This window comes from Daphnia pulicaria, chromosome 1 (genome assembly GCF_021234035.1).
Source record: "Daphnia pulicaria isolate SC F1-1A chromosome 1, SC_F0-13Bv2, whole genome shotgun sequence".
Classification (NCBI taxonomy): domain Eukaryota; kingdom Metazoa; phylum Arthropoda; class Branchiopoda; order Diplostraca; family Daphniidae; genus Daphnia; species Daphnia pulicaria.
Genome location: NC_060913.1, coordinates 3,260,333 through 3,540,606, shown reverse-complemented (window position 1 = coordinate 3,540,606; position 280,274 = coordinate 3,260,333). Strand labels below are relative to the sequence as shown.

At 38.1% G+C, this 280,274-nt stretch overlaps 24 protein-coding genes, 9 long non-coding RNA genes and 1 other non-coding gene across 52 annotated transcripts; 23 read left to right on the top strand and 11 right to left on the bottom strand.

Annotated features, from left to right (window-relative positions):
• Positions 1-9,407: 9,407 nt before the first annotated feature.
• On the bottom strand, positions 9,408-26,014 carry LOC124326216 (LIM/homeobox protein Lhx5-like). The gene is made up of 7 exons (XM_046784932.1): positions 25,537-26,014; positions 24,211-24,416; positions 15,673-15,966; positions 15,296-15,522; positions 14,498-14,909; positions 10,938-11,069; positions 9,408-10,801 (listed from the first exon to the last, which is right to left on the bottom strand). Exons 1-7 carry the CDS (start codon positions 25,707-25,709, stop codon positions 10,749-10,751), a joined length of 1,497 nt encoding a protein of 498 aa, XP_046640888.1. The 5' UTR covers positions 25,710-26,014; the 3' UTR covers positions 9,408-10,748.
• Positions 26,015-29,686: 3,672 nt separating this feature from the next.
• Positions 29,687-30,968, top strand: LOC124322748. The gene is made up of 4 exons (XM_046784299.1): positions 29,687-29,991; positions 30,049-30,184; positions 30,228-30,453; positions 30,532-30,968. The coding sequence occupies exons 1-4, from the start codon at positions 29,687-29,689 to the stop codon at positions 30,966-30,968; spliced, it is 1,104 nt and encodes a 367-aa protein (XP_046640255.1).
• Positions 30,969-31,041: 73 nt separating this feature from the next.
• LOC124322589 (wiskott-Aldrich syndrome protein homolog 1-like) lies at positions 31,042-37,622 on the top strand. Its single transcript, XM_046784289.1, has 3 exons — positions 31,042-31,197; positions 31,263-31,727; positions 37,437-37,622. Exons 1-3 carry the CDS (start codon positions 31,042-31,044, stop codon positions 37,620-37,622), a joined length of 807 nt encoding a protein of 268 aa, XP_046640245.1.
• Positions 37,623-39,879: 2,257 nt separating this feature from the next.
• LOC124328596 lies at positions 39,880-41,182 on the top strand. Its single transcript, XR_006916330.1, has 3 exons — positions 39,880-40,009; positions 40,673-40,970; positions 41,030-41,182. It is a non-coding gene; the product is annotated as an uncharacterized LOC124328596 (long non-coding RNA).
• Positions 41,183-53,863: 12,681 nt separating this feature from the next.
• On the top strand, positions 53,864-55,158 carry LOC124333003. Its single transcript, XM_046788972.1, has 5 exons — positions 53,864-54,116; positions 54,180-54,330; positions 54,456-54,584; positions 54,658-54,970; positions 55,032-55,158. Exons 1-4 carry the CDS (start codon positions 54,051-54,053, stop codon positions 54,936-54,938), a joined length of 627 nt encoding a protein of 208 aa, XP_046644928.1. The 5' UTR covers positions 53,864-54,050; the 3' UTR covers positions 54,939-54,970; positions 55,032-55,158.
• A 264-nt stretch (positions 55,159-55,422) lies between these two features.
• LOC124331439 lies at positions 55,423-57,362 on the bottom strand. Its single transcript, XM_046788844.1, has 7 exons — positions 57,164-57,362; positions 57,033-57,109; positions 56,812-56,973; positions 56,658-56,744; positions 56,419-56,584; positions 55,916-56,355; positions 55,423-55,836 (listed from the first exon to the last, which is right to left on the bottom strand). Exons 1-7 carry the CDS (start codon positions 57,246-57,248, stop codon positions 55,429-55,431), a joined length of 1,425 nt encoding a protein of 474 aa, XP_046644800.1. The 5' UTR covers positions 57,249-57,362; the 3' UTR covers positions 55,423-55,428.
• A 22,231-nt stretch (positions 57,363-79,593) lies between these two features.
• Positions 79,594-85,725, top strand: LOC124338559 (huntingtin-interacting protein 1-like). Of its 2 annotated transcripts, none has more exons than XM_046792663.1 (23): positions 79,594-79,745; positions 79,817-79,975; positions 80,047-80,078; positions 80,190-80,253; positions 80,331-80,479; positions 80,538-80,588; positions 80,673-80,830; positions 80,990-81,051; positions 81,125-81,265; positions 81,324-81,457; positions 81,546-81,712; positions 81,784-82,030; positions 82,100-82,414; positions 82,484-82,768; positions 82,879-83,163; positions 83,232-83,516; positions 83,594-83,765; positions 83,855-83,941; positions 84,032-84,342; positions 84,414-84,717; positions 84,784-84,883; positions 84,948-85,177; positions 85,250-85,725. In XM_046792663.1, exons 2-23 carry the CDS (start codon positions 79,930-79,932, stop codon positions 85,411-85,413), a joined length of 3,789 nt encoding a protein of 1,262 aa, XP_046648619.1. In that variant the 5' UTR covers positions 79,594-79,745; positions 79,817-79,929; the 3' UTR covers positions 85,414-85,725. The 2 variants fall into 2 exon arrangements, with proteins under 2 accessions (XP_046648619.1, XP_046648612.1); XM_046792656.1 differs by having other exon boundaries at positions 79,616-79,749.
• LOC124338600 (very-long-chain (3R)-3-hydroxyacyl-CoA dehydratase-like) lies at positions 85,706-88,363 on the bottom strand. Of its 3 annotated transcripts, XM_046792694.1 has the most exons (9): positions 88,211-88,363; positions 88,105-88,146; positions 87,458-87,583; positions 87,209-87,325; positions 87,027-87,137; positions 86,735-86,960; positions 86,237-86,477; positions 86,048-86,170; positions 85,706-85,988 (listed from the first exon to the last, which is right to left on the bottom strand). In XM_046792694.1, the coding sequence occupies exons 1-9, from the start codon at positions 88,259-88,261 to the stop codon at positions 85,772-85,774; spliced, it is 1,254 nt and encodes a 417-aa protein (XP_046648650.1). In that variant the 5' UTR covers positions 88,262-88,363; the 3' UTR covers positions 85,706-85,771. The 3 variants fall into 3 exon arrangements, with proteins under 3 accessions (XP_046648650.1, XP_046648647.1, XP_046648655.1); XM_046792691.1 differs by lacking the exon at positions 88,105-88,146 and having other exon boundaries at positions 88,211-88,276; XM_046792699.1 differs by lacking the exons at positions 88,105-88,146; positions 88,211-88,363 and adding an exon at positions 87,837-87,930.
• LOC124338574 (formin-binding protein 1-like) lies at positions 88,350-99,293 on the top strand. Of its 3 annotated transcripts, none has more exons than XM_046792675.1 (11): positions 88,350-88,514; positions 90,005-90,120; positions 90,197-90,247; positions 93,426-93,573; positions 94,382-94,654; positions 95,032-95,202; positions 95,297-95,554; positions 96,289-96,482; positions 97,079-97,378; positions 97,465-97,664; positions 97,967-99,293. In XM_046792675.1, exons 1-11 carry the CDS (start codon positions 88,491-88,493, stop codon positions 98,125-98,127), a joined length of 1,896 nt encoding a protein of 631 aa, XP_046648631.1. In that variant the 5' UTR covers positions 88,350-88,490; the 3' UTR covers positions 98,128-99,293. The 3 variants fall into 3 exon arrangements, with proteins under 3 accessions (XP_046648631.1, XP_046648626.1, XP_046648637.1); XM_046792670.1 differs by having other exon boundaries at positions 96,259-96,482; XM_046792681.1 differs by lacking the exon at positions 88,350-88,514 and adding an exon at positions 89,769-89,878 and having other exon boundaries at positions 96,259-96,482.
• Positions 99,009-101,071, bottom strand: LOC124338620 (protein obstructor-E-like). Its single transcript, XM_046792729.1, has 10 exons — positions 100,675-101,071; positions 100,561-100,600; positions 100,448-100,481; positions 100,345-100,372; positions 100,254-100,272; positions 100,111-100,196; positions 99,958-100,043; positions 99,775-99,889; positions 99,462-99,648; positions 99,009-99,302 (listed from the first exon to the last, which is right to left on the bottom strand). Exons 1-10 carry the CDS (start codon positions 100,751-100,753, stop codon positions 99,290-99,292), a joined length of 687 nt encoding a protein of 228 aa, XP_046648685.1. The 5' UTR covers positions 100,754-101,071; the 3' UTR covers positions 99,009-99,289.
• Positions 101,072-101,204: 133 nt separating this feature from the next.
• On the top strand, positions 101,205-103,366 carry LOC124338619. The gene is made up of 9 exons (XM_046792713.1): positions 101,205-101,331; positions 101,421-101,524; positions 101,607-101,706; positions 102,193-102,263; positions 102,363-102,486; positions 102,575-102,668; positions 102,736-102,780; positions 102,857-102,934; positions 103,012-103,366. The coding sequence occupies exons 1-9, from the start codon at positions 101,283-101,285 to the stop codon at positions 103,277-103,279; spliced, it is 933 nt and encodes a 310-aa protein (XP_046648669.1). The 5' UTR covers positions 101,205-101,282; the 3' UTR covers positions 103,280-103,366.
• A 966-nt stretch (positions 103,367-104,332) lies between these two features.
• LOC124338621 (protein obstructor-E-like) lies at positions 104,333-105,750 on the top strand. Its single transcript, XM_046792745.1, has 6 exons — positions 104,333-104,485; positions 104,596-104,787; positions 104,894-105,088; positions 105,169-105,239; positions 105,369-105,493; positions 105,567-105,750. Exons 1-6 carry the CDS (start codon positions 104,434-104,436, stop codon positions 105,607-105,609), a joined length of 678 nt encoding a protein of 225 aa, XP_046648701.1. The 5' UTR covers positions 104,333-104,433; the 3' UTR covers positions 105,610-105,750.
• Positions 105,751-109,406: 3,656 nt separating this feature from the next.
• Positions 109,407-111,466, top strand: LOC124320780. The gene is made up of 9 exons (XR_006914032.1): positions 109,407-109,527; positions 109,604-109,788; positions 109,860-110,019; positions 110,091-110,249; positions 110,376-110,463; positions 110,600-110,751; positions 110,810-110,975; positions 111,049-111,183; positions 111,266-111,466. It is a non-coding gene; the product is annotated as an uncharacterized LOC124320780 (long non-coding RNA).
• A 56-nt stretch (positions 111,467-111,522) lies between these two features.
• LOC124320781 lies at positions 111,523-112,462 on the bottom strand. Its single transcript, XR_006914033.1, has 4 exons — positions 112,385-112,462; positions 112,155-112,313; positions 111,807-112,028; positions 111,523-111,743 (listed from the first exon to the last, which is right to left on the bottom strand). It is a non-coding gene; the product is annotated as an uncharacterized LOC124320781 (long non-coding RNA).
• A 5,996-nt stretch (positions 112,463-118,458) lies between these two features.
• On the top strand, positions 118,459-121,693 carry LOC124328851. Of its 4 annotated transcripts, XR_006916523.1 has the most exons (6): positions 119,451-119,814; positions 119,955-120,408; positions 120,480-120,842; positions 120,910-121,035; positions 121,101-121,230; positions 121,303-121,693. It is a non-coding gene; the product is annotated as an uncharacterized LOC124328851 (long non-coding RNA). The 4 variants fall into 4 exon arrangements; XR_006916524.1 differs by lacking the exon at positions 119,451-119,814 and adding an exon at positions 118,459-118,876 and having other exon boundaries at positions 120,480-121,035; XR_006916517.1 differs by having other exon boundaries at positions 119,449-119,814; positions 120,480-121,035.
• Positions 121,694-125,811: 4,118 nt separating this feature from the next.
• On the top strand, positions 125,812-126,422 carry LOC124325767. The gene is made up of 2 exons (XR_006915434.1): positions 125,812-125,971; positions 126,054-126,422. It is a non-coding gene; the product is annotated as an uncharacterized LOC124325767 (long non-coding RNA).
• A 4,772-nt stretch (positions 126,423-131,194) lies between these two features.
• LOC124326197 lies at positions 131,195-131,827 on the top strand. Its single transcript, XR_006915518.1, has 2 exons — positions 131,195-131,378; positions 131,461-131,827. It is a non-coding gene; the product is annotated as an uncharacterized LOC124326197 (long non-coding RNA).
• Positions 131,828-132,680: 853 nt separating this feature from the next.
• LOC124324139 lies at positions 132,681-133,350 on the top strand. Its single transcript, XR_006915413.1, has 2 exons — positions 132,681-132,899; positions 132,982-133,350. It is a non-coding gene; the product is annotated as an uncharacterized LOC124324139 (long non-coding RNA).
• An 853-nt stretch (positions 133,351-134,203) lies between these two features.
• Positions 134,204-134,869, top strand: LOC124324097. Its single transcript, XR_006915412.1, has 2 exons — positions 134,204-134,422; positions 134,505-134,869. It is a non-coding gene; the product is annotated as an uncharacterized LOC124324097 (long non-coding RNA).
• Positions 134,870-137,785: 2,916 nt separating this feature from the next.
• LOC124322272 lies at positions 137,786-139,333 on the bottom strand. The gene is made up of 4 exons (XM_046784272.1): positions 138,726-139,333; positions 138,396-138,662; positions 138,164-138,311; positions 137,786-137,971 (listed from the first exon to the last, which is right to left on the bottom strand). The coding sequence occupies exons 1-4, from the start codon at positions 138,896-138,898 to the stop codon at positions 137,786-137,788; spliced, it is 774 nt and encodes a 257-aa protein (XP_046640228.1). The 5' UTR covers positions 138,899-139,333.
• A 3,508-nt stretch (positions 139,334-142,841) lies between these two features.
• LOC124327187 (calcium-dependent protein kinase 2-like) lies at positions 142,842-145,561 on the top strand. 3 transcript variants are annotated; one of them, XM_046786157.1, is made up of 6 exons: positions 142,860-142,933; positions 142,997-143,183; positions 143,260-143,539; positions 143,610-144,333; positions 144,401-144,974; positions 145,035-145,561. In XM_046786157.1, exons 3-6 carry the CDS (start codon positions 143,487-143,489, stop codon positions 145,247-145,249), a joined length of 1,566 nt encoding a protein of 521 aa, XP_046642113.1. In that variant the 5' UTR covers positions 142,860-142,933; positions 142,997-143,183; positions 143,260-143,486; the 3' UTR covers positions 145,250-145,561. The 3 variants fall into 3 exon arrangements, with proteins under 3 accessions (XP_046642105.1, XP_046642096.1, XP_046642113.1); XM_046786149.1 differs by having other exon boundaries at positions 142,842-143,159; XM_046786140.1 differs by having other exon boundaries at positions 142,842-143,183.
• Positions 145,562-146,273: 712 nt separating this feature from the next.
• LOC124322114 lies at positions 146,274-148,157 on the bottom strand. Its single transcript, XM_046784266.1, has 10 exons — positions 148,138-148,157; positions 147,728-147,869; positions 147,515-147,590; positions 147,338-147,412; positions 147,174-147,256; positions 146,968-147,085; positions 146,752-146,839; positions 146,569-146,587; positions 146,480-146,511; positions 146,274-146,403 (listed from the first exon to the last, which is right to left on the bottom strand). Exons 1-10 carry the CDS (start codon positions 148,155-148,157, stop codon positions 146,310-146,312), a joined length of 747 nt encoding a protein of 248 aa, XP_046640222.1. The 3' UTR covers positions 146,274-146,309.
• Positions 148,158-149,977: 1,820 nt separating this feature from the next.
• On the bottom strand, positions 149,978-150,710 carry LOC124327266. The gene is made up of 3 exons (XR_006915978.1): positions 150,473-150,710; positions 150,241-150,419; positions 149,978-150,159 (listed from the first exon to the last, which is right to left on the bottom strand). It is a non-coding gene; the product is annotated as an uncharacterized LOC124327266 (long non-coding RNA).
• A 1,256-nt stretch (positions 150,711-151,966) lies between these two features.
• Positions 151,967-167,030, top strand: LOC124327157 (discoidin domain-containing receptor 2-like). The gene is made up of 26 exons (XM_046786089.1): positions 151,967-152,110; positions 152,212-152,289; positions 154,901-155,083; positions 155,526-155,631; positions 156,019-156,139; positions 156,211-156,321; positions 156,447-156,554; positions 156,647-156,686; positions 156,937-157,038; positions 157,134-157,196; positions 157,403-157,542; positions 158,260-158,397; positions 158,532-158,604; positions 158,690-158,806; positions 159,041-159,210; positions 159,328-159,583; positions 159,752-159,949; positions 160,004-160,131; positions 160,520-160,599; positions 160,721-160,918; positions 161,000-161,092; positions 161,157-161,298; positions 161,391-161,438; positions 161,517-161,621; positions 166,086-166,215; positions 166,279-167,030. Exons 3-26 carry the CDS (start codon positions 155,014-155,016, stop codon positions 166,299-166,301), a joined length of 2,760 nt encoding a protein of 919 aa, XP_046642045.1. The 5' UTR covers positions 151,967-152,110; positions 152,212-152,289; positions 154,901-155,013; the 3' UTR covers positions 166,302-167,030.
• A 10,094-nt stretch (positions 167,031-177,124) lies between these two features.
• On the top strand, positions 177,125-180,765 carry LOC124327204 (vascular endothelial growth factor receptor 1-like). The gene is made up of 11 exons (XM_046786169.1): positions 177,125-178,060; positions 178,144-178,682; positions 178,763-178,930; positions 179,008-179,166; positions 179,226-179,332; positions 179,405-179,665; positions 179,736-179,874; positions 179,938-180,167; positions 180,227-180,374; positions 180,447-180,538; positions 180,610-180,765. The coding sequence occupies exons 2-8, from the start codon at positions 178,532-178,534 to the stop codon at positions 180,081-180,083; spliced, it is 1,131 nt and encodes a 376-aa protein (XP_046642125.1). The 5' UTR covers positions 177,125-178,060; positions 178,144-178,531; the 3' UTR covers positions 180,084-180,167; positions 180,227-180,374; positions 180,447-180,538; positions 180,610-180,765.
• A 7,500-nt stretch (positions 180,766-188,265) lies between these two features.
• LOC124321115 (vascular endothelial growth factor receptor 1-like) lies at positions 188,266-189,820 on the top strand. The gene is made up of 6 exons (XM_046784021.1): positions 188,266-188,439; positions 188,503-188,763; positions 188,841-189,270; positions 189,330-189,474; positions 189,533-189,612; positions 189,702-189,820. The coding sequence occupies exons 3-6, from the start codon at positions 189,240-189,242 to the stop codon at positions 189,818-189,820; spliced, it is 375 nt and encodes a 124-aa protein (XP_046639977.1). The 5' UTR covers positions 188,266-188,439; positions 188,503-188,763; positions 188,841-189,239.
• A 35,472-nt stretch (positions 189,821-225,292) lies between these two features.
• On the top strand, positions 225,293-228,792 carry LOC124321105. The gene is made up of 5 exons (XM_046784012.1): positions 225,293-226,654; positions 226,768-226,920; positions 226,991-227,922; positions 228,538-228,641; positions 228,701-228,792. The coding sequence occupies exons 1-5, from the start codon at positions 225,293-225,295 to the stop codon at positions 228,790-228,792; spliced, it is 2,643 nt and encodes an 880-aa protein (XP_046639968.1).
• Positions 228,793-239,130: 10,338 nt separating this feature from the next.
• LOC124327246 (trypsin alpha-3-like) lies at positions 239,131-241,034 on the bottom strand. The gene is made up of 8 exons (XM_046786224.1): positions 240,915-241,034; positions 240,637-240,709; positions 240,459-240,556; positions 240,315-240,400; positions 239,930-240,062; positions 239,715-239,862; positions 239,505-239,635; positions 239,131-239,430 (listed from the first exon to the last, which is right to left on the bottom strand). Exons 1-8 carry the CDS (start codon positions 240,933-240,935, stop codon positions 239,281-239,283), a joined length of 840 nt encoding a protein of 279 aa, XP_046642180.1. The 5' UTR covers positions 240,936-241,034; the 3' UTR covers positions 239,131-239,280.
• A 9,755-nt stretch (positions 241,035-250,789) lies between these two features.
• On the top strand, positions 250,790-260,445 carry LOC124327167 (discoidin domain-containing receptor tyrosine kinase B-like). 2 transcript variants are annotated; one of them, XM_046786099.1, is made up of 21 exons: positions 250,790-251,081; positions 251,153-251,300; positions 252,265-252,370; positions 254,318-254,549; positions 254,686-254,833; positions 255,770-255,958; positions 256,079-256,182; positions 256,244-256,276; positions 256,371-256,479; positions 256,569-256,667; positions 257,736-257,858; positions 258,001-258,176; positions 258,238-258,367; positions 258,473-258,678; positions 258,783-258,917; positions 259,007-259,257; positions 259,438-259,530; positions 259,651-259,792; positions 259,881-259,910; positions 259,982-260,101; positions 260,183-260,445. In XM_046786099.1, exons 2-21 carry the CDS (start codon positions 251,201-251,203, stop codon positions 260,318-260,320), a joined length of 2,664 nt encoding a protein of 887 aa, XP_046642055.1. In that variant the 5' UTR covers positions 250,790-251,081; positions 251,153-251,200; the 3' UTR covers positions 260,321-260,445. The 2 variants fall into 2 exon arrangements, with proteins under 2 accessions (XP_046642055.1, XP_046642063.1); XM_046786107.1 differs by having other exon boundaries at positions 250,791-251,300; positions 258,001-258,152.
• LOC124327214 (uridine-cytidine kinase 2-B-like) lies at positions 259,374-263,818 on the bottom strand. 7 transcript variants are annotated; one of them, XR_006915966.1, is made up of 11 exons: positions 263,575-263,818; positions 263,455-263,494; positions 263,272-263,391; positions 263,093-263,189; positions 262,881-263,026; positions 262,720-262,817; positions 262,564-262,612; positions 261,127-261,276; positions 259,975-260,293; positions 259,896-259,906; positions 259,374-259,764 (listed from the first exon to the last, which is right to left on the bottom strand). XR_006915966.1 is itself a non-coding variant. In XM_046786189.1 (9 exons), the coding sequence occupies exons 1-9, from the start codon at positions 263,788-263,790 to the stop codon at positions 260,286-260,288; spliced, it is 924 nt and encodes a 307-aa protein (XP_046642145.1). In that variant the 5' UTR covers positions 263,791-263,818; the 3' UTR covers positions 259,374-260,285. The 7 variants fall into 7 exon arrangements, 3 of the variants coding, with proteins under 3 accessions (XP_046642145.1, XP_046642137.1, XP_046642168.1); XR_006915965.1 differs by having other exon boundaries at positions 259,374-259,906; XR_006915968.1 differs by lacking the exon at positions 259,896-259,906.
• A 1,458-nt stretch (positions 263,819-265,276) lies between these two features.
• LOC124327180 (poly(A)-specific ribonuclease PARN-like) lies at positions 265,277-268,403 on the top strand. Of its 2 annotated transcripts, none has more exons than XM_046786119.1 (14): positions 265,277-265,400; positions 265,467-265,595; positions 265,709-265,942; positions 266,043-266,196; positions 266,302-266,421; positions 266,524-266,713; positions 266,804-266,855; positions 266,921-266,990; positions 267,077-267,195; positions 267,259-267,369; positions 267,435-267,504; positions 267,573-267,628; positions 267,698-267,784; positions 268,064-268,403. In XM_046786119.1, the coding sequence occupies exons 1-14, from the start codon at positions 265,355-265,357 to the stop codon at positions 268,396-268,398; spliced, it is 1,773 nt and encodes a 590-aa protein (XP_046642075.1). In that variant the 5' UTR covers positions 265,277-265,354; the 3' UTR covers positions 268,399-268,403. The 2 variants fall into 2 exon arrangements, with proteins under 2 accessions (XP_046642075.1, XP_046642081.1); XM_046786125.1 differs by having other exon boundaries at positions 265,281-265,400; positions 265,467-265,626.
• Positions 268,404-268,880: 477 nt separating this feature from the next.
• On the top strand, positions 268,881-270,115 carry LOC124327257 (mitochondrial import receptor subunit TOM20 homolog). Its single transcript, XM_046786247.1, has 4 exons — positions 268,881-269,190; positions 269,259-269,353; positions 269,416-269,589; positions 269,904-270,115. The coding sequence occupies exons 1-4, from the start codon at positions 269,058-269,060 to the stop codon at positions 269,961-269,963; spliced, it is 462 nt and encodes a 153-aa protein (XP_046642203.1). The 5' UTR covers positions 268,881-269,057; the 3' UTR covers positions 269,964-270,115.
• A 2,683-nt stretch (positions 270,116-272,798) lies between these two features.
• Positions 272,799-275,454, top strand: LOC124327252 (class A basic helix-loop-helix protein 15-like). The gene is made up of 5 exons (XM_046786238.1): positions 272,799-273,140; positions 274,442-274,579; positions 274,719-274,951; positions 275,011-275,147; positions 275,242-275,454. Exons 2-5 carry the CDS (start codon positions 274,450-274,452, stop codon positions 275,345-275,347), a joined length of 606 nt encoding a protein of 201 aa, XP_046642194.1. The 5' UTR covers positions 272,799-273,140; positions 274,442-274,449; the 3' UTR covers positions 275,348-275,454.
• A 478-nt stretch (positions 275,455-275,932) lies between these two features.
• Trnai-uau lies at positions 275,933-276,041 on the bottom strand. Its single transcript has 2 exons — positions 276,004-276,041; positions 275,933-275,968 (listed from the first exon to the last, which is right to left on the bottom strand). It is a non-coding gene; the product is annotated as a tRNA-Ile (tRNA).
• Positions 276,042-280,274: the final 4,233 nt, after the last annotated feature.

Sequence of the window (280,274 nt, the reverse complement as noted above, 5' to 3'; positions counted from 1 at the left end):
TGCAAGAGCGGAAGAGAGCGGATGAGAGAGGATTGCAGTCATAACATGGGAGGAGAGCAGAGAGAGAGAGATTGTGGGTGAGCTTATTACGAATCGCCGGGTTGGAAAATCGTTATCGGTCTCTACAAATCGCTCAGGGTGCCACCCTTCTTCCCGCTTTTGCTAGATATATACGTACAACAGCACACGTATCACGCAGCGCAGCGCACACACACACACACACACACACACACACAGACACACATCAACTTTTTCGACTTGACTGCTGTTTCACGAGACACTATCTACACGCCCGATCTCTCCCTTTGATTTACTAGATCTTCGCAGTATATATTCCAGGCAACTTTTTTCTTTATTTCAAACAAGCTCTCGTCCTTCACTTCTTATTGGCTCCGCGTACAAGGAAGAAGATGTTAACTTGGCTCTACGGTGATATACATTTCGGTAACCCTACAATAAATCGCAAAGACTTTTTGTGGCGTTTTACAACTTGGTCGGTTAAAATTGAGACTTTCTTGACTTTCATTGTATACGCGTTCGTACATTCTCACCGTGGCCGCTGATAAAGTGATAAGCTGTGCAATTATCGCTGGCGATAAAATATATAGCGACTCTGCGACTGCCAGTTATTACTGCGTTCTATTACTGCACAGCGCATATTACATAAGAATATATACTCATGGAAAAATCATGAATAAGGTCAAACTTAAATCCTCCCTCCCCCCTGCCTCCCCTGCTGCTGCTGCGAGCTGCTATGCTGCCTCTTTTCCCAATCGATATCAAACGGAAGAAAAACTTGCCCAAATCGTGTTTTGCGGTTGCCTTGCTCCGTAGATTGAGTTTTGGAACCCTATTACATACGTGATTTTTCCGCTTCCACATCCCATCTTACGGAGATGGCATCGGCAGCCCACAATCTATCAACAATTTCCAACTAGAATAATGCACTTTTATCAACTTTACTCAACGCATTCTGCCCATAAGAAATCATCGACATTTCCTATACCGATTCAGCATTTTTAAAAAATAATATTTAAGTCCGGAGTTAAATGTTTCTGTAAAACACGACCTTTTTAAATCACACTATAATGTTATTGTTTACTTAACATAGCGTGCAATCAATAAACGACAAGGTGCAGGCTAAAAATAAATACATTGCCAAAACATCCATTTTCGAGCCAAATTATTTAAAATATAATTATTTAAAGCTCCAAAAATTGCTGTCGTTTTCTAGTGGAGACGAAATAAAAAAGTTCCGTACAAAAAAAAGTAAATGTTTATACTGTTATAGTTATTGTGATATGCTGATGAGGGAAGCTGGTCCGTCTATAACAACGAGCTCATGGAACAAACACCAAATGCACATGTGGACCAGGAGTCCAGGACCGGCATTGAACAATCGCCTGGTGATTTCCCGATCTAAAATTCGTAACAGTTGGTGGCATTTGATACGAGAGCACTTGTTCACTGCACTCCGGGGACTATTCCTCTTGTTCATGTTGATTGATCTTTTTCATGTCTCCACATCTTCTGTATCACTGCGCCCTGCTGAATCGCTGCTATAGGGAGGCGGGATATGGGACGTGGGGGTTGGTGGTGGTTGAGGGGAGCGGTGGTAAGTATTTCTTGGTTTCCCCCCCGAAACACGACGATTTGTTTGTTACACCATGTATATATATGTATAAATATATATATGAGTGGGTTGGTAGTCGTAAAAAAGTAACAACGGATCAAGGGTTCCAAGGGAAATACACACAGGGCCAGAAAAAGGTCATCGCTTGGCTTTTCTTTCGAAAATTTGATCAAACTTTTTATTCTTGCCGAGATTTCCCCCTACCCTACCGCCTACCATCAAAACAGGGAGCAAGAGCAGCAGTTTTATTATTATAGTCTTCATATATTCAAATTTGAGGGCACAAGGAAATTAAATCCGTTTAACATTTCGTGGGATAGTTTTTTTTAGAATATATACTCTACTTTTAACTCGAGCCATATTCACGAGTGACGTGAAAAATATTGCGCATTAATTCAAACATTCTGAAAAATGTAATGGCATCACTAATAGAAGGCAGGTTCATTGAAAATCGTTAAATAATAAAAGTTACAATAAGGTGTTTTACGATCCCCAAAACAAGTACTACTTGATGTACTTGTCCTTCCCAGTCCCCACCTCAAATTGGTCAGCAACTCCTTAGTCCGTATCCGACTTGGTCGCAAGTGCAGTTAGATGAATAACAGACAAGTCAACTATTGCACACGTTATAACATATATAAATACTACGCTGAGGAACAGTTGTTTCAGCCATCAAACCATAATGTTATTGGTCGATTTATTGCCTTTAAGATGAGGTTTAGTTCATCAGCGCCACGTAAATGCCAATTTCCCTCAACAACAACCTGGCACTAGCGACTACAGAGCGAGGGGTAGCACCGACATACTCTAGATCGTTAATGGCTATTTCCTATTCGGCCTCCACAGCACATCAGTAATATAAAAAAAAGGGGAGGTAGAACATATAGAACGGTAACGTCGTTACGCCACCCCTCGCTTTGACGCAACGAGTTTCTTATAGACAATCTTATTTCGCCCTCTTCCGCAGTTCCGCGTGAACCACTCGTGAACTACCGACTTATGGCCACCTAAATAAGTTGTCGCACAATCCTCCCCCCTTAAAAAAAAACAAATCGGAAAACATCAGAGTCATCGGTAGACCATAATTCCGAGGTTAAAAAAAAGTACGACAAACGTGGCAATCTGAATCGTTATGTAAATTTGATCAATCAAGAAAGTTTAGACGGGTAGGTGGGAAATGGGACTTTTTTATTTTGGGGGAGATTTCAAAGTCTTGGTTAAAGACTAAAGAGAACAAAGTGATAATAAAAGAATGGCGTAAGATTATTGGCGAAGGCAGGTACCCAAAAAGAAATCAAGTTGAAAAAAAAATAAAAAATAGAAGAAGAATATAAGAGAAGGATAAAACAAAAAACGAAAAAAGAATAAGAAAAAAAGAAGGAAAGTGCTGAGGCTTTGGGATGTGATGGGGCTGAGGGTCTGAAACTCTGAGGAGGAGTAAATGAGTTGGTGCGAAGCGTCTCATTATGGGAGGCCATCACCGTCAGCTTTGGTCGGGACAATAAGGACACAATTTATGTTCTTTTTTACACCCTCCGACAAAAAAAAAAACCGGTTTCAGGGTTCTCTCCAAACTTTGCTGCTTCATAAAACATTTTTCATTCTTTTTTATTTTTAGAACGTAGAGCTAGAAGAGGAGAAGAAGAAGAAGGTATATAATACAGCCCAGACGGCAAAGTGTTCTTTTGCCCTTTTTTCTTATTCTTTTCTTTTTTCTTTTTCCTTCTTCTTCATTTTCATTTTGAACGCTGTAGGTTACAACTTACAACGCGTTCTGTCCAATTCGTTTAGTTTTCGGGCCGCTTATTTTTTGTTTTTCTTTTTTCTTTTTTCTTTCTTTTCTTTTCGACTCTCTTCTCGCCTTTTATTTTATTTTATTCGCCTTCCGAGCCCTTTTCTTTTAAGGTTTGTAATATTCTTGTTAAATACTCCTCCCTATAAGTTGATATCTCTCTAGTTGATTTAACAACGCGACTCAACTTTAGTTGCACCCCATTTTTTCGTATAAATCACGTGCCCAGTGCACCAGCGCCGGCCAACGTCCCTATACACTTCGCAATGACTGCACAGCCCCTCTCACCCTTTGCACTCATCAATTCCGCTTGGAAAATCCAATAGGGCCTTACCTTATACCATTGGCTATTCGTTAAACCCGGCATAAGCAAATGATGTGAAACGGAAGGCTGGCAGCCAACACTTTTGGACGAAGAAAATGGGAATAAAAAATAAAATAAAGGTTTTTCACAAGAATATAAACTCAATATCGCCGGCCAGCTATGCGCAGCTACGTGCTTTTTTTTGCCTCTTGAATTCTTGGTGGTTCGAAAATTAAGGCCCTATATAAAAGCTATATAGCAGTCAGGCGAATACTTAAGCCCATGTGTTGGATAATTTGGTTTGGTCATCGTCAGTTCAGTTCAACACTCTCTATCGTTGTATACTTAAAATGTTCCGAGACAAAAAAGATCCCATATCTCATTCCTCGTTTTATGTAATAGACGGAACACCCTGACAGATGAGTTATGTTACAACTTACCGTTCTACTTGACTGAATTCACGCACAAAGCTAATTCCGTTCAAAGAACAATAAGTACCAACGAAAATAACCTCTTCTACTTGTGCTATACCGTTTTGACAACACAGGCTAGATCTTTTTATAGTAGCGGTTCCTAAAGTATATTACACGATATTACATGTATTCGAATTAAATCTAATCGTACTCTGATACATTCTGAACTCGAATTGCGTTTTTTTCTTGCATTTCGGAATTCTTAACATTTCAGACAGAATGAATGTCGGGAAAAATATTTCTATAATTATAATTATTTGTTTATTTAACAAAATACTCGACAGACACGATACGACTGAATATTTTTTTTCTATTGCCAAATATTCAAAACACGGAGCGGACCTGCGGACGCAATTAAAAAACTAAATAACAAGATCGTGAAAGGTTATTTTCCGAGCGCCACAGCCAAACTTGGCAGTTACGCAAACTCGTCCAAATAGCTCCAACTGATGAAAGAAAAAAGAAAAAAGAAAAAAAGGCCCGATCTTTTTAATAGTTTTGGATAGTTTTTTGGAAGGTTGAAAACTGATGTTTATAGTTTTTGTCTGTCAAAATTGTCAGAACTGTAGAGCGGATCCACTCTATTTCCTGTTATCTTTGGGTAAATAAATGACTCTTAGAGTCTTAGAGTCTATGAGCAATATCCCATTGGACAGTATGGCAGTTCGGCTGCTGCTGCTGCAGATTGATAGAATGTGGTTGATGTGGTTTTCAACTATATAGTCGACCCTCAAGTCTCGACTGAAAGTTGATCGAAATGAATCACACACACAAAGAGATGTAGGCAAAGTTGACTGCCGGAGGAGAGCCAGTCTAGTGTGCGGGGGCCCAGGTTTTTGTATCCACGGTGATGTCGAGTATTAAGCGAAGAAAAGAAGCGAACGTACTTGCTTGGGTACGTTTGTTGGGTCTCTTCTATATACTCCCACCGGCCGACGATGGATCTTGTCGTAATACTTCGGAGGAGGGCTGGATGATGGAGTTTTGGTGGTGACAGATCATGTCACGTCAATGGCTAGTCCTCCTCCCCGGGGGTTACCTACCTCATTTCCCCAACTAAATCGAATCGGACGTGGCTAAGATTGCATGAGAGCAACGTATACATGTAGTGAGGATTTGTGTGTGTGTGTGTGTCTCTCTCCCTGCTGTACACCCCATCTCATCTTCTTCGCCCGCTCCTGAGAGAACGCCTCTCTCCCTCAGTCTCTTTCTCTCTCTCTTCTCTTCTCTCCACTCTATATCCAACAATTTGATTCCACTCAGATAAACAGTGTTTCTGCTGTATATATATATTTATATACGGTAGATATATATATATACATACAAGAAAGATATACAAGAAACAAGAGTGTAGATCTAGTGTAAATACATTTGAGACGGGAAGCCTGCTGGAGATCGATATTTATCCAGCGGTGCTATATAGATCGCCGTGTACGAGGTACGTAGTACATAGTATACTGCAGCTAGACTACATAAATGTACCGCATAAATACTGGATATTGTGCGCATCAAGTGCACGTAGAAAAGGTGGAATAAGAAACACCCCAAACCGCAAATTTCTGGCATTGAAACTAGACTATGTGGTATATGAGTGTTGGCAAAGTGTTGGGTTGCTGGCGTCACCCGATCAGCCAGTTTTTATTTTATTTAACTTTTTTGTGAACAACAACTCTTATATCTAATTCTGACATGTAGCCTATATACGACGTGGGCCACGTTTGAGACTAGCATTTGTTTTTATATAGGAATAACTTGGGCCAACATGTACACACAAAGTAGGAGTGTCGGTATATTCCCGTAAAGAGTAATGGTTCGTGAAGTCCAGAAGCAGCTCTAGTCCAGCAGCCGGCCCGCCTGTCTCTTCCATTTCTGGTTCGTGAGAGGTTTGGTGAACCGCAGATGCAGGGAGCGGATCCGTTTCGTGATTAATTTAATGCTCGTCGAGCGGGAGGGAGACCAATGAATATAGTATATATAGGCTACCTCGACGCAAAATTTGTTTTCAATGACACGTAGAGCTATATAAGCTCCCTTTTCCCTCTCATTACCTTTTCCATCAGCCATTTTCAAAAATAAGGGATTCTAGTCAAACTTAAAGTTTCTGTGCCTCGTCTCCGGCAAGTGCTGCGGGACACACAAGTGCAAATGGTGGATGATAGAGAGAGAGAGAGAGAGAGAAAGAAAGAATGGAAAGAAAGAAAAAACAATTTAATGGCAGCGTATTGAATCAGCGACGAATTAGAAAACCTTCTGTTGCGCAAACGGCAGCGACTGAAAGGAGCGATTGCAATTTCGGAGGGGACAAAAACTGACAATCGACAAATGCGTTTAGATAGAAGATCGACACACAAAAGGGTAGCACTTGTTGGACGATGATTTGAAATAGCGCCATGTTGGCCATCGTCAGTTCTTCAACACTCCAACAGCGGACCAGAGGGTCTGACTGAGAGCTGGACAAAAAAAAATATCTATAAAAAATTAAAAAAGAAAAAGGGGAAAAAGGCAAAGAGGTCGGCGCGCGAGCACAGCAAGTCTGTCCGAAAAGGGCACCCCCGTCGAGGCGGCAAAATGAGAACATTTGTCGCTTGCTTGCCTTCGACTGCTATGGGGCAATAAGCGCCCAGCCATTCGACCCATACACAGTTGGTGACAGCCCCCAAAGTATTGTTTGACTGATAGACAACAAGGACACATCGCCAGCATCCCCCCACGACTCCACTCGTCGGCCGAACCCCCCTCATCTTCTTCATCTCTCCAGCACTATCTCTCTACACTACAAGTTCGGCTTCAGCACCTCGGGCCCAATTGGGTTTGCTAACCAACTTGGAACCCTTTTCTTTCTTTTTTTTCCCGGACTGGAACTTTGTCAGTCTGTACATGGAAAAGTCTAACAGCGTTTTTCGGTGCCGTATGTCAACTGTATTTGCGCGTGAAAAAAGAACTCGACAAACGCCCCTCGTCTGAATATGGCCAACCCCTCACTAGCTCGCCCCTTTTTTTCGCTCTGGTCTTCCGCTGTTGCTGCTGATGGTGATGGTGAGCTGGTGTTGTGTGTACACCCCATATCTTCTTCCTCTTGGGTAATGCGTTTCTTTTTGGGAGGAAGAACGAGGAACCCTTTGTTCCACCGACAAGCCCGATATCTTCAAGTCCCATCTATCAACGTTTTGAGTCGTGCGCGCTTAAACCTCTCTCTCCCTTTTTCTCTTTATTTTTCTTCTTTTTTCCTTTGGCCTCTCGCTCTATCCCCAATGCATTTTCTAGCCAGATTGGAACTATGCCCCTCGTCTCTACCACCCTAAACCCCCGAGCTGCCCCCGCAGTGTATACAAAGAAAAAGAAAAAAAACTTTTTTTTTGTGTGGTGGAGGGTCTGCCGATCGTGAAATGATATGCAAATGAAAAAGGACAAAAAAAAAACAACATTCAGGATGCAGCGCGCGGGGAACACACGCAATATTTATGTATCGATCAGCAGACTGGCTCTGTATAGCACGAGAGCCAAGTTGGGCAACATGGTCGGCAGTAGGCGTCTCGCACGTCACCCAGTTCTATTTGAAAGCTGAGAAAACGCAAAAGACAAAATGAGAAACTATAACGGAAGGCAACACCGCCAACGGTTCACTTTTACACGCATATGAACGATGAGTACTTAGGTGATGGCTGATCTTTTTATTTTTATTTCATTTCGAAACAGTCTATGATTTAACAGTCGCTATAACTTATACGGTAAATACTGCGCCATATCAGACCAGAATAATAAAGAACAAACGAGGATCGCAATATTGACGACATTATATTGGTGAATGATTACTCATGTCGATCTTTGTTTGAAAGAGTTGCGCTTAACATTTTGGGAAGGCACTTCCCTGTTTATAGTGTCTACTAGTTAATTTCTAAAGTCTGTAAAATAAATGATGGGCCTAAGAAAAGCTATGGATCACTGATTCACTGACATTTATTTTCCAGAGACGAGCGGGGGTCAGTTGATTCTTTATGATGTCTAATTGGCCACAAAGTATATGGTGCGCTCGGTTGTCTGAACTCTGAAATGGGAGGGGTGCAACAGCAGCCAGCGAGTTTGCTGTTTGCTTGTTTCGATGGGAGAGCGACGTCCATTAATTAGGTTAGGTGGTCCCCATCAGGTCTTTCACACAAATCCTGTCCTGTCTTTCTTCATTCCTCTTTTCTAGCCTATAGACTTGACTTATCCTGCTATATACATAAATACACATAAATATACATTTACCTACGTACAAATAGACACTTCTAATACCGACAGGTACCGTTTTTTCTTTTTTTAACTCGGAGGGTCTGTGTGTGTGTGGTTGCATAGGCCGACAAGAGAAAAAAACAAATGGTGCCCTTTAATTCACCGTGGCTTTTTTTTATTTTATTTTTTGTTCTTCTCCCCCCTCGGTTGCGTTCGGTTCTACTCCACAAATCTTCGTGTAATATTCCGCCTTCTTCCTCCCGTCCATCCGACCATCTGTATTGCAGCTACAACTCGGTCGGAAAACGTCGGAAAATATATAAGGGATGGAATTTCGGTGTTTTCGAAACGCCCGAGAAAAACGAACGAATAGGAGAGAGAGAGAGAGAGAGAGGGGGCAAATCATATATGGGAGACGATGAGGAAAAAAAAGGAAAACAACAACAACAACAACATCAAGGTGGTTGGTTATATAGGAGAAGAATAGCCTAACACGACTCTTTTGGTGGCGGCGAAAATGAACCTTCATTATCGTTTACTAAGCCATCTTCTCTGATGGGATTACTTTGAGGTTTTCCACTGCTGCATGGGGCTGCATGGGGCTGCTGCTATGATAGTGGGGACGAGCACAGGGAGGAGGAAAGAGGCGGGCGTCGGAGCAGCACGCAGGTGTGAATACGTCGGTCTTGCACGCGAGCTCTTGGCGTGTCAACAAGGGCCAGGGGGGCCGTACTCAAAGAAAGGGGCGGAGTCACATACATCTCAGGCTCCTGAGTCGCTGACTACCAAAAACAACGTTGGATCTTGGATGGGGCCTCTCTTTTGCCACTCGGCGGCCACTTTCTTTTCACGGCATTTTTTTTTGTTTTTTCTTCTTCTTCCTAAAACACTACATGTTTTCACATTATTATATATTTCAAAGAAATACCAAATTATGTTTAAAAAATAATAATAAATAATCATGAAATGAAAGTCAAATAGTCAACAATCAAAGACGACTAAACGAACTATTTATTTCCTTTCTTGTGACAATTCTGTATAAACTTTTCTATATGTACAATAATATCGTCGGCCAGCCGGGTTCTTTTTTTTTCTTCATCTTCTGTTCTCTTTTGTTTTTCTCTTTTGGGGGAGAGCTCAACCGCACGACATTTGACATCAATAAAGAGAGAGAGAGAGAGAGAGAGAAACTCGTGTGGACAAGAACGTATGATGGGAAGAGGTAATGATTGTAAAAAAGGAGCTGTACAGAGAGATTGACGACTGGTAGAGTCAACCCATACAGCTCCAAATGTTATATCCTATCAGGTTGATCAGCAACGTGTCACTTTTACACTCTGAATTATTTGTGTTTGACGATGCCCTTTTGAAAACAAGAAATTACACACATCACATTGCGTTCATCAATAGATAGGGGGAGGGGGGGGGTGGGAGGAGTTACAGTTTTAGATCCACCGAGTTGGGTATTTTTTTGTTTTTACTGTATAAGTGTGTGGGTCTAGCACAAGAGACATTCTTGCACATAACAAACGCTCATCGATTCAATAAGAAAAAGAAGAAATTCAAATTGAAAGAAAATGATAATTAATAATCAATAATCAAAAAGGGGGAAAATAACAGAGAAAAATTAGATGACAGGGGAAAAAAAGAAACAACTGATATCAATCAACTAAACTTACAGAAACTTAACCACGACCTGTTTTGTTTTTTTTTCCTCTTCCTCTTCATAAGTTATTACGTGAAATGTTTCGGTTTTATCGCAGTCTCAAAGATGAGACGTGATCAACCGAATCCCAACGAAAAAAATGATGCAAACAGGCCAAAAACATCTACAATATCTAATTCGTTCAACGGTTTTCTTTCTTTCTTTCTTTTTTTGTCGTGCGGCTTTTGGTTGAAAACAAACAAAACCTCTCGAGATATTCCAATGACGGAGCGCTCACTTTTCTTATTTCTGAGAACTGGCTCGCTCAGCAGACTTGGCTTTTTTCTATACCCATGACAATACATCGTAAAGTTGAATCATCCAAATAAGGAAGAAGAGAGGGGGGGGATACACACTTTGACGCTAATGATTGCGCAATGTGCTGTAATCACACGCATCTATATAACACTGTATAGCATCACCTACGGAAAGAAAAAGAAAAAACACAACAACACAAAAGAATTTTTCCACTCTCTTTTGTTTTCATCTTTTTTTCTTCTTCTCTGCTGCTCTTTTTTTACCAGCGCCCAGCGTGTCGTCATGGCGACGACGATCCTCTGGAGCGTCTCTCTACTTGCTGATCCTAGACGAACGCCTTCACGCCCACAGAAGTGATGAACTGACTAAAGTCACCAGACGAGACCCTCGTTCATTTGCTGATGCTCCGCAAAGTTTCCCGAACCTAAACACCAGGACAAATGGAAGAAGAAACTATTGGTTAATACAAAATTAAGTGCTATCGTGTTTCGATAAAGATTTGATTTCTTTTTCTTTTTTTAAGAATTCGTCAAAGTCAAGAAATGTTGTGGGTTTTGTACCTCCAGGCATGAAGTCTGGACTTGAGCGCTGCGAGATCAGGTCGTTGGGTGTCAGATATTGAGTCGGGTCGCCCATTTGTCCAAATTCGCCACCTCCCATCCCCGACGAGGGATCCATGACGTTGCCCATTCCTATTTGAAAAAAATAGAAAAAATAGAAAAATGGAAGAAAAGATATTGGTTAGCTGTACTTTTCAATGTCAGAGGAAATCAAATATTGATATGACAGTCGGGGTTTTTTTCCGTTAGAAAAAAAAATGTTTCCGAGGTGCTTATATAACTGTGAACTATATTGACGGGTATTGTGCGGTTTGACCGGTATTGTCCGTCTTGTACAATAGCCAAGAGCCGGAAAACCGGCTTCATTGGCATGCGGCTGGGCTCGTTGGGGGATATGTGTGTAGTTTGACGTTGGTTGGAGTCATATGGTGCATGAATAACTCTCTTGTGGGAATAATAACAAGCAACACAAGCAACGAGTGACAAATGACATTATTGGTCAGACTCAGAAGCAGAAGCTTTGATAGGCGATTTGCTCGGATGTCGTTTGAAGTAATAAGGTCGCGCCCTTGTCTACTCCGGCTGTCTAGGCCTCTCTCTCTCTCTCTATGGTCTATGCACGATCGAGTGCTTACTGACACACTCGACGCAACGACATGGAGTGAGCTATATGTGCATACAGTTACACACCAACCGCACACGATGAATGGAAGACAACAATATTCCACTTCTAGGCCGCCGTGGCATGTCGCATGCCGCTCTCTTATATATATGGTTTGTGTCAACCGTATAGACGTACATAGTGGGCCAGGCAGGAGGGACGGCCTTTCCCCGCGCTCAGCCTGCGCTGCACCGCTGCATCTGTCACCCATTCAAAAGTGGCCCAAAACCGAAGCCGGTTAGAAAAGTCAACAGCTTGAACTGTGCAGTCAACTCAATACACCAACCCGAGGGAAAAACCTATTTGATATTTTTTTTCTCTTTTTTATTTTCCTTTTTGATTCACCACCCTTCTTTCCCTCTTTTCTCTGATGTTGAGCAACCAAAAAGCTTATATTTCCTCTCCCTCTTTCTGCCCTCCCCTCCTCCTAAAAGTCTAGATGATGTTGCTGCACGTATCGAAAAGAAAAGGAGGGAACTTAATCCCTCTTGTGCCAAACATATATATATATATACAGGAGGGAAAAGCTATGGGGAAGTATGAAAGCTATCGGTACCGTCCAACAGTCTCCTTTTGATCTCGCCCTGCTGTCTGTTATCTCTGACGGACAGACAGGCGGATGAGGGCCGTGTGCGCCGCGCAGCACAGCACAGCACAGCAACCGGCTTTACTCTCTCCTTCGCTATCATCCTCTCCGGTCTCTCAGCTATAGAGAGACGAGCAGAGAGAGAGAGGAAAGCATCCAGCTCGAGTCTAGGATATAAGCCGGCAACCAACTCGACCGGATATTCGGGAATGTTTTCAAATCTTTCGGAAATCCTATTATTTCTGGTAGACCAGAATCACACTCGTCTAGCTATAGATCTATGACGGGGGCCACTCAGATATTCGATTCTATACAATGTACACATTTTTTTTCCACCATCAAAAGCGACAAAAACGAAAAGACTTTCCTGTGTGACCTGGTATGATGATGAACATGTTCTGTATGTTGGTCTGTGTATGCGCTCAGTTGATATCAAGTGTGTCTACTGCATAGATACTTTATGTATATAGTTTTGGCCTACTGCGCTAACATTATAGTTCCGTTGTTTGCTTGAAAATAATCTTAAAGAAACCACGATAAATGACAATTTTTTTTTACTCGTAAAAAAAAGTTGCGCAAATGCTTATTTTATCCTCTTCTTTGTCATACAGCCTCAACCCAGAAAGACTATGTAACTCGGCGGCGAGCGTCTTCTTCTATCCCTTTTCTTTCATAACTTTATTCTATGATCCTATCAAAGACCGCTAAACTATAAAAGAAAAATGTTTTTGAGTTAAATTGGAGGGCTATCTCAAATTTATGTTCTTCTATGCTTTAGGTGAATATATTTCCATGTTTTAGGTCATTTTATTCCAAGTTAGAGGTTGATTTTGGCCATGAACGTCCAATATTTCTTACAATTTACAAGAAAGCTACCCGGAAAGACCTATGCACTAGGTTGCCGCAATGAGCAGGCCTGGTGCGGTCTGACTCTATGTATGTAACATCATCGGTGGGATTGACTCGTGTCCGCGTATAAACTGTTTGCGCTGCACATATACCGAGGGGGTGGGGGGTCACTGCTGCTTGGAAGAAGAAGACGAACTTATGTGCACTTTGTTTACTCAAGTCGCCTGCCCTGCAGCTTCCTCTGGATCCGCTTGACAACTGGGCGACGAGTGTCGTTCAACCGAGTATTTGCCAACAGAACCCGCGGTGGCCTGACAGATCGAATTACCGCATATACTACCAGTCCTAGTCCTCGTTCCACATCCAGACAAATGATGGGCTATAAACTGACGTCTACTGCCAAGGCAAAAGGGATTAGAAGCGATGGGTCACTATATACCGAGAAAAGTTTGAGTTTTCAACCAATACTCGAATTATTTTTGGTTCTAATTCTAATTATTTCTGCCTTTATTGTGAATAATACAAAAAAAAAAAAAAAAAACAGATCCCGGATGATGAATTTGGCTAAAAGAATTGTGAATCAGATATTCACATTGCTGTGCCGCTGTGCCACAAAATATTTGAATCTGCAGTGATATCCGTATTGAAAGTAAAAGGCGAATGCATAGGAAATCGGGCGGGGTGGATGATTCGTTGTTACAGACCACCAAACGCGATCAAGTGTCTGTGCTGTGCCTAGACTTTATGTGTAGACCTGACCTGTCGGATCGTATTTCACGCTCGCCCACGCATTATTCGATGCCCCAAGAAATTTCTATAGTTCATCTGCTTCGGAAATTTTGGTTAACTCGGCGCCCATCTTGGCCGGGATCTACTTATGCGTAAAATTCCGAGTCAAATTTCAGTTTTGATTTAAAAAAAAAAGAGATTCTTATAGCGCGACGGAGAATAAATAAATTCCAGTCGAAAAGAAGGCCAACTAGCGGATAGTTCCCAACTACTAACTAACGGATAGTTGCCTTTACAATCCAAGTAAAGACAAGAGAAATGACAAGTTCGTCGTTCCGACTCGTTTGCCATCGTGACGAAAACTCATTACATCATTAATACATTCCATCTTTTATTTATCATTTAGACTTGAGCATCTTTTACTATTACGGGTCATACGGCACCAAAAGTTCTCTAAAATCAACTATAGATATTGGAGGGCGAAAAAACCTTGAAGTCGATTCGATACGGGCATTTGAATGTTACACATTTTGTTTCCCTTTTTTTTCCCGTGTGACCGTGTCCACTCGGATTGTTTCTCGGTGTTTTATGTGAACGTTAGTCTAATAAGACAGAGGACTTGGGTTGGCTAGTCTACAGGAGGGAGGAGATGCTTGGCCATCACCAGCACAGCTCTTTTTGTTTTTTCATTTTTTCTTTCTTAGAGAAGGAACTTGAATGTTGAGTGTGACTTACCAGGTCCACCGCCAAAAGGTGCGTTTCCAGCTGTTCCTTGAGCTCCTGCACCGGGGGGTGCCCCAGGTCCTCCTTGTGAGGATGGCGGGGGTGGAGGCGGAGGCGGATGGGGTCCACCGAAGAAGTCACCAAACGGAGGGTTGGGGTGATGCTGCAGCGGGTGAGGCGGTCCGTGCGAATGCAGACCGAAATGGGGATGAGGACCTCCAGGTGCTCCGCCGTAAGCGAAATCGGCCGCGTATTTCGGATCGAAATAAGGGTTGAATCCGCCCACCACCCCGGAGCCGTCGTCCATTCCGGGGCTCACCGGGAAGCCTCGCAGTTTTCGCGAGGCTCCAAAGTACGGCCTGAGGCCCATTGAAGTCAGCTGTTTCAACCGGCGCTCCTTTGACCGTTTGTTCTGAAACCACACCTATTATACACAGAGCACAGCCCAACGGCGCAAACCAATGTTGACAGAGCGTTAATACAACCAGCAATCCCCATAAGTCCATACAGCTGAATCCCTTTTCCAAACATCATATCAACAATATTATTTGCATACATCACTCGTTTCGAATATCAAATGCCTATAAAAAAGATGTACCTATTTCATTCATAAATAGGTACACTCTTTGATTGGCCAATGATTTCGAATGGGATCATTGCTGACAGAGTCATTGACGTGATATATAGAGTTGATTGTTATATTAGAGTTGACAGAGACATCTACTGTACTGTAGATAGTTTCATTTTGATGGCAGTTATTGAGGGCTGGGCACGAGCGTTGCGTGCGGTCTAAATAGTCTGGATACTGACCTGGATGACACGCATAGGAAGGCCGGTCTCCTTGGCCAGCTGCTCTCGAATGTGCCTCGTTGGCTTAGGCGTCTGCGAGAACGCGTTCTTCAGGATCTCCAGCTGTTTGGCTTTGATGGTGGTGCGCGGGCCGCGCCGCTTCGACCCCGCTCCGCCCTCGTCCGGCGATTTCGATTCGGACGGGTTGTCACTTCGGCTCTCGCCTTCTCCGTCACCATCAACCGAGCCTATACAATAGAACCAAAATATTTATAAAAAATCAAATAATGAGACGATTCTCCTTGCGTCTTATTTCTCTCTCTGATTGATCGGATTGATCCACTCGCAACTCTTTTAGCTATAAATAATGAAACGATTGAGTGAAGGCGTTGGTGCACCTTCTGAGTCGTTGCCGTCCTTGTCGTCGATGGTGTTGGAGGGTGTCGAAGGCCGCTGGGTTTTGATGACGATGCCATCGGAGGAGGGTGGTGGCGCTATGATCAGGCCCTGCGTCATGGGAGTCAGCGGTCGATTGGGCGAGGGCATCGTTAAGCTGCTGGCGCCGCTGCTGCTCAGCACGCTCACAGGACAATGATGGTTGTGATTGTTGTTGTTGGCTTCTTTCTCGATGGAGAGCGAGATGGAGAGAGTTTCGTCGTCGTCGTCATCCGAGGCCGAATTCAGCAGCAGCTCTATATTCATGCAAATCCAAAAGCGAATTTATTTCTCAGTCATTTAGAATTTAGACTGCGTGATCTTCCATTCCACATCCACCCGTCCCCCCGTCCCCCATCCCCCCGTCCCCGTGCAGCAGTGCATGTCAATCAAGTTGCCAACAAAAGAAGCTGCAGACGCCGTATCGATTCAGTTGGAAATTTAGGACCGACGTCTCGGCTGGGCCTTAGATTATATATAGGTATCAACTCTATATTTAAGCTTTGATATCTAGACGCCTACGTCGCATTTATAGACGCCCATATACATCCAACACACGCACTCGCTTAACTGTTTTTTAGCTATTAGACGATAACGCTTTAAAGCCAGCCGTCAAAACTTGTTAATCCAAAAACTGATTTGACTCGATTCTTTAGTCAAGTCTCGACACCCAACAGTTATGCAAGCAATGACGTCTTAAATCCTATAGCGCGACCCGATTGATCCATTTTTAACTACAGTTATAGAATTTGATCTTGTGGACTGTCTGACCCATGCACCCAGCAGTCGGTCATCCGTCCAAACTAGCCAAGACTAACAAACATTTATTTTCCTATAGAGTTTTACCAGTCTATATAAACGTAGATACAAGTAGTATTCTGTATATAGATGATGAATCCACAAGCCAACAAAAGAAGAAGAAGAATAAAAAAAAAGCCATTGTCAGTGTGGTATAGAAGAAAGAAAACTCGAAGGGGGGGGGGGAGGGAGAGTCGGCAAAAAGGGAGGGCAGAAAAAGGGAGGAGAACAAGAGGAGAAAAGGAGAGAGGGAGGGGAAAGGGGGAGGGTCAAAGTTCACAATGATGGACGCATGTCAGCCCAGCAGGAGGTCACTGTTGAAGTCCTGTTGTCGGCGCACGGTCATCTTTTCGTTATTTTTTTTCTTCTTCTTCTGTCTCTCTCCCCCCCACCTTCTGTGCTGTCTCTCTCTCTCTCTCTCTCTCTCTCAAGATGAAATAAGGAAAGAAGAAGAAGAAACAAGACAAACGAAAAGGAAATCAAACTCTAAAATATATATTATAAGCGAGCGCGGCTCTGTTTCAAAAGCCGTTTCGAAAGCCCCCCGATTTTCGCTTGAACAATAACACGCCAACGTAGATATGGGACTCGTATGGTCCGCTGACTATTGCCTCTCATGATTTCGATGATTTCCACGTCAACAACATATCAAAGACAGCACGGAGTGGAGAGTATTATTATTATTATACGGGTCTTTAGACTTGTTTTTCTTTTTCTTACATAGGCCTATATTATACATATGTGACTAGACACGACTTGATCTTCCATACAGCAGAATGTTTGGTGTACGCCCAGACAAAGTCTTGGCCGTCTTGGCCGTCGCACGTTGAAAGAAATTCTTACAAACGTGTTTTCTTTTTTCTTTCAGGAGATGTAAGGGATGTAATGCAGTGTTACATGCTGTTGTCCCATCAGCAGGTAGTCATAACGACCTGCTCACCCATATGTATAGAGATAGACCCACAGATCTTTTGACAGAAACAACATCTACTCCTGCATGTATTACATCGTGTTCACGTCGAGAATGGTGGTCGCCTTTTTTTTCTTTTGCCCCGTCTTAGTCTGTGTGGAAGAAGCTCTTGATGGTGTTTCCCTTGTTCATTTGCATCGAGGAATTCATGCCGTCTCCCCCCCCCCCCCTTTTTAAACTTTCTTTTGTTGGACCAAAGTCAAAAGCAAACAAGATTCATAGCCATTATTCTCCTATAGTGTTTGAAAAAGAACAAAAGGCGATAATTTGGGAGTGCATTGAGCCACGCTATATTCACGGGTTAGAAGGAAATAGACGGACTTTTTGAGGCACAGAACCACGAGAACCAGTGTAAAAATGTAAAAATCTCAATTGGGGGATTTGGTGTGGTAAATAAGCGACGGCTTCCGCGCTGTCGGCCTATATCTCTACAATACACAACCCTTATGTACATTCTGTTTCGAATTTCCAACATTTTCTTCTGAAATTTTCTACAAAGGGAGTTTGTCAATAATTACACGTCTTACCTATTTGCATATATTATACACATCAACTATAGCGCTAGCTTGGGCCTTGTCTCGGATGGATGTATATAATTCCAATGGAGAAAATCAAAATGTCTATACGTGTGGTCATTGGAGCGCGTTCATTTCTTATTAACGCGTTGCGTTCGACTGTTATAGGCCGCTGTTTAAAGGGTGTCATGATTAAGTCAGAGAGATTCGTGTCTTTTCGGTCGAGCGAGCTGATGTCGTTCGGCCGTGGTGAGGTAGAATGCTGGTGTATAGTAGAAGACTAGAAGTAGACCTAATATGCGTTGCAGAGCAGTTTGTCAAGTCCTAATTTGCCCACCTCCCCGTAGCTCCAAAGTAGGCTTATGACTTTTTCATGAAGTGGGACCGCAAACCATTTATTTATCTAGATACAGCTCATTGTGCACACCGCCCGCCAGTTTTCATGCTACGCTCTGTCCCGTGTTGTGTACAGACTCAATCTTTTGTTGGCTGTCGCCGGCCCTACGTGGTTATTCGAGGGAGGAACCAGGGGGGTTGACGGTTGTCGGTCGGGTCGGGACTCGGGAAATGTTAGAATGGCATAAGGCGAGGGTGAGTGGCGTAACTGGCGTATATACACCGCTGCTGCGAAGGCTACGACACACACACAAAAAAAGAGGGTTGGTCGCCTATACAGTGAGGTCAAAGGTCGCAATGCTAAAATATTCAGCCACGTGCCAAAGGGCGTTGGAAGAGGGGCTGGTGGAGCGGGAGGGGGGTGCATTGAGAACAACTTGGTGTTGTGGAGCGGCCCTACTATATATTGCTCGTACATGTCCCTCCCTAAAGTCCCTATCGCATACTGACAGCTAGTGTATACTGCTGTTGAATGCGATTGTGTTCGAATTGTATAAGTATAAGAAACCGATTTGGGCGTAGCTTATATGCGGCTAACTCGCTCCCTCCCTATGTATATGCTATGGCTTCGTGCTTCGATAACATCGTCGATTACATCTACTATAAGGGACTCGATCGACCTATCTGTAGGGGCTACCGAAAACAAAACAAAACAAAACAAAGCCAAAGCCAAAAAATCCAAATCAAACCAAAACCAAAACAAAACCAAAAAAACTAGGGTTATTTATAAATCTGGCAACGAATATCCGTTTGTTGCCCACGCTATCCACGAATATAGAACCGATATAATTATTCAGGTTGGAAACTTGTGTGTGGAACTTTTAAGTTCGACTTTTCCCATGAGAGGATTTCTCGTGAACGACGGAATGATTTCTAGATATAACTAATATAACTGAATAGGATTAGGAGTCTATAGGACTGACTGCCATGTGGAAAATGGTCGAATGTTCCAAAGGTATTGTGGCAATTGTTTATTCAAATGGATGGCGGAGGCAGCAGCTGGAACGAAGCTGTGTTATGAACCCGAGAGATGATTATGCCCACGGTAGAGACACGGTTGGAAATGGCAGCACAATGGGAGACCAAAGGCAAAAAGGCATAAGAGAGCTAGCCCAGTGGTGGCTATAGAATGGGGAGACGGGAGAAAGACCAGCACAGCGAATAGGCAATAGCATATAACAATAGACAAAGAAAAGGACGACCATCAAAAAGAAAGAAAAAGAAGAAAGAAAAACCTGTGGTCCCTTCGTCCCTTCTCTCTGTTCTCTCCTCATGTTCAGTTTCTTTTTTCCCGAAGGAAGATGATCGCTGCATGTTGTCACGGCACGAAACACCGTTGACCTCCGACCTGCGGCCACTTGTCGCCCAGCATGGCACAGACAAGAGCAACCCGTCGGCTTGCTGCTGTTGGCTGCCCTCTTTGGCTCCTATATTTTCTATTCCATATTCTATATGTGCAGTATAGTCAATTTTGGAATAACAGATATCATAGGCGCCGCTCGATCTAGCTGCTCAATACGCCAACGCCTGGCGTTCTCACAAACTGGTTGCTGCTTTCATTTCATCCCAAGCAACATAAAAGTAGAATAAGAATAATAATACTGTGCATGCGTGAATATTTATTCATCATAATAGTTCTCTGGTGCAAAGACAAACAGGGAACGCCGATCGACTTGGGGCAATGAGAGCCAAGAATACGGGAGCAATGAACATTCATTCTTGTCCACTGGCAGCAGTATACACCTACTTAGCGTGACCAATCACCAAGGTTACATTCCTCACGGCAGTGTTCGAATTGACTACTTCAATGCGTCCTAGCTATATAGACACTGTCTACAGGCTACGCTATACAGTCAACGGTAATTGGAAACCGGCCAGTTCACTACAGAGCTGGGCGCATATACGTATGTCAAAGGCAAAAAAGCCGACCGCGCTGGACCGTCCTCCTACCAAACCATCCATCTTTTTCAGTATTTGGTTCGGTTTGACCCTTTTTTTGTCGTTTCCACTTGATTCTTATAGCTCGTTGGCCGACGTCTGCCGTGATGCATAGGGCGGAAACTGGTGCACACAACCTGCCGTCTGCCAGACGTTTTAGGCCGCGGATTATTCGTTTTTCACCGATTCGACGGCAACTTCACTTTGGCAAATAATGAGTTCAAATTATAAATGTAAAAATTGTCAACAGAACTGAAAACATTTGTTCTCTTCTTCTAAGAATATTTTTAGATATTATATACATGCGAGTCCCTTTCGCTTTCCTGAAATTCCCATTTTCCTTCTTCGTCTATGTATAGTCTTAAACGAATTCATTTTCTCATGAGTCTCCCAGCCCAAAGCCTTTATTCACATGGCTTTATTCCTCTCTTGTTTTCCCTTTTCTTTTACTTCTTTCTATTTTTTTTTTGTTTTTCTTTCCTGAAGAAATTAACCTGAGGACTGCTGGAGAGATGTAAAGAGGCTTGAAAGGGGGATTTTTCTTTTGTCTATCGACTGCTGTCGAGTTGAGATTCAGAGTAAACTGCAGCAGTTGCATGAGATGATGAGTTTGGGGCTCTTACTTATTCGCTTCTTAGTTCTTACCCTCAACTTCTCCCTATCTTCCTCACTTTTTGAGAACTCTGAAAAAAAAAAGAAAGGAAAAATCATCGCTTGCTGTAGATATATACTCCCGCTTCTTCTTCTTCTTCTTCTTCTTCTTCTTGCTGTTTCCAAGGTGGAGAGCAGCGGGGGGGTTTCGACTGGCCGTGGCCACTTTGCTAGTCGCGGTCGGGGGTCTTGTATCTACCCCGGTCCTATATACGGACCCGTCGGTATACACAACAGACTCTCGTCGGGCTCGGCTCTCTCCGGTCAATGTTTGACCCCTCTCCGTGGCCCCGTCAGCAGCAGCCAACCGCCGACCAAGCCAGACTCTCATGATGTACAGTGTTACCCGCCAAAGAATACCATCTCTTTGACCTCCCTTTTTTCTTCTTCTTCTTCTATTTCTTTTTTTTTTCTTTTTCTTTTTGGTTTCCTTTTTTTTTCTTCCCCCCTTTTTCTTGTTTTTCCCCTTGTTTCTTCACTCGGAAGAAAGTTATCATCAGCATAGTTTCTCCTGTGCCAGCCAAGAAAAGTTACCATCAAAACAAGCGAATCGTTTTGAATACTGTCTTCCATCATCGTCGATGATTCATACACTGGTGTACGAGGCTTAGCTTAGGAAAAAAATAAAAAAAAATAAAAAAACAAATTATACGAGTCTCCCTTCATAGGGGATCCAGAAGGGAATATAGTGAACGCGCTAGAAGAAACTCGACACCTTCAGATGCTGCGCATCTCGACCCCGGAATTGTCTTTCATTGACACGCTATCCATCTCTTTTGTTTCAAACGTTCTTTAGAATATGCTGCCGTTGGAGTTTCTCCCAATGTTTCTCCCTCAAAGCAGCAGGAGATTAAAACAAAACCACTCGAATTCAACTCCCATTCGTATCTCCAAGAAACCGAAGCAGTTCATAAATAACCTAAATCAGTTATTTTATCCGTTCTTTAGTTTAGTCGAACGTGGCGATGTTTCGTCTTTTATGATATGCTATATTGTACCACGATAGCACAACAGTAGCTAACATTATATGTTCTGACAGAGGTCTTTTCGCAACTCTACGCGACTAGGCTCATTTACCTCCGACTTCCGAGACATAAAAACAAAAGGAAAGTGAATTAAATCAAGTCTTTTGAACGTTATGTCAATTTTTTGAGGCAAGTTCTAGATAGCACGAAAGTCGATGCAGGTGAAACGAATAAAAGACGGCCAGCAACAGTTTAAAAAAGAAAATAAAAATCTAAAGAATGCTATGTACTTCAACGTATTTTTGTAACAAAAGCACACTCACTGTCGGCTTTCGGCACGTGAAGCCTTTAAAATAGTAACAAACAAGATCCACCCAACAACTGCTGCCCCACTGCAACGGCACCATTACATGGCATATTCGATTCACCATCCCACAGGGTTTTCGTTATTATTCACCGTCACAATACGCGCATTTTTTTCACCTTTTCTATTCACCTATGGCATCAATAAAACATGCATTTATGCACGTTAAATTGTGATTCTAGAACAACGCTGCTTTCGATTTTCGATCCTTTTGGATTTCTCTTATAGTCGCAACTACAAGCGGTTCAGATACAATGGGGGTGAGGTAAAATTAACGTTGCTTGAGAAGATACATGAACACCACCAAGTTTTACCAGACACATTTTATGACGGCAGCTAGTTATGGTTTTTTCTTAGCCCAATAAAATGTTCGACCGAGCTTTGCAATCTTGGAATAAAAAAAATTAACCTTTATTCTTTAAGGGGTTCAACTCTTTACACCTTGAAATAGCGACGGTGGCCATACGCTGCTAACGTTTATGTAATACATTCCATACTACGAAATTTGGCTTTCTACGCTTTTGTCTTGATACCCCGGCGCAAGTCATTTCTTGCTGGTGAATGCACAGCACACAACCCACCACACACACACACACACACACACACACACACACACACACACACACACACACACACAAAAAAACAACAAGACAAAACGGGCCAGACTTGATCGGAGAAAAAAAAAATATTAAGGGAGAATGAAAACAGGAGATAAAAGAAACAGAAGAACAGAAAAAAGAGGGGCAGAAGTATGTTGCAGCTTCAGCATTTGAGGGCTTCCCGAAAAGCGCAGCGGGTCGCCTTTGTAATGGGCAGACTTTTGCTATGTGATGGTGGATCAAATATCCTGTGCTTCGTTAAACCCACCTCGCCACGATGCTTAAGCATTTTTTTCACATCTCGAAAAATATTTTACACAATATACTATACAGCGCCAGGTATTTCTGTCGGTGAACAAAATACTAATGCATGGTGAGCGACAGAGTAATACGAAATCATCCAAAGAAAATTTTTTACACTTCGTCTCATAAATTTTTCGTTGGTTTTTGTTTAAAACTGTGCCCCGGATTTTCAATCGTTTCTCACTTGCTGATACAATTTTTATACTTTATTAACTAGAATTGCACTAAGTTTAATCGGTACTAACTCGTAAAGGGAGCTTTCTAAAGGTAAAGTAGATGGCGTCAAAACGGAAAAGTTAAAACTTGAAAACAAGAGAACTCAGATAGCAGCAGGTTAGACAAATAGTAAACTACTTGGTGCTGAACGCGGTTGAAGTTAAACCCATCTTCATCAGCCCTCCCACAAATAGGCGATGAGAGGGAGGTTATATTCGCTGGATGACGCTCAGCCGTGTGAATAATAACAGCTTGTCAACAACAGAAAAGAGTTTAGAGTGAGGGGGTTAAAAATCGATTTTGTCCTGCAGCACACATATATGTACTACAATTATAAGGTGAGACTAAGTACACTGTATGGTCTCGTCCATATTTTTATTTTATTTTTTTACCCTCCTGGCTTCTTTCACAATTTGACCTGTGTTTCGTTGTTATTCCATCATCTGGACACCCTCTTCCAACCCCCAACTTATACAGTAGATCAAGGGAAAGTGCACCTGCCAATCAGCATTTTCGCAGAGAAGGTACCGTGTCAATATTATTCGGAAGCGATACATAAAAAAAAAACGAGTGAAACAGTTGTGTCAATCGAAACACAAGCGAAATGAAAGTTCCAGGTACCAGCAGTTGGGACCATGTGTTGTGGAAATTTAGACACTTGCAACGCATAACTAAAAACCTTGTCCACGCTTGTCCACTTGAGTTTAAGTATGATTCGAATGTGCACTGTTATCCCAACGTACATGAGCCAATAGTTCGATGAAAAATAAATGAATGGTTGCTTACCAGGAGCAGCTTTTCCTCGGATAAAATCCTCCTTGCAGAGGAAACGGGCATCGTCAAGAAGGTAGAGTTCTTCTCCGGTAGATAACTGTCGCCGACACAGAGCGCAGGTGAAGCATCGTAGGTGGTAAACTTTATCTCGGGCCTTTCTCACCAAATCCGTCGGTGAGAGACCCTGGCCGCAACCACCACACTTTGTACCGTACCTCCTAATAATCAAATGCAGGTATGTTTTAACAAAACAATCAAACAGCAAAACGAAACATTAGCCAAAATAAATGCAGCGATTTTATTGTGACCCGCATGTGTTTAATATGAAAACCCTAACTCTTGAACCATAAATGGGTAAAATAGTAAATATAAAAATCGAAAAGTTGCTAGTGTTTTCATGGTCAGATTCTGTCATCGAAGATTTGCTATTAATGATTCTGTTTGCTATGCACGCAAAAATCAGCATAAATGCGAATCTAATAAACTATTGGAAGGTATACATTCTTTCCAGCAAAGAACTTTGCATCAAATCCCAAAATAAATTGCGATAGTGATATACAAGTATCCGTGTAACATAAGCCTCTTGACTCTTGTCAACTAATTTCTTTTTATTATTTTCAGGCCTAAAGAGGACGTCGTATGAATATTTATTTACGGTATACTCTATGAGATCTGGAAAACAATTAGGCTACTGACGGGTCTTAATACCCCAAATAGATAGAGTGTAGTATCATATTCAAATGCTAGATGAAGTTATTCTAATTCGGCGTTCCGTAATAAGCGAATGCTTTTTTTAGGCCGACAATTTTTCAGCATGGGGATTGAGAGACAAGACTTTCATCGTTTAAGGCTATGTTCAAAATTCATCCAATTTTATGCTTGTGTAGAAAGGAAATCTTTTATATCGTGTAAAAAAAGACATAAAACTAAAACATATTTGGAAAGAACGAAGGATTTTACATAATAGTGCAACGCTATATAGCGGACAAAACGGAAAAGGTGATTTAACATAGCGATTAATGAAACGTGACGTTCCAGAACCTTGTGTCGGATCTCATTACGCTAGGACTGCAATGGATTGGAGTCAAGTTGCACATCAACCGACAAGGGTTTCCCTCAGCCTTATTCTTGTTCGTACTATTAGATACAAAGTGACACTGCATGACTGCAGCGTTTTTATCTCAGTCGCAAATTTGATTTGTGCTTTCTCGATCAACTCATTAACGGAATGCAAAGAAAGTGATGATAATAATAATGCCTGAATTTAGCGCGTTTGGACTGGGATTCTCGTTTTGTGATTTAACAACCTATTTTTAAATATTTAGCTGTTTAGTTTACCTAAAAAAGTCGGTTCTGCAGTACAGTTTTCCATCTCTGGAGAAGCAGCGTTCCGCAAGAATATTGCGGCAATCGGCACATCGAACACACTCGGCGTGCCACGTACGATCCAAAACAGTTAGAAGAAACTTGTCCAAAATGGCTCGATCACAACCAGCGCACGTCATGATCATCTTGAATGTTTTTCGTTCTCTCCTTTGTGAGCCGGCAACAATGCCTATAATCACGCGATGCTTGCTGCACGTGTGAATAATGACGACTTCAAGATGGGCCAGTAACCATTCAATCCTCTCTCGAAAAGATGAAAATTCGACTGTGAGAGTTCTCTCTGAGAGAGTTCTTCCACACTGTAGCACTGTTCTTCAAATATCTCACGGCGTTTAAATTTTCAAATCAAAGCAAATCGCACCTATGAACGCAGCAATACTGACGAAACTGGGCGCAAGTATTGTCTAGCCACATGCACTGATCGAGACCGTTGTCGATTGACTACAGTCTACCAGCACACATACAGTGTTTGTTGTCCTTGGTGCTCTTCGACACAAGCTCCGCCCTTCTCCCATTCTCAGACACGCCTCATTCAACGATCGCACGAAGGGCTTCTGCAGTGATGGTAGAAGACCGGGCGGAGTTAAATTCCGTCTATTCCGAAAACAGCCATTCAGGCCAACGACGGCATGTGATTGGCTCAAACGTGGGAGGAGGCAACTGTAGGCGTAGGCGTCATACTTTTATTCCTAGTCTTCCTGTGTAACGGTGTCTCGGCCCCTCGGCCGCATCCCCTTGGCACTGATTTACAAGAAGAAAGAAATGTTTCTCACACCATCAGTTCTGACTTATTTTCTCTAGTCCACAAAGTGATAGCTGTAGGAAAGGAGATGAAACATCGCAATGCTTCGTAAGCGCGCATCAGAGGGAGCTCAACCATGTTTTTCTTTTGCGAAGAGCGTCGCTCCTTGCGTGTAGCACATTTGGTTAGAATTAATTTCAGTTCGCATACATTTTAGATTTTACTCAAATAAACAACTCACACGTACGTCCTATACGCAAACAGAACCTACTTGTTGTACCTTATGACTGCTACACACAAAAATGGAAGTTAAAGGGAACTGGGATGTCCAATAGTGTACTGATTGATTTTTCACCCAAGGTGGCGTTTGCTAATTACTCCCGTTTTCATCACTATGTAATAATATTGAATGAGGGTTATTTCTTAAGGTTAATATGAAGTATTATTTCATGGTTGATTGCTATAGCAACACTTCCAACGAGAATCTAAATTATACTATCTGTGCGTACTACCGCTACTACTGAATAAGGCCGATTAACAACCCAATCCATATATTCATTATTTAGCGGTACAGATCTAGATTTTAAAATGTTTTATCTTGTGTAAAACTACTTTTAGGAATACAAATGTAAGTCAATGAAAGAAAAATGTTTCTTTAAAATAAAAACAAGTCTTTTTATATGTAATAGTAATTCATTCTAATTATTAAGCAGTCATTTGAACAAACCTATTATACGGAGAGCATTTATAAGGAAATTCTAAGTGGCTGACCACATTTGTGGTTTGCAGGTTCTTATTTTTATATTGATTTTTTTTGTTTAGTATTCAATTGCAATATTTTATAATCATAATGTTGAACTTATCAATTCATACAAATTCCATCTAGATTACGCAGTAAGTTTAGCTGTGAACTAATACTTCTTTACTTTTGATGTTGGTATTTGGTAAACCACTATGTGATAAAACAGGATGGATTATCATTATAGTATATCCTCTATTAACCTAACGGATATGTTCCTTTGTAAAATCTAGCTATTTGTTAAGGAATTTCAAAATCATTTAGGAATAAAAGGCAAGTTTCAATTTAAATACTAAGAAGTTTAGCACGTTTTTAGTGCCATAAGTTATAAGTAGCACCTCAATCTCTACCTCAACCCTCTACCTTGCTATTTTCCAGCGCTATATTTTTTTTTAGCTATTTAAAACAAGCTGTGCTGGCATCTGGCGGAGGGAGATCTAAGCGACCACATCGAGTGAATAGAGCGGCGTTTCTCCCTCTCATGTCACGCTAGTGCCTGTTTAATTAAAATCGGGAATCACGATTAATCTCGCTAATGATCTGCTTTGTTGAATATTAATTTCACGTTCAGTTTTTCGCTTACGCCGGGAAAATTTTACTTTTTAACTATCGATCCAACATTCAAGTAGACCAAAATCCCAGCGAACCTTTCCAGATCTAAATCCGGGATCCGGAGAAGGCCTTAAAATTATCAAAAAATTATAACCTTGTCCCCACGGGGAGCTATAGGAAAAACTAATTTGATGAGAATGTTAAATGGTGTCTCGACTATCGAAATCCGAAAGGAATTTCCTTTCCGGACTTTATTGATCGAGATATGTCGAATTTTGTGGAAAGCTCATTATTAGTCTTTTTCCCTCCCAGCCTAGAAGCAATTTCGCTGTAGTCTCCTCCGCGTTCCTTGCGGAAACGAGCAGAAGCTCTTATCTCTTAGCCTTCATTTTGACTAGATTTGAGGGCCTATTTGATGTCTGTAGATCTAAAAGGCGCGCCGGGATTTCGGTTTACTTGAGTCGTGGATCGCATTTATTTTGATTACCCTATTCTTATATGGTTTTGATGGATCGTAATTTTAATTCTTGCCTAGCATTTTGTAAACCAAATAAGAATTAAATTGTGGCACGCTGTTAGTGCCATAAGTAGCACCTCAACCCAGCACCTTGCTATTTTTGCTATTTTCTAGCGGGATTTTCTAAAGCAATTTAAAGAAGCTATGCTTACATCCGCGAATTTCTAGCGGAGGAAGAACTGATCAACTCTATCGAGTACATAGAACGTCGTTTTTCCAAGAACTTAAAGTATCTGGGAATTTACTTGGTGTATCAAGTATCGAAGTATCAAGTAGTAGTCGCTGGTTCTAGCCACAGGAGGGCGACAGCAACAACGGCCAGTAAGTGGCGTACCTACACTTACCCAAGGCACATACGCGCAGTTTAAAGGATGGACGCACTGGGAAGGAGTGCAACCAACAAGTCAGATCAACACCGCTAAGCGCATCTGTTGGGACACCACCACGACCTCAATTTCGCACTACGGTTTCCGTGCCCTTCCTTGTTCACGCGCGGGTATGCTAGCTGTTACTAGTTCCCTTGGAAGGGGTCTTAGGATAAAATGCACTTGGTTGTTAGTCGCTTCTTCCTTTAGTTAAGACTCGCTCTGTAACATAATAGTAAAGAAGTAAAACACTGGCAAAAACCTTACAGTACCAATAAATATACGTCATATTTATTTGAATGTCAGAATTTCTCGTAGGTTATAAAAAAATTTCCTTCGAAATTTGTGGCATACTTTTTACCCCCCCCCTCCCTGCTAGCACATGATACCCATAAAATATCCAAGGTTAGTCCCTTCGTCCAAACGACGTATCGTCCCTTTTTTTGGGAACTAGGCTACTAGGGATATCCATTGGATTTCAATTTTTTGTTGTCAAATGGACGTCTAATTTTTACGTCCTTAGGACGGATCGCAGTATTATTATTATTTAGACGATTTTTTCGTGTGGGGAGAGACTCGAGCAGAACACGACCAGCGTTTGGCAGCAGTATTTGATCGCTGTGTAAAAGTGAACCTCAAGCTTAATGCTAGTAAGTGCAAGTTTCTCCTCCCTGAGACCCATGGATCGGTCATGTAATCTCTTTTCAAAAATTAAAGCCGGATCCCGCCAAAGTAAGTGCCATTAAGGCGTTCAAAGAACCGAGTTCCAAAGAAGAATTACAGCGGCTGTTAGGAATGGTGAACTATTTATCAAAGTTTTGTGAACACTTGTCACCTCTAACTAAACCGTTGCGTGATTTGTTAAAAAGTGACGTTGAGTGGGTGTGGAACAGCAGCAGCGCCCTCATTTTACAATCCGTCAAAGAACTTGTGAGTACAGCGCCCGTCTTGCGCTTATTTGATCCGAAGTTGCCGGTGACGGTCTCAGTCGACGCGTCCCCTTATATGGCCTTGGAGCTGTACTGCTGCAAGCCGGTCAACCCATTGAGTTCGCGTCCCGGTTATTGACGGACACACAACGTCGCTATGCCCAAATCGAAAAGGAGTTGTTAGCAGTGCAGTTCAGCATGACACACTTCCATCACTACGTCTACGGAAATCAGGTGGCAGTAGAAACTGATCACAAGCCCCTGGTTGGATTGGTGGATAAGCCAATTGGATTGTGTTCCCCCCGAATCCAGCGAATGCGACTACAGCTGCAGGTTTACAGTTATCAACTCGTCTACAAGCCAGGGAAGGAAATCGTTCTGGCAAATACGCTCAGCAGAGCGCCAGACACTCAGGAATATGCGACGGATCAGTCGCAAATAAACGAAGAATATGTTCACGCAATGCTCAGCTACGTCATCCCAGAAGAAACGGTTAAAGAAAAGTATGATAAGGCAATTAACTCAGAGTGATCCTACGTTGCAGCTCGTCGTTGGATTAGTGGAAAATGGGTGGCCCAATCACAAGCGAGATTGCCCGGTGCCGGCAAAGCCATTTTGGTCGGAAAGGGCCAGTTTATCGACAGCTGGAGGTCTGCTACTTCGTGGACATCAGATAGTTGTTCCCGTCTCTCTGCAGTCAGACATGTTAAAGCAGATTCACGATGGCCACTTTGGATAGTCCAAATGTCTCGAAAGAGCCAAGTCAGTTGCCTACTGGCCAGGATATGTCGAAGAAATACGCAACCTTGTAGCTGGATGTCGTATATGTCAATTTGAGCGGCGTCACCAAAATCCACATCAACAGCATTATCCGGTCGAAGTTCCAGAATACCCCTTTCAACGTGTGGCGACGGATTTCTTCCAGTTACGTTGTAAAGACTATTTATTAGCTGTTGACTACTTTAGTAAATGGCCCAATGTCATCGAAATGTCCTCTACTACAAGTGCGGCCACAATATAATAATTAGATAAAATATTCTCAGATTTTGAAGTGCCGGAAGTGCTGGTGCCGGATAATGGACCACACTTTGGCAGCGCTGACTTCCGTGCGTTTGCTCGTCATCTTGCCGTATTCCATGTCACGTCAAGTCCATTTGATCCAGAGTCAAATGGTCTGGCGGAGAGATCAGTACAAACAGTGAAAGCGGCGTTTATCAAGTCTATGGAGGATGGTCGCACGCTCCAGGAAACGCTCCGAGCAATCCGTTCAACTCCTGTTGGAGGTGGATTGCCGTCCCCATCGGTGTTGTTGCAATCACGGAATCTACGAGGAAGTTTGCCATTTTTGTCGGAGTTCCTACGGCATCAAAACGTCTCATCGGGAGCTGTAGCTGCAGAATTAAAGCGTCGTCAAGTGTCGGCGGCCTTTCATAAAAAAGCAGCTCGTCCGTCTCGATACTCCATTCTAACGATCGGTTAGCCAGTCAGAGTACGTTTAGGAAAAAACTGGGTACGCGGAAACGTCAAGATGGTATGCCAACCGCCAGACTATTATGTCGTCACAACTCTCGCTGGCCGAGATTTTAGAAGAAATCGATGAGCCATTAATTGCTATAAGGGAGATCCTGTCATTCATCCTGCAAAGGCCACAGCTCAAAAACAGTCAACAGTTCTCCCTAAATCATCAGCTGAGCAACAGTAGCCAAATCGTCTTAACACACCTTCTCCCAGACAGCAGTCGGTGTTTTCATTTCCGGCCCTGTCCTTGCCATAGCCTATTGTGTCATCGCAGTCACAGGCTGTAGTTCAGCCGCCAGCTCTGCCGCCGGTTTCACCAGCTCTGCCGCCGGTTTCACCAGCTCTGCCGCCGGTTCCACCAGCTCTGCCGCCGGTTCCACCAGCTCTGCCGCCGGTTCCACCAGCTCTGCCGCCGGTTCCACCAGCTCTGCCGCCGGTTCCACCTGTCAGGGTGCTGTCCCTCCCTGCACATTCTGTTCGTGCCCCTCGTCAAGTCGTTCGCAAGCCGTGGACGGCCAAAATCTGGACATCGAGTTCCAGGAGTAGTTCCAGGTTGGCAGAGCAACGTCAGGCCTTATTGTCAGAGCAGCGACGGTCCGTCTCATTAAGTCCAGCTCGCCCTCCTGATCCGGCCGGGCAGGTGGCAGATGAAAACTTGGGAGCAGAACCAGCGGCCGAATCGACTAGCCCAGCTCCAGCCGAACCGTCTGAAGTCACAAGAGTAGCAGCTCCAATAAAAAAAAATTGCCAGTTTCATGTTGTTTTGTTCTTTGTGACGGTCAGTTATTACTGCCTCTTTGTTGCATTTGTCCTTCGTTTTTCCGTATTGTCGTGTTTGTGAAAGGAAAAGATGTTGTATATCTACTAGCGCCACTAGTGGCATGCTGAGCTAATACAAAGTGGCCTAGCCTCAGTCACACTGGGACAGCCGAGGTTACTACAGAAGTGGGAAGTTTTTTTAACTTAAAAATGGTTCAGTGAAAATGTAACTGAAGTTCTGAAAGATAAACGAAAATATATAGGGGAGAGCAGGGTCATACAGGACAAAAACTTTGTTTTGTCTGTAACTCAGTATGTAACAATGTTATGCTAAAATAAATTATATTAGTGTAAAGAGCGTTGTTTATATAACATTAGGTAATTCTTTCACCGCCATACGTTTTATAGTTTACGAGTTAATAAATTTCAAAAAAGGGGTAAAATGGTTGTTGAGGAAAAATGTGGGGGTAAAACTGGACAAAGGGTGTCCCATTTAGCGCTCCCACCCGAATTGCCTTTGATTCGAATCGATTCAACTTGAATTGCGTTTTTTGAGATTTTTCGAATATTCAGTTCAACTCGAATTGGAAAATTCAAAATTCATATTCATTTGAATTGTAATATTTTTGGGTAAATATTCATGGAAATTTACCTGAATATTCATTTCCAGATTCATGAATATTCATTGTGAATATTCACGAATATTTGGGTGAATTCGTGTCAAATTTGACAAAATTTTTGCAAAGTTGGGATATTTTTAGTTTCAATTTCGACCGCTAGATGTGCCACCTCTTCGTTTCGATAAACGAAGGGGATGGGTACTGTTTCGGTTCTTAGAATTTTTAGAATTTTTCGTGATTTCATTCGAATCGATTCGAATTCCATTCGAATGGATTCAAATTGAGTTTCTGGCAATTTGAATCAATTCAAATTCAACTCGAATTGCGTTTTCAAAAAATCAATTCAGTTCGAATTGTGATTTTGGACGGGAATTGATTCGAGTGGGAGCGCTAGTCCCATTAGGTTGGATCGAATTTTTTTTTAAATTCAAAAAATCAGCCGAGCTATTTTATTTATCTATGTTTCAATATGTTATGTTCAAAATTTGGGGAAAACTGAACCATTAGTTGCCGCCGCTCGTCTATGTCTTGAAAAAATGTGGAAAAGTTGTTACGTGTCACAGGTTTTATTCAATAAAATCTGTACCTCACAAGCTATTTTTTTTAAATAAGAGGTCTTTTTTAGCAGATAATAAGCTTTAAGAAAATGTTCAGATTAAAAAAATGTTTATTAGTTTACTGAGAAAATTCAAGAAAACTGTAAAAATGTAGTGGTTTTTCTTTTCTTATGAGAAATTCCACTGTGGCGCTGCTAGTCTTATGCAAGAATTCAATTTTCTCAATGACTACAAAAGAATATGGAATCCAGCTATACATAAATTAAAAGCTAATATGATGAAATTCAAGCTGGTTACGGTCGAAATCGAAAGATTATTTGGATTACACACGAAATATCTCTTGAAAAAAGTAGTCGTTTTTGCCGCAAAATAGTGGCGCGAAATTTGAATTTTTTACCAACAAACAATAAAAAGTCTCTAAATAAAATAGTTCGGCTAATTTTTTGAATTTCACAAAATTTTTTAAAAATCCAACCTAGGGTCTCATACTGGACATGGTTAATTCCAATTAATGTTTCTAGTTATTTATGGTTGAAAAAATTTCTCTAAATACTTTATCAATAGAACATCTATTGTAGCGTAGCTTAAATTTCAAAAAATAACATGAAGAAAAATAAAAAATGAAGTTGAGGAGGAATTAACAATTTCTATATCAAATGGAGAAGTGGGAGGAGCATCTTAGATATCGCATGATCGATTCTTTATCGATTGTCAGAAAACAAATTTTATCAAAGCAGAAAACACTTTTGGACCTCATTCATATACTCAATTAACTTGAAATATGTTCTATAAATCCATTTCGAATATTCTGCGCCTGATGCGCAAAGTTTCTTAGCAAAAAACTATTCCTCCACACAACTTAGGCTCCGCCAATAAAAAATGGATTTCGTCCGTTTGAACCCCCCAACGAGAGTTTCTTTTTAATTCGTTCACACCTCTTAAACCATAATCCGTAAATTTTGTACACCGGAATGAATGAAGTAGCATCTTTATCTATTATGTAAATTTTTGACGAGTTACTGCTTGGATAATACCAAAAGATGAGCTGTAAATAAAATGAAAAGACAGCCCTCGTTTTTTTTCTCTAAAATTAGTGTATTTGTAAGAATTTCACTATGATTTTTTTTGGCGAGCTCCGGAAGCATTTCCCATTAGTTCTCTACCTTCAGGACCGCCCCTACCGCCAAGTAAGGCAAAGCTTCCGGAGCTCGCCGAAAGGAGCAGCGCAGTCGAATTCGTCGTCTGAGGAGGGGGAGGGGGAAAAATGTCGACTGCTGGACTTTACACAGAGTGGCGCATCTCCTTATCTCTGGTATTCCCACCCCCAGTTCCCCTACTACTTCAGGAATACATCATTTTCTAAAAATTTATTTTGTTCTAAAATTTTATGCCTATCAATCCGGCCCCAACTTTTCAGATACAAATTTTTCTATTTGTAGGGGCCGGGATTTTAACAAAAACTTTACTTAAATACGCCAAAAAATGTTGCAATTTGCACAGCACAAAAATAGGGTTTTATCTACGAGAATCAACTATGTAATACCTCTCATGAATTGTAGCAGTAGCAATCCAAAATTCAGGCTTCTAGGAATGGCGGGGAGAGCCCCTAGAATCATACCACCGTTCATAGATGCAGAGTCGGAGGTAGAGATATGACATAGGCCGAAAATTTGGATGTAGACAATACAGAACAAAACACACAAGGATAAAAAGAAGCAAAGAAGAGAGGGGGGCAGAATTGAGACTGTGAAGACGGAAACATGGAATGAGAAGATGGAGTGAAGAAGCGAGCTCCGCCATCCATCGCTCTCCGCATCTGGATGCAGCTCAGCCATAGATCGGCAGAAAGATTGCGAGAGCATACCACCGTTTAAAGATGCAGCTTCCAATCCAATTCTTATCCTCGCCCCCTGCCCGATAGAAAGATAGAAATAAAATCGATTGATAACAAATGACGAAGGGGTGATGAGGAATAAGAGTAGTTATGTTTTATGAGACTATTGATGGCTTGGCCAACCGGCGAGTCTTCTTGATGATACAGATCATGCTTGCCCAAAGAAGTTAGGATTGACTGATGGCGGACAGTAAAGGTGGCCAAACCGTCGGAGCTGGAGTGAAGTTCGTCCTTTGTGAGTTGAAGGTCGTACAGGAGAAAAGGAAATGTTGGACCGTTTCGATTGTAGCTCCACATAAGCAAGTTGGGTGCTGGATAAATCCCATACGATGTTGATGGCTGTTGAGGCGAGAGTGACCTGTCAGAATCTTGATCGTTAGATGACTATTATCCTTGTTGCGTATGGCGTTAGCAGAGAAGAAGTAGGGGGAAATAATCTGGTGATAGCTCCTGTTTGGGAGGTTTTTCATTCGGTGTTCGATTTTGGGATAGAATTAGAACGGAGCATTGCTCTTATCCTCTGCCTCAGCGTTTATTTCAGAGAAAATATCGTTCTGCGACTGAATGTTTAAGAGCATGAGGCTCGATGCAGCCGTTTTTTTTAGTCTACGTGATGATTGCGAGCGAATTGGCCTGGTGCCTTTCGATGCTGCGCGGTAGCGTGACATGGGTGATTGATTTGATCGAGGCGTGATCGGCAGTGACTACACCATATCCGCAGACTTTTCTGTTTTTACCTTACGAGACGATTGGGTAGATTAGGATGTACCCTACCCAGAAAGAGGTAAGAGGAATAGGATCTGAATTTCTTAAGCGATGGATTTTTAAGTTGTAAGACCAATGTGGAGTAGAGGCAAAGACAGGCGTGGAGGTTTGACTCTGTGCGGGTATTGATAGAATTTCTGGGAAGGGGATGGTTATGAAGGAGACCGAACATGAGGGGAAAGTTACGTTCTCTTGCTTTGCTAAGAAGCGGAAGGCGGCAAGTTCGGTAAGAATTAAATCTATCTAGGGGATTCTGAGAGGACGAGCAGAGTATCTTTGGGAGTGGATTTGAACGCTTTAGTTGGGAGCAGAGAGACTTGACGTTGAAACGATCATATTTTTTTCTCGCCGTTTTGGTTCGAAGGACCAATATCCATACGGCACAATTATACGATAGAATTGGCTCAATTGCGATTTTATAGAGAAAACGAAGACGCTTTTTATCAAAGCTCCATGAGAGACGAACACAGCAACTAATAAAGAAGAGGGGCTCGTTTGGCCAAGGAGCATTTGTAAATTAATAGGGAAGCCATATTTAGTTGGGGTCAATTAAGAGTCCGATAGAAAGTTAGTTTGTTGGAGGGGGGAAATTTCTCGAACTCCTGGTCGACAGAGACAAGTGGGAGACGGGATTACGTTTTTTGGAAAAAATGTTGAACAGGGAGCTTGACTTCTGCAAACTTGTCGCTCACTCTTTCGACTGCTAACTGAATTTGATTCGTGGCAATACCTGGGTCTTTGTGTTGAGTTGCGAGGTTTATGTTTTCCACATAAGCTGTGGACATGAAATGGGAAAGAGCTACGTATGATGTCGTAAGATTCCAAAGAAAAGGTAATAAGGCACCTCCTTGCGGACATCCGAGATTTACCGGTTCTTCTAGACTAGCGTCGTTAGCTGACAAAGTTGCCATACAGTTGGCAAGAAAACTGACAACGGCTGAGCAAAGGTAGTAAGGGCACTTGCGCTTTATTAGTGTCACAATGATGGTGGGTTCCTGTTGAAATTGAAAGCTCTCTTAATGTCTAAAAAAGCAGAGGCCGTGTGTAATTTACCCGGGAAGCTATTTTCAATTAACGAAACGAGCGAAAGCGTGCTGATTCGATGGATTTGCGCCCTGTCGAAAGCTATGTTGATTTTGTCTCAGCCAATTTAACGATGAGGCAAACCAGTTAAGGCGGTTCAGCAAAATGTTTTCAAGAAGTTTGATAAAGCTGGAGATGGGGCTAATGGGTCTTAGGCTCTGAAGGAGAGAGCAATCTTGTTTGTTTTGCTTGCAAAGGATGGAGGCATCCATGGAGTCGGGAAGTAGCATAGAGAGAGACAGGCGTTAAAAAAGAGACGGAGACTCGAACGAATCGTTGGCATGGAGAGAAGAAGTAAATCAGCTGATATTTTAACAGATTTAGCCGCAGCTTTGGGATTTAAGGACGAGACTGCCTTCTCGAATTTCCAGTCGAATGTGGGGGATTTTGATGTGGCCAGGTTTTGCTTAATGATTTTTTACTAAGAGTTCAGTGAGTTGGTGACAGGACGATTTTTGGAGTTTGGGAAGAAATGGTAAGCACAGTGCATTAGGATATCAGTTGGGATTGTGATTTTTTGGCCATTGATGGTGGAATAGCAGGGCTCCCTTCTGATTCATATTTACCGCTGGCAGATTTTATTGCTGCAAATAGCTCACTCGGAGACGAGTTTTTTTTATCTCTTTCTATGCTAGGGATTTAGCTCGTCGTTTCTCTGATAATTGCTGAGCAGCTCGGAATTTTCTGTTTGTCGTGGTCGTTCTGTGATTTGGACCATATTTTGTAAGCTTGGTGTGTCTTTGTGCGTAAAGCGCAAAGTTCGCGAGACCACTATGGCAACTGATCGACCGATCGGCCGTTGTTTTTACGACTGGCGTCGCCTCGGCTCTGGTGCATTTTACTATGGCCACGAAGATTGCCTCTATCTCAACAATAATGTTGAGGATGGACGGTTTGAGAATTTCAAAGAAGTTTTGGGACCTTCTCGCTGTTGCTGACTTTTTTTGTGACTTTTTTGTGTGACAGATGACAGGGTGATCTGAGAGAGAAGGGAGTTGTAGGAATCGCCAGTGAGTGCTTGATTCGCGGTCTCGATTCGCTTGATCGGACTTGATTCGATTTGATTCGCAATTTGGGTCGCCGTGAACAGTTGAATCGACAAAAGTTGTGCCGGCCAGATTAAAATCCAGGTCTGTTTCTTTATGTTTGCTATGTTGAGGATGCGGCAGTGGCGGCGAGTTCTAGCTCTTCACCCCTACTGTTTGTAGTCGGGCTAAACCAGAGAAGGTTATGGGCATTCGTGTCTATCGAGAACAGAGCGAGCGAAAGGACCTCCGACGCAAACAGTTGGTGTGTAACGTCGTCAAAATTTTGGAGGGACGGCCTGATATACACCAAGAAGTGCTTTATGGTACCTGGTTTTGTGCTAAGTTCTATGCCAGCTGTAAAATTTTTGAGATAGGGACCAGCGACGTGACTCTAGGAATGGAGGAGTCTCACGTGAGAATCACGGCTCCAAACGCGTGATCGTTTTTTGAGAGGGGGTGGTGGGAGGAGTAGCCTAGTGGAATATTTTCTATTTGTGGATGGTCGGCTGTTAATGAGTACGGCTCATGTATGAACGCTATGTCTATTTCGAGATCGAGAAGAACTTGTGAGAGAGAGAGGGATGCCATTTTTGATGTCTTTATTTGATCTGGAGACATCGAATGTACTCTTCGAAGTGAAGAGTTTGGGTGGAGCTACTATTTGCGGTTGAGAAATTTGCGGTAGCGAGCGACAGCTCTGACTTTCTCTGGGCTTCAATGGTTGCCGGCCTGGTGAGGATCACCACAGTTTGCACAAATTGGGTTGTTGTCTAGTGCTTGACACACAGATGTGCGGTGGTTTGCTGAACATTTGCCGTATTTTGGGTTTTGGGCCCTTCAGATCATTCGGGTGTTGACGTAGCCCTGGCACTTATAGCAACGACTGACTTCTCTGTTTAAATCGAAATCAACTATAGGCAGGGACTCATCGAAGAAAGCGGCTCTTTTTTGTCTAGTGCTGCCCAGCTGTCACATCGTTGGCTGGGTCGCGACCATAACGCTATTTGGCCAACATGTCGCTACCATCCTTTTCGCTGCTGAGTGGCATAACCTGGTCACTACGTTTTCACTGCCTCATTTTCCCAAGAAGGTACCAAAAAGATGTAAGGCAGTTGGCTGCTGATTTTACCTGGTCACTACCTTTTCACTACCTAAATTTCACAACAAGTTACCACAAATAGTCAATTGCTTTTTTGAAATGTTTTGAACTGTTTGAACTGAAAATTTTATTTCCACTCGAAATTCAAAATAAAATGGTCCATGAAAATTTGCGCCAGGCCTTGATTGAAATAGCGTTCTGGCGCACCAGCAGAGACCAGGCTGTTTTGGAAATACATCGCTAGAATGCTATCAATGGGTGTACAAGGCCGTGAATGATTCCTGGTGTCCCGTTGTAAAAAAAATATGTTCTTTAGTTATCCTCAACAATTCATATTAACAAAGCTCGGTTAGCTCAGTTGGTAGAGCGCGGGCCTGTAAATCTAAAGGACAAGAGTTAAAGTCCCAGAATTTAGTAAATAATTTCTATTGGTCGTGACCAGGCATGTGCAATGGCTTGTTAATGGGAGACGACCTGGTTCTTACTTCGGGTTGTTACCAAGCAAAAATAGGTCGTTTTATTGTCACTTCCCAGCAGTGACCTATGTTAGCTGGGTGTTTTTTGGCCCGTTGGATTTACAAGTATTTTGACGTGTCCCAGGCCTGTCCCTTGTTTTCGAAAGATAGTCTTAAGGTCGTGGATCTGCCCGCGAAAAGTTTTTTTGGGGGATGTAATTTCTGACGTATCCAGATCTAAGATCACTGCAAACAACATTACCAAGGGGTGCAATGATTCGATTTTTCTCACGCCTTTGAACATATCTTTACATTTTGGTTAAATAGATTGACTGCCCTGTCGGCGTTGGCTGCGCCATCAAACGGGATAAGCCAATGTTTTCTGAATTGAGAAGAGGTTCAAGAGCGGATACCGAGAGTGGTTCTGTTGGTTTCCTTCCGTCAGCGTATTCGGCGACCACAACTGAGACCGCGCCGTCACGAGCAACGTCTGCGTGGGTTTTGAGGCTTAGAGAAAAGCTTCGAGAGCTTTGTCACCCACTATGACTTTTAAGCTTATAATATCAGCCTGGAGCTTTCCTAGGTTGCTGTGTCACTCGGTTTTTGTCTGAGACAACTCTGTTGTTAACTGATCTTCAGAGAGGATCTCTAGATAAAAGTGTTTTTTAGATGAGGTTCAGATTGTTTAAGATCTACACAGTTTAAGTAAAGTTGCTAGAGTTGAGTCGGCACTGATTGCTACAGTAAGTGCGGTTTGAATTGGTGTACTCTTTGTTGCAGTTTTTGCATATTTTAACCAATGTAGATGCAATGAGCGACAGTACATTTTTCGACAATTGGAAACCAATTGTCGAAAACTGTGACATCTGAGATGCGCCAACGTCGTCAACCGTTTCCATGACTGGCCTGTGGACGGGGGCACAGAGAAAGTATCTTAACTAATAATCCAGGTGGGCGAGAGTGGAATGGGTTGAGGCGCAATTGACGATGATGTGATGATCTTGAGAAAATTTGGCGAGAATAGATACAAAACTATATGTGAAAAACGAACGACGGGCTCTTTTTTCCCTTTTCTCTCACTGCCTGGCAGCCATTTTTTTGTACTCTCCGTCGCGCCCCTTGCGGAAGCCAGCTTGGCTCCACTAAATATTAAGGCCGATATGACTTCTATGGGTCTAAAATTAAGGCCAACAGATAAAACCTTGTACTGGCTTTCGCAACGAGCGCGGCGGAGAGTACAAAAAAATCGCAACCCTTTGAGAGTTGCTTAACTGATCATTTACAAATATACCACACTTGAATGCAAAAAGGATAAACTAGGATAAAAGTTTTGACTGCCGTTTGTTGGGCAAATTTTCCCAACGTTGTTGTGTTATTAAAGACTAACAAGCCTTTTTGATTTTTAGGGTGGTTTTGGTGTCTTTACAGTAGAATTTGACGAGTTTTTCTTTGCTTGGTATTCATCATATTTCTCTTTGGAACGCTTTTTTGTTTCAAAAATATTGACTTGACACCAGGATATACTAAGCTGCTGTTTTCTTCAACTGCTGTTTATTTTCTCACAGCTTTGTTCTAATTTTTGGAAACAATCCAACATACACAATTTCATATGACAATTGATCATTATCCTCTAAGCATAGACTTGCCATAATCAAGACTGCTGGGATATAAAAGAACATTCAAGATTCGTTGACGTGGATGACGGTAAGCCAACAAATTATTATTGTACTTTTGCCTGCCTAACTGAAAAAGTTATCTTTTAGACCATAAAAGATTTTCGTGCCAATTATCCACACACTACAGAAGCAACATTCTAAACAAAATTTCTCGCGATATTTCTTTTTTCCTGACAATTTTAGCACAAAAGAAATTCCAAATTATTCTGACGTCGTTTTTTAATTAAATAAATATATATTTGATATAAACTAATTACTACATTTTCTTCTGAACATATGTTGTATTTTTTTGTTTTTGGAATTAAATACCGATAGCATCTGGAAAAATTTAATTTTTTTTTTAAAGTCGGTATTTAGTATTTTTCCGAACCAAGGGAAATTAAACTAATGCAACCAGGAGTTTGCAAACACACTTGATGATGATAACGAAAAACTTTATTCAAAAACCAAGAAGTAAAACAAATGAAGTGGTGCCACATCTTTTTTTACAATGCTTTTAGCGTAAAACTAGTTAAAATATCTTCGCAATTTTTTTTTCTAAATTGAATATTCAGTGTCTTTAGTAAATTTCAATTTCTCTTTCTTATTTCGAAATTACTTCTTGTGTGAAATAAGCCCACTTAATTCCCACGAATAAGTTTATCTTCCGAACCGTTAACCCACTAAATCGATTAATTATTCAGAAAAAATTAGTTTCACTTTTGGAATTCCCACTTCATTGTTAAAATTTTTTTTTTTCACTTTTCGAAGGTTAAAACCTGTAGTTTTTGTATGCACGTTTTTAGTAAGTTATAACCTGTTTTTTTGCGAGTTTTTATTTTAGTATGATATATGTGAAACCTACAGTTATAACAAGTTTCACTTAATGTTTTAGAACGTTTTAACTTGTTAAAAATGAACTTTTAATTGACAACAACGTTTCGTTATTTGGTTGTGCAACCCCAATATTTTTTGTCTGAAACTGTTACTGAACCGAATTTTAAAATATTTCTATAATTCTGAATTATATAATAAATCAAATTATATTTATCAATGCAAACTGTTTTTGTTTATTTTATATTTGAATGGAACAAGGCGGCAAAAACAGAACAGCATTTAAAAACTATTGACTAATTGTGTCAGTATCATACAACGAAAAATGCTTGAGGCACTAAATGATTTTAATTGTTTAGTGATCCTTTCAATAACTTCTCCTTCAATAAAGAAAAGGACAGGTTCGACCTCCCTACACCTTTGTAGATCAAAAACATAGTACACAGCCAACAAACTTATTAAGGTAGATTATTTTCGGTCCGGTTCGGTCCTAACTCTCTGGCAATAGCACTGTAATCAACCAACGCCAATGCTTCCTTTTTCTTCAGCTAATTATCAACAGGCTGCCTGAAAAAATGGGTAGAGTGTAGGTTGCTCGAACAAATTTCTTGTCTGGAATGGCACGTGAAAGTATAACGTTGCAATCCTTTCTGGTTGAATTCCCTGCGATAAAAGACAACACAATTTGAGAATGAATTAACAATACAATAAAAGAAGTGGTAAGATAACATTACTTTTTGATGATTGAACAGTAACACTATTGGCATTGTGTTCTGGGGACTCGTATCCAAAAACACTGTTATCAAACCCATTTTGTACCATTACCATATCACCCATAATGTTATGACCAAAACTTTCCCCAACAGGATTAACCAGATCTACTTAAAAATGCAATTATCTGTAAATAAATTTTGATTACAGCTCACACAACAGTATATACACAGATCATATCATAGAATCATTCATATCAATAGAACATTGATATGAATCACTTGGGCCAACACTTGTGGCCAATTCAACTGCAAAATAAAATTATACAAAAAATTTATAAGAGAATTTAACATTTTTGTTATTACCAGTTTGGTTTACAGTACGTTTATCAGTAGAAAACATGGAAAATAAATGTGTTGTCAAAATCAATTGGTCTCGTTACAAAGCACTTGAGAACGCTTCTGTCTTTATTGGAGAATCTTCTCCAACCACAACAAAGGTACCAGGGAAAAATCACTTTCAACATGAAAAACTAATTCTCGGCGTGACAACAAGTCGAAATTTTTCTTTTTTTTTCTTTCATCGCGTTTACGACCAGGAGTTTGTGCGTCTGAAGTTTAAAACTTAACTTGTAAGTTTCAACCGCAGTTTCAACTTCCTCTAATTCTACAAACATAACTTGATGTGTTTGGTCAGACATTTTTAAATCAAAAATTGTATTTGGCAAACGTGCTACTTTAGGTAGAAAGAATGAATGAAATCCAAGCCCTCTCCGTGACATTCGTGTGCTGCCAAATTGTCTAAATATACATAATCAAACGAAAAACTAACGAAAATGCAATTAGCCAGTGACTTTTGTAGAGAAAAAAGTGAATGTATCAATAATAGTATACCTTTTACGTTATTGATAATGGATTACCTGAGCATTTTAAAAATAAAATATAATCCTTTACTGATTGTTCACTGTACGGTAGAAGGATGCAACTTTTCTCCAGCCTCAACACAGCAATTATTAAGACATTTCCGTTCAAAACATGAAAAAAACACTAAAATTCAAAGTGCATGCCTTTATTCAAGAGATTGCCATCATACTGAAAAGTTTAAAACGTTTAGTGGCTTGATAAGTCATCTACAAAGGTGGCACAGAAACTTTTTTACAAAAGATCGCAACTGGGGTACTGATATTGAAATTTGAGAATGAAATACCTTCTTCACGTAGTGCCAGTAACTTTCATTTAGTCAACAACTGTGACATCAATTGTTTTAAAATAAATTCCACCACATATCGAATTAATGAGTCAGTTTGTCCCTCTCCCCATTCTTGTCCCATATTTAATTGTAAACAAAAAACACGTTTGCCCTTCTCATAAAGATCGTTCAGCATGAGAAAAAGATTGCATTTGTTTGCAAAGTATTAAAAACAAAACAATTTGTTGTACATTTACAAGCTTTCAAAGTATCTCATCATGATGCCCCATATTTTTACCTTACACCAACAAGGATTTACAAGATAAAAAAAACAACGAGTTATTTATAGTAAGCAATACATGTGTAACTGATTTGTATTAACTAAAAATGGTATATTTGTGTAAATACACTTTCAGTTAACTAGCATTGATTCCTTCATTAGTACCTACATCATTTTCAATTGTGTCCGTCATCACTACTATTATCTGATGTGACATCAGAAAACATGAGACCTCTTGCAACAGGAAAGGTTCTGGGAATGTTCTTCAATTGCATGGATGGAACAGTTTCAACGATGTAAAAATAGTCTTCTTCTTCTTCAAATGGAAGGAAACTTTGAGCAGCAATACATTGGTAAATCCACGATTGAAGAATGAGCTTCATTCTCTTGGAATATGAATTTTTGTGAGGAGGGTGACAATGTTACCTACAACAAAGTATGTATTTTTTCGAGTGAATAAAATAGATTGAAATATGTATTTAGTAAGTAAATTCATAACAAATGTATACACTTATCGATTATATTTACCTGGATTGAAAGTACCTCAGAGATAGTAGATAACCGCCATTACCACTAGACCGCAAGATAGTTATCAAATCAACAAAAAAACGATTAACAAAGCGGTTATAACACTTTCAGGAATAATTTTTTTTAAAAAATGAATATATGGCAATTAAGAAATAGGTAACATGGTCTAGTGATAACAGCGGTTTTCTACTGTCCCTGAAACCCCCAAGTTCGAATCTCGTCGTCCAAAAAAACGTGAACTTGTTTAATTCGATATTTATTATATTTATACATGACGAGTGTTTTCGCGCTTTTAACGCGGCGGCTTGTGGGCCAAAGTGTTCCCCTTTTTTGCGATAACTCTTGTTTGAGTTATGCAAAACCCCCCGCCCTAGAACGGATTGTCTCAACACGCCCACTTCCCTCTCAAAAATACGAAATCTTCTCCGACTCCAAATCCGCACTTGCTGCTTCTACTCCGTCCACGTCCACTAAATCCTCCCAACCATTCTCTTCTATAGTAAAAATCTTGGCTGCACTCTGCACAAATATAAAAATTTTTTGGATCCCAAGCCACTCTGGCCACCCTGGGAATGAAATGGCAGACTCAATTTCTAAAAGTGCCGCCCAAAGCTGGTCCTCTCATCACCCTTCCTTGCCGATGACAAAATCATATGCAAAATATGTGATTCTCAACTACATCAACACCATATAGGGAGATGAGTAGAAGTTCATGAAAGCAGGAAAGTCAGCGTGGGCCTTTTTTCCCACAGCAGCCAGTGCAATAATTCTCAACACCAATTCCCTTTCCTACCAGACTAATCAACTCCTTACTGGCCACTGTCGTTTAAAAGCCTATCAATACCGCTTCAAACATGTTTCTTCGCCGTTTTGTTCTTGTCTTTCCGAAGAGGAAAAGGTTGAACACTTTGTACTCAGATGCCCCAATAATTTTTCCATACATCGTGAGCCTCTTATCCGCAGAGTCCTCCAACTAAAGCTTAATTGGCCCCCTAAACTCTACGTCTTCACCCAATCAACTCTTCAAGCCCTAAACGTTTTCACGTTAAAAACTCAGCGTCTAAATTAACCTATGACGAATGTATAAACTGATACTCCGTTTCACTACTCTCACATGTATCCTAACTAATTTTGTTTTTCCTTTGTTTTACTCCAAATATGACCATCACTGTACCCTAGTCTACTCTCTATGCCAAAATATTCTTTTCTTTGTTTTTTTTTTTGTTGTTTCTTCCCAATAAAAAGGGAATTATCAATATTGATAACGCCTCTTGCACTAAAAAAGAAAAAAAAAATGATCAACTGTAGTTGATAACATCATCGCTCACACCATGGCTTTTTTTCCAATTCCGTTTATCAATCCCAAGGGTTCGAATTTAATGTCACTGTTTTCCATCGTTGTTTCAAGAAGAGTTCTCATATCTTTTGGTACGTCATTTAATGCAATATTTCGTTGGTAACAGAACGCGTGAAATTATTTTTCAATGAAATACGAGCAACATCTCTTCTTCAATCACTATTCATGTTCATGGCCTTATAGGACTTCTCTAAAAACCTTCTTCGTCGTCAATATATCGTTCAAATAAACAAGATTCATCTACTTTATCGAAATATTTACAAAATATTACTTTATGCTCGTACCATGTCGACATATATGTATAAATTTCGGCATAAATAAAATACGGCATACATAAGAAATTGTGTCCCATCTTTTTCTACTTTGAATTTCACCTGTGTTTTGAAATTTTCTCTGTTATCCTTTTCTTGGTCACTTGTTTTTGAAGATGTAAAATATTCTTAGAACTGAACATGATGTATTCTTTCAATTCTGATAAAATATATCTTCTATAACTTTGGTACGTTTAAAGTATTCATTAAGACCTCAAGGTAGTTCATCATATAAAAGAGAGTTATTCTAACGAACGTCTTGTATCAACACTATCATTGCTTTTATTGCTTCTGTGATTAATAAGATTTTCTTCTTCCATTTTACTGCATATCATTTCGTTGGTCACTAATCTTTGAAAAGTTTTCTTTAAAATATGCCGATTCATGTTAAAAATGACACTTCTTTGGTTGCTAGTTAATAAAGATTTTACGAATTATTTCAGAAAACAGCTCTTCTAAAAGAAATCGACAATGATCAAGACCCGAACTTTAAAGTCCAAGCCTGTTGGGTAAATGTTTTGGAAAGGGAAATCAAATAAAATTGAAAATAAGAAATACTATAATTGATAATCGCTTTCTGATATCAAACGTCATTACCAGAGGTATTGTATACCTCTGGGGTCCAGTAGTCAGTACTTACGTCAATTACGTGAGAGTTTTAGAATACTTGCAGTATGGTGATTCAACGCACCATCGCCTATCCGTACAACACAAAAGCAGCGTTTAAGGAGAGTCAAGTGAGGATCCCATCCAGGAGATATGTCCAAATTTGGAAAAAATCACAAATCTCAAATAATACCAACAACAAATCAAAGTCATTTGTTTGTTCTCATCTTTCATTCATTCCTGCTTCTGTTTTTGTTTTATTTGAACAATTTGGAGAAATAACTTTCAATTTGGAATTTTCGCCTACTCCACCCACTGAAGTTGTTTTGTTTTAATTTTTAAAATTGTTCATCCTGATTTTTTAGAAAAATGTGTTGACGTACAAATGTTCAGATACTTGTAAGCCGCAGCACATTTCAATTCAATTAATTAAGTCTCTGAGTCAGGTACTTAATAGAAATTATAATAATTGTAATCAAATTGCAATCTGTACTATCTGTATAGGCTATATTCTCCTTTACAGTCAATAGTCCTACTTCAGAGAGACACACTTGTAAGCCACAGCACATTTCAATTGAGTCTGTGAGTCAGGTACTTAATAAAAATTGATATGTTTCGCTGGATTGTAATTTTAATTCTCATTTCATGTTCTTTAGGCTTTCTTTTGCTACGTTCCCAACAATCACCTCTCACCTCATATCACCTCATCTCTTCACCACGTGCAATGGCCGAACACTCTCATGATGCTCCTGTATTGGATGTGACAGGAAAAGTAAGACAGGATCCATAATCCGATGCGAAAGAAGCTGAATGGGACTGTTTCAAGTAATTTTATTAATGTGCGAATTGTTATCAATGTCCCATGTTATAAATTTTTTAATTGTATATTTTTCTAGGTGTGGGGCGAAAAACAACCGCAACTTTAAATTTTGCCACAAATGTTTTAAATATGGTAAGTGAGGCTGAAAAATGGGGAGTGGAATTTGCGTGAAATACCTGCGCGCCTATCACAAAACACACCTAACCCAACTTAACCTAACCTTACCTAACGTAATTAGTTTAATTCTAATTATCTTTTTTTTTTTTTTTTTTTTTTTTAGAAACGGATGAAGACTCGTCAGAAAGTATATGTCCCTTTTCCTACTTTCAAAATGATGGAGGGGAAGAGGAAGAGGAGTTCGAAGAAAAATAAGTTGGCTCATATGATACAGAGAAAGAAGTTGAAGGAGAAGAAAATGAAAAAGAAGGAAAATTGGAAAACGAGGAAGCAGTCGCCGGTCCGAGTAAGCCGAAGAAAATTCTTAAAAAGGAGGCAAGGAGACGGACTTACGGACTTAGGAGGGGAAGAGAATGAGGCGTGAGGAGGAGAGAAAGGAGAGAAATAATGTAACTGACGACGATGTCAATTCTCTGGCTCGAACTTTCGATGAGCAATGTAGCTCTGGTAAGTTATTTAATAGTATTGTGATTTCAACTAAATTTTTTCTCATTCCATGTCTTTTTCTACAGATGACGAAGATTCATCAAAACATTCCAAGAAAAGTTTGAGATGAACTTAGAAAGAGAGAAGTTGTGATGTTTTGTTTGACGAAGATTCATCAAAACATTTCAAGACAAAGTTTGTGGTGAACTTAGAAAGAGAGAAGTAGAATGCGGCTTGAATCAATGTGTATTGGATACACCGGCGACCAGGACAGGATCCATCATCCGATGCGAAAGAAGCTGAATGGGACTGTTTCAAGTAATTTTATTAATGTGTCAATTGTTATCAATGTCCCATGTTATTATAAATTTTTCAATTGTATATTTTTCTAGGTGTGGGGCGAAAAACAACTGCAACTTTAAATTTTGCCACAAATGTTTTAAATGTGGTAAGTGAGGCTGAAAAATGGGGAGTCCCTAATTTGCGTGAAATACCTGCGCGCCTATCACAAAACACACCTAGCCTAACTTAACCTAACCTTACCTAACGTAATTAGTTTGATTCTAATTATCTTTTTTTTTTACGCTAACCCCCCCATGCACCAACTACATCATAGGCGAGTGTAGAAGGAGAGATGGAATCAATTTCGGATTCTTCCCTCTGTCCCATTTTTCTTTCTTCAATTTGTTTGTTCGTGGAGTCCCTCTCCCGATTCTGACTTGTAGAGTTTTATCGATCCAACATTAGGAGGTGTACACACTTGGTTACCAAAAAGTCTCCCTTTTCTCGTTGACGAGGATTCCTGGTAGGTACCCCTGTAAAACCCGGAGAACCGCAGGGCACATTTCTCAACTAGTAGGTGAAAAAGGGAGGGTTGAATATGAAGGGGGGGGGGAGTCTAGTAGGTAGACACCATCACGCACGCAAACATCCTACATTGTTTGTTTAATTTTCGAAAAGCCGATAAAAGTTCGACTCGTCGACTATGGAAACATCTTCAAATATCCCATATCACTTCTCCTTTTGATCTTTTCCCAATTATTTTTTACTTGAGCGACCGTGTGTGTGTGTGTGTGTGTGAGCGAGCAAGCGGGCGGGCGGAACAGTTTGGACTCATTGCATCCTCTTTGCTTTTCACAGCCACCCACCCACCCTCCACTACCTCCTTTCGCTTATTTTCGTGTAGTGTCATTCTTTTGTTTTTCCACCCTCATTAACTTCCGCCCTGATGCTGCGAGTGCGCTACACGCTGCAGTCAGATTCGTCGCTTGCGCTTGTAAGGTTGCTTGTAAGGTCGCTGCTCGTCTCTTTTCGTTTTTTGCATTCAACGCCAACAAGGATCTTCTTTCGTAAAGTAAGTGCTATGTCGATTAATCATCAGTTATTTTCGATTCTTGGGCAGTTATTTGTGATTCTTGCGCAGTTATTCTCGATTCCTGGGCAGATATTTTCGATTCTTGCAGTTCTACTTTTTCGACTAGTTCAGTTATCTTTTCTTCCAGCGTGGAAACCTTTGTTTCCAAATTAAGAATTTTGCATTCCAAATTTCCTTTAATTTCATCCTTTTGAAAAAATAAAAAAAATCAAGTGAGTAAATTCCCTGATAAACAAAAATTGTTAACGATTTCTCACATAATTTGTTTCAAGTAGTTGCACTTTTTCGTACAAAGAAAGACCAGCAGTTAACTTACGTGATGAGACGAAAACCAGCAGATAACATATGTTATAAAATAAATCCATCTTTTAAAATACTGTCCTGTATTTTTGACGAGTGCAATTTCACAAATAAATAGAGTAAACAACTATACTGTGCGTGCGCGTGTAACACAACGAACGAACCTTATGAAAGTGTTCCGAAGTTGCTACCGCTGGTTTGTCGTGTGTAGTATCCGTTCAAAATCCACCGCTATAATACTTATATTTAGCCTCACCACCTATCCAATCAGAAGTTTATTGCGTCAAATGTAACGGTACCCCCTTTTGTACCTAAGATTTCTTGTACAAAACGACATCGTCACAGTAGAAGGTGGTAGAAGTCACGGATGAGCTTTATAAGTTATAGCTAGCCTTGATGACATACCAAAACATGTGACATAGTATAGATTCTTCGTCTATGCGAGTTTTAAGGAATTTCCAACTTTCTATCAGTTGCCACTTGCCTATACTCGTAGTCAGGAAGTTTTGAACACGAGATTTGTGGTTGATCATTTTTCTTTTCTTCTCGTTACTAATCAATGTTATTTATTTTAGATGGCTAATGATGCGCCTGGATGCCTGGATGCCAATGATGATGCTCCTGAATTGGATGCGAAAAAAGAATGGGACTGCTTCAAGTAAGTTTATTAATCTTATTTATTTATTCTTTATTTTAATCTTAGTTTATTAATCATATTTTTCTAGATGTGGGGCCAAAAACGATGGAAATTTCAAATTTTGCCATAGGTGTTTAAGATGCGGTAAGTGCGCGCCTACCCTACCCTAACCTTTCCTAACCTAACCTTACCTAATTAGTTTAATTCTAATCATCTTTTTTTTTTTTTTTTTTTTTAGAAACCGATGTGGACTCTTCAGAAAGTATCTGCCCCGATTCTTTCTTCCAATTTGATTATTATGGAGGAGAAGATGAAGCGGAGATAGAAGTAGAAGAAGAAGAAGAGATCGAAGAAGAAGAAGAAGTTGTCCCGGTCGAGAACGAGGAAGCAGTCGCCGGTCCGAGTAAGCCGAAGGAAATTCTCAAAAAGGAGGCTAAACGCCGGACTTACAAGGAGAGGGAGAGAATGAGGCGTGAGGAGGAGAAAAAGAAAGTAACTGACGATGTCAATTCTCTGGCTAAAACTTTTGATGAGCAATGTAGCTCTGGTAAGCATAGTATGGTATGTGTGATTTAAACAAAATTTTTTATAATATCATGTCTTATGCTACAGATGAGGATGATTCGTCAGCAAATTTGAAGAAATAGTTCAAGCACAACTAGAATTCCCGTCCATTCTCTTTCTTGCTGGATGACGAGTCTGTCATACATGCCCACTGGAAAATAGCTAATGAGATTCTTATAGGCTAATTACTCGAAAAATTTGATTCAATGGATGTACTGTTCAACTTTGTAAACTTAGGGCTATTTTGTTTACAAGATCAATCTGATTAAGTAAATGTTTGATCGCTCAGCTTTCACGGCTTGATCGCGAAGGCTTTAAATACGGTCAAAGTGTCGGGACTTTCGAATGAGTAAACATTTAGGAAAGCAGCCTAATCATTCTGGCCAAAGAGGATAGACGAGGATGATCTACGAGGAGCAGACAGAGACTGATAGAGACTGACACAGAGAGTCAGAGACTCAGTGAGACAGAATTATAGGGAGGGGGTTCTCTCCTATATATGGAGCCGACGGGTGCTGTGTTGCCAGATGGCGTCATCACAAAGTTGACACACAACTAATGTTGACTTCCATTCTCTTTCTCGCTGGCTGATGAGTCGTCATACATGCCCACTGGATAATAGCGAATGAGAATTCCAGAAATGTGGTCCTTAAGTCCCATTTCCTTATTTTGTGGAACTCTATCTTTCCTAGAACGTTTCATATTTAAAGGCCGTCACTTTTTTTATCCTTCTCGAAATCTTCTAAAATTTTCGTGGACAATGTGGTCCTAAGGTGCCCTATCCCTTTTTTGTGGAATTCTATCTTTCCTAGCGTGTTTCATATTTAAAGGCCGTCACTTTTTTTTATCCTTCTCGAAATTTTATGAATTTTCGTGGATAAAATTTTCAAAAATAAATGTGCCCTTTAAGCTTCAACTATTTTGAAAGTTCAAATTACTCCACGTAATATTGTTAGAATCCTGAAACTAGGTTGAATATTTTTGAGTCTTAGTTTTCGTATTAATGATGTTTTCTAGTTTTAGGAAAGGGGAAGTTTAAGACGTATTTTTCCTTTTAGTACATAAAAAACTAAAATGTTTTGACATGGACTTCTAGTTGGACTTAACTTATTTTTACCAAAAGGATTATTTGCACATTGACCAAAGAAAATTACTAGATTTTCTGTTTTAACTTTAAATCACCTGTACTTTTTAGACGGGTTCTACACGTCACGCCGTGCATAGCCTAATCCACCGTGATAATGTAATCGTCTAGCCAACCGCAATATTCCAGAATTGATGTATATATTTAGAATGTGTTTTCAAATATTTGAAATGGTAAAGAAATTATTTTTAATGCTTATTTTCTGGCAGATATTGCGAAGGCTGCGTGTACCGATAACATCGCGAATGCTTACATACATTCTTTCTCGTCTGGTTGAAACCACTGCCGAAGAGGGTGAAGACATTCAATGTTATGTGAGTGAGCTGGTGTTAACACTCGAGGCATCCGTCGAGTCTTTAGAAACGGATTTCCGACCGATGGATGTTGGGCGTGACATTTTCATATCGACTCCTAATCTTAACAATAAAGAATGTGGTAGTCCATTCCTGGAAAGAGTGTCGGGCGCTAATCTGAAACGTCAACATGCTTTTTACGGAAGAACCCATCTCAGTGCTGGAAACACATATTACTAAACAAAACGTGTTATTAATTGCAGAGAGGATTTGTCAAACTCTCCAGGCCTCTCAACACCTTTTCCGAGCGATCAACCACGTAAATCTTTTCATGAAGGTGATTCTGATCCTGGCAATTCATCGCCGGCTTGTACATCCCGTCAACTTGTAACTTACCCTCCATCGTCATCAAGGACTAAGTTACCATCAAGATCTCCTTTGGCGTCTGTCGAAACTTCGTTAGGTAAAAACAAGAGGCTAAAGGCAACACCAATGAGTGTAAATAAGGTTGTGAAGAAAGTGAAATTTTCTGTTTTTGAAGATACTGCTACATCTGCGAGCCACCACGTTAAACCACGTTAACTGAACGTTATCCTTTTGGCTATACAAATTATACGTGAGCTAGACGTCCCATTCGAAGCATCTGAGCTCCCCAATGATCTTCATGAACTTTTGTTTAATCCGGCTGAAGAACTGTGGTTGTATTACGTATGAACAATGGTATGACTGCAATTTTCAAAATGAATTGTGTTTTATTCTGTTCCTCTTGGCAAAACCTAGGCGACGAATAAGGGAATCAAACATATTTTCATTACGCCTATCAGGAGGTCCGTCGTTGTTATCATCGGATAAATCCCCCATTTCGTTTTCATCCTGGTTACTGGTTACGATCAAGCGCAAACGAATGAAAGGCGAAAAATGAATCCGAAATGAATGGCGACAAATGAATGTGAGTATGGGAATGAAAGGGGAAAGACGACTGGCGGTAAAAAGGAGATGGGAATGATCGATGGCAAACAAGATAGTCAGTGCGGGCAGGAGGTGACAAACAAACAGCGAAGTTGAGGATTTTGCAGAACTTTAGGTATTTTGACCATCCCTAGAAGGTGGATTAAGTCGAACGACCTGCTAAGGTTCGGCATTCATAGTAAAGCACTGATATTGTTGGGATCGGGCTTCAGAGATCCCTGGCCAATGACATGACCCAGCCATGAGTGCGTCAAAATTCGGCTTAAGCTTTGCTTATCCGGCGTTGTCTGTTATAAGAAATTGTTCATTCATATGTTCCGCATAATTGACAATTTGTCACATACTGTGAGACGCCGTCCAAGTGTTATTTACCTTTTTTGTAGCTGTGAAAAATGGAAGAAATACGGATATTGACAGGGGTTTTTGCGCAGCCTGCATTCAGGAACATTTTTTAAACATCGATTATGACGAGGAAGAAAGTTTAGTGATTTTCAACAGATGTCTGAAATGTCTAAGTCCTCGAAGTCGATCGTCAGTATTGAGATGGTTGTTTGTGCAAATGAGAGAAAGAAGAAGGCATCGGAGGGAAGCATTATGTGAATTGCTGCCATGGTACTTAGGTATGCAGACGTTCAATTTGCAGAGGACTTTCGTATGAATCGACAGAGATTTCGGGTATAATTTTTCAATTAGTAATTTTAGACTGACAGTATTTCATTGCTATTTCTTGATATATAGGAACTGTATGACTTGATAGGGCAGCATCTTGAGGAGCAATTTTACTGTGGAAGAGAACCTATTTTGCATAAACTGCTGTTAGCGATTTGGTCTCTAAGCACTCCAGAAACATTCCGTGAGATTGCCCATCGTTTCGGATACCGTTGTAGAGGTATACAATCTTGTAACTTTCTTACATACATAAGTCATGAAAGTAAAATTTTCTTTTTATCACATGTAAACATATTTTTTACATGTAACCAATTTGTTATATTCTTTAAATTTTGTTATACACAGGAAGTGCCCATCATGTTTTGAGAAAAGTCTGTCGTGTAATTGTGGAACACAGTGAACTATTCGTCACATGGCCAGCCAGAAATGAATATGCAAATATTTCTGCGCAGTTTAGGTTCCCTTTTGCTCTTGGTAATTACCAACTTTGTGTATTTACAGTCTTAAATGAGCTTCAGTTAAGTTCCAAAATTGTAAAAAAATATAGGTGCAATAGACGCGACGTATATAAGATTAGCTAATAATCCCCAAGAAGAAGGTACTGTACAAGCTACATTAATAGAAAGGGATTCCCTGGAGTTTCCCTTCAAGTGGTATGTGACGCTAATCGACGGATACTGGATGCCAGCACTGGCTGGCCATCGTCAATGCAAGACTCTAGAATATTCAGGAAAAGTTTTATCGGGCGACATGTTGACATGCTGCTTGCCGACACAGACTACATTCTGTTGGCTGATGGAGGTTACACGTTGCTGCCGCGTGTTATGATTCCTTATCGACTAGACCATCCACTGGAACAGGTATATTAAAAAAGCAATCTGAATTTTTCTCAAAATAATTTTTTTGTTAATTTCGATCAAGTTTGAGGTGGTGTACAACTATATGCAGCGACGTAGCCGCCAAGTAGTTGAGCGATGCTTTGCTCTTCTCAAGTCGAAACTTAGGAGACTTAAAGTTATCGATGTGCACAATTTAGAGTACCTGTCGGATATAATAATTGCCTGCTGCTGTTTACACAACTTTGTACTTGATGAACCATTTTTCGAGCCAGTAAACATGACCGAATTTCTAAGGGACCACCCACTGGAGGATGAAGATATAGAAGATGATGATCATAGAGGTTTTGAATTGGAAAATGAAGCTGAAATTAGAAGAGATGAACTTGCAGGTTATTTCGTGCCTGTCTGAATAAATTAACAAAGAGTGTATTTGACTTCTTACGATATATCACAATGCCAAATGAAAGAAATGAAGTAAATTAATTGATGGTCTTATTGAAAAGGGTGACAGAAAAGGTTTGTACTGCAGGATTTCCTCTACTTTGATTTCTGATGGCAGCATGACATGGAATTAAATAAAAATTATTCATATTGAAAAATAAAGCAGGTTTCTGTTGAGTCAAGTGCTGAACAAGGGCAGCGGAAAGTAGGCGCAAGGCTTCGGTTGAGGACTTTTGAAGCTCAGTTCTCTTTGAACTTTGTTCAGCAATTGTCTTCATATGTTCGGCAACAGCATCATCCCTTATCTTTTGTTCTTCATACCTATTTCTTCTTTCTTCAGCTTCTTCCTTCTCCCTCTTAATAAGTTCTTTCAAAAAATCAGCATTTTTCTTTGGAACCTGCGTCTTCCGTCTCTTTGAGTTCGATAACCCGCACTCGTCTTCTTCCTGCATTAAATGAATGATTTGATTATAAATAATTAAGTAAAAGACGAAATATAAATGAAATTTGAAAGTGTAAGTTTACATCTAAATCAGAGGTTGGATAATCAGCCTCTTCTTTTCGTTTGGTCCCAGTTTCCCGGACGAAAGCACTGCTGTTTTCAGCTTTGTTTCCTTCAATCCGTTGCAAAGTAGCATGATGTACCCATGGGTCGAGGTTTTTCCCCTTGAAGTCCAAACGAGAGCGGTATTGCCCTTGAAGTTTACTGAATTTGTCCATACATTGAGCTGCAGAAAACGAAAAACCGTCGTCGGCCAATTGTTCCGCAATGTAAAATATTTCGAACATGTAAAAAAAAAGAAAAACAATAATTTTTGAGTTGTTTATACCGCAGTCCACAAGGCCATCCTTTTGTGAGGTTTCGACAGTTCCGGTTTTTTTTAAATCCTCGTAAACTTCCAACATTTTCTTCGTAGCTGGTTCTGTCCATCTGTTTCTTGTCTTCGTCTTGCCCTTCAGCGACTCTGAAAATAGAAACAATATTGAAAGCACTTCAGTTTCATTTTGAAACATTTCGTTGGTCTTACCGCTGCTGTTTGATGTAGAAGGACCACTTTCATTCACATGGGTTTTGTCAGTATCGCTATCTAAATAATTTACTATTCCTTCTGGGGCATCTATGTCGACGATTGGGCGATGATCGCCACGACTTTCCCCTCGGAAAAGAACAATTGGTCCAGCAGAGGCATATGACTACGCGAAAGAAATAAACACCTGAAGTTATAACATTTAAAATTTTTGATTTTTGACATATAATTTAGCCTACCTTATTTTGTTGTGGTTGCTTGAGCTGCACGTTGGGGTTTGTTACTCTAATTTGCGTTAGTCGAATGTTGGGCGTTTGTCCTAACCTCTGAAAAAATGTTCTATTCTTAGTACCGAAACACATAAATATGTTATATTAAGGAAATTGTCCATACCAATGTGTTCCCTGGTGTAACAACACGCACTAGCTTTACAGGTTTGTAATTATTTAGAAGAAGTGTTGAGTTAATGTTGGGGTTAGTAGTAGAGTTACGAATGGCTTGGTCATTCATCAACTGCCATGATGAGTTTCTTGGAATTGGACCCACTGGACGCACCTGTTGACATAATAAAGCAATGATTATGCAAAAAAACAGGGTATTACATTAATAGCCACCTGGTTTGTAATGGGAAATCGGAAACGAATCGATGATGCATTTGAAACGACGACTGTTCTTTCAAATCCTCTAGCAACTGCAAAGATATTCATTAGATTTGCACATTTTATCAATTACTTTAGACACCTACGGTTTCCAACATCCGTCGAGTTGCTGTCTACATTAATTTGATGCCCAGTTTCGTTACTTTTACTTGAACTGCAATTTTTAGACATTTTGGTCGACAATGGAGATCACATGTGAAATTTAACTGCTTGGGTTGTCTGCTATTGCAAATAACGCGGAACACAATCAAAATAGCAGAAGACACAATTTCGTAAAACAGGCAACGGCGCATAAGAAAAGCTTAAGCCGAAATTTGACGCTCTCCATGGTAGCTACTGTAGGAAAATTTGCACTTCTTGAGTTGAAGCTTGAGATTGTGGAGACAACAGCGCAAAAATACCAGGTGAAGATTGGCTTGAAGCTTTTCTGGTTTTTCGAAGGGAACCAGAAAGGCGTCATGATATAAATGAAGACACCAAGATCTCCAAATAATTCGGACATGGTTGAATGATAAATTTGCAGGCCGACTTAAACCGGAACGGCAAACAGAGATTCTGGTAGCGACCTCTCGGTGTTTCTATGGTGCACAGGTAGGACGCTGCATGGGATAACGGAATTTGATAAAAACCTGATGAAGCGTCAAGGCTACAGAAATATCTTACCGAGATTTCTAAATAATTGTGCTATATTGTTGGCATTTAGAAATGCTGACGTTGGACGGCCTTATTGAACTTGAAAGGGTCTCAGCAAACAACCATAATCCGACTGACCCACTCGTTCGGCTCCTTGACAGGAGTGATGTTTCCGTTCGCTACTATTTCGTCCAGTTTCTTGTACACCTTATCTTCCAATCGGAACGAATCGGCGATTGGCTGCACATACAACTTGTCATCATTATTAGCTGCAGATGCTAAACAGATGTCATGTTCAACCGGAAGTTTACCCAATCCCGTGAAGACATCCATGAACTCCATTACAATTGGCGGAAGTCAAGGGGCAATGTTCGACGGCACCAAATGTGCGACGCTAGGGTTTTTAGAGTTTAGTTTATGAATACAGATTTGCCACAAGAATTCTTGAGTTTGTTTTATTGTCGACAAGACAGAGAATATAACTTTCACTAAGGTGCCAGCAAGGCGAGATAAAATTCACGGTGTCGCGATAGACAAAAGGGAAACCAAGAAAAGTATAGGGGAATACGGGCCAGAGTTATTAGGTAAGTATTAGAAGGGCAAAATAAGGGCGGATGGTGGGGATCATTAAGACGAAGCCCCAGCTGACTCGGCGGTAAGAATGGGGCTTTCCGTCACATTGCCGGCCCTGTTTTCAGAGGTGAAAAAATCTTCTATTCGTTGGATTTGGTGAGATCACTGCTTACCGTGGTCAAAGGAGGGGCTTCAATAAAGCTTCAACCCCCTTCATAACGGTGAAGAACACCTCTGGAGTTATAACTCGCTCATTTTAAGCAATTCGTGTGGCGAGCTTGGCGGATTTGATCATCCGTTCCCATGATCCACTGAAATGAAGGAAAGCGGGAGGGCTGAAACGCCATAAAATATTTTGGTCAGCCATTCCTTTGGCTAACGCTTCCGGATTTCATTAAGCGATAAAATCGTGGATCTCCTGTTCTCCGGCAACCAGGTTAGTTCCGTTGTCGCTCTTGCAGACAAGGGGTACACTACGACGGTCCGTGAACCGAGAGAAAGCCATCATAAAGGACTCGAGGTCCATAAAATCCGAAATTTAAAGGTGGACGGGTCGACAATCCAAACACGTAAACATAGCTACGTATCGCTTCAGTGTCCATCGAAGCATAGAGACATGCAACGAGCCGAAGTAGTCGATTCCAACATGGGTTCCTGCCACTGGGGAGTTTTGATCCTGCTGGCCGGAAACGGACCCATGAGCGGACACACCGGTTGGCTTCAGGGGCGTCGCTTTAACTTGAAGCAGGGATGAATCACTTTCTTGATAGTGGCTCGCGGCTGCAGAAAATGACAAGTGGCCCGGAGATTATGCAACAAACGCTTTGTTTTTGCATGAGTAAGACTAGTGTGGAGGTCGAGGATATTGCAGCCAGCTGGCTGTCAGAAGACAAGACGGTGTGGTGTTTGGTTTCTTCCGGGAGAGAAGCATACTGAATCCGACCGCCAATCCAAATAATTCCGGATGCGTCTATAAAAGCGGCGAATGTGGGGGCTTATCAAGTGAGCTATCCGACGAATCAGGATTGCTCGGATTCAACCAGTCTTTCATTTAACGGTTTTCAAGCAGAATCCAAGTGCACTCGTTCAGCAGGGTGATGTGGGGACATCTCGTGGAAAAATTTGATATTGGAAAAGTGGACGTTTATGGTTTTTGATCGTAAACCATTCATCGGAAAATTAAAAGAAATAGAATTGTGTCTATGTTGTGAATCAGTGTTGAGCTGTTTGATTTCAAAATTAAACACTAACCCATGCCACCTGAAGACATGGTAGACGTGAGGTTCGTTTAACGAGTTAGAAGCGGGATCTACGTGGTCTCACTGTCTTCCCATTGCTATTTTAGAGTTACGTCCCCCGCTCTCTTTCTACTTCAATGAATAAATTAATACCTATTTCAAACATCGAAAGTATATAATTGTATCAGTAACAGTGTGACTTTTTCAAGGCTGTAGGACTGGTTGACAATTAAGATCAACTTCCAACCATGGTAATGAAATAGAATATAGAGGCAATGAAAATAGCTTACGATTTACGAAGGGCCAAAAGCGGCTCGGAACGTTTAATACTAACATAACAGGAAAATATATTTAAAATATTTTATTCCAATAATAATAGAGCAAAATAAATTACCAAACGAGACCGCCTTCCGAAAAGTTCCTGGGATATCAAGGAAAGTTAACGTGGTTATCCGTTCCGAAGATGGCCGTTTATGTGCCCATTAAAATTCTCATTTTGAAAATGGTCGTAAAACGACGTCGCATAAATAAATTTACCTTTCATTGGACAGCCCATAAGCCTGGTTTTCAACAACAAAACAAACAAAAAATGCAGCGGACATATCTCGGGATCCATCGTCGGCGGGATTAAGCTCGTCGGTAATGTGACGCCATTGAGTCGCTGTGCTTTTGTCCAAAATTTCCGTTGCCGAGAACCTCGCCTTGCAGTTCCAACCACGGAAACGAAAGTTGGCGAAGAGGAGCAACTCTTGACTTTTCGATAATCAGAGTGAGGCAAAAATGAGATTCACCGTATTAAGCGCGAATAAATACGCATGCGGCGAATCATAATTCCAAGGCGTCGGTGAAGACATGCAGCTGATAGTCCGATGACTGGGTCGATCGACGGAAGCATCGAGGAATCTGAGAATCAGAGTTGAGATCTGGGGATGGTCGGTGACCTACCACTTCAAAATATCGAGAAGTGTCGGTGGGAGCGGGTAGTCCCATTTGACTCCAGATCGCCAGATATCTTGCATTCAAATTTTGGCCACCACAACGATTGAAACGAGAAAACTCAACAGATCGACGCGATTTCTTACAGGACTTGTCTTTTTGTTTTGACATTGAGTCGGGTGGTTGAATTGAAAATGAACGAGTCGTACTGGCAATCCCAAAGAACGCCTAGACTGCGTTCGATGGGCAATGGGTCGGTGGTAATGTCCAGCGCTCTTGCCCGATTGGACTTCTAGACGGAAGCCAACACGGGTCAGGACGATGGCATCTATTGCACCATATTAAAGCCACCGTTTTTTAGAAGATCGTTCAATACCCGACGTTGGGTGATGTTTTCGTCTTCAGTTTCTGCTGAGTCAAGATTGTCCACGTACATGTTCTTCATTACTCTCTCCGCATCTCCTAGGTATTGGGGTCTGAAATCTTCTGCAGTCCATCGTAGAGCATAAATGCAGCTCGTCGTTTAGGAGACAACTCGGAAAACTTGGACTTCGCAAGCCGAAAGTAACGCATCGTGAATATTTGTGGCAAACCGCAACACTCACTATTACACGACGCTTTGCGCTTGACCCCAACTGAACGCGAATCAATCCTTAAGCAATCTTCTTTCCAAATCTTCCCTTGCTTCCTTTTCTGCATCCAGCCGTTGTCTTAACTCGTCGTTCCCCGTGTCGGACGACAAATCGAGTATTTCACTGACTGAAGCTGAGGCTTGGTCGTCGAAGGGATTTACATTTTCTTGCTGCTGAAAAGCTCTTGGATTGGTTTGGTCAAGCCAAGTCGGATGCTTTGCCTTCTTTGGACGGATGAATTTGTATTGCTGGGCACGGCCGATAATGGTCAATTTACCGTGTGGATGTTTTCGTCGATGCATCCACACCAAGTTGCGGCGACGTTTTCCAGCTGGATGATCCAGTCGTCAGATACGGCTTCTTACAGATCGCTTGACATGCGACACAAGTTGTGAGCTCTTGTGCATTCTTCTAACTGGTTGCCCAGCTCTTTCCTTAAGAATTTCAATTCAATTCTGCTTCCGCAGAATCGTCTTTGCAAGACAATGTGTCTTAAGCTATTGACGGACATATATTTGTCCAACGTGTACAAGAAAAAAGGTATGGGGTGCAATTTAAACATAATTTCTGTCCAGCAACTGCAAGACCATTGTTCGCAAACGGTGATGGATACCATTTTTTAGCCAGTATCAACACTGTGAAAATAATTCTGAAAAGAAGTGCATGCTCTGAAGCCTAGATTAACAGCAGTACTTCCAACTATGACAGCGGAACAGATTGATATAAACGAAAAAACCATCGTCGAAATAATCCAGCATCATCACAAGAAAAATTTTATGAGCGATTATTGTCTAATTTTTTTTTAATGGAAAATTTCGATGTAACTAAAATTGAAAAAAAAATACGACAATTTTGTTGGCTTCGCCACTGAAGCCCAGCAATCCCGCCACGATTAAAGTGATCGATACCCAAATACCTGGACCAGCCAATTGGTTTCCTACCTTGAAATAAAGTAGTCGAGTTTATATAAAGTAAAGATAGCAAAATTAAATCATGAACGTTTACATACAGATTTTTAAAAAAATATATAATTGCGAAGACTTTTTAGGAATTTTTTCTCGATAACCCTTCTGATAATGCAGAAACATGTATAGACATTTCTCGTTGTATTACGTGCTGACTTTTTTTTAATTTACTAGAAGAAAACACTGCAGACTTTGATCAACATCAATTGAACGAGACCAGTGAGGAATGGAAACAACCATATATCAAGGCTACTCAATAACAAAACTTCAAACGATCTTGTTACTTGTTAGTTTTTAAAATATATAGTATTTGACCAGAGAAGCTACACAACAACTGCTAGACATATTTTCTTTGGTATTGTCTGAAGACTGTACACTCCCGCGAACAATTCATCTTTTGAAGAAATACTTCGCTGTTGAAAAAGCTAGACCGCAATATTATTGCCCAAGTTGTGGATAAGATATGAAACAAATTGAAAACAAATTGCTTTAGTGTGTCTGCAATCAGGACAAGATAAAAAATAGCATACTTCAGAAGTAAGGATGCCTAATACCTTGACATTGAGCAACAGCTTGTGATGCTATTACAAACAATGATGTATTTATTTTACAATTTCATCCACCCACCAGTAAAGGAGGATATTTGCGATGCTATACTGCGAGTTTTAAAGCACAAAAGGTATTGGTAAATATGGTTTGACCTTGCAAGTATACACCAATGGAGTTCCACTGTACAAGTCTTCTACGACATCAATATATGGCTTGTATGCTACATAATCAACGAGCTTCCCAGAAATGTGCGTAAGAATTACCTAATTCTTGGTGGGCTTTGGTATTGGAAGAAGAAGCCAAAAAGGAATTCTTTCGTTAAAAGCATTATAAACTATATACAGAAGTTTTTGAGTGTTATCGACGCGGGAAAAAAATGTTTTCCAAGGTTTTTGTACTAAGGGCCTGTGCAGATGCAGTAGGACTAAAAATTGCATGATGCTAAACTTTATTAAATTTAATGGAGCTTTTGAATGTGCATGGTACCATACACATAGTGAACGATTGCCTTCTCAGTTATCGAGTGATTTTGCATTTTTGTTTGCTTGGTTTGAATGAACGTCCAAATCAGAAAAAAGATAGACAGAAAGCCCAATACTAAATTTAAAAAAAAAATAATTATGAAAACATCTGCTCGAACATTTCCCTTTAGATTATGCTGTCGTTAAGGATAAATCCAAAATCTTGTGTGCCAAACACTTTGATAGTTATCGAATGTTTCCTTTTCTAAAAATAAGGCAAAATTTTGCTTCCAAAAACTAAACTAATTTTTATATATCACGATTGTAAGTGTTAATAGTATGTGTTACAGTTATAGGGAAATGAATGAATAAAATAAATAAGTGAAATGTTTTAGCCCAACACAGCTTTCATTTGTTTACTCCTAACGGTTATACTGGTTTTTTATGGGTAGTTGAAAATTCCCTCTAGAAGCTTGATTGAAATGGTTTTAAAAAACATTTTCCAGTTAATTGTGGTGAATCAATCATCACCCCAACCTCGATAATGCCATCGCAAACATGTCTAGCAAAGTGATAAATATACCTGATGTACTCGAACTATTCCCTACGTTGCAATCCTGCGTTGACGACTGTGAATATCCAGGTGCAATGGAACTGTCAAATATCTGCCTAGTCAAAATAATTGGGTTTCAACGTTTAAAAGTAGAGTGTGTTTCTTGTTGCAGAACTGCAACTCAATAGCTTATATATGTAACTTCTTACAGAGAATTAGTAGACACAAAATAACTCAGTTGGACGGTTTGTAAGTAATAGTATAAGTAATGATTGTAGTAATAAGCAAGAAATAAATATCACAGGAATATTTCTTCTTAATGTAAAACATGTTTCGTCACTTGGTTTTTCAATTAAGTGTTTTTACACTTATTCGTTCCACACAGTGCCTAACACTGTTAAATAAGCAGTAGCTATAAGCATACAGACGCATGAAAATCGATACAAGGGCACACAAAAAAGTCCTGGCTTTTTTTTACAAAATAAGCCTTTTATAGAAGGTTAGGGCGTTGGATAAAAGTTAAGGATAAGTTCAGGATAAGTTCAGGCGTTGGATAAGGACATTTAAAAAACTAGATAGACGAGCACACTTTTTTCCTTATGTGTGACAATCTCAATTTTTTCTGATCTAAATTGATACTCAGTTCAAGTCCAAAAAAATTTACGTCAAATGATGTCTAAATAAATCAAATAAAATTTTGGTAAAATATCAAGTATGGTTGGTTGCCAAGTGGTAAGTGACGCAAATGCCACTATTTCGTCTTGTATGACTGAGTGACAGTGTCATCCTTTATTCAATCTATTCAGACTTACTTTGCAGTCTTGCGTATTCTGTCTATATTCAAATATATGAATTTTTTTTTGCTGTTACTCGAGTATTGCATAATAATCACATGTAAATTTCTTTTCCAGATTATTTAAAATTGTCGGTACTTATTACTTAGTCAGAACTTTTCTTGGACTGTTTAGTCACTTTTCCAGTCTAAAGTATACTTCCCTGCTTCCAAGTATTGACATTTTGTTAGCTATTACTCTAGTACTGATTCCATAATAATCATGTATTGTTTTTCAGATTATTTCAAATAGTCAGTACTCAACATTCAGAATACTCTTTGTCACATCGTAGTCTACGTATACTTCCATTTCCATGGCATTGAAACTTTGTTTCATATTACTCATGTATTGATGATGCGGGTGTTGTCACGAAATATCTTGCCAGTCGACCAGGGATCAGCATGAAAAGATGAACACAACAATTTATGTATTAAACTGATATTAAAACTAGTAAATCCAGATGAATTAGCCCATAAAAATTCTTGATAAGCTTAGAGTCTATTTAAATGAGCCAGGTGCGTCCATTGAGTGGGCTTTGAGCACAGATTCTGACATTATGTTGTTATGTTGGCGAAAGGAAATGGAATTAAATCTGATTTGCTTGCCAATTTCATGTTAATCAAATGTAATGCTCCACATTCTAAATCTTTTCAAACAATGATGAACAAATTAAAAGAAGAAAATATAAATTTTTTCTCACTGGATTCAAGGCCAAGAAACAAAAAATAATGAAAAAGAATAAAATTTTTTATGTATAATCGTATAATCATTTGTTAAGGATATCTTGCATCCTTTCTTATTTTATCTTTCGCCTTATTAGGACAAAAAAAATATCTATTTCTTATCCCTTTTTGAATAAACTATCCCACACAGAACACTTCATCAGCCGGATGTCTGATGAATGAGATCCCCAAACCCGATTGGCAGCCAGGTTCCGTACGGGTGGTATAAGGATGTCCGTTGGCTAAAATTTAATAAAAAAATCGGAAACTTTGATTCCGATCTAACTGCTTCCTGTTTCAATGAAAAATATGAGATTTTACAAAACGCATAAGAAACACACTGTAAAAATACAGAAATTTCTATTTTTCCGTCACAAAAAAATCAAGTTGGGATGGAATGACCCACTAGTAACTTATTACTTTTTATGGGGAAATCCATAAGTCTCAAATTTCCTTACTGCTTTTTATTGCTCATAATTGCATTGTCTAGTCACGTAGCTGTATACGTCAAATTTTGATTTTGTTGCAGGTATTGCTTTTTCATCCGATTAAGACTCAATGCAATCATTATTACTTATTTTTGATTTTGATTTTAAGAAGAAAGGTTTAGACTTTAAACAGTATCTTTTAGAACGTAGCAACTTGATAGTTGAGATTGATCCCCTAGATGCCCACTCATAATACAACAAAATCGTCATCGAAAGTATTTGCTTTTTTTATGGAAGAATGTGTTATAACATTCCTGTTTGCCGATCAGGCAACCGTTCCGCAGCTCGTTTTTTTTAACAAATTGCTTAAAGAGTTGCAACATTTACGTAAATTGGGGATTTGCTTAGTTAATATTTTACGAAATTGTAATACCCCTACTTACTTAAACATAGTAAATAGCTGTTACTCGATTAACGCTGAATGAATACTCAGGTCGTGTATTAGGTTTGGCAGTTAGGAAAAGATTGAGTCTTAGTTAGTTTTGCACAAGGCCATTTTAGAAAATTATATAATTTCTATCTATCACAATCCCATGTAGATTTGAACAAAACAGTTTCGCTCTCTGATCCTGCCAAGGCCGATCTGATTTGGTGGGTCTCATCTTAAAAAGTGTAATGGCGGGAAACCCTTTTCGGGCCTAATGACAACTCGGATTTTGTTATTGTTTCTAAATCTTCCCTTTACGGTTGGGATGCAGTTTGAGTCTGATGGCTTTCGTTCTCGGGAACCTTGGACGGCTGCTGAAACACACCGTCATCTTAACGAATTGGAGCATTTGGCCGCATATTTTTCGTTGCAAGCATTTTCAAACTCTTCTGATAGCAATTATATTAATCTTTTCATAGATAAGTCAACGGCAGTTGCCTATATTAATAAGTGTGGGGGTACTTACTCGCGAGCTCTTTCTAAAATTGTGGCTCAAATTATTCAATCGTGCGAAGCCTTCAATATTAATATTTTTGCCTTCTCATTTACCGGGAAATTGTAACATAACATTATTACAGACGAGGAATCTAGGACTGATCTGGACTCCAGTTATTGGATATCGTTATCGATAGAGATTAGTTACAGTTATCGACGGCGGTCAACGCTTTTGCGTTGAATTGGAGGGGCTTCTAAGCTACGCCTTTTCCCCGTTTGCACTCATTCCTCGTTGATTTGCCAAGATAAAGAGAGAGAGAGCAAATCTCGTTCTAGTGGGCCATCCCTGGCCCTCTCAACCTTGGTTTTTCCAGCTACTACAAATGTCGGACGGAATTCCTCGTGTTCTTGATCCGCATCATCTTTTTTATACTAGACAATTCTCAAGAACCACATTCTGTTATTCAGCCAAGGAAGTTCTTTCTAGTCGCGTGGCATTTATTAGGAAACTGAAATGTAAATTCTTTTCAAAAGAGACTATCGACCTTCTATTTGGAGGCATAAGAGAGTCCACAACATCTAGTTACTGGTCCGTCTGGAAGCATTGGGTTATTTAGAAACACGAACGGGGTTCGCATCCCATTTCCAATTTGCAATTTCTAACGGATAAGGCTAACTCTAATTCTTCATACAGTGCCGTCAATACAGCTCTTGCCATACTTTCGTCCACTTTAGACCCGATTGATGGACACAAAATCGGTGAAAACCCTACGGTCGTACAGCTTCTCATAGGCTGTTTCAATTTCAACCCTCCTAAATCTAGATATAATTCCCTCTCGGATCCTGATGTTGTTTTGAAATACTTAGACTCTCTGCCTGACAACGCCAATCTCAGTTTCTCCACTCTTTCTAAAAAAAATGACCACGTTTTTGGCTCTGGCTACTATCTCTCACGTATCAGAAATGGCTTCAATCTCCGTTCATTTTTTTAAGTAAGTTCAGTTTATTTCCCCATGGTTTGGCTGAAACAAGCATGGTAAAATATCTATCCAAGATTTTTTTACCTTTGGTGCAGCCACAACCCAAAAAGCATTGGCATGTTTTGGCTTTTTCCTTGCAAGCAAGGGGTACCAAGTGTACGAATAGAAAGACAAAAGGAGAGTGAAAAAAAAAGGGACCGACCCCTTTCTTCCCCACTCTATTCTTCCGTTCCTTGACTACACAATGAGAGAACCCCTTAATTTCCACTGCTTTGGGGTTGTGGTTGCACCAAAGGTGGGATACCCATCATCCATGATGGCAACCTCAAACCACTCTATATATTAAAAACGAGACAAAAAACACTAAACCAAAAGAAGTAATAATAAAACAAAATTTAATCTGTATTAGCAGATTATGATCTTCTCGGCAAAAAACTGCGGTATAAAGCTGTCAGAACAAAACTTAATAAGAAAAAGAGAATAAAAAAATTCTTGAACAACTCTTGTAATTTAACAATAACAATTTGAATGAAACTAAAAAACCATGTTAAATGTCAAGAAAAGTTATTTTTTTGTCATATTTTTTAACACTGTAAGGAGTTTGGTACGCCTTGAGATCTGCAACCACAAAGCGAGTCCCGTCAGGCGTTCTACCACCAACAAAATTGTACGAATCTATATCCGTCTGTACTGGGATGGGAAGATGAATCTCAATAACTGCTTGAGGAATAGCATCTACCGAATCACGGTTGTTTTCTAATTCATTTTTCAATGCAATTATTTTGGGGTGCAATGGGGAGACTTTTTCGTTTTTTATGCTAACTTTTTCAAACATAGAATCAGTGTCGAACATCACAGGGGGCCAATAATATTTTATAATGGCTGTTGAAGAACCAGGGCCGTCTCCAGCCAAAGAGAATTCTGACTCGCCTGAGCCTCCTGGTAGAGATATAACAATGAAGACCTTCTCTTGCAGTGTTTGAGGGTCCTTGTACACGGTGACAAGTGCAGGCTGATTGTGATGAACAATTTGCGAGTCTCGGCCATCTAAACCATTCTCTTGAGTGCCATTAGTTAGAGTTGACGATCTTGGTCGCTTTGACGATCCAGAGGGACCACTTGCACAAAGAGAATCATATTCTACTTGGGATTCTTTCCAATTGGGAACCTTTGTTTTGCATCGACGTTTTATTGTTTAAAAAAAATGCTCGCTATGTTAGTGTGTATCATTTCGTTTATTTCTCATCTTTTTGGAGGAACTTAACTTTTATCATATTTCGAGGTTTTACCGCAGCTCTCTGGTTGACTTACGGTAAGCTATGGTTATAAAAAAGTGCAAAAAATCACGAAAAAATCTGATTGTCATACGTCACCAATTGGAAAAAACAACTTCCATGCCTGTTCGGTTTATAGAGCGGGCGACACTACGTAGACCATCGTCTACCTCACCGACAGCAATTGTTGAGAGTGCCACCGAAATTGCGGTGGAATAGCAGAAGTTGGTTGCTTCATCCACATAGACTGGCATCAGAAAACTTTTTGTTTTAGGTTTACGATTACACAAATGCCATAACACAAAAACAATTCTAGCAATTCAACAATCTCTACCCTTGACCTAGTGGGAGGAAACAACGTTTGCAAGTCTAAGTTAAGCGAATGCAGTTTTCTCAAATTTCTCCATGGTCAAAAACCAATCCAGCCCGTTCTCCAAGCTCAGGCTGACGTCCCACACTTGTCAGCGTACAAATTTTTCCAAGAGTAAAGTTCCGGGCAAAGGCTCCGTCATCCACCAACCACGTTCTTCCGCTAACCGGCACAACACTAGGGGCGTACAGTCGCCTAATCCTCGAGGGAATCTGGCATAGATCCCGCCTTATTCTTCTGATGGACCACATGCATCGATGTACAGAAATCACTTTACCGAAATCCATTAACGTAACGGTAACTGACGATGGGTTCATGGCATTAATGATCGCCCTGCGCTAATAAAGTCCCCCGTTGTAGAGCGATTTTCCAAAGTTTGCGACGAAAACGAGACAAGGTTGACCCACTTTAGGATAAGAGAGAGAGGAGCTGAGGTGTGCGCCGCGAAATCGACGGCCGAAAACAACTCACAAATGTTTTTTTTCTGCATCTACTCGACAGAGAAACATTGACTTGCGTGACTTCATATACCAAACTCTAACAGGTGTATGATTTACCCATACCGATGGTTCTTCGTCGGTCGTGATGGTGTCGGCGTACACGTCGTCGTCCCAGTTAACATCTCGTGTCCGCATGTTTCAATCATATTCTCGAGGGAATTTGGATAAAGTTGTTACTCTTCCCTCCTGAGAAAGAGCTGACTTATTGAATGAGCTTATCATGTTAGAAATTCTAATGAGAAGGGTTTTGTTACCGTCTCAGCCAGATCTTATTATCCCCTGATGCTTCTTTGAGGAGATGGAGATGATGAGCGCGCCTTCTTTTAGTCATAGCCATGGAAAACTCGGAGATATATTATTGTTTAATATTAGTTTCAGTGAAACACCTGAAATTTTTTTCCGAAACCCTTCTGCTTCAGTTGTGCAATACAAACCTTTAAACATGTATTTTTATATGAAACCCAAAAACCTAGTGAAATTTATACAATGTATTTAGCTACCCTAATAGCATAGAGATGTTCCCGGGATATGATTGCAGTGTACTCCCAAGGATAAGGGGAAATACAAATAACATTTTTAAAATTTCACCTTTACCGCACGTAACATTTATACCTCCCTTGGATTTATCTGTTTGTATATACAGAGTCTCCATAAATTGCATACTCTGGATATGATTTCCGAAAGAAATAAATTATTAATATATCCTCCAAGGTTCAAACTACTGACTTTCAATTCTGTAGCTCGCAGCTTTTACCACTCAACCAACTAATCTTATCCCATACGTCTAAATTTTTTGTATTAACGAAAATCAACAGATTTTTTAGCAGCTATACATCCACTTTTTTCAAATATGATTATACTGTAATGCACATTTTATTTATGTACGAAATGGAATCACATCAGAAGCATATTACTGGGTAAAAACTTCGACGTACAGTACTTACCGAAACTCTTTGGAAGCCCGAGAAGACCTTATGCAAAAACGCTGTTTTTGCAGTCTTACGCTTTTCCGCCGATAGATGCAGCTACTCTTTATCTATTCTATTTTAACTCGTCACAAGAGCAATTGCGATTCTCCACAACCATGGTGCAATTGTTAAAGGTGTACTAAGTGACGGGGCACAACCAAACAAATCAGCATATGCCATGTTTGGAAGAGATGGACGAAGGAAGAGCGATCGTCAATGTCACAAATTCTGTATTAATCACTCACAGGATTAAAAAACAAAAAATATTTTGGGACGTACCACATCTGCTAAAATGTTTTCGGAATCATATACTGACACACAAATATGTGCAGGTACAATCATTTTTTCATCATAAAATGTTTAAAAAGTACTTGTTAAGAAAATAGTTAAAATGTAATAATTAATGTTTTTTTCCTTTTATAGTATATCTTGGCCAGTCCCATTAGACGCTTTCTCCCAATCAAAAACTCTTTGGTCTGCGTTTGTTAAATTCCTGTGTTCTATCAAAAGATTTTAACCACCACCACCTTTTCCCAGCTCTTTATATTTTATCTCTTCTCTTAGTTGCGATTTGGAGCTCCGTACATTTTCGCATGAGTCCCTCGTGCTCTAATTTCTGGTGTATTTGACCCTGCTGTCACCCTCTGGCTCTAGCGGGCGCCTTTACCGGACCGTGGTCGTAAGAGACGTCCGTTTGCTTCGCGGTGCTGGTGACAACCAAATCAGCATCTCGTCGCTCCGGACCATCTGAGGGGTCGACAGCAGCAGATTTTACTCAGTCTGACAGCCGGAATGCTCTCCTCTGCCAAAATATCTCGTGCCGTCCCACTCCTCTCTTTTTAGAACCCTAGTTCTCCTCCAGATCTTTCGCTCCTTCTTCTGCCTAATTTTATTCTTGGTTCCTTCTTCTGCCTACCCCCTTTTCTTGTCCTTATTTTATCTCTCCTTCATATTAGTTTGACTTTTGTATTTTACTGTGTTTTGACAATAAAGTGGTAACATTCGCCATCGGCGAATACACACCTTTAAAAAAAATAGTATGCCGGGATGATTTTTCGGTACGAATTTTTTAGCCATCTTTACGAACATGAAATCAAACAAGGCTGAGAAAGTGCCACAAGTTGACTTATTCTCACATTCATTCCACTAATTTTGAGTAAATGAATGTTAAAAAAGCCACGCTGTTGTTTTCAACATCTGTGGCTATGGTTTTAAACCACTACCGTAATTTGAAGGAAACAGCAGATAAATTTAAAGGTTGGTGATAAATCTGCATTTATTTAAACACAATTTACATTTTGTTTTATGTAATAGGATCAGAAGGAACTGAGAAATTGACAATGAATAAGACTGTCGATGTCCTAAATGGAAGATACTTTGCTGAAGGAATATCAAATAACATCATCCACAACGACAAAAACAACAGGGCGGTCGAAGAAATGAAGTGGGCAACGTTGAATGCTATTTTGACTGAGCTGGATATCACCGACAAGGAACGTGAATCCCGTGAGCAAAAATTCTAGCAGTCCAAGCGAGATGTTTTGTTCACTCACAACGTTCAAGGCATTCAGATTGACAATCAACTAAGCAATGGCACTTACTGAAGAATTACTTCAACGTGATTATCATACAGGGTTAACTGGTAAAACGAATCACGATCCTAATTAGGTACTGCTTAAAATCTATACTTATCCCTTATGAAATTTTCCAATTACATCATTTGTTATGTTTCAAATTTTTGAGTTTTTTGAATTGCCAGATCTATTGACAAAACGCCAACAGCACAGTCCTGGCTTCACAGCTTTGGAATCTCATCCCTGCACAACCTAGCAAAGACAGTCGTTAAAAACGGAAATGTGGATAAAGAGGACGAGTTAAAAGTCTTATTTGGTACAAGAAATCTTTTGTGGATAGTTTTAAGGAAATTGAAGAGGATGGAAAGCAAGAAAAGTTAACTGTAAAGGACAAATTGTTAACTTTGTTGTCTATTAGATATGGTGATCATATTGAGAATCAGGTTAGCAGCAGTGATGTTACGAATGACGAATTAATCTATGACATCTGTGGGTATTTGCCTCACAGCGGATCACAAGTTTTGGAATGCTGTAAGTGTAAATCTTTGCTCAAAACAGAAGAGTTACAATTGAAAGAAATCTTTGCGCCCAAAAACTATATTCTTACAAGAATTTGTGGATATCTGAAACTTGCAAGTACTCAAATATTTGAATGTTTTCAAAAGGTAGAACCGTTAGCAGATAAACGTTTTTCTAACAATGATCACATCTGTATCAGAGATGCTTTTTAACAAGTAATTGACCATATTGGTTCTCTGAATTTAATACCCCTTTCATGTGATGAACATCCTGAAGTTCTGCCATTCCCAATAATGGAATACGTCCAATTTTTTTTAATGTCGAATCAAAACGATTCAGAGATCTAAATTTAGCTAAAAGTGAAACCGCTGCACATACGGGTAATAAAATTGCAAAGACCGCGAAATGAAACAGATGAAACATTAATTGTTCCAATGGTTATTACTAGTATATTCATTATAACACATATTTAAATTCATAAATAAAGTAACTTTATTGCTGTAATTACTTCCATGCGTGAGCAGCAAACTTTGAAACATACCCGCAAAATATTAAGTGCAATCGGATTGTGTTGAAAATTTGTGTTTGTGAAATGCAGTGGATTGTGTTGAATGGGAAAAGGTTGTCGTGGAGTTACAGAACAGGTTTTCCGAATATGTCAGAGTAGTGTGGGAATACTGAATGCTGGTACAGTTGAACGACAATCTGAACTGCAGGCCTTAAATAAAGGAGATTTAACGCAATTAATAGGTAGAAATTTTTAAAGGGAAAGTCGCAAACCGGAAAGGTTTACATAGCCATGGCATTGAACAGTTGCAAAGTCTTCCCCTGCAGATCCAAGGCAAGTTAGACGTTTCAACAGCTGGCCTACGAAACTACGTGAAGCTTCAGAAAGACAAGGAGACGACAGAGTTGGTACATTACCTTGCCAACATTTTGGTTGTAATGTGCTTAAAAAAATTTCAAATGTGGCAGAGTTTTCGGTTTTGAAACTTTGCTGTCTGATGCGGATGAAAAATAACTCCCCGTCACCAAATTGCTGCTCACACTTCGAGATGCAGGAGAAAGTGCGGCAAAATGCACTACGGTGACCCAACAGCCTACGGAGTGGCAAAGTTCGTACCCGTAATCCACTCCAGGGAGAAGGTGAAATATCGTTTTACTCTTAGAGAGTTACAAGTTTGTTGAGAAACGTCAACTAATTCCTTGTAAGCTACGTGAATCCGAAGTTTGCTGTGGCACACGCTTGACGTGATTAGAACCTAACTAATGTACATCCTGAAACTTTGCTGTAAAATGTTCCATTTTTTTTAACTGTTCAGCAATGTTTCCAAATGTCGAAAACAAATTTGTCTTTTTGTTGAACCCATCTTCGGATGCGTAACTTTGTAATATTTTTTTAAATCGCTGAACCTAAGAATTGGAGTTAATCACATTCATTTTCTTTCCAGTAGGTCTGGTATTGCTGCGACCAGGCGTAGACGTTGCAAGAACTTTTGGAGAATTTTTTTTTCTTTACTGATGCCAGCATCTTGGATGTTACTCGGCGTGAGTTGGGACAACGGAGTATACCTGCACCACCAAGGAACAGGGTTAATTGTTCTGACGGAAGGTGGAAACAGCAGCAGCAGCAGCCAGTGACTCAACAGCCGCGCCAACCGCAGAAGGTCAGGGAAAGTGTTTGATCTGCTTCACCCTTTAAAACTCTGTCTAATGACGTTAAAATCGATCCAATACACAAGTGTCCACCCAACTCACCCGCCCCGGTCAAGTCTCAAGAGCCTACGTCAACGATGATAAATTACTTTGCTTTCACTGTGTAAGGAACTTCAATTTATTATGTTTCGAGTTCCATCAATTCACAGGTGTTTGGTACAATTTACCTGAGGTTGTTGTTATGAAATTCTTCTTGGAGATCCACACATCTGTGTGGAGTAATTGAGAATTCGTTGAATGAAACGAAACGCAAGGTCTATGTTTGTTTAAAAGAGAAGTAGTTGCGGCAAAAAGCTTTAGCCCAAGAGATGATTGGATGGGAAATTTAGCAGTCTATTAGCGGCTAAGTTACAAAAGAAAGGAAATCTATCACTGTAGCTTAAACGTTTGTTGAACGTGGTGCAACGGTTGGGAGGAACGAGGACAATAGGCCGTGCTATCCCGACTAGAAACGTACTTAAAGAATTACTTACTTCGCAACTGTGTTTCACTTGATAAACAATACATGAGTTATTGCATAGATCGTCTAATAAAAATAACAATTCTTGTGGTTTTGATTCTCCAGCTTAGTTGTTTTCCCTAAAGCCCTTCGTAACTCTCTTTGCACTACGCTTTTGTTTTTGCTGCTGGTTTAGACTGACAGTTGAAAGATAAATTTCCGAAATAAAAAGAGAACATTTACTTGCGGGGGGGGGGGGGGGGTGAATGGCAATAGCCGCAATCAAACACGCAAGAGCCGTCGTTGGGAAATGGTTACGACTTACAAGCTAATTTTTCTGTTTAAATGACAATGTGTGACCATTGAAAAAAACCATAATTGCGATTGGTTGAAACATTTGCAATAAAAATTCGTAAGTCAACCTTTTTAAAATGACAGGAGAAGGCAAATTTGCGTCATAAGCCGCAGTAACGGAAAAGAAATTGACTTGATCGATAGGGTAGTAGGTGAACGAGACTATAATCTGTGGCTTAAAACAAGTGGAGCCAGAGAAATTACATAACAAAACGAAAGTTTAAATAGATGGCTACACATACCGTACGTCACGCTTCTCTAAAAGAGCAGTAGGCCGAAATCGCTGTTCCGCTAGTAACATGTCGCATACCGCAAAGGACGTATAGCTGTGAACTGCGAATGTTACCCACTCCACGTTCAACGTTCGAGAACAATCGCAAAATCACTACCATTTCATTGCTTTGCCAGTACGTATTGCAGTCTATGAGTCAATTAGTCAATTACATTAGGGAAACTAGACGCTTACGTCTGCAGCCTATAGCAAATATGGGAGTCGTTTCCCTGTTTCCAAGTACAACGTGTGGGCGTCTGATTGCAAAGTTAAGAAGCTTATTCCATACAGTTCCCAGATGGAGCTAGCGCTGTCACCTATTTACATTTTCGTCAAATTTTCATTGACATTGCTTTAAAAACTATACGTTTTACGGATAGTGATATAGAATGAAACTGGAAAATCTATTTAAATGTATAATCTGTTTAGTCGGGTAAAGTTGCTTCCACGACCGAAGTAGGGAAGGCTGAAGATCCCGTCCCACAAAATGTAGGAGACCGTGGACAACAACGTCCAGATGAACGAGTGGAGTCTTAGTTTTCCATTTCCGTGGTTCGTGCACAACTCAAACAGCAGTGTGCTAACAAGTACGTTTTGAAACTTTCTTGTTTTGAAAACCCGTAAGTTAATTCCAAGGTGGTTTATTTCTTTGCAAAGCCTCTTTACTGTTGTGTGACTGTACTTTCCGCCTGGCAACATCGTCACCATCGTTGCTTTAGATAGGTGAACGAAGTTTAAATTAAATTTCCTATAGTGCCACCTAATACTCCCTTGCAATGGTGAGCACGCTATGTCTAACTGGCCTCCACGAGGACCTGACTCCGGTAAGTTTTCTTCTATGTTTCTCTCGTGGACTATCTCTTCTTTTTATTTGTTGTTTTCCAGTGTAATGATTTGTCGGTGGTGAGACGGTAACGGCCACCGGCTGTTAATGTCCGTAAAGCACAGTATGACACAGCAGTTCCATATGTGGATTGTTTTTACTACCATTCGAATTACATTACGTAGACCCATGTAAATTGCTACATTATCATAGTATAGCTATACAAAAAATATATTCCCAACACCCAAGTCAAAGTTTCTCTGTCGAGTAGATGCCGAAAAAGACATTTGTGAGTTGTTGTCGGCCGTCGATTGGGCGGCGCACACCTCAGCTCCTCTCTCGAATCCTTCAGTCGACTGGTCTTCATCTGCCCCGAATACTTTCTTATCCGTGTTTGAGTTGGTTTTACCCTCCGAGATTTGTGAAATTGTTGACAAATGTCCGGCCAAGTCTTCCTTTGCTGATCCCGTTCCCACCAATAATCTGAAGAAAATTATTCATGTTCTTGCTAAACCTTTTGCTAGCCTTATCAATCTCTCATCGTCTAGTGGTGTCTTCCCTGACTCTATGAAACTTCCTCGATTACTCCACTGCTGAAGAAAGCTTCTTTGAACTCGGAGGAGCTTTCTAATTTTCATCCTGTTTCTGGTTGATACCATTTTCCTGGTAAATGAGAAGGCAAAAATATTAATATTGAGGGCTTCGCACGATTGAATAATTTGAGCCGCAATGTTAGAAAGAGCTCGCGAGTGAGTACCCCTACACTTATTAATATAGCTATTAATTGAATAAAGCTACACTTATTAATTGCTATCAGAAGAGTTTGTAAATGCTTGCAACGAAAAATATGCGGCCAAAAGCTCCAATTCGTTAATATGACGGTGTGTGTCAGCAGCCTTCCAAGGTCCCCGAGAACGAAAGCCATCAGACTCAAACAACATCCCAACCGTAAAGGGGAGAGTTAGAAAAAATAACAAAATCTGAGTTGTCATTAGGCCCCATAAGGGTTTCCCGCCATTACACTTTTTAAGGTAAAAAACAAAGGTAAAAAACAAATCCAGGCTGTTCTCCAAGCTCAAGCTGGCGTCTCCCACACTTGTCAGCGTACAATTTTTTCCAAGAGTAAAGTTCCGGGCAAAGGCTTCGTCATCCACCGACCACATTCTTCCGCTAACCGGCACAACACTAGGGGCGTACAGTCGCCTAATCCTCGAGGGAATCTGGCATAGATCCCGCCTCATTCTTCTGATGAACCACATGCCTCGATGTACCGAAATTACTTTACCGAAATCCATTAACGTAACGGTAACTGACGATGGGTTCATGGCAGCAATGATCGCCCTGCGCCACCCATAAAGTCCCCCGTAGTAGGGTAAGTAAAGCGATTTTCCAAAGTTTATGACGAAAACGAGACAAGGTTGACCCACTTTAGGATTCGAGAGAGGAGCTGAGGTGTGCGCCGCCCAATCGATGGCCGACAACAACTCTCAAATGTCTTTTTCGGCATCTACTCGACAGAGAAACATTGACTTGGGTGACTTCATTTACAACAGGTGTATGATCTTCCCATACCGATGGTTCTTCGTCGGTCGTTATGGTGTCGGTGTACACGTCGTCGTCCCAGTTAACAAATGCGAGGTATGCAGCATCGTCTTTTTTTTTGGGGGGGGGGGGGTCGCGTGTCCGCTGCGGTAACGTGATCGTAACCTACTTCATCCAACCGTGTCGTTGGAGTTGGCCGGCAACATTGGGTCAAAACCGTTCCAGCAGCCGAGATGACAGGGCGTCGCGTGAGAGATACAATCGAAAACTTCCTCCCACCTGGGTTTGTCTGCCGCTTGTATTTCAGCTACTGGCGGATTTCCACCATTAACAACCACCACCCTTTCGGAGTCATCTTCCGACGCACTGTCGACCTCTTAAAACTGAATCATCGGCTACTCCAGTTCTGCGTCACCGAATCCGGGCACTGTGCTCCACTCCAAAACCAAGGGGTTGGCAACTAAAAATTCCCTACGTTTTACCCCAAAAAAGGCGCTCTTTTTCGCTCTTTTTACGCTATGAGTTCCGCGCTTTGTGAAAGAATTTTACTAGAAAGGGAGCGGATAGAAAAATATGTATTAATGAGAGAAAGAAATTCGAAACACAGGAAACACGGTAAAAGGCTGAGAAAAGATGATAAAATGGAGCGGATGGAAAGAAATGTGGAAAAATAGAAACAAAAGTATAAACTACAAAACTTCTTCGCTTTTTCACCATTCCAAAGCAAAATTCTACCACGCGGTAGCTAAAAAGAAGTAAAAGTACGTCACGTTAGTCTTGTGTGTTCTTATTGCGTACCATGTTACCATGGCAAACTAAAATCAAGGAACAGACCGTGAAAGTGACGTTTTTAACGCGTAAGACAGATAAGTATTCGTTGATCATGTAGAGTATTTATTGAGGAATCAGGGGTACAAGTGCTTAAGAAGTATAAGTTCGATTACTGATATCCCTGCCCTTTTCGTCTTTCCCCTTTCGGCCCTAAGGGCAAAAGAGGGGGTATAGGCAGCACGAAAAAGGGTGAAAAGGGGGGGGGGAAGAGCAAAATTCATCACGTTTGTTCAACAATTTGTACCACATTGTACAACTATACACACAAAAATTAAGAATAAAAGTATTTTTTAAACGTTTTTATATTTAAACCCTGGATTCAAACGATTTAATACAATAATAATTACAAACTAGCTATCAAAAAGGCACACTCAAACGGACTAGTCGACTCTCATAGACTAGTCGATAAGAATCGACTTTTCTCAGTAGAAAAAGTGACTGTGCGATTCGTCGCAATCTAGATTAAATCAGATCTAAATATATATTAACAAATGCTGTTAACGTTTTAATTAAATAAAGCTTCAGATATGTATATTCCTGTACTTCTTTTGTAATGTATCCTAAGCATCACTAGTCCAGCAACCAGCACCAAGTGAGAGTATCACCTTTTATTGAATTTACCTTTAAAATCAACCGTTCATAAAAAATACACACGAGAATTTAAAATAAATTTATTCTGCAAACGTTTTACATTCAAACCCTACATTCAAACGATTAAATACAATAATCATTACAAAAATACAAGCTAGCATTCAAAAAGGCACACTCTAATGGACAAGTCGACTCTTATAGACAGTCGATAAGAGTCGACTTTCCTCAGTAGAAAAAGCGACGGTGCGATTCGTCGCAAAGCATAGACGAGATAGTGCGCGACCATGTTGGTCCCAAAGTGATACCATCATAATTTGATCGTTTCAGTACAAAAAGTAAAAGAATCTGCCGGCAGATAGCAGCATCCGTTGCCGTCTGTTTTCAGTTTTGACACATTCCATCCACACAGCCGACACAGCAACATACTGATTGTGAAATAGGCAATACCCCAATAGGCCCCTACGCTGCTAAGTTTGTATACACAATTAATGCCGGAAAGTCTGTAAGCTAGCTGGTTGTATCTTTCATTTCCTTAATTTTAGGTGAACGTCATAGACGGAAACGCCATTGTCATACGTAGTTACTAGTGATTGTGGCTCGTGGGCAGGTCGCCGTGAGATTTGACAGTTTGGTAACAATAATAAATAAATAAAATATGGCTAGTCGTACGTTGCCTCCGAATCGTTCTCGAACTTCACTAGGTATACCAAATATTTATGTTTGCATGTATGTACATAGAATTCTAAGAAATTGTCTTCATGAAACATTACAGATCAGGAAAGAGAAAATTTTGAAAAAACACAGGTTTGTGGAAAGCTTGTAGCCTACAATTCAATAAAATTTAAACAAAAATATAGTAAAAAAACAGGTTGAAATAAACAGAATACAATTACATTTTATTTGTGTAATGTCTAGACCTTAGCTGTCAGTAAAGCTGTGAATGAATCTGAAGTACCTGTAAAATCCAAGCATGTTCGCAGTAAGTAAAGACTTAGAGTTAATAATAATTATTGTCATCACTATTGTACATATCTAAATTGACATTTTCCAAATAAGGTGCAATTATTGGCACATTTCAAGGGAAAGGGAGCCATACTTTTTGGTCCATTGTTCTGAGACTACCCATTCATTCAAATCCAATTGTTGCATGGAAATTCTGCCATACTTTACACAAAATTTTGCGTGAGGGACATCCAAATGTCCTGGTAAGTTGTATACATTATTTGGTGAACTAAAAGTTAGTATTAACATTGATTTTTACAGAAAGATTCACAGCAACACAGAGAATTTTTAGTGGACAAGGGAAAATTATGGGTCAGTTGTTTTCCAAATAAAAATGTGCTAATATGTGTTATTTCAGTTTTATTAATGCTGTTTTTCTTTCTCGTGGAATTTAAGGGACTTCTTAAAGATGGATATGGGAAGTTGATCAATTTGTACTGTCGACTTCTCGTGGTAAAGCTCGACTTTCATCGAAGGAATCCAAAATTCCCGGGGAATTTGATGATCAAAGATGAGGGAATTGATGTTGTTTGTGAACATGACATTAACTTATAGTAAGTTTGTGTAGTAATAAATATTTGTATTATCCTTCGTGTAGGGTAAAAGTACTAGTAGAGGGAAAATTTGAAAGAAGGCAATTTTGGCAATTCGTTAATATCCATATTTTCCCAAGGCTTATTGTTTTCGTAATTCAGTATATTTATGTTGCTTAGTTTTCAGTTATCAGTTGAGTTGCTGGACTATATGGATGAGATTCTTACCCTACAAGCAGCTGGTAATGACTATGTGCTTACTTTTGTTGATGTGTATAAGAACTTCCCCTTTTAAAGTATATTTTTTCCCTATAGTATTTGGTTCTTTGGATATGTCGCGATCCAATTCTATGACGAATGCGGGGCAATGTCGGCTGGCTCCTCTTATTCCATGCATACAAGATTCTTCCCAAGTTTATGATTTCATCGTGAAGCTTCTTTTTAAACTGCACAATTGTATGCGAACATTAATTGTTGCTTAAAAGTATAAGCTTTAATTAATTGTATTGTCTAGGTCTACCACCCGAAACATTGGAAGGCCACCGTATCAGATTTCTAAAGCAATTCAAGGCTTTGCGGCAGTTTTACTTACAATCCAGTACACTCCAATATTTCAAAACATTAATCCAAGTACCACACTTGGATGAGGTAAATTTGTCTTGAAACATTTACGTCTTATATCATTTTTAAAATATTAAGAAACAAAAAAAATACTTGTCATCTTTCGAATATATAGAGTCCGCCAAATTTTTTGATATCCAGCGAGTTAAGTCGTCACGTCACACCAGTTGTAATACTACCAAACGAAGCCCTTCCGCCGCCGCAGGTAGACGAAACACTAGTTCAGTTGGAATCGGAAATACCGGAAAGAAATGACTATTCTCCTGATTTATTGCTAGAAAGGTTTCAGATTTTTTATGGTTATAGAAAAATCAATTTAAAAATTGAGAATGTACTATATATATATTTCTTAGAGATCGCTATATAGAACATCTTCTACATCAACTGGAACAGTTATCAGCGGAGTTGAGGAAAGTTCGTGCCGAGTATAATCAAGAGAATGGAATTCTACGACAAGAAATACTTAATTTAGAATTGCGCATGTCCGAAAAAGAAAACGAAATAGAAGAAGCATTGAAGGACAAGGAAGATATCGAACGGAAACTAAGTGATGCAGCCCAATCGGCACAGATGGGATCAGTCGTCCAATTACAGTTAGATGTAATTTATAGAAATTTTCTTTGTTAAAGGAATATTATATACATATATTTTTACAACAAAATTATTTAGGAAATGGGAAAAAGAGCAAAAGGATGGGAAGACAAATTTGTGAAATTGAAAGATGTGTATCAAAAATTGCGCGATGAGCACATCAAATTGCTGCGTCAAAAAGCTGAAGTAGACAAGAAGCTTTCAGCTGCCAATACTTCCCTCGAACAAAGCAACAAAATTCAGTGTGAACTCCAAGATTCACTCGAGTTATCTAAGACTAGTCTGAAAGATGCAGAAAATGAGCTTAATATGCTTAAAACAGCCGAAGTTGCGAAGATCCAGTTACTTGGTGATGAAAAAATTGAGCTTCAAGAGGCTAACAACAAATTAAATGTAAAAATGCCTTTCTTGTTTATTGAATCGTAATCTAATGCCGTAGTGCGTTTTTTATTTTATCATTAGACATTGATATCAGCGACTGAACTTAAAATTACGGAAGTGGAAGATCAGCTTGTTCAAATTCAAGAGGAAAAAGCTAAACTGTTGCTAGAAGTAGATCAGCTGAGCGCTACTTTAGAACTGAAAACCAAAGAACAAGAGGAGATGCATGCAAATTTTGAGACGTTAAAGGCGAGCGCAACAAATGGTGAAGTAGAATTTGCTGCATTTAAAACTGCTCAAGATGTAACAATTCAGCAGATGACAAAAGAAAAGGAAGATTTGTTGATTATTAAAAATAACTTGCAGGTTAGATTAAAAATGAAAGTTTGTTCTGTAGAAGCGCTACTAATGATAAACCATCTCTCGCGTGTCGGTTATCTAATTTTTGTCTGATAATTTTTATGTCTTATTTTTAGGAAAAGTATGAAGAACTTGAACAGCATAATCAAGCCATGACAAAACAAATAAATGATCTTCAAGAAGAGCGGCAAATATTAGCAACGTCTACTACTGACTTGAAAAATGAGTTAGATCATAGGAAACATAAGTCTCTGGAATTGAATGAAGCATTAGAGCAATCAATTGAATGTGGTAAGAAGTTGGAGGAAGAATTCAATAATTTCAAAGTTGCTAAAGAAAACAGTATCAAGGAAATAACGGACGAAAGAGAACAATTAAGAAAAAACGGTACAGAAATGAAGGTATGTTTGATTTTCCTTTCATTCGCATATTTGGCCATTTTGCCGAATTATTATTTTTCTGTTTTTAGGAAAAGTATGAAGATCTTGAACAGTATAATCAAGCCATGACAAAACAGATTAATGATCTTCAAGGAGAGCGACAAATACTAACAACGTCTACTATTGAGTTGAAAAACGAGTTGGATCATAGTAAACAAAAGTCTCTGGAGTTGAACGAAGCATTAGAGCAATCGATTGCGAGTGGTAAGAAGTTGGAGGAAGAATTCAATAATTGCAAAATTGCAAAAGAAAACAATATCAAGGAATTGACCGACGAAAGCGAACAGTTGAGAAAATATGGTGCCCAAATGAAGGTATGTTCTGTTGTACTTTGGTAAATTTGGCAAGACATGTTTTTATATTGCCTAATATGTCTTGTTATGTGTGACAGGAAAGTGTCGCCAAGTTAGAACAACAATTGCAACATATTGATGGCGAAAAAAATAATTTGCAGGAGGAAACCCGAAAGTTGCTACAGCAGAATGATTCATTGACTGCTCATTACAAATCAATGCTTGAAGCTAGCAAACTTGAAGCGATGAATCTATTCCATCAGCTTCTAAGTACTAAACTGAATTCTAATGAAAATACTTTATTAGCATCCATATTTATTGATTTAATTTGTTTCCTATGTTTGTCTGAAATCGATCAGTTGATTGCTCTTTAAAGGGAGAGCAATATTTGGAAAAATGTGTATTAGACTTGGCAAAACCTCCCGTTCTTGCTTTAAATCTTCAAGGTAAGGTTTTTACCGTTTGCACAGCATAGCTTCGCAAATTGGAAATCACTATGTAATTTTAAAAGTTAAACCCTTTCACTTCTCTTATAGATCATAGTGGATTCACTATTAAAGGAGCCTTATGTTTGTTGAAAACGCTATCCGAGTCGTTGAATGCATATTGTTCAAGCAACAAAAGTGACGATGTCGCATCCCGCATAGTACCCTTAATATTCCCCTTTGCCCAATCGATCGGTTTTGTATTGCTTCATGGACAGCAGCTGGCCCACAGTCTAACTGATATTGAAAAAGTTGATGAGATGCTAAAGAAGTGTGTTGCGGCAGGAAAGATAACCATTCTATTTTTCCGAATTCTTCAGCAGCCTTTCCAGAATGAAGAAATCAATTCGAATTCAAATTTGGTACTCATTTTAGATATTTTTGCTATTGTATTTTTTTATTATTATTCAATTAATTTGTGTGATTTAAACAGGTTGAAAATGCTCTTCGAGATTTAGATAAACTAGTTATTGCTGTAACTGAATCATTGAAAGCCAACGTTGAACATAACGTCGGCGAAGAACTCGAGTCTGAATTAGGAGCTATGGAACGAGCTATAGAAGAGGCAGCTGCGCGAATCGCAAAACTATGGGATAGTTCTAAACAATCCCACACTGGAGTTAAATTGGAAGTGAGCGAAAAGGTTCTGGATTCATGTACCGCATTGATGAAGGCAATCGTTGATTTAATCAAAAAAGCTAAAGTCCTTCAAGAAGAAATAGTTGCGCGTGGAAAAGGTTGAACTGGAACACGACACTAAATGGCTATTCTAAAACTAAACGTTCATTTTTGTTCGTACGCAGGATCTGCTACTGCAAGAGATTTCTACAAACGAAATCATCGTTGGACTGAAGGTCTGCTGTCGGCAGCTAAGGCCGTTGGTTTCGGAGCGAAGCTGTTAACGTAGGAAGATTTAAAAAAAAAGGTTGTTCAAGTAATTTTTTAAATAGTATAATAATTTCAACAGAGACGCAGCAGACAATGTGGTTAAAGGGCAAGCTAAATTCGAACAACTAACAGTGGCATCCCAAGAAATCGCCGCCTCCACGGCTCAGCTGGTGTTTGCAAGTCGCGTTAAAGCAGAACTACAAAGTAAAAACCTCCAAGCATTGGCTGAATCGTCTAAAGCTGTTTCGTTGGCTACTGGAGGGGTGGTTGCGACAGCTAAACATTGTGCAGAACTTGTCGAAGAATCGAGTAAATTTTAATTAAAAATTTTGTGATAATACCAAATGGCCATAATTAACCAATTTTTATTCTACTATTCAGCGGTTCTGGACTTCGCACATTTGACACTGCATCAAGCCAAACGATTAGAAATGGAGTCACAGATAAAATTTTTGGAGTTCGAGTCTTTGCTGGAAAAAGAACGTGTCCGATTGTCGGCTATCAGAAGACAGCATTACCAACTTGCGGGTGACACTGATTCGTAAATTTCCAAACCACCCGCTGTAGCTGGTGTGTCATTTTTAATTGCAACGTAAAGAACGCGCAATTTTTTTAAATTTTCGTTCTGCAAGTTCAAATCAAGTTTCTTTAATTTTCTATTATAAGCACCTATTTCATTTTCATCTTTATAGTTTAAAAGAAATCCATTGTCTTATTGACAAGTAGATTTTGGAGAGAATTTGAATGTCATTCCGCTGTTTAAATTGTTATTGTGCCAAAATTTCGGAATGTTAATAATGATATGAATTACCAATTGTATTAATTCTGCTTTTCAAATACCAAGCACTACAACACAATTTATTTGCAGATTATTTACTTTTACAGACAAAAAGTCTTGATTATTTAATTAACTTTTATTTTACTAGAGGGGATTGAGTCACCCCTTACTTGTAGCTTCTTTTGACGCTGTTTTGACATGTACGACATCATGGTATACATGGCGGGTAGAAAGAAAAACAAAAGATACATCCTCATTAATGTAGGGAAATGAAATGAGAAATTCCACTTGTTCGGCAAGCCTACGGAGAACTTTCCGGTTTCCTCGAAGAATGGAATGTTTCTGAAAGTTGAGAAAACAATGTGAATAAACACATAGAATTTTTGAAAGTCGCTACGTACCGCAATATAACAATTCCTTCACATAAGAAGCCAAGCGGGTAAAGAGGTATCCAAACTGTGTATCGCAACCAAGTGATTATGCCGAAATCTTTGTCGTATACTCTCATCATGTAGTAAGGATATCTATATCAACATAACTTCATCAGAATCCGTAGTTTCTCGCAAAATTTAAAAATTTCAACGCATTACCTGAAAAGCTCGATGATTGACCAACATAGTATCAAGTAGAAAATGACTGGTTTATCTTGAATTCTGCTTTCAGCTTCAATCAAGCAGAATAGTATAATGGATCTTCCACCAACTTGCACTGTGGGCTCCATAACACTTCCTTTAGTATAGCCAAATAAGGGATGAAAAATCTCTAATGCTTGCATGAGTTGACAAAATTTGAGAGGGTAATGAACAGATTGGTATGCAACTGGTATAAAATCTAGAAGAAAAAAAGAATTAATGTTTGAATTGTCTTTACCGCGAAGGGATAGTGCAGGTGCAGTGGAGTACATAAGGGAAATATTTATACATTGCGCTCTTTCTTTTGTTACTTTATTTACACTTTTCATGCAAACTAGATCTAGGATCTTTTTGATAAACTTTCCCAAATAACAATAAGGACTAAAGAGCATAATTTGCATAAATACATCCATGAACACTGTACACTCTACACAGAAATAAAAAAAAAGAACTTACCATAACCCAGTGTTGAATATTTGAACACCAGCATGGAAAATATGTATGTAAATCCAACAAATTGCCATAAATTATAGACAAACAAGTATGTCTTCCTTAAGTTTTCTAAATTAAAACTCATGTGATCAGCAACAACATTTTCACTATCAAGCTCATCCAACTTGCTTGAAGAAATATCCAATCCTGCTTCATCATCATCTTCAGATCTCCATTTATCAAAATCAATCTTAAAATAAAATGTTTTTTTAACAGAAATTTCCATTGGTTGTAAATACTGTTTTTAAAGTAATACCTTAAGCCAAGTGGGTTTCAAACTAGATCCAGTAAGCTTTGGCCACCATCCATCATTCTGTTTTTTCAAACTAATATCAATCTGCCGGGCAGTAACTCTATACTGACTAGACTAGGATAACAAGATCAAATTAAAGCTAGAATAATGTGCAGTTAAATAAAAAATAATAATAGCTTCCATACCACAGGGACTATATTAGCCCCTAATTCCAATTCAAACTCATAAAGTTGTGTTCCTCTGGCACCCACACCAGTTGCTACAAACTTTATATGGTTTTCATTAACCTGTACATCAGGTTCCTTCATACCATGGCATCAAGGAAAGCAAAAAGAAAAATAAGAATAGTAACAAAAGGTGGTTTGTCGACATTGTTTGATCGCAGTGGCCATGCAGACGCAGTAAACAGCTAAGGAATCAAGAATATTAATTACCTGTACGTCTTTCAGATCAACACGTAACAAAACGTGTGAAGTATTTTGGGCCCAATAAACAAATGGGTGAGGATTTCCTTTGGAAGTCATGTCCACCAGAGAGCAGAGACTAGTTAAAAAGCTGTCCTGTAAAGTAACGTAAAAATCCTATTTAACGTATTTTTTTTTCTACGTTTCAGTCTGCTAGACTTGGCGTGTTTGTCTTTTTTGACAGATATACAAAGATCGAGCGAAATTGCCAAATTGGAGACTTTTTACACTCTTCTCTTAGTATTATAGGAAAGTTTTAATCTAAAAACACAAGGAATAAATACTGTTTTCAATTTGACTAAAATGACAAATTTTAATGTTAACAACAAAATGAAACAAAAAATATCACCAAAACGTCAAGTAGCCTAAACGTAGCTAAACTTGCCAGATATTGAGCGGGATATTGAAACCGTTGAAACTGACAAGCTGAAGTTATCGCGAAAAAAAGGTTAAAGCAAAATATTTATTATGCATATTTATTGTAGTTAAACAATAAACATGCATACTTTTTATGGTGACATTTTAAGATCTGCTTCCCTCCCTATCCCTAAGATTAGCCCGATGTTCTTATCAGTTGTCACCGGCGATTTCTCAATATAATGAAGTGAATAACTTACGTTATTGCAAGTATATTGCAAGTATAGCTGTATAGTTGTTAGCTATAGGCAGTTGGGATTAAAATATTTCAATTTAGGAGATTTAAAAAAATATATACGGTTATACTGTATCTTTTGACGGTAGATGGCTGAGGTAAACAGGAAAACTTTTTTTCATTTGACTATTGCCTTCCGACTTTCTCACCAGGCGGCAGGTCGAATTGGTATGGCCGATGAGTAAGAGAAAAGTTTTGGTCGAAGTGGCGTTAGCAGCAGAAGTGTATGTTGGTCAGCATATTAAGTTGGTGTGTGTGCTTGAAACTCGTGTCGAAATTTTGAATGTTTTACCTGCAATGTCAACTTGGAAAATAATTGGATAAGTCGGATACGAGCATTCTGAAAAAAAAATGAGTTGGGGAATCGAACTTTGGGTAAGTTGTATTTCAGTTTCAACTGAAATCTAATCATATCGTAACACACCCCAAATCCACAGTAGCCTAGCAGTCAACAAGACGACCCATCCCTAGCTTACAGCGTTTGCATTCTACTATTTTCAGTTTCTTTTTACAACAATCAAGACTAACAATTGCCATCACCATGTGATTGGTGTATAGGGTCGAGAAACCTAGCGTAAATTTCATTTCATTTTACTAAAAAAATACTTACTTTGTTTGAAGTTTGTCAATCGAACGAGTTGTTGCAACTAGCCTGGCATGGTGTAATAAGACTTGAAATTTGGTTACTCGACCGAATTTTTTTGCTTGCTTAATTATAACGAAATTCTTCTGATAGGAAAATATTACTGCTTTATAGAGTTCTTGAAAAATATTTCTGTAAAATTCTTCAATTGAATCATTTGTCAGGGTTCAAACTCAAATGTCCTTTTTTTCGTTTTTTTTAACAAGAAATTTTATTTGAGAACGACACACCGGATACTGTTGAGAATGTTTCAATAGATTGCCGTCAACTTCTGGCACTTAATTATTATTAAATTTCCTGTTACACCGCGTTAGAATTTTGATTTTTCCGTCCATTTCCGTCCATTGCTAAGCAAAAACGTAAATCATATTTCTCTGGTTGCACACGTCAGTTTCCTGTGTACGATAACTAGTCGAATCGATCGGTGATCAAATGAATCGCAGTAGATTATATTTTGTCGAATGTTGGTGTTTTAATATCCTGGCATCAAATATTTTCGCTAAAACATAATTATTTTCTACATTCATTTTCTCTGTCCGAGTGTCCTTGTTGCCATCCGGGTTAAGACATGAGAGACGGGATCTCCATCAAATCGTAGTCGGTTGTTCAAATGCATTTTATTTTCTGTTAATAGATCGTTTCCCCCCCATTCCTGGAATGACTTCTTGTTTTGAAATCCCACAAAGTCTTTTGTTGTCATTCATTTACCTTTTCGGATTGCACGGGTATTTCGTCTTCATCGCGTGGAATTTATCTTCCAACTCACGTCTAGCTGTGCTTCTAATCTTCTTCCGCTTCGTTCACATTTCTCTTTTTTGCTATTCTGGCTTGTTCTAAATCTGTTTGAGGGGGTGGCTGTTGCAGCAGCCAAAGATTGTGACGTCTTCAGCTTGAGTCATGTGATTCGTGAGCTGAACTGTCCTCTCTTTCTCTCTCTCTCTTGCTTGTACGTAACAAGATAGGTTCCTGTTTTATTTCTGGCTAAGCTTCTCCCTCTTCTAAACATCTTCGTAGAAACGTGCGTGATCGGCGTCCATTTTTCTCGTCCATTGTTGCAATTTGATTGACAATCTTCGTTCTTGACTTTATATCAAAGGTGATAAGATCGTTTTGAATGTTGAACTTCTTAGATGGGTCGCATTAACGACATGCACTGATCGAATCGGTCACCAGTGCAATCAGATAACGGCTTTTGATATGTGTGTCGTTGATATTGTTTTAGGACCAATACGACAACGTAGCTGCCCACACCCAAAAGGGCATTGACTTTCTGGAGCGATATGGGAACTTTATCCGGGATCGGTGCGCAATCGAATCCGAGTACGCCGGAAAACTGAGGTATAATAAATTATCGATTTGAATTTCCTTTTTATATATATCAATATATATTTCATTAACTTTTGTGTTTGTCCAGGCGGTTGGTGAAGTCGTACATGCCGAAGAAAAAGGAGGAAGAAGACTATCAGTAAGTGGAAACTTTTTCTTTAAGAAAAAATAAAATAAAATTAATAGTCGGGATAAGGTGCCGCTGGCATGCCCTTTTGGGTTTCAGTATGCTCAACGCCTCGAGCTATTCGAGCGATATTCGAGAGATCATTTAAAATCGTTTCAGAGACGATGTTGGGAAACGACCCATTTCCTTGTTGTAGTTCAGTGATTCGGCTATTCTCTCGACGCATATCACATACGTGCTGAGGTGTAACCTATCCCGTACAATGAGTATATACTGTGAACAGATTCATAAAATTTATCTATTGAGCAGACAGGGCCGGCCGGTGTTACATACTGTGTAGCAATATTTTTTTTCCCCTCTTTCTGTTCTGACTCGCCATGTTGCACAATAAAAGCGTCGCCCATTGGTAATAAAAGGAAAAGATCCGTGCTGGAATACCTAAACGGCCCGACCCACTAAACTCGAATATTTCTTCCCGTTATATTCACAAGAGGACAAACTGGCTGACCTTGCCTGTTTTTCTTCAGAAATCTGTTAAATGGCCAACTGCCGGATCTAGGCAAGTTCTTCACCTGACCAGGGAACAACTGTGTACAGCCTTCAACCTTGGATACGAACTATCGATTTTTTATTTTCCTTACCGGCTTGTAACTAGCAATGACTCATCGTATGGTGACGTCACCCCCTCCCCCCTTCTTTTTCAGCCGACCATCCCCACCCTTGCATAGTAAAACAGCAATCCAATCAAACAACGTAGCTTCCCCGTCAAGTACTGCAACCCTGGGAACGTGAAAAGGACGCCTCCGTTCCTGGAAAAATGAAATGATTCCATGGTTGTAGTTGTTTCCATTCGAGTCGGATTTTTGTATTTGTTTTTTTTATTTTTTATCTTGATCACGAGCATTCCTTCCACCTTCAGCTCATTACTCACATACTCGGACTTGGGAAGAATGCAGGTTGATGGGAGACGAGACAAGGAAGACGAGTATCAAACGAGTTGTTGATCAGGTGCACGAAACATAACGGTTCAGTGAGTTTCTTTAACAGTTTGAAAACTAGTCCTCCGTTTGTTTAGTTTTGTTTTGTTGGGGGGAGAAAAGGGGTGAGACTAGGCTGGTGGTCCATTCCGGTCATAACCCAACGCTTTTTTTCTAGTCGGGGATAACGAACGAAGTCCAAAAATGAGCTCCAATCAACTGAAGTGAATTTTTTTGTCTGGCTTCAGGGAACACTCGGTGAACTATGTAGAAAAAAATTCAGACGGTAACCGTAGAATATTGGGGCATCCTCTCAGCCCACCCACTTGTCACCAATGTTCACACCTTTTCTTTCTGTACACTTCGACCTTTTGTAATCCAAGAACCTTATTCTCCAGTTATTGTTTCTTAATTTTTATATCGACCAAGCAAATAGATGAACATTTTAAGATTAACCACTAATCACCACGGACAACATTATCAAATGGGTTTTTCTGGTTCAACTGTGGGCTAGATAAGATTAACCACTAATCGTCACGGACAACATTATGAGTTTGAAATGTATGTATGTATGTATGTATGTATCAATTTATATAGCGCACTATCGCAGATAATCTAATCCGATCTAATGACGCTGGTTAGTTTCCAATTTGGAAAGATGTGATTAAACACATCACCGTATGTTTAACGTCATATCCTTGAAAGCAATCAAGGATCCCTGTGTTATGCGTGCTGCCTTTCTCCACGGCGCGACTGCTACAGGTTTTTGACGGGTTCAGCTGGGTTTCGAAACCAGAGCCTCATTGCCTTTTTCCAAAGCGTTGACGCTCTAATCCACTACACCACCACATCCCCAAAATGGGGTTTTTTTTAAGAAATCATTTGTGGGATAGATAAGAACTCAAGTTATTACTTTTGTCAAGTTTAAAAAAACGGAAACGAGAAAGACTTTTCAAATAAACAGACGAAATTTAGGGCGGGAGGGGTTGGCCCCATGATTGTAGACTGCGTTAGAGTCTTCCTTCTGTATTATCCCTCGTTACTTGCGCGTGTGTTTTTCTTTGCCTTCAAATGACGGTTGACCTTTCACTTCTCCATATAGGTCGCCGCAAAATGGATCAAAAAGGAGAGAGAGAGAGAGAGAGAATCAGGCTAATAAAATAAATTTCATTTTTATTTTAGAAAAGAGCTCAGAAGATTTTCGAATCCTATTCGCGCTAGTGTTGCTTCAAGGGTTGATATTCTATAGACAATCTTGTTAAGCAAAGACGAAGCCCCTGGATTTTTTTTTCGTGTTTTTTGTGTGTTTTTTTGTTTTTCCTGTCGCTCTGTCGGAGGAAGAATTACTCAGTCACGCACTGAAAAGGGGGCTATGTCGTGTTGCTCCACAATTCCCTATCTACCGTCTCGCTCCATTGCGTTTCTCAGATTATACTGTTGAATCTGATTCGCAATTCGTGCGCTTCCTCGGCTGCTATCTCCGCACTCGAGGGAAGTTGTCGCTGAAAATCTAATCAGACCCACCAACATCCTATGGCTCTTCTCTCTAGCTTCTCTCTTTCTGGGTCGTCAGGGGAGGATAACGACAATAAGGCATGGCGACCATCTGCTGAGTCATTCCGTCAGAATGTCCAATAGGTGACAAACCCACAATCCCAGATGATTAGCCTTTAACGATCCTTAAAGGGAAATATGACGGCCAGCAGCTAATTCCTATCATCATCAAGCTAATGTGCGATTAGCTGCTGCTACTGTTGCAACTCAAACTGCACCTATTTCGCAGTCGGGTTGAGGGAGAACGAGAAAAACGAGTTATTTGTTATTTCCGATTGGCGAGAGATATGGCCGTGTGAGCATCTCGCGTTTTTATTTGTTTTCCTCCTTTTCGTAATGGACTCGAGCGTGCGTGTGCACGATGAGCCTGGGAATGAGATTTTTCTTCTCTCTCTCTTGTTGCTTCTCTCCTCTCGATTGCTTTTTCTTTCGTCTGGTGCGTCGTCATTTTTATTTTGAAATTTGTTCATGTTGTGTTTTTCTCGTATCCATCTCACCGTATCCGAACGACTCGTAATGGGTTCCCATGCGGCGCACCGAACGTCCATGGTGAACAGCTGTGTCTTTTTTTTTTTTTTTTTGCCGCAGCTCGGGCCCGGCATCGACTTTGAATTTGAACGTGTGGCATAATAGATCTAATTTCCATTTTTCATCAACAGATTTTCGTGCCAGAAAGCCTTTCGTGATGTCCTGACCGAGGTCAACGATCAAGCCGGCCAACATGAAGTGGTAGCCGAAAACCTGACCTCTGCCGTCACCAAAGAGATTGTGGCTCTCGTCAAAGACTTGAAAGAAGAACGCAAAAAGGTATATTCAACTATCACTCTTTTCGTAATCGTCTAGCATTTGGATAGGTCCAGCATCTTCCATCACGGTTTGAAATTAACCCCAACCAAAAAGACAAACTTTTCTGCGGCTCAAAAAAAGCGGAAATGGTTTCCAAGTTTTTAAATCGTTTTTATTAACAAGTTTGTTCGTTAGTGGCTTGCGAGTAGTGGGGAAGTAGCAACGACGGAATTCGACGGTATTCCTTCTCATGCTTGAACGTGGATAGCCGCAACTTGAAACAAACACACACACACATACACGTTGTGCTTCAAGGGCATGTAGACTTGGAAAGTTGTGATTATCATCAAGCGGTTTGAAGGCATTGTCTTGTTTTCGTTGGGTGGTGGTTATCCAACTTTAGTGCGGGCGTGCGTGTCCCATTCAATCCACTTTTCTTCTTCCAGCAGTAGCTTTTGGCCTTTGGCGTTGCAGCCAATTTTTTTCTTTTTTCTCTCCTCCCCACGTAACGCAAACAAAGAGAAATAAATTAATATCAAACAGATATATATCCATTACTTTAATACCAACGTCCAAAATGGAAAGAAGCTGAACAGCCAACAGACTTTTGTTTGGGTAATAATAGCCTAAGGGTGTGTCACACTTTCAAAATTCGATGGCAACCTTGAGACTCGACGTTTTACTTTCCATCTCCTTTTTGAAATTAGGTTCTTATTTTTTCAATTGAATGAAAGTTGTGGATGGGCTTCATCGGTTTGCGGCGCATAATTTGTTTCATGATGACTTCATTATTTGATTTGATTTGAATTATTTTTGAATTGTTTGATAGGCTCTACAGGAAGGTGCGAAATTGCAGTCTTCGTTGAACCAGCAGTTGTCGGCGCTGGATCGAGCGCAGAAAAACTACGAAAAAGCTTTCCGGGAAGCGGAGCGGGCCGAGGACGCGTACCGCAAAGCCGATGCCGATCTGAACCTCTCGCGGGCCGACGTCGAAAAGCAGCGCATCAACTCGTCCATCAAAAGTCACCAGTGCGATGACAACAAAAACGAGTACGCCAAGCAACTCCAGAAAGCCAACGAGCTTCAGACGTGTCATTATCAGGTGCGTGGGAAACCAACGGCTTTTTGTTTTTCATCTTTTTTACACAAAAAATAAAATAAAATGAAATAAGACTAAAATAAGGAAAAACGTCAAACCGTTTTTGGCGAGCTTGTCCTGATTATCAGCCAACGAGGTTTCGGGACCATCCCGGATGGTAATAAGTGCGCTAAAATGATTGTGATGCTGTCATTATTTGTGCTCCCTCGCTGTGGTTGGGAGGAGCTGTCTCGGCAGATGTTGCATTAACGTCAACATGGCGTGTACGTAATAATAGTTTAAAAGGGAAAAAAATCTGGCCTGTGCTTTTTAGTGCGTTTCTAATTTATTGATCGAAATAATGTTGACGTTTTTTTTTTCTTTTTTTTTTCTTTTTGCAGACGGCCCTTCCAGGTGTATTCCACACCCTTCAGGAGTTAGACGACAAAAGAATTAAACAGGTCGAGAATTTCATAAGGAAAGGTGTGGATATAGAGCGCAGTGTCTTTCCCATAATTAATAAATGTTTGGACGGAATTGTCCGAGCCGCCGACAACGTCGATCCGGAAAAGGTGACCTGATTGTTTGATTTTTATTTTATTTACGCCCCCTTTTTTGTTTGTTGATTTTTTATGTTTGATATTTTTTGGTCATTTTTATGGTCAGGACTCGCGGCTGGTTATTGAACGGTACAAATCCGGGTTTTCGCCACCGGAAGACGTGCCTTTCGAAGACCTGAGTAATATGCGAAGCGGCAGCGTCGGCTCGGACTCGTCGAGCAATGGTGGCGGCAGTGGCGCCATTCATTCGACCATCAGCTTGACCTCGAGTGGCATCCTCAAGTCCGAATCGAAAGGTGGCACGTTAACCGCCATGAAACTCAAAAAACGCGCCGGCATCTTTAGCATATTCAACGCTGGAAAGGTAACGTCATTATCAATAGCAACATCTTACCCCCTTGTTTATTCTAAAAGAAATTGAATAGAACCAAGCGTCCCGATTAACAATGGAACCCGTTTGATGGAGATTTTTTGCGATAATCTCAAATAATCGATTCTTGTTTTAGTTGATTTCTCGTGTTTTTTTTTTGGTTTTTTTTTTTTTTTTTTGTTTTTATTTTTCCGATCATCCCATCTCACCCTTGTTTTGTTATCATTTCTTTTATCGTTCTGCCAATACGGATGCTGAGCGTGGAGACGTTACCATTCGTATTGATTGTAGCACGCCACACGTTTCAAGTGCACTAATCCATTATCGTAAGTATCTCTGATTCTAAACAAAAATTTTTTTCTGTTCTTCGTTTGCCCCCCGCTTGCGCGACACACCGTTCCCTGCGACTGAAATGATTCCAATCGAACAGTTTAGCCGCCAGCATGCCTCATCCAAACCCTTGCACGTTTTTTCTCCCCTTTCACCACACGCTTTTGTCGCCAGTGTCTTTTCTGAATTGTAATCAAGTCCTGCAACATTTGCATTTTTTGCAATTTGACGGAATTGCCAAAGTGTTGTTGTCGAAATGGGTTGACGCAATCCGTCAGCCCTGGACTGTCTCAATGGGATAAACAACGAGCGCGCGCCGTGTTCTGTTTTGGTAATGAGTTTTTTTGGTTTCGCTTTCTCCTTTCCAGTCGTCTCTCATTGCCTTCGTCGAACCCAAGGAGGACTATAGCGATTTGGCGCCGAACCAGCGACGCAAGAAGTTGCAGCAGCGGCTGGACGAGATCAACACGCGGCTGCTGCAGGAGACGGCGACGCGCGACGGACTCATGAAAATGAAGGGCGTCTACGAGCAAAACCGCGCCCTGGGCGATCCACTTTCCATCGAGGGCCAACTGACAGAAAGTGGACAAAGGTAGATATAATAGATTATTCTATTTTCAACCCGATCGATTGATATGGATTCGCTAGGTGGCGCTACTACTAAATCTTGTCCGAGTCGAGTCCTCTCTCCAGTCTCTCTCCGCTCCTTTTTTGGGGGCTTTCTTTTTCTTTTCTTTTTTCTTTTTTCGTAACCGAAATAAACAAGCCTATACTGGCCATATGCTAAACAAAAGAGCTTTCGTGACACGCCAAGAAAGGTATGCCAGCATTGTCTAAGGTAGAAGACTGGACTCGGCGCAACCGAAATGGAGTTGCTAATGAGATGGCATATTTTTTCGACGTTCTTTCCCTCTCTCTCTCATGTCGAGTGCATGAAAAGATGTGAAGGTTAAGGCACGGATCATCCGTCACCGTTTTCGTCTTCCTTTTAAAAATAAAATGCATGACCTTGAAATTCCAGGAAGCGTTTGCAGCAGGTTGAACTCACGTGTCGTCTTGTTTGACTTTTGTTGATGAAAAATTTATTTTCATTTATTTTTTCTGTTGGTGTTTCATTTTTCCATTCATCAGCGAGAGCTGAAATGTTTGCTAATAGATTTAATCATTTTCATTCTTTTCCTTTCTCAGGTTAGACAAATTACGGCTGGAACTTCACAAATTTCAAGGCTATCTGGATGAAGCCGAAGGCCGAGTCTCGGCCCAGACGCTAAACACACCCGGCGTCCGAACGTCTTCAACGACCGGAATTAACGGCGGCAGTAACGGAGGACTAGGATTGAGAAAATTGATGGGATCCAAGGGATCCAACAACGCCCTAACGCAGCATGGCGGCTCGGACGAGTCTCTCAGTCGGAGTGCGTCCGATTCCAGCGTTTCCAACCCCAACAATAAACCGTCTCTGCCTGGAACACCCCAACCAACTCATGGGTAAAATTAATAAAAATGAATCGTTTAGTTTGTTTTAATAGATGGCACTAAATAGTAAATTTCTGTATTTTTACAAATATTTAAAGGTCTTCTCACAGTCCAGAGAGCGGAGTTGGTTCTCACGCCTCGCATACCAGTTTCCCCGACTCGGAGGTGGAGCGTCTCTACGCCAACGCCGAAGCCGAGATAGACGCCGAAGAAGACGACACGCTCAACGAGAGCGAAGTTTACGAAAGCGAACTACTGCCAGTTTTGGGTACCTGCCGAGCACTTTACGCATTTGAAGGTTCGTTCCACCCGGCGTTTCCCATTTTCGAAAAGCGCGCTCTGCTTTCGCCAGAGTATCTATTGGTTTCCTTTCATTTCTGCGCTTGCACGTTGGCTTTTTTTGGGGGGATAGTATACTGGTTGTGGCCTTATCTGATGAGACTCTTACTCTTTTGAACTCTTATGATGCTTTCAATGCTACCTCATGTCACTCTGAAATCGGCCTTCATCCTACTGCTGTCCGTTTCTTTCGAAGAGACTCGTCTACGAAATTCAGAAAATCAGCCACTTAATTCTTTTCTTTTTTTCGTATTTTTGTAGCCCAAAGCGAAGGTTCTATTCCCTTACACGAAGGTGAAGAGTTGTTGGTCATTGAAGTCGACCAGGGAGACGGCTGGACGCGAGTGCGACGGAATTCCGGCTTCGAGGAAGGCTTCGTCCCCACCTCCTATATTCAGTGTACACTGTATAATACTTGCTAGTTCACCGTTCACCACCACCACCACACCACTTGCCCTGTCCGCAATCTTCAACTTATTTATTGGCTAAAAAGAAAAGAAACGGTCTTCTCTGTCGAATGGAATCGAAGGCATTGTCAAAGATAATCATTCCGTTGTGCGCACCACCACGACGGCCGTTGGTTAGGAGTAGCTAACGAATTTTTTAAATAGGAATAACCAAATCTTTACATGGCCTTTTTTTCTTCATTTCTACAATTCCACAATTTTGCAGCGTTCTTGTTTATCTTCGTTTTTTTTAATTGCAGTAATTAAAAAAAAAACCTTGGTTTGAGTTATAATGTCGATTTCAAGTTTCTTCTTTTTTTTGTATTTTTATTATCGCTAATGTGTCTTTAGTTTTTATTCGCATTCAGTGAAGACAAAGAGTTTGTCTTTTTTGGCGTGCAATCGTTTCTTTTTTTCCCTCCCATTTTCTCGGTATCTCGTCATTTTTATCTGTTCGCTCTCGTCGCCCAAAATGTGGTCATTGCTTAATGCGAACAAATTGACCGATTACATAATCTACAAACTTTTTCTTATAACCACGGAAATTCTTTTAATAGGGTTTGTGCGCTGCCTTTTTGCGTGTTGACGTTTTGCTGCCTTTCGATTTAAACACCTTTTTCTTATGTTTGATAGTCCCGTAATAATTCTTTTTGAGTTTAGAAAACAAAAAAAAAAGTAAAAAGTGACGTGGCAGTCGTCCATGTACAGAAACTATAACTAATGTGGGACACCGGGACTATAGGGTGGATGAATGAGACCGCTGAGTAAAATCAATTGTGTAATCCATTAGTGACGACCTCGTGTGTCGGTGAAAGAGGTATGTAATGGAAATATAATAATTCCTTTTTTTTAGCGAAACAAAAGAAAAATGGCTAAGAAATTCCGCGCTGAATCGCATCTGTTAGGTGTATTATGCGTTCGATTCGAAAATTGACAGTGATTTTTTTGTGTATGTGTCTGTGTAAGTACTCTAGTTTCTTTTTTTCTCATTTTTTTTCCATCTTCTGTTCTTCCTCCTTTTGTTCTATTGTATTTTTCCTTAATTTTGGCATCCATGGAAGGTCTACGTTTGTCATGTAATTCGTATATGCTCAATGCGACGCAAGTCTCGGTCCGGAATAAACGTGTCTGCTTCCCTTTAATCGTGGATGCTGGAAATTATGAGATTAAAAATCAATTATTTGACCAATTATGATGCGATTTGATGTAGTTGTTCCTCTCGCAAACTGTCCAACGCCAAGTGTGGGACATTGAATTGCGTCATCGTTGCAGTAAGTCGATTGTGTTGAAAATGAATAATAAGGATTTACCAGCGATGGACTTTTGATCTTTCGATGCATGTTAAAGAGGCCAAATCAAACGCCAAGTGTTCTTCGCATGCAAGTGGTCGTGGAATTGCCGATTCGCAGAAGAAAAATTTGTTGCAATCAGTTGGATGAGCGATTAGACGGTTGCCTACATCTGGTGTCGCATTTCCAGGGCAAACGACTGGGGAAGCTGTAAGCAATCAATATTTTTTAATTTCGTAGATTCAACTGGACACTGACAATGATCAGCGTTTCAAGTTTCAACCCCATATAATCGCAATAATTTTTTTTGTTTTTTCATTATTGGTAGACTCACGTTCCAGAAGGCAGTTTGAAGTATCTGCTAGATCGGCGTAATCACACACACCTCTCACACGATCGAAAAGTAGCATATCAGGGCATTTAATTAATGTCGGGCGACCATCTAGACACTGATTTGGCATTTAATTGATAATAAAGCAAGATCTAGTTTAATTATTGAAGTGTAAATATGATATACTTGGTAATATTTATTGCACTGAGCAGGATCCTCGTGAGGGAAAAGTCCTGTTTTTTTTGGGCAATGCTTTGTTTTGATTGATTCCTCTATTTTCAAAGGACAATGCAGTTACATAAAACGAAGATAAGCAACTATAGATAAAAATTGTTTTACGGAGTAAAGGTCGGCCATCGCAGTCCGCCCCATTCAGTAGGACGCAATTTCCAATGGAAAAATAAAACACCGTGCCGTCTTCACAACTAATTGAAATGACAATAATCTTAGTAAAAGTTAAATCCTTTAATGAATCGACTTACAGTTGCGGTATAGCCACGCCTTGAAAGGATAAGATTAAGAAACAAAATATTAGTTTCATCTTGTGAATTTAGTTATCATATGATAACTCACCGTTGTCGCAGATGTAGTATTTATCACACTGCAAATTTAATTTGAATTAAATTCAATTAATTGACACGAAATTAGTTGAAATGATTATAAGAATATGATTTACCTGTTCTTTATCGGCAATTTTGTAAGGCCGTGGACTAATAACGTGAAGCAGTTAAATAAGATTAAATGATTTTTGGAAGAAACTGAAATTTTATAGGGATCGAAAGTGTATACCGTTTGATGCATTCCATTTCCACCTGCTTAATCACGTTTCCTGAGAAAAGTCACCACGGTTATTTAAAAACATTCATTCGAACGGTTTATTTCACAATTTGTTTAGTCGTTTACCGTGTTGGGGTTTAGTTGAAACACTTGAAAGTGATAGAATAACAATTCCAAACATCGGCAGATGAAATGCTTTCAACATGTTGATTTTTGCTCTACCAACTGCGAAGAAAGTTCTTCAACGAAGCAGCCTGGTGAAATGAATTTAAACATAAAAATTCTCATTTTGAAGTTGGGATCTACTTCACAGTCACAGTCTGGAAATTTTACGAGACCTGGCGACTGACTATCTGGCGAATAGCGGAAGATTTTTTCAAGCTTAAATTCACCCTCGAGCCGGTTGTTTCTTTGATTGGTTCACTCTATATGCTTGTGCTTGTGTGTGATTCTCTGTAAAAATGCTGGGTGACAGTGCGCATCCCTCTAAATATTGAATTCCCGCAGGTAGAACAAGGTCGGAAAATAATCTCTTAAGCTCCGTATTGTTTGCCCATACGTCGAAAACATGGGTCATACTGTAGAATATTAAGGGTTATGATGTCCCCTTTTTGGATTAATATGGAATATCAAACATGCAACAGCCTTGATCTGAAGGCCATTTATTTCTTATTTAAACTAAATTGAAGACGATCAACATCAACCATTCGTCAGTTGCATCATCCGCTGTGAACATGTGGATCCCAACGCTCTTTGCTGTTACTGCCTTCGTTGGCTGCATTGGTAGGTCACAAAGAAACATTCGCCCGTTATTTTCTTCTAACATATTCATAGTTAATTTAATAATTTCATTTTCGTATAATTAATTCTAGCTGGCGCTGCATTGCCGACACCTCGTTGCGAACTAAGTCTTCGCCCCTACATGATAGAAGACGATGAATTTTGTGACAAGTACTATGTTTGTCTCAACGGAACGGTAAGACATTTCGTCGGGAATGTGATCAGACACAAGCATGAATGTAATTCTTTAAACTAATTGTACCGGTATTCGTTCATAGGCGACAGAAGAATTTTGCGACGACGGTCTCGTGTTTGACATCACAAAGGATAAATGTGAACTACCCCATGCTGTCCAATGTGGCGACAGGAAAAAACAACGTAAATTATTTACTTTTTCGATCTCTCTTTACTTGTTTTGCTTCTAAATCGGTAACTTTAGCCTGGATCTAAAACTTTTTTCCTCTAGACTAGATTTACTGTTCGGATTGCTAGATTTTTTTAATTGATTAAAACAGTCGTAATTTATTGAAAACATTTTCGTTACTCCTAATGTTTTTATCAAAAATGACCGTTGCGCACTTTGAAGATTACCTTTCAAATTCAGTTCCATATAGTGCTTCCATCTAGTGGTTGACAGTTGAAACATTAGAAGCGACAAGGTCGTTTTCAACATTAGCATCGCTTACAATCTTTACATGCAAAATGCATACACTAGGAGTTCTTTGGGTATAATAACCTACATGTTAAATAACGAAAGGTGCCACTTAGTGATGAACTAGATAAGGTCGTCGGTTCCTTGAAAAAATCGTGACCGGTTTTTAGCACTGCGCTGCTCCAGTCTTACATAATTTTTATTTTTTACAGAAAATCCTCGACCAACTTCTAATTGTCCACGCCGAAATGGAATGTTCCCTGTGAAAGGATCTTGCGATAAGGTTAGTATCTTATTAATAATTTATTTACCCAGATAATTGTACCATTGTTTCTTGCATTAACATAAAATTTTTAAATTATTCGTCGCTATCGTATTGCAGTTCTATCACTGCACCGACGGACAACATACTCTCATTGCGTGCCCTCCGGGTGTAATTTTCGAGCCATTGGTTGGAGCCTGCGTTCACGCCGATCAAACAAACAGACCCAATTGCAGCGCATCCCGTAAGTTGATATCCTATATAATGGAATCATCCATGGATTTCACATTCAATTATCACGACTCACTGAACGCTCTCGATTACTTTTACAGAAGTTCTCAATTTCATGTGTCCTAATATTGGATCCGGGGCCAATCCATCAGCTTCTCTTCGTTTTGGTGATCACGATCGACTTGCTCATCCGACGTAATATAATCCTGATTTATTTCATGATAAAACAAATCATCTATTTCATTTGATATTTGCATTACAGTTCCTGTCGCCATTTCTACATGTGTCTTTTAACCGGAATGCCACGGTTTGTCTTTCACTACACAAGATTTTTTTTACCTGTATTTCTGATAGATTTTAATCGATATTTTACTTTTCTGTAGTCTTGGAGGGTGCACGTATGGATTGGTTTTTAATCCGGTGTCTGGTCGCTGTGATCAGCCCCAAAATGTCCGTGGATGGTAAGATTTACTGCGGCAATTCGATCGTCCCTGCAAATAAAAATGCGTGTCTAACCTGTCTGTCCTTTTTGACGTAGTGAAAAGTGGTATGGAGAGGATGATCCGATTGAAGAGGATGACATTCCTGATGCCACTGTCGCGCCGGCACTTTCGTCTAGAAGGATCAACAACTCAGCTGTCCGGACAGCTGCTCCAGCAGTGTCTGTTGCCAGAGTCGAGCCAGGAGAAGTGGCCAAATCGAAAAGCCACCAGCCAATGCGCCGTTTGTCTACGGGAACTAATCGTTTCGGTCTAGTTCAGGAAGATCCGATCGATTTCGATAAATCCGATTTGGACGAAGAATAACGTTTTTTTTTCATTACTCAATCGATGATCTTATAGAAATAATTTCTTGTGTATTATGTGATCCATTTCTAAGTAAAAATTCTATTTGACTATAGCAACTGTTGAAATGGTTTTATCTTTATTTTGGTGGAATGGACTAGATAAAAAGAAAACCTCTTAAAAAAAAGGTGCGGCTATCACCGCGAAGGCAAACAGCTAACCCTTCGGGAAGGCAAAATAATAAAATTGTGAACATTCTCCTGCCGGCATAATGTCCTCAGCCCCCAGTAGAGAGAGTCTACATACTTTCAGTACACAATTTTGGGGTGTGCGAATTTTTTTTTAGCTCTCAATTCGTCTATACATTGTTTCACCCTTTCCGTGAATCAGTCTCACCACACTCACCGAGGAAACCTTAGCTGTACTTTAGAAATCATGAATTAAAAGAATAGTTTTTTTCCAAGTTTTCCCACGTTTTCCCTTAAGCAAAACACTGACCGGTTTGACTACTTTCACTCGAGTACAGAAGGACAAGAAGACAAAACACACCGCACCGAAATCTAAAAATTTACACACACACACGTGAAAGTCTATAAACCCTGCCACGGGCCCAATCGAGTGACAGCTTTCAATAGCGTTTTATTTGCTAATAATATAAATGCATTCCCATATAAAGTCAAAATTAAATGAAATTCGGATATATATAACTGATGTTTCTCGAATAATTGCTGTGTCAAGTCTTTGTATACAGACAAAAGTCAAATTTATTCATAGAAAAACCAAACGATGATGGGTTTTATAGAAAAGTCCTTGAAATTTAAAAATTTTTGTGTATGCCTTTTCCTATAGATATTTCTGTGAGTGTAAAGCATGTTATTGCTATAGCGCGTAGATTGGCAAATGATTGCTCAGGGTTTACACGGAACTTCTTCCATAGTCTAACGCCAATGTGAAAGGTACTTTTCCGTTTTTTTCCCTTCTCCAGACTTCACGCATTCTAACCTTTTTTTTAGAGAACGTCATCGTTCCTTCAAAGTAGCGAACCTTTCTCTTTTCAATTTTTTTTAAAAACCTTTGAGAAACTTTGCATTCATCTGCAGTTCGTGAACGGTTCTCGGCATCAGTCAGTGGAAGACTCGCAAGTGAACAACACCACGTCGTACTCAATCTCGAATATGGCTGTCCTACAGTTTGTTATTACGTTGGCTCTTATCGGCTGGACACAAGGTATTGTTAAATTACTACAACTCACGTATTGGCAATCTAAAGTCTTTTTTTTCTTAAATTAATTCTCTTGCCTGTTTGTTTTTGGATTTTGTGATTCAACAACTATATAGCCTACAACTGCCCGTACCCCAACGGCTACTTTTCGGATGAATCCCGATGTGAGAAGTTTTGGGAATGCCGTGAAGGTGTCGCCGAGGAGGTCTCCTGCCCCGACGGTCTCTTGGTGAACGAAAAAGCCGCTGCTTTCCGCTACCCATGTGACTACCCTGTTGATGTCGAATGCGGCAAGAGGACTATTCCACGTAAGTTCATACAAATGATGGATTTAGCTAAGCGATATCTGTGTTATTAATATGCAATGCGTTTCGGAAGAGTTGTAACTCAGTGAAATATTTTTGTCGGTTACAGCTGCTGAGGGACCATCGGGCAACTGCGCTCGCAAATGGGGCATGTTCAAGACTGGCTCCGACAACAGCTGCGGTGATTTCGTCAACTGTGTGGATGGAGTTGAGCACCAGTTTAAATGTCCCGAAGGATTAGCTTGGCACCCAACTCTCTGGCGCTGCGAATGGCCAGACCAGGTTCCTACTTGCAACGTCGAAGGTACCGATTCTTTTTTCTATCCTGATTTTTTCTAATTAATAAGTATAATTTTGCATAATTTTTGTACGTGTTATCTATAGCTTTCCTCGGCTTCAAATGCCCTGACGTTGACGAATATGTCGCTGCCACCAACCCAGTCTACGGACACCCGGTAATATCAACCTTAAACTTTGCAATGCGATTTTTTTTTTTTTTTAAAGAAAGTGCTCCTTTTTAAAGACGTTTAAAGAACAACCATGTATAAATTAAACATTTTCATTGGGCTTATTTAATTTTTCAGACCGATTGCGCTCGCTACTTCGTCTGCATTGAGGGAAATAAACCAAGACTGAACGTCTGCGGAGCTAAAACTGTATTCGACAAGTCTATCGGTGCTTGCGGAGCTCCAGAAAGCGTCCCAGCTTGGTAATTTAAGCACGACATTTTTATTGATAAACGAAAGAAAGGGATCTAATTATTTGTTTGTTTGTGTGTTTAGCGCCAACTACTATCCCCCCGAATCCGAAAAGTACTCAGCTTAAAAACCTTCCTTAAAATCTAGGCCGCACTTGTATAGCAGGGTCAAGGGAAAACCACGAATTGCGAGGGATGAAGAGAATGTCGTATTAATGTATTGTTTTGTGTTATGGATTAAAGCGAATACACAATATTTTTCCCAATTACAATAAAATCTTCTAAATACTTACTTTACGTATACAATAGATCGTCTTCATAATTGTGCAAAAAACTTGGTCATGGCGATGCATAAAAAAATCAAACTACCTGCTTTGACATCGAACACAGTTACTTGTTACTTAAGAGCCTGTAAACACGATTGTTAGTTTGCATAGATTTTGTTACTGGCTTACATCGATTTTTTCTCACTTTGATCGTGTAAGTAAAGACACGTGTTGCGTGAATGTTCTCCTAGCATAAGTAAATTGAGTGAATAATTAGCTTTAGTGGCTAGAACGCGTGAGTGAAAGGCGGCCGCGGCCAGGTAAACCATAGTGGCTCCCATAGTTAATTAACCACTTATTCTCGTTTCTTTTATCCACATCCGCGAAGCGTAAAAATCTTGTGGGTGGTGATTATTGTTTCAGCAAAAATATACACAAGGGTAGATCATATCTACATGTAAAATAATCGAATATAAGTTCTAAAATAAAACATTATCAGTAGACCCGCATCGTATATCCTTCATCACCCCCTCCCGTTAGAAATCAATAGCTCAATCTTTTATGTCAATTGAATCAAATTGTTGTTGTCTGTCACGTATGGTGCAGCTTGAATCAATGTTCCCGATATTTGATAAGATCGCCGGGAGTGGAAATTCACGATCAATGGAAATGGGAAAACGGGAAGCACAAAATAGAACCAAGAGAAGATCGTGAGACCTTGCGTGAGACGATGGACAGAAGACGTAAATATAATGTATAGTATGTAAATTTTTGGGAAAACGGGAAGCACAAAATAGAACCAAGAGAAGATCGTGAGACCTTGCGTGAGACGATGGACAGAAGACGTAAATATAATGTATAGGATGTAAATTTTGGCAAGTTTGAAGAACACGGCACACCGTAATGCTTAATCGGAGTTAAATTATTTAGGGGTTCCTTTGAATCTAGAGCATGCAAATTATAGGTAAATTCAAATAGTGCATTGCTCACGTATACACCGATGTCCTTGTTTATTCTCAAGGACGTTTAGGTTAAATAGCTGTGTTAGAAAGGAGGTCAATTGGTCCACATTCGGACACCATAAAATCCAATTATGGGTTCATAACTTTGCATGACGTCATGCCCCCTAAGAAAAATGTCGACTTTAAAAGTGGACAATATCGTCTTACGGAAAAGGAGCCACAGTTTTCTACAATTCGCGAACAATATTGTATACGAAATAGGACATATACTATGTCATATGCTAATAGTAGGGAATACAATTTTTGTACAAAAAGATGGAACCCTTGGCGGATTTCAACCCTGCCCTGGCTAGAACCAGTGCGAATGAAATAAACGCCCCTCATTAAATGTCATACCCAGAAAACTGGCCATCAAATATTTCTTCAATATTTTTTTATTTTGTTACCTTTGTTTGTGATAATCCCGAGGGGTTGTCAACTCGATCCGAAGGTGTACGGATCTTAAATCCAAAAATCAATTTTTCAGATTTTTCAGATTTTTTCAGATTTTTTCAGATTTTTCAGATTTTTTCAGATTTTTTGATTTTTTCAGATTTTTTACGATTTTTTGGATTTTTTGGGGGATTTTTAGATTTTCTTAAGATTTTTAAGATTTTTTAAAGATTTTCGTGATTTTTCAGGATTTTTAAGATATTTTGCAAAATTTTTTTCTCTTATGTAATAAACAAGTTAAAGACAGAATCCTTTTATTAAGTTTTTCATTTCCATAACAGTGATATCGGAAGAAAACAAAAGTTGGGACTCATTATTTATCACAGGGGGAGGCAAACTACATATATAATTACTACAGCAATGATACCCGTGCGCAAACATTGGCTGCTCGATAAGTCTTTTTCCTGTTAATTGCTGGTTGACATGATCAAAACAATACCAATCACATTGAGCACCCACATTTTTCTCTCCGTCCCAGTTATAGGCCTAAATGATTTGCTTCATCTCATTTTTCCCCCCGGACATCAACATAAAAGAAAGTACACGTCCCACCAAAACTCTTTGTTTCTTTTTTTTACCTCTACCAGTTAGGCCTACATCACTCTTAAACATACACCAATCCCCAATACGAATTTTCCTTTTTTCCGGAAAATTTATAATCAATTTTTGTGCAAGTAAGAAATTTGAGCTCTGAGTAACTCTTTTGAGGCGATCGTTACTCTGTTTTTTAACTCCATTTTCACAAAGCCATACTATTGTCTGCTTTTTAAAAGTTACTACGGCGCCATCTTCTCTTGTTATTACGATAAAAGGACTAGACAAAATCTCTTGGTCAGTATCACGAACTGGCTTTTCCTTTTCGCAATATTTTATCAGTCTGCTTGATTGGCGGAGATATAGGACCGGTCGAAATAGGCCCCGACGAAATAGGCCCGGCAAATAGGACCGGACGAAATAGGACCCTACGAAATAGGCCCACTATTAAAATATTTTTAAAGCGGTCCTATTTCTCCGTCAAAGTGGGCCTATTTCTCCCAATTATTTCTAAGTTCCATAAGGTACTCTGAAATATTAAAAAATAAATTCGACCTACTCTACATGAGCGAGAAGGCGGAATAATTTACGAGAGATCCGCCACCGTATATATTCATTGCCGTAGCTCAAACCACGATGATTGATTTCACACATTGCCGTTTCGTTTTTCACATGTTAGGCAGCTGATTCCCGTCTTTATTTTTTGATGAACGTATTCCCCTTTATCTTAACTGTAAAATTCATTTTTTACAAACGTCGTTTTCACTTATTAACTATCGCTAATTTAAAAAAATGAACAAATTTCCGTGTTTTCTTCGCCATTTATTTGTTCCGTAGCTCGATCCCCCCTTCAGCGGCTCAGCCTTGAACGCGTCTCTCCCCTTTCAGCGGCTCAGCCTTGAACGCGTCTCCCCCCTCTACCTATGCCAGTACTCAGGTGAAGTAGGAAATGAACATGTTTGATGAAATAAATCTTACGGATTGATTTCAAACATATCCATAACAATTTCATGTTTTTTTTTAAGCAACAAACGCATATCACTTTTAAGTTTCTTGTTTTATGGGGCTGACGCGAGGTGCTGCTCAAGCCGGCCAGAAGGGTGGTCGAGCGGGGGAGGCTGCACGCACTCATGGGAGAGGGGTGAGTGAAGGGGGGTTAACCTGGGCCATACCATACACCCCCATGTTTTCCCTTCTCCGTATACGTTAAAGGATGGACTAGTAGTTAGCAACTCGGGCTATGAATCTCAAGCGCCGGTGTTCGAATCTCGGCCATGTCGATAAAGATTTTTATTTACAAAATATTTTAGAAAATTAATAGCTCAACAGCATAAAGCGGTGTGGAACTATCCTGGCGAAATTGATGGTTTTTTCTTTTTTTAATTGATTTAATATACAGCACGAAAAGGAAATTTCTATTATAGTTGAATACCAAATGTGGTTTTGAAGATTTCCATCTATCGGTGATAGTAGCGTCACTAGCGTGGTTCAATAGCGTCATGAAGATGGCGTCATCTGCACATCGTCAACTTCAGCGTTTAATTTACAAATAAGAAATAGAAATCTTACAAAAAAATTAAAATAGCTTCAAGATGTGTACATTTTATTTTTAATCATTTCAAAATTTGAATTGCAATTTTCGTTACATTTGATCTGTAAGAATTCGATTCTGAATCATTCTCATTTCAAATCGATTCACACACATAGCAGACGCTAACACATCAAGCGTCATCAATAGCGTGGTCTATGGTGCAATGCTATCACTGGAGTAAGGCGTTTATCTTCTATTCGGGTATGTTAGAGAACTCTTATCATGTTATTTTCAATCTTTAGTTTCTAATATTGTAATTATCAACTTGTGTGGATAGGTAGCGTCATGATTGGCCTACCCTGATGGCGTCATGATCGCTGCTGATTGCCTTTCAAATAGGTTTTCAGCATTCTGCTTACACCTTTGGCATAGAGTCACATATTTCACAATCCAACATCAATTGGTACCAACAGCAGCCCTTCTCTCCATCATCCAGAAGGGTCTGAGATCAGTGTTGGAGATGTGTGTGACAATTTTAATATGATGAAATTTATCTACCACCAAATTTTTACTCTTATGTTTTTGTTTTTCAGGATGGTTCGGAACAACCCATGGAAAGCTTATCACTCATTGATGCTGTGATGCCTGATGTTGTTGCAAGTCGTCAACAGCAAACCCAGAACAAACAGAAACCACAAGTGGTAAAGACAGAACCACCAAATTCCAATGGAGATGAACCCATGCATTCCAATCGTAAGATAGTCACTACTTTTTTTTGATCCCCTGAACTGCTTACTTATTTTCCCTTCAACTATTTAATGAAGGCTGGGAAGAGGAAACAGGAGTAGAGATGCCTGCCAGCAAATCTACTGTACTTCGTGGCCATGAATCTGAAGTTTTCATCTGTCTGCGCCTGAACCCAACAACATTCAGAAGGGTGGAACTGAAGTTCCGAGCAACAAAGATGTCACCTCACTTGACTGGTATGTAAGTTGTGCTATGTAATGCTATGTGTAATGTAATGTGTATGTAAGCAAGTGCTTTTGACGGAAGTGTAAGTTTGGTTTTACTATTTCATTCGATTTGTTTTAATTTTATTTCATTTCAAGGTATTTGCTGGGATAACTGAACAGAAGTTTTAAAGAAAGACTGAAACAATTGACAAGGCAAAAGATTGGGAACCTGAATGCTATTCAGGTAACTAGTGCCAATACATTTTATACATCAATAAAAATAAGATAATGTGTTCTAAAATTCTTCGTCACGAAAATGTAATTAAGTATCTCTACATTAATATTTTTTGTTTCTGATTTTCTTCTTTTTATCTGAACAGAGTGCAGGCGAGAAGCTTAAAGCTGCACTTGAACGTACAGTGACGTCCTTAAGATTGTTAAGAAGCATTGTAGAAGAAATTCGTACTAAAGAAGATACTATACAAAAACTTCAAACGCATATCGAATCTATGCCACTTTCAGTACTAACAAGGTAATAAATTTTTGTTATCCACTTGAGTAACGAGATAGTTGTATCTCTTTCTTTTTAGAACATTTTATACTCAAAGAATACTGAGTATCGTAGCCAACGCCAAAAAACAAAATGAAGAAATGCATCGGGTGCTTGAAGATGTAAAAAGTGTGCAGCGTGAAATCAATTCAATACAGGGAAAAGTTGAGCGTACGTTTACCGTTACGGATGTAATTATTTTTCGGGTATCTATTACTACTATCAAAATGCTGATATTATTAATAAAAAAATGTTGTTACCTTTTTCTTTTTTTATTAGATGGCCAAATCGGATGAGACTGCCCGGCGTATTTACAAGTATTTGATTTCATTGCAAACTGATTGCTCTGACATCCAAAAATTAGTGAAAGAATCTGGCAACTTGTCACGAGAGATAAAGGATTTAGAAGATCAAGTATGTTTCGCTAATTTTTGTTTGTTTGTTTGCATTATTGTCAAATAATGTCAAATAATGATGCTGTTTGTTTCGTAATCAGGCGGAGACCGAATTACGTAAGAATATTGCTACAAAAATTAGGCGACTGCAAAGTGACCTCGAACAGATACGGACGGAAAATCAGATTTTAGAAGAACGAGAGGGTACTAAAATTTAATTATTCATCTTAGTTTATTTCCAGTCAGCCTCACTTTGTTCAAATTAAATTTTTCTCACTTCAATAAAGTTCAACATTCCAATATTCTATCTCATTCAGTGGCCATTAAGTGGATTGTACATTATACAACGCTACTATAATGCATTGATTGTAACCTTATACTTCGTTTAAACAATCAAGAAGCTACCAAAAAATTAATTCGTTACGATGCAAGTTACTAACGACGATAAGCTAAGCTATTAAATAAGTCATAAATCAGGTTTCCTTCGTATTACGTTGGAATTGTTGAATTCAATGATAAATTGTTCCATGAATGCATTCTGCATTGCAAACACTTTCTCCTTTGCTTCAACTAGAAATCCTGAGAAAAAAGTGTAAAAATTAAGTAAAGAAATTACACGTTCCAGTAAAAATATTAACAGACCTTTCATAAAATCGATAAGATCGGGATCTGCAACTAACAATTCCTTCTGAAGGTCATCAATCTGTGATTTCCATTCTCGAACTTCTGTTGCCAGTGTCTCAAGACTCAGCCTGCTCGCTTCTTTTACAGAAGCCAGTTGGACGGTGATATCTAGAAGAGATGGGTCTTGTCAATTGTTTCTGTCTTTCTTTAAAACTTCTGTTCAGTTATCCCAGCAAATACCTTGAAATGAAATAAAATTAAAACAAATCGAATGAAATAGTAAAACCAAACTTACACTTCCGTCAAAAGCACTTGCTTACATACACATTACATTACACATAGCATTACATAGCACAACTTACATACCAGTCAAGTGAGGTGACATCTTTGTTGCTCGGAACTTCAGTTCCACCCTTCTGAATGTTGTTGGGTTCAGGCGCAGACAGATGAAAACTTCAGATTCATGGCCACGAAGTACAGTAGATTTGCTGGCAGGTATCTCTACTCCTGTTTCCTCTTCCCAGCCTTCATTAAATAGTTGAAGGGAAAATAAGTAAGCAGTTCAGGGGATCAAAAAAAAGTAGTGACTATCTTACGATTGGAATGCATGGGTTCATCTCCATTGGAATTTGGTGGTTCTGTCTTTACCACTTGTGGTTTCTGTTTGTTCTGCGTGCAGCCTCCCCCGCTCGACCACCCTTCTGGCCGGCTTGAGCAGCACCTCGCGTCAGCCCCATAAAACAAGAAACTTAAAAGTGATATGCGTTTGTTGCTTAAAAAAAAACATGAAATTGTTATGGATATGTTTGAAATCAATCCGTAAGATTTATTTCATCAAACATGTTCATTTCCTACTTCACCTGAGTACTGGCATAGGTAGAGGGGGGAGACGCGTTCAAGGCTGAGCCGCTGAAAGGGGAGAGACGCGTTCAAGGCTGAGCCGCTGAAGGGGGGATCGAGCTACGGAACAAATAAATGGCGAAGAAAACACGGAAATTTGTTCATTTTTTTAAATTAGCGATAGTTAATAAGTGAAAACGACGTTTGTAAAAAATGAATTTTACAGTTAAGATAAAGGGGAATACGTTCATCAAAAAATAAAGACGGGAATCAGCTGCCTAACATGTGAAAAACGAAACGGCAATGTGTGAAATCAATCATCGTGGTTTGAGCTACGGCAATGAATATATACGGTGGCGGATCTCTCGTAAATTATTCCGCCTTCTCGCTCATGTAGAGTAGGTCGAATTTATTTTTTAATATTTCAGAGTACCTTATGGAACTTAGAAATAATTGGGAGAAATAGGCCCACTTTGACGGAGAAATAGGACCGCTTTAAAAATATTTTAAAAGTGGGCCTATTTCGTAGGGTCCTATTTCGTCCGGTCCTATTTGCCGGGCCTATTTCGTCGGGGCCTATTTCGACCGGTCCTATATCTCCGGCTCCCGTCTGCTTTCTAACAAGGAACTGTAATCTGTAAGCTGCGCGCCTTCAATTTATTTCAATAAACTCTTTTCATAGGAATCAATGAAATTAAAAGTATCCTCTCCTTCGCAAGCAACTTCTTCACATTCATCAAATTCAAAAGCGTCATCATCAGTAGGGGCTGGCGCTTCCAACGACTCGCTTAATTTAAAGGCTAAACGCGCGTCAAAATTGAAAATTTTGTCATCTGAGTCGCCTAAACAAACCCCCAGTGCTTCCAATTCCATTTTGGCGTCGACCCTAGCCTTTTCCATCGTATTTTTAATTTCATCCAAAGAAGGAAGTGTGTCGCACAGGTTGCCATAACGTTCTTGGTTTTTAATATGCCTCGGATACACAATGTTATCAGCTGAACCGAGGGATGTTAAACGAATGTGGGCATCAGCCTTCCTACATCGGTGAATTAAAAAATCGAGCAATGTAAACGTCAATTGGGTGCTCCCAACCGGTGAAAAAGAGCGACAAGCCTTGAAATATGACTCGCATGGCTGACTAGAAAAAAGCCAAGGTTTGAACAGCTGTGGTGTGTTGTCTTTTCCTAGCCTGACTATTAACATAATTAACCCATGAGCATTGAGTTCAGAACATAGATATGCATTGGGGGTAACAAAATGTTTACCTAGGGGGTAGGTACAATCACAAGACATCCAATATCTCCAGCAACGAAGACTAAATACTGAAAACCACATTTGGTGGGGGGATCAAGTTTCTTATCAATAAAGCTATTTGTCAAAAAATCCATAAGTTTAAGATAAAAGATTGTTCCTTCCGCTCCCGGTACTTGTTTCAGTAACGAACGTAGCTTCGGATTGCTTAAACGACGGACCGCATCATAATTCATTTTGTCCTCTAAGAGAAAAAAACGAAAAAAATCGATTCTTGTAAAATTTTGTCGATTTATTAAACCAAAATTCTTGGAATTTTGGGATTTTTGGGATTTTTTTGATTTTTTGATTTTTTTGATTTTTGGGATTTTTGGGATTTTTTAGGGATTTTTTTGAAAAAATCCGAGGGTGTACGAGGATTTTTTTGAGTTGACAACCCCTCGGATAATCCCTGTAGGCCCTACAACCCAAACCTTGTTAGCGCTTGTTAGCTATTTTCTCCAGTTGATTTGAGGATCCAATGTAGCCACAGTCGAATAAGATGGCGGAACTGGATTGGTTGGGTTCACCAGTTCTTTTCATTTTTGGTGGATGTTGATGATGCCCTTAATTTTGGTACATTGATTTCTGTTGGTACATGACGAGTAAATACTGGTATACCAACTAGCTTTCGAGGGGTTGTCAACTCGATCCGAAGGTGTACGGATCTTAAATCCAAAAATCATTTTTTCAGATTTTTGGGATTTTTTCAGATTTTTTCAGATTTTTTCAGATTTTGTCAGATTTTTTCAGATTGCTATAAAGTCTTATTTTACCAGATGGAACACCCATTGATTGACGTGGCTTTACTTTACAGATAATTGTCCAGCGCTGGACCATTTCTTTGCAAACCTCTGACAAAATTTGGAATGTAACTTTGTGCCCAGGTGAAAGTTTGAACTTGGACGGGCACCGTGAAAAGATAGATCCAAATATTTGTAGTTTTTCTTCTTTATTCATAATTTCGAGAACATAAGGATCACCAAGTACATCTCGGATGTACTCTTCAATCATGACACTTGACTCATTTACTTTAGCCAACGCACGAATTCCACTAAAATTGAGATCGTTAAGTATTTTTTTAATACTTTCAGGTACAATGACCTTGTTTTCTTTTAACAATTCCCATGTATCGTCATCCTCTCTAGAAATACCAGAATTTATAGAAGTCATTTTTCCCATCAAAAATTCCTAGCATGGCACTGACAGCAGACAGACCAAGAGACAGACAGACGCCCAAGGGGAATTATTAACACAGTAAGGGGAATTAGAATCGATAACGAAAAAAATCGATTCTTGTAAAATTTTGTCGATTTATTAAACCAAAATTCTTGGAATTTTGGGATTTTTGGGATTTTTTGATTTTTGGATTTTTGGGATTTTTAAGGGATTTTTTTGAAAAAATCTGAGGGTGTACGAGGATTTTTTTGAGTTGACAACCCCTCGCTAGCTTTTGGGTAAGCAGACTTACTTTGGCTGTTTTCCAGGGGAAATGGTCCATATTAGTGAGAGTTACCGCACTGATTATGCTTATGCTTATGAAAATGACGTGTTAACTTGTTTGGTGCATAAGTTTGATATCTTAAGCAGAGGGGATAATGTCGTTTACCAAAGAAACGAGGAAGATGATCCCGAATGATCCACAGAAACAGTATCTTATTATTGGATTCAATTTTTTTGGAATTTTTGCAATCTTAACCTAAGAAATCAGCTGACGATGATTGAGTTCCACGCTAAAACAACCAGAGGTCATTGCTACATCTTTATGATTTTGATTTTTAAAATTTTAAAATTGTGAATTGCTTTTATTTTAGAAAAATAGGGGAAACCGGACACATCTTGGACATTTTAGAGAGTCAAGAAAAATAGATAGAATGATTTAAAAAAAAATTTCTCTACAGTTTATTTTTCAAAGTGTCAACTAATTATCTTCGCCAAGTTTCATGAAAATCACGTCCGGAAAAATCCAAATTGTTTCCTACTAACGGTGCCATTGTGCTTAAGTTTGACAAATGAGAGAAAAACTGCTCACCAAAACATATGCCAGTCATTCGCCTACATTTTTCAAATTTTTATTTTGAAGTTTGATAGTTTAGACGTAATTCACATTTTAGTAGAGAAGAGTCTCTGGGGGCCATTTAGGACAAGCAAATTGGCCTTATCTTGATGATAAACTATTGCGCCACTTACATTTTAACCATATCTAAAAGTTGTAATTCTTTCCTGATAAGAAATCTTCTCAGTTTTGAAATTATCATTTCCAAATTTGTTTCACTTCATCGACATCTACATTTTCTGTTTTTTTCGTAATTTTTTATTCATCCTATCACTCTTTTAATTCCCTGTCTAACTTGGTACAGACGTCTGTCCAATACTAACCAAGCAGTCTGGTTCAAAAAACACAAAATTTAAACTGCTGGGAAAGACCATTCCCACTTTTTACGCCGTCCCATGTTATACAGTGGCCTTAAAAATAGAAAAAATTAAAATAAATTTTTTTTACAGGCAAAATAAGTTTCTGTCTGTCCGTTGTGTTAAAATTTGAAACACATACGGCAAACATTTTACGAGTTATTAAAAAAAGTAAAAACATAGTAGGAAAAAATTCGCAAATTTGTTTTCTCTTCTCGGTGAAATTTTTCATATTTATTATGCAGCTGTAGGGGAGAGCGGGGTCACGCTGGACAAGTACACCCGAGTACATAAATATCTACCCCCCCACCCCAAAAAAGGCGCGAAAAATAATAGTACCGCAACAAAATTGGTTATGCGCTTACTGTCATTTAAACAATATGCTTATCACCCATCCTTTCCACTTATTTTGCGTTGAAAAAAGACATTTCTAGATAATAGTATAAGCGCACAACCCACTGAAATTTTTTTCCCATTTTTTTTTCAAAGTTTGATTACAGCTAAAATAATGACTCGATTTTTATGAAAAAATTAGGGGACATAGATATCGGGGCGTTTAACAATGCTGTTTATTTCTTTTTAAAATTATGTATAGTTTAAGAGATATTGGGAAAATAATTTTTTTGTCCTGAGTGACCCCGTTCTCCCCTATAGTTGAAACTATTGTAAAACTCTAGGCTAGCCGTTAATTAATAACGCTTCAAAAGGATAGAATTTTACTCCTTCAAGTTTTTTTGCAATGTTGATTTTGCAAAATATTTATATTCTTTTGGGGACAACTTATACACAAATGAGGGGTGGGTTTATACAATAAGGGGGCGTATTTGGGGATAGTAAAGTCAACGCGCCAATGTAATTGTTCCTTACTTAAATAGCTATCGGCTCAATTTTTTGTTAATTTTAAAATGGAACCTTCCCCATTTTCCGAACCCGTCTAAAGTGAGACATGCGTCTGTCCAAAGTTACCCCAGTACAGGAAAAAACACCCAAAAATTAAAATCGCTATAACTTCGGCTATTCTTATTTTACAGAAACGAAAAAAAAAAAATCAGGAGGTGGGGGGAGGGGGAAAAAATAATTTATTTTCCAAAAAAGAAACAAAATCGTATGCAAGGGATGGGAGATAATGGGAAAAACCGGAGGTGTACTAAGTTGGAACGTTCCCCCTATATCTTTTGCAATTTTGAAGGTACATCATTGAAAAAATCAAGGGTGTGCGGGAAACGATTCCGCAGGTTTTTGTAAAAAAATTCTCTCCTTTGCTTGAGGGAATGGGAGATATTTTTTTATAAGTGGAACTGTTCAAGAGGGGTCCGGTCTCCCCAAACGGATATCAAAGGATTTTGCTTGAATACTCGCCGTATGACTGATATAGGGCTGTTCGAAATCTTTTTAGCATTTGAATAGATCGTGTAACAGAGCAGTTGAAGTAACTTTTTTCCTGCAAGAAGAGCCTCATGCATGCCTCAAGCACCTCGCTTTGGCTAACTTCGTTGGATGGGTGGGGGGTAGGACGGATGGGTCAGACAATATTTTTTATTTTTACCAGGAGGTTCTTTTCCGCAACTTCCAGTGAAATAGGTTGGATAGCGAAATAGATTGATGGGAAAATGAATCAAGATTATTGGCGAACAAGAGAAGGTTCGTAGAGTTGGTTGGCTGTAGTCCAAAAATCCCTCAGACTGGCAATGATGTAGACTTTTAAGGAAAAGAAGACAAACTAGTTTTTGTTAATGGGGTTCGAGTAGGAAGTAGGAAGTGGAAAGATTCACATTCTAAAAGAAGATGTAAACTTTTGTCAGGCGGATCTTACTATCCGCTATGCTTGCTATTTAAAGAGTTTCACTGCTGTATTAAGATATTTAGAGTTAGCTAGTAGCCAATTTTTTACGAAAAATACAGATTTCCAAAGAAATTAATTTTTGCAAGTGAGGGCGAGCGAAAATTGAAATTGAGCGCGCACTATTTCTAATTAAAAGGGAGATCTATTCTTCTGGCCATTAATTTTTTTTCGAACTCGAACCATCGATAGCCAACCAAGCCCAGCTGTTTTACATCGATTCCATTCTTTTCTCAACAATTACCCGAAGGGTTACTGGTCAAAGTTTCGTTTGCAGTTACCCGAAGGGTTACTGGTCAAAGTTTCGTTTGCAGTATGGTTTACATGGGCACCCTCAGTTCTCGTAACACTACACAGATATCTTTTTGCAGTTATCGTAACACTACATAGATGGATGCACTAGTTTTTGGCAATTATTGATTGTAATAAACCATTTTATTGCATTTCAATGGCAGTAATCGGTAGCTTATAATTTTTTACATCTATTCTGAAAATTTGGCTGCAATCGATTCAGGCATTTGATCAAACGGAGTTCTGGTTACTTTTTGACAGAATTTCAATAGCTGTTACAGCAGACGATAATACAGAGACATGTGACAGGGATATAAACGTAACGTGACAATCGACTACTATTGTATGATAGAATAGAAGTCACTGTATGTTATCACTGAACGCTATCAATCTCCAGTAAAAGAAGTGCTGATAGGTAGTTACTTACATTTAATTTTAACAAGATCCGGTGTGACGTGGGGTGGCGGGGCGAAGCCTCCGCCGCACCAAAGTCACGCTTTACCCTTACGCCGCGCCATATCATATTAGGTTTTTTGGAATAGAATTTTTATTTAATGTTTGGATAGAAACATGCGGAAATATTCTTTTAATCTCTTTCTCGATTTCTGCTTATTACAATCTTCCGGAAACTAAGGGCATAAATTTTTTTTAAATGTTATTAATTAATCTTAATAATAGGTCTACCTTTATAACAGAATATTATTATTATTCTATAACTATTCTATAGCTCTGCCTTTATAAAACTATACCAATACTACTATATACCAACTAGAATACCCTTAACATTCCCTTCGGGTACCTTGCGGCGTACGTACGCTGCCTACAGTATGGTTTACATGGGCACCCTCAGTTCTCGTAACACTACACAGATGGCTTTTTGCAGTTATCGTAACACTACATAGATGGATGCACTAGTTTTTGGAAATTATTGATTGTAATCAACAATTTTATTGCATTTCAATGGCAGTAATCGGTAGCTTACAAATTTTTACATCTATTCTGAAAATTTGGCTGCAATCGATTCAGGCATTTGATCAGACGGAGTTCTTGTTACTTTTTGACAGAATTTCAATAGCTGTTACAGCAGACGATAATACAGAGACATGTGACACTTTTGTCATAGACAAAGACCAAGTTTTTTTAACTATGGTGATGGGCTGAATAATTTTTGAAAAGAATTTTCGCGTAAAATGCTGTTCATTTATTACAATCAAGAAAATTCAATTCTTGTAGAGAAATGTAGAGGATTGGTTATTCAATTATTAGTTAGACAATGTTTGGTGCTAGGATTTGAATCTTTTCATTTTTTCAACTATTGTGTGAAGAAGAAGAAAAATGTTGATTAAGAATCAAGTAATCTATTCTTTATAAAAATGTATCCAAATTTGAATGTAAAGCTAAATAATTTTAAAATGTTGCAGTTGTGAAAGAATGTTTTATATTTTTTATATCTAACTGTCATCTGCTGTTTTCATTTCTAATATTCTATATAGGGATTGAAAAGGAAGACGAGATGTTTAGATACTGACATGGCTGTCCATCAGACCAAATTGGTTGTCGCCAGTTGTGACAGTTAATGTAAATGGAAACAGTCATTCAGGTGATGAATAATTGCAAATAGCCTCCTTTGTTGATTTATGTGTGATAGCGATTCTTCAAATGTTTGTTTTATAGGGAGAACAAGATAGAATTGGAAAACGAAGAATCAGCCTGGATCACTATTGCCCAGACCGAGGAATGGAATTACTGAATGTGTAGTTCACACGATATAACATGGCTTTTGTGTGCAAATAGCTTGAGGAGAAGCAAGTTCAACCAAACCTCAACTTTGGTCACATCTTGGTTGCGTATGGGTTCCAGACAGATTACAGTTTCCACAACAAATTCAAGCCGGCTTGGGAAAGCCGGCTGCCTTGTGTTTCTGCGCCGGAACTGCTTCATGGGAAGGTAAATACGCATTAAATTAATTCATTAGGAACTCGTTATTTTAAACAATATGGAATTTTAAAATTTAATAGTTTAACCCAGATGCAGCTTCAGCCAATATTCTTCATGTAGCGCATGCTGCCGTAGAAAATAAGGGGTGTTGGGATCGTTTGTAGCAACCTGGACTGATTTGGTGGACACAGGATCGTTACATTTCGCTTGGCCAGGATGGATTTTACAGGCTTGTTTGGCTTGGAATCATTCCATTCATTAAAATATCTTATGATATTCTCCACTCCAAGAATCATATATTCAACTGATTAAATTCCAGGACTACATTTAAAATTCGTTTTCCGAACTTTCTTCGCTGTGGGTTTTGAATGAACCACTTGACAAAAGTTTTTCAGTCGGGGTAGTAATTATCGAGATGGGGCGATTATAGAAACTTGGCTGTGGTAACTTGAGTTTGGTGAATTTAATTACTCTTAACAAATACCTCAATTTATCGGTATTTATTTGTAGCGAACTATTCGCCATACAAAAACAGAAGGAGTTAATTGTTACAGATGGAGAAGGTCGTCATTATTTCATGAAAACAATAGCTCTTAAAGCCCTTCTCTCTGCCGATTTCCTTCTCCTGGCTCGTCGGTAAGAACTTTCTGCTAATTTTATTATGACAAGAAAATGTTTTCGCAATTGCGTTTCTATTGCAGTTTTTTGAGCGGAATTCTTACCATTTGGAGCAACCAAAATAGCAATATGGGTGCTGCCATCAATTTGAGTGTCGCACTGTCGCTAACCTTACACCAACTTTCCCAACAGATGCAGCTAACATGCTAACAAGTATATTTTTTTTAAAGAAATATCTTTTTATGATATTTTATTTGTGTGTTTTTACCATTTCGGAATGCTTAGTCTAACAGCCTTAACAGTGAGCGTTTTCAACAGTTGTGGCCTTGTGGGTACAGCAACACCCAAACCACCGAAAACCACTCGAATGGATTGAATAATATAATTGCAGCACTGAACACGTCGATTCACTGGCTAACGTCGATACATCAGATTAGTACTTATTAGCATATTGATGTAGATTTTATGAAATCATTCCATCTGCAAACTGTAATCAACTAGTAGCGCTTTCCACATTGGAACTGATTTCGAAGGGACACAGCATTATTCTTTAATTTTGAATCATTGTTTTATTTTATAAATGCAAATGTGTGTTTGGAGTTTACGCCATTTTTATTACAAGCTAAAAATAAAATTATATTCTGGAGGTGGTTGAATAAACTTCGCATTTATCGAATTTCACGCTTAAAAAAAACATTTCGAAATCGTACTAACAAATATGTTGTTTTCTTTAAATTACCATAACTACTTGACTGCTATTTTTTTAAAGAAGCAAGTAATAGTAGGCCTACGTATAGTACGTATGTCCAATATTATCAGGCTTAATTTAAATAATTGGTTTAAATTTTTATAATGAATTGTAATCATTTTCGCAATGAATTGGGATTTTCTCTTACTGCGGTTGGTGGGGTTTCCCGAGAAAACGGGAACCCGGGGTTACCATATAATAGTTTATGCTGATTTTACCTCTGTATACTTTTCGTTGTCAGAGACTGTAAACGAACCGTTGATTTTTTCCCGAATGTTTGTAGATTTTGTTTGTTTTTATGCAGTACACGAATATGGTATGGCGACCGTAGAACTCCAAAGACAGAAAAACTCAACCGACAATAGAACCCCAATCTTTTAAATAATTAAAAAATTTCTTTGTATGCGACAGTAAAACTCCAATGCGATCTAGTGTCCAGAGATGCCATTGCACTCCGGTTTACGCAGTTTATCACCCCCATTCCCATTATCAATATTTGCAATTTTTGTTTATTAATTTAATTAATTGAATTGATCTATAATAAAACCATTTCAAATTGGATAATCTGATGTGGTTTAAACCCGATGAAGGTTTAAACCCATAAGAATCTTTAACTATAGGTATCTAACTAGAAAAATTAGTGAGGGAAATAAAAACGCAATAAAGCATAAGAACCATTTATAATAACTAATTAAGAAAAACAATTTAAGTAAAGTAGAAAAAAAAATCAGAAAAGGTCGGACCTAGAGGGAAACTTGCGAGCGAAGTGAGGGGTCGGATTGCTGATAGGTAGTTACTTACATTTAATTTTAACAAGATCCGGTGTGACGTGGGGTGGCGGGGCGAAGCCCCCGCCGCACCAAAGTCACGCCTTACCCTTACGCCGCGCCATATCATATTAGGTTTTTTGGAATTGAATTTTTATTTAATGTTTGGATAGAAACATGTTGAAATATTCTTTTAATCTCTTTCTCGATTTCTGCATATTACAATCTTCCGGAAACTAAGGGCATAAATTTTTTTTAATGTTATTAATTAATCTTAATAATAGGCCTACCTTTCTAACAGAATATTATTATTATTCTATAGCTATTCTATAGCTCTGCCTTTATAAAACTATACCAATACTACTATACCAACTAGTATACCCTTAACATTCCCTTCGGGTACCTTGCGGCGTACGTACGCTGCCTACAGTCAATGAAAAAAATTAATGGCCAGAAGAATAGATCTCCGTTGCTGTTTTCAAAATCGGTCGCTAGATGGCGTGGATAAATGACGGCTGTAAATGGCGAAAATCTTCAGAAAATGACGAAAAATTTGCAAGATTTTTAATTGCCAAAATCTCTGCTAATAACCGTTTAAAATAAAAATGGGGCGAGATGTCTCTGGAGGGGGGCAAAATCTTTCATTCTAAAAAATTAGATTTTTTAAAGGTCTGGTTTTCCCGAAAACTGATGTCAAAAATCAGTAAAAACGCTAGAATTTCAGGGGGTCTCTTAGTTTTCATTTAATAACTTAAAAACTATGCTAGCTAGAACATTGCGGATTTCACCATTGTGTTTTCCGCAAATTTCTGCACAAAATGATTGATATGGAGACTGGCTGCGATGCCTTCGTCAACCTTTTCCAAAAGTTGTAAACCCCCCAAACCCCCAATTTTGGTCTGATTGAGTGGTGGACTCAGTGTTAATATTACATTTATTTCAGAACAATAATTTAAATTTTTTAAAAGAAATTCAAAATTGTGTTGCTATCTTAGATAATATCTTTTATCCCTGAGGTATATTTATATACGAAGGTCCTTAACAATATAGGGTGTGGGGTATAGGGGGTAGGGTAGTAGTAGCTAGTAGTGAAATTCAGAGGGTTTAATGTCCATTTAGTTATCCTTTATACGTTTCTTCCCTGAATGACCAATCGTCACCAAATTTTGTACATAATTCTGTCAAAATTTGATACGTGTCGTAACGGGGTTTTCATTTGTTTTCATTACTGTTTTAAAAATTTAATTTGCGTACTTGTTACCTAGCTGGTTGCCGAATCCTAGGCAGTGAATTCGCTTTTTTTGCGTAATCTTCCAACTGTCAGTGCATGCTCAGCAGTGTAAACAAAAAGAAAAAAAAAGTTTGGATCTTCCCTAGCAAGACAAGTTTTCTGCTATGGGAGTGGAGAGTATTAATTATTTGATTTGGTTTTTATGTTCGATTTCGATTTCGTCTTTATTCTTCTTTTTACTTTGTATTTTCCCACTTTTATTTTTTTAACCCTTTTTGTTTTATTATTACCTCTTTTTGTTTACTATTTTTTATCTTGATTTTAATAAATTTGGTTGTCAGTAAAATTTCTATGCCTCCTTTTTTAACAGTTAGTCATCAACCAAGAAGTTGAGGAACATTTAAAAAATGTTAGATTATATTCATTTTGAAGCTCTGGGTCATCTCTCCCTTCTTCCTCTGTCCTCTCCTCGGTCATCAAGATCTTCTTGCGGTCGTGAAGAGTTACTACCGATCTTCCACTTCCATTTACCTCCGAAAGCTTATTAAGAGGAAATTTTCAAAAATTACAAATTTAGTTTTCTTTTCCGACTTAATCGAGATTCGAACCCCGAACCATGCGAATGGCAGCCTGGGTTGATGACCATTAGACCATCATTATTACATTAATAGAAAGGAAAAAATGGGTATGATGGTAACTTGCTATCTATTAGCCAAGACTCATGTAATGCAACATGTGGCCGCATGATATAATTGTATTGTTACTATAGTAATAAGTGTTACTTTAACTTAATCTAAACATAAAGTGCGACGTGGGGTGGCGGGGCGAAGCCTCCACCACACCTAAGTCGCACCACTCATAATATTATGAGTGGTGCGACTTCGAATATTACGAATATTATGATAATATTGACAGATTATTAGTCAATTAGTTAATAAGAATCAATTAATTTAAGAGAATAAAGGGAAACAAAATTTTCCCAACATAATAGTATGTATTTATCTACTATTTAACCTTGATTTTCTGTCTCTTTAACGTTTAAAAAATTCCCGAAGGACATTACCGAAGGAATCTTTTCTTATAGGGAAAAATTAAAAGATCAGATAAAGATAACGTATATTTTTCTTTTATCTCATCCCAAAAAAGATAACAAAAAGATATAAAATTTTCGTTATCTTATCTTATCTTATCTTATCTTATCTTATCTTATCTTATCTTATCTTATCTTATCTTATCTTATCTTATCTGGCAGATGGCTACACTGTAACCCAGGCCTTACGCAACGATTTTAAAAATTTAAAGCAGACGAAAAATACGGTATTACCAATCAACTATAGGAAGTAACTATGACGGGTATTTATCACAATCTAAAACGGAATAAATATTTCCAATAATTTAAATTTTGAAATTTGTGGCATTGCCATATTGGTTTTTATTAAATTAATTTAATTGTTAGATTAAAAAATAAAAGAATAAGTAATAAAAGAGATTCGTCAGTGTCAACAAAGTTTGAAATATATTTCCATTGTGAACAATTATGTATCTTATTAAAATTGAAGTCGAAATATGTATGGGCATGTTTGGGCAGTGGAACAGTCAAACAAATATAAAAAGTGGCCTTGACAAAAGTAAGTTTTTCCATGAAGGAGGAATGGAGGAGAAATGAATTGAAAGAAAAATGGAAGGAAAGACTCGGGGGTAAAAGGTGTCGAGATGCTGTGTTTGCCGTTGGCAATAGATTGGTTCCTTTATCTGTCACCCTGCCACATCAGCCAAATAACTCCTAAACGGGTGTGAATTTCGTCATTTTGCAAACGCAGATAAATCCGGAGTGCAGGGACGAACATGACTATATTTTTATATTTTTTAAGGCCTTTTCCGGATTTATATCTGGAAAGCCGCTCCAGGATTTCGTTCTACTTGACTCGTGGATCGCTTGTTATTAATATTATGATGGAACAAAAAACAAACATTTTGTTCAACGTGGGTTTTCCCATGAAAGTGAACTGATTCACTAGTAGATACGGTTTCAATCCGCATACATAATCAGCAACTAGAAGGTGAACTCACGAGCAAAAACAAAAAAACATGCAGTCGCCAGCTTACGTATAAAGGGAATCATTTCAATTCGATTGTCCAACCAAGAAACATCTCAGCACTTCCACATTTCAAATCATCTGCTTCTGTCTACAATCTTAAAAGCACAATGTAAGTAGTCTCTTTAAAAATCTAATGGCTAAATCAAATTTTTGCAGTTTAATAAAAATTTCCTTAACGTTTGATATTATAGAATGAAGGTAACTGTTTTGTCGATTTTCCTGTTTATTTCGGCCGTTTTAATGACAAACGTGTCCGCTCGTGACTGGAAGGTTGGTGAGAACGGTTTAGTTCGCTGGGACACCAATTGCCATTATAGTAATAACAATCAAATCGGCAACAAACCTAGCACCGGGGAACAATGTGGAGGAGTCTGCATCGCCAACAATAAATGTACTCACTTTGCTTATGGGTTTGGAACCTGCTACATGTTTGCAAACCCTGGAGGAGAATCTGCCGCTGACGGTAGTTGGACTTGTGGTTTCGTAATGGCTCGCATTTAATTGAGGATGAATAGTTGACCTGCTTTGATGTTAATAAATAAATGATTTTATCATTCTAATTTTTTTTGTTATTTTGTTTAATAATGTTTTTTATGATGGAATAAAAAATTGAAAAATTCATTTGGAATGTACATCTTCTCTTCGTTTTTTTTAAATCATATAACTTTCGTTGATATGAGCACAACATTTTAGGTTACAAACAATTGTCAACTTAAATTTTAGTCTTTAAATCAAACCGAAGAATTTTTTGTTTCTTTCAATTAAAGTTTTAACGTAAGATTTTTCGTGTAACAAACCTACTCGTTGGCCACAGCCCAATTCAATCTATATTCAAATTATTTCTATTTATACAGTCTAACTATGGTCTAGGGAAATAATAAATCTAAAGTGGTTGTAAAAGATACAATAAATTTTGAATGAAGAAAAGGATTTTTGCTGATTTCTGTCCTGATAAATTGTTATATCGCTGAAAACAAAAAAAATCAGTATTTTTTTTTATTACATTTTCCAATCAACTGGTGTGATTGTTTATTTATTTTATTTATTTTATTCAATTTCTATAGCGCACTTTACAACACAATGATCAAATGACGCTTTAGGTAGAGTCACTCAAGAAAATATGTACAATTTGGGTCATTTATAACATTTACTGAACAAATAGGATTTCAACAGAGTTTTAAAATTCTTCAGCTCCGTCATTTTCTTGATGTTATCCGGCAGGTCGTTCCACAGCCTCGGACCCATTCTTGAGAATGTGCGCGAGCCATAGAGCCCAGGTTTTCCTGGTGGGACAGCTAGATCACTAGAAAACGACGATCTGAGGGTCCGTGGTGGGTTGTAACGCTCAATCAGGGATGACAAATATGGAGGGGCATATCCATGCAGACACTTAAAGGCCAAAACCAAACACTTAAAGCTGATGCGCTCGTTGACTGGCAGCCAACGCAGGGTTTTGAGATGGTTGGAAACAGGATCAAACCTCCTCGCTCCGACAATCAATCTGGCAGCAGCGTTTTGGACTCTCTGCAGTCTCAGGATCTGTTCCTTTGGAAGACCAGCAAACAGCGAGTTGGCGTAGTCCAGTCGGGAAAGAACCATAGCTTGAACCAAGGTTTTCGCCGCATGTGGTGACAGGTATTTCCTGATTTTTCCCAGTGTGCGAATGTGAAAAAATGCTGACTTGCACACGCTGTTGATATGCGGGATCATGGTCAAATTGCTGTCGAAGATCACTCCAAGATTTTTCACCACTAGAGAAGGTTGAACCAAGTCATCTCCAACCTGAAGAGGTAGATTTTCAATCAGCTTGGATCGGTTCGGAGTCGATGTGTAGAGAAGTTCGCTCTTACACACGTTAAGCTTCACTCGATTTGCAGTAAACCAAGTTTCCGAGCGCGCTGCACAACTTGCCATCATGCTTAGGGCCGATAGCTGTTGAGATGGAGCGGGACGGAGTCGAAAGCCAATCCGGAGCTGAGTGTCATCAGAGAACTGACCCATCTTCAGAACGTTTAGGCCACCGTTGTTAAGATTGGTACCTTCTAGCACCGACGAAAGAGGATTCGCGTAGGCGAGGTAAAGAAGCGGGCCAAGTACAGAGCCCTGTGGGACCCCCGAAGTTAGAGTGACGCTGTCAGATGGCAGAGCATTCACAACAACAGACTGAGAACGGCCGTCAAGATAGGAGGAAAACCAATCCAGGGCAACTCCCGATACTCCACAGTGAGATGAAAGTCTCTGCATCAAGATGGTATGATCGATGGTGTCGAACGCAGCGCTAAGATCCAAAAGAAGAAGTGCAGCACCATCCCCACGATCCGCCGCAGCCAGTAGATCCTCACAAATACATAAAAGTGCTGTTTCGGTTGAATGATTCAAACGGTATGCCGACTGATGGACGGACAGTATAGAATTGGCCGAAAAATGTTCATGAATCTGAGCAGCGACAACCCGTTCAATGAGTTTCGATATGTACGACAAATTAGAAACGGGTCTGTAATTTGAGAGCTCTTCAGGATCAAGGGAAGGTTTCTTCAACAAGGGAGTAACCAGTGCATGTTTCATCTTTGGAGGGAAGGCGCCGGACGAAAGTGAAAGATTGATAATCTTAGTGATTGGATCCACCAACACGTGTAATACCTTCTTCAGGAGCCAAGTTGGTAGTGGGTCCAGACAGCAGGATTTTGTTGGTGAAGACACGATTATAGCTTTGACACTATCTGGGCTGACCGGTTTAAACACGTGAAGGCGGTCGGACTCACGTCTGGATGAAAGGAACTGAGCATCTTTGAGGAATGGATGGTCTTGATTGTCCACTGACGCGGCAGCCGCATCGATTCCAAGTCTGATCGTCATGATTTTTTGGCGAAAAAAATCGCTAAACTTCGTGGCAAGGTCATGGCCAGACGAGTGGGATGGAAGTGGAGACATTGTTGGCTTGCCAGTCAGAGTACTGACGAGACGAAAGAGAGATCTCTGATCACCCAAGCACTCCATCACCTTTGCGTTCAGGTAGCCAGTCTTCTCACGTTTCAGAAGAAAAGCATGCATGGAACAGCATTCACGAAAAATCCGTAAATGAACATTGAGTCCAGACTTCCGCCAGACACGCTCAGTCTTTCTAAGCTTAGATCGATGCAAGCGAATCTCGCCAGTCAGCCATGGGGCTCTATGTCGAAGAGTTATAGTCTTCGTACGCAAAGGTGCATGCTTCAGAAGTAATTCACCAATCCCCATGTCGTATTGGTCAACGAGACTCTCAAGAGAGAGAGCAGGGTCACACAGCAAAGGTAGACATTTGAGATCATTGACAAAATCTTCAATGTTGATTGACTTGAACGATCTGTACGACACCGTTTTCGTAGGATGTAGAGGGCGCTTAAGGATTGTTGTTAATTGTATTTGGTGATGTTCTTTATAAATGAAAAAGTCGGCTTTCTTAACGTCCCTTCCAACAATCTCAGAGAATTCAATGTCTCTGAAATATGTCGTGACCGATAGAAAGTAGGTGGAAAGGAAGAGAAAGAAGTCAACACAAAATCTGAATTTTCTTTCTTTGATGATACCAGTTTTTTGGTCTACTAAACAAACAAGAAAAGTAACTATGAAATATCACAGGAGACTCAATTTCCCTCTCTGACACTACGTCTATGAAGATAAAAAAAGTTCCAGATCTAGCATCTAGGTTTTTCCCCGTTTTGTGTGTTTTCACCGGAATATATTATACATGTTTCGGTAAAATAAAAACAAAAACAAAAATTTTGTTCAACGTGGGTTTTCCCATGAAAGTGAACTGATTCACTAGTAGATACGGTTTCAATCCGCATACATAATCAGCAACTAGAAGGTGAACTCACGAGCAAAAACAAAAAACATGCAGTCGCCAGCTTACGTATAAAGGGAATCATTTCAATTCGATTGTCCAACCAAGAAACATCTCACCACTTCCACATTTCAAATCATCTGCTTCTGTCTACAATCTTAAAAGCACAATGTAAGTAGTCTCTTAAAAAATCTAATGGCTAAATCAAATTTTTGCAGTTTAATAAAAATTTCCTTAACGTTTGATATTATAGAATGAAGGTAACTGTTTTGTCGATTTTCCTGTTTATTTCGGCCGTTTTAATGACAAACGTGTCCGCTCGTGACTGGAAGGTTGGTGAGAACGGTTTAGTTCGCTGGGACACCAATTGCCATTATAGTAATAACAATCAAATCGGCAACAAGCCTAGCACCGGGGAACAATGTGGAGGAGTCTGCATCGCCAACAATAAATGTACTCACTTTGCTTATGGGTTTGGAACCTGCTACATGTTTGCAAACCCTGGAGGAGAATCTGCCGCTGACGGTAGTTGGACTTGTGGTTTCGTAATGCCTCGCATTTAATTGAGGATGAATAGTTGACCTGCTTTGATGTTAATAAATAAATGATTTTATCATTCTAATTTTTTTTGTTATTTTGTTTAATAATGTTTTTTATGATGGAATAAAAAATTGAAAAATTCATTTGGAATGTACATCTTCTCTTCGTTTTTTTTAAATCATATAACTTTCGTTGATATGAGCACAACATTTTAGGTTACAAACAATTGTCAACTTAAATTTTAGTCTTTAAATCAAACCGAAGAATTTTTTGTTTCTTTCAATTAATGTTTTAACGTAAGATTTTTCGTGTAACAAACCTACTCGTTGGCCACAGCCCAATTCAATCTATATTCAAATTATTTCTATTTATACAGTCTAACTATGGTCTAGGGAAATAATAAATCTAAAGTGGTTGTAAAAGATACAATAAATTTTGAATGAAGAAAAGGATTTTTGCTGATTACTGCCATGATAAATTGTTATATCGCTGAAAACAAAAAAAAACAGTATTTTTTTTATTATATTTTCCAATCAACTGGTGTGATTGTTGTTAATTGTATTTGGTGATGTTCTTTATAAATGAAAAAAGTCGGCTTTCTTAACGTCCCTTCCAACAATCTCAGAGAATTCAATGTCTCTGAAATATGTCGTGACCGATAGAAAGTAGGTGGAAAGGAAGAGAAAGAAGTCAACACAAAATCTGAATTTTCTTTCTTTGATGATACCAGTTTTTTGGTCTACTAAACAAACAAGAAAAGTATCTATGAAATATCACAGGAGACTCCACCCCTATCTGACACTACGTCTATGAAGATAAAAAAAGTTCCAGATCTAGCATCTAGGTTTTTCCCCGTTTTCTGTGTTTTCACCGGAATATATTATACATGTTTCGGTAAAATAAAAACAAAAACAAAAATTTTGTTCAACGTGGGTTTTTCCATGAAAGTGAACTGATTCACTAGTAGATACGGTTTCAATCCGCATACATAATCAGCAACTAGAAGGTGAACTCACGAGCAAAAACAAAAAACATGCAGTCGCCAGCTTACGTATAAAGGGAATCATTTCAATTCGATTGTCCAACCAAGAAACATCTCAGCACTTCCACATTTCAAATCATCTGCTTCTGTCTACAATCTTAAAAGCACAATGTAAGTAGTCTCTTTAAAAATCTAATGGCTAAATCAAATTTTTGCAGTTTAATAAAAATTTCCTTAACGTTTGATATTATAGAATGAAGGTAACTGTTTTGTCGATTTTCCTGTTTATTTCGGCCGTTTTAATGACAAACGTGTCCGCTCGTGACTGGAAGGTTGGTGAGAACGGTTTAGTTCGCTGGGACACCAATTGCCATTAGTAATAACAATCAAATCGGCAACAAGCCTAGCACCGGGGAACAATGTGGAGGAGTCTGCATCGCCAACAATAAATGTACTCACTTTGCTTATGGGTTTGGAACCTGCTACATGTTTGCAAACCCTGGAGGAGAATCTGCCGCTGACGGTAGTTGGACTTGTGGTTTCGTAATGGCTCGCATTTAATTGAGGATGAATAGTTGACCTGCTTTGATGTTAATAAATAAATGATTTTATCATTCTAATTTTTTTTGTTATTTTGTTTAATAATGTTTTTTATGATGGAATAAAAAATTGAAAAATTCATTTGGAATGTACATCTTCTCTTCGTTTTTTTTAAATCATATAACTTTCGTTGATATGAGCACAACATTTTAGGTTACAAACAATTGTCAACTTAAATTTTAGTCTTTAAATCAAACCGAAGAATTTTTTGTTTCTTTCAATTAAAGTTTTAACGTAAGATTTTTCGTGTAACAAACCTACTCGTTGGCCACAGCCCAATTCAATCTATATTCAAATTATTTCTATTTATACAGTCTAACTATGGTCTAGGGAAATAATAAATCTAAAGTGGTTGTAAAAGATACAATAAATTTTGAATGAAGAAAAGGATTTTTGCTGATTTCTGTCCTGATAAATTGTTATATCGCTGAAAACAAAAAAAATCAGTATTTTTTTTAATTATATGTTCCAATCAACTTTTGTGATTGTTAATAATTGTATTTGGTGATGTTCTTTATAAATGAAAAAGTCGGCTTTCTTAACGTCCCTTCCAACAATCTCAGAGAATTCAATGTCTCTGAAATATGTCGTGACCGATAGAAAGTAGGTGGAAAGGAAGAGAAAGAAGTCAACACAAAATCTGAATTTTCTTTCTTTGATGATACCAGTTTTTTGGTCTACTAAACAAACAAGAAAAGTAACTATGAAATATCACAGGAGACTCCACCCCTCTCTGACACTACGTCTATGAAGATAAAAAAAGTTCCAGATCTAGCATCTAGGTTTTTCCCCGTTTTGTGTGTTTTCACCGGAATATATTATACATGTTTCGGTAAAATAAAAACAAAAACAAAAATTTTGTTCAACGTGGGTTTTCCCATGAAAGTGAACTGATTCACTAGTAGATACGGTTTCAATCCGCATACATAATCAGCAACTAGAAGGTGAACTCACGAGCAAAAACAAAAAAACATGCAGTCGCCAGCTTACGTATAAAGGGAATCATTTCAATTCGATTGTCCAACCAAGAAACATCTCAGCACTTCCACATTTCAAATCATCTGCTTCTGTCTACAATCTTAAAAGCACAATGTAAGTAGTCTCTTTAAAAATCTAATGGCTAAATCAAATTTTTGCAGTTTAATAAAAATTTCCTTAACGTTTGATATTATAGAATGAAGGTCACTGTTTTGTCGATTTTCCTGTTTATTTCGGCCGTTTTAATGACAAACGTGTCCGCTCGTGACTGGAAGGTTGGTGAGAACGGTTTAGTTCGCTGGGACACCAATTGCCATTATAGTAATAACAATCAAATCGGCAACAAGCCTAGCACCGGGGAACAATGTGGAGGAGTCTGCATCGCCAACAATAAATGTACTCACTTTGCTTATGGGTTTGGAACCTGCTACATGTTTGCAAACCCTGGAGGAGAATCTGCCGCTGACGGTAGTTGGACTTGTGGTTTCGTAATGGCTCGCATTTAATTGAGGATGAATAGTTGACCTGCTTTGATGTTAATAAATAAATGATTTTATTATTCAAATTTTTTTTGTTATTTTGTTTAATAATGTTTTTTATGATGGAATAAAAAATTGAAAAATTCATTTGGAATGTACATCTTCTCTTCGTTTTTTTTAAATCATATAACTTTCGTTGATATGAGCACAACATTTTAGGTTACAAACAATTGTCAACTTAAATTTTAGTCTTTAAATCAAACCGAAGAATTTTTTGTTTCTTTCAATTAAAGTTTTAACGTAAGATTTTTCGTGTCACAAACCTACTCGTTGGCCACAGCCCAATTCAATCTATATTCAAATTATTTCTATTTATACAGTCTAACTATGGTCTAGGGAAATAATAAATCTAAAGTGGTTGTAAAAGATACAATAAATTTTGAATGAAGAAAAGGATTTTTGCTGATTTCTGTCCTGATAAATTGTTATATCGCTGAAAACAAAAAAAATCAGTATTTTTTTAAATTATATTTTCCAATCAACTGGTGTGATTGTTAATAATTGTATTTGGTGATGTTCTTTATAAATGAAAAAGTCGGCTTTCTTAACGTCCCTTCCAACAATCTCAGAGAATTCAATGTCTCTGAAATATGTCGTGACCGATAGAAAGTAGGTGGAAAGGAAGAGAAAGAAGTCAACACAAAATCTGAATTTTCTTTCTTTGATGATACCAGTTTTTTGGTCTACTAAACAAACAAGAAAAGTAACTATGAAATATCACAGGAGACTCCACCCCTCTCTGACACTACGTCTATGAAGATAAAAAAAGTTCCAGATCTAACATCTAGGTTTTTCCCCGTTTTGTGTGTTTTCACCGGAATATATTATACATGTTTCGGTAAAATAAAAACAAAAACAAAAATTTTGTTCAACGTGGGTTTTCCCATGAAAGTGAACTGATTCACTAGTAGATACGGTTTCAATCCGCATACATAATCAGCAACTAGAAGGTGAACTCACGAGCAAAAACAAAAAAACATGCAGTCGCCAGCTTACGTATAAAGGGAATCATTTCAATTCGATTGTCCAACCAAGAAACATCTCAGCACTTCCACATTTCAAATCATCTGCTTCTGTCTACAATCTTAAAAGCACAATGTAAGTAGTCTCTTTAAAAATCTAATGGCTAAATCAAATTTTTGCAGTTTAATAAAAATTTCCTTAACGTTTGATATTATAGAATGAAGGTCACTGTTTTGTCGATTTTCCTGTTTATTTCGGCCGTTTTAATGACAAACGTGTCCGCTCGTGACTGGAAGGTTGGTGAGAACGGTTTAGTTCGCTGGGACACCAATTGCCATTATAGTAATAACAATCAAATCGGCAACAAGCCTAGCACCGGGGAACAATGTGGAGGAGTCTGCATCGCCAACAATAAATGTACTCACTTTGCTTATGGGTTTGGAACCTGCTACATGTTTGCAAACCCTGGAGGAGAATCTGCCGCTGACGGTAGTTGGACTTGTGGTTTCGTAATGGCTCGCATTTAATTGAGGATGAATAGTTGACCTGCTTTGATGTTAATAAATAAATGATTTTATCATTCAAATTTTTTTTGTTATTTTGTTTAATAATGTTTTTTATGATGGAATAAAAAATTGAAAAATTCATTTGGAATGTACATCTTCTCTGTGGTTTTTTTTTAAATCATATAACTTTGAAAAAAAAACTTTAAAAAACTTTGTTTGCGTAAGAGTATGATTGCGAGGAACTCTCTTAATTCTCTTTATAAAAAATAAGTTCAGAGGTTTTATATTGGCGCTCGCTCTCGTGCTATATTTTTAAACAATCAACACACATCCAGGTTATCTTTTCACGGAATCTTAATAACCATAGCAAATTTAAAAATCGAAATTTTTCGTTGTAAAAAAGAATAAGAGCGATCATAATTTGGTAGTAGGTTATTATTTGCCACCCTATCTCTTTTGTTCTATGTTAGTGCTGGTTCCAATCCTGACATTATGACCAAAACTTTTATAAATCCGGATTTCATTTTCTATAATTTTTTTCATTGCTGGGACGTTAGATATCCTCCATTACATCCACATTTATTATTTATCGGCTAAAGAATTATTAAAATTTGTATGAAAAATCATTTAAAAGTCGGAGTACAGGAGTGTGGAGGATATGACTGTATGAGTTATTTAAGTAGTCAAACTTACTTATTTTAAAATTATGTTTGCTAGTAAAACTCTAAAATCACAAGTGGATCTATTAAAGATCCACCTTTCGCTGGTCACGTAGAAGAAAAGCAAAAATTTGGAGATGAAGTAAACAGTTTTCATCATCACCCCCAGCGAACGTGGTGGAGCATATCCTCTACAGACTACGTCTACAATTATGCAAATATTGTAAAAAAAAAAGAAAAACAAAATTATGTAGTGATTTGCCCATTTCGCCCACCAGTCTTCGGATCCAACTTGCTTCCAGTCAACTCAGATTACAAGCACTACCAGCAGGGCTGCGTGTCCATAGCCTGCAGATGACTACTGATCCACCAGTTGTACACCGCGAGCTCCTCCCACGACCCGAACAAACCAATAAAAAGAGATTGGACAAAACGAAACTTACGTTGCGGTAATTTCTCTAAGATAAAGTGCAAGCCTCTAAATTGCTAAGAACGATGGTGTGTTGCGCTAACTTTATTGCTATCGCCACTGGAACTAGTGACTTAATCAGCAGTTCCACCGCTATTTGGTGGACCATGACGAAAGCATGTTAAAGTGCTTGATTATTGTTAAGCCATTCATAAAATTTCTGAAAAGATGCCGTAGACAGGCGCGAAGAAAAAGCAATTTATGTTTGAATTGTCGTTTGTATATTGAAAGTCGATAACATGTTATCACAGGGAATTAATTTTGAGCAACGTTGAATACGTGCAAGGTCAAACAGTTTAACCAGAACATCTAACCGAAAATCTTCAATATATCATACTTTCGAATGGGGATTCATAAACTGCCTGGCAAAATATTGCAGAAAATGCAGCCTCAATGAATAACCAAGAGGAATAAGGAACGCTTAGGTACGACGTGGGAATAAATAGTTATTTATACAGTGATACTTTAGAAAATCAATCAAAAAAAAGTTTTAACAAGAGAATTTTGCTATCAGTCTACCTCGAATATAACGAAAACGTCAACCCCCTCCTTCCCTCGACTTAATGGTCACTCAGCGACAATTTTCCATTACTATCTAAACGAGCCGTCTGAGTATTAAATCTCACTTGAAGTGATTTACCGTTGAAAAGGACGCTCTGGATGAATCGATACTGGCAGCCTTTGACGTACCCAGCTAGCAGAGTATATTTCCCAAATATTGCTAAAATATTATATTCTACAATTGAGATGTTGGTAAAATAATTTTTTTAAATATTTTTCCAATATATTTTTGCACCCAAATTTGTTGGCTCACAATATTTTTTCAACTTGTTTTACTTATTTTACTTTTATTGGTGAAATAACAGTTTTACTACTTTTAAAATTTTGACGGAAATTTGAATCTGGTTGTTGTGTTTATGGTTATATAGTCCAGCGTGGAATATTTATTCATCTTCAACTTGTTATTAGGCAAGTTCTTGTTTTGGTCTTGAGTGGGTTTGAACCATCACACCTTCAGTTAGCAATCCAATGCTATAACCACTACACCAACAGCAATATTATAAATGTTTTTCGACTTGAAGCAATAAAAGTTTTCAACTTCTAGAAGCCACGTAAACAAGGGTTAAGAGGTGATTCCCTATAGGGGTTTGTCCCGACAGGCAACAGACAGATCCAGAGGATCTCGCCAAGGATGTCCCTACGGCCAAAAAAGGGATAAGTCTAGTCCCGTAATGGTAAAATATTGTTTTCCGAGAATATTCTTCGGTCGATAACCCACATATTGGTATAATATTAGATTATTACTTTGCTGCGTCAAGGTGGCTGTTAAATTGTTTTGTTGTTTTCGCAATGAATGACTATTATGAAAGATGAATAAATCAATATTACTTTTTGTTATTTTCCCAATAAGGGACCATTAAAAAAGTAATAAATCCTTTTTTATGAAAAAGCTATAGTCTTTTACATTTAACATGCGTTCAAAATCCTAAATGTTTTATATCGTATTCAATTCGTTAGTTTTGCATACAATTGCCTAAATGAACAATCCAATTGTCTTAAAATCCAAATCTTGCACAAGTCTCGAACAACTAACTTACGTACTTCGAAATTAAAACTCTACCTTCACGTTAACGTGATATAATTTATCTTAAACGTTAAGGAGATGAAATGTTAAAACTGCTATTAATATATATCTATATAGGTAATTCTATGGAGGTTGGTTCAAACCCACTTTCAGCAAACAAATGACTTATGAAACAAATAGTCTCAATAATCATAAATTCCTACACTGATATAATTAAATCGATTTTGCTCACGCTGGGCTATAACCATGACAATGTGTAAGTATGCACTATCCATATGGTCACATCGGGACTTTATCATCATCTCCGTTGCTGGTGTAGTGGTTATAGCATTGGATTGATGACTTAAAAGATGATGGTTCAAACCCACTCTCGGCTAAAAAGGCAGCAGCTAACCGATCATTTAGGATTTTGAACGTGTGGTAAATGTAAAAGACTATAGCTTTTCCATAGAAAATGATGTATTCCTTATTCAATGATTCGTTATTGGGAAAATAAAAAAATAATAATATTAATTTATTCATATTTGATAATAGTCATTTATTGGGAAAATAACAAAAAAATTTAACAGCCACCTTGTAGCAACAAAGTAATAATATAATATTATACCAATATGTGGGTTATCGATTGAAGAATATTGTCGGAAAAAAATATTTTACCAATAAAGACATGCTAGCTGGGTAGATATGACCATCTTTCTCTCCGACGTGTTTGAGGGTTGAAGTCAGCTGATATGTTTCCAAATCGAGATTCAGACTCTTTAACACGCTTGTTTCAGAATAGAATCTCAGACCGTTTCGCTCGATGCTGCATAATTATTAGAAAGAGACATGTCATCGATAAAGAGCCATATAACTTATACGATTATTTTTTATGTATTCGAAAATTTACCGGATTTCTTTTTTTTCAGACTTGGAATTCCACATTTCTTTGGATGGCATGTGATGGAAGAACGACGAAGCCAGACAGTCGCAAGGTCTCTGCATGATAACTTGATGCCGATCAATCTTTTTCCACATATGATCTCTCTCTGAGATCAGTTCCTCGAATGACTTGAAGGATTCCCAACAAGTACGGACGCCAGCTTCGTCAATCACATATGCGACTCCACGTTGATTACTCGAGAATTTGATTGAGTAGGGCGTAAATTTGACATAACTTGAAAAGTAAAATAACTTAAAATTATTAAGAAACAGTAAATCATGCTTAATACCAATTTACCAAGCCTTTCCAGCGTGAAGAGTGAAACATCCGAACAATCCTCGTTTGTTCTTTAGCACATATCCCAAAGGATGCGAGAATCCCCAATTTGGCAAGTTGTTGTAAGCAAATACAGAGATTTCCGAAAGCATATTTTCAATAAAAAATGAGCCGTTTTCTGTGGTGTACATCATGAAATTTTCAGGCGTAGAATCATTTTCGGAATTCAGAGGGAAACCTTGAAATTCATCTTCTTCATGAATGCCAACTGGAAGAAATGGTGTAACAGGAAAATATGGATGAAGATCATAGCTTTCAGCAGGTTGGTTGAAGCTCAAACTTTCAGGGTAGATTTCATAGCTTGTTTCAGGGATTTGTGGTACTGGCCAATGTTGGTGTTCGTAAAAGGTGTGTTGTCTGGGTATGAAATGGCAAGCTCTTCATGCAGTAGCTGTTTGACGGTGCCAAGTTTGCATGCACACACATTGCAGTATCTTGCTGAAACAAATCCATGTGAGGAGATTGCATGACATACACGGTATTTGGATTGTAGTTCACAGGGCTCATGGCAAGAGTGTCTTCTTCTAATTCAAATAGGAAATTTTGAAGTGGTTCATGTTGGATAACATCAGAAACATACTGATATTCATGGTTTTCCTCATTGGCATCTGGAATATAATCTGCCGTAAAACAAAAGTGAACAGAACATTAGACAGCATGCAGACAAGAAGCCACTCAATCGTATTAACTGACTAATAAATTAAAAGGGCTTTTCAACTTAAAAACTTTCCTTGCTGTTATAGTTAATTGTCACTAATATGTAAAAAACAAGCAATGAAGAATAAGGTTAAATCTCAAGATAGCAATTGTGCTTATAAACTCACTGTTTGAAAACTTATTAATACAGATTAAAGAAATGGATGTCTGAACAAACCTGAGAAATAATATTCAGAAGGACAAATTTTATTTATTTGCTGGTCACTTTCATTTTGTGCATCTAGTTCACAAAATTCTCTTTCGCAGTTTAGGGACGCCCGATATTTATACTATCGATACTTTATTCTGGTTTCGTTGGACAGCTGAACTCTGAAGGCGCCACGTCATCAAGGTACACGTTCGACATTTTGTGCAACGCACACGCGAGTACGCTGAACTTTTCAGGCAGAAGTGAACTTTTGATTTACGAGGTAATTGTTCACAAACATTTTTGGATTGCTTCATGAAAAAGTTGGTTAGGTTAGGTTATGTTCAAAATGAGATGTAACAATTTCAAGTTAGTTCAAGAAACTATCGTTGAACAATGAACACATGTAATTGATCAACTTCCCTCCACTCGTCAACCAAATTTTTAACTTTCCTTCTACGCCCCAACACCATTCATTAAAACAAAATTTTTCATGTTTAATAAAACAATCTATGATTAATTTGATCCACCTAGTTTGAAGATATGGTAGTTTTACTAATCAATGTTATTTCTTTTAGATGGCTGATGATGCGCCTGGATTGGATGCCAATGATGATGCTCCTGAATTGGATGCGAAAGAAGAATGGGACTGCTTCAAGTAAGTTTATTAATCTGTCTATTGTTTCAATTCCATGTTTTAAATTTTTAAATTTTATACTTTTCTAGATGTGGGGCAAAAAACAATCGCAATTTTCAATTTTGCCATAGGTGTTTTAGATGCGGTAAGTGAGGCTGCAAAATGGGGAGTCCCTAATTTTTCAAGATAATATAAGTAATAAATAAGATAATATAAGACTAATTGTTTAACAAAATTATTGACAAAATTATTGACGCTTATTGTTAGATAATTTATTTTAAAATAATGCAATATTACGAATCATGTGTAATAATTATTTTCAGAAATCCATTCGCGTTGGAAGTCATGTTGACAAAGATTCTCTTATGCGTATTTTATATTCTCTAATTGCGTATTTTAAGAATTGGGATTGGACGTAAGAATTGTTGAGGACTTGAAAGCTAAAAATCTTTGCTATCATCGAAGATTTGGCAAAGTATGATTTCTCTTGCTACTCCAGCCTCGTTGTTTGCATCCTTTCGCATGGAAATGAAGGTGTCGTTGTAGGAGTTGATAGTGAAAGCATTAAGATCCATGAACTCAAGCCTAAATTCAACATCAATCACTGCCACACCCTGAACGGCAAGCCGAAAATTTGGATTATAAGAAGCGTGTCAGGGTAGTGGCATTCAATATCCCAACCAAATAGTTGCCAAGGTGGGAAAAATGATACGATTTGGTCGGGGGTTGGCAACTCCCCAGAATCCTCGTACACCCTAGCCTGAATCTTGTCAGAATCTTAAGAATCTTTCCAGAATCTTAAAAATCTCATAGAATCTTCAGAATCTCGTAGAATCTTCCTAATCTCACTAAATTTACCCCCTTTTTTAACTTTTAACTACCCCAAAACCGTCTAAAATTCCAGATATTTTGTGAATTTGGTCTTTGAAAAGCTCAAATTGTAAAAAATGCACTAGAAATACTGCAAAATGTAAAAATATGGGTTGCGCTAAATCTTCTTTAATTTTCCCTCCTTTTTCCCACCGCTGGGTGGCGCACACATTTTTTCATCTGCTCATGAATGGAGTATGGGGTGGGAAAAATTTATGGTTAAAAAAACTTTATTGATAATATGCCATTAATTCCCAGAAATTCAAGTTAATTTTCCCCGTATATTTTATTTTAAAATTAATAATCTGGACTTTTAATTCAAATCTATCAAATTTCTAACTATCAGATTACTTCATCCTACTTGAAACTACAAAACCTATTCTAGCACCTTTTCCTATCAGTAAATTATCTTAAAGATAATACGATCTACATGTCTATAAGCTGTATAGAGCCAACTGTACATGCCAAAACGGAGCTACGCCCACTACGTAACATAGTGCATACTTCTGTACAGAAACTGGGCCAAGGACTAGTGGCGCCCCTAGCGGAATTTTGGGGGAAACTTGATTCAGAATCTTGCAGAAATCTCGTAGAATCTCTCAGAATCTCTATAATCTCTGAGATTCTGAATCCTCGTACACCCAAATTTTGAGTTGCCAACCCCCGGATTTTGTTTGCAACGATTTTTTTTTTTTTTAATTAATAATTGAAAACTTTTTGATAGATTTCACATCCTCAAGTTCAGCTATAGTGGAACGAACGTTTCGCAACAAGGTTTTACTGGAATGCCTGTCCCGATTAAGCAGCGGAAAGGTTAATTAAATTTTAGATAAATATTAATTATGATCGTAATTTGAACAATGAATTATCTACATAAAGTAGAATCACCGAAAGCAGAAAACTTAAAAAAACGGCCACCTTAATTGATGGATTTTCTTGATATAAGAGCCTCTATTCTTGGTTATGTATCACATCGTCGCGGAGACGTTGGTATAATTTTGATACTCGTGTTCTTTTCTTATTTCAGTTTGTCATTAGTATAGCTTATGATTTGTCAACTTATGTAATCCAAGATCTCACATGATTATGTATATCTGTGCAGAGAAATGGAAGAGGAATATTTGAACAGCAACACATTAAACCGGGAACTAAAATCATTAAAAGATATTCTCAAAAACGTGCAAAACCATATAAGTTCTGCAAATATTATATGGAAAGACGAAAATGGGGAAAATACTGAAGTCAAGCAGACTATGGAATGGAGAGCGTCTATGAGTGCCGAATTGCATTTAAGAAAGCCGATACACCGGGTGTTGCAAGCTTTACTAGCTTAGAACGTTAATAGTTCATATAAGTTTATAACCTTAATATAAATTACAAGTAGGCTAGAAAGAATATTTAAATATTTCTTTTCATATTCCTTTTTGGCCCAATTTTTGTATTAACTGACACAAGTGTGGAATAACGTAGCCTGAGTAAGAAAAACCATTTTAACCTTATACTTTAAAGATAAGATAAGACTGGTTTTCGTTCAAATTCCATCTAATATAATGTTTCATTCAGTGTGGCATCGATTCAATGCGTTGCAACTTTCAACATGTTTTGAAATCTATACTATCTCAGCACTATCCTTTTATTCATTTTATTCAGCTTTATCTTTTTATTCTGCGGGTTCTGAGATAGCTGCCTTCGCTATCCCATGATTTGGGAGCTGCTTGCAATAAGTAGTTCTCACTTAAAAGCAGTATCCACAACACATCAAGTAACGTTCTGGGAGCATAAAAAGGAGTCAATAGTGCGGTCAAAATTTAAATAATCGTAATATATCGAATATCCTTAAGTTCAATATTTCCTCCGTTATTTCTAAATTGAAAATACTAGATATCACCCTCTTTTCTCATTCACGCATCTCTCATTTACGATGATATTTTGAAGTCTTGATCTGCTGAAAAACATTTTCTTAATAATCGTACCTGTTCTAGTGTGATTAAGATCTAAAAGAGCGAGAAAGTGAGTTAATTAAGCATGGCCTCTGGGGAATCAGGTAAGAGGAAGCGAAACTTTAATGGTAACTTTTTTTTGCTATATAGCACCACATATCAGCTAGCTGCAAATTAATTATTTTCTTATCTGTATTTTTTAAGAATCGGACGAGAATTCCATCCAAGTTGAAAACATAACATATTTCGAATAAAAAAATCAAAGTAAGTTCTCTAAAAAACCAAATACAACTTGTCAAATTTTCCGTGGTAAGTTAGAAAACGGAACAAAGGCCTTCATTCGAAAGTTTGAGGTAGCAAGAGTTCAACAGAAAGATTTAGAGTTCCAACGAGACATCGAACTCCTCCGTGAGCCAGAAAGAACATCACACATGCACAAAAGTTTCATTCATTACTTCTGCTTCATAAAGCATGGCGAGTTTTAGTAAGCAGATTTATATATTATTGCTCGAGTCTGTAATTTTTTAAAATAATGTTTCAAAAATTTCAAATAGCTATGTCGCTACTGAATGGTGCATTTGCTCCGTAGAAGATCTTTACGATATTAGAAGGAATGGACACAATTGGGAAGGGAATGAGATTGACACGAAATTAATCAAGGAATCACTGGGAGGAAAAAAAGAATTATTACGACAAGCTACAGAAGGAGTTGCATTTTTACATGCGATGGGCTTTGTCCACCGAAACCTAAAGCCAAGTAACTTTTTGATCGCTCAGCTTTCACGGCTTGATCGCGAAGGCTTTAAATACCTGGTCAAAGTGTCGGACTTTCGAATGAGTAAACATTTAGGAAAGCAGCCTAATCATTCTGGCCAAAGAGGATCAGATGGATGGATTTCTCCCTATCCCCCCAAGAATTATCCTCAGGAGATTAAAACACATCCGTCCGAAGATGTGTTTATTCTCGGCTGCTTTTTCCACTACGTTTTGACCAATGGCAAACATCCATTTGGAGACAACGGAATCGAACGAGAGCTTAACGTAAAAAAACATGATTATGAAGTCTATCTTGCCAAATGGAAACCAGAAATTGAAGAAATACAAGCTATTAGTCTTGTAAAGGATATGATTAAATACGACCCAGAAGAAAGACCAGCTCTCAAAACAATTCTTGGTCGGGCTTACTTTTTACCCGATGATTACTACAAGCTTTACGACTTACAAGCTGAAGTAAAACCGGGACTCTGCGTTATCTTCAACCAAGAGACTTTTGATAATGTAAAAATGTTTTATTTGCTGACTAAATCGAATTATTATTTTAAAATTGTCATATAAATATTTGCAGAAAGACGACAACCGCGAAGGTACCAATAAAGACGCAGAAGAATTAAACGACGTTTTCAAAGAAATGGGCTTTGACGTGGAAAACCACAAAAACTTAACGGCGAAACAACTTTGCAATGAAATAGAAAAGTTGAGAGAAAAAATTTTTTCCAATTATGCTTCTCTTGTTGTGTGCATTCTCTCGCACGGCGATGAAGGAACAGTTTTTGGCACAGACGGCGATCAGGTGTCGATTGAAGATGTCAAGAAACAATTTAACAATTTCAATTGCCGTGATCTTATTGACAAGCCCAAAATTTGGATCATTCAAGCTTGTCAGGGAAATCAACTGCAAGAAGATTTGGAAAAATCAATAAAGTCACTTACACCAAAGAAGCCTGAATCAATAGGAAATTTAGTTTGGCTGATACTAACCCGCATAACCAATTATTTCTTTAATAATAGCGTCAAACAAGAAATTCAACGTCAACAAGTTATTTTAAAACCCCCAGATATTCCACGACCTTCTGTGTCGGATGTTCTTGATATAAGGGCCACTGTACCTGGATTCTTAAGTTACCGTAACGCAAACACAGGTAAGAAGAAAAAAAATCGCCTTTATTTATTAATCTATTTTTTTAAATAAATATGATCAGGTAGTACCTTGATACGAAACCTTTGCAAGCAACTGCGAGCGGCATTCTTGAAAGAGGACGGCGAACAATCGAATCGCCATCTAGAAGATGTACTTAAAATGGTCCAGAAATCGATTAGTAAAGAAATTGGTTGGTTGCCGGCCACCAAAATTGATTGGGAAAGCTTAGACGCCATGAAAAAGCGAATCGAAGAAAACATCGAAATTCTTGAATAGGAAAAAGAAACGAACATGGAAGAAAGAATTAAAGCAGAAAAAAATAAACTTACTAAAAAGGATGTTACTGAAAAAGATGTAACAGAAAGCGGAAACAAAATCAATCTTACATTCAAAAAAATTTTTGATGAAGAAAAACAAAAATCAATATTTGTTCGTCCTTGTCATCAGACCATCGAGTGGCGTTCTACTTTGATGAATTTTATTAGGTTTGAAAAAAAATAACGGGAATTTTTCTCGATCGTTTTCTTTTCCTGTAAAAGTTTCGCAATATAGTCAGGTTTGATATACAATACATTCAGATTGGTTACACATTCTCTTAATTATGATCAAGACCAAATGAGCGATGGAAAAAAAAATAAGAGTAAATACTGTAGATATTTAAGTAACTACCGGTACTAAATTTAATTTTCAAGTTTTTACTATAGGCCTACGCCTACCGGTACTTAGATTATTAATTATTATTTTATTATTAATGAGTAAAGCTGTTATGTTATTGATGAAAGCCAAAGAGAGACATCAACAACGCCCTTCAATAAGAACCACACCATCTAAACGAAACATTTATTCGTATTTTTTATTTCTTGACGAACATAATGACTTTTTGTACGGAAAGAATTTTCTCTTACAAAATTTCATGTAAAAGTTTAAATTATTATATTATTTATTCAAATACTATAATATTAAGTTAAATTATTCAATTCCATTAAGTAAGGCTGAGATGTTCAATTCTTTTCAGCGTAGATTCTTCCAAAAAATTTTCTTCTTCGGTGTTCATAATTCATTAAAAAAATTTTTAAATATAGATTAAAATTGATCTCCTTTGCTTTCACTACTAGACTACAAGTTGCTACAATAAGTACTTCTTGGTACTTGGTTACAAAATTTAATTTCTCTTTTAATAAATTATCACCAATAGCTTTTGCTTAGCTAATACATTTATTGTTAATGTTACTAAATTTAGTAGCATACGGTATTCCAATTTTATAGGGAACATTCACGCAGGGAACTTTACAATAAAGGGAAGTTTAAATAACCGCCGTTATACTGTTAAATTTCCTTACAGTTCACAAATAAAATAGAAAGGGGTATAGCCTTCGCCACTACAAATTATGTCACTCCAACGTCCAGCATAGTTGGTCCCATAAAACAATCTGAAATTTAATTTAATCATGGAACTTTGAATCACTCTTAACAATTTACTAATTATCGTAGAAAAAAAAATGTCACCTGACGCAGTAACCAGTGGCCATGTCATCAGGCTATTAAAAAAAATAAATAAATAACGTTCATTTTAGTCCCAAAGTTAAATGAACTACCTGACCAGGATACCAGTTCCTTTGAAAAACAAGGAAGTAAACAGAGAATAGCACGGTTCGCGTCACGAGCAAAGTATTTGTTGCCAAAATTTGTTGACGAGCTTAGTATTGTGCCAAAAAAAAAATTTGGCGCATATTAGTCCTGATTATACATAGCTATAGTGTTATTGAGGCTACGCTTACGTGGCAGTAAAGGGTTGGTTAGATCCAGTCCATACGTAACCGGTTCCTCCCCATTGCCCTGAAGTCCAGTAAGCATATTTATCTAGACCTATAATTTAATAAGAATTAAAAAGTATAAGTAAAACTGAAGAAGAAACTCTTTATATTAATCTGAATATAATAAATAAAAATAAAAATATGGAAACGGCAAAAAAGCAGATCAAAAGTGCTGGATACCAGAACTTGCACTCGTAATATAGTTGTCAATGAGTGAAATTTCTGTCTGTGTTTCTAAACCGAGTAAAGTTGCTCCGTTGCTTCGACAATACGAATCGCCAATATACCAACTGTCAACCTTGGAAGAAAGGCGGGATAATAAATGTATTCATCATTTTAAATCATGTTTGCAGAAGAATGCCTAATTTTGTATAAGTTTTAGTTACCTTGTAAAGCGAGAAACAGTAACACTTTCCGTTCAATGTTTCACACCTGACTGATTCCGAGCCGAGGTTCGAGGGACAAGAGCCTATAAAGGAAACAGGGCAGAGAAGAGAAAGTCTACATAAAACACTTTTTAAATTGTAAATGTGGCAAGGTAAATAAATACCTGGAAGCGGAGTCGTTGATGAAGAAGAAGTGGAACCGGTGCTTTGTGTTGACAACGGTGGGGTTACCGTTTGATCTATTTAAAAATATAATGTGGAATACGTTTCAAAATGACAAACAAAACCACGAAATTTAAATAAAATAAAAAGGAAAATTCTCCGCTTCAAGACAGCCCTACCTGATGATTCGACAACGAGATTATCGATTGCCACAGCGTCCGAATTGCCAGAATTACAGAACCCATATATCGAAATCTAAATAACTCGTAAGATGTTTGTTTTAAATTAAAATTATTAAAATTATCCTTAAATAATCTACTAATTATAAAATGACAAAAAGAAATAAAAGTAAAAAAAAAAAAGAAAACACGATTTAATTAATTAAAACTCACTCTCGTTTGAGCGGATTGAGTGGCTGGAATCAAAACAGATATACTACGCCATTCAAAGTTGGTTGGTGTTGAATATTCTACCAAACTTAATATCCTCTCTTGAATACCGTTATTTGACCAATAGACCTTTGAAAATGAGAGACTAACATAATGAACATTTTTTTAAACAAAATCTGAATTTGTTTTCTTTGGCAAGGACTTAGAAAAAAAAACAAATTCAGATTTTGTTTTAAAAATTGAAAAAAACTCGCTTTTTTTACAGAATCTAGGCATTCCATCTAATTCCCTTTAAAAATATAGAAAAAACAAGAAAAAATTATGAAAAATTGATTGTTATATGCACAAATTTGAACCTATCACTTCTCATGTAGGAATCCACCGCTATACCAACTAGACTGCCAATCGCTTACTTTCTGGTGATTCTGACCATGACGCATTGCAAGTCAGACACACAGGCATCCAAAGGGTGGAAAAATCTGCGGAAATGTGGAACAAAAAACGAAACCTTACGACCCTCTGGCTATGTACTATGGCAACAGGAAAGGGGCAGGGAACCCAGAATTTTTCCCACACGGAAGCGTACGATGATGGGCCGTGAACTATAGATGGCCATGGTATACCTAAAATATGGCGTTTTTTACAAGGACTCTTTCTGCCATTTGAGCTGGGGAACTTTCTCAAAATGTTAACAATGCTGCGCTGCCCAACCCCTTGATTTCCAGTTGTTTATTTTTCGAAACGAGACCCATAGTATGAAATAAAAGATTAACGAAAGAGACTATTAGTTAAGACAAGAATCGTAAGATTCAGTTTTTATTCAGACCCCGCGTTAATTCGTAACTGTCATTTATTTTTTGTCACCATCGCATTCCATTCGGTCACATCATCACGCGTAATGTTGCCGCAATACCGATAAACGATTTCCTGAAGAAGATTATTCTCTTGCATGAAGACGTCGATTCCTGTTCTAGTGACGGAGTTACAGTGTTTAATATATAAACATTTAAGGTTACGAAAAGAGTGTACGTTATTGGCCGTTTGCAGGATTCCATCAGTTAGCATGTCAACGAATTGTAAATAAACAACAGATAGTGACGGGGAGGACAGTAGCGTCAATAAATTTTCAGAAGAAGCGAAAGAACAATGTACTTATGTAAGTGATTACCGCCATCTAAATGTAATCTTTCAAGATTTTTTAAAACAGGGAATTCTCTCTTCACTTGTTTGCGTTCTACGTTTTCAGAGGAGGCCATAATAGAGCTTTTCCAAAGACTCAAAGAATAGAGATTGGGACAAAATTCAATAACTGTTGAAATACATATGCCAGGGAAAAAAAAACCCTACTTTTAGTTTCTTAAGTGATTTCCCAAAGAATTTTAGAAGGGGAAGAATGCCTCCGTCAAACGTGACGCCATCATCAAACTGTACTGGATATTCATAATCTGACAGCATAATATTGTGACGAATATCTAGGACGCAGACTGCTTTAAGAGAAAGTATGCTTAATAGATCCGCGTTCTTAATTCCTTCGAAACGCAATATAAGATATAATTCCGTAATATAAGGACATAAGAGCAACGATTGCCCAAGAATGCCACTTTTAGAAACTGTGTTTCTTTTAAAAAATAGTAATGACAATGAGTATTTGGGGATGTTATTAGGCAGCTTTTGATCCGACGCAGTTTGTGCTATACAAGCCAAACCTTCAAGAATAGATTCATGATACAGGAACTTAAGCGAAGGTAGATTGTCAAGGGCCGATCTGATTCCTTGATTTGTTATGGTGTTACCAATTAAATCAATTATACGAATTAATGTGCAGTTTCCAATCACACATAGACCATGAATTCCATCATCTGACACCTGGTTGTTTCTAGCATAAAGCTCCCTTTGAACAAATCACAAAATATAAAAAGCATTTGTACAACCTACTGTAAAAGCTAGTCAAAATGAAAAGTTGGTTACACTTTTAATTTTTAGTTTTTACCTTATATCTTTGCAATGTGCTCCAGACAAATACAAGACAAAGACAAAAAAGAAATAATCTCCTGACAACGAATCGCTTATCTTCCTAGTGCTGGAAATGTATAGTATTTGAAGTTTGGAAAATTTCGGGATGAAATTTAAACAATCTCGGTAACGATAACTAAAGTCATATAGCCGCAGCGTTTTCAGATGCTGCAAATCAAAGAAAGTATGAATTTAAACAATTTCCAAACCGGTACACAGAAAACTTATAATCATCTTGCATCTGATTGTGGCGAGTCGAAGAATGTAAAAGACATCAATTTTGTCAACCATCGTTGAGTCTAAACTTATAGTAGAGAGGTGTGCTGGGGTTATCAATTGATGAAGAAACCGTTCGGTTTGCTTATCTCCCGCTTGGGTTTTCTCGGTGATTATATTTATAAGTGCCTCCAACAAAATTGAGGCTAAGTTTTATAAACGAATAAATGTGACGAATAATTACTCAAAAAAACCAACGGACTAAGTTAAAATAATTGGCCACTTACGTAATTGGTGAAAGGGATTTGTTGTGCTATCTTCTACATCAGTGACATCCGCGACATCCGCTTGTTCACCGATTTCCAACTCATTACAAAACATTTTTACATTTTGTGAAATAAATACTAGGCAGATATCTGACAGCGAACTTGCACTCTTCATTTGGGGCATCTTTGTAACTGTGAAACTAATACGACGATCTTTAAGGAACGACCAGTACAATCGATTTGAAGAGTTTACCCTGCGGCAGCTTAATTGACATCGGAGGATAGCGACTTCGAATAGAAGGTTTGGAGTTGAAGCCCCTCATTCCGGTCTAGATTGACACATGCCTATGTCCAAGCCTATGTCCCTCATCAAAAAGCGAAGCCTTCTTAGAATTCTTACACATACACTTTTCCCAAGGTTGATCTTGTAGGCTTTATCGGCTTCAAAAGGTTACTGCGTTCAAGGTTAGACAAATGGTACATCACAGATTTCCAAGGGCAATTCAATATAATACACGGCGTCATTGCCTAGGGAAAAGATACGTTTTGACTAGGGGAGAAGATGTCGTATAGTAATGGTCGAGAAAATACTCTTGAACGGAAAATTGTCAAGAACGATAAACTATTCGTACTATACCGATGAATTTCAACAAGGCCATGGACTAGGCCTACTTTTACCTTAAAACCGGGATAGGGAAGCCAACACAGCCGAGAAGAGACCAGGAGTCTATAGCTCTATAACAAGCTAGCTTTCAGCAATTCCAAGTTAGGTCTTCTAGTAGTTATATCTCTACTGTACATAACACTTGTTTGTGACCGACTTGGTATTTTGCTATTGATCTGAATTGTATAATAGCACTTCCTATGTGACAGTTAGGCTGGAAGTTGGGGGTTTCGGAAGTTTTCTTACTTCAAAGAAATTAATAATTGGTATACAAAAAAAAGTTAACGTAAAATTTATAACATATAACATGCAAAGCACCACGAGTAACCAAAAGTTTTGAGCTGATCTTGTGCTTGTTGAAATTGTATAGCGCACTCACATGTATAATATATAGATCAATCCTATATAGGCGCGTCTAATGAGAGTCTAACGTCTTTCATGGTACATTTCTGTATGCAGCTATACGGTCGGCTACAGTTTCTCGGCAGAACAAAGTCGCTGTCAGCAAAGAAAGCAGTTACCTTGTCTGTTGGTGGCAATCCATTTTCTCTCAACAATCGCATTATTTGGCCATTTAGTCGCGTATTCTGGTTGCGAGCGAGCGAGCGGAGCGACTCAATCTGATTTACTTATTACGCCGAATTCACTCACAGCTGCACGCTGCTGGGGTGTGCAACTGTGCGCCGGGGTGCTGGTGAACAAGCAGTCGTTTATATTCTTTCCCTCTTGCGCGCCACGCTCCTGTCTTGATCGACATCGACTAACCTTTGTTTCGATTTCCGGGTATAGTATAATAGAAGGGAGACGCGTGATGTGCGTGAATCGCTGTGTTATATACGCTGCACGTTCTATGTAGTAGGCTACAACCCTGCGGGGATATGGGTGTAGGAGCGTGAGTGCTGCTGTGCCTGCCTTTGCCCCAGCGCAGGGCCGGCAGTTATTACTTTTCTGTTCCTGTTGGCTCTTCCCGCGAGTTGCCAGTCCTGAACTCGCCCCTTCTTTTCTCCCTTTTTCTCTCTCTGTCTCTCTCTCTCTCCTTCTCATGCAAGTTTGATCGGCGAGTTCCTCCATTTATTCCTGCATTGCGCTGCACTTGCTTTCAGTTGGATCCCCGTCGCCCAGCTAGAAACACACGCAGCAGCAGCCTATCCGTGCTGTGTATAGTCTGTGTATAGTGCTCGTTTTTCTTTTTCTCTATTGGTCTCACACGGTCGGCGATCCATTTGCGTGCGTGTGGATTTTTGTTTGCCCTCCTCAATAGGAATTTTACGATTGAATGACTACTGATTAGTCCTCTTTTTATGCTCCGCCGATTGCTGGGATTTCAGTTGCAGCTACGCATTGGAATATATTCCGTCGTTGGTATTTCAGGAATAAGTGAAACGGGAAAACTGAAAAGATTTCAGGTAGGCCTAAGCTGATTGAAATTATTTATTATGTTGTTTGTGGCTGAAAAAACTTATATGCTGAATGGAAAGAGCTTTTACTTGTACATCTCTGAACTAGAACTATGACATATTTTTAGAATCAGTAATATGTGAAATTCTGTATACGTGTTGATTGTTGTCTCTACCAGGTAGGATCAAGTTTATCCGATAAACAGCGGTTAGACTTCCCACGCTTATGCTCGCTCGTTATTCGCCCTTTAAAGTGATCAATCGAGTTTTTTTAATGCGATGACACATAGAGTGCACGTACACCGGCGTACACCAGATGCAAAATTTTCCCTTTAGATTATTCAGGAGGAAAGAGGATATCGCAGTCCACGAGCAAAGGCACCTGGTGCACAGAGGTGCTCACTATATTTGAGACTGACGAAGATAAATTTGTCAGCTGCACTTCCGCTAGGTTAAAAATAAAAAATAAATAAATAAAAATAAACAATTTTGGTACCAATTACAGCAAAATATATAAAAACAAAATTGACAAATAAAACAATAAATGCGCAAATATAAAGAAAAAAAATAATAAAAATGTGAGCAGCAAGAATTTCTTTAGAAATGTTTAATAAATAAAAATATAGAGAAAAAATTAAGTTTAAATGGATCGAGCAGTAAAATGCGCAATGAAATAGCTCAAGGGTAAAGAAAACTAGCCAATAATAAAACATCATAAACGACAAGTTAAGAATATTGGCAAAGTCTGTTCTTTTGAAATGTGTAGCAACAAAACCTAAAACTAAGAGAATGAACCGATTGGCATTAGGGTCTAAAGCCATAACATCATGGCTGAAGGCAAATAAAAATTTTTCTACGAATAAAATGTTATTGTAAAAACAACTATCATTAGTAGGCTGTAGGCCTATACTGCTAAGCGCCGATAAGCGCTTGAAAAGGAATTGCAACTAGTTGTTTTCCCTAGTGTATAGCAATAGGCAATAGGGAGGAAAACAAACGTGTTGAATGCGCGGTGTGACAGAAGTAGTTATTTATCTGCAGCGCTAGGCATCTTAGGCATCAGCCTACACATGAGATCGTTCTACCGTTTGTCACAAAAAGCCCACGCACCATATTTTATGTCCCATACTTTCATTACGCAACCCAGCAGCACACCGCGTACCGTTGGATCAATGCGGCCGAGCAGTCTAACAGCGTATGTACATCATGTTAGACTGTACATATGCCTTGAAGCCCTGCAGGTCCTGCTGCACACACAAAGGCAGTTAAATTCGATCGTCAAAACCTCCAACAGTTTATATATACTCCGGTTTACTCGGCATTTTATATACGTATACCTACGTATATGTACTGTGCCGCGGCTGTGCCGCAATTCTTCTTATTCCATTTGTATATACGTATCTTTATTTCTTATTCAACATCCACGATTTCCCAGAACTCATTGAAGTCCTCCTGGCTCTCGTCTATGGAACGCCATAGGGACAAAAAATTAACTGCTCCAAAGTAAGCATTAATTTAGTGTTCTCCAAAAATAAGTGCTCAAAATTTAGTGCTATCTCGCATCCGCCCTCTAGCGGGCGGTTCAAAATATTTCGTTTCTCCGCCTGCTTGTGAGAGGAGTTAGAAGCTATCGATTAAAATCCAATATTTAGCTTAACTATGGGATTTCTAAATTTGAATGCTTGCCCTTTTTCTTGCCTCATCACCTTTGCCAACCCGGCAACCCCTTAGGTCTTCCGAGAATCCTGAAATCCGTCATCCATCCATGTTCCGGATTCCGGCGATGCCGAACATCGGAACTTGCCAGGACAAATATTGTTACTTCTGCTGGGGAAGAAGAAAAAGTATCGACGAAGTACTAGTCACGAAGATTACTTCGACATAGATGGAATCATAAAAAGACACGATAAAAATCACAGGACAGAAGGGTGGTGGCGGATGTGATGGGGCAAGACGCTAATCGACGCTGATGTATTCGAAAATTAGATTTTAATCGATATTCAATTGTCAATATTTTCATTGATAGCGAAATATTTTGAACCGCCCGCTAGAGGGCGGATGCGAGAGAGCACTAAATTTTGAGCACTCATTTTTGGAGAACACTAAATTAATGCTTACTTTGGAGCAGTTAATTTTTTGTCCCTATGGCGTTCCATACTCGTCGACTCACTCCGTTAGCTTCATTGAGAAGATGCTGGCATCCGTAATTGGTTTTCGTTTGTGTATACTGAAGCTGTATTCGAGCGTGATTGTTTTTATTACCATTTAGCTATTGACGTATATACAGTACTGCGTCTCCCGCGGGAGACGGAATGAACTCCGACAGTAGGTTATCAGTGTACGCGTACTATACACAGTAATACTCTAAAGTTTCTGCGAACTTTCGATATTTGTACCTGTTCAACTTTCCGGCAAACGCCGGAATGCTCTTCCAATCCCAATCAGATTATAGTAAAGGTCTATATAGGCTAGATAAATCAATTATGGTGAGCTTATTAACGTTTATATTTCGATGTACAGAAATCTTAGTCTAGATCATGTCTGTAAACTTAAAGCTGATAGAGGGTGATTGCGTTAATTTTCTTTTTTTTAATATGTTTATCGTTTGTGATGAAACTAGGGCTAGAGTTCTGAGTCTACGCATTAGATCCTCTACTCCCTGAACTGGATATTCACGCATGGCAAGAAGATCTGCAACAGTGTTTATATAGCTTTCCACTTCTTCATTATAAGATGAATAAGTTCATCGTCTTCCTAGTCGTCATCGCAACAACCGCTTCAGCATCATTTGCACTCAATCTAGGTAAATCAACGTTTAAGCTGTACATTTTGCTGCCGGGAAATACTTAGCTAATTTCTAAGGAAAAGTTAATCGACGATTGCACCGCACTGGTGACTCTAACCTGGAAATATAATCCTCTCATACACAACGAGCGGCAATCGTTCGTTAACATATAAAAAAATAGAAAAAGAAAAATTGCATAGCCAGTTGCTGGTGAATAAGAAACCCGAAGAAACCGTAGAAATTTTCGATATTATGAATCACTTTCGCTGCAACTAATAAGACTAGTGGTGTTGCGCGCGTTTGGCGTTTTATATATCATAAACCAACAAATGTCAAAAGTGATCCATAATATTGTTTTATACGTTCCGAGTTACAACTATGTGCGAAAATATTTAGTATTATGCGTGAAGAAAACTCTATATTATCATTTATAATTCCTTAATTTTAAATATTATTCTAGAAACCTGTAATGCATCTCTCGGTCTAGAATCCGGCCACATCAAAGATGCGGCTATCACGGCGAGCTCCTCGTACGACGCCAGTAATGTGGGACCTCAATTCGCTCGGTTAGTGCCACATAAAAACAATTGTTTTAATTCAGAAGTTTTTTTTGTAGGAATTATTCATTGCATACTATTTTATATAATTCCATATTTGCCTATTTTTTCATTTCCACTTCCTGTCGTGTGACTGTAAAACGCTGTAAAAATAATTCATCTCCAGAGCCCGCTTTATTTTCGCAGTAGGCTAATAAACAACAAAACAAAATTAGCACCAACGGGTTCATGCGTACCAAGGGAACAATTTTAATTAACTAGCGATGTAAAATGTAATTTCTTATTTTCTTAAAATAGGACTCCGATCAACAGAAATCTCATCATGTTTTATATACAGTAGTCTAATACGTTGTCGATGAATCCTCCTATCGTAATTACGATTCCAATAACTGCCAGGTTAAACCAAGATAAAAACGGAGGAGCGTGGTGTCCCAAGCAGCAGGTTATGCGTGGCGTGAAAGAGTGGCTCGAGATTGATTTGAAAACAATGCATGTCATTTCTACTGTCCAGACGCAGGTCAGATTCATCATTTGAAAATAAGCTAAAATATTCAAATAGATTATCGTTTGACGTTTTATCATCAACAGGGTCGTTTTGGAAACGGACAAGGCCAGGAGTACGTCGAGCAGTTTAAATTAGAATACTGGAGACCTGGGATGGAACGGTGGATGCGCTATCGAAATCAAACTGGTGCCGAAGTGAGTCTATATATACTATAAAATAGTCAATTTTTTCTAGCTGTCCGAGTGTCCAACTATATCTATGTAAACGCCAGAATGATAAATCAGTAATTCTCTCTGTTTTATTGCATTTTGCATTACAGATCTTTACTGGCAATACTAACACTTACATGGTGGCAAACAACTATTTAAATCCAGTTATACTTGCTACCAAGATAAAATTCGTGCCATATTCTATACACCGCAGAACAGTACGTTATGTCGATTAACATTTTTTAAGGGCTTAATATGGTGATGGAATTTTATTATTCTATTTTCTTACATGGGATTTACACTAACTAAGGTTTGTCTTCGTATTGAGCTCTCCGGTTGTAAATTTGAAGGTTAGATACTCTTTGGTGTTTTTTTCTTTTTACCTTGTCTACTGTCAAGCCTTCATGATTAAGCTCTTATTCAGCTATACGCATGTTAATTTTTTTTTAAGTGTACAGTACATGCATATCTATATGTGGCAATGTGATTGGCTTTGAAATTTCTACTTTTGAAAAATGTTGAATTTTTTCGTCAACAAAAAAATTTGGGTATTTATCACACGTTAAAATTTAAATAATATATTTCCGGGGAAATTTACAGAGGGAGTTGTTAGCTATTCTGGCCCACAAGGAGATGTTTTCCGTAACAGCGACCTGATCGACGAGACCTATGATGGAATTGTGGAAAACGGATTTCTCAAGGGTAAAGAAAATAATTAAGCATTTAAGAATATACTCGAAATGCAATCAGAAAAATAAATAAACAAATAAATAATTTTATTTCACAATTTTTTTAAGGTGGGCTAGGCCAGCTCCTTGACGGGCGCGTCGGTCAGAACAACGTCGAGAATGTCAGTAAAGGTAAGTTGCCAAGGTGAAATCGATTATCAAACAATTCACTTATTAGACAGACTGTGCTGGATGTCAAGCCAAGTTGCTTGATTCTTTTTCTTTACCTAGAGTCAGAAATAGTTTTTAAATTCTTTTGACACTTGTGACACACAGCTGTGACAGCTGGAATGATTCATTTCCGGATGGTCTGATACTCTGATTTGATTTCACAACAGGTTACGGATGGGTTGGCTGGCAAAATAAGACGAATGCCCCACGTCTCGGTCTTTTAGAACTGACATTCGAATTCGAGGGGGTCCGCAACTTCTCGCGAATCGATGTCTTCGTTAACAACGACTACCACAAACACATCCAGGTAGGTAGCACAAGCATAGCTATTTTCAGCATCGCATACTTTGTCCACCCCGGCACACGCTATATATGTGCCACTGTGTAGCTCTATTGATTTTACCTCTCACCAAGACCAAAACAATGCCCATCACGCCCAACTATATCCCGCCGTTAAGGTATATAACTTAGATAGCTGCTGCGGGCGGGAGTTAAGCCCGCTCGATGAAGGAACGTTATATAAGAAATATATTGAGGGGTTTCTTTTTCGGTTAAATCTCAACTATTTATATCGGAGTGGTGAAGCAACCCTTCGTATAAAGCTGTACTGAGGTGTTCGGTGTTGTGAGACATACCAAGAGAAAAACACAGCCCAGTTGAGTTATATGGATGCTTTTATATTAGCCTCAAACTAAAAAAGTGCGCTCCAGCATCGCACGGGGGAAGTAATTGAATTACTCATTTCATCAGCTTGTTTTTTTTTCTCTTCTGATCGACAGCACTGTGACGACCACCGCAATCGGGGGCTTAACCCTTATATAATATCTTACGCAATGAAACTAGCTATAAGAAAAAGATAAAGCGAGTATAGCCGAGTGCTAATATAAACCACGGTTGCCGCTGCTGCTATTATTATAGCTATACCTTATTTGAAATGTTAACGTTATTTCAGTAATCTTCGGTAATATTTCGTTTGCGCTTATATTTCTCATCTGGTACTTGTATATTCCCTTGCGCATTCTAGGTGTTCTCGGTATTGCGAGTGTTGTTTAGCATTGGAGGTCGTCAGTTCCCCTTAGACAGCGCCGTCACTTATTTCTACATGCCCGACCATTTCTTGGACAACGCCCGCAACGTATCGATCAACCTCGGGTTTAAAATGGTAATACGTCATTTAATCACACAAACGGATGTCGTGCTATTATAGGAAACTATACAAAAAAAACAGCCTTACAATTTTGTTTAAAGTTAACATAAATTTGTTTGATGTGATCAATTATAAATCAATTATTATAGGCGCGATACCTAAAGCTGCAATTTACCTTCGCTGCAGAGTGGCTTGTGGTCTCCGAATTTTATTTTACTTCTGGTAAATTAAGATGTTGATTTACGAAACATACCGTACACTTGTCGCAATCCTATAGTCACCTTCTGTCAATATTTCGATGTTTCAGAACAAGCTGTTGGAAATTTTAGTGACGACGTTCGTGATAGGGGACGTCAAAAGGACGAGGGGTTCTTACAGCGAGACGCAGTTGCCCAAATCAAAACATCAGACATAGAAGAAGACTGTAAGTAACAAAAAAAAAAAAAAAAAACTTAGATATTTATGCCTGTTTCAAAAGATGAGTCGAGCATATAAATGCAATATTAATCTTGTACGTCATACAGCGCATCCTATTGATTTTTTTATCATTTGCGGATCAATATAATAATAATAATAACGACCCGTTGATTTAGTTGCATAGTTTAGTTTTGTCATCATCAAATCAACAACAGTTACATAATTCTGCTTGTTTTCCCAGTTTCGACGCAAAGTTATTCTAGTCATACCGGAATTGTCATAGGAGTAATGACTTCAATTATCATCGCTTTAGCCATTGCCCTGGCTGTCGTCATCGGTAAAAGTGTACACAATGTTGAAAAAAGTGTCGAACAATCCATTCTGCAGACGTCTTTTGGAAGAATGAGTCCGGTAACATATAAATGACATTATATTTATTATATTTATTTTATTTTTTTTTATTTTGCGTTTTTAATAAGCGATTGCCAAATATTTACAGCAATTTGATTTTTTTGTGTATGCTTGCAGCAAAATCTGGGTTTGGAAATTCAACGTAATAGTGCAGATTACGATTTTGGGACGACAAACAGCGCCAGTTATGAGAAAACGATCTACTCTCCGATCGATGAGCGAAATTTAATGAATTTAGGGAGAAAAAACGCTTCCATTGAAAATTCATCTACGTTTTACAACGAGCCATTTTCGGACGACGATTCTTGCTCTCCCCGTTTAAACGTGAAAACCAAAAAACAAGCGGATGATCGGACAGAAAGTATTGCTTTAGGTATATTTTTTTTTACACTTTCACAAGGTAGCGACAGTCTCAATGGATTTTTTGTTGGGAAACACGAATGTTATAAGCCTGAGGAATAAAGGAGGAACATATTATCGATTTAAATTCGCGCCGTTGTTGCTGTTCCCGGCTGTCCCTACTGATATTTTGTTTTTATAGGTGAGCAGGATTACGATGTTATTCCAGCGTATCCGTATGAAACTGAGAAGACTTCACCCATGATTGGCTCCCCGACAACGAATGTCTCCTTCATGTCCCGGCTCTATTCACATATGAATTATTCACGAATCGAAGCGCAACAGCATCCGTCAACACCACCTTCTCAGTTGACACGGAGCGGCTCGATCCTTTCCAATGGTATTTTAAACAAAGATCCTTACCTCAATGGTATTTTACCATCTTGTTCGGTAGACAAGGAAGGATTCTACGCCACGACAGAATTATTCCAACAAAGCACTGGGACAACTGAGCTAAGGGAAATGTGTTCGACGAAATTGAATCGCATTAATCACTTGTCATGTGGCCAATTCGGAGATAATGTGAGTTTATTATGAATGTGTATAGAAATATTGTTAATTATGATTAGTTAGTACAGTATATCTTAAAAATATTTAATATTTAGCTGCTAAGCTCACTATCTAAAAATCTAAATGGGATGAAGTTCGCTAGTAAAAAGAAAATATCCGCAAACTTGTGTTGCGCATAAAAATTGTATATTGGTTATGAATGATTCGCATCTACTGTCCTTTTTTTTAATACTACCACGAGTAGTAACTATGGTAGCCCTGCCGCGTTGCTATGGCAGTGCACTCGTGTCTAAATTATAGATTTGCTGAGTAACTTATCGATTTTTTGTGGATAATACTTTTGTTTTATTTTTTTTTACTTGTGAGCTGAAGAAGAAAATAATTTTTTCTTTCATTGCAGTTATATTTATGCCAGTTAACAGAAGACTCAATGAGCACAACTGTAGTGCTCTCTCGCCAGTTTCCGTCTTATTGGAAAAAGTAATGATGCAGGCCTATATTTATGTATTTTTTTATGATCTCTAATATTTATTCATACAGATCGCAGCAATTATATACATTTCAAAAATAGCTTTTTACTAATTCATGTCAAATATTTTAGCGACGAAATGGACAAAGAAATTCAGACACAGTGCAAACTGCAACACGACAAAATATTGCCATTCCTCGGTCTTGTATTACCACAGCAGCCGGAAAACAGGTTTTCGATTATATTCGGCTACGGTGACGTTACGGACATGTATCAATTTCTTCAAAATCACGTTGCAGAAACGTCTTCTTTAAGTGAGAGGAGTTTAAGGTAGGTTACTAACTTAATTTTCGGTCAGTTATTTCAAATAAAAACTTGTTGAATGCGCGTTGATTATTTTAATGAGTTTAGCTACGGATGCCTTATTTTTATGGCAAAACAAATTGCGGCTGCAATGGAATACTTGGAAATTCATAACATAATACATCGAGATTTGGCAGCTAGGTTGAAATTATTTATAATTGTTGCTAGATGTGTTTCCTACTAAAAATGTGGATTCGATGAACAGAAACTGTCTAGTAGATTCCAATTATGGCGTGAAAATTGCTTGCTTCGACATAAGTAGCAAATTGTATCCAGGCGATTATTTCATGATGGACGATGGTCGATACTTGCCCTTAAGATGGATGGCATGGGAAAGTGTTACATTGGTAAGCACAGACTACTTTTAAAATTAATCATTATATGTAAATGTGTACATGTCCGACCGATATGTATACTAACTATACTTGTTAACTTGTAGGAAAAGTTTAGCTCAAGCAGTGACGCATGGTCTTTCGGTGTTCTCTTGGTAAGTCCACGAAGATCTAGTTTGCCAAATATCTAGAAATAATTGAAGTTTATTATGCAATCATTGGTTGAAATATAGTGGGAGATGTTGACATTTGCTCGCGATCCGCCAATTGAGGCTCTAACTGACAATGAAGTACTCCGTTTACTAACGCATTACCAGCAACAAGGCGGATTAAACGAGGTGATCTCATTTAAATTTTACCTTTATAATTAGTTGGATTTTTGCGTATAGAAAATTATTCAAAGCCTGCCATACTCGAATCTTCAAATCTCACTCATATTAACCCTTATCTATTCATTTATTTTTCGGGGGGGGGGGGGGGAGTGATAACATGGCAGTAAAACTCTTTCTTGTGATTGTAATATTCTTAATCTCTACAAATTTACTGCAAAATTGAAAGTGTTAAAATATCCATAATAATTATACGTTAGTATAGAGGAGAGAGGGGTCACGCTGGACACGTATTTCATCATTTTTTCATTCATTTTCGCATTTTTTCATTAAATGTTGATTTTTCTTCTCTCGTCGCGTGGAGCGTATCCTGCCCCGAGGGAAGAATAGAAGAGGGAAAACCGCCGGACCCCTTTGTTCTCTCCTATTTTCTTCCCTCTATTCTTCCCCCGGGCTAGGATTTCGTCCCTGCGCCACGAAAATTAATCGGAATTTTTCTTTAAAAAATCGGCAAAAATCAGCGTTTAATTAAAAAAATTTTAAACTTTGTCCAAATGAAGACGACTATGTCGTCTACCGTTTGTGCAAGTTTCAAGTCATAATTGATTAATTTCAATTTTTTATGATTTTTTAACTAGCATACACTTTAGCTTGGAAACATATGGCGAGCGCGCCGATGTTTCCAAACTTTATATCTAGTCTTTTGGGGATAAACTTCAATTCACTAAAATCTACAAAAAATCATGGTGAAAGGAAATTCTTTCCTCACCAAGAAGATTTTTTTCAAATTTGCTTTGCGATAACTCAAACGTGAGTTATCGCGTAAAAAAGGGAGACACTTTGGCCGTAAGCCGCCGTGTTAGAAGCGCGGAAACACTCACCGTGTTTCCAAACTTTGTGTAGGTACTGTACCATAGACAAAGAAATGGAAGACCAGTAATTGTACCGTCATAAGGCTGGGAGGAATGGGGGTAGAAATACGCGTGTCATGCCGTATGACTATGGTGGCGTGTCAAACGATAATATAAAAAATTAAGATTTTAATCCATTTCCCTACTGCTTCACATACCGCCATTTTCCCATGTAACAATGCCTGGTATCGTTTTCGCATAAACATGTAAATTAAGCAACAACATTCCGCGTGTCGTGTGGATTTTTTAATATTTTTAATGTTTCTTTAACTTTCATTCATTAAATATTTCATATTTCCTTTTTCCGAGGGCGGAAATAGGGGGAAATCAACTGTTTAGGAATGAAGGTTAGAGAAACGCTAGCAAAAAGTCACAGGAAAATGTGGATTTTTTTACCTTATTTAAATGTGTATCCAAAAATGATATTATTTATAGTTTACACAGGGAAATGACGGTGTGTAAAGCATTGGAACAGTAGGGAAATGTAATAAAACCCAAACTTATTATATAAGCGTACGACGCGCCAAGATACGACATGACACGCGTGAACTAGAGACGAGTAGGGTTAGTTGGCAGGGTCACTTTTTGTGAATTTATTTTAATTTTTTGACCACACGTTTTGCAAATTGAATGAATAAATCAAATTCAGATTTCAATTCTCTATGAATTGATCGTATTTCTTTACAATATGTTCATTTACACGGAATTGTGAAATTGAGAAAAACTGCATAAAAAAGTCTGCCAACTTGCCCCACCTACGTTGGCAGCTGACGATTCTCCATTGCTCCAGAATTTCTATGTCGAATTTTGAAAACTTGCAACTTAGCATCTCGTGAGAAATCTGTATGCCAACATGCCCCTCAAAATTTCTGACAACTAACCCCACAGGGTGCTTTTCGAACAAATAAATTGATAACCAAATAACTTTTTAATTTATAAATGTCGGGTTTCTTTTAAAAATAAGACAAACATTAATTCTTTTTTGCTTGGGTTTCCTGACAATCTTAGAGTTTTGTCGAGTTTTATACTATGAGAAAAATGAAACGTAGTGAGAGGCCCAAAAAAAAACTTTTTGCCGTTTTTTTTTCTTTTTGCTATAACTCCTGTTGGGGAAGTCGTACACTTTTGAAATTTTGTATGAGTAATCTGGGTGTTGTCCTTCATACTTGGTATAAAAGGCTTGATTTGTTTTGGTCTTTAAGTGGTCTAACTAGCAAAATGCCAACTTACCCCACCTGCCAACTAGCCCCCTCTCCCCCTACATTTTTAATAAGCGATCTCCGACCTCTGACTCAAAGCGTTCGAAATACTTCCTTTTTTCGATAGTTTTTGGAAAGGAATCCGCAAAGAGACTTTTAAAATCCGGAATAGGTCTATCCTGTTCAAAATCGCAAGGCGATTCCAACGGAGTAAAGTCCAAATTTTTATCACTTTTCGTTTCGAGATAATCGGGATTGAAATTCCTGAGATATCCCGAAATCCGACGGAATCCCAAAATCCTCCCATCCGTTTTCATCGTTTTAGCCGTATATTGGGATCGTAGAAAAAACTGAATCATCCCAAGAGTTAAATTTTCTATAATTTTTTTCTACAAGCCGAATATGCGGCGAAAACCGATGTAAACAGAGGGGAAGATTTTGGGATTTCGTGATATTTCACAAATTTCATTCCAAATTATTTCGGATTTCCCGATTTTCTCCGTAAAAAGGGGGTATTTCGTTAAATGTTACAAATAATCAACCACTACTCAACCGCACCAAATTCAGGGACCCCGTTTTTTCCCGTTCCGCTATGGGATCTAAAAATATATATGTAAAAAACAGCAGGCTTGTTCAGTTTTTCAATACTGATTTGTCTGTTTTTGTGGTTTCGCGTCAAAAATTCCTTATCGTTCCGGAGATATTTAACTTTAGAATTCGTGAAAATTTTTCGTGAATTTTTTTATTGGAAGGGGAGCCCCTCCCCTCCCCTCTGTTTGGTATCGCTTTTTAGAAAGGTGCATATAAAAAAAATAATGTTCTAAAACAAATAAAGGTTTTCTAGGCTATCTCTCTATGCAAATCCAAAAAGAATTTTGATTCCAGGTTAGATTGACCAAGTTATTATAAATTTAGTAGAAGGCCCTTTTTTGCCAGTTTTCAACCCCATCCACAAAATCTTATCTAAATTAAAATCAGAAATAGGATTAACAAACCAAATTTATCCCTGAGGTATATTTATATACGAAGGTCCTTAACAATATAGGGTGTGGGGTATAGGGGGTAGGGTAGTAGTAGCTAGTAGTGAAATTCGGAGGGTTTAATGTCCATTATGTATTTGCTTATACGTTTCTTCCCTGAATGACCAATCGTCACCAAATTTTGTACATAATTCTGTCAAAATTTGATACATTGCGTAGTGGGGTTTTCATTTGTTTTCATTACTGTTTTAAAAATTTAATTTGCATATTTGTTACCTAGCTGGTTGCCGATCCTAGGCAGTGAATTCGCTTTTTTTGCGTAACCTTCCAACTGTCAGTGCATTGAGTGTGAGAGATTCCCTAGTAAGACAAGTTTTCTGCTTTGGGAGTGGAGAGTATGTTTTATTTTATTTTGTTTTTATGTTATTGTTCGATTTCGTCTTTATTCTTCTTTTTACTTTGTATTTTCCCACTATTACTTTTTTAATTCTTTTGTTTTATTATTACCTCTTTTTGTTTACTGTTTTTTATCTTGATTTTAATAAATTTGGTTGTCCAAGTAAAATTTCTATGCCTCCTTTTTTAACAGTTAGTCATCAACCAAGAAGTTGAGGAACATTTTAAAAATGTTAGATTATACTCATTTTGAAGCTCTGGGTAATATCTCCATTCTTACCCTGTCCTCTCCTCGGTCATCAAGATCTTCTTGCTGTGGTGAAGAGTTACCACCGATCTTCCATTTCCATTTACCCCCGAAAGCTTTTTAAGAGCAATTTTTCAAAAAATTACAAACTTAGTTTCCTTTCCGACTTGATCGAGATTCGAATCCTGAAAAATAGAAATGGCAGCCCGGGTTGATGACCATTAGAACATCATTATTATATTATTGTAAGGGAAAAAAATGGGTATGATAGTAGCTCGCTATCTATTAGCCAAGACTCATGTAATGTAACATGTGACCGCATGATATAATTGTATTGTTACTATAGTAATAAGTGTTACTTTAACTTAATCAAAACATGAAGTGTGACGTGGGATGGCGGGGCGAAGCATCCGCCACACCTCATAATACACAAGTCGCACCACTCATAATATTGACAGATTATTAGTCAATTAGTTAATAAGAATCAATTAATTTAAGAGAATAAAGGGAAACAGAATTTTCCAAACATAATGGTATGTATTAATCTACTATTTAACCTTGATTTTCTGTCTCTTTACCGTGAAAAAATTCCCGAAGGACATTACCGAAGGAATCTTGTTTATGTCACATCAGTTTACAAATGAATATGAAAACAAACTGGTGTCATCATGGCAAGAACGAACGAGTGCATTTTAATCAGCGAATCTGACTAACACATGTTCTATTCGCAATTTACGCAGATATTACTTTCCTGGCCGATCCTTTGCCCTAAGGATATCTACGACTTAATGTGTGAATGCTGGAAATGCAACCCCAACGATCGACCTACATTTAAAGAAATCCACATGTTTTTAATGCGCAAAAATTTAGGTACATAAAAAATACGATAATCAATAGTTTTTTCACTTACGTTATTTATTTTAAAATGTGTAGGATATCGCCACAGAATCAAATAATCCACACCCAAAAACAAAATTTGGAGGACACCAATTAGCACATGTTGAGTGAGGAAGCAGTATCGTCTGATTATATTCATATTTTATTAAATCGTTGTAAAGTTCTGTAGCTTAGTGCACTAATACCTGAAAGCATTGACGAAGCAAATCTTTTTTAGCTTTACTTCAAATAATGAGATTTAAATTCGAAACCATAACGTCTAAGAAGTTGTGCGATTTATTTACTCTCAGTAAAATAAACGCTTATATACATTATAGGTATTCTGAAATGCTAAAAATAATTCCAATAACTTTTTATTGAACTACAAATAATGCATTTGTATGTAAAAATATGCTGGGGGATTGCGCATAGTGTCAAATTATTTTTCAAACGCATAAAGATGATTAGAATCAGTGGATTTGTGGTCCCGAATTTGTTAATATTTATTGTACAGCATGGCTATACCAACTATAAAATATGCTTTAACTAAATTACTATGGGGGAGAACAGGTTCATCATGGACACGGATCATTTTGGGCAAATGCCATAAACGTTTCAGTTCATGGGTGAAAATTAGATTTTTCATATTTTTTAAAATAGATTTCAGTGATTCACGCCACAGAATACATTTTTATTAAGTTCGCATCCCATGTAGCAATTGGTCTCGTTTTTATGTCAATTTGATACTCGTTGATACTACAATGTCTTTTTGACATTCATGTCACATTTTCAACATGACGTGATATTTTCATTTAAAGTCACTAATATATGATGTGAAATATATACAGTCATGCTTGAAAATTTCTTGAGCAGGCAAATTGCTCCATATGATTGTATTTGAAATTGACGGAAGGTATATTAATAAGCACACCTTTCCTCTTTTTTAGATTTTTTTTGCGCTTTTACATTCTTATCTTCCCTTCCTTTTTCTCTTTCAACTTTCCCACCAGAATGAACCAAAATTAGAGGAATAGTGTGCTTCCTAAGCTATACCTTCCGTCAATTTAAAATAGGGGAGAGGGGGGCTAGTAGGCAGGTGGCTAGTTGGCAGAAATTTTGAGGGGCATGTTGGCATACAGATTTCTCAAGAGATGCTGAGTTGCAAGTTTTCAAAATTCGACCTAGAAATTTTGGAGAAATGGAGAATCGTCAGCTGCCAATTTACCCGGTAGGTGGGGCAAGTTGGCAGACATTTTTTTTTCAGTTTTTCCCAATTTCCCAATTTCGTGTAAATGAACATTGTAAACAAATACGATCAATTCATAGAGAATTGAAATCTGAATTTGATTTATTCATTCAATTTGCAAAACGTGTGGTCAAAAAATTCAAATAAATTCACAAAAAGTGACCCTGCCAACTAGCCCCCCTCTCCCCTACAATCATATAGAGCATCAATAGGCCTACCATTCACCTATCAATTTCTGAGCTCCGACAGCTCAAAGTTTTTGTGTCACGCAATCCGACAATTTTTTGTCAGTCACGAGGGAATTTGTTCCCTTCTCATCTTCGTAACGTGGCCACTTGGCTCGAAACCACCAAGCTGATGCGACGTAGCAACAGTGAACGCAACAGGGCTCAACAAGCTGCCCGTCACTTACAACGCCGAGTTTCAGAAGGCGTGCAACGGGACCGTGAACGGCAGGCTGCAAGAGCGCTTTTGATTGAAGAGCGAAGCGAAGAGGAAAGAAGGCAGCTGATTGAAAAACGAACGCGTGAGGCTCAGCGAATATATCAAGAATTGAAAAAATCGACTAGCCAACAACAACAACCACACAGGGCAAAAATCCAAAATCGAATGGAACAGCAAGAAGAGCAGGAAGAGCAGGAAGCACCACGCAAGGCCAGCTGGCTGTCATACGATTGGGGTTGCTGTAAAACCAATCGTCTTTCATCTCATCGATCATCATTCTTTCATCATCGTTTCATCCCAGCTTCATTCACTGTCCAAAACACGTTCTGCGTTCCGAAATACAAGATTCCAACTTTGAAAATCAGCCGGGCTCACTTGACGAATTCTGCCAAACCTCCGTCAACAGTGAATTTCCACCGCTTACCAGTACCAAGCAATTAAAACGAGAGGGCACGGTCGAAAAAGGAAGACACACCAAGTTGATTACAAAAATAAATCAACACATCGTCAATTTTGGCAGTAAACAAAAGTTGGTTGTTCATCGAGCGACACTGGCCAACCAATTAGAAGACTGCAACGTCTCACGAGCGATATGTTAAAGCGCCAGATTTTAACGCAGAGAAGTCGCAAATCCGAACGAATGGATCAGAAGGTGTGAAGCGATAATGATGGAAGTATATGAACAAATCGACAGATACATCCGCACGCCACGGTCCTCCGTACACTCATCTGTTGTCGACGAAACAGCGCTTAACAACACGTTAAGAAATCAGTTTGACAACAATGACTCGATCGTTGGATCATCAGTTTCAGAATCAAGAGTACAACGTCCCGACTCCGCCGCCATCATGAACGAGATTCAGCAGCGTCTACGTCAATAAATTGAGCCGAGAAGAAACGTCGAGGAATAACTATCAAAAGTGACGAGAACCATGACTCAAACGACCATCGATTCCAAAAAACGTTTGAGCAAAATTGAACGTAACACTGAGCTTCAACGAAAAATCCAGCAGCAAGCTGACCAAATGGCAAAAAAAAGATGAAAATCGATGATGCTGAACTTCAATATCGAGCCCTAGTGGAAAAGGAGAAAAGAGAGACGAACGAAAAATACGAAAAGGCTATGGAAGCCGTCGAAACCCGAATCAAACAGCTCGAAGCTCTCTCATAAGAGGGATTTGCTAATAGTAAACAAATGTTTAGCTACCCTACTAAAACGTCGACGTTCATTGCATGTAAATGTGAGATTCGAAAAATGTATGTGGATGTTCAAATGGTATGTGAATACAACGTTCATTTTTGGTGCACTATTTCCGCTCATTCAATGTCCATTTCGTCATATACTATTCTAGTTCTATTCTGAATATCTTTGGTATGTTCATAGAACATACAAAAAACATACACATACGTATGTTAAATCCAATCTCCTCACGATCACAGCTAGTGCCATGCTTCCGAAGCGTTATATTAGAGAACTCGGAGCTGGGAATCGAACCACAGACCTTTAGCTTACAAGGCCGCTGATCTACCATTGAGCTATTTGTTCCTATGTAAATTTATGGCGTCAAGAGGCTAAAATCACATACACCTTTGTACAAATGGGAAGGTTATATGAACATTCGCCCAACATTCAAAATAGAAGCATAATTTTCCTATTTTACATGCGATCCCGCACGTTATATGAATATACGATTTTACGGAGAGATATATGTTCGGCGTTTAATGTTCTATTAACGTAAGATTCTATTAACGTAAGATGTTTATTACAAATGTGAAATATCTACTTTCTAGATTTCACCTTCAAATCCGTTCCTAAAATTTATGTTCATTTTAGGTGCTGATATTGATTGTTGTATTCGTACATGCTATGAACGTTAAGCGAATCTAAAATTTAAGATGAATTTCTTCGAACACAAATTAGATAAATACAACGTTCAAAAAATCAATGTGGTTGTACACATTCGTTTTTGACCATCATATAACGTTATTAGTATGCGGTGTTTTAGTAGGGTATAGCCAAACAGTTATGTTTACCTATCGCAGCTGAAACATGAAATGTTTGGAGAATATGACGAAACAAAATGCTTTGTCATAAACCACCCGAAGTGGCTCAAGGTATAGGGTAATGGGAAGAAAAGGTCTTAGCACTGATTGAAGGTGAACATCCCTCCCAACCCTCATTCCCCTCATCATTCGATTTCTATTTTTGAATTTCTTATTTCTTTTTTCAAAATGAAGTTCTCGCTTACGATACTAATTGTCATTGGACTAACTGGGAATCGACCCCAACCACTTCATATCATATTCATAGATGAATGCGCTACCGACTAAGCAATATAATAATACTAACAAAAAAGAAACACAGCTAATTTTTTATCCTCGGGAATGACCAAATAGGGACTTGTAAATTTTTCGTAAACCAGAGCGAGATCATTCACAGTACTTTTCTATCATGATTTATAGGGACATAGCTATTGATTCATTTATAGCAACCCGATTGCCGTAACATAGGTGTTGAGATAATTGATTTTCCTTAACACGGAATCGTAAATGTTAGACCTGGTGAATTTTAACTTGGAATCACTTCGCCCGGTAATTCAAAGTAGGTCAATACTGGCCTATACAGAAGTGGGATGGGAGTAGTCGTTCCATCCCCTAGTAAGATAAATGTGGGTGGGAGGTTAAAGAAAAAAAGGATTAAAGGCGCTTCATGTATGATGGGAGGTTGAGGTGACTAAAAGAGGGGTAGATTTCATTTTCTTTGTTTTTACCGACGTAAGTAAAAGAAAGGGAAAGAAAATGCACATTTTTTTCGGTGCTGCCAGATCCATTGTGCATAACTCTAAACGAAAATTTTGCGTATAGCTAAACCTTACAAATGTTTATCTATACCTAAAAATTTTGTTTCCTATACCTAAACTTATGTTTGGAAAAATCTCCAAACCACAAAATGTTTGCAACTTAGCAAACCCCATTTTTTTCAGAGAAAGCTGTCGCGGCAGCAAATAGAAGCTAAACTTTCAGAAAAAGCTAATGACCCCCTTACGCGGAGCAATAAAAAAAACGTGTAGACTTCAGCGGCGACAGCACAGTTACAGTGGAAGGACCCAAGGAAACCGATGGCGATGTCAACAAAGAATATTGGTCATCGTACGGGTTGACACGACGACCAATCCCAAGTCTTCTTCAAGACAAACCGGCAGTTGTCAATTCAAACTCCAATCCGGGTCAGTTTTATAGCAGCTGCTTTGATATCTTTAATCTCGACGACGGCGAAGCAAACCAAGGTCCGTCATTCTTCCGTCCTGCCGCGCCTTCATTTGGAGCGCAAAGCCAAGGCATGTCATTCTTCAGTGCCACTGCTCCACCTTCATATGGAGCAGTGAATAAAAAACCAACAGAAAAAATCGAAAGTCCGAACAGTCCGATAGTCGACTCGTCCAAATGGTCGTTCAACCACACGAAAAAAGGGGCCGGCTGACTGCTACAATCCGAACCGAAAATTCGTATCCCGAATGCCACGATTGGATATTTCTGACCCGTTCGATGGCGATCCGAGAAAGTGACCGACTTTCATCGCCAATTTTAGAGATCTAGTGAACGACGATCAATCGATATCAAGAACTCAAAAAATGGCGCTTCTCTGAAGTTCTTTGAAACCAAACATTAAGCAGAGTCTGGGGGATTATCTAAACGAATCTGCTTTATATAAAGCAGTGCTTGAAGAGTTCGAGTGTACGTATGGCAATCCTCATCTCATTTCAAGAACGTACATTAGAATAATTCTTTATCTTTTGAAAGTTCCGCATTTCAACGACTATCGAGCCCTCTTGGGATTTTACACATCCCTGCGTAGCGCCGTGTCGTCGCTGAAAAATGGTGGCTATGAATGGGCTGAATTCCGGCGGTCTACTAGAAATAATTCTCCACAAGCTTCTCGCTGACATTCAAAGCAAGTGGGAGAAGAATAAAGTTAAGTCACACCCGCAATTCTTGTCTTTGCAGGATTTCGAACCATGGCTACACTCTAGTGTGAAAGCCGAAATGGTCGTAAAGCATTCAAAAGCCTCAAATTCTCAACCAACAGAAGTAAAAGCTGGAAGACAAGACCGTTAACCGGGCCGACAAAATCACATCAAATTGAATTCGCCCGTCTCACCAACAATTCTGTCGATTTCGACCGCCTCGAATCCGAAACCGAAAGTCCAAAACTCCGTGCAATTCAAGAGCTTAAAAGAGAATAAGAAAGAATCAACCTTGTCAAACGAAATGGTTGTTGCCTTCTGTGCCTTGCAAAAGGACATTTAGGTCGCGACTGTAGCAGCAACAAAAAGGGTGGTGTCGACGAGTGTCAACACAACCATCATAGTTTCCTGCATGGCGCGCCTCAACTATTTCCGAAGCCGTCCGTCAATAAGCCGACCGAAAGTCTAGCAATAGTGTCGACAAAGCAAAACGACAGTGAAACCGGTGGGTCTGACGGATCGACCCATTGTTACACCAGCACCATCCGCAAGAAGGACAGATCATGTTGCGTGCTGTTGGCTGTCGTGCCCATCACAATCTGGAACGGCAGGAAAGATCTCGACAGGTTTGGATTGTTGGGCCCTGGCAAAAAAATTTGATTAACCGGGCAGGGCCAAACGATCCGCCTTCCATGGCAAGGATCAATATATTCCGACGCGCACCGTCAACTTCGAAATTTCTCCGAGGGACGACCAATCACGATTCAAAACATGAATGCGCTGACCGTCCCGCAACTTCATTTCGCAAAGAAGAAATTCATTGGCTCAGCGTCAAGAAGGAATGGAATAATCTGGCTGATTTAGATTTACCATCCTTCGACTCGGTCTTCGTCACCGTTATTATCGGTTGAGACATTCGTGGAGCGCATCGCATTTTAGAAGAAAGCTGCCACTCCGGAGACACCGACCCAGATGCCATCTTAACGCCATTCGGCTGGTGTGTAGCCGGTTCAGTGCCGTCACGAGTGTTCGAGGCTTCGGAGAGAAGACCCTGTATTTATCAGATCCATTTTCAGCCATCCGACTTAGAATTGAGAGAAGACATTGCGAGGCTGTGGAAAACTGAAGCCTTAGGTGTTCAGAAATCAGAAGTAAACCGATGCTCTCCCCCGAAAACCGATGGGGATCCTTGAAAAAATCCATTCGCCACACAGGAGAATGACAAGAAGTCACATGAATGTGGAAGGAAGAAAACGCAGTGCCATTTTCGGAATTGCAGCAGTTGCAACATCTTTCCAAGCGCTTTAAACGAGATATTATGGCGAAACATAAACCCAGAACGCGCCATAAACCCAACTTATGGCGAAAAATATAACAAGGTAATTAAAGAATATACCTTTCGCTCAGTCACGTTATTCCTGTCGTTTCGTCCGACAAAGATAGACCCGGTCGTGTGTTTTATTTGCCACATCATGGTGTCACGTCCGTGAATAATCCGGACAAGGTCCGCGTCGTATTCAACTCCTCGGTTCAACATAATGGAATCAGCCTTAACGACATGCTTCACCAAGGCTCGGATTTATTAACCAGCCAAGTAGCAGTTCTCTTTCGCTTCCGTAAATTCCCGGTACCGATTGCCGGAGATATTGAAAAAATGTATCATCAGGTGTACGTTCCAGCAAGCGACCAATCCACTATTCGTTTCCTGTATCAAGCGCCTGGGATCAACGAACTGATCAAAGAGTTCAAATGACACGGCATATTTTCGGTGCCATCACTGACGACTTGTATCTTTGCTTTGAGAAAAACTGCCGAAGATAATCAAAATTTTTATCCGAAAGTTGCCGATTTCGTCCTGTCGAACACGTGTGTCGACAATCTACTTTATTCCACCGAAACCGAAGAAGAGGCCATTCGCAACACCAAGGACTTCAAGGCTCTCTGTCTAACTGGCGGATTTAATATTGAACAGTGGATGTCGTCATCCCATGGTGTTCTCTCAACAGTCGCTCTGTCCAAGTTTTCCCATCCTCATCTCGACTTCAATTCTGAATTGCTCCCGGTCAAAAGAACGCTCGGCATCCTGCTGGATTGGAAGACCGATCAGTTCATGTACACAGTCGAATTGAAACAAGCATCGACTACGCGTGAAGTGCTGCAAGGTTTATCGAAGGTCCACCTTGTTCTCATTGCCCCCGCCATTTTGCCAGCCTGAATCTTAATGCAAGACGGTCCGGATGGGACGACGTGCTGGACCGATAATTCCGAAAAATTTGGTCAAATTGGACTGCCGAGTTAAAACTTCTCGAAAAATTCCGTATTACGCGTTGCATGCACCGTGTAACCGAACCCGTTCAGCTGGAACTCCATGCGTTTAGTGATGCCAGCGAAAATGGCTTTGGTGCGTGTGTGTATCTCCGATTCATATTCGAACGAAGATGTCAGTGTCGCCTAAGTGATTGGGAAGGCAAGAGTGGCACCGTTAAAACGGTTATCAATCCCGCGACTCGAATTCCAAGGAACTGTTTTAGCCGCTTGACTCGTCAGCACAGTCCGACAAGAAATTAATCTGATGGACGTTCCAAAAACATATTGGACCGACTCGCAAACCGTCCTTCAGTGGATTCATTCAACTTCCTGTAGCTATCACGCTTTTGTAGCTCACCGAGAAACCGAAATTGTCGACTAGTCAGTGGTGAGAAAGTGGCGACATTTCCCGGGTGAACTCAATCCAGCAGACGACGCTTCACGCGGAATCCCAGCGTCATCTTTAAATCCGAAATACCACTGGTTTTGTGGGCCATCATTTCTTCGGATGCCCCGCGAAAACTACTCTCTCGTCCTTTTTCCGTGTACAAAGGGTGTACATACTTGGTGTTAAATGAAAGTGGGTTCAAGCTTGTACACCCGGGTATACATAAGGGGTACAGTATCTTCCATAAAAATTCGACTACTATTTAAAAAAAAATGCCGCCTATCGGTTCGCGGCTTCGGGATGTAACCAGACAATTAGGGTAGGGGGTAATATTCTAGAAACGGACAAAGGCTTAATTTACATGACAACGAGACAGCCTTTAAGGCATTTAACTCTCAAGCACATAGCCTTGATAAAGGAGAGGTTGGGTCACGTTGCCGCAAGCCATCCAAAACTATTTTTCAGTTTGCCTGGCTTTTTCGCTCAATTTATCGGGAGTAAAAGAGGAAGGGTCGTTGCTATGGCGACCAAACACGCGTTTTACTATTCGCTTCCAATACTTGCATTGTTCATCAGATATAAAAGCGGATGGGGGGATGAAAAGTCAATTAATCAGTAACAATGTTTCGTGAGAAGGGTTCGAAAAATTAACGGCTGGTGAAAGAGCCGCAGTCGTAGCCTTTGGCCAAGATAAACACCTCCGTTTGGCAACGTTGCGATATGTAGCAAACAAACTGAAAGGCAAGCAGACTAAAATAAGCCGCAAAAATTCAAAATAGACGTGTTTTGAGGTGGTGTTTCCTATGAACGTTAGGTTAAAATACTTGACGTTGAAAGTTCTTGACCAAGTGATCCCATTCGTAAAAATACGATTCGATTTCCAGTCTGCTTTTAACGAAGAATTTGAAAGGACTTTCCACCCAATCGATTATTTTTTCATCTTTGTGCGCAACTTTTACGTAAAGGACGTAGCCGAGTTAAAAAAATCGTTTTAATTTTGATGACAATGTCTATAAACTCCTCCCAGTTATAAAGCCGAAGAATGCTCGCCAGTTATCTCCACAATCTCTCTCGTCTATTTTTATACAAAGCCCTGTGTTACGGGATCATGTAGACGAAGATCATGCTGAGAGCGAGTTGAGATCACAAGTAAATTTGTCGGTAATGATTATTTCAATATTTTGGCGGATTATAAATACTAAAATATGGACACCGAGTTGTACTGGAACAGAGTGTTCGCTGCAAAGTCTCCTTCAGGAGAACCCCGATTTCCCAATCTAAAAGTGTGTTTCTCTTTTCCTCACTTTGCCGTTTAGTAACGTAGCCTCCAAGAAACAGAGAGACACCAAACCTCAAAAGAAAAATGACCTACACGACAAATCGGTCGATGCCGTAATGAAAGGCAAAACATGGCTGAAAAATAATCGTGCAAAGGCTAGTTCTGTATCAATTCCCGATGCTCTGTTGAAACTTTCCTAAAACGTGAAAGCCAATATTGCTGTTGAAAGTTCGAGTGACTCTGAATAGAAAACTTCAACCAATCTCTTGCGCTGATGTCGATTCTCTAATCGAATTTAATTGTTTCGCTTAATTTCTTGGTTGTTTTATTTGATAAAACAGTTCCAAAGATAATAATTCCTTTGAATACAGGAAGTCTGCGATGAATGTATTATACATTTTTGTCCTATTTCATTTTGGGTAATCTTGGGGCTATTTTCTGAAAGAAATTTTGCCATAATTGGCCATACCTGACAACATCGGAGGCCAGACGGAAAATTTAGGAGCGGAAGCACTCATGGCGAAAAGGTTAGAAATTTTTTGAATTTATTTTAGAGTTTCTTATGGAACTTAAAACGAAAAAAGGGAGAAATAGGACCGCTTTAAAAAATAGGTCAGGCCCATTTCGACCGGTCCATTTCTTCGTCAATCGACCATTAGCAGCATAAGAGAATAATCTAAATTTAGCTCTATCAGTATTCTAAATCTAGACTTCAGGATGTGGGATCTATAATATAACCACTACGCCACCGTTTACATTTCAAGCACTTCTTATGTTGGTATTTATTCTTCGTATACATCAGATGAATGATGAAACCTTTTTTTAAACTCTAAAATCTCGTAATTTACTAACAGTCATTTATTAAACATCCCAAATTGAAATTAACCGTAATTTTATTAATTATAAACCAATTGGCACTGAATGTCGCTAAAATTGGGCGTGAACGTCATGTAAAACAAGGTGGGCCTGGAAGACGTGGGCCTGAATGACTGGGCCTGAATGTTGCACAACGCACCCGGGGCAACGACTGACCTCGCTTCACAACTTGACCAAAATGCCACCAAAAGCTCAAACATAGGTATTCACGGGCAAGGAATAATTCACGAGCAAAGGAATTTGCATAACGTTCCAACTTTACACTAGACTCACCGAAAGTACCGGCCTTGGACAAGCTAACGTTACTAGTGTTCAATCTATATAGGATGTTTAACCACATCCTTTGAAATGTAACCGTCTTTATTCAGGTTCTCCTTTGACGGAAAGCAGTAGACAGATTTCAGTTGGCCTTGAAATAGACAAAACAAAAATCGTGTACAGCAGAGTGTCTCTTAAACTTTGAAACCACATGTTGGATTGATATCCCATTAACCACAAGCAATTTTTCAACTTAGAGGCACAAGACTTACTCAGGATAACGCGATTGAAAATTTATTCTCAGCCACTAGGATCATTCTAGCGTTTCAATTTGGTATTCTTATATGGCTCAAAAGTCTTGGTATTCTGTAGAAGGATATTTCAAAGAAAATTCAGTGTGTGACGCAGTGCAGGGCGAGTAAGTCGAAACAGCGTTAGCTGTTTCACTTGCTGATTAATCGTTAAAATTTGAAAAGAGGAACCTAATTTGTTTTTTTTAATTAAAAAAAATATTAATAAAAAATGCTAAACTATACAGCTACATCAATTTGACGAGATTGACAATGATGTCAAATTTTCACGTTTTTTTTAATGTGTCCATCGGATCGGAAATGTTTTCAAATGGACCGGCCATTGTGTTGCTGGGACTTTTCATCATCTTATCAGCACCTCAAATTGCCAAACTCCAAAGTGAAAGCCTTGATGCTGTCAAAATGTTTCCAGATGTGGAAGAGCAAGTGATTGAAGCTGGTTCAACCCTTATAATTAAGTGCATCATAGATAGGAAGATAATAACATCTTTAAACATTTTTCCTTTTTGGTCGCTTCCACAAATCGCAGAAAATAAAACAGTTTGGAATGTCATTTAGATAAGCAAAGTCGGCTGTTAATTCAAACGTGTTTTTCCACCACACCTTTCGGCCACTGTCAAACGCCTGAAGAAAATTTCTTATAACAATCAAACACATACGACATTGAAAATCAATTTAATGAACACTACGCCAGAAGACACGGGCTATTTCAAATGCCATACTCACTTTGGCTTATTGGAACAATACGTTTACATTTCCAGTTTGGTAATTATTTTCTTTCACTTAATTAACAAATTATTATATAACTTATTGCAACTCACTAGTACGACATCTTTTTTTGTACTCAGGTCACGAAAAACTCGTTTTTATTGATAGATTTAATTTCAAACCCTGGTTTCCTTTTCCTACTTTTTCTGCTGAACCGGAGGTACCTATCAACATCCCATGTAAAACAACTCATCCCAACGTCACCATCTCACTGTTCCATCTCCATCAGACAACAGAAATAATTTCAGATGACGAATTCTTCTATAACGTTGACAAGGTAATTGGGTTAAAAGGTATAGAAGAAGATGCTTTTTCGGACGATAATGTAAGTATGGCCAGAAGTATTTCATATTTATTTAAAATAAGATATGGGATTCGTTAGACCAATCAAATAATTCGAGATGGTCATTCAACTCTAAAACGGGACAGACGCTGAAAAAACCGCTTTTCGATGATGAGTCAGAATATATGTGTGTTGGCTCAGTGGATATGGATTCCGTCAACGGAAAACACGTCAATATATCTCATGATGAGAAACACAAAGAATTGTTGGACTGGTACTTCCCACACCGTAAAATCCATGCTACAGACGCAGAATCATTTTATCTATTTATTATAGGTATTATTCAAAAATAAGCAATACAATTTTCAAAGTGATCTTATAAATTATCAAAAACTAAAGACACATTGAGCATATAGGAATCCAATTGGAAAGTCTGAAAGTACCTGACGACCCGTTTAAAGGATCCAATGTTACTTTAATTTATAGAACTACCTACATACCTTCTTTGCCTCTCCCCACCTGGTCCTATCAGATAAACACAAACGGAGAAATGCGAAAATTTAACGAGTCTTATCTACCTCAAGGTTTGGCGGAACTGTTTCAATAGAAATAAGTACAATATTTTATCTGAATATTACCTTTATTCACTGACTTATGATAGGCATTCAATTAAAAACGGAAAATATATCAACAATTAACAAACATATATATTATTACGAAAGTAGGTTGCAACTGTTTGACTTAAATCTAACTTCTCCATACACATACTTACAATGCAACAGAGATAACGAATCAAAAGAGATTTCAATTACAATAAAAGGTATAACATTAATTTCTATCGAAGTGACAATCTAACAGACTTATTCCTTTTCGATGCAGAAATCACTTATGAACCATTGAATAATACTGTGAAGTTAGAAAAAAGAATTGCACACAACTTGACTTGTAACCGATTATCAAAAAATGTTGTCATACAATGGCTCAAAGTAAATCAAACCATACCTCTGTGCTACCTTAAATTTATCAATTGAAATGGTAACATCGGATGAAAAATTTAGGATGGCAAGGGATATTATGACATAGTCTACGAGAATAATACCGCATCCGTTTTCCAACTACAAGGAAATTCTAACGAAGAGGGAACTTACGAATATCGATGGAACAACAGCCGAGGTGAAGCGAGAAAAAAACTGTTTACCGTTAGTATTGATGACGATCTATATATGGAAACATCAACTAGCACTATTATCACAACCGTTTGTGTATTTCTGATTGCATTAGTTGCAATTGGAATAGGAATTAAATTTGACCTTGACAAAGTTATTAATATTCACCAATATTCTTTCAGCTTTCACAAACCATTAACAGAATGTTTATTTTGATTTGAAGAAAAAGGTGGAAAAAGAACTTGAAAAAATGCTGAATGGAGATCCAAATAGAATGGACCCAGGAGTGCCAGTGGAATACCACACGGAATTCCTGCCCTATAAAAAGAAATGGGAATTTTCAAGGAAAAGACTAAGGCTCGGTTTGTTCCTCTTCAATATATATTAACAAAAAAATAAATAATAAAACAAAAATACAATTTAAGGTCAAGAACTCTGTACCGGTTGCTTTGGTCGAGTTGTCAGAGCAGAGGCCGTGGGCATAAAAAATTATGACACAACTTTCACAACAAGAGCAGTTAAAATGATTAAATCACAAAAAATTTTCACAGCGCATTTGACGCTCTTATAAGAGAATTAAAAATTCTAATTTATTTAGGACCGCACTTAAATGTTGTCAATTTATTGGGCGCTTGCACTAAAACTAACCTCAAAGGTAAATTAGAACTACATTACAAATATTCATAAAAAATCATTTTTTTTAAATCTTTGCAGAAGAAGTTCTGGTTATAATTGATTTCTGCCGATTCGGTAACTTACAGTCGTACTTAATTAAAAATAGGGACAATTTCATCAACCAATGAACTGTAATTACCAATATTAAACCTGACAGCATAATGGTGAAAATCGCAACATCCGCAAAGTAATAAATATAAATATGAAATAAACCGTATCGATTTAATATTAATTATTTTTCTCATAACTATTTTTATAGTCAATCAGATGCAAATAAATTAGCGAAAGACTATCGAGACGGAGAAACGAACTTAACCCTCAAAGTTTCGGAATTTTCTAGGCACGCAAATAGTTAGTTATATATTAAAAGTTTTGCATAAAACCATGTCGAATTGACACGACGTTTAATTAAAAACTTAAAGAGCCAAGCCAGCACTGGATACTAACAATATGACATTACCAGAACAGACCTACAAATACGGAGAAGATTCTGACGAAACTTTGAATCAAATGACAAAAACGACCGATTTGATCTCATGGTCATTACAAATTGCCCGTGGGATCGACTTCTTGGCCAGTAAAAAGGTGACGATACTTGCTATTGTATGCAAACTACAATTTAAACTCCTTCGTTGTTCCCAAAAAGGTTCTTCACGGTGATTTGGCCGCTCGCAATGTCCTTTTAGCAGATCATGGAGTCCTCAAAGTTTCTGATTTCGGAATGGCGAGACGAATTAAAGAATACGATTACCAGAAAAAAAGGAGACGTAATCAAATTAATTTAAAAAATATTACAATAATGAGTAGAAATTGACTGATTTTATGACAGGAGCTATTGCCAGTCAAGTGGATGGCCATCGAATCCCTAACGGATAAAATTTTTTCAAGCCAATCGGATGTCTGGTCCTATGGGATTGTTTTGTGGGAAATATTTTCCCTTGGTAAAGTTCCATATCCAGGTTATCAATTGCAATTTGGTTTTAAAAATGAACTTCTAGTAACATATTCAAGTTGTTCCACTGTATTTTCCAGGAATGGAGAGTGGTTGGGCACTTGTGAGAGAAATTATAAACGGACACCGAATGAGAAATCCGGAATTTTTTCCCAAATTCTTGAGAGAAATTATAACAAAATGTTGGCAAACAGATCCAAAAGAAAGACCCACCTTGTTAAAACTGACACAAATTTTTGAAAAATTCATGGAATCACTTGTCAGCTTTGATTATTTGAATATGAATAGCTCAGCAAATGAAAATATTCAATAAGAGTAGAGGAGAGCTGGATTGAACCGGACACGGGTTTGGCCGGACAAATTGCAAAAAAATTGTGTCTGTGGGGGGTTTTGGTTTCAAGATATTTACGTCTAACTTTTTTCCGTACTTAAAAAAAATAGTTTTTGCATTTCTGGTTTTTGTAAAGATTAGTTTATGTTTTAAAATAAAAAAAGCAGCAATTTTTCATTCAATTGCGTAGATTTTGCCGTAAAGAAAATGAAAATTGATTTTGTCTTTGTTTTGTTATAATTTTTTTGCGGATCTCGGAATTCGGCCCAACCCCACTGGAGTATTCCCCCTTTCTTGGCACCCCTCAAAACCAGTTTTATATTCGCATAATTATGTTCGTAAAAGATCATGCTTATTTATAACTTTTTTGTGATTTAAACCAATAATTTGAAAAAAAAACTCTATTCTTTATATTTTTTAAAATACATTTTCAAAGAATGATGTTTAGACGGAAAAGCAAACGTTTTTTCTATTTTTCTATTTCTGCTGTAGAGGATACCGGGGCTACGTGGGACAGGAGTTAGGTGGGATAACACAGTTTTTGGTATGTTACTACCATCGTTTAGAAAAAAAAATATTTTTTAAACAAAAACATGGGAATTCATACGACACATGTTGTAAAAAAATTATTCAATTGTAATAAGCCGTTTGGTCACTAGGGGCAAAAATGTTTTTATTTCAAATATTGATCGAAAGTTTTAAAACTTAAAACTAAAAAATGAGTACTTTACCAAATTGTCACAAAAAACGAAAAGAAGCATTCGAACGGGAATTCATTCTTCTTTTTTTGCTGTACATTGTTTTTGTGCAGCTGTTTTCGTTTAGATGTAGGAAATAGAAAAAGGCTACTACTTGTGCGGGGCTATTTTGGACATCGAGATTAGGGTTGTTTGGGACGATGTTGGACAAGTCTGACCTTGCTATTTCCCCCCTTAGGGCAAAAAAACGAAAAAAAAAAACAGTTTTTGACTTTTTTAAGGATTAAATCAAAAGATTATCAATAACTGATGTACACCATCAGAAGGCTAATTTAATTCTGAATCGAATGGTTGTAACAGAATGTAATTAATCTCAAAATACACACTATAAAAAAATGTATTTTTTCATGTGTCCGAAACAAACCCCGTGTCTTTTTCGTGATTGACAAAAAAGTTCCTTTCATTTTTATACTTCTAGTTTGAAGTATAATTTTATAAAACAAATTCTAAAAATTGTTTGAAATAGAGGAATAATAAGCTTTAAAACACATACAAACAGTTTAACAAAAATTTATTTTTTTCCAACTTTTAAAAATATTCAAAGCTGATTTCTACCCTTTTCGTCTTTCGCCTTCAGGCCCTAAGGGCAAAAAAAGGGGGTGGATAGGAAGCAAGAAAAGGGTGAAAAGGGGGGAAAAAGAGCAAAATTCATCACATTTCAAGGACCGCCCACCAAAAATGGCGTGGGATCCGTTTTAAAGTGGCTGGAGCTAACCTCAACTTTGAAGTGAGATTACGGGGGGAATTATTATTTAAACAATAGATAAAAAATACCATGAAAGTCAGCGTGAAAAACTGATTCTAATAATATTTTTTTCAAAGGAATCCCTTATTCATGCATGGACCCTATTCAGGAGTTTGTTCCACTTCTTGGTCGTGAAGATTTGCCTTACCAGTGCCTTTCTTATGATACTACGTTTGATATGGGAGACTTTTATCTCTATCTGTGCTAACTTTTAGGCAAACAGAGTTTGAAAACACTCGCAGTTGTCCCTCTGTTGTTTATGATTCATGAACGGCGGCTTGAATCTGTGCATGATTTCTTTTTTTTAGTTTTATTCCAGAGATTACTAGATGCAAACTTGTCGTAGTTTTGGACGAAGAGAGTCGCGATTGTAAACGCTATTCGAAACAACCACCCTGAAGTACCAAGATTTCTTTGTTCGATTCACGCCCTTGGAAACATCAAAGAAAAGCTTAGAACTCTTGGAATCAGTCAGCGACCAGAAATGAAGAAATACAAAAATGACTTCATCGACCTTCTGAATCAAGACTCGGAAGCTCAGCATAGAGCAAAACTTATTGAACGTTATATTTCAAAGTGGAATAAGGTAATGTGTTATGAAGTTAATTAATGTTAACGTTTCATTTACAATGTTTCTTATTCTTTAGGATTTTTGTAATTATTTTAATAAGGACATTGATCCTGACATGCCAAACATGGGTTTTTGGGTGTTGCGTTCGTTTGGAATTTTATTGCTCACTACGAACCAGTCAGAATCTTTCAATTGCACAATGAAAATATTCGGGGGATGGAAGCGAGCTCCGGTTGATCTTATGGCGATTTCACTAATGAGACTTGACAATTTTTTTCAAAATAAAATTGCGAGAGATCGTTATGGTCTTGGAGAGTATATCCTGAAAGAGGATTTTATTGATATCTATCCGAAACAAGGGGTTGTTCTTCCGGCCATAATATCTTTGGAAGAAATTATAGCTCGTGTAAATGGTCTAAAAGTAGACGCTCCAAAAGAGGTAAAGCATTCTATCTAAATTATCTATATTAAATAAAGTATTTTTTTTTTTAATTTAGAATAGAGACAATAGAACCGAAGAAATTTGTTTACATTCCAAGTGAAAGCGCACGGGAAAGAGCAAGAAATCTAATTTCTGAGAACAGAATTAACTTGTCAGCTGCTCAATATGTTTGGAATGCAATTGGTTCTAGCGGAGAGGAATATACTGTTCGTCTTTTTAGAGATGGTACTCGTCTTCTGAATTGCACTTGTGCTGCAACTACGACATGTACACAGCTGTTGGTAGCCATGTACTCCAATTGCCATCCCGATTGCATGTAATGATTCAGTCTAAAAAACCAAATACTACTGCCATGAGAAAAAAAGCCAGAAAACGTCCATACAAAAAAGGTGGTAAAAAAAGCGTGGTGAGGTTGATAATGTCAAAATAAAACGAGCTCGAAAAGATGTATGTTGTTTTTTTTGTATTTTCTTATTTTATTCTTATGCTTTTTTATATTATATTAGGAATGTTTACCATTTCTTCACCAAGAATTGTTTGATGAAGAAATCGGGTGTACGGAGGAGCCTGAGAATAATTCAATGGAAGAATCAAACATTGGGTTTAACGCAAGTTCTGCTAAAAAGGGTACAAAATTGATCATTTCATTATTATCACTTCCAGCCAAACGTTTTCGATTCCTTATTCATCTATCGTTTTTAATAGCAATTGGATGATACTGAATTGAAAAGTCTCCAAATACGCCTGTGTTGTGTTTTTCGGAAAGCAAACCAACTTCACATGACGCATCAAAGGAGAAACCCGTCGCCCGGCGTGTAAAAAACGTAGTGTGAAGCCGAAAAATCCGATTATCGACACACCAGCGACGGTTGTTCCTTCCGGCATCAACGCAACCTCTTCCTGTAAGGAGTCCATTATTGAAATATCATCTTAACCAGATAAGAACACTACTGCTTCTGACAAGAATGAATGTGTTGTCATCGATGCCAAATCGGAGGGGCAATCTTTGGCCGCATCTCGAACAAGACGATTTTAAAAAGCTATAGACCCTCGAGAGAACAGAACTATTTGTAGCGCAGTTATAAAGAACATTAAGAAAACCAACTGGTTGTGTGACGACCATATAGACTATACCTCTTTGTTACTTCGCAAATTGAATTGGTGACTTGTTTAATATCGACCAAGGATTTAAAAAATACCCTAAAGCCGCTTGTGAAAAATAGGTACAGCTACTTCACAACGGACGAGAACAAGGAGGGCACTGGGTTTGTGCACCTTTTGGTTTTTCTTTCTTGCCTCCTGGTCAGGTGGTTATTTACGATAGTCTCTCTTTTAGTCCAAATAGTTTTGTTGTTGGGTCAGTTGCTAGCCTTATTCAGACGCAAGAAACATTTTTCACTTTACAATTGGCAACCACTTCAAAACAAATAAATAATTATGACTGTGGTGTTTATGCAATCGCTTTCGCCACTGCTCTTATCTTTGACACTGACCCATCTAAAATTACTTTTGACTCACAAAATATGAGGCAACATCTTATAGAGTATTTTACCCAGCAAATTTTGACATCTTTTCCTTCTTTAAACCTACTTTATCCTTTCAAAGAAAAACTACCAGCCCAGATCGTTCAAGTTTACTGTTTGTGCCGTCGGCCACTAAGATTCAGATTGGGCAAAAATGCAACAAAAGAAGAAAAACTGACACAGTGTGAATTATGCAATGATTGTTTTCATCGTTCTTGTTTCCCTTCTGGCGAAATAAGAATTGGCGCTGTCAAAAATGCGTTAATATTTGAATAAGTTTAATTTTTTATGGATTCTTTTTTATTATGAATAATTATTTTTGTATCTTTTCTCAATTTCTTATCGTTGTGTTTTGACCATTAAATAAAATTCAGGCAAGAGTACATACAAACACGGTCATTGATTTAGATCCACTTTTTTTGTCCACCTTTTAGCTATCAAAAACTTTTTAGGACCGAAAAACTTGTGTCGAATCCACTCATTCAAAGTCCACTATTTAGCAAACCACGGTCCACGGTCCACGTCCGAAACCATTGCCAAGATCAACAAAAGAACATAAATACAATTATAAGTTTATATCTGTGATCTAATCTCAGTATAAAGATTCAAGAAATTAGAAGAAGAGAAAATAAATTTATGTATACCAAGCAAAAAATAGTCAAAATTAGATACTTTAAGATTTAAATAACTACTCCAACGAATGTTAAACCCAGAAAATAGCTTAAAAAGAAACACAAAATGACCAAGTAAATTTTCAATTGAATCGCAAGAAGTCATTCAATCAATCTGAAATCAATTCCAATCCATTCGTTTACATTATCCAACAATGAACATTCAGACTTATTTTAATTATCACCGCAAGTTATGGTTATCTAATGTTGAATCGCTAACAGGATGTTTAACCATAAACATCCTATAGTTAATCGCCGGTTTAAAGCGAAGGATAGGGGGGGGGATTTTAACCAACCCTATCGATATTTATAAGGCAAGTACCACTCACAAAAAAGTAAATGTGCATAGCAGAGACTGCCACAAAATTTTAACAATTACTTGTTAGATCACAGACTATTATTTCATAACAATTTATAATAAAATTTTAGTTCTCCGGCTAGACCAAAGCAAATGACGGCGAGTTCACTGGTGCTTCTGTTATTAGGAAATGTGTAAAAATCGAGAATGTTTTCAACGAGATGGGTGATTGCAGGAAGGGTATTTGTGTTGTTGGGACTTTTCATTTTCTTATCTGCACCTCTAAATCCCCAACCCAAAACTAAAAGTCTTGATTTTGTCACAATATTTCCGGGTGTGAAAGAGCAATTAATTGAAGCAGGTTCAACACTAACAATCATGTGCACCAAAGATGATAAGAAAATCGTTACGACGTTGCGAATTCTTCCTTTTTTGTCTATTCCCCAATTAACCGAAAATAAAACAGTATGTATTTCATTAAGAAAGGCATTGTCTGCTGTTCACTCATGCGTGTTTTTCCACAAATATTTTAGGCCACAGACAAACGCTTAAGCAAAAACTCTTCTAAGAATTCAACACACACGACATTACAGATGATTTTTACGAACACCACACCAGAAGACACAGGCTATTTCAAATGTCACACTGATTTTGGAATATTTGAGCAATCCGTTTATATTTCAAGTTGGGTTGTTACTTCTGTTACGTCTTTTTCCTAACAAAACAAATATTATCGAATTTATTGCATTCAAATAATCTTACAGTACCCACCAAACTATTAGGTACACCCCCCTATTTTCAATGCATTCTTATGGCACTACGTGTCCTAGAAAAATGCAATAACTCTTGAACCGCTTGGGCTAGATTTTTTTCCTTTTGGCCCTGATTAGATCTAATGATGATCTACATTTTTTCTACACATGAAGTTGTCGTAGGATTAACCCCCACGGCGCTACGGTATCGTTCAGTTTATTAGGTACACCCGTTTTCCCCCCATATGCGCCGTGTTAAATACGGCGTTTTCCAAAATTTACAAAAAATACTAAAAATCAAGCTAAAATCTTTTTCTTTGTGCCAAAAGATGCAGAATTCTTCACTCTATACGAATATAAAGAATAATTTACAATCAAATCAACTCAGAGAACCCTTCCCTATACCTCAAAGTTTTCCACTTCAAAATTTGTACTTTTTTCAACAAACTTGCACTTTCGCCAGCAGAGGGCGCCCAATTTCGCCAAATTTTGAAGTGGAAAACTTTGATTTATAAAGAATTTCTGGGCTGGCACTTCAAACGGCTTAAACTCAATACTACTGACGTGATATCCTGGATTATGATGGTATCAGGTATTCAAAAAAAATCATAATGTTCCTCGTAAATTGGGTAATGCCTAGAACTAACGAGACGCCATTCGGAATCGAACTAAAAAGACAAGGGGCGCCTGACGACCCGTTTGAAGGATCCAACGTTACTTTAACGTGTTGCACTCTCCTCTATTTCTTGACTCCCCCCACCTGGTCTTTTCAGATAAACAAAAAATTGAGAAATGCGAAAAATTAACGAGTCGAATCTACCACAAGGTTTGGCAGAACTTTTTGACAAGGGAATTTATGCAAAATATAATCTGCATTTTATCTTCATCCGTTGACGAACGTTATAGGTATTCAAACAACAACGGGAAATAAATCATTTAGTATATTGCAATTATTTGGCATAAACCTCAACACTCCACACACAAAATTTCAATGCTCAGAAGATAAAGAAGCAAAAGAGATTTATTTTACAATTAGAGGTAAAACAATAATTTCATGCAACACAATTCGAATTACAATCTGACGGGTCTATTTCTTTTTCCATACAGAAATAACTTACGAACCATTGAATAATACTGTGACGTTAGAAAAAAAAATGGCACAGAATTTGACCTGCAACCGTTTATTGGAAATTTTGTTAATGGTTCAAAGTAAATCATTCCTTTTTCTCTGTGTTGTTTAAAATTTATAAATTTAAAAAATCAAATATCTAGGATGGAAAGAGATATTCCAATACGGTGTACGAGAAAAAAACCGTATCTGTTTTGCAACTACAAGGAAACAAAAACGAAATGGGAACCTATGAATGTTGGTGGAACAATAGCCGAGGTGAAGCGAGGCAAAAACGATTCACTGCTAGTTTTGCCGAAGAGCTACCAATGGAAACGACAACTAGCACCATTATCACAGCCTTTTATGTCATTATGATCGCAATAGTTGCAATCGGAATCGGCACTAAATTTTACCTCGAAAAAGTTAGTGATCTCAATTAACAGTTTGTTAGATTTTGCACACAAATAGATTCCAAACATTCATTTATTTCCATTTGAAGAAAAATGCGGAAATAGAACTAGAAATCATGCTGAATGGAGACCTAAGTAGAATCGACCCAGATATGCCAATGGAATATAAAACGGAATTCCTGCCCTACGATAGGAAAATGGGAATTTCCAAGGAAAAGACTAAGACTTGGTTTGTTCCTATTCAATTTCTAATAACCAGAAAAATAGTTATTACAAATTCAAATTAAAAGTCAAGAACTCGGATCCGGTTGCTTCGGTTGAGTTGTCAAAGCAGAAGCCATTGGCATAAAAGATTCTGACACAACTGTGACAATAATAGCAGTTAAATAATTAAATCATTACCGAATTCTCACGGCGCACTTGACGCTCTCATAAGAGAATTTCAAATTCTAATTTATTCAGGACCGCACTTAAATGTTGTAAATTTAATGGGCGCCTGCACCAAAACTAATCTTAAAGGTAAAATATAATGGAATGAAAAATATGAAAACAACCATGTAAAATTTTGTTATTTGTAGATACAATTCTGGTCATATTCAATTTTTGCCGATTCGGTAACTTACAGTCGTACTTAATTAATAACCGGGACAAGTTCATTGACCAATTAAACGGAGTTGTCAATATTCCACCTGACAGCAACAAGATGGATACCACACCTGCAAAGTAATAAATACGAATCAAACGGTGCACTATTAATACATTTTCCTATTAATTTTGAAAGTCAACCTGTTTCGAATGATTTAACGGAAGGCCGGATGAATGAAGCAGTGAATTTAAAAGAGGAAGATTCGAAATCTCAACGTGAGTTAACTTATCAAATTTTTTTCCTTAAATTAAAAACGTTTTGCAAAAAAACATGTCGAATTCTCATGCCGTTTCATTACAAAAAGAACCAGCACAGGAAGTTAACAGCACGACCAAAACGGAAGATTCAGAAGGAACTTTAAATAAAATGTTAAAAACGAGCGACTTGATCTCCTGGTCATTGCAAATTTCTCGTGGGATGTAATTCTTGGCCAGTAAAAAGGTGGCGCATTTTGTCGTTAAATGCAAAAAACAATTTGAACTTCCCTTTTGTGCTCAATAGGTTTTGCATGATGATTTGGCCGCTCAAAACGTACTTTTAGCCGACAGGAATCGTCAAAGTGGCCGATTTTGGAATGGCGAGACAAATGAAGGGTTATGGTTACGAGAAAAAGGGAGATGTAATCAAGTCGATAACAAAATATTATACTATAATTTCTAATACTTTTCCGATTTAATAACAGGAGCCATTACTAGTCAAGTGGATGGCAATAGAATCCCTAACGGATAATATTTTTTCTAGCCAATCGGATGTTTGGTCCTACGGCATTGTATTGTGGGAAATCTTTTCTTTCGGCAAAGTTCCGTATCCAGGTTGAAAATTGTCCCCTAAAACGAACTTGTATAACGAATGTTCGGAAGGGAATCGTGTGTCAAGCTTTACCTTATCAAATTGAGTTGTAAATAATTGAAGATGATGACACAAGTTAGAGATTGCGAACGCTGACTGTATTACGACTGACTTGTTAGATAGATGATTTTAGACAGACAGGCCCGACCCCCCTCCAGAGTATTACATTGACACCAGGGGGGGGGAAGGGCACAAAGAAATATAACAATCAAGCGGGTGACAAGGGGCCACCTATCGGGGGCCCCGAGGATCATATTCCCTTAAATGGGCCGGAATCCTGGTTGTTCGGCCGGATCTCGTCGTCAGCTATTGGGGACGTCTTTCGTTTCCAACAACGAATAAATTATTCCACTCATTTTTTCAGGGATGGAAAATTGCTGGGAACTTGTGAGAGAAATTCAAAATGGGCACCGAATGGGAAAGCCAGAATTTTTGCCCAATTTCTTAGAAGAAATTATGACGAATTGCTGGCAAAATGATCCTAAAGAAAGATCTACATTTTCACAAATAACAGATTTGATCGAAAAATATATTGAGTCCCTTGTCAAATTCGATTATTTGAATATTTAGTGAAAATGATCAAGTAAAATATCGAAGAGCAACCACATTAAATAGAAAACTTAGGAAATACGGTCGTTCCGGACCCAACCATTTCGTTTTTGTGTGACAGAAGATTGAAGAAGTCAATTCAAGGTGCACTTCTGGTAACAATTTTTTTCTCTAAAGGAAATAGGTGATTCAATACAAAAATATTTGACTACTTACACCTACTACTTAATTCTTACTTATGAAATCAATGTAACACTATCGTTGCATTAAGCATCCCGAAACACCCATACTATCCATTTTAGAAAACTCGGCCATTTTTGAAAATGGCTCCTTTTGAAACATTGTAAAATAGACCTAAAAAAGAATAAAAATCTGAATTTGTAAATAAGTAATTATTTCTTTAAAAAGGCTTTAAACTATCTCTTTACAGTCCACCACTCATGGAGACTGGATTTGGGGGTTTTGGGGGTTTTGATTTTTTGGGAAACGGTGACTGAGGCATCGCAGTCAGTTCCAAAACATTTAATTCGGAATTTTTGCGGAAAACCGAATGGGTAAATCCGCGATTTTCTAGCTGTCATAGTTTTTTAATTATTTAATAAAAACTAAGGGGCCAATCGGAAATTGTAGAGTTTTTTCAGGTTTTTGACATCCGTTTTTCGGCGAACCAGACTGAAAAAAAACTAGTTTTTCAGAGTGAAAGATTTTTCTCCAATCTGCACATCTCGCCCAGTTTTTAATTTGAGCTTTATTAGCAGAGATATTAACGATTGAAAATCCAGAAAAATTTTCGCAATTTTCTTAAGATTTTTTGCATCATGCCACTTCATTTTGCCACGCCATCAATCAGTCAAATTTGAAAAGGGAATCTCCCTGTTGGGTGTTGGAAAAAATCTAAATAACCGAGAGTAGAAATTTCCCTTTCTTGTTCAAGATAAGTTGCTCAACGCAATTCCTGTAAGAACCATCACTAACCCAACCAAAGTCTTCTGCAGCCTACTTTAGGTTTTTTACAATTTTTGGTTTCCCTGTACCTATAATAAAAATAGAGTTCAAGTAATTGATTACAATTGCGATTTATAAATTCATTATCTGGACCTCCATGGATTAGATATGTAAGGGGGTTAGTTCACAAATACGGGTGTATGACGTTCAGGCCCGGTCATTCAGGCCCACGTCTTTCAGGCCCACTTTTGTTGGGCCTGAACGTCGCAAAAATTGGGCCTGAAAGGCGGACTTGAATGTCATTCAGGCCCAATATAATTTTTTATGTTTTTCACAGTTAAATATATTGGAAATACATTTCATACCTAAGAATATTTAAACCTTTTTAAATAATGATCAATCGGTAATGATCAATCAGTTAAGGCTATACATAATAACACAATAGGCCTACATAAATATATCGAAAGCCAATCAGTGTTTAGCAGACGTGCATTTTGAATAATTCAAAAGTGATTTGTTCCCTAGCAAGACAAGTTTTCTGCTATCGAAAAACGATTGATACAGAGATGAAGATCTTTTTACACTGATAATTTTAATATAGGGTTTAGCGGCTGAGGTTGAGCGGCGGGGACTGCGCGCACCCCTGGGAGAAGGGTGAGTGAAAGGGAGGTATACCTGGGCCATACCATACACCACCATGTTTCCCCCTATCCCACCATGTCAACGGTGGTCTAATGGTCAGAAGCTCGGGCTGTAATGGCAATGGGTCCGAGTTTTGAATCTCGGGCAAGTCGAAATAGAAATTTATTTGTAAATTTTATAAGGACAACTGCACCAGTCACTGCTATATCATGCGATCACATGATGCATTACATTAGTAAATCTTTAATCGATGGTTAGCTATACCATAAGGCTCATGCATTTCATTTATTTGTATAGGTCAACGGTAGTCTAATGGTCAGCAATCCGGGCTGCCATGCCAAAGGAGTGAGGTTCAAATCTCGAATTTTGGTAAGTCAGTTAGGAAAATAAACTCAATTTTTGACAAATTAAACTTAAAAAGCTTCCGGAGTTAATGGAAGTGGAAGATCGGTGGTCGAACATTTCAAAATTGCTAGATTACACTCATTTTGAAGCTCTGGGTAGTATTGTCTTTTTAAATTTTAAAAAATTCCAATTATTTCGAAATTGCTCGGTTGACATTCGATCCTCGGTCCTTCGACATGTCAAGCCGGGATGCTGACCATTATACCACCGGTGAAATGTTAGAAGTCGGGGAAACATGGGTCCGTATAGTTTAGCTAAGACACTGACCAATGTAATGCAGCATGTGACCGCATGATATAGCAGTGACTGGTACAATCCATATATAATAAAAGAACAAGCTTTTTGGGGAGGAGCCTGTGTCTGTGTCAACAATGTGTCAACACGCTCCTCCCCCAAAATGGAACATGCCGTAACACGCCCAACACCAAATGCCGTCGCCGTGATGACGCAACAACCAGCATCACCACCAGATGTCTATAGCATCGCCTTGATGACGAAGTCTTCAAGTAAAGTACTGGGCAGATTTCCCAAGATAAAATCTATTACGGACAGATGATTAAGCTACAGAAAAGCTAATAGCAAAACAGTCCGACTTTACGCTAGACCAAAATTCCCCGGATTTGAACGGGGCTCAGGTTGCTCGTTGTCTTTATAAAATTTCAGTTTAATGGTAATTTCTTTCTCGGTTTGTCCGAGACTCGAACCTCAGTCCTTTCACATTACAGCCGGAGGTTCTGACCATAAGACCACCGTTATTATGTTAGCCGAGGGAGAAACATCGGTCAGAATGGTATGGACTCGAAAACGTCGTCAACTTATTAGTTTGGTCTCATTTCCACTCAACCAAACCACTTTTTGAAATGACATTGCAATTCACCGTATTCTTATTTGAATTTTCTTATTCTCTTCATATTTGTCCAGGCCGACTTCTAGGACTTTCTAAAGAGACATCCAAAGCTATGTTTGTGGATGTGTAAGTGTTGTATGTAGTAGCGTGTGAACTGTATACGTGTAGTGGTAGTGCCCAGGTGTGGGAGTCAACTATGCTCATCAGGGGGAGTCAAACTCGGATACCCAAAGTGACCCGACTCCAGATCACTAAGCGACGCCTTCTTCGACTCACCCACTTGTCCCCCGAACGTTGACGTTTTATTGCGAACGAAAATGAAAAAATTTCCATGATTTTATTATTTTTTAAAACTTGGGCCTGAATGACGTCAAAATTAGGCCTGAAAGGCACGTAAAAAAAAGGTGGGTGGTACGTACAAATACGTACGATTCTAGCATTTTTCTTTTCAATGAAAAATATTCTAAAACGATCCAATACTCATTTTTGATTTTCAGTTAGAAAATTTTGGTCGGCCTCTGGGATGTCGGTGTCCACGTTATTATTAGGATCTCTTGTTTTATCTATCGACTCCTTTTTGTTTCTGGAATAATAATAAATTCTGAAAATTTTAAAACGGATTTTTTTTTGTAAAAGTGAACGAACAAAATATTTAATGAAAATGCTAAACCTTTTGTTTGAGTGGGATTTTGAGGGCACGGCTTGATTTGGCAGCATGGAGTTTTGTTTACTAAATGCTTGTGGCCGGCATAACCTACATGCCTTTTTTACCAGCCTTTACAGAACGGCAAGTAGAAGAGTGTTGATGGAAATTGCACATTATAGCAGCCTCCTTCACGATTAAAAAGACGTGGTTCTTCTGATGTGGTGAGCAGGCTTGTAAATCCATACTCTCTGCAATATCGCCGGTTGCGATAGCGCTATTAAGTTCCCTCCTTATCGCCGATACCGCTACCGATACTATCGCGACAAACTACCGCCGTTACCGATAGCACTACTTGAAGCGATACTTAAAAAAATTCGAATGCTTGAAAGTACTTTTATTTTGTTTTAGGGAAAAAAATCACATTTATGAAGGCTACTACTTTGCTGCAAGAACCTTCCGGTTCGATCGCAAAAACATAAGGGTTTCAAAATTAAAGTCGCCAAGTCTTGTGCGAACAGGTGACAAAATTCTTCCTCCCAAAGAAAATATTCTTTCAACAGCAGCTCTCGCTGGAAGCGCCGTGTTGTATCTTAAAAAAAGTTGTTTGATTATTGGGTAGCCATGTAAAACTTGAAGGTTTCCGGTATTTTTTTCTTCGAAGAATCTTGACAACTCAATCTTGATAGGATCTGCTACAGCTGGTTGTTGTGTTTTTTTCAGAGAAGAATAAAAATCTTTTGGGTCATCAGGTGATACCCGCTTTGCCATCGACATTGAACCAGGCACCAGCTGTGCCATCTGATTCTGCAATTTAATTGTGATCGCTTCTTTAAGTGATTTCTCGGATGGGTCTGATTCATCTAGCCAATCTAATTTGAATCGTGGGTGCACAGCAGATGCCAACTGTAAATCAGTGTTTGAAAAGAATTCACCAAACCTCGTTGACAAGCTATTCAAAAGACTCTCAATGAGTGGTAAACTGTGCTTAATTCGTCCCCCACTTTTAAGTTCAAGCAAGCTTCTTTTGATGACGACTAATGTAGGGAGTAAATTCCCGGCTGTGACGTTGTTTCCCTGGTCTCCTTGCAAGACATCAAGCGCATAAGCTATAGGAGTAATCACAGAAACAAACTCAGAAATTAATTTAAATTCGGCTGGCTTGAACTTGGGTAGCTTTTCGCTGGAACATAGATTATTTAGATTCTCCTTTGCTTTAGTGTCTTTCTTGACTTTTTCTTGATCATTTGGTTCGTTACAGTCGATGAGTTGTTTAACATGTCGAACTGAGTCAAATAAAGCGTTCCATCTGGTCGCGTTAGGAATAACAAACAAGACACCTGATCAAATAAAAGAAAAAAAAAACAATAAAAAAAAAGAAAACAAAACTTGACCATAGTTAAAATTTGCTACCCAGATGTTCCTTCACTTTTTCGGAGAAGTAAGCGCTACGGCTTTGCTTATTGAAAAGAATTTGTAGTTTTCCTAGAGTGGATTGATAGATCTTTCGAAATGGTTTGTTTTTAAACGCTTTCTTGCCATCTGTAGTACAAATAAGACAAAGCATGTGACAAGCACATCTGCGGTGAGGCGGTAGCTTAATACATTCGTCTTCCTCAAACATGTCATTTTCTCCGTCAGCATAAACATCCAGTGTTTCAGTAATTTCCTCAAGAATCTATTAAGATTTAAAATACCGTAAAATGCAAAGTCATTTGAGTTTTAAATTAAATTCGATACTGTATCATCTTCGTCTTCAACTTCAGTTTCTTTTAAAATTCCACTTATTTCAATCAATTCTTCGTCGTCTTGCTCTGATTCTAATTCGGGGCCGAAGATCCTGAAAGCCTTTAAAAAATTTGAGCCACTGTCTGTTATCGTCACTACTATTTTCCCAGCCAACTGGAATTCAATATTAATTGAATCGAGAATTCGTGCCAACACGTCATAAGTGAGTCTCCCAGTAACTCTTCGTACAGCTAAACAAACAGAGTTTCTCTCCAAAGATTTCGACCACCAATGACAAGTAACACCCATGAAAGATTTCCCTCCATGGGCTGTCCAAAGATCGGCTGTTGTACACACAAAGTTAACTTGGCTCAACATTCCAATCAAAGCTAGTTTTCCCTCCTCAAAAATACTAGCAAGATGGCTAGTCAGCTTATAGCGAGAAGGAACGATGAAGCCTAAGAATACAAATTTGGATGAATGTGGTTCAAAAACTGAGATGGTTTGGCTAATTTACTTGGGGCTAATTGTTGCATTAATTCCTTAAAAGATTCCGTTTCAACATGATTAAGAGGAAGGACGCCATCGACAATATAGTTACTGACATATTGATCAAATTCTTTCTGAGTGTACATAGTTTTTCGAACTTTGCTCGTATTTGAAAATCCTTCTTTTAAGGAAATCTGTACACTATTTGAGGCTTCATTTCCACTCACGTCACATGCCTCGTCATCTCCCATTTTCCTCTTCAATGGCGTTCTTTGGCAAGAAGATACAAATGAATCCAAGAGGCCAATATGTTTACTCTAATTGAATAAAAATAAAAACTTAAGACAAAGAAATGGATCAGAAAAAAAGTGAGCTTACTTTTATATGGGCTTTCAAGTTGTTTCGAGATTTTTCACAACATGAATACAACACTGTTGGTTTTACCTTGAAATCTGCTGATAATGGGCATTTCAAGCACTGATACAACGAATTTCCTGGCTTTTCAGAAGGGCCAAAATACTTAAAAAAGGTTGGGCAAATATAAACCCTCGACATTTTGACAAGTCTCGACTTTTGGCAATGAAAAGAAAAAAAGTCGTCTGCTTTTATCGCTATCGCAAAAAGTAGCGGCGATATTGAGCGCTAGTGTTCCCGATAGTCAAATTTCAAAACAACCGGCGATTTTTCCGCGCTACATTTGATTTCATCGCCGCTAGTATCGCTATCGGGAGCGATAGCGATACTCACAACCCTGGTGGTGAGCCGTACTAAGAGCTGGTTTTGGCTTAACGACTTTGTTGACTTTGTAAGAAAGATATTAAACATGAACTACTGAATTTACTTCAGCATTTATAATCATGTCTATTTCTTTGGCTACAACTTCCACTAAATCCGGAATATTTGCAGCGGCCTGAAGCAGATTCGGAGGCAATCCAGTCAAACAGACGACACGGATAGGTAGTCAGTGTGTCAGTTCTTTTGTACTACAAAATGACACAACAGGTACTACAAACACGCCTTTAGATAAAAAAGACAAAGAAGTTTGTTGAATTTTTTAAAAATATTTTATAACTAATTTTTTATTAATACAATTTGCCTGGTTTTCGAGAAGTGGTGGTTGTGTTTTGTGAAATGGACCCCCTTCCTTTGGTAAGGGGGTCGGTTTTTTTGGAGGGGGAGATAAGACGGGGAGGCGATTTTTCTACTGGGGGCCAACCCTCCCCCCCTTATAGTTTAAGTGTCGTACTGTCGTCTGCTTTTGAATTGTATTGTTTCAATCGTTAAGCAGACAACAGTCACGACACACACACACAAAAAGACAACACCAAGAGACCTGCCGCCAAACCGGCACCTCCTGGTACCCTCAGGGTTAAATGGTCTTCGTTGTTCAATGTGTTGCCGCAGCTCTACCTATAAGAGTGATCTATGTCCTTGAGTATTCAACATAGTAGAATACGTTCATATAAGAATTGAGTACGGTGAAACAGAAGACTTTTATTTTTTCCCATTTGCATATACAATTTTATCCTATAGAAACTTTTATTACAAAGATTTATAAAAAAATGACTTGTATTTGAATTTTAAAACGAATATTTCTTTTGTCTTTTGACGGTTATAATGATGTTACGTTGCCGTAACCCCCATACCAGTATAACGATATGCACTCTTTTGTGTGTACCGGTGTTGAGACACATCAGTTTTATTTGAAAGATCCAGATTTACTTCAGGTAGTACAAGTATAACTTATCCACACAGTGGATCACAAGATTAATTGTCACGGTAGAATGAAATACAAATTGTTGGAAGGAACTACAATTTGGTACGTGAGACCTGCGTCACGTCGTCGAACAGAAAGAACCACGCTACCGGTTGCCGGTGCAGACGAATCACAGTGTCTGCCCAATGGTTGCCTAGCAACCCTCGGTTTACGCAACCACTCCGAATTAGGTTGTCGAATGTTACTTCAACACTCTCTCTCATTCGAACACAAATAAAGATTGAACGAAATGTGAAGACATAGATCAGTACAGGATGAATAAAAAAAAGAATTGTCCAAAAATAAAAATAGTTTTCACTCCAGTCTTCCAAGACAGTTAAGAATGCGCAAAAATCAAATAAGAGTAATTAGAGGAAAGAAACACAAGTTAGCCCGATTCTTTAGGAACCTGCGCTAGGCCAAATCCACACAAACATTTAGAAAAAGTTTCACCATCTACGGCTTTCGTGAGGACATCAGCTAGTTGATTCTTGGTGTCGACATACTCCACATCTATGGTTCCATCAGCGACCTGCTCACGGATGTAATGGTAACGTACCTCTATGTGTTTCGAACCTTTATGGGCCAAAGGATTGTACGCTAGACCGATAGCACTTTCGTTATCGCAATGGAGACAAGTTGGTTCAATCTGACTTTCACCAAGATTGTCGAGTAGCCGACGCAACCACACAGCTTCGCGGGTAGAATCACTAGCGGCAATGTACTCGGATTGCATGGTGGACAGTGCAACAATGGGTTGCTTCCGACTCGACCAAGTTATGGCTGCTCCGTTGAAGATGAACAGATAACCGGAAGTGGACCGCCTGGTGTTAGGATCCCCTGCATAATCCGCATCCGAATACCCGACTAGCACATGTCTTGTGGGTCCGTTTCCGCCGAAGCAGAGACCATGATCGCGTGTTCCGGATAGGTATCTCAGCACACGCGTTGCAGCTTTCCAGTGTTCCATCCCCGGATTTTGGCAGTGTTGAGCTAGTTGACTTGCCATGTAAGCTATGTCTACACGTACAGTGAGCGCTGCATACATGAGACACCCCACGGCTTCGCGGAAAGGGATGGTAGATATGGCAGCAATGTCGGCAGGTGAAGAGGGCGATGAATCACGAGAGAGACGAGGCGTTCCTTTGAGTACTGGGAGAGAAACTGGGTGCGCGTCGGAGAGGTTGAACTTTGCCATAATTTTGTCGATGAACTGAGGGATCGACATGTAGATTTTTCGGTTGGGTCGATCCCGAGTGAGGACGATTCCGACGAAGAGGTCAGCAGGAATGGCAGTAATTTCCAATCGCCTCTTGAGGAATCGGACTACTTCGTTGACAACATCCATGGAACTGCCGGCCACAAGACCATCATCGACCCAAACGGCAATGATGAGATATTTGGAATTAGTGATCTGATGATACACACAAGGGTCCGCAGCGCTCTGCGTGAAACCATAGTCGATGAGGGCATCGTGTAGCGTTTTGTTCCAGATGCGAGAGGCTTGGCATATGCCATAGATTCCTTTGTTCAGTCGGCACACTTCACTTTCACGACCAGTGACGACATAGCCTTCGGGTTGAGCGATGTACACCAGTTCTTCGATAACGCCGTTGAGAAAAGCGGCTGTCACGTCGAGTTGAATGAGTTCCAGATCACGATGGGCTGCGATAGAGATGATGACTCGAAGAGAGTCGTAGCGAACGACCGGTGCAAAGGAATCCTGGTAGTCAATGCCCTTGACTTGTCGATAGCCTTTAGCGAAAAATCGAGCTTTAAGGCGACAAGGAAGGCCCGATCTGTCCGTCTTCATCTTGAAATCCCAACCGCTGGGAATGCATTCCCGGCCAGGAGGCAGTGGGACAAGGGTCCAAGTCTCATTCTTGATGTGAGAGGACATTTCGTTGTCCGCTGCTTGTTTCCACAGCGTACCTTCAGGGCCATCCACAGCTTCACGGAATGTCTTCGGTTCGTAGAACAGAGAGCTTGACTTCAACGCCATCGATATGAAACAGTATATAGATGCATCACGGGGATGTATGTCCGCCATGGCACAATCCATGTCCATCGGAAAATGTTTCTTCGGTATGAGACCTCTGGCGGATTTCCGGACGGGCAGGTGAACGGCGCGGAGCTTAGTTTTGGTCCCGAGAGCCGGATCCGATGTTACAGGATGGATGTTGGTCTCAGGTGTGATGTCAGCAATGAGAGGTGATGGCGGTGGGTCTGCAACACTTGAGGCGGGCTCTATCACCGGTGACCAATATGGGATATTTTCGTAAACTCTAACATGGCGTGTGATGTGGGTCCACCCGGTAGTTTCTACAAACACCCGACTAGCCTTTTGCTCTTCACTCTCACCAACGTAGGCACCTTTTGTAGCTTTGGGATCCAGTTTCTGGCGTAGATCATCAGCGACTAAAAAATAGCAGACCGACCCAAAAACACGGAGATTCGAGATGTCGGGTTGTACTCCATACCAGTGCTCAAATGGGGTTACGCTTTTGGTATTTGATAAGGTCCTGTTCAAGACATAGACTGAATAGTTTATAGCTTCAGCCCATACCTTGAGTGGAATACCGCGGGCATGGATTTGGCTGCGAGCAGATTCTACAGTTGTGCGATGGTCTCTCTCAGCGATCCCGTTTTGCTCCGGCGTATACGGCGCACTGGTTTGAAGTTTGATGCCAAAATTTTCTAGAGAGGTTTTCAAGTAACGATTGTTATACTCCGTACCACCGTCACAGCGAAGCATTTTGACGCGTTGATTGGTATCAGTGTGCACCTTTTTGACGTATGCGAGAAAACAATCAGCTGTCTCTGACTTTTGTTTGAGGAAGTAGGCAGTCTTGTACTTGCTAAAGACGTCTTTAAATATGACGTAATACCACGCACCTCCAATGGATTCCACTTGTAAAGGACCGACTAGGTCGGAGACGATACATTCCCCAATTGCTGAGAACGAGGATTGACTCTTGGGGAACGGAAGTTTGTGCATCTTTCCGACTACACACCCATGACAGCATTCGTCGAGAGTGGTAGATCTAGAGAAATGTCCATCCCAGTGACACCGATCCCTGATGCCATGCGTAGAACAGCTCGACGATTCACATGTCCGAGACGTTCGTGCCAGGTGTTGAGCGTTGCTTCAGTTGTTGCGACTGCAAGGCCCATGGTCGACGGGGTAGAGACAACAGCGTTAACTTTGTAGAGAGTTTTACCCGACCTTGATGCTGTCATGATAACAGTATTGTCACGCATGATACAAGCCTCTAGACCGTGGAAGGATACTGTATATCCGTTGATAGATAGGCAAACGACTGATATGAGGTTTACTCCCAATCCAGGGACGTACAGCACATCCTTCAGGTTTCCATTAATCGTCTCACCGTGTACATGGGAAGACAACTTGATCGTTCCAACACCTTTGGCATGTAGGACCGTACCTCCGATTCCATTGATCGGTCAGCTGTTGGGTGGTATGTCTCTCAACTCTTGGAAGTAGGAGTGTACTCCACTCATGTGCCGGGTGGCTCCGGAATCAAGGTAAAGAGCATCAGGGTCTGTTGTTGTTAGGTAGCATACAGAGATGAAGGAGAAATCTGCTTTCCGTGAGGGACCACTCCCATCGCCGCCATTGTTGGGTCTTTTGAATGAGTTTGTTTGTTTGTCTCCTTCGTTTGCAATACGAGTCCTGCATTCAAATCCGTAGTGGCGTGGTTTTCCACAGTACGTGCATTTTGCTGTGTCGCGATTGATGGTATCTCGTGATGCTCCTCCACGGCCACGACTTCTTCGAAACGCACATGGGAAATGCCCTTTTTGTCCACCGTAAGCTTGAAGAGCAGTCCCCTCCGGAGTGTTAGTCAAAGGTTTAAAACCTTCCTCTTCTGTCTTTCAGAGTTCAATTCGCCGTTGCTCAGACACGATTCTTGCCCGAAGAGCATCCATGGATCGTTCGTTGTCTGGTACGTTGTCCCAACAGGAAGATAAGAATCCAAATCTGGCTGGTAAACTACACATGATGATTGTGATTAAGTCGTGCTCTGTCACGTTCACTCCAAGATCAATAAGTTCAGTCGCCATGGACTCTAGGGCCGTTATGTGAATCATAATGTCTTCATTAGGTTTGGGTCTGCGAGTGGAATTAGAAAGACAATTGTTAGTCTCTGCTTAACACAGGTGTGCTAGTAAATTGTTTACCGTAGATTCAGAAAGTCTCTGTGTAGCAATTGCTTGTTGTCTGCAGCACGTTGTAAGTACTGAGTTTCCAATCTAGTCCACATTTCATGGCTGGTTCTGCTGTTGAGTAGGGCTTGCTTCCTGATCTCATCGCAGCTATTGAAGATGAGGTACCTGGCATAGCAGTCACTTATTTTCCATTGTTCAATATCATCACCGTTTAACATGATGAATGGGTCATCGTCATCAAATTATACTTCAGATTCAGTGAGTTGACCCTGTGTGTATAGAAAGTGGTGCAACGGTATTAGAATGTGCAAATTCTCATCCAACGTAAAGAAAAATGAGTTTGGTAACTTACATCCACAATGAGTTTCACATTCTTTAATGTGAACAACATCTCCATGTTGTGTTTCCAAGTTGTAAATTCCTTTCCATCGAACTTTCTAGTGTGCTTGATCACATCTAGTGAAAAATTCTGAGCCATTCTGGAATGTGTTCAAAGCTTAGCGTGGCCTGGGCCCATAACCTGTTGAGACACATCAGTTTTATTTGTAAGATCCAGATTTACTTCAGGTAGTACAAGTATAACTTACCCACACAGTGGATCACAAGATTAATTGACACGGTAGAATGAAATACAAATTGTTGGAAGGAACTACAATTTGGTACGTGAGACCTGCGTCACGTCGTCGAACAGAAAGAACCACGCTACCGGTTGCCGGTGCAGACGAATCACAGTGTCTGCCCAATGGTTGCCTAGCAACCCTCGGTTTACGCAACCACTCCGAATCAGGTTGTCGAATGTTACTTCAACAACCGGTAATAAATTACATGAATATTCAATAAAATGAAGAAAAAAAATCTAACTCTTAGCTGTAGGTTTGTCGTTTAAATTGAATTAATCCAAAATAATTAGATTATGTTTTTTGATGCGCTATGAAACTAATCACGATTTTAATTTACTATATTTGTAACTAACTCTGCGGCATAAGGGAGGAGAGCCTATTGCTGACGAAATAAAAAATAAAAAATTTCGCTTTCTTTAAAAGAATTTGTAATTACATTATTTTGAAGTTGTGTAAAGATAAGGCGAGAATTGAACAAAACAATTATATTAAATTATAGGGTCCATTTCTTTGTTAATTACGATAGTTATTTCACGGTATATGTTCAGATTTTTTCAATTGTTTCAATTATAATGAGGATTGTCGTATGGGATTCCCTTGTACAGACTATGTGAAGTGTAATTAGATTGCCAAGGACATACGGAACAAAAGCTCGGCGGGAAAACACACCCTCTCTTAATGGTGTAACCCAAAATATTCCAGTAAACCCCCACTCCCCTATACGGGATATGTGATCGCTCTGGACTAAAATGCGAAAAATAAAAATTAATCTTAAAAGTCACCTATTTGTGTATGAGACGTGGATAAAGAATGGAACCAACATGAGAATCAACTCCTTGGTTATTTTCATTTCCAATGGCTCAAATTTTCTATGTTTTTTTTGGCGTTCAGTTTTCCATTGAGTTCAGGGGCAATAGCAAAAACTCGAATTAGGATCACTTACATGTAGAGTTGGGAATTCCACCTAGTAGCATTCCTCACCAGAAGTCAGAGTTTTGCTAAGTTCAAAATCAGCACAGTATCGAGAACGCTTCTTCTTACTGAGTCTTACTGATTTATTTTACTGGCGTGTTCGATAGTCTGTGCTAGCATTGTCTATAAAAGGAAAACAAATATCGTTTATGCAACAGCCAAGAAAATAGGCAAATATTAATAACTTACTCCCATTGCTTTTATACCATCTTTTATCACCAATTGAAGAAGGTGTGCTACACATGTAGACTTGAGAGATGAAGTCAATGAGTACCCCGACTTGTTGTTTACAGCTTCCATTGTCGCTTTGTTTAAGCAAAAAATTGTATCTTGCAACTCTTGCTCAAGATCTTCATGCTCATCAAGAAAATTGCGATCTTCGGCAGAAGCTTGTCTTAATTCTTCCGCGAGCTCTACGACGGTTTCCCACAATGGCACGATTGGGGGGTCCATAATACAAACATAGACTTGTGATTGGACCATTGGACATCGTAATATCAGGTAGCTGCCGTAGTTTTTTTTATATACAAAAAATTGTTCTTGTTTCTAAATCACTGCAGGAAAGATAAAATTTGTCTGAATCATTTTGTTTCATGAAAAGATTAAACAAAAGGTTTATTATTGTGAATAAAAATAATCTAATTACTTGACTTTCTCTCAGAAGTACATTTTTTTCACATAAAACGTTTTATTATGTAATCATCAATTCGTTCACTAACTATTAAAACATTGTCTGAATTCTCCACTTAAGTAAATAATTTTTGTCGTTTGAATTGTTATTTATCGATATAGACGTTTAATAGATTGAGTCCAACCTATAAAATTGATGAGCAAACGGTAAATGGCCTTGAATGACATGATGATTATTGGATTATGGATAAATGACCATGTAAATTATTGGTATGTATACTCTTTTTCAGAAAAATGTCTGCCAACACGAAAGAATTGAGGTCCTTTGAAGTCAAAAGTGTCTAATTTCATTTCAATACATGGAGGGAGAAAATTTTTGAAATAAAAGTGACCCCCTAAATTTATGAAAAGCTCATCCACACCTATAAATTCAGAGTTATCCCGATGAACGCATCCCTTACATCTGAACAGTTCGATCAGATAAAATGATACCTCCAAGAAATAACGTAACATTTTTCAATTGCGTTTAGAAATTTCTTAGATAAAAACAAAATTCTTGCACAGATTGAATAGATTTTGACTTCATGTTTCGTCTGAGTTTTCAGTTTTAGCATTTAGATTGTGACTAATAATCACATTGTTGATCATTCACCTTTGACTTTGAAAGGTAAAATATTAAGACTGTTAAATAATACAGATTTAAATGCATCATCATCGTAGCATTAGCATCTAAAATCGATTCAGATGTTCAAGGTCAATTAGAAATTGAACTCGCTACAGTATATGTTTTGTATTTTGGCGTGAGAAATCTTAGTATTTCATTGATTTCAAAATATTAATGACATTTTTCTACACAGATCGTCATTCCTACAGAGGCAAGACGGGACAGCTCTCGCATGTATAATCCTATGGTCTCAATAGACATTCAATGTCAAAGATTTGTTGTTGAAATAGAAATGGTAAATAGAACGGCCATGGAAACATTGAAAAGTCAATTCAGATCAAAGTAAATATTCAACAGACAACTTGTGCCGTGTGTCACAGGGACACTAGAACGAACTAACAACAATAAAAGCAAGCAGCAAACTTCAACAACTACCTATTATGTTGCAATAACTAACTTCAAAGGGGACTAAAGCATAAAAATACCTGCTAAAAATACTTTGATCACTATATATGGTATATTTGGTCTTTTGATCACTAAGAAGTCGTTAATAGTATTCTTGTCCATCATTGGCATCAAGATTTTCAAACCAACACAACGTCGAATTAATAAGTGTTTTACATTTCAATCAGTCAAGCTTCACAGTTTGATGCCATCCCTTAACAGTCCAATTAATCGATTATTACCTGTCTAAATGTAATGTAAATAATTTGGAGCTAATTGATTTGAACAGATATAATATCATTTTATAATGATTTATTTAACACGGGTCGTCTCAAACTCCGACCGCTAAGTCCACAAATTCCCAATCAGTAATTGGGGAATTACACTGAAGCTAAGAAATATATTTTGGCGTGGTTATATCACCCCCTTTTAATGGGTGGTAATTCATAATTTGACATGCTTCATACCAACGCCATCCTGCTCCTCCACATCCTGAAAGTCAGAATATTATGAGATACGCCCACACTTATTTTTCTGCTGCCTTTTTCTTTGAGGAAAACGTATAGGGCAAAGATTAAAGAGATGGTAAGCGCCGGCGGTTTCTTCGCTCTTCCTGATCTCATTTTCGCCAGAGGCAATTGTCAAATTTACAAGCTTGCGTTTTAAATCGTTCTAGTTGTTTCTTCATAATTTGACGTAACAGGGGGACCCTTCCTATCTGTAAAATAAAGGGTAGCGAATATAAAATTTTTTGAAGACGAAACCATCTTTTCCTAAAAAAATAAGAAAAATTCCTTATAAGTACATTAATTTTCGTAATTCGAACCGAAATTTTTTTCTTCTTATCATGAATTCATATTCTTTTTTTGAGGTGATTGATTGTTACAGTTGTGATGATTAACTTACCACAATAGAAAGAAGAACTAGCCCTTACTTAAGAAGAATAACACAAACACTGAAATAGTTAAAGGATACTTATATTTGCTGATGCTAGGAGATACACTACCGGTACGACTCGGTCGGAAAGAGGTAAAGCGTGTGCTTTTTTACTCTTATTCTAGATTGTGCTATAACTGTTGAAGTGAGGCGCAAACGCAGATACATTTCCACAATCACCAGGATGCGGTGGTGCAAGAAGAGAAAAATGTTAGTTGGATAGCGCGTTGGCATTGCACCATTGAAAGAAATCTTAAAGTCAAGGCTGAAGGTGCCTGCCTTGTCCATTTTTCAATCCCCCACTTATAGAATCCCTTACTGTCAGGATATTGATTTGCCTTCGCAAAGTTAATTAATTGATCTAGTTTTGTTGTTTTCTTACTTGACTTTTGATTTTTGCCAATTTTCCGAGTTCAATTTGAACCGAAAAATACCAATTAGAGAAATGAAAAAAGTTTAAGTAGAGAGCCCAAAATAACTTAATTTGGTTTGGAAAAGGTAGGTACATACCTACAGTCCCCTCAATAAGTATGGGATCACCCCGCGCCGTTTCATAAGGCGGCGTGTATTTTTCTAGTTGGTTTTTCGGGTGGTAAAAAGTGAAAAAATGACATAAATTCACAAAACTTGGAATTTATGTCATTTTACCTGGCGCAGGCGTAGGCAGGAAAATTAGTGTGGTTTCTATACACCACTGGCGCTCTGCTACCTTTTTTACTTAAGGGGCGTATAAAAACGACACTAATTTTCCTGCCTACGCCAGCTGATAGAGGTTGTAAACCGTAAATGAAGTCTTCTGCAGTCTCTGATTTCAGAAACTTGGGAAACGAATAAATCTGGGAAAATTCGAAAAAAATTCGGATCATTATGCAAAACTCACAGTTAGTTTATGAAAGGGTAGTGTATACACGGTTTGAAAATAAAAATTCCTTCTTAAAAATTAAATATATAAAAAGCTATGTGAAAAACAAGTTCGGGTCATAAGATAACATGGTTGGCGTCGGAGTGATCCGATACTTTCGGAGCCACTTTTAGAGGCCTATCCCATGAACGAAAAAATCTGAAAAAAATTCAGACAAAACAAAAGATGTAAAATGACATAAATTCCAAGTTTTGTGAATTTATGTCATTTTTTCACTTTTTACCACCCGATAAACCAACTAGAAAAATACACGCCGCCTTATGGAACGGCGCGGGGTGATCCCATACTTATTGAGGGGACTGTATATCTTGTACTTGAAATTACGTACTCGAGTGACTGTTTTCATTACTATGTGGTTAAAAATATTTTTTGGCTATACTAATTTCTAAATAGTGTTTTTACCCAAATGGAGAATGACAGGAGCGTGTTGATTGAGTTTCTAGATGATTTGTGGAATTTAACTGATAGTTACGAAGACCAAACTTCAGATAGTGATGAAGAGGAGCGTCTTAATGGAAATAATAGAATGCAATTATTTCCATTTCATAAACTTGGAAAAAAATTTTTTACTTATTTTCCGATGAAAAGGTCTTACACACTTTTTGATAAGATTATAAAATTAGATTAAAAAACTGTACAGTACCTACCGGCGAAATTGGTACTGCGTACCAACTTCGTGTTGTTTTAGCATGGCGTCTTATGGCGTTACGCGACTTAAGTTTTTAGTTTTTAATTAGCAACCTAGTTGCTGTAATGTTAAGATTTTTGGATGAGGGGGGGGGGGGGTCGAAACCAAACTGAGAACATAAAAAAATGCTGCCACCCCTTTATGTACATTTCCCTGCCCCCTGGAACTGGCGCCAACTGTAACAACTTCGCCGAGCGAAAGTTGGGGCAGTTGCCGTGCATTTCTTATGGCACTGCAAAAAAGGTCCCTGTTTTAAAAAAATCATAAAAAATAGCCGCTAGACTTAAGCCCTTTTAGTTTTTAGCAAACGATGAAGAATAAGTTAATATTCATTTAAAGTAATTCAATTTGTTTTTTTTATTGAAAAGTTTAGGGGTGTAAAAAGAAAATAATGGCAATATTTTCTCCGAATGATGAGTCTCTCATGCAAAGCAACTTCTTGATCAGAGAAAATTTTGCCGTTTTTTCTTTTTCTTTTTTTCATTTTTAGTGCAGCCAGAAATGGAAAGCGTTGGCATTGTCCAAAAGAAACGGATACGAAAGGAAGGACAGTCAAGGAAGGGAAGAATAGAGCAGTTGTTCTGTATTTGAAAAAAATTAGCGTATTTTTTAAATAAAATACATTTATTTTAAAATACTGGGGTTGGAAAATACAATTTCTCGGGTTTTTAAAAAATACCAAATAAAATAAAATAAAATACCAAATAAAATACAGTATTTTAATATTTATTTGAAAAGTAAAAAATACCAAATAAAATAAAATAAAATACAAATACTTTTTTTTCTACGACCTTTTTTGTTTACTTAGTCAAGCTAGTGAAGCTACGCATAAAATCTGGTGAATTTGTGAATAGTAAAATTTAAAAAAAGTAAAAGACATTTGTTATTGTTTGTTGGGTGGTCCAGTTCTGTTTATTAAATTAACTGATCAATCATTAATGGATTGAGTTCAATGAGATTCAAGTCATTCAACAGGGTAATTGATCAACTTTGAATTATGTTTGAAACAAAGTAACTTTTCAAACAAACTAGCTTTAGTTCGCATTCGCTTTGCCGTTAGAATATCACTGGTGGCACTGTTTTATTGTCGGCTGCTAGTGAAATTCTTAAATACTACAAAGTAGGAAAAGGAACTAGAGTGTCGAGAATTGACATAATTTTTTTTAAATCGTCGACAGAGCTATAGAATTAGAATACTGGTAGCGCCACACTACCATGTTTCACTCCTCCTCTCGGAAATTTTCTCTGGGGCTGAAGCCAACTTTAGCAATCGATAGTGAAAATCGGAGCTAAGATATCGATCTCGCTCCTTGCTACTCCTCCACTTTTCCCTCCATTTCTTACCCTACTTCCCCAAACACCCGCCGTGGCGCTTATAGCTAAGGAGCAGGGAAGGCAAGCAGGCTTCACTTCCAGAGAAAAAAAGCCATGAGAGGGCTCGCCATATGAGTGGTGGTACCAGTATTCTATAGCTCTGTCGTCGAGTATTTGAGTATTTTAATAAAATTGCAGAAAATACAAAATAAAATACAGGGAAAATTAAACAAAAATAAACGCTGAAAATAAAATAAAAAATACCGTTTTTTTTGGTATTTTATTTGTATTTTATTTTATTTGACAAATACAGAACACTGGAATAGAGTGGGGAAGAAAGGGATCAGTCCCTCTTTATTTCACTCTCCCTTTGACTTTCCATTCGTACACTTTTCTTATGGGCAATACCAATGTTTTCCATTTGTGGCTGCACTAAAACAGGCAAATGCCGTACCAAAATGGCAACCACGAACCACTCTATAAAATTTAGCTTTAAAATATCCTTGATTCATTTTTTTGATTTCCTCATATTGGTGAAAGAAATCTAATCTCGGGTGCAATTTACACAAGGTCAAACAGTCCTTTTGCATCGGAGTATCCCATTTAAATTAAGCCTAGTAAAATTTTCCGTCTTATGTTGAAAATTTAAATTTAGAAAATTTATTTTGTTGAAAATTGGTGGGAATCGGCGATAATAATACATTTAAATTTGGCAGTGTTCCAAAATTCAATTAAATGAAACATCACGGAAAATACCCTTTTTATTTTAATAAAGAAAAATCATAACTGGCAATGCTGTATATTTCGTCTGCAAACTTCAAAATTTTCCAGTTGAATTTTTCGAATGGTCGAGCAAAGAGCTCAAAGATCTTTACATAGAATTCCTTTTTGACTTTTTGTATGTCTCATATACATTGAGAAGATCGAGGCCCACAGTAAAAATTCCGCTTTTATTCGTACGAAGAAACAGAAGAGATCAAACACACTGAATAACAAGTTTTTTTTCATTAAGTAAATCTTGGGTTTAAGAATGAAGTAGTTTGTTGGTGTTATTAAGTTCAGTTTTTAAGTACTTCACGGGATAGAAAAATGTACGCTTGTTTTTCCTTTTTGAGGCAACTTTTCAACTTTCATCTAGATGTCCGTTTCCAAAAGAAATTTATATTATCTGTGTTAACACAGTACGTTTTTTAATGTTTCGACTAAGAATGCACGAAGATTTAAATTTCTAAGTTAAATAAGTGAAGGGTAATAAGATTTTAATCCTGGTTTCTTAAACTTTCATTTAAATTAATTTGGAAGAATTCTTTCAAATAATTTTGCTTATTTTTTTAAAATCATCTTCACCATTTTTTATCCATTGGGAAGTTTCAAATGTTTTACTTGAGAAAACCAAAAAATATGATGATGTAAACGTAGTAAAATAGTGAAAAGATAAAAATTCTATAGTATCTGAATTTTGACAGTGTGATGTCTATTCCTTTTTCAGTTTCCTTCTGATCACCCAATCCGATTTCTTCTTCTTTGCAAGTTTTTGCTCTTAATTTTTTGGACGACGAATAAAACATTAATAATGACAGTTTATCATGCAACAAAGACTTTTTTTAGAAATAATAGAACGGGGTTGGGGTGATATTTTAGTTTCTTTTTTGGGATTGACCAGATAGCGCTGATATCATGACTTTGAAAAACGCACTTCTACTGGTCGGAACCATTTTTAACACACATAAATTCCCCACAGTTTACAAGTTCTGGTGTTTGAACTTCGTTCAGTGATTCCCCATTTTGAGCTGCCTTCCTAATTTCCATTAACAATTTTAGAGCAGCACTCCGCTTGGCTTTGTCTAGGGACCTCCCAATGCCTACGACTGGATGTAAAATAGGTTTAGAGGTGAACTTGGTTGAGGCAAGAACTGAAATATAGGTGTTTACCTGAAACACCCAATTTGTTGATTGTTAAACTCATACGCAGAGTTTTTTTTTTACTGAGGGGTTGTGATTGTATTGAAATGCCTGTAATCCTTGTCCCTGCCTTCCATTCCTGATATAAATAGTAGATTCTGCATTACAAAATCAATTGTCATTTCGTTATTATGGCATAAGACTGTAACCAGCTCGTTAAATTACAAACGCCTTTAATCCCTGTCCCTGCCTTCCATTCCTGATATGAATAGTAGATTTTGCATTACAAGATCAATTGCCATTAAGACTTAAAGATATTACCTCTTAAGACTTTGAAAAAACTAAGCAGTTCTACCACCTACTACTTAGTACTTCTTTAAACCACCTTTATTCTTCTCTTCTTATTGCAGAATTTCGCAACTGAAAATTTGGATGGAACTTTGGGAAATCATTGCTCTTCCAGTTCCAGCCCACTTTTAAAGGAGTTTTTCTTCTTCTGGTTTCATTATTTTATAGTTCTCTTATTAGCTTCCACCACTTTTAACTTGTTCTTCATCTTCCAACCATCTTTTCGTTGCATTGTTTTACTTTTAATTGCTTTACTTTATCAAATGTCAAGCGGCTAGTATAGACCTGTGATCGGAAGAAGATTGGGTTTTGAACGGGGAAGAGTCAATCAGAGAGGACGAAGTATCCCCACTGGGACGTAGCTGTAGTATCTTAAGTCAGGGTCAATGTTAGAAGTTACCACTAGAAAAAAGATGATTTGGAAGGATAGCTTAAACTTGTTTATTCCTGGCTGGCTATATCTCAACTGCCCTCAGCCTCAGCTAGTGGCTAGCGGGATGGCGTTGCCAAATTAGGGAATATTACATTCCTCCCTTCTTTGGTTAGAAAAACGCTGGGAACATGAACGTGGAAATTACAATTTGGGGAGTGACATGTGTGATTGCAAGGTTGAACAAAATGCAATTTGAACTTTTTAAACTTGTTTGTTGATGTTTTGTTTCTTGCCGTATGCTCCTTTCTCCTCACTGTTGAAAGAGTCCTGGCATCTTTTGGTTGCGGTCCGGGACGCTCTGGGGTAGGTTCAATCAATTCATCGTCGTCTTCATCAGTCGGGAGAGGAGGATATTCGCCTTCATCAGGCGAGAGAGGATAGTTCGTCTAATGACTCTATCGCATGTATCGCGTGATGTATGGCCTGAGCTTCCGGCCCTCCCTGGAAATCAGTTCCGTCTTGAGGTGTCGGCTTCTCAGCATTGTTTCAATCAAATGTGACGACGACAGCATCCGGCAGAGTGTGATTTTGAATTGGAAGAGTTGGTGGTGTTGAGTCTCCAGAAAATTTGGAATCATGTTTGTTTTCGACTTGCTTGTCTTAGAGCAATTATTAATTGACTTCGTTGGCAGTGACACGAACAAGCTGCTGATGATCTCCTGGTTAATCGGCTTTTCCTTGCGTAACTTCCGTTGGTAGAAATCCGAAACTTTCGTTGAAGACGCTACTGGCGTCACTCATGACTGATGTTGGTTGGACTAAGTGCATTAAACCAAGTTTGAATGCCATTTTTCCACTCAATAAGTTACCACCTTCCCCGGTACATGGGTAACGAACTCCGTTTCAACGTCTAGCCACGAAAAACTACTTTTTAAAAGCCTGCCCAAAACGGGGCCCTCGTCACCAGTGTACTTGCCGCCATTCCACGGTTGATGGCCAACATTCCGTCAGTGACGTTCAGCCAGAATCTTCAAAACATTCGATTGCAAAACATACTGAATATGTAATGTACGTTACGGTCGTCACTTACATTAGATAAGCGATCCTCCGACGATTATCCTGTATTTGGATGGCTTCCATATAACCTTACGGCAATCCAAGAATTTGTCTCCATGCCGTCGGAATTTTTTAACACAAAATATCAATAGTTAAGTTACATAAGTGTATGTCAGGAGGAAAACTACTGTTAACCTAGGGCTGGGTTTCAGAATTAAGCGATTTAGTTTTCATTAATGAGGTCACGATTGGTCAGGTACAACATCAATTTTCTACTTTAAATGGTTGTGTCTGTTCAGAAATCCAGAGAAGACTTGGCTGCTATACATTGAGTTTCCCCTTTTATGGAGTTTGAATGTTGACCAACGTTTTCACAGCGGTACATATTGAACTGGCAAAGAAGGCGAAATTTCAAGTGGATCTGTACGTTCAAAGAACGATGAGAATAGTTAATGGAACTTGAAGTAGTTTTTTTATTTCGGTCAATATATAACGACAAACTACCATTAACACTGAACCTGCAATAGATGACGATGTGTAGAAACTGGGATGGATGAATTGAAATTTGGTCATAAACGCAGTGCGAAACCTGTGAAATTAATGAATGTAACTGTCAGAGAAGTCATAAACATGTTGCAATCAATCGCAGCTGCACTTTATTGTCAACAGCTAGGTTTAGCTTGCAAAGAGAAATAGTTGCAAACGTCATATATTAGTGGTAAACTTTTATATCATATTAATTATTCTTACTGTTATTTTGAAATTTGTGTTGTCCGTCAAGGAATAAAAAAGTTTCACAAACAGTCTGTGGCGATATAGTTATCCTGGAGCCACTTTGGTTCGAGCATTCAGCCAGCGAAGCACTACTCTTTTTGTAAAGGATTACACTGCCAAAGATAAGTTGATAATGTTAGTCCATCCAACAATGGACATTGTCAATTCCATTATTTAGGCTAAATCTTGCTCTTGCATGTATTTCAAAGGATATTCCTTTCTTGCTAAATTGGGTAGCAGACTGTACAGAGGAGTCGTACCAGAGAAAATTTTGGATCTTCCGATCCACTGTTCACTTGTTGGGCATTAGTAGATTACTATAAATAATTTCGGTAATTGAGTGAATATTCATGATTATCATGATAGTTATTCTTATTTTGATTCTTATTGCTGGTTTGAAGCGTATTTGACAGTTAACAAGTAACAGCATTGGCGTTATACGTCAGGTGTTGTGACTTACTCGGTGTAGTCGATTTGTTGGGTAATAAGAGGCGCGCTTATTTTTTTCTACTTTTTTCCTTTCAAAAATCATTTCATTAACATTACGAAATGCGCGTTAGATCTTAGACGCTACAGTGAAGTTGAGTGCATTAGATATTGCGCCAATCTATACTTGTTTATACTTCTGTTTTTGAAAATGGGAAAAAAAGTTTCTTGTCGCCCATCGTAACATAATTTTGTACGTGTTCCCGCGTACTGCGCCCGTTGGCTGATAGAGAGAGTGTGTGTGTGTCTCATAGCTGTACAATGTTATTTGAATCTGGTTGGTGTGTATCATCAAATAGAAAATTAAAAGACAACGACATTTCCTTTGATTCATTTTCTTCTTTTACCTGAACTGTCCAAAGTTTGAAGTATAAAAAAAAAACAGAAAATTTTGGTTTCGTTATTTCTTTCTTTTCTTCAGTCCAACACGAAAAACGACACTGAGCCAGTCCACCGCAGCCGCTCTTTTTCTCCGATACTTTGTCTGACTTGGTCATTGCTGAGGCGCCGCTTGTACGGACTTTGCCCTTGCAGATGAATGGCCGGCGAAAAAAATGTCTTCCCCTTATGCGCAGATTAGCTCCTGGCCGAGGCTCCTCCCACTTTCGCTGGGATTGAAAAAAATTTAGAGCCGATTCCGTCACCGTTTAAATTTTTTATTTCACTTTCTCTCTCTTGACACAGCCCTGATTGGCTGTCAGTCCAGCAGCCAACAGAGAGACAGAGAGAGAGGTGGACGCAGATGATGTCTTACACACACACACATTTTCAGGCAGTTGCTGCATTTATGAAAACAGGCAAGACACGTCAATAAGCGTTGATTAAACGGGACACCACAGAACGAGAAAATTCCTCTGTCCGTGGGTTGTTTCGGACGACTAAAAGTTTCGCGTTGGTCGTCGATGTCTTGTTTTTTCTGTTTTAGAGTTGGTCTGTTGTGGCACATTGCTAGGGCTGTTTGGTCAGTTCCCTTCTCCATTTTGTCTGCTTGGGTGACTCAAGCTTCGATAGTCCGTGCTTTGTCTAGGACGGCGTCTAGAGTCATGTTCAGTTTTCCTAATATATTCCGTCTGAGCTTAGTTAAGTTGCATCCGATGGTCAGCTGAGCCTTGATTTATCTGTCTTTGCCGGTGAATCTGTTGGTACAAATAATTTAAAAGCAACAAAGATTCAAAAAAGTTCTGTTGGTTGCAGAAACCTATGCAGACGACTTTTGTTGTTTTCGGCCACCAGTAAAAAAAACATCTCGTTTCTTCAAAGAAGAAAATTTCTCTCTCTCTTGTGTTTTAACCAGCCTTCAAGTATGGTCTCTTTTTAACAGTGTAAGAAATCTCTTCATCTAATTTTTCTTTCTAAAGGTATTAAATCAAGTTCTAAATTTAATAAACCTTTTGCAATTAAACACTTTTAGTAATATTTGTCAGTTGATTTAGCTTTTTCTTGTGTGTGTTTGTGTTCCATGCCTTTATGGCTTTGAACCGACAATCTTCATTCACCAACAGAATCTACAGTTCTTCGAAAGTTGCTGTAGTCGCATGTGGAAGGTATCGAAGGACTCGTCATCTAGTTGTCGTGACTGGCTGAACGTTAATATTTCAATATCTGTGTTCCAATGAGGTGTAAAATGGTCATTTAGGGAACGCCTTGCCGCTTCATAGACCGTTTCAATCACTGCAGCCGTAGTTGCTGTTGCTGGCGTTGCTACACCAAAATTACAATCCAGCGTGTCAAATATGTTGAACACTCATTCCCCTCCATAGTGAAGAATCATGGCATCGTCAGTGATGTTTCGAAAAGTTATCGAAACGATTTACCCATTTGGACCAGCAATGTCCTACTGAAGATGGAGCTTCATCCATGTCGAACGGTGGAAAGGACGGTAGAAATGACGCCATGTTGGACACCACGTAGCGGGACACACCGGAATCAAATGTAATTTTCACTCACAAGACAGAAAATGTTTCACAGTCAATCAGTCAGTCAATATTTTAACACGCAGTTAGGGTTCTATAATATCGTCGCCAATGTGATATCTTAACTCGAGGTCAATGTTAGCACTAGAGCATAGCAGCGTTTTGCATCTGACGATTTTTGAAAGATAAGTTGAAATTGAAAATTTTGGAAAATTGAAAGATAAGTTTAAGATAATTTTTTCCCGAAAACCCGAAGATAATGCGAAAAAAGTTAAGATAACAGTAAAGATACATATAATTTTGTTTTATCTAATTTCATAAAGATATGTGTAAGATAAGATAAGATAACGGGGAAAAAAACAAAAAAAGGTTGACTTGTACAATTTATTTTTTGATTCAAACAAATGTTTGCCTGCAAAACTTATTCGAAATAAACAAAATTTCGTCTTTTTTAAACGTAAAGAAAATTGAAAAATCACAATTTGTTATTCCGTTTAATGAAGATTTTCTTTCTCCAGAAAGTCTTGTTTAGTTCGTGTTTGTTTTGAAGACATAATGTCGCTTGTGCTAAACATACGCTCGATACTTCCAGAAGATGCTGGGATTATAAAAAGACTCCGAGCAATGGTCCCCAAAATAGGAAAACGATTCTGATTTAGTTTCCAAAACTCTAGTGGTCTAACTGGTTTGTATGGCCCTTCTGGCTTTAAAGGATCGACAGCTTCTTCCATTGGCACATTTGGCTCATTAATGTAAGCTTCAAACTCTTCCAAAACCACAGATGGGGAAGCAGAATTTAGAAGGATTGGCTCGTTGATAACTCTTTCGGCTTTCCTTCGGTCGTGAGGGAAGACTTAGGTTTTCTGCCTGCTGAGATTCTGCACAGTTAGTTGTAGCACTGCCATGATTGCGATCACCTGTGAAAAACAACTTGAGAATTGATGTTATTTTTAAATTCAAAAATTTTCTTACGCAGGGTTCTTGATTTGCTTTCTAGTTCCTCCCTAGCAGCTTCTAACACCTGAGATTCCGAGAATCCAGATGATTTAATCCAGGTTTTTTAAAAACGCAAATCAAGAATTGCACTTATAAAAAATCCAAGTAAATAGTTTAAGACCTGAAAAATGTTTAGTTAACAAAACAAAGGACGAGTCCATCAGCACATAGCAAAATCTTGACGTTAAAGAGGCGAGCAATCCTTTCGAAACAGCCTTGCAGTTTGTGATTTTACCGTTCAAGGGACTTTGGTATTTTTCACCTCCGTACCATTTCTTTCCTTAGTTATAAAAAGTTTATTAACCAAGTCTAAGTAGGAAGGGGTCACATTTCCCAAAGTTTCATAGTCGGCTTGGAAGTTGTCACTAGCCTCTTAGAACATTTCAAGAATGAGAATCAACTCCTTGGTTATTTTCATTTCAAATGGCTCAAATTTTCTATGTTTTTTTTGGCGTTCAGTTTTCCATTTAGTTCAGGGGCAATAGCGAAAACTCGAATTTGGATCACTTACATGTAGAGTTGGGAATTCCACCTAGCAGCATTCCTCACCAGAAGTCAGAGTTTTGCTAAGTTCAAAATCAGCACAGTATCGAGAACGCTTCTTCTTACTGAGTCTTACTGATTTATTTTACTGGCGTGTTCGATAGTCTGTGCTAGCATTGCCTATAAAAGGAAAACAAATATCATTTATGCAACAGCCAAGAAAATAGGCAAATATTAATAACTTACTCCCATTGCTTTTATACCATCTTTTATCACCAATTGAAGAAGGTGTGCTACACATGTAGACTTGAGAGATGAAGTCAATGAGTACCCCGACTTGTTGTTTACAGCTTCCATTGTCGCTTTGTTTAAGCAAAAAATTGTATCTTGCAACTCTTGCTCAAGATCTTCATGCTCATCAAGAAAATTGCGATCTTCGGCAGAAGCTTGTCTTAATTCTTCCGCGAGCTCTACGACGGTTTCCCACAATGGCACGATTGGGGGGTCCATAATACAAACATAGACTTGTGATTGGACCATTGGACATCGTAATATCAGGTAGCTGCCGTAGTTTTTTTTATATACAAAAAATTGTTCTTGTTTCTAAATCACTGCAGGAAAGATAAAATTTGTCTGAATCATTTTGTTTCATGAAAAGATTAAACAAAAGGTTTATTATTGTGAATAAAAATAATCTAATTACTTGACTTTCTCTCAGAAGTACATTTTTTTCACATAAAACGTTTTATTATGTAATCATCAATTCGTTCACTAACTATTAAAACATTGTCTGAATTCTCCACTTAAGTAAATAATTTTTGTCGTTTGAATTGTTATTTATCGATATAGACGTTTAATAGATTGAGTCCAACCTATAAAATTGATGAGCAAACGGTAAATGGCCTTGAATGACATGATGATTATTGGATTATGGATAAATGACCATGTAAATTATTGGTATGTATACTCTTTTTCAGAAAAATGTCTGCCAACACGAAAGAATTGAGGTCCTTTGAAGTCAAAAGTGTCTAATTTCATTTCAATACATGGAGGGAGAAAATTTTTGAAATAAAAGTGACCCCCTAAATTTATGAAAAGCTCATCCACACCTATAAATTCAGAGTTATCCCGATGAACGCATCCCTTACATCTGAACAGTTCGATCAGATAAAATGATACCTCCAAGAAATAACGTAACATTTTTCAATTGCGTTTAGAAATCTCTTAGATAAAAACAAAATTCTTGCACAGATTGAATAGATTTTGACTTCATGTTTCGTCTGAGTTTTCAGTTTTAGCATTTAGATTGTGACTAATAATCACATTGTTGATCATTCACCTTTGACTTTGAAAGGTAAAATATTAAGACTGTTAAATAATACAGATTTAAATGCATCATCATCGTAGCATTAGCATCTAAAATCGATTCAGATGTTCAAGGTCAATTAGAAATTGAACTCGCTACAGTATATGTTTTGTATTTTGGCGTGAGAAATCTTAGTATTTCATTGATTTCAAAATATTAATGACATTTTTCTACACAGATCGTCATACCTACAGAGGCAAGACGGGACAGCTCTCGCATGTATAATCCTATGGTCTCAATAGACATTCAATGTCAAAGATTTGTTGTTGAAATAGAAATGGTAAATAGAACGGCCATGGAAACATTGAAAAGTCAATTCAGATCAAAGTAAATATTCAACAGACAACTTGTGCCGTGTGTCACAGGGACACTAGAACGAACTAACAACAATAAAAGCAAGCAGCAAACTTCAACAACTACCTATTATGTTGCAATAACTAACTTCAAAGGGGACTAAAGCATAAAAATACCTGCTAAAAATACTTTGATCACTATATATGGTATATTTGGTCTTTTGATCACTAAGAAGTCGTTAATAGTATTCTTGTCCATCAGTGGCATCAAGATTTGCAAACCAACACAACGTCGAATTAATAAGTGTTTTACATTTCAATCAGTCAAGCTTCACAGTTTGATGCCATCCCTAAACAGTCCAATTAATCGATTATTACCTGTCTAATTGTAATGTAAATAATTTGGAGCTAATTGATTTGAACAGATATAATATCATTTTATAATGATTTATTTAACACGGGTCGTCTCAAACTCTGACCGCTAAGTCCACAAATTCCCAATCAGTAATTGGAGAATTACACTGAAGCTAAGAAATATATTTTGGCGTGGTTATATGACCCCCTTTTTAATGGGTGGTAATTCATAATTTGACATGCTTCATACCAACGCCATCCTGCTCCTCCACATCCTGAAAGTCAGAATATTATGAGATACGCCCACACTTATTTTGCTGCTGCCTTTTTCTTTGAGGAAAACGTATAGGGCAAAGATTAAAGAGATGGTAAGCGCCGGCGGTTTCTTCGCTCTTCCTGATCTCATTTTCGCCAGAGGCAATTGTCAAATTTACAAACTTGCGTTTTAAATCGTTCTAGTTGTTTCTTCAGAAGTTGACGTAACAGGGGGACTCTTCCTATCTGTAAAATAAAGGGTAATGAATATAAAATTTTTTGAAGACGAAACCATCTTTTCCTAAAAAAATAAGAAAAATTCCTTGTAAGTACATTGATTTTCGTAATTCGAACCGAAGTTTTTTCTTCTTATCATTAATTCATATTTTTTCTTTGAGGTGATTGATTGTGAAAGTTGTGATGACTAACTTACCACAATAGAAAGAAGAACTAACCCTAACTTAAGAAGAATAACACAAGCACTGAAATAGTTAAAGCATACTTATATTTGCTGATGCTAGGAGATACACTGCCGGTACGACTCAGTCGGAAAGAGGTAGATCGTGTGCTTTTTTACTCTTATTCTAGACTGTGCTCTAACTGTAGAAGTGAGGCGCAAAAGCAGATAGAGTTCCACCATCACCAGGATGCGGTGGTGCAAGAAGAGAAAAATGTTAGTTGGATGGCGCGATTGACATTGCACCATTGAAAGCAATCTTAAAGTCAAGGCTGAAGGTGCCTGCCTTGACCATTTTTCAATCCCCCACTTATAGAATCCCTTACTTTCAGGATATTGATTCTTGCCTTCGCAAAGTTAATTAATTGATTTAGTTTTGTTGTTTTCTTACTTGACTGGTGCGATTTTTTCCAAGTTTCCGAGTTCAATTTGAACCGAAAAAAACCCATTAGAGAAATGAAAAAAGTTCAAGTAGAGAGCCCAAAATAACTAGATTTGGTTTGGAAAAGGTAGGTACACGCCTATATCTTGTACTTGAAATTACGTACTCGAGTGACTGTTTTCATTACTATGTGGCTAAAAATATTTTTTAGCTTCAGATAGTGATGGACAGGAGCGTCTTAATGGAAATAGGAACATAGACTGCAATTATTTCCATTTCATAAACTTAGAAAGGACATTCTTACTTATTTTCCGATGACAAGGTCTTACGCACTTTTTGATAAGATTTTAAAATAAGATTAAAAGAATGTATAGTACCTACCGGCGAAGTTGGTACTGCGTACCAACTTTACTTTTATTTTCCGTCTTATGTTGAAAATTTAAATTTATAATTTATTTTGTTGAAAATTGGTGGGGAATCGGCGATAATAATACATTTAAATTTGGCAGTGTTCCAAAATTCAATTATTTGAAACATCGTGGAAAACTTTTTATTTTAATAAAGAAAAATCATAACTGGCAATGCTGTATATTTCGTCTGCAAACTTCAACATTTTCCAGTTGAATTTTTCGAATGGTCGAGTAAAGAGCTCAAAGATCTTTACATGGAATTTCTTTTTGACTTTTTGTATGTCTCATATACATTGAGAAGATCGAGGCCCACAGTAAAAATTCCGCTTTTGTTCGTACGAAGAAACAGAAGAGACCAAACACACTGAATAACAAGTTTTTTTTTATTAAGCAAATCATGGGTTGAAGAATGAAGTAGTTTGTTGGTGTTATTAAGTTTAGTTTTTAAGTACTTCACGGGATAGAAAAACGTACACTTGTTTTTCCTTTTTGAGGCAACTTTTCAACTTTCATCTAGATGTCCGTTTCCAAAAGAAATTTATATTATCTGTGTTAAAACAGTACGTTTTTTAATGTTTCGACTAAGAATGCACGAAGATTTAAATTTCTAAGTTAAATAAGTGAAGGGTAATAAGATTTTAATCCTGGTTTCTTAAACTTTCGTTTAAATTAATTTGGAAGAATTCTTTCAAATAATTTTGTTTGTTTTTTGAAAATCATCTTCACCATTTTTTATCCATTGGGAAGTTTCAAATGTTTTTCTTGAGAAAACCAAAAAATATGATGATGTAAACGTAGTGAAATAGTGAAAAGATAAAAATTCTATAGTATCTGAATTTTGACAGTGTGATGTCTATTCCTTTTTCAGTTTCCTTCTGATCACCCAATCCGATTTCTTCTTCTTTGCAAGTTTTTGCTCTTAATTTTTTGGACGACGAATAAAACATTAATAATGACAATTTATCATGCAACAAAGATTTTTTTTAGAAATAATAGAACGGGGTTGAGGTGATATTTTAGTTTCTTTTTTTGGGATTGACCAGATAGCGCATATGTCATGACTTTGAAAAACGCACTTCTACTGGTCGGAACCATTTTTAACACACATCAATTCCCCACAGTTGACAAGTTCTGGTGTTTGAACCTCGTTCAGTGATTCCCCATTTTAAGCTGCCTTCCTAATTTCCATTAACAATTTTAGAGCAGCAATCCACTTGGCTTTGTCTAGGGACCTCCCAATGCCTACGACTGGATGTAAAATAGGTTTAGAGGTGAACTTGGTTGAGGCAAGAACTGAAATATAGGTGTTTACCTGAAATACTCAATTTGTTGATTGTTAAACTCATACGCAGAGTTTTTTTTTACTGAGGGGTTGTGGTTGCTGAAAAATTGGTAATCTAAAGTTGAAAGTTTTACAAATCTCTTTGAAGATATCCAACATTGGTTTTTGAGTAGCTTTGAAAAAATCAAGATCTAAGTTCCTGAACCAGTCATCTGCTTCTTCTTCCTGTATTGTATTGAAATGCCTGTAATCCCTGTCCCTGCCTTCCATTCCTGATATAAATAATAGATTCTGCATTACAAAATCAATTGCCATTTCGTTATTATGGCATAAGACTGTAACCAGCTCGTTAAATTTGACGAAAAATCCGTTTCTTTTAACACAATACTCAATTTAATTTTTTTTAGTGGAAGGATCGAGTGTATAAAATTTAAATATGTGAGATTATCTAAAGGAATAATCCTTTTATGTAGAAGCAATATGCTATACTTTCGCACAGGTAGAATTTTCTTTCGTTCAACTTCCCAGATGATTAAACTTTTATCTCTTTGTGGAATTGGTAATCCTGAAATATTCCGACTCCTTTTTGTTAAGGAGAAGCATTCTCAATGTCTGGAAAAAAAATAAAACGAAATTAAAAATTTTTAGAACGGATATTTTTTTAGTAAAAGTGAACGAACAAAATAATCCGACCCATCGCTTCGCTCGCGAGTTTCCCTCTAGGTCCGACCTTTTTAGATTTTAATTATTTAATTAATTAAACTTTATTTTTTTTAATTTTATTAAAATATTTTTAGATTCTCGGATTATTCATTTTGATTATCCTCTATTTTTAAAACTAGTTAGTAGTTAACTGTTATGATAACTGGAATTACTAACCTTCAGCTATTAAGCGCTTTTTTTATAAAGAGAAAAAGCGGTAGTTGCTGATCGTTTACTTCAGAAAATCACTTCTTTCATGGTCTATTTTGATGGCTAGCCTATTTTTGTCTGTTTCTGACCAAATTTTGTGTGATGTGCACTGTTCTGGAGACGGTAGTACTCTACGAAAAAACTTGGATGTTTGGATGAAATGGAACAGCGCCAATGGATCAAGTCTTCACGGGTATTACATAAATTATCATGGGTTGATAAATTTTTAGAACAATTTTTAATTCTTTCCTGTTGCTGGGACAATCAGTTTTCAAAATCGATTTGCACGACGCGGAGCCGAAATGCTATCCTTGGGTGGGGAAATGGTTTATTCTACATGTTCGTTGGATCCCATGGAAAACGAGGCAGTCATTCACCGCTTGCTAGTCGAAGCTAAGGGATCGCTGGAATTAGAAGACGTGAGTGACAAATTGCCTGGACTGAAGTATGTTCCTGGAGTGTCTCACTGGGTCGTTATGAGGCGGGTATTGACTGCCTATGCAACACCGGAAGAAGTTCCTGAAGCAATGAAGCACATTCCTCGAGGAATGTTTGCCCCCCCCCCCCTAAACCTGAAGATGCCAATAGATTTCACCTGGAACGTTGCTTGCGAATTCTCCCTCATCAACAGAACACTGGTGGATTTTTTGTTTCTGCATTGAAGAAGGTGGCTCCTCTTCCATGGGAAGCACAAGAAAGAAAACCAGTTGTAGCAGCTCTTAGCAGCACTGCTATGGTAAGCACAGAAGTGGAATCGACGAAGGACAACGCTCCTCTACCCCAGCCTCACCTGCCAGAAAGAGGCAAAAGATTCGAAGGTTTAAGGAAGACCCTTATCTGTTTTTCGACGAAGACGAAGAATTGTATCAAGTAACGTTCATTGTTGTGTTGGTTTCGCATCGGCCTTCTTACATTTATTTATTTCCAGAGAATTTTACGGATCAAGTGATGCAATGGACCCTAAGTTACTGTTGACTCGCTGCAAAGAGGGAAAGACTACACTAGTCCAATGGTTCGCGATTTGACTAGAACAAATGAAGACCGATTAACGGTATGAAAGAAATATCTTAATTCTAGAGGATTTTATCTCCAAATTCATAACTTTTATAGGTATATTAGATCATCAATACAGGAATTAAAATGTTCGCGCGCAGAGAAAACAAAGGCATCGATTGTGGATATCGTATCGCCCAGGAGGTTTATTTTAAAATTCAACAACGTTAAAACTTGGCGATCATTTTCTTATTTATTACAGGGTGCGCTAGCAATGATGGAGTTCATGAAGAAGAGACGAGTAGTAATCGCAAGAGATGATATCGTCGTCTGCTGAGTCGCGCCCACTGAGGCAGCACCAAATTTAGCTCCCGACAATTTCAATGATTCTAGTAGTGTTTCTGTTTTTGAATGTATTTTTTTATGTGTTAACTGTCATTATTGACTACTTGTTTTGCTGAATACTTTGTTCTTGGCAGATCTTTGCTTGTGTCTCTCCTGTATCGTCAGTGTGATTGTGCAGTGCAATGTTTTGCCCAAGTACCCTACGGCGGTATTCGAAGCAGACCTTATTTTCTCTTCGTCTTTCCTCTCTGTGTCCGACACGACTTTCTGATAAATCATTGATGATTGTAAGATCACTGGGCATCCCGGCTGTATTTCCTTCTCGTCGTGGTCTTAGAGGAGGCAAATTGGTGAAGATTAACAGAGCTGCTAAGAAATTCCTATATTATGGCTTGGTCAATGCCAGGTCTCTCGTCAGCAACAAGTATGTCATTTCCCATCATCTAACTGTAACCGGTCTTAATGTCCTGGCTGTAACTGAAACCTGGCTTAATGAAAAAAACGGTGAAACCATACTTCGAGAGGTTTGTCCATCTGGCTACTCGGCTATTCACTGCCCGAGATCTCGTGGCCGTGGTGGTGGAGTGGCTTTGTTTTTTCGTGACTCTCTCCGTGTCGGTATTCTCTCCGTTGACTTCTGTCCAGATTCTTTTGAATACCTATACGCCTCTGTATGCGTAAATGGTGTGACATTGCGGCTAGTCGTTATCTATCGACCTCCATCTCTCAGTCCTGTCCAATTCCTGACTGACTTCGTTGACCTGCTTGAACTTCTCCTGCCTCATCCTTCAAAGTTACTGATTGTGGGTGATTTTAATATTCATGTGGACTCTGAATCTAATGCATTCGGTCAGAAGTTTCTTTCCCTCGTCGAATCGTGTGACCTATCTCAGCATGTCGGTGAATCTACTCATCACGGTGGCCACACTCTAGATCTAGTATTGTCGAGGTCAGTTGATAATCTAGTCCTTGACTGTCATGTCTCTGATTTACTCACTGACCACTCTGCCGTCCACTGGTTTGCTCGGGCTAGTCGTCCAGTTCGTCCGAAAAAAGCTGTCACATTCAGAGACCTCAAATCCTTAGATCTGGATCTATTCGTGACTGATCTGCTCAATCTCCAACTTTTCACTGCGGAGACTAACGACGTAACCACTCTTCTAGAATGGTACAACGAAGGATTAGCCGCGGTTCTCAACAAGCACGCACCTATTCAGAAAAGGATATTCACCATCCGTCCGGACAACCCATGGAATAATGCTGACATCCACTTCATGCGGAAGCAAGTGAGGTGGTTAGAACGAAGATGGAAACTTTCCGGTTTGGCGATTGATAAGAAGATCTTACTTCAGGCTCTAGCTGACCTGCGGAGTCTCATCTCTACCGCAAAAGTGAATTTTCTCAACTCCAAGATCGTCGAGCAAACTGGGAAGAAGTCGTTATTTAAGATTGTCGATTCATTCCTCCTCAAGAAGCCATCTCTTCGACTTCCGTCACATGATGACCTGCTTTCCCTTCTTGAGAACTTCGGTGACTTCTTTCTTACTAAAGTTCGTGATATCTGGTCTAGTCTCGTGTTATCTGGCTCGGACCTGGAACCTGAGCATTCTTTGACGTCTCGTACTTTCTCATCGTTCTCTCCAGTAACTACTGCTGAGGTTACATCACTCTCCTATCCACGTTACATGTTACACGTTACATCTGCTGTCCTACGAAGTCTAGTCTCCTTGATCCTATTCCCACTTATATTTTAAAGAACCTGGTCGACGTCCTTGTTGCCCCAATAACTAAGATTGTAAATCTTTCTCTGTCATCGGGTGTGTTTCCGGATACCATGAAATTAGCCCTGGTCACTCCGCTGCTGAAGAAGCCAAACATCGACCCGGAAATCCTAAGCAACTATCGACCTGTTTCTAATCTTTCCTTTCTATCGAAGCTCATTGAGCGGGTGGTTGTTAAACAACTGTATGCACACTTAGAATCTGACTCCGAGTCCCTCCTTGTCCCTGTCCAATCGGCCTACAGACCTTACCATTCCACTGAGACTGCGCTATGCGCTATTGAAAGTTTTTAATGATCTCCTTCTCTCTGTTGATGAAAACGGTACTGGTGTTGTGATGGCATTTCTTGACCAAAGCGCGGCCTTTGATCTGGTTGATCACAATATTCTTATTGGTCGCCTTGCTGTCCGTTTTGGTTTTCGTGGTCTTAGTCTTGCATGGTTTCAGTCCTACCTGTCTAGTCGCTGTCAATCAATTAGTGTGTCTGGTAATACGTCCTCTCCTGCTTATCTCCCCTTTGGTGTCCCCCAAGGCTCTGTTCTTGGACCTCTTCTCTACAATTTGTACACCAGTCCAATTCATGACATATCTACCAGGCACGGTATTGATGATCATCAGTATGCCGACGATGATCAGAAATATACTCGATTCCGGATAACACCTACTGGAGCTGAACAGCGCAAGGCATTCTCTTCCCTGTCTGCCTGCATTGAAGAGACAAAAAGGTGGGGTGCTCTTAATCGGATGAAATATAACGATATGAAGACGGAGGTTCTGTTGGTGTTTTCTAAATACGTCGGTGCAAAGCCAATTGATTTGTCCCTGGAGGTTGGCGAGAAGAAAACCAATCCTGTGTCATCTTTCCGAAGTCTTGGGGTCACAATTAACTCCCATCTATCGATGGATGGCCAGATACGCTTGATCTGCAAGAATGCTTTCTTCCACCTAAGAAGAATTTCCCAGCTGAAGAAGTTCCTCTCTAAAGCAGCCCTTGCTCAACTGATCCATGCATTTGTCATCTCTAGGCTAGACTACTGCAATTCTCTTCTTGCTGGCCTATCGAGGGTTTCATTGGATCGCCTTAAACGTGTCCAAAATGCTGCTGCTCGTCTACTTCATGGTGCCAAGAAGTTTGACTCAATCCACCCCATTCTCTTTGATCTGCATTGGCTCCCCATTGTATTTAGAATTGACTATAAGATTGCTCGTCTGGCGTGTGATAGACTTATAACTGCTAAACCCCACACAAAGACATATGGTTCTCGATCCTTTACAGTTTATGCCCCTAAGCTTTGGAATTCACTTCCATCGACTGTCCGTAATGCAACTTCCCTTGCCCAGCTTTTTTTCACGACTTAAAACACATTTTATTACTGTAGCGTTTAAAGATGAAATTGATAACCGTGCTCGTCGGGAAAAGCGCCTTTTAACATGTTTATGGAAAAGGCGCTATAGAAATTTAATACATTATTATTATTATTATTATTATGACTCTGCTACTTTTGAACGATGACATGAACACGCCACCGGAAATTCATTCGTTTAGTTCAGGTGCAGCCAAGCAGTTGCACGAACTCGGTAGGAGATCAGTTTTAAGAACACGAACGTTTTGATAAATGAAATACAAATATTTATACCTTGACAGAAAATAATGAAAGTAATTAGAATTGAGAGAAAATTACCTTATTTTTTATAATTATTTTTTTATAATTATTATTTTAAAAAATAATATTCTGTCACTGTAGGACGAAGACGATGAATGCTAGAGCGCCGGGAATTCACAGCATAGTCTCAGCGGAATTTCTGCTTCCGGCTCTTATGGAGAAATGGCTATTGCTCATGGGGTGGGGTGAAATGCAATTCATTCTTTGATTTATTTTCTAATTCAATATTTGGTTTGATTATTAGAAACGGGTAATGAAACTTGGGCTTCAGAAACCGGCGCTGGAGAGTCTGAAACTAATTGCGATCTCACCCATGTCCGACTCCTCTCAGTGTGAGCAGATCTTATCAAGTCGTTAATTTTTTTTCATCTTACCAACTGCAACTGGGTTGATCTTAGAAGAGGAAGGAGGAGCAGCTGAACCTGTCATATTAGAAGATACTGATGGTGGTGATAGACCTTTTTCTTGTCCTCGATGTGGCCGGCGTTACAAACGGAAGAACAACGCCGGTTAGTTTTCAAGAATAGTGTTTCTTTGATCAGAGGTAATTATCGTTTTTTTATTTATTTTTCAATAGTTGCTCACCTTCATTACGAGTGCCGTGTAGTTCCTTCCTTTCCTTGCCCGATCTGCTCTCACAGCGCCGCTACATTCAAAAACACATCAGACGCAAGCTTCCGGACTACATCCAAGATTTCCAATATTATACAGAACAACAAAGAGCAAGAACATCTGGCGATGACGTTGATTAAATTTGGTTTCATTTAGAGAATTCTTGTGTTCACCCCCTCATCTCAAATTCTTCCAGACACAAAATTCTTGCGCGCATTGCCGTTTTTGAGTTATCTATTAATTTTGTCACGTGTCACAAACTCAGCGCCAAGTTCTGTCACTAACTGGTCCGCCTTCAAGGAAAAGAAACAAAACGCTGTGCGGTTTGTCCAAGGGTTATCAACTCCAAAAACTTTGTTTCTGATCTCGGAAATCGCGTGTTGTATTTTTAATTATTGTACCTTTTTCTGTGCGCGACGCCGAGAGATCTGAAATTTTGTGACTGTTCCACATGAAACACGTTGAATACTTGAATTGTTACATTCGTTTTTCTTCCTCCGTCGATTTACAGGTTGTTGTTCGAGGTTGTTGGGGAAAATTTAGTATATATTGGATTTCAAAGTCGTTTTAATCCAACATTTCTTTTAACTAAATCCCTGTTTTTCTTAAACATCAAAATTGCTGAGTTAAAACACCAACTAACACGAAAGTTCTAATCAAAAAAGAATTAATCAACAGCAACATATTCAAACAAAGACTTGAAATAATAATGTCCAGAGCGAAAAACAAAGAGTGAAAAACATAGAGTTAAGTGAACGTTAATGAAAATTTGCATAACTGGCTAACTGCATCCAATTTTTATCCGCCAGTAGATGGTGTCACTAGTCGCAATGTTTTCAAAACAACAAGCCGAAGTACTGACAAATTGACAATACAATCTAGTCGAAATTAGTCAGAGACTGTATGCTTGTTTATTGTAAAGAAAAAGGGTGTTGTTAAGTTCAACCAAGTTAATGATCCGGAAACCATCGCCAGACAAGCAAGGTTTGAAATATTAACCAAATATCTGCGGAAACGATTTGACGTCATCAATGTCATTTCACTACACAGTTGAATCGACGTCTACCAGGTGGCGTTTAATCTGGCGGGACTGCCGGTTACCCGGTTCGGTTGTTACCATAAAAACCGTGAAGCGACTTCGTCTCGTGTCCTCCTCTAGGCGTCCACATTTTTCTGTAAATTTGAAAGTCTTTTATAAATAACATCGAATGAAGATTGAAAAAGTTAGAAGCACGGTCTCAAAACTCAAAGAAGTTCGGCTCACAACCACGTGAAGGGTCTCGGTTTGGATGAATCTGGAAATGCCATAAACAATGCTGCCGGCCTTGTTGGTCAAACGCGAGCCAGAGAGGTAACACAGCACACAATTCTTTTCAATGTTCTAAGAGAAATGTACACAACAACTGTTTGCTCTACATTTCACAGGCAGCTGGTTTGGTGGTGGAACGTTGATCAGGTCTAAACGTATGTCTGAAAGGGCTGAGTTGTTTGCCGGGCCACCAGGAACTGGCAAAACTGCCCTCGCCATGGCTTTTGCTCAAGTTTTAGGCAACAAGGTCAATTCTTCTTTAACGGTTTACAAATTATTAAAATTGAAAATTAACATTTCCCATACAGGTTTCTTTTGGTCGCACCTATTGGGTCCCGGATTCCTGGACCCAATAGCCAAATTGACTATTGAGTCCGGCCGCGTATTGAGTGACACATACCATTCGGACAAATAGCCTACCATACCAAGTTGGCCTAATTGTTTATTTACAAAAAATTGCAACAAGTCAAGCAACAAGTGTAGTGTAGTCAAGGAACAAAAACGACATATTTTTAAAATCAAACGAAGGTCTAACCTCTAAACACTGATTACGCCAACGTTCCAGGAAGGATTCCGCCTGGAGTTCTATGTTCTTCTTGAGGTGGAAGCTAATGACGTGGCGACAAGGGAGCATGAAGTCCATGAAGAACTTGCAACTATAGCCAGTCATGTCTTGTTTCATCTTGTACGTGGTGTGACGAGAGGTGATGCTGTACGTGTCCAGTTCCTAAAAAATAAAGTAGTTAGTACGTTTGGCGAACAACATTGTAATATTGACTTACTTCATTCATGACAAAGTCGTACGTTTTCAATTTCATTATCTGCATTTCTCCTTCAATCAGTTTCCAGGCTTATGGTGTTACGGTTTCGGAGAATTTCTCTCTTAATGGATGCTTCGCCTTCGTGTTAGTGTGCTAGCCTATTTATTACATCAATACGTTTAAAATGAATAGGAAATAAGTCATTTGTGCGGGAGAATGTTGTGGAGAATGTACTGTGCGGTGTCCCCCTAGCTTCAGGGGGACCGGGTAGCTACCGTTGACGACTGGGTTGACCTGGTGTACTCATGTCTCCTGGGTATGGCGGATACCGAACCGCAACGCCGCCGCCTTACTACACAGCATACGCAATTACCAGTTACTAGACCGCCAAGGCACCAGAGTATTACACCACACCTTATGATGCTCCCAGCTACTACACCTAAGCCCTGAAGTTTAACTCTGCCCCGAGTTACATCAACGAAGAGGTCAAGTACTACACCACGGTTTCCAAGTACTACACCACCTAGGTATTGGATTGCTAAAAGACTACGTATGCTGTCCCAGCCTACTACACCGAGGCTTCCAAGTACTACTCTGTGCCCAGCTACTACACCGAAACCCCAGCTTATTACGTCACCAAAGCATTTGAGTACTACACCTAAGCGCACAAACACTACTCTGCCCCGAGCTACGAAACTACAACTGAGGCGGTCCACTGTTACGCAGCAAATACTTACTACACAGCGACTGCTCCTTCGTACTACGTTGAGCCGAAATATTGTGACTCAAGTTTACTACACCACCACCTACGCTACTCCTAGCTACTACACCGAAGTCCCCCAGTACTACACCGAAAAGGCCGAATATTACGCAACCGCGTTTGCTGCCACAGTTTACTATACCGAAAAACCAAAGTATTACTCTGCTCCAACCAATACCAAACAGAGGCTCCGGTTTATTTCCTCACCAAGGTCCCAGAGTATTACACTACAATCAAACCAGAAAACATTTTAGTTTCCAACAAGAATTCTGTCAAGATGAAATGGGCTGATTTTGGACACAAGTAAAAATATACTATTTGTTTGAAATCGAAAATCCCGCGAATCCTGCCCTCGAATGTAATGTACGCCATCTATCACTATACAAATTAACTTCATTCATTGTCAGTAGTCGTTGTTGACTGGTTGAACTCTCCAGGAGCGGGTTGTTCATTTACATCGTTTTAAGTTTAGATTTAGAAGTGAAAACCACGAATGGAATAACACAAGCCATCATAAACTACAGTTAGATTTTTATAATAATCTTCTGATATCGAGAAAATGAGCCGTAAAGTGAATCTTGACAATGGCCCAAGTCCGATTCCCCAACGGTGTCTGCACTGTCATGATATAGGAGTTTTTGATTATACGATAACGTGAGCCGATCGGCATTCGACGTAAAGAATTTGAAGATGAATTTTCCCAAGACGGAAGACTGTGTCAAGATTGGCAGATTTTCCATTAGAATTAGAATAACATTTCTATCATAAAATTTTAAGCTGTGAAAATACTTTTATTGCAGAAAAACAACCTCTGAAAAATTTCCTTTTAAAATTCCGCTGAATTCGACACTATAATAGTATTTTATCATCTTTATGCTTTATAAAAACAACAGAAACTTGGAAAATCCTAATGAATCGAATCAGATAGAATTGGAGCAGGCAGATAGGCGAATCAACACATACAAAAAAACAACTTCGTAAAGTCATAAGTAATTGAGTTGCACCGATAATTTCGCGATCATAGCATGGGTTGTAAACTCGACCGGCAATTGCCACATCCATTGAATAAATCAAAGATGTGGAATTGGGGGCAAAAGATGGGCCCGGTTGGAGAAGGAAGTCGAAACCCAAAGGCAATTCAGAGAAAAATGAGAAATGGCAAAGAAAGGAATTGAAGGAATTGTACATCTTTTTTTATGTCACGCTATAAACCAGCACCTCCTGGCTAAACTGAATCGGAGAATGTGAAACCAATTGCAATTTACCTGTATTACAGTTTTAATCATATACTCCAGATTCCACGTCTATCGTTAAAGCGAAATGATATGCTATTATTTTACTGATTGTAATAGATTGGGTGGTTGAGTGGGATGAAGCGGAGTCAGGTAATAGTGTCATTTAGTGAACTGAGTTCGACTCTCCTGGAGGGCTTAGCTGCTTTCACACCCGGTCTACTGGGAGGTGGTGATAATAAGGACATGTGCGTTGTCTGGTCCTTCGGTTCAGCTATTGCAGGACATATAGATGACAAATGAGACAATTGCAATTGTAGTCATTTCCGAGAAGAATGTCATGGTGGAATTTTACCTGATATCTTTGTCAGCAATCCCTTTAAACAACCATGGCGCTGTAACTTATCAAACAATATGGCAAGCAGAAAATCGACCACCAAACTGCAGAAGTATATGACGTCAAAACTGTTGGGAACTAAGCTAGAAGAAGGAAGACCTTGACCGAAAATAAAATGAATGGAAATGAGAAATAAAAAGGCAAACTGTACTCTTCAAATTCGTTGTAGGGTGTCGCTTCGATGTCAGTTACTTTATGTTCTTCTTCTCCAGTGATTGTAACAATTACACCTTGAAATGCAGCACGAGAATATATATAAGGGTCCACAACAACCGGGATATATCTCGATACAAACGAAGATGGTCTACCAATTCTTGCGTCTCTGCAACTTCAATGGTTTCCCCAGCTGGAATGTCTGTTGTATTGGGAGGGACAGCCAGGATATCATTCATGATGTGAATTTCCTTTTCCATTACATCGGCCGTTAATAGAAGCTGTGACCTAATGGAATTTAAAGCCTCTCGCATGACGGATGAATTGTCAATTGAGATATTACGATAAAGTGGATTTATAAGCTTTAGCATATAGAGGTGTGGTGTCGTGTCGTAGAGACCACTTCAACTAAAACAGGAAATTCCTGGCATTGTAGAGATGTCACCATGGCCTCGTGCTAAATGCGGGCTCCAATTAGGACGACACCTATGAATTCTTTCATATTCTTGATGCGTTGATAATCTGCTTGGTTTAGGGGCGCACTTATACGCTGAAGCTCAGTCAACTTGATGGGTCCCTCTGATTGTGGAAAACTAACGTTCAAATTCCGCAAGCTGTTGACCGGTGGGTGTGTGTTTCGAAACAAGGGTAAAAAGTTCTCCTGAATCTGAAATAAAATTTTTCAGATTAAAATAAAATGATATGAACTGTCAAGTATTCAGATGAAAACATGAATCTATACCTTGGAATGAATTATGACAATTGGGCAAATTTCTCTGACCGTTTCCTCGATCTCAAAGCAGTCTTATGAGTACTCTCGATAGGTTGTGTGACGTCTGTTAAACCTAAAACGAATATTTCTTTTGTCTTTTGACGGGTATTATGTATGTTGGGTTGCCATAACCACCATCCCAGTAGAACGATACACTCCATGCACTCTTTTGTTTTTACAGGTCATAAGTTACATGATTATTCAATAAAATGAAAAAAAAATCAAACTCTTAGCTGTAGGTTTGTTGTTTAAATTAAATTAATCCAAAATAATAAGGTTATGGTTTTTGATGCATTATGAAACTAATTACGATTTGCATTTAGTATATTTGTAACTAACTCTATGGCATAAGAGAGGAGAGCCTATTGCTGACGGAATAAAAAATAAAACATGTCGTTTTCTATCAAAGAATTTTTAATTACATTATTTTGAAATTGCTCAAAGAAAAAGCGAGAATTGAACAAAAAAATAATATTAAATAATTACTTTAGTCCGATAATTGTTTCACGGTATATGATCAGATTTTTTCAATTGTTTCAATTACTATGAGGATTGTCGTCTGGGATGGAACAGGCAATGTGAAGTGAAATTAGATTGCAAGGGAAATACGGAAAAAAAGCTTTCCGGGAAAACACCTCCCTTTTTAATGGTGTCACCCGGGTCATTCCACACAGATTCGACCGATTTTTCCGCGACCAACTCAGGAATATTCTGAATATTTTACAGGGTATAGTAGATGACATTAGAAGTCATTTCCCAATTTTTAAGATTTTTTCTGATGACTGGCATCGAAATACAAGGGTTCAAATTTTCCTGTTTTTTTTTATTCCGCCTGACCGTTTTTACAACTAAATGGCATATAACTCGGCCCCGGGTTGAGATATTGTAATTTTAAAAAATGAGCTTTAAAGAGGATATTTTTATCTACTAGATGAATTAGCTGAGTTCATATTTGTTCTTATTTTAGTAACTCAAATTTACATTCTAAGATTTGAAATTAACATTAAAATTGTGGTTATATACGACCACTGTCGGAAAATTGAAAAAAAAACACGGTAAAGCTCTCGTTCTAGAGAACAAGATAAAAAATGTTCCAACTACTTACCATTCGCCGTTTCTTACTTATAATTATTTAAAGTATCGTGTTTTCGCCCATGGTAGCTAGTGTGATGCGCTGCGCGCTTGCAGCTGCCTCCCGCGAGACACACCAGAAGCGACGGGGGAAGCGGCAAGATGAAAACCTCCCACGAGACACACTGCGGATGCAGCAACAAAAAAGCCACCTCGTTTGTAGTTATCTAACCTTTTTCTAGGCCATTTGCGACTTAATAGAGTATGTAATGAAGCCATTGATGTAATGATGAGCATTCAGTCATTGGACAGTTCTGGACCACTCAAGTTGTCCTTAATTCTGCTCTGTATTGACATAGGATAGTGAAGTAAAAACGTGTGGGTTTCAACGGTTCTCTTTGTTTCCAAATAGTCACGTTGGTTCGAGTGGGACTCATTCAGTATGTGTGTGCGTGTACCACCAAAACGTAAAGCTCATGTTATCGGCGATACATATAAATGACGAGCGCCACTGCTTCATGGACAAGATTGTGTGCTCTGTATCTAACAAGACTTGTATGGTGGACCGCTGCTCGCTTTGCCCAGGAGAAGCGGCTCTGCAGGAATTTCTGATTGAGTTGACCACGGAAGAAGACGATGATATTTCGTACAAAAAATGGACCCAGACAGACGGAACTAAATTAGAAACAATAACGGAAGATAAAGAAGAATTCATCGAATCGCTGGTGAAAATGATTAGCAAACTCACCCAGCACCACTACGTCACCCGATGTAAAAGCGTCCACTTTGCCCTCTGCAAAAGTGAGATTCAGGCCGATTCTAGTGTCCTAGTCAGTGACTTCTCCGAGAACTTCACATTTGTCATACAAGATAGCGTACAAGGATACTACTGGATGATTGATCACGCAACATTATTACCTTTTATGGCTTGTATGAAAAATAAAAGGATGGTTCCGTTTTTAATGTCCCCATTTGCGTGATCAGTAATTATCTGACTCACGATACCATTGGACACCTACCTTACAAATATTAACCCTTCTCTGAAGAAAATTATTTATTGGACCGATGGAGCAGCGAGTCAGTACAAAAACAAGAAAAAATTTGCCAACTTATGTTGCCATGAAGTTGATTTCGGTTTATCTGCCGAGTGGCATTTTTTTGCGTCATGCCACGGCAAAAGCGCATGTGATGGCATAGGTGGCACTCTTAAACGTCTAGCTAGATTAGCTAGTCTTCAGCGACATTCGGCCAACCGAATTACGACACCACAAGAACTGTTCCACTGGGCCACAGAAAATGTTGATTTTAAAACATTCTATGTAAGCTCAGATGAAGTAATGACTGATCAAGATGTCATTCAACAAAGAATGGATGAAGCGATCCCAGTACGAGGAACGCGCGGGTATAATTGCTACATTCCACTGAACCTATACCAAATCAGTGCTTCCTCTCTTTCCGGATTAGAGTCAGAATTTAAGATATGTGATGTATTGCCTAATCATGATGTATTGCCTAATCATGATGCTTTCCACTTTGAATCCTGTTCTGTCAATGATTATATTGCCTGTATTTATGAAGAAAATGGATTATGGTATGTTGCCCAAATCTCTCAAATTGACCAAGTCAACCAAGAATATAAGGTTAATTTCCTTTCACCTGACGGTGAGTCAGGATTTCACAAAGGGTTTAAATTAACTAGTGATAGCGCGTCAGTAGGTTCTCAATCGGTATTATTAAAGATGTCTTCTATTAAAAAACTACTGTTAGATCGCGTATGTACAAATGTAACCAAGATGAATTTGATTTGATTTGTTTAAAATATACCCAGCGTATGGTTGATGGCCACTAAACGATTTGTTTTCATTATTTTTAATGAGTCATGGCTAACGGAATAGTTTTGATCTTGCCGCTTCCCCCGTCGCTTCTGGTGTGTAAATAAGCTTAAAAAAGTAAAAGCTTAAAGTAAAAGTAAATTAAGCTTAAAGGTTACCTATTTGTGTACGAGACGTGGCTCAAGAATGGAATCATCATACTCAACTTTCGTAAAACGGAATATAGTATTTTTTTGAAGGACGAAAAAGATTAAAGTCAACTTCCTTATCTATCACTAAATTTGATAGTTAATAACCACACTAAATCTGCTAATCGATAGCGTCACTCAAATGTGTACAGTAGCGCTCCCACTCGAATCAATTCGCGTCAAAAATCGCAATTTGAGCTGAATTGCTTTTTTTTAAACGCAATTCGAGTTGAATATAAATTGATTCAAATTGCCAGAAACTCAATTCGAATGCATTCGAGTGGAATTCGAATCGATTCAAATGAAATCAAGAAAAATAAAAAAAAAAAATTTTATTAGACAAGAAATATTACACTAAAACATCTATAATTTTAACTGTTTTAAATAATTGCAGTAGAATATCACTTGAATCGACTGGATTCAGTGATAATTCAATAATAATAGAATATTTGTCCATTTGAAAGTACCCAAACAATATCCATCTCTTCGGGTGGGAGCGCTAGTGTACAATATTAATTAGGCTTAATTAAATTACTTAATTAATTATTTATTAGGCTTAAAGTCAAGTTTAAGTTTTAAGTTAAGTAAGAAAATTTTATACTTAACTAAGTATTACTTTACTAACTACAATTTTTGCCTTTACTTAGTTAAGTACTAGGTAGCAAAAGTAGACTTAGACTTCAGTAGGGAGGAGCTTATTTCAATTTGTACAAGCCAATGAAAAACGTCATTACAAGCACATAAGGAATTCCGAATAGCAGACTAAATTAACAAGTGATTTTTGTTTACGAAAATGAAATGAAAAAAATACTCCACTAGTTGCAGTAACTTCATCTTCTGGGATAAATGGAGAATCTTTAAATAAAAATCATTTATCTCTTCATGATATTGTGTATTGTCAATCGCGCAAAAAGAGCACATACTTAAAAATCAAACCTTCCTGTTTCTAAGAGGTTGATGCACGATCGCTTTGATTTGCTGCACTCTGTCATTGCAGTAAGACAGCTTATAGGAAAACCAATTGATGCCGAAAAAGACATTCTGGTAGACCTTTTAGAAATTATGAACAACCCGCCTCAATTAAATTGAAAGAGCTATATTACAAGATTACAGGAAAATTTACAAGAAAAAAGGAATTTGGTGAAAATAGGAAAAACACCTTATTCACCGATCTAGACTGCCTCGTTTCAAGGTGAGACGTAGCATAGAGTACTTACGATGAGTAATTTTTTGTTTTTACTTTTTTCTTGCTCTGGAAAACCCTTGGATTTTCTCGGATGAAAACTTCTACGCAACATGCGTCTAGTTGAACCACAATCTAGTTTTCCAATCCCAATACGATGCTCTGCCAAGAGTTTTTTTCAATGACTTCACGGAATGGAATTCAAAGGCATATTTCGGTCTACTACAAAGATTAATAGAGTGTTCTTCAGAATATGCACAGGGGGAATGTTTCTTTTCTTATTGATGGAAGATAAAATTCCATTAATAAATTTTCTGGTTCAGTGAATTATAATTGCTGATTAGTTTTTCTGTGTCAGCTATAAGTAGTCGTCACGTATTGTAAAAAATGGGAAACCAAAAGAATGCGTTAATATTGCTGATCTATTTCGTAAAGTATGCATTAGTCAATTATAGAATATAATATTGAAAGGCGGAAGTTGTATTAAAGATAGAATTGGTAGTTTCAGTTCAGCTCCATATTTCGGAATTCTGATGATCTCATGTAAAACCTTTTTACATTGAGGCAGAGGTGGAAGAAATCCAGCCAAGATATTGGGTTACTCGGGTGTACACACCGGCGAAATTTGGCAGAGCACAACCATTTCCGAATGAGGTTATGCCAACTTGAACACCTCCAACCATCATTGGACCACCACTGTCACCCTATTTTAGACAACAAGGGTGGAAATCATAAATATTTTTAGTCCAAAATGCAAAGTTAGATATTTAAAACTTACCTGACAGGTGTCTTTACCCGGAGCAGCAGCGCAGATCATGTTATTGGTAAGTGTGCTGTATTGCAACTTGCAGGCCGTATTATCTAAAACTTGAACGTTTGCCTTGAGCAGCGTTTGAGAAATGCTACCCCCTTTTGATAAAATAAGCATTTTGATCAATATTTTGAAAACATATTTCAACACTTTAACATAGAAAAACAGGACACATACCTGAAGATGTAGTTCCCCATCCGGAAATAAGGGCCGATTGACCTGCGTAAGTGCTGGCTGGGGAGCAAGATGTTGTAGCAGCTGGAAGGGTAGCGAGCTTGACATTTGTAATAGGGGAGACTAATTTCATTAGGGCAAGATCGTTATCCTGATGGTAAAAGTAATTTGTATCTATTATTATAATTTTATTCGAGGTCGTTTAAAAAAATTCTTACGTTAGTGCTAGAGGTGTACGAAGGATGAATTACGAACTTCGATACTCCTCTACTAACTGAACCAGCGGTAGCGCCGTTCAATGCAAGTGTATTAACTCTTACGGTAAATGAGCTCACAGATGCCTGAGTTTTTCTGCCGAATATGCAATTAAGTAACAAATTTAACATTTATATGACATATTTCCTAATATCAATCCAAAAATGATTTTTTAATTTTTTTTAACCAATAATATCGATAGATCTAGACAACTGAAAGCTTAACTATTAAGAAATTTGACCTTTCATACAAAAAGCGAAGAATAACCTGTTTAATTTTTTCTGACTTCCAACTCTGTTTTATGATGTAATTTTAAGTAAGTGTATGCAATCAACAGAAAAAAATTACCCGGCTAAGCAATGAGCTGCTGTCAAAATAATGGAGGGAGCAATCAAGGTTCCACCACATAAGCTATTTCCGAGAAGTAAAGCAGCCTAGTAATAATAAATTTGTTAATTTTGTTAGGATCATCTAGGCAGAGTATTATTATACCTGGTAAGGAATTTCTCCTGCGGCAGCTGCGGTCCCACCAACGATATGATCAGTTTCATTATCATCTACTTCTCTCAAACTTTTCCAGTCAGTTTCAACTGTTAGCAAGAGGTGCAAATAATAAATTTGTAATCTTATTATAGAATGTTTTCTCAAATTTGGACAATGATTTTCCTACCGGTATTGGATTTTTTCATTTCAGGAAGAGCATTAGAAAACATGCACCCGGCTAGGCAAAATAGCCCAAGAGTCTAATTTTACAGATACATATATATTATGTTAAATCGGTATATCCAAAAAACAGAAAAAAAACACCTATAATTTCTTATCTTTTGCACTTTACAAATTATATTTCAAATATTAAAATATTTCAATATTTATCATTTATATTTGTAATTATTATAATTTCTTAGAATATCTAAGTATAAACATTTTTTTAAGTAGAAATATACATACCAAATAAGTGATACGCATCATGGAGTAAGGTGCAGGGTAACGCCAAAATGAACAATAATGACCAAATGGAGAAACAGTGGGCTTTTAAACCTGTTCATAACGCCGATACGAACTTTTTATTGTGTTGTGGGTTGTGTGGGCATAAAACATTTGGTTGTCTCCACCCACAACAGCAACAATTGGTTGGGACATCCAGTGACTACATCATTTTGACCAATCAGTGTAATACGCGTAAGCAAGCCTATATTATGTTACTGCCACAGGGAATTCGAAAACACATAATTCTAAATGCAAGCTGATTCTGAGTAAATAGATTTCACCTGTATTGGTTTCACATTGAACCTGTGTAAACCTATGTGCTGTACAAATGTTGCAACCAGGGCAGTGCCTACATTTAGGTCAGGTGTGTAAATATAGATAGATACTGAAACATAGAACTAACACGAGGTACCACATAGAACAAAAAAATCCACGCAGTTGATTGGAGCAATAGAACAAGGATGTGTACCTATGCTATATATATCTGCTATATACCTGTTGAAGTTTTTGTTCCTTTTTCTACGCCTCAGTATCTCTTTACAAAAATGATCGCAATAATTTTAAGTTTATGACGAAGACAGATGCTGTAACACAGCATAAACAAAAATCTGAGTACCCAGGTAAAAATTTTGATGTCATTTTGATATGTTGTTGAAATACTTTAAACATCGATTTTTAGACATATGCAAATATAAAAAATAATATCGTTTGGAAATCAATCATGTTTTCACAACGAAGTTCGTTTGAACATGAAAATAATTTATCAATTTTGGCACATGAAAATTTATCTGAAATATGGCATCCATATGAAATAGTATCATAATAGTAAAAATATATCAGTATAATGAGTCGAGAAAAAAGATTGGTCACTCATCTATTAAATGACTCCTGTCGCGGAATTGGATGATCCGTTTCGGTCTGGCACATCTTTAATATTAAATTTAAAAAAAATAACATTTTTGTCAATGAACAAAAGTGAAATCTAAATTTTTTGTATTCCCAATCATAGATTTGAAACTTTTAAAAATCTTTTATGAAAATTGACGTCTATTTTACTCTTCCCACACAATACCATAGTGCACGCATTGACCTCCCATGTTTTCTCACTTTTTCTTCACGATAAAACACTTGCCCGATTGTTCATATGTATGAAATGTATTTTTAACATATTTAACACTGCATGAATATGAATAACATAAAAAATAATATTGGGCCTGAATGACATTCAAGTCCGCCTTTCAGGCCCAATTTTGGTGAAGTTCAGGCCCAATAAAAGTGGGGGAAATAACTTGGCCTTAACGTCGTTCCTATTTTATGTCATCAAGATATCGAATAAGCGGGACAGTTTAATATACATTTTTAATGTATTTTATTTTTACAGAAATTTGTTTACAATCATTTTTAAATTATTTTTTCCCATCAAATTTCTCCCATAATGTTTTTTTTTTTAAGAATGACGAGTTACCTATCACATTTATTTTTAATTTCTCTCATTTTTCTTTTCTTTGACCGCAAAATATCTTAGTTTTTTATCTGGAATTATGTTCACTACAATGTGGTGCAATATAACAACAACGTTTTATTCGATTTGTAAAAAAAATATTTAACTACCTAAATCTCTGCTATTTTTTACTTTTTTTAGCTTAATTACTTTACCTGTCTCTTAGATTGTTAAAAATACAAAAAAAAGAGGCGAGGAAAATTTTCGGGGTTATATGGAACACGGAGAGTCCTTGTACTATTTGAAACACTGTAAATGTAATCTTAAAAATACGGTGCAGTGGCCCCATGAGAGGGTGGCTCTATAACCGAGCCTTCACATCACAGATCACAGAGCCACCACGGTACGAATGAGGGAAACACATGTACAATTTACGGTTCTGTACTTTATATGGATGGTCGGTTAATATTTTTAAGATTTTTTCGCAACACAAAAGAGACTAAATACAACAAATACTACGTCATAGTCTTCACATGTAACGTTAAAATGAAAACATAAATGAGAAAACAACAAACAGAATTGTAAATTGGTAGATAAAGTTAATCATTTCTGACTTAAAAACAATCACATTTCTTCCGCCATTGCTAACCACACGGGATCTTTTACATTTTTTAAAGCTGATAACGAGTATTTTAGCAACATATTTTTTTAGTCTCTTCTGAAACATTAAAATGGACATCATCTGAGACGGGGAGAGAGAGGGACAGGGAGGGATGGGGAGGGACGGGGAGGGACGGGGAGGGACAGGGAGGGGCAGGGAGGAACGGGGAGGGACTGAGAGGGACGGGAAGGGACGGGAAGGGACTAAGGGTAAGATCATATTTTTTTCTTGGTGTGGATTCTAACATTTAAACATTCAACAGTGAATTAGAATCTAAATTTTTCTCTGTCGCTTCAAACAATTCTAGCTCTTCTGAAGGTAAAACTTCTAGTTCTGTTTCTAGATCCAACAATCTATTAACAATGGCCTCTCCTTCACGGTCATTTTTAATTTCGGGTAGATTGAAATTAATTTTTCGCGACTAGTAATCGACAAGTCAGAAAACAGAGAAGAGATTTCGTGAACAACCTGTCGCTGAACCTGTTTTTTATATTCTAGCCCTCTATTTGCACAAATATCAATTTGGAGATGGGGCAACCATGTTGCATGAACCCAACAGCTTTCTATTGTTTGGGCGGTGATGGAATCCCAGCATTTTTTACCAAGCGCGCAGCGTCTAAAATGTTTAATGGGGTGCTAAAGCGAAGGCCTTTTCTACCTTTTTTTTGCCTAAGTACGTAGTAAGAAATTAGATGATTAAACATCAAAATATTTTATTTTACCTGGCTGGCTTTAGCTTGAAGCTCGTTGAAATTTTCGTACTCGTTCACGAACTCACTCAACATTTCACTCTTGAAAAGTGTTGAAAAGTTGAAATGATGCCTTGATCTAAAGGTTGGTAGACCGGCGTGCAGTTTGGTGGCAATAAAATTATCTCCACTTTGCCAGTTGGATCAGTCAGTCATGCATAGGGCAATAGTCCATAAGCAAGGCAACAGGTTCTTTTGTAAATTTTCTTATTGCTGGTAAAAATATATCAAGCCACCACCCTTTGTAAACCTCCCGGTCGACCCAAACATGTCGCTGATCCACATACGGAATAGGACAGGGTGAATCAGGGAAAAAGTGTGGATTTTTGGAGGTTCAAACGATTAAAGGAGCAATTTTGCATGTTTCTGTTGCATTGACACAAAGCACCAACGTGACACGATCCTTTGCCGGAAGCGCTTTGGTTCCTCTAATTGTTTTCCTGCTTCCCTCTTCCAAGCTTACATAACTGCTCGTAGGCAGAGCTAGATACAGTAAGCCAAATTCATCCATATTTAAATATTTTAGAATTGTACTGTCTATGTTTATCTCAAATAACCTGAAGAGAAAAAATAAATGGAGGGAGTCTTTCAAAAATTTATTTAAGAAATTAAATAACCTGGATCAATATTTCTACTTCCTCGATATTCACATATCAATAACAATTCCATATCTTCGTCGCCAATTTCTAAACCATCCATCGCGCTTTGAATTCTATTATCCCGATCTTTTTTGCTTCGCGTAAAGCACACCCCCGAATTACTGCCCGGGACAACGAAAGAGACTTACGACGACCGAGAGGATTTCTCATTTCACGAAACCAATTGTAAACAGAATCGTCAAGATCAGCATTGAGAGATCTATTGGCCAATATTTTAGTTGTTGGTTGGAACACTTTTTCCTTATTTCAATTTTCTTTCGAGATTTTCTGATTCTGTTTACTTGTGAACGAGAAACGCCCATTATTTCAGCAGCACACATCTCACTTTTGTTTTCATTGGGCAAATTCAATAACATTAAACTTATTCTCAAGTGTTAAAGTCTCACGATGAATGTACCGCCACTGTATTGAATTCGATAAAAAAATTTCACATTTAAAAACAAATATGTGTGAAAAATGAAATGAGAATGAAATGAAATTATATTTCATTTTGATAGAAAATGACCATTTCAGAACTAAGGCTTACTATTACTGTTAATTTGTTTTCAAACTTTGCCCCAAAGATTAAGCCAGAAGGCACCCAGTTTTCAACGCCAAGGCTTTTTTTTAATATACCAAAGAAACAACCAAATTGATGGGGAAAAAAAATAAACAAAAAAGTTCTGAATATCTCCTGAACGACAGGGATGTCTCATATTCCTTAAAAACAGGTAAATACAAAAATGAACAATCCTTTTTTTGTAATTACTATTATTAGATCCCACATCGGAAAGTTGGAAAGAAGGGATCCATGATTTAGAGTAATTGAGTCGTGGATTGCTTGTTAAATGGCGGATTCATTGTTTAAAAAGAGATTTGAACTGTATTAACGAGTTGATTTACTATTTTTATGTTTTCTTTGAAGAAAGACGTTTGAAATTAGCGAGTGCAGTTAACAACGCCAAGTAGGGGAGATCGGGGCTATGTGGGACACGGGGCTAAAATGTACAGGGCAGTTTTGATATGTAAAATTTGTTTAAAAATTCTGAAATAAATACAGCGTATTTTAAATAATGTTTTATTTATCCCATAAACTTTTTTTCCTGAATTTCTGATTAATTTGGTGAGATTTATCAGAAAAACAAACAAATGGGAATCGGAAAAATATTTTTTGAAATTTAGTTTTCAATTTTTTTTATTTTTCTACAAATATGTTTATAAAACCCAGATAGCTATTTGATAGGGCTTCTTTCTAGTTTAAGATAGTATTTTTATTTTCTATTTTTAAACTTATTTCTAAGTATTTGATAATTTAGTTCATTTGATGTTGTTTGGGTCCGGGTTAAATGGTACACCCATCTGTTGCCAGGTAAACGACGAAAAAAGATCGAAAAAAAGACATCTTTATTTTTTTATTCTATCTCTACTTATACTCAATAGAATTTAAAAATCAATAAAATGACAGTACTTCTGAAAGAGAAATGAATTTCCTTTTCACTAGTTCGTCTTTTTATAAATTGTATCCATCCGTTTCAGAGAAAAATAGTGTTCCATTTTTCCCCTGGCTCTGTTCCGTTTAACCCTAATAATTTTTTTTTTTTTTTTTTTTTTCCTCTTGACATTTAATTAAATAACTATTGAATACTTTAACAAAAAAAATAAAAAATAACCTAATGTAGAGAAATGCATGAAAATCACTCCTATACTTTTATTTTTTCTTAATTCTAATATTTAAAAAATTGGCAGCGTAAAGAAAAAAAAGTGTCCCCCGGTCTCCAACATGGACCAAAAGGAACAGAATTTAGAACATACTAACAGTGCGTACATACCCTAGGCAACCAGTGTTTCCGTTCGATCATATTTTTTAGTATGATCGCCCTCAAACTCATCTTCAGATGATTTGATCGATCGATCAATTTTTGAGATTGAGTTTGAGTTCGATAAAAAATTGATTTCAATCACGGCGACACTGTAGGCAACCTCGTGGTGGCCATATTCTTGATCACATCATTTTTGGAGTCTATGTATTTATTATGGGTTTTTGGGGTGTCATTAAATAAACACTGTTGTTTTTCAGTTTAAACTTGACAAATAAATTTTTGTCATCATCCCATAAGTAATTAAACAATGAATTTATTATATATCTATATTTTTTATTCACTTTTCTTTTTTTTTAAATTATAAATATTGTTTTCAATTTTTAGCGTTTTTCGGTTGTCTGCCTATTCGTCAGAATGAAGGAAAATGGAATGTTTGGAAACGCCGAGAAAATCGCCTTTTTCAATAAGGTTCTCTTGCGCTTTCCCAAACTTTAAGTATAGGTACTCTGGTACTGTATGCAGGGTTTTTAACGATATTTAAAAATAATACCGGCGATATACAGTCACGCTTGTTAATTTCTTGAGCAGCAAATTGCTCTATATGTTTTTATTTCAAGTTGAAGCAAGGTATACTGAGAATCAAACTACTCCCCCATTTTTTAATCCCTTTTTAACCTTTTAAGGAAAAGAATGAGAGAAAGAAGAAGAATACAGACGCTGTATTTATTTCATAATTTTAAACAAATTTTACATAATAAAATTGCCATGTAGGGGAGAGCGGGGCCATGCTGGACACGTACCAGGTGGGACAAGCTCAATAACTGACGGTGAGGATGAGGAAAAAAATAGTAGTACATAACAACTACAAGGTATAAGTTTAAGTAAAATCCTGCTAATAGTTTTTGAGTTATAGCAATAATAAAAAAATGGTGGTCAAATTTTATGTTTGTCATTGCCATAGTTTTTTGTATAACTAAACAACCTCTACGGTTAAAAATTTTTTATTGTTGAATAAAATACTTTAGGCCTACAGTAGTGGTCCAGTTATAGAACCGACCTGTGCGCGGTTCTATAACCGGGTGGTTCTATAACCACGCACTTGATCCCAGCGCCATCTGCCGTCGATTTTGTCTATACGTAAAATCCTATTGAGTAAAAGTAACATCAAGTAACATTAAGTTATTCAATGTGACGTGCTGCCGTGGGTGGCGCTGAAACACGGCGCAGCCATTTCGGTTCTATAACCAGAATGTTTCTTTGATCGGGCGGTTCTCAAAGTGGACCAGCACTGTATCTGTTTTCATGTTATGTAAAAATTTTATTGTTACGGTCAACCGTTTAAGAATAATAATGGTTTAAAAAATGTCTTTGCTGTGGGTAATTCTGGAATCTTTTTGGGGGTAAAAATGGACTGCAAAGACAGTAAGCTATAAAAATTTCAACATTTTTTTTGTAAAAAAAACAACATAATTTTGTAAAAAAAAACACCATCTTTGCTTTTATTTGTGATTCAATACTCGAAACTTTCTAAGCCCCTCCTCTTTTTATATTTTCAGCGCTGCATTGTCCATTCCACCCCCCAAGCATTAAAGACCAAAGTTTGATAACATATTATCATCATTATTTTGTTTTGACATATTATATTACTTTAATGACCGATGTAACTATTAAGAATTTTATTTTCAATAGTTTTGCAATAGCATTAGAGTTATAACCATGTCTTTTATCACCCCCTCTCTGTCCAGTTTTCCCCCCTGAAATTTTTTTTTCCTATTTTTTTTCAAAGCTTGATTACAGCTAAACTAATGATCTGATCTTTATGAAAAAAATAGGGGACATAGATATTGGGGGGTTTAACAATTTTGTTAATTTTTTTTCAAAAAATATGTTTAGTTTAAGAGATATTGGGAAGATAATTTTTTTGTCCTGAGTGACCCCGCTCTCCCCTACATCATAGCCCCTAGCCCCCTAGCCCCACATTGGCCTCCCTATGCAGATTTATTTTATTTTTATAACTGTTACGGCTGATTCGTAAAGTTAAAAAAGGAAGAGGGCGTAGTGCCATAAGGGGCCATGTAAAATAGGCCGAAAAACTCCCAAGTGTATATTATTTTGGGTGGGTACATAAATAACCATTTGCGGTAATTTTTGGTAATTTTAACAAGCGATCTCCGAGTCAAGGCGTCCGAAATACCTCCTTTTTTCGGATGTAGTTTTCGGAACGTAATCCGTAAAGGGACTGTAAAAATCCGGACTAGGTCAATTCTGTTTAGATTCGCAAGGCGATTCCAACGGAATTAAGTCCAGATTTTTATCTTTTTTCGTTCCCGAGATAATCAGGATTGAAATTCGTGAAATATCACGAAAACCCAAAGTCTCCCCCTCTGACTACATCGCTTTTATCCGTATATTCGGCTCGTAGAAAAAAACTAATTCTTACATAATGTAGCCCATTAATCCCTCTTCCAGAATCCAAGAGGTTTTTTGAAAATTTGTACAGATGTCTGAGATATCACGATGTTCGTGATACCCCCATTTCGACCAATTTTTCAGACATTTTTTATTCGGCGTTCCCGTCGGTATATTTAGCAAGTTAATTGAGAACAAAAAGTGTAGAACAAGCTTTTCGTTCATTTGAATGGGGTATCGCATGTTAAAAAACGAGTACAAATCCTTCCTTTTCAACTTCCTAACACCACGCCAACTACGCTGTCGATCGAAACATTACATAAGGGTTTTCAGTTACACAGACAAAAATAAAATGAAAGGTTGAGCCGACGGATATAAAACCGACTTTTTGTTTTCTCTGATCTATGTGATATAGGGAAAGTTCAAGTGTGTGGCTCTTCTCATCTTGAACACGTTCCTTCATCGATTATACTTCGACGATTTTTTTTTTCTACCGGTCTGGTATCGTCGTCCTTGTCCCTTTTCAGGTTCTCTTTGATTCCACCATGCTCGGTTCTTGTTATGACGTTATCGTTGAGACGACGTGTCTCAGGACTGTCACAGATTAAATCACTTTTGGTTGTTCTATTCAGCGGAAATTACAGGGGTGATACGGGCGATATTTTTCTCTTTCAACCAACCCCTCCTGCCCCTTCCCTGTTCAATGAAACTCGTCGCTTGTTAAATGAAAGATTCTAGTTAGAAGGCCGAGCGTGTGAAACAAAGAAAGTGAAAAAATTTGATGCAACTAAAGAGTTCTACATACCTCAGCAGCACACTTTACTCAGAATAAAGGCAAGTGTAGAAGTAGGGTGATTCTATATGAAAACGACCAAAACCTGTGGCGACCATCTCACGTACCACTCACATGAAAAAATGAAAGAATTTCGTTTGGTCGATAATTCCGATTTTTTTAGTTGAAAAACGTCAATTTTGACGAAAATCGCATTTTTTGTACTTTTAAAATTTAATAATAATACTTTCAACTTAAGCTACGAGTTTGAAATTTTGAACACACATTACTAACAGCCTCGTTGACCTTTCCATCAATTTTTTGAACCTGCGTCAATTTTAACTTTACTTATATCAAATCAAATTTGATCATTTTTAAACTTTTTAAATTTCGCGCCACCAGGTGGTGCAACCTTGGATTTTGTCGCGCTTGGTCTTAAAAAATAGTTTATCCATATGACAACATGTTCTGATGGATAAATCAGCCAAACAACGCATTTCAATGTACTTAAAAACATTTTAATGATTATACGGTCAAGCGGACTTTTAAAAAATTCCAACCTTCGCGCCAGGCGAACGCGCCATTTTTTTCAAAATCCTTCGAGGAAAATTTTTTTTTATAGTTATGAATCGAAAAGCCTAGTGGCGATCAAATCCGTGAGATGGTCGCCACAGGTTTTGGTCGTTTTCATATGGAATCACCCAGTATATAGTGACTTGATTAATAAGCGTACTATCAAAATCAATAGCACGAAAAACCTATGTATATATTTCGCTTCAATTATTTGACAATGCCAGGCAATGTTCCTCCTTCCGCACAGTTTTCATTTTTTTACTCACGATCCCGATAATCAATTTCGGCACATTTATGATGACGAATTAAATTCAGGATGAAAACGAATTAGCCTACTTTAATTTTAGGATTCTCTCTCTCTCTTGAGCCTGAGCAAGGATTAAAGTATCCAGACAGAAATCTTGAGAACAAAAAAAAGTAGACGTGCTGATGCGGTCTGAAGACACGCAAAATCGAATTAGAAAGTCGTCAATATCGGAATTGTACTAAAGTTTGGACGTTGATTACAGAGTATTATCTAAAGGTAAAAATCCAGACACGATTATTAGAAAATGCGCTTAGACAGTTGACCCCCCTCTCTTCCCTTACATAATATTTCGAGAAAAGAAGTGAAATTGATGCATGATAATTTGCTGATAGAAACTTGTGGGTGCTTGGGAATGGTTGCTGCACGTTGACCCGCCCTTCTCCGTCACTCTGAGTATGTAAACAGGCACGACCTAGACGGACTCAACACACAGACCTGCGCTGCCGAACCCTGTAAACATCAAGGGTCATAAGCGTCCAGTTTGTTAGTTGCAAAGCAGCCGTTGGTGTTGTTGGTGCGAGCTGGGGCAAAGCTAGCAATTCTTTTGCGTGTTCACCTTAAGCTATATAAATACCGCCACTAATTGCCGTGCAGTATACCGGAACTAACTAAAATTTGAGTTCATTGACCTACCGATTTCGAGTTAGCTTATTTTGCAGTGCGTGATACAAATTTTTATTTGATTCCACATAATCATCAAGTAAAATAATATATGTATGTATTAGCTGCTCAGAATTTGCTATCTTCTTTATTCATCAGTAACTACAATTTTCTTTAATCAATTCGAAAATGTGTTATTGATTAAAAATTTGTATTAACCATTTTCAAGATACTTTGAACTATTTAAATTGACTTCGTCTGCAATGTAAGTTCTTCAATGGACGAAATGAAGAGAAAATGCCATAACAGCTATCACGCGTGTGTGTTGATTTTAACGTGGATGTGTACTCTTTCTAAAGTTGTATCACTAGATACCGGTGAGTAAATAATCGAATTATTTCTCGTTATCGAATAATTTAGCAGTTAACTCGAGTATTTTTAATAGAATTTATTGAAATATACATTTTTCTTTTTTTCGAAATTCTACCTAAAAATTACCCAGTATGCCTTGTTCGCTGACTGGTGCCATTACGTTATTGCGTTACGTTATTGCGTGTGTGATCGATCACAACGGAGGGAAGCACTCTAGCAATGCAGCTATAAGCCATTTTTTACTCCAGTATTCAAAAGAGCGGACCATGTTCAATTGCTCGTCGGTTGCAACTACAACTAGCTATATAGGCTAAGAGCAACCAGGAGAAGGCGGAAAAAGTCGACCGACGTGTGGCGACAATTAACCTTTTCTTTTATATAGTAATGGCCATCCAAAATTATTAGTCTCGTACTTCCTCGACTGGGTAGGTTGACTATTCTAGGGCAGAGCCATTTCCGAAAAAGTTATATTCATTTCTCGGTTCCATCTGACTAAGTGGTGCGGACCGCCGCCAGTCTATCTACAAGCTTCCTCTCGGAACAGCACTAGCGCCTAGTGGAATAGGCTACTCACTCAAAAAAGCTTTTAATTTCTAATACAGAGAACAGCACATACTCTGCTTTAGGAAAGGGGAAGGGGGGGCGAGGTTGAAGGATGGGGTTTTCCGATTTTATGATTGAAAGCCGCCTTCGGGAACTCTTTCCTAGCCCACGGTACTTTTCACTTGCAGTTTGAAACTTTTTTTTTTTTACGTTCAAAACGTAAGTTTTCAGAAATTCGATTTGAAATACCATATGGAGAATGAGATACGTGGGAATATACTGTGTTATACCACTTTTTGATAGGCTGCAACTGCATACATCTAGTGGCCACCCGCACCCCATAACATATATGCAGCAGTGCACAAAGAGGCGCAAACAACTTGCATTTCTTTTCATATGAATAATTTTTTTGTTTTCCCATCATAGAAGGATGTCATCAACAGCCAATGGGAATGCAGTCTGGAACCATCCCGGACTTGGCATTAAGCAGCAGTTCCGCGTTTGACATTCGACTCGGCCCTCAGCACGCGCGGTAGGAGAAAACCCACATTTCTAACATATTCGCCTTTTTGTTTCCGTTTCTTTCAATTTTTATTTCCTTGTTTTTAATTTCCAGTCTGGTGCACAGCCGTAGCACATATCATCAATCGTTATCAATAACAAATGATAATCATTGTTATTGCACTGCACTTTCGGTTGCAGAATTGCTTAGTCGTCATTTAACGCAACTCGGCTGTCAAACTGTTTTTAGCTTGTAGGCCTGTACCGTTTTCTCCGCGCAATACATTTAGCGTGCGCTTGAGGTGGTAACGCCCAATAATCCCTAAGACATTCTGGCGAAGGAAAGAACGATGCCTAGCCAAGTTGTTAGAAGTGCTTTCAATTTTATTCCTTTATTACGCTGAAAGCACATCGCGCTATTATAGAAAACAACTTTTATGTATTAAGAGACGAATGTCGTTTAATATCATGTTTTCCGTGAACGCAACAATGAAAATACTATACCAATAGTCAAAGTGTAAAGTTGAGTATATATAGAGGAGAAAGAAAGTGGTCAGCCGAGAAATAATATGCTAGACATAGATATCCTCTGAAAAAAAGCTAAAATTCACAGACAGACATGGCTAGACACAACGCGGAAAGCCGGAGCGATAATAGAGGCCAGACAAGAGCTGCCGGATACTGGGCCGCTCAATGGGGGTTACTGGCATCAATTGCGGGAGACCTAAAAAAAAGGGAAATTTAGCAAACTAGAAGTTTAGTCACGTGAATTATTGACTTTAGACCGAGCAAAATTGCTTTTTCGCGTTAGCTTGAATAACGAAATGACGAATACATATGTGACTTGTATACTTGCATTATTTTTGGATTGCTTTTCCTAATGGATCAAGCGTATATAGCATGCCTATCAATTTTTTGTATTTTCTTTTTTCTCACAAGTTGTCGTGCAAGATCGAAAAAAGTGAGCAGCAAGGTTTTCCAACGACGCATAACCTACCGCTGTCGTGTTTCGACTTTGAACGAAGGCCGGCGAAATTAGACTTTGCGTGACTGTGTGGAGGGAGAAGAGCCTGCAGCTAACATTGATCTTATTGGACATAATATGTTTGGCTTTTCGAATTCGTAACGGCTGATTACCAAAGTCTCATTTATACAGTCATGGGAGAAATATTCGTATAGAGGTTGTTCCCCGGGCTGCATATATAGTCTTTACATATACAATAGTTTTACAGTATACAAATTCGTCAATAGAACTCCTTCAAATCGCATGGTTGCTAGTTTGCTACATAAAATATAATCTATAGTCGTCCGGCGCACGATGCGTTCGGAGATTTCGTGACCGGCGCTCATCCGAAATAAAACTCGTCGGGCGTGCTCGAATATGTGACATTTGCCAGATCCGGAAAAAGAAAAGCATGACGGGCCGTAATCCAATCATCACTTTTGATGGTGGTCTGGTCTCATCATCATGACGAAATGTGAAATCCGTGTCATAAAATATTCCAGTGAATCCATAAACATATCTGGGCAAGTATCTGCGCGCTGCATATAAGATTAAACAATGAGAAAAGTACAGAGTCCGTGCTAGACTTTTATATATAAGGGATAGAGAATTGTATATCAAACGATAATCCTTTCAGGACGTCCTGAAAACCCTGTGAAGAGCACACCCCTCCCCTCCCCCTCTTCCATTCCCCTATATTTCTTATCTGTTCGTCAATGCAAAGTATCTTTGAACTTTCCAATAATCAGAACATATATTGATTACTACTCGTCCCCACTATATGACGGACGTGATGGAGACAATGCAATGAGTTCTGAAAACAACCTATTTCCGCGCTAATCTTTAATGTTGATCATTTAATCTAAAATGATCATTGTTAATATTCATTACCTAATCTTCGTTATGTTATACGCGTAAAATTATGTAGTCATTGAAGAAAAATTCTTTTTTTTCCCCCAATTTTTACGTCGATAGGCTGAATATTGATCGGAGTGGAGGTGCCTGGTGCCCAAAGCAACAAATAGCCGAAAACGTGAAGGAATATTTACAGATTAACTTGGCCAACGTCTCTGTCATCAACGGAATAGCAACTCAGGGTCGATACGGCAACGGGCGGGGCCAAGAATACGCCGAACAGTTTAAATTAGAATACTGGCGACCGGAATTGGACCTTTGGCATACCTATCGTCAACGAGACGGTAACGATGTACGTGATGAGGATCCCATATAATTACGTATTCAGTTTCGTTTATAGGTTATTCTCTAATGATGGCATATTGTGCAAAACAATTTCTGTTTTCAATCAATGATGACACAGTGTAGCTGATTAGTTTGTTTTGTAGATTTTTGAAGGCAACTGGGACACGACAACGGTCATTCATCATGATCTCTATCCACCAATTATCACAAAAAGCCTTCGAGTCATCCCTTATGGAGTCCATCCAAGAACTGTGTGCATGCGGACGGAACTTTACGGATGCATTTGGAATGGTAAAATGAATCGTTAGAAGAATGAAACATGATGCTATCAAATATATGTTTAATCTACCTAGATATTTTATCTGAGAGGGAAGAAAATAGTGACTAACACAATCGAGCCCTATTGAAGTCTCCGATAATTAACAAATTGCTTATTAATATTTTTTTTTTATTTGATAACAAGCTCACGACGATCTTACGATTAATCTTTAAAAAATCTATATTTTGGTACACGGGACAAAGACAATAGACACGCCGCATACGGACATAAGCAAATGACCTTCAGATTGCTGCAATATTTTTCCGATCCATTTCATCTCGACCCATCTCAACACTTGAGCACTCACATATAATTAAATTAAGGGCGCCGTCTCAGCTGACATTAATGATGCATCAACTTCTGTGCTTGGGAGTATTCATCGTAGACTTCCAAAAGCTTTCTACAGTGACACTATAAGGGGATAAGACAAAGGAATATAAGATAAGGATTTTAAAAAATTCAAATCAACTGTGCTTGGGAATAACCGGAGTGGCTCTATCATTTGATGTTTCTACTTCCGCTGCTGGCACAATATAGCTTTCCGTGCTCAGCGTTTTAGCTGTTTACCCATTAATATTCATATTTAGCAATTATTAATAGTACCAAAGCTTTGATGCTTTCTTTCATGTGAGGGGAGAATACGCAGACGCATGCGTAATATGCAGTTTTTCAGGAAGCTCAGACATGAAACTCTCGATTTCAAAGTGAAAACGACGGTTTACTTGCTTATCTTTTATTTTTAATCGCTTAGTTACTATATTCCTCATTGTACATATTGTCTCATTGTACAAAAAATTGCCGCGTTTGTGTGTTTCCATAAATAATAATTAATAACCACTCAGATAATTACGTCATTTCCGTTTTTCTAAACTAAAACTGTCTAACGCATGTTTTGCATTTGGTAAAAGCAGAAAATGTATCAACCACTTACTCGACTCCGGGGAGAGCTTCAGTGAGAGATTCCGTAATTGTGGAAGATAAGAGTTACGATGGCTTTAAAGACCACAGCCAATTGACTCGGTCTGGGGGCTTGTGGATGTTAACGGACGGCGAATACGGACTGACAAATTTCAAAGTGAACTCGATCAGCCTAGAAGGTATATCTTTATTGGTCTCGAATCGAAGCGGGCTCGTCAAGTATTTAAGCCGTTTCAAGCTGTAGCCTCATCAGAATCCTTTGGCATTTCATATGTTTCATCGTGTCCGAATTCTAACAGGGCAAGGATGGGTGGGATGGAAAACTCACGATTCAATCAAGGAGAAACCGATCGAACTAGTGTTCAACTTTGGAGCTATTCGGAATTTTTCGGCTGTCCACATCGTAAATAAATAATTTATAATTATTATAACAGTAATAATAAATAAGGATTCAAATTTTACAGCACACAGGAAATCAGTTTGCGAAACATGTTCAAGTACGTTAAGTTCCATTGAAAAACCTAAATTACTACATAGCAAAACATATAAAGTTAAAAGTTGTAGTTGAACATATGTTACAAACATTTCTAGGTCTTCTCTAAAGCCAGTTTGAGATTCAGTAGCAGTGGGCTGAGGTTCAGTCAGCAATACATTAATTACTTCTATATGGAAGATTTGGCATTGGAAAACCCTCGTAATGGTACGTACATTTTCTGCGAAATTTTCTTGATTCACCTTGATTGATTTAATTAACCGAATTTGTTTGAAAATTCTTTATTTCCTTTATAGTCACCATTCGGATCCCACACCTGTGCGCTGCATTCGTGAAAATCCAATTGTGGTTTGCTGCTCCGTGGATAATGATAAGCGAAGTTACCTTTGACTCAAGTATGTATACCCCACCGGTAGTTTCAGCTAATACCCAACCATCCTCAAACAGGAAGTATTCTGTCTTCCCAGTTGCAATACAGATTACAGAAATTATAGAGATGTTTTTGTTTTTCTCGCTGTATTAGCCATTCATCAATATCAACTTTTCTTTCTTTTTTTTTTTTTTTTAATTTGATAATGAGCGGGAGCAGAACCACGAAATTCTTTCTTCTAATAATGAGATTAGGGAAACTATTTTTTATCTCCCACAGTCCCACTCCTTCCCCTTTTCGAGCGAGTTGGTTAAATTCAGCAACGCATTGATCGATGAGATTCACAACAATCGATTTATTCCGAGGTATTTTTTTAATTTTACCGTAAGAGGAACCGGTTGACCGAAAGCGGAACTAGCTGTGCAGTTCAACCTTTGCGACACCCTGTCGATGTCGCTTTCTTCCGGCTTCCTTGTGGCCTCCGAAAGCTTTTGACGCTTCTGTACCCAATCAACTTGACGTGAATATTGCCAATTCTTTGCATAAAGGAAGCGGAAGAAGAGCGGATTTAGATTTGCAAATGATTCTGACTTGAGGAACTGGAAAAAAAAATACCCGCGCGCGAAGAATGCATTCGATAAGCATCCTTATAAATTCAAGATAGGGAATTTTTATTGTCGCGCTTGACACGACTCGTTTCCGTGCTCACTAAGAAAAATGTTGGAATTTGTATCTCAGTGAATTCGAGGATTTTTTCCTCCCGAGATTAACACAGTTACGTTGTCGACCAGTAGCCGGTAAATGTCAAGAATCCTTAAACTAAATTTAATTTTCAAAAATACGGAATAAGGGAACAAAGACAATCATGACGAGTAGTTAATATTTTTTTATTTCTAAGCAGTTATAGATAGGAGTAAATTAAAATAAGTGTCCCGACAAGTCTCACCCTCCCTTTTTCCCTTAATTGATAAATCCATTTTTGGTTCGAAGACAGTTTTTTCGTGCGAGATATTGATATCGATATTATTCAGATTCATTTTTTATGTATGTAGGGACATCTAGCTCCAAAATAAAACTGACTTTTTTTTTCCAGATGTTATTGAGGAGCATAAATTAAAAAACATGATGCTGGTTGATGTTGCAGCCAGTGAACAAAACGAGGATGTGTTGCTGCAAAATGAATCAAGACCACCTTCGGAATCGACAATTTTAAATAGTACCTGCCTATATTTCACCGTATTATGCCATTATTAGCCGAACAAAACACAATTTAAGCCAATCATTTGTCTTTAGTTTCACGTTTTTCGCTGGCTTCATTCACTCGTTTTATTAATTCCATTCTTTCACTATTTAATCAGCAGCTTCATTCCGTGGCTACTTTGAAGCCATTGTGGGAGCTTTATCGGCTGCCATGCTTCTACTCATAACAGCGATTGTTATTATCATTGTTATGTCACATCGCAAAAAAACTGTGCAAGAAAACCTAGTGGCATTCAACGTTCCGTTTGATGTTAGTAGCGGAAACACAATTGATGTATTTCACATTACGTGACCGAATTACTTATTTTACTTTTATTTTGTCATAATGGATACAGATCGACACTTTGAACGGAAAGGAATCTGTTATGGGATTTAGTAGCACTACCGAAAAGACGAATACTATTTCCAAATTTCAGTACGTTCTGCCGGTGAATGAAAAAAAGGATCTTATCTTAGAATATGCAGGTTAGTAAAAAAAAATTACACCATTTAAAATAAATTAGGCTAATAAGGCAATTTAATCAGCGGCGCATAACAACTATTTACATATATATGATTATCTTTATAAAGTGTCATCACCAACGAAATCATGGACCGCAACTCAGCCAATTCGGGTTCAGCAACAATACAATACTTTGCATAATCATATTCCTACCACACGCCGTGATAAGGCTTCGAGTTTCAATAGCTACGTCAACCCCTGTGTAGCCACAATTCCCAACAAAGGAATATTAGACGGAAAGTCTGGGCGGATGGCGACGAGGTCGTCGGATGTGGTTAGTTAAAATTGTTGACGTTCTTAGCTGATTTCTTGCAACACGACTAGAATGCGAATAATTACCGGTAAATGATATTAAAATTGAACGTATCATATCTGCAGAGCAGCATCGCTTGGAACATCAAACCTCAGTCTCACCGATTTGCTGTCGATAATCTTCCAGAGGCTCACGTTCCTGAAATCCCCAAACAATCCCTGAAATCGTTAGAATGGCTTGGGTCATCTGCCGACGGAGAAGTAAAATTTCTATATAGGCCTAAATAGCTATAACACGTAATTATAGCACTGTCGACCGTACTATGACATGTTCGAATTTAATCGTCTAGGCCCACATATGCCATGTGGAGAAAAGCGGTGGCGGAAATGTTCTCATCCAGAAACCTGTGATGGTGCGCTGGGGTGCCGTCAAAGAAATGGATCACTTCATGGACGAGATCAGGCTGTTGTCTTCCATCGACCATCCAAACATCTGTTTTCTACTTGCATACAGTTACTCAGCGGGAATGGGTTACGCAATTTTCGAATGTCCCATATACGGAGATCTCAACAGTTATTTAAAGCATCTACCTCTAATAAGGTAATCAAGATTAAGGATTAAGGATCTTGAAATTTAAAATCGTTGCATATACCAGCAAACACATTTCTCCATTGAATATATGGAAGCTGGAATTGAAACTGTTCAATTAGTATTTACTAAAGAATGTTTTATTTCTTGCCAAGAAACTATTTTTTAAAAAGTAGTTTGGATTATTTACAGCAACAAGAGCGTATTCAAACTATCTTGTCAAATAGCACGGGCTGTGAAATACCTTGAAGAGAAAGGAATGGTGCACAAGGATCTTGCCACAAGGTAAATTTCATTTTATGAATACATAAATGAACTCAAATTGATAATGTCTCTTTAACAATAGTACATTTGGAATGCATATTACATAAGAAGGTTTACATTATTTTTTGTTTGCCCATCCAGGAATTGCTTAGTGGGTCCCGACTTGCAAATTAAAATATGTGATTTGGCTATCATTTGCGCCGCATTCAAGGACGATTACGGCGAAGTTCGTGGACGAAAATCTCTTCCCATCCGCTGGATTGCGTGGGAAACCATCGTAATGGTAAATATTTTAATTTACAACAACAACAAAAATTGGTAAGGAACTATGATGACGATAAAACATTAATTTTCAAATTCAAATTCAATAGGACAAATTCACTTACAGCAGCTCTGTCTGGGTATGCGAACAAAAAATCAACTTTGCCATTAAGTCTTTTTTGAAAAAAACGTATTTTATTCTACCTTAAAGATGTTAGCTGTAACGGTGTGGGAAATTTCCACAGTGGCGAAAGAGAAGCCGTACGGTTCCATGAATGATACGCAAGTGATTTTGAACGCCGATCACTTTTTTTATGCAGACGGCAAGCAGGTACTATATAATTATTTTAACCAAAATTAATTTTTCATGCAAATATATGTATACTAGCTGATTAAGCCCTTTTCGATTCAGGTGATTTTGCCCAAACCAAAAGGACGGCCTTGCCAGCTTTACAAATGGATGGCGATGTGTTGGTCCCGAGACGAAGCAAAACGACCTTCTTTAAACGAATCAGTCACTTTTCTGGATCAATTAACAAAAGATTATTAAGTACGTGCACCTTTTTATTCGTTATTTATAGGACCAGATTATGAATATTCTGTCAGCTTCTGTTTTGATACTAAATAGAGCTAAGACTAATGCTAATTTACTCCACATAAATCTGTTAGCCATTCTGGGGCATAACTTTGTTCTTTGTAATCTTTGTATATCTATAATTGTATACCGTATGTAAATGTATGACTAGATGTAGTAATCGAACGAAATATTTACATACTAGGTCACGATCAACCAATTTCTTAAAAGTTTTTTTTTATTCAAATCGAGAGCATTTTAACAGTTGAACTGGGTTTGAACAAGGGTGCCTAACAACGTTGATAAAGCGGATGAAAAACATTTGGTGCGGACAGTGATCGGAAGAAAACACACTCATGGAACTCTACATGCCAAAACCCCGTTGACTAAAAAACCAGTAATTCCCAACGACGCCTAAAAATTATTTCTTAAATCGCTTGGAGTCATTTGTGAACGATGACCATTGATCAATGAAATTATTTAATCTACTGCGTGTTCGAATTTTAATCGCCGTCTAGCGATAAGCGGATGCGGTTCTCAACCACACAGAAATGAGATCCGTTTTTAACTTTTTAGACCAGACTAGATGAGATGTACAACAGCAAATTTTTAGTTATCGAAGTTTAAGTTGTTCGTGCCCACAACTCTCGAGAAATATTGTGTACCGGATTTCGTATAAAATAGGGAAGGGAAAGGAAGTCAGATCACTTTGTTCGACCGAGTTGTTTTTATCTAATGGGGGCGCGTGAAAAATGAATCTGAGTTGTGGTGATTTCTTTTACCATTCTCTTCTGTTTGCGACTGCTGTTGTTGCTGTTGGGTAGTCTGTTGCTGCTGTTGGGCGATCTGGCGATTCCTTTGCTGCTGAAGTCCGTTGCCGTTGCGATAGTTCAACAGTTCACGAATGTGTTGGACAATTAATCCAATGGCCACTAAAAATAAAAATCCATCGAGATTATTTATTTCGTTCCACGCATAACAATCAATTCATGTGACATATTTAGAACCCTGTGTGCCATTTAGAAAACAAAAATCTTAACTTATTGAAATAGTTTGAGACGACGATGTGCTGGTTGTCTTATCTCTCGTGTGCGAATAGGATATTTTATATTACGCAATAATGACTAGTTATGTCGAGTTCGTTACGAAGGACCAGGCAAGGATGTGATTTATTTATAGCTTTTTATATTTAGAAACACGATCACCCCTGTATTTATGTCTTGAATGACGAATATTTCTAACGATTTGAAATCTACACAACGTCGCAACAGAACGTCTTGAACGAAACGCTCTGATGAAACAAGGCAATTCAACAATAAAGTGTATTATCGGTCCATTTCAATTACAGTCCCTTCACGAATAAGAAATCCAGCAGCGCGATACGTCACAGTTAGAATCACAGATCTCTGAGCTGTCAGATTTTCTTTCATTTTCCACTTCGTGATAGGAGAGAACGCAAAATATTACTTTAATTCAGTACACCAATGAGAAATGGAGAAAAATTAATAAGGCACATTTGAATTGTCTGAGAAAAAAAGAATCAGACAAAAAAGGGATACCGTGACGAACAATATGTTCTGTTACAAGACAAAAAAGAAAAGTCAAATGGGTATGATAATCGGAATGAGGATTTTAAAACCATCATATATGTGAGAGGTGTTACAGGGAACGCATATCAAATGGTAATGACTTGGGCGCCGCCAATGGTAAGCTAAGCATTCCAAATCCCTAACCCCATTTACGCATCTCACGAACGAACTGTACTAGGTCCCTCCATATATCCCATCTTCAAGAAGACATCATAGCAGCACTTTGTAAAAAGGATCCCCTACTTCCAGTCAGATTCGCATTGCAGATAACAATGTCTCTTATGTGCTGGACGATTAATCCAATGGCCACTGAAAATAAAAATATAGCCTATAGCAAATGCATGCCCTACAGCAACTGGAAAGATGGCATCAATCAACAATGACTTTTACAATCAGAATACTGAAAAAATATGAGAACAGGATTTTCTCTTATATTATTGCGAATATATAGTCTCACGCATAAATGCGTGGGTGCGATGTTGCGCATTGAAAATATTGTAGTGAACCACCATGATAAATATACTGTGTAGTTTCGACTGGTAAAGAACTTCAAAATATTTCTTATCATGCACGCCATCTCCATTCAGGAAAGTAAATTAAGAACTACGTTACTGTACCAAGCCAACTGACCTGTGTTATCCGCTCCGCGAGGTATAATGACATCAGCAAACTTTTTGGTCTAAAAAGAAATTTCAGGTTATTAACTTCAATTTTAATGGCAGCAGCATTGATAACTTCATTCATGTTTTTTAAATTTCATGTCATCAGATTCTAAACAAGGTTTACCGGTAAACAGAATTCTTCAAAAGCTGGTTTAACTAGCATAGTGTACTGAGCCAATACTTGCTCCAGATCCCTTCCACGCTCTCGAATATCGCGAAGAACTATTAATGGATTGCACAAAAATTATATTACTAGTTAACAATGAGGAATAGCAATCTTAAAACCTCTTCTTGATAGGCGAGTATCAGCATCAGTGTCAACAAAAAGCTTCATATGAAAGACTTCTCTTATTTCAGGGAAATAAAAGACCAAGATTCCTTCAAATAGCAGGACATCAGCAGGATAAATGGTGACAAATTCATCCAATTTTCTGCAAAAAATATGAAATACATGATGAACATTCCATGATGTTACAATTAGTTAGAATTTGTCAAACCTTGAGTTGGTCTTGAAGTCATAAACAGGAATTTTGCAAACTCTTCCATCCAAGATATCCTTGAGTGTCTTTAAAATAAGTTGATTATCAAATGCATCTAAATTTAAAAATTAATAAAACATTTAGTAAAACATTTATACTACTAAAAATTGTTACAAAATTTATGGGGTGGAACAAACCTGGATGATCGAAATTGAATAGACCTTTAGAAGCTTTGATGCTTTCTGCAGGATTTAATTCTCGATAGAAACTGTCCTGACTGATACAGACAACTTGTCGTTGCCTGTGGTCAATTTCATCTAGGAAGAGAAAGGAGGGTTAATGACTTCTGCACAGCGAGAATGTTTAAATTTTTAACAAACCTTGTCCAAGTTTTTCCATGATTCTTGAACAAACTGTTGACTGCAAGTGACAGTAAGAAAATCAATGTCATACCCATCCCAGCCATTGCAAATTTAATCACGTTCTGTGCGATTAGTTACCTTGCCAGATGCTGTTCCACCAGCTACGCCAATTAGAAATGGTGTTTTGGTACCATATCCATTAAAATTTTTTAATCCGTTGTAGGAAAACCTTCTGTCTGAAGCCATAGCTGACATTAACAGAGTCGGCGGAGAGAAAAATAGCTTATGAGGATTTCTAAACTGAGTTCTTATGCTATGGTTTACCGCATGGCGTATAGCTGAAGCAGCTGCCATGCCTGAGAGCCTAACGAGAGAAATTCGGTCGATAAGACAGCGTTACAAAATTTACCTAATACTTATAAGATAAGACGATATTGGAATAAATGGAGGAATCAAAAAAATCTGAAAAGATGTAACACACATTTAACTTTTTGTTTATATTTTTCATACTTCAGATTCAGACTCATTTAAAATAAAATAGCGAATCACTAATTTACTGGCAATGAGGCAATAGGCCCGCTTTATTTAGCCCTATTTTTCAAACAAAATTAACAAATTGAATTTAACTCTTCTCGAAATGCCCCCCCCCCCCCTGTAGCTGTAAGGCACTCCTTACAGCTAAAATGTAATGGCAATACAAGTACTAATGCTAATTCCAATAGCAAACAGTATAGTGGCAAGAAGGCAAGAGTTTTGAATTAAATTATTAATAAACTGATATAAGTAAAAACTATAAGAAGAAGACGTGAGCACCCAGGAAAAAAGCAGGCATTTCAAAACCACTGACATAGACGACACAAAACAAGCAAGAGATTATGACGATGTCCAGAGGAAATCGAAAGCAGCCCGAGGAGCTTTCTTCAAACCGAAGAATAACGCTGACATATTTTCGAAGCGAATATTTCAGAACATTAATGAAAATGGGCCGGTATAATGTTTACTTGTTGAACGCCGAGGAAAGTCGCGCGTTAGTGATCATTTTGCACCTCAGTCTCGCTAAATTCCCCATTACCGCACCTTTCCGAATTTTACCCGCAGTTGCCGGTACTAAAACTGCAGACACATTTTCGACGAATAAGCCCTTCACTAAAAAAAACTATGGCCTAAAAGAAACTAAAACATAGAGTTTAAACTGTTAATTGATTTTCAAATATACACAAAAAAGTAAGGTTGCAAATCCTAAACGTAGGAGACAAGGAGAAGGAGATCCAATTTTTCAACCATCAGACTTTATAGAATCTCCAAAGATAAAATAAATAATTTTGAACATGTAGACCTGCTAGGCTGCTAGCTAATAGCTTTCGCATTAGAAAATATCTCTCGGGACTTGCACGAAGATCTTCGGAAACTTCATTATGTCTTCCCGCCAAAATGGAATTTTGAAAAGACCACAGATTAGACCCTCGCTATGGGCTTAGGCCTATGCTCTCGTTTAATTGACGTGAATAACTGATTACAGAAATTTAATTTTATCAATGTAACATTGTAGTTTTGTAGATAACAAAAGAAGTTATTTTTTCTCCAAAGTGGTAAGTGTATAATGGATATGGAGAGATCTCTCCATCCATACCTCTGGTATAACTTCCGGCACGGTACTGGTAGGTGCTGCCACTTACCCACTGTGGCATTTCATATCCGTTTCACTGACGTTAAATTTTTATTCTTTGGCTTCAGACAGCGCTTCAGTAATATTTCTTATTTTGATATTAAATATTTACGAAAATTTTGCCTTAGAGAAATAGTAAATTTTGGTTGATTGTTGTGTTTAATTTGCGTGTTAACAACTCATAAAAAGGATGAACTAATGAACTGAGCAGACTAGACGGGCCGTTGTTATGATTTGGTGTTTCATGTTTACATGTGTTTTTCACATGGGTTTTCAACAATGGACGTGACCAAAAGCAGTACTAAATTTAAATATTTCCAAAAATAAGCTAGAATAACATGCGATATTTATTTATTTTTTAAAGACTTTCGGAGTGTATTGGAAGGACTAGATGATGAACTGGAAAAAGCTTCCTTTATTGCCATTGATACGGAGTTTACAGGATTGAACGATGGAGGTTCCAACAAACTCTCGTCGCTAGATACACCTGCAGGTTCAGATATATTTATCAATAATTAAATAATGTAAATACACAGATTTCTTAACTATTAAGTTCTAGTTTTACAAAATTTATATAACAACATTTCTGTGATTTCTGTTTTTCAGAGAGATACAAGAAGGTTCTAAATGGTTCGTCAGAATTCCTGGTTGTTCAGTTTGGATTAAGCATATTTACATTTGAGAAAAAAGTGTCAAAATATGTGAATAAAACATACAATTTTTACATATTTCCTCACACCTCAATGGGTGGATTGTGTGATAAAAAGTTTATGTCCCAAGCATCTTCTTTGAGTTTTCTTGCAAATCAAGGGTTTGATTTCAACAAACTCATTAAAGAAGGTAAGAAATATTTAAAAAAAATTATGATCATGTCAATATTCTACTATTTTATTCTATGTTTGTTATTTTTTTCTTTATTTTTGGTTTATTCTATGATTAGGAATTCCTTACCTTAACTTGCTGGAGGAAGAAAAAGTAAAATTTAAATTGGAAAAAAGAAACAAGTTTTCAAATGTGGATTCAAAAGTACACTGTCACAATGATGAAATATCGGAAATTCCCCCAGACCAGAAAGGATATGTTGATCATATTGTGTAGGTTACATTTATTTATTTTATACCTACCCTAAACTTAATTTATGAAATTGGTTGCAATTCTTTCTCATTTTAATTCATATCTTCACTAATAATTTGCAATAGCTCAAAGGTCACAACATTTTTCGAGAGTAATGGAAATGATGAAGAAAAAAGTCCTGCAATATTGGAGTTTCAGTGCAGTTCACTTCAGAGTGAACTTATTTTCTCCCATGTAAGAACTAGGTAAATATATATGACAGCCATGACATGCCAATCATGCAAGTTCTAATTGATTGATAAGATAGCATACTAACTTTACTTGTATACATAAATGATCCAAAAAAGGTACCCAAATCTGTTGTTTGTAAGTGCAAAGAAAACTTGCGGTGGCTGCACAGTTACCGTTAAAAAGGCTGCATCGTCATGTAACTTGGAGAAGGAGTCATTTGATAAGAAGAGCTTACCAGCAGCTGAAAAACCCCGCATTGAAGATTACGTGGGTTTTAGTGAAGTTGTTCGTAAAATAACAAATTCGGTAAGAGTAGGCGGTATGCCTGTAGTGTATTAGAAATCTTATAAATTGGAAATTCTATATATTTCTAAATTTAACGCATTGTACATTCAGGGTAAATTGGTTGTTGGACATAACATGTTACTGGATTTGTGTCATATCCTGGGTAAGAATGAGAGACGTGCAAAAAATTCAAATTCTTTACATTTTCCCTTACTATTTAAACAAAAGGTCAATTTTGCGAACCTTTACCTGAAGACTATGAAGAATTTAAAGCTATGACGAACACATTTTTTCCGAGGTGAGTCACGTCCTAATTTCTCGACATCGTATTAAACTTTATTAATTAATGCGCATTATTCCGCATTATTCCTGTATTTTTTGAAGAGTTATTGACACTAAGGTAATGGCTACAACGAAGCCATTTAGAGATCTTCTACCCAACTCGGCCCTTGGACCTTTGTTAAAAGCGTTACTCAAAGCTCCTTTTAGAAACACGGAAATAGGTACGGTAGTAGGTTTTAAAAAATAATTTCCCCAATGAAAAATTATTAAATTTTGATATTCAGTTACTGCAAAAGATTTCCCTTCATACAAAGATGATAGCCTTAAAGAACATGAAGCTGGTTATGATGCATTTGTAACCGGTCGCTGCCTCATTGCTTTGACGAATTATTTAGGTAAATTGTTTTAGTAGTAGAACACATTGACTGTTAAGTATACACATTTTTTAAATCAATTGTAGAAGATATCAGTGCTTCTCATAAAGCAGCGGTTGTTCATGAATCATCCCTTATCACACCATTTTATCAAAAGTATTCCGTAACTATTACCCTTTAAATTCTCCTATTATCCTGAAAAAATTTCTTTAATGTATTTATAGAATTTACATGATGATGGTAACGGACATCCCATACATGACACTCTCTGGCCCCGATTGTAAGATTTTCGTTATTTTATGCAACTCGAAATATTCATGATTAACCTTTTTTTTTTGTTTTTGGATAGTGGAACCTTCACGCGAACACATTTTTTATGTGACATTTCCAAAAAGCTGGAAGCTCCACGATATTTTCCATTTATTTTCAGTTCACGGTAAATTAGCAATAGCAACGTACTGCATTAAGTTCAGTTGACTAGTTAAGAGTCCCATATTTTTAAGCGTTTGAGGATCGCTCTTTTTCTGTCTTCTTATCGCCAATGTCACTTTTGACTTTGAAACAAACACTTTTTAGACTTATAGATTCAAATCGCGATACGAGTCAGAAATTTGAAAGTCCAAAAATAGCTTTCAATTTCGCTTTGACATAGTAGTACTTTGTTTCACATTACGAGGTTTAGGTCAATATTGAATATCATTATTTTCTTTTACAGGTACAGTTAGAGTTGATTGGACAGGTGATACTTCAGCATTTGTGACTCTGCATAGGAAGGAAAACTGTCATTTTGTCTTGAGTGCAATGAATGAGAGCACACTGCCTGTAGGATGTTCTGTCATATCATATGAAACTTATGTGAACTCAAAACACAAGAATGTTGCAAGTTCACAAGCTGCCGAAGTTCAAGAACAAGAACCACCACGGAAACGCTCTGGATCTGTTATGCATAGTAATAGTTCTGCTCTACCATCTCCTAAAAAATCTCGTCGAGACTCAGAAAATCCAAAATTGAATAAAACACAGTTTGCGGTTTCTGCAGACTGGGATTAAAACAACTTTTTTTTTAATTCCATAATTTCCTGTGAGCTGTAACTAACTAAACACGCATTCGCTGATCGTTTCAAAAAATGTTGATTTGCATATAATTTTCCATTTTTTCTTGGAAATTCATCATTTCAAAACTTGTTCAAACGAACATGGCCGAATTTTTGAATTAAAAATCGATTTCTTTTTGGAATCGATTTTGAAAAACAAAAACATTTCCCCCTATACAGCGCCTCTATTGTAGGTGGCTAACACTAACTTTTTTCCTTTTCCGAAATTTTCAAAAATGTTCGTCACTAGTTCATAAGCATTATCATGGTACCCCGACCTTCGCCGTTGATTTTTAAGGGGACATTCTGGATAACTGGATTATTATTTATAACATTCAAGAAGATATGAAAAGCAAAAAACAGTAAATGTCTGAATGATCATGGCCTGATGGTCTGATTCAGATCATCTGAGACCGGTGACGGTGAGACCCCTGGCGTTACCCACACTTTTCAACGGGTAGAGCCAGGCCTGTTTAAACCGAGCCCAAGTTACATCCAAGAAACGTGCTCGATCGACGTGACGAAACAACGAACGATCGAAACTGAATGAAGTATTCAGATTCAGATTACTCACTCATGTTTTTGTAAAACTTCACAAATTTTCGAAATATCACAATGTCTGCACTCGTTTCTCGAACATCCATATCTGTTTTGGCTGCTGTTGCCGGCACCATGTTTGTCTCTTATTGTATCTATTTCGATCGTAAGCGACGCTCAGATCCAGAATTTAGAAAAAAACTGAAAGAAAGTACGTAATCTTTTTAAAAAAGATTCTCTTTTATGGCGTTTAAAATTATGTTAAAAATATTTTTTTAGAGCGCAAACGCCGTAAGAATGTCTCAAAAGATGGTTCTACAGTTCTTCCTGATCTGAAAGATCATGAAGCTGTCCAGCAATTTTTCCTTCGTGAGGTAAATTGCTGTTTCTTGAATAAGTTTAGGAAGGTTATGTAATTGTTTAATTTGAAATGTAGGTTCAAATGGGTGAAGAATTACTTGCCCAAGGTGACATCGAAGAAGGAGTTGAACATCTTAGCAATGCAGTTGCTGTCTGTGGTCAACCTCAACAATTACTTCAAGTTCTTCAACAAACATTACCACCTCAGGTTTTCCGCCTACTTCTTGAGCGTTTGCCAGTGGTTGGACAGGTATTATTTAGTTACAATTGTAAAGAAATAAAACATTTCAAGGTCAAATTTAGGAAATCCAAGGGATGACATTGGTTATTAATGATTTTATAGACTTCAGTTGGGAAATCACTTTTAAGCTGACAAAATCTTTTTCTCTTAAACAAGAAGATTTGAAAACTGTAGTTCAAATATTAAGTTTAATGGTTTTGTTTAAAATTTTTTTTTTAATAGTTTTTCTTTTTTTAATTTTCTTGATATAGCAAATCTGACCTGATGTATTGTGAGCATTTATAACCTTCATTGGCTAATGATTATGTCTGTTTTTCTTATAGAGGTTAATGGTGAATGCAGCTCAGTCTGGATTAGGAATGGCTGAAGATGATGTTGAGTAGACTGTCAAATGTTTTGGTACAATCCTTGTTATATGAAGTCCAATAACATTGTCATGAGCAAGAGTTCTTTCTAGTAAACTACCCATCATCTGTGTAGCAATTGGTAATCACATTCAAACAAATTAAATGAATAAAAATGAGTAATGTTCATAGCCTCACTTGAAGCTTTATTAGCAATATAAGTTTTTAAGGAACTCTTAGGAGAACTCAATAATCCAAAGTGATGGGGGTTGGTTTTGGGGGTTGTACAGGTACTGCAAAATATATATACAGGTTTAATGTATATTTTAAATAGTATAAGTTGGGATTAAGTTCACTTCAAACACATTTGTATAACATTTAACAACACATTTTAATTGTATTTATCTGTACTGATCAAACGAAAAGTGGCTAATAATATTTATGCATACCGTTATTAGTTTGTTACAGTCGGAAAAATCAGTCAGTACCGAGGAAAAATTTCGCGAAGACATGGAATCAAAACAATTTAGTAACATTATTTTTCAAGAACTTTTGGGTTTGGGGTTGGGCTATTAGTGGAGTATGGAAATAATGGAATTGCTGCTGTAAAATTTGTGAATTTTCACTTTTTGGGACTTAGCAGGCCAGTATTTTACATAAATCAACAGCTGATCCACTAAATCCCGAAAAGTAAAAACATTGCGGCTCTGATTGCCGTATGGATTTTTAAAATACAATGGGATACATTCTTTCGTCCAGCGTGACAACTTTGAATAAACAATACCGGGGTTTTCAAATAAGGAATTTGAAACCTTTCTCCGTTTTTTTTTCATTGGATGCGCATTACATTATATTATCTCTTCGTACCTTTTCTCATAATTTATATTAAGAAAAAGATAATCAAATGCTTAAAAGCCATTTAAGAAATGACTGCGTATCTGCCCTGACTCTTATTCAACGGGAGTTGATGACAGCTATAGCCGGTAGGCCCGGTAGATATGTTGGTTGTAGCAATCCGTGTGCAAGGTTCTAGCAATCCATGACATATATAGCGGTAGCTATAATTACCAATGGCAATTGGTATATATGTCACGGATTGCTAGAACCTTGCACACGGATTGCTACAACCAACATATCTACCGTGCCTACCCGGCCTACCCGTATTGTCATACTTGGATTGCTGTATCCCTTTTTAAAAAATGGCAACGTTAATGCGGTTGTCATCGTAGTCAATCATTGGTTTTGGAAGTGTTTTGATACGAGGTTTAAGTGAATGTTGTTAACAAGTGTAAAACGGAGTTGTTCACCGCTCTCACTAGAGGCGCTTGATTAAAGTTAAAGCCTAGAGAGCCTAGAGGAGCGGTTCAGCAATCTTATTAGTTATCACAGTACGCTGAAGTAGTAATGTAATTAAATACAACATATGCCTTTTGAATTTACAGTGAACAATGGGCTTTGATTCTGAACAAACAAAAATAAATATCCAAATTGAGTTTTTGTTTTAATTATGAAGTGTGAAATAGTAAAAATTCTAATGTTTAATTTTTAGAATTCATTTTACCGTTCATATAATATTCATATTTGATACCGAATTGTGAAGCTGTAAAACGGCTAGAAAAGGTCCCATCACTTTTTTTTTAGAAAGGGTTAATTGCTAAACGTAACAGTTTCAATGCAGTTTCAGCTTTTGAAAATAAAAGTTGGGGGTTTGGAAGGAGGACAAACTGTTTTCTGACCACAAAACTATTTAATTACACTAAACATAAATCCAAACATGCATTAAGACACCAACCGACCGAACCATGTTCTCTCGTCAGGCAAACTGGTTGCGTACGCTGAATTAGTAGATTTTGTTGCTTCCACTTGCACGCCTTCACGTCTGACCAGCCAATAAAACCGTTAAGTAACGGACACATTCTAATTCTGATCTACTTTTGTTACTCTTGGAAATCTAATGATGTAACTATTTTTCATGCCGATAAAGTCAATATTCAAATTTCTTCTATTGGAAGAAAACAAATCACAAAATTTTAATAACTAGATTAGATCCTTATGACCATATCACTGTTATACCTAAAATGATTTGATTTTCATTAATTCGGTAATCGGAAATAAATAGTTCGATTCAAAATGTGTCCCTTTTCTTTTCATTTTTACTGCTTGTTTTCTTTTCAACTACGGATATTACCTTTGCCTGGAGCTATGCACCTGAAACAGTGTCTTTGGAGCATTGTTCTTGCCTTCCTTCTTGCTCTTGCCTTTCCTATATCAAGTATCAAGATTCTCTTATAAATAACTAAATAAGGCAGTTCTTATTGCTAAAAAGAGTAATAAAACAATACGGACTGAACTGAACTAACTTGCAACCGAACATTGTAAAGTAGAAAATACATTTAAATGTAGAACTGATTGTTAATTATTACTTTAGAAAAGACAGCGTTATATGACCACGCCCAACGAATGGAAGTAACCGGTTCTGAAATGCTATTTTAGAAACATGCTCCGTAAAATCGGGTTTTTTCAAATAATTTCTAATTCCAAAAATCGACTAAACTTTATTCTCCCAAATGAAACTTTTTCCATTGAAGTGTACCTAATTTCATAACAGTGATTGGTTACAGAAACTGTTTTCAAAGATTTTCAGCTAATTCATAAAGAATTTTTTAAAGGTTAGATCTCTGAACTGCCTTTACATTTGAACTAAATTCGAATTAGTTCAATTCTATTCATACTTCATTATATGTAGCCTAAAATCTTTGAAACATTTTGTTTTACCGCATTTCTATAGTAAGTGTAATTTTAATCACCATCGCAGCGATAGTGCAAACTTACTCAAACATATACTCCAGCTCCAGGTAGCCAATAGTCATTTGGCATTCACAGCCGAGGGTTCTTCCTTAAGGGCTCTTAACGAATGATTGATATTGAGGTTGATTTTCAGATGAGCGTGACATAGCGGAGCTTTGGTGTTGTTTCGAACTGCTTTCTCCGTAACGATTGTACTGGAAAGAAAAAAAGTGAATAGTCCTCCCTTCCTCCTTTCTATCACTACACCAGCATTCACAAGGGTCGGCCTCCTTTCCCCTGGCATCAATGCTGCTCAACCAGTGAAATGAGTTTTAGTTTACTTCCCAATATTCTCGTGTTCAGCTTGAAGCAGGTTTCTCTCTCATGAAATGTGCTTTTTGTGATAAATTCGTACTTTCAACTTTAATGGTAAGTTAACATTCAAGTCTTCTTTAAAAAAATCAATTTAAAATTCCGATGCCTAAAAAACTGGTTGCAAAATTTTAAATGATTATCCTTAATTTTAAAATGATGGAATTTTAAATAACGTGGTTAGCTCTTCAACAATCGAATCCAAAACCAATGTTCATGTTTTCATACTTTTCTTGCTTTGAACAATAATTCTCAAACAACGAGTTAGGAGTAAAAGTGCAGGGTAATTAAAATTTAGTTAATTAAGATTTCGTTGTTTTAGATTTTAAGTTGGGTGGAAAAAAACAAAACAAAACAAAAAAAAAATGCATCGTATGAACCGGCATGGTCGTGTTGGACTGCGCTCATTGGATATTTCGAGTGGGGGATACAACAGGTTTTAGACACACATTTTCAAATTTCCCTTGTACATAGCAAAACCTTCTGTTCTCCTTTAAATGTTGAATAAAGTTGAACTAATTTCCAAAACCGGAAAATAAGTGGGGCGGACAACTTAAGGTTTGAAGAATGCGCTTGCTGTTTGTACCTTGCCCTGCAGGTGAGGGTGCGGTCTGTATATATAGCTCTAGGGGGAAAACGTTGGCAACAGTTTTGACTTACTTAAAGGCATCTGCATCTCAAGCTTGTGGTAATAATAACCATTGAAGGCCTTCAACTGATTATTTGTCTTTTACATTTAAGTTTAAAACAAGTATATTCTAGCTAGTTCAAATTTCCATTTTGAGTAAACCGTATTCGTGATTGTCAAACCAGCTATTTTCTCGAATTAACCTATAAAAAATAAATGAAAAACTGCTAGAATCTTGAAATTGAAGGGAAAAAACATAATTTTTTTTTCTCAAACTTATTTCAACCGGAAAAATCAAAGAATCCGAAGTCTTGGAACGCGGGCGCTTCGTCAGTTCGTCACTATCGTTCATTTTATTTGTTACACTTATACCCTTTTTCGCCTTATAAGCATAATGATAGAACCGGCTTTTTCAAAAGTAAAAAAAAAACAAAAAAACAAGTGTAAGCTACAGAACAGATAAACCAGCGGGGAAACTTTTCTCATCACAAGCGCAAAATAGCGCAAAATAGTTACTTTTTAATATGAAAGTTATTTCAAAATCCCTTCCATATCCCTTTGATGATTCCAAGTTTGATGAGAAAAAGAAGATAATTCCCACCTGCACCATGTAAAGATTTTAGTTTATTAAAAAATCACTCCACGCGCCAGCGCAATGATACCCTACCATCTATTATCCAATTTTTAGAATTATTTTTCACAATTGGTCTTGTATAAAATATTTTAACAGAATTAACCATGGAAACAAAACAAAGTATTAGCGAAAATGCTTCTGAGAGAGAATCAAGTCTTTCAACCTGGGAAGATGACGATTTGAAGTTTGGATGTGAGAGATATTCACCACTAAGAAATTCTCAAAAGAATGGAGGTATTTGCATCCATTTATAAAGCATTTTATAGTAATGATTTCACAATTTTGTGAATAAGTTTTTTAAATGTTTAAATTATTCTCGAGATTATTCTGTTTGTTATAAAATGATTAGTACTAAACAAAGTGTCTCCTTTAGAAAAAACAACATTTGAAAATTTGTCAACCACTAACATTCCTGGAACACATGGCCTAAGTAGATCATGCCAACTAACGATGGATAATCATAGTAGAACGCCTCGGGATGTTAACCCTTTAGTAGAATTGAAAAGAAAAAAACCGCGAGCTTCTGCGAGGGAAAGAAATCTCCGGCGTCTGGAAAGTAATGAACGCGAACGACTGCGAATGCATGGATTGAATGCGGCATTTGAGGTAAATTACCTAAATCGGATTGTAAAAACAATGGAAATTTATCTAAATTTTGGAAGCAGGAATTAAGAACAGTTATACCACACATTCAAGTAGAAAGAAAACTTTCCAAAATCGAGACCTTAACTTTGGCCAAAAATTACATCATGGCGCTTACAAATGTGATTTGTGACATCAGAGGTGACGAAAAACCTTACAGGTAAAAAATAATACTGAACTTCGCACATAATTGAAACAACAGATTTACCGTAATTTTCGGCAAAAAAATAATTTACAAGAAAACTGGTTTGCAGATTCGTTACAACAGAAATGAGTGGTAGTGATTGCGACGAAGAACATATCAGCGATGAACAAGTTAGTGCCGCCGACGACTATGAGAAGCAAGATTCTAACCGCTAGAATTAATAGCATATTTTTTCTATCAAATTGAAAAAAAGGAAAATGGTGTGATATAATTTGCTGACTTTATGCAATTCTTACAAATATACAGTTTGTTTTTCATTTAATTTTTTGTCTAATGGTCTACACTCCGACGTCTGCATTTTAAAATGCGTGAAATCTATTGCCATGGTAGTCCGACAGGGCAATAGCCCTCTATGGCTATTGCCCTGTCAGTGCTAAAACCCCCATCTGGTGACGGCTTTTGGTAGTCTTTTTGAATCCAAATGAAGAAATGTAGAATTGTCAGCTCACCTGCGTTAGCAAGGGATAATTGCGATTTTTTTTCATCTCCTCCTGGTGATGGCGGCATTTTTGTTTTGGACTTTTTTACGCTTATAATTCGGGTATTCCCGTTATCATTGGTTGGTTCAATTGTCCATTGGGAATTGTAATTTAAATACCAAGAGCGACCGAAGGGCGACGGAAGACTTTATCTGGACGCAATTGGACCACGGGGTGGGTAGAACATTCTTTAATTTGAGCAATTTGCTTATATTCCATGCCTGTATTTAGGCGTCCCGTATTTATCGATTTCAAAATCAATTCTCCAGGCGAGGCTCGAACTCGCGACCTCGGCATTACTTGTCGATATTAGCTTATCAGATTTACTGTCGTATAAGTACCATGCGCTAACCAACTGCGCCACTGGAAATGATTTGAAACTCTGCGGGTATCCATCCAACGGTAGTGGGTTTCTTGATTATCAACACAGAATTTGTTTAGGGCATATTGGAAAACAAGCAACACAGAAAACCTCTAGGAATAATGCCGTCTGTTTCAAAAAATGTGTTGCCGATCCCGATTCAACAGACGACACGGAACTGACTTCGTGGCGCTTCTTGGCTGAAAATGGTGAAGCACATTAACACATCACGTGTCAGATTTGGTCTGAATTTTCTTGACGTCATCTGACCTTCGTCAGTGGTCAGACAAAGCCAGACAAGGCGGGGCGGACAATTGTAGCAGACATCATCTTGGCTCAAATGCTGCGTTGCCGCGATGGGAACAAATATCAAAAATATGTCGAACAGCCCTATATTGAAATTATTGATCATCCGATATACGCAATTTGAAAATCGACTAGGAGATTATTTGAAAATGGTTCTTTTTCATAGGATTATACAAGGGAGATTGAATGAAAATTCATGCGATTATAATTAAATAAGAAGAGCACAAAATAAGACAGGTCCATCTACAGATTGCAGTTCAACTAAAAACCGGAAATATAAAAAAAGAGTTGAGAACGTCTCGAATTATGGTTATGTGGGATATAGCTATGGGGTCATGTAAAGCGCTGTTATTGGCTATAGGATATCGGAAAATTTGAAAATTTTGTCGGTTCATTCAAAAGAAAACAGTTTTCTTCTACGTAAGATAATTTTAGGTGAATTCTGAAATACATTAGTCCCCTTCACACAGCATAGTGAAATATATACTTCCAGTGTGAATAAAAATTATCCTCATAAAATTGAATGGCTTACATCTTTTACCGTCTCCTTCCCTTTATTCGGTTTGGTTTCTATAGAGTGATTCGAGGTTGTCATCTTGGATGGTCGGTATTCCACCTTTAACACAGAAGCATCGACATTGTCCATAAGAAAAGGGTACGAATGGAAGGACAGTCAAGGAGGGGAAGAATAGAGTGGGGAAGAAAGGGGTCGGTCCCTCTTTTTTAATTCTTCCTTTGTCTTTCCATTCGTTCACTTTTGGGACAATGTCAATGCTTTTGGGTTGTGGTTGAACCAAAGGTGGGATACCAACCATCCAAGATGGCAAACTCGAACCACTCTATTGGGTCATGGGCATGGGGAAATTATTAGATTTATATATTTTTATATATTAGATATATTCATATTACATTTATTTCTCGTTAGCACACTTCTTAAACCAACAAAAAACAATCTGGGTGTTCAGATCAGGGTGTTTTCACTATTTGTCTGAATAAGCTGTTTACTAAGTAGGGGAGACCGGGGCTATGTGGGACATTTTTTTTCTTTTGGCTGCCATTTTAATAAAACTAAGAATTATGAAAAAATAAAAGTATAGGTGTGATTCCCTGGCATTTATTAACATTAGGTTATTTTTTTAATTTTTTTCGTTGAATCATTCAATAGTTATATGATGAAATGCCAACATGAAAAAATGCCGAAAAACAAAAAATTTAGGGTTAAACGGAACAGAGCCGGGGGAAAAATGGAACATCAATTTTCTCTGCAACGGCTTAATTATATTTATTAAATAATGCACTGCTGAAAAGGAAATTCATTTCCCTTTCAGAAGTGTTGTCTTTTTATTTATTTTGTAAAGTAGAAGTGGAGATACTATCAAAAAAGTCTTTTTGATAATTTTTCCTTTGTTGTTGTTGCCAGGGGGCGTTTTTCTGGAAATAACGTTGATCTGGCAATACCTGTTTTACCCCGTTTTCCATGTCCCGTTTAACCCGAACCAAAACAACATCAAATAAACTAAAATATATCATACTTAGGAACTCATTTTTTATAAAATATTAATATTATCTTAAACTAGGAAAAAAACCCTATCAAACAGCTATCTGGGTTCTATAAAAATATAAAAAAAAATATTACGAAAATGAAAAACAAAACGTCGGAAATTTTTTTTCCGATTCCCATTTTTTGGTTTTTCCCATACAACTCGACAAAAAATCAGAAATTCAGGAAAAAAAATTAATATTATAAATAAAACATCATTTAACATACGCTGTATGTATTTCGTAATTTTAAGACAAATTTTACATATAAAAATTGCCCTGTACATTTTAGCCCCGTGTCCCACATAGCCCCGGTCTCCCCTAATGGGAGGCTCTTATAGAGTGGTTCGAGGTTGCCATCTTGGAAGGTCACTTTCCCACCTTTGGTGCAACCAAAAACCCAAAGCATTGGAAACTTGGGAGTTTATTTGTGGTTTATACAGTACCTACCAGAAGTTTGGAAACGAACGAGAGGAGCGGAGAGAAGCTTATGTAAAAAGCCGATTTTCGCCGCGTTCCCAAAAAATCGGGTTTTTGACGGAGGGTGTTGAAATTTTTTTTGGAAGTAGCCATAATAGTTGGCTACTTCCTGAATTTTTTTCAGATTTTTATATCTAAGGGGAGGGCATCTACAAATGGATGTAAAAGTTTGGAAACACGCTGTAGAAGCGTATTAAAAAGTGGCTACTTTGCCGCTCTTTAATTAGGGAAAAAATAACACTACAAAGACGCCAAAAAAAGAAAAATGAAGAGCTTCGTTAGTTCTATGACAAGTGTCATTTTCAAATTTTTTGAGTTTCATTTAATATAATGAATTTCAAATTGAAAATGAGATTTGTTATTTTAGCCCATTTCTCCCCTTCTATCCCACCCCGCGGTGTTGTCGCGATTTCTCCTTTGTTTCATTTTCGTAGGAAGGGTAAATATCGCCTACTAGAGCAAAGGCGAAAATTTCCCACCTCCGAAATCCTTAAAATTTCTGAAGCTCTAACTAACGACATTTCATTCTACGAAGGTGTAGTGACTTGTCTTTTTGCCATACTTCGATTTGGAACTCGCTCGAGTCAATTGTTCTTTCTTACCTTTTTGAGGTTGCATTTCATATAATCTACGATTTATTGATCAGAAACGACCTCTGGTTTTTTTCGAAATTCTTTAACGAGGAAGATCTTCAAGAGGTCGAGAGGTTTAAGAAAGCGAACGCCCCCACCCCTAAAATACAAAAAAACCTTAAAAATTTGAACTTCGATTCTTGTCGTTGTCCCGATAATCTGATGTTGCTTTTATCGCCCTCTGCTCTGATGTCTATAACCCTTAGTACTTGTCTTTGCTTAACAAACCATGTTTTTCAAAAGATCACAGAATTCAATGCTTTCCCAAATTTCAGGTATTTTGGAGTAATTTCAAATTCCGGGATAACTAAAGAAGGTATCGATACCCTGATGCAAGGAAGCCCCTCTCAAAGTGATGAAGCTGATACTCTGCACCAATCTGACGAAAAAGAATATGGAAGACTGGAAGCAGCAGCAGATTTGCCATAAAAATTGGAACTTATGGATAACCAAAAAAACTGCTTTAATTCTTTTTTTCGTGTTGACTTCGTGTTCTGCGTTTACTCTAGGTTTTATTCAACGTTGGATTAAACCTAAAAAATTCCAGTACATGTTTTGTTTTGTTTTGTTTTGTTTTGTGGTTTGTTATTTCTGTGTTTTTAAAATGTACAATATAAATGTAAAAGACTAACATAACGTGATACAGTACCATCAACTTCGTCGAAAAGATTCACCCTTATGCTGATGTACACTTCGAGAAGAGGAAAGTCGCTTCATTCGTTATAGGTAACCATTGAAATTGGTTGGAAAGGTAGTAGCAGGCATTGAAATGCTGAATTAGAGAGTTCATTGCAGAGGCCTATGATTGTAACCCAAAACCATGAACAACGTAAAACTATTTCTCTTTACTGGAAGGTGTTCTTTTTTACGTTATCATAGCTTCTAAGAATATCATACTTAACTTAAACTTAGAGTAAGAAATTCAGACATTTTTCCGTTTTTTCAAGTTTTGACCTCAGTTGTCAGGAGATTTACTCAACTCACTTTATTTTAAAATAAATTGGTTTTGCTTTCAATAGGTTTCAACGGTCAGTTGATATCCGAGATGTTTGTTGTTGCTGTCCGGTATGCAGAATATTTGCAACTTGTCATCTTATGAGGTCCAAAACATTTGAGTTGATGTTTAGCTTTATCCCTCTCCATGCCTTGAGTACTTATTTATTCCCCCCAGAAAGGTCCTTGAGGTATTTAACTTTTACTTCAAAAGAACCGACTATGATACCCTCAAGCCTCAATTCTGAATTCAGACATTTTTTTATATTGTTACGTTTTTTCAGGTTTTCAA

What these genes read in the sequence shown, in the direction of transcription:
- LOC124321115 (XM_046784021.1), top strand. Translation starts at nt 189,240, where the DNA reads ATGGGCGCCTGCACCAAAACTAATCTTAAAG. An exon ending in ATGGATACCACACCTGCAAA is followed by an intron (nt 189,475 to 189,532) that starts GTAATAAATACG and finishes TAATTTTGAAAG; the next exon opens with TCAACCTGTTTCGAATGATT. An exon ending in GGAAGATTCGAAATCTCAAC is followed by an intron (nt 189,613 to 189,701) that starts GTGAGTTAACTT and finishes CATTACAAAAAG; the next exon opens with AACCAGCACAGGAAGTTAAC.
- LOC124327214 (XM_046786181.1), bottom strand. Translation starts at nt 263,790, where the DNA reads ATGGCAGCTGCTTCAGCTATACGCCATGCGGTAAACCATAGCATAAGA. An exon ending in GACTTCAAGACCAACTCAAG is followed by an intron (nt 263,027 to 263,092) that starts GTTTGACAAATT and finishes TATTTTTTGCAG; the next exon opens with AAAATTGGATGAATTTGTCA. An exon ending in TACTCGCCTATCAAGAAGAG is followed by an intron (nt 262,818 to 262,880) that starts GTTTTAAGATTG and finishes ATCCATTAATAG; the next exon opens with TTCTTCGCGATATTCGAGAG.
- LOC124327204 (XM_046786169.1), top strand. Translation starts at nt 178,532, where the DNA reads ATGTGTGTTGGCTCAGTGGATATGGATTCCGTCAACGGAAAACACGTC. An exon ending in CGAGTCTTATCTACCTCAAG is followed by an intron (nt 178,931 to 179,007) that starts GTTTGGCGGAAC and finishes GACTTATGATAG; the next exon opens with GCATTCAATTAAAAACGGAA. An exon ending in TTAAATTTGACCTTGACAAA is followed by an intron (nt 179,666 to 179,735) that starts GTTATTAATATT and finishes TTTGATTTGAAG; the next exon opens with AAAAAGGTGGAAAAAGAACT.
- LOC124338559 (XM_046792663.1), top strand. Translation starts at nt 79,930, where the DNA reads ATGGCTAGTCGTACGTTGCCTCCGAATCGTTCTCGAACTTCACTAG. An exon ending in AAAACGGTACAGAAATGAAG is followed by an intron (nt 83,164 to 83,231) that starts GTATGTTTGATT and finishes TTCTGTTTTTAG; the next exon opens with GAAAAGTATGAAGATCTTGA. An exon ending in AATATGGTGCCCAAATGAAG is followed by an intron (nt 83,517 to 83,593) that starts GTATGTTCTGTT and finishes TATGTGTGACAG; the next exon opens with GAAAGTGTCGCCAAGTTAGA.
- LOC124327252 (XM_046786238.1), top strand. Translation starts at nt 274,450, where the DNA reads ATGGAAACAAAACAAAGTATTAGCGAAAATGCTTCTGAGAGAGAATCA. An exon ending in AAATTCTCAAAAGAATGGAG is followed by an intron (nt 274,580 to 274,718) that starts GTATTTGCATCC and finishes TGTCTCCTTTAG; the next exon opens with AAAAAACAACATTTGAAAAT. An exon ending in GATTGAATGCGGCATTTGAG is followed by an intron (nt 274,952 to 275,010) that starts GTAAATTACCTA and finishes TTTTGGAAGCAG; the next exon opens with GAATTAAGAACAGTTATACC.
- LOC124322272 (XM_046784272.1), bottom strand. Translation starts at nt 138,898, where the DNA reads ATGATGTACACCACAGAAAACGGCTCATTTTTTATTGAAAATATGCTT. An exon ending in CTTCACGCTGGAAAGGCTTG is followed by an intron (nt 138,663 to 138,725) that starts GTAAATTGGTAT and finishes TTACTTTTCAAG; the next exon opens with TTATGTCAAATTTACGCCCT. An exon ending in CAGCTAGCATGTCTTTATTG is followed by an intron (nt 137,972 to 138,163) that starts GTAAAATATTTT and finishes TCATTGAATAAG; the next exon opens with GAATACATCATTTTCTATGG.
- LOC124327246 (XM_046786224.1), bottom strand. Translation starts at nt 240,935, where the DNA reads ATGATGCGTATCACTTATTTG. An exon ending in AATGAAAAAATCCAATACCG is followed by an intron (nt 240,557 to 240,636) that starts GTAGGAAAATCA and finishes TCTTGCTAACAG; the next exon opens with TTGAAACTGACTGGAAAAGT. An exon ending in CAGGAGAAATTCCTTACCAG is followed by an intron (nt 240,401 to 240,458) that starts GTATAATAATAC and finishes TATTATTACTAG; the next exon opens with GCTGCTTTACTTCTCGGAAA.
- LOC124338621 (XM_046792745.1), top strand. Translation starts at nt 104,434, where the DNA reads ATGGCTGTCCTACAGTTTGTTATTACGTTGGCTCTTATCGGCTGGACA. An exon ending in ACCCAGTCTACGGACACCCG is followed by an intron (nt 105,240 to 105,368) that starts GTAATATCAACC and finishes TTAATTTTTCAG; the next exon opens with ACCGATTGCGCTCGCTACTT. An exon ending in CCAGAAAGCGTCCCAGCTTG is followed by an intron (nt 105,494 to 105,566) that starts GTAATTTAAGCA and finishes TTGTGTGTTTAG; the next exon opens with CGCCAACTACTATCCCCCCG.
- LOC124322114 (XM_046784266.1), bottom strand. Translation starts at nt 148,157, where the DNA reads ATGGTCAGAATCACCAGAAA. An exon ending in ATGGTCAGAATCACCAGAAA is followed by an intron (nt 147,870 to 148,137) that starts GTAAGCGATTGG and finishes TCATTATGTTAG; the next exon opens with TCTCTCATTTTCAAAGGTCT. An exon ending in GCCACTGGTTACTGCGTCAG is followed by an intron (nt 146,404 to 146,479) that starts GTGACATTTTTT and finishes ATTAAATTTCAG; the next exon opens with ATTGTTTTATGGGACCAACT.
- LOC124327157 (XM_046786089.1), top strand. Translation starts at nt 155,014, where the DNA reads ATGAATAAGTTCATCGTCTTCCTAGTCGTCATCGCAACAACCGCTTCA. An exon ending in TTTCTACTGTCCAGACGCAG is followed by an intron (nt 156,140 to 156,210) that starts GTCAGATTCATC and finishes TATCATCAACAG; the next exon opens with GGTCGTTTTGGAAACGGACA. An exon ending in GACAGAAAGTATTGCTTTAG is followed by an intron (nt 159,584 to 159,751) that starts GTATATTTTTTT and finishes TTGTTTTTATAG; the next exon opens with GTGAGCAGGATTACGATGTT.
- LOC124322589 (XM_046784289.1), top strand. Translation starts at nt 31,042, where the DNA reads ATGTCGTCACAACTCTCGCTGGCCGAGATTTTAGAAGAAATCGATGAG. An exon ending in TGAGCAACAGTAGCCAAATC is followed by an intron (nt 31,198 to 31,262) that starts GTCTTAACACAC and finishes TCCTTGCCATAG; the next exon opens with CCTATTGTGTCATCGCAGTC. An exon ending in AACCGTCTGAAGTCACAAGA is followed by an intron (nt 31,728 to 37,436) that starts GTAGCAGCTCCA and finishes TTGTGCGTAAAG; the next exon opens with CGCAAAGTTCGCGAGACCAC.
- LOC124327180 (XM_046786119.1), top strand. Translation starts at nt 265,355, where the DNA reads ATGTGTTTTTCACATGGGTTTTCAACAATGGACGTGACCAAAAGCA. An exon ending in AATGGACGTGACCAAAAGCA is followed by an intron (nt 265,401 to 265,466) that starts GTACTAAATTTA and finishes TATTTTTTAAAG; the next exon opens with ACTTTCGGAGTGTATTGGAA. An exon ending in ATCACACCATTTTATCAAAA is followed by an intron (nt 267,505 to 267,572) that starts GTATTCCGTAAC and finishes ATGTATTTATAG; the next exon opens with AATTTACATGATGATGGTAA.
- LOC124333003 (XM_046788972.1), top strand. Translation starts at nt 54,051, where the DNA reads ATGGTACTTAGGTATGCAGACGTTCAATTTGCAGAGGACTTTCGTATG. An exon ending in TGAATCGACAGAGATTTCGG is followed by an intron (nt 54,117 to 54,179) that starts GTATAATTTTTC and finishes CTTGATATATAG; the next exon opens with GAACTGTATGACTTGATAGG. An exon ending in TTTCGGATACCGTTGTAGAG is followed by an intron (nt 54,331 to 54,455) that starts GTATACAATCTT and finishes TGTTATACACAG; the next exon opens with GAAGTGCCCATCATGTTTTG.
- LOC124321105 (XM_046784012.1), top strand. Translation starts at nt 225,293, where the DNA reads ATGATTGTAAGATCACTGGGCATCCCGGCTGTATTTCCTTCTCGTCGT. An exon ending in CTACTTCATGGTGCCAAGAA is followed by an intron (nt 227,923 to 228,537) that starts GTTTGACTCAAT and finishes CTGTCACTGTAG; the next exon opens with GACGAAGACGATGAATGCTA. An exon ending in GCTATTGCTCATGGGGTGGG is followed by an intron (nt 228,642 to 228,700) that starts GTGAAATGCAAT and finishes TTTGATTATTAG; the next exon opens with AAACGGGTAATGAAACTTGG.
- LOC124327187 (XM_046786149.1), top strand. Translation starts at nt 143,487, where the DNA reads ATGCACAAAAGTTTCATTCATTACTTCTGCTTCATAAAGCATGGCGAG. An exon ending in ACCAAGAGACTTTTGATAAT is followed by an intron (nt 144,334 to 144,400) that starts GTAAAAATGTTT and finishes AAATATTTGCAG; the next exon opens with AAAGACGACAACCGCGAAGG. An exon ending in TTACCGTAACGCAAACACAG is followed by an intron (nt 144,975 to 145,034) that starts GTAAGAAGAAAA and finishes AAATATGATCAG; the next exon opens with GTAGTACCTTGATACGAAAC.
- LOC124327257 (XM_046786247.1), top strand. Translation starts at nt 269,058, where the DNA reads ATGTCTGCACTCGTTTCTCGAACATCCATATCTGTTTTGGCTGCTGTT. An exon ending in TAGAAAAAAACTGAAAGAAA is followed by an intron (nt 269,191 to 269,258) that starts GTACGTAATCTT and finishes ATATTTTTTTAG; the next exon opens with AGCGCAAACGCCGTAAGAAT. An exon ending in GTTTGCCAGTGGTTGGACAG is followed by an intron (nt 269,590 to 269,903) that starts GTATTATTTAGT and finishes TTTTTCTTATAG; the next exon opens with AGGTTAATGGTGAATGCAGC.
- LOC124322748 (XM_046784299.1), top strand. Translation starts at nt 29,687, where the DNA reads ATGACACACTTCCATCACTACGTCTACGGAAATCAGGTGGCAGTAGAA. An exon ending in GAAGAAACGGTTAAAGAAAA is followed by an intron (nt 29,992 to 30,048) that starts GTATGATAAGGC and finishes TCGTTGGATTAG; the next exon opens with TGGAAAATGGGTGGCCCAAT. An exon ending in ATTAGCTGTTGACTACTTTA is followed by an intron (nt 30,454 to 30,531) that starts GTAAATGGCCCA and finishes AAATATTCTCAG; the next exon opens with ATTTTGAAGTGCCGGAAGTG.
- LOC124338574 (XM_046792670.1), top strand. Translation starts at nt 88,491, where the DNA reads ATGAGTTGGGGAATCGAACTTTGG. An exon ending in ACAACGTCGATCCGGAAAAG is followed by an intron (nt 95,203 to 95,296) that starts GTGACCTGATTG and finishes TTTTATGGTCAG; the next exon opens with GACTCGCGGCTGGTTATTGA. An exon ending in ACACCCCAACCAACTCATGG is followed by an intron (nt 97,379 to 97,464) that starts GTAAAATTAATA and finishes AAATATTTAAAG; the next exon opens with GTCTTCTCACAGTCCAGAGA.
- LOC124326216 (XM_046784932.1), bottom strand. Translation starts at nt 25,709, where the DNA reads ATGATCATGACGTGCGCTGGTTGTGATCGAGCCATTTTGGACAAGTTT. An exon ending in GGACGGCAACGACTCAGAAG is followed by an intron (nt 15,523 to 15,672) that starts GTGCACCAACGC and finishes TCTATTGTATAG; the next exon opens with GCTCGGTTGATGGTGACGGA. An exon ending in ACCTTTTGGCGGTGGACCTG is followed by an intron (nt 11,070 to 14,497) that starts GTAAGTCACACT and finishes TTTTTCAAATAG; the next exon opens with GAATGGGCAACGTCATGGAT.
- LOC124331439 (XM_046788844.1), bottom strand. Translation starts at nt 57,248, where the DNA reads ATGTCTAAAAATTGCAGTTCAAGTAAAAGTAACGAAACTGGGCATCAA. An exon ending in TTACACCAGGGAACACATTG is followed by an intron (nt 56,745 to 56,811) that starts GTATGGACAATT and finishes ACATTTTTTCAG; the next exon opens with AGGTTAGGACAAACGCCCAA. An exon ending in ATCCAACCTCTGATTTAGAT is followed by an intron (nt 55,837 to 55,915) that starts GTAAACTTACAC and finishes CATTTAATGCAG; the next exon opens with GAAGAAGACGAGTGCGGGTT.
- LOC124338619 (XM_046792713.1), top strand. Translation starts at nt 101,283, where the DNA reads ATGTGGATCCCAACGCTCTTTGCTGTTACTGCCTTCGTTGGCTGCATT. An exon ending in TGGCGACAGGAAAAAACAAC is followed by an intron (nt 101,707 to 102,192) that starts GTAAATTATTTA and finishes TATTTTTTACAG; the next exon opens with AAAATCCTCGACCAACTTCT. An exon ending in TGAAAGGATCTTGCGATAAG is followed by an intron (nt 102,264 to 102,362) that starts GTTAGTATCTTA and finishes ATCGTATTGCAG; the next exon opens with TTCTATCACTGCACCGACGG.
- LOC124327167 (XM_046786099.1), top strand. Translation starts at nt 251,201, where the DNA reads ATGGACGAAATGAAGAGAAAATGCCATAACAGCTATCACGCGTGTGTG. An exon ending in ATTGGAAAACCCTCGTAATG is followed by an intron (nt 256,480 to 256,568) that starts GTACGTACATTT and finishes TTTCCTTTATAG; the next exon opens with TCACCATTCGGATCCCACAC. An exon ending in CTTACAGCAGCTCTGTCTGG is followed by an intron (nt 259,911 to 259,981) that starts GTATGCGAACAA and finishes TCTACCTTAAAG; the next exon opens with ATGTTAGCTGTAACGGTGTG.
- LOC124338620 (XM_046792729.1), bottom strand. Translation starts at nt 100,753, where the DNA reads ATGTTGAAAGCATTTCATCTGCCGATGTTTGGAATTGTTATTCTATCA. An exon ending in GAAATGGAATGCATCAAACG is followed by an intron (nt 100,482 to 100,560) that starts GTATACACTTTC and finishes TCACGTTATTAG; the next exon opens with TCCACGGCCTTACAAAATTG. An exon ending in AGTGCAATAAATATTACCAA is followed by an intron (nt 99,890 to 99,957) that starts GTATATCATATT and finishes ATGCCAAATCAG; the next exon opens with TGTCTAGATGGTCGCCCGAC.
- LOC124338600 (XM_046792694.1), bottom strand. Translation starts at nt 88,261, where the DNA reads ATGAAAAAAAGTTTTCCTGTTTACCTCAGCCATCTACCGTCAAAAGAT. An exon ending in TTGATCTGAAAGACGTACAG is followed by an intron (nt 87,326 to 87,457) that starts GTAATTAATATT and finishes CATGGTATGAAG; the next exon opens with GAACCTGATGTACAGGTTAA. An exon ending in TCAATCATCGAGCTTTTCAG is followed by an intron (nt 86,171 to 86,236) that starts GTAATGCGTTGA and finishes ATGTTGATATAG; the next exon opens with ATATCCTTACTACATGATGA.